The sequence below is a fragment of the Peromyscus maniculatus genome, chromosome 5, assembly GCF_049852395.1.
Source record: "Peromyscus maniculatus bairdii isolate BWxNUB_F1_BW_parent chromosome 5, HU_Pman_BW_mat_3.1, whole genome shotgun sequence".
Taxonomy (NCBI): domain Eukaryota; kingdom Metazoa; phylum Chordata; class Mammalia; order Rodentia; family Cricetidae; genus Peromyscus; species Peromyscus maniculatus.
The window spans coordinates 128,281,825-128,570,182 of NC_134856.1; the positions used below are offsets into that span (position 1 = coordinate 128,281,825).

The 288,358-nt window shown below is 43.4% G+C and overlaps 1 protein-coding gene, 3 long non-coding RNA genes and 1 other non-coding gene across 9 annotated transcripts; 2 read left to right on the top strand and 3 right to left on the bottom strand.

The window, feature by feature from the left end:
• Positions 1-13,850: 13,850 nt before the first annotated feature.
• On the bottom strand, positions 13,851-16,225 carry LOC143273204 (uncharacterized). Its single transcript, XR_013051099.1, has 3 exons — positions 16,112-16,225; positions 15,776-15,998; positions 13,851-13,994 (listed from the first exon to the last, which is right to left on the bottom strand). It is a non-coding gene; the product is annotated as an uncharacterized LOC143273204 (long non-coding RNA).
• A 1,205-nt stretch (positions 16,226-17,430) lies between these two features.
• Rnf144b (ring finger protein 144B) lies at positions 17,431-169,222 on the top strand. 5 transcript variants are annotated; one of them, XM_006972855.4, is made up of 8 exons: positions 17,431-17,601; positions 114,306-114,496; positions 136,671-136,775; positions 147,275-147,335; positions 158,376-158,571; positions 160,434-160,578; positions 164,156-164,245; positions 165,653-169,222. In XM_006972855.4, exons 2-8 carry the CDS (start codon positions 114,332-114,334, stop codon positions 165,791-165,793), a joined length of 903 nt encoding a protein of 300 aa, XP_006972917.1. In that variant the 5' UTR covers positions 17,431-17,601; positions 114,306-114,331; the 3' UTR covers positions 165,794-169,222. The 5 variants fall into 5 exon arrangements, with proteins under 5 accessions (XP_006972917.1, XP_042134359.1, XP_076429384.1 ...); XM_042278425.2 differs by lacking the exon at positions 17,431-17,601 and adding an exon at positions 68,953-72,150; XM_076573269.1 differs by lacking the exon at positions 17,431-17,601 and adding an exon at positions 88,277-88,446.
• Positions 59,570-64,001, bottom strand: LOC143273489 (uncharacterized). Its single transcript, XR_013051625.1, has 2 exons — positions 63,857-64,001; positions 59,570-60,278 (listed from the first exon to the last, which is right to left on the bottom strand). It is a non-coding gene; the product is annotated as an uncharacterized LOC143273489 (long non-coding RNA).
• LOC121829951 (U6 spliceosomal RNA) lies at positions 62,970-63,076 on the top strand. The gene has a single exon (XR_006072990.1). It is a non-coding gene; the product is annotated as a U6 spliceosomal RNA (small nuclear RNA).
• A 75,933-nt stretch (positions 169,223-245,155) lies between the features above and the next one.
• LOC143273205 (uncharacterized) lies at positions 245,156-248,350 on the bottom strand. Its single transcript, XR_013051100.1, has 3 exons — positions 248,156-248,350; positions 246,408-246,539; positions 245,156-245,796 (listed from the first exon to the last, which is right to left on the bottom strand). It is a non-coding gene; the product is annotated as an uncharacterized LOC143273205 (long non-coding RNA).
• Positions 248,351-288,358: the final 40,008 nt, after the last annotated feature.

Sequence of the window (288,358 nt, forward strand, 5' to 3'; positions counted from 1 at the left end):
CTAGGGGGCCTGCGAGCTCCTTGTCTCCCGCCGCCCGCTCCCGGCCGTTCCGGGAGAAGATGACCGAGAAGATGATCGGCGGTCCTGGGCCGCGGAGTACGGTGGTGGCTGGAGGTGGCACAGAAGTCTCTTTTTACAGCCGAGGAAGGGGTGGACCGGGAGGCGTCCCGTTTGCCTCCCCGAGATCGTTCTAGAGGAAGGCTCCCAAATGTGACCTACTTGTGAGGATTCGCGTCGCCCGGACGCTGCCGCACCGTGACACGGTGACATGGACCCACTACGTTAAGTGCTCACACCTCCAGCGACATAAATAGGTTTCATACGCGTGAATGTAAGGCAAATTCATCCTCTACCTTTCTCTCCCCCTTTGGCCTCTCCTATAATGCAAATACGGTATTTGTCCAGTCCACACCCTCCCGTCAAAAATTCCAGGGTAAATCCCACCTACCTTTTAGATTCCACACTTCAAAAACTCAGCATTAAGTCACGTGCTCTCCTACGTGTAATTGTCTTCATTTTCTCTCTACCCCGAGAACACTAGCTGCCAACTGATCCTTTTTTTTTTTTTTTTTTTAAATCCAGTAGACTTGGTGGAAATACGATTAGTTACATTTGTGGTAATGGACTCCAAGTTGCAGGACATAAATCATACTTTTTTTCTTTTGTGTCCCTTTTTGAAACATAAGCAAAGTCTTGTTCTTTCTGCTTTCATGAGATCTTAGGTCAGTCACCCTTCCACTGATTCTGCTCACATCCCATGCACTCTTCTCTTTAGTTTGGATTGCAACATAGCCAGCCACTGGTCTGCCCTTCCAAATACTAATTTGCCTCCTCCCACTAGTCACACCCCCACCAAAGCAATTCTATTAATTTGACATCCTCTTACTTAAAACCTCTGATGGCCCATCATACTTGGAATAACCTCAAAATTTCTTATCATAATATGCACGATGCTTCATAATCCAGCTGCTGACCCTCTGTCTGATAGCCCTCTGACATGGTTGGCGGTTTAGTCACACAAGACTTACTCATATTCCTACCTTACACAAGACCGTCCTTCCTACCCTCTGGGCTTCCACTGCTGGGGCCGGTCTTTCCTATTAATCTTCAGTTAACTTGCTCTTTCCCATCACTTATTTCTGCTCAAGTAGTTTTCCTTCCTCAAGACCGTCCCTGTTTTGACACGGTTCTCATACATTCATTTACAAGTATTAAATCCTCTGTCCATCACTAGAGGCTGGAGTAGGGTAGGTGCCTACCATCATGAAGTAGACTGTAGTTGAGACGGTGAGCGCACACACATATATTATACAGTAGTGGCATAGCAATTAAAAGGAGGATATGGAGTATCAGCAGGGCAGGTGGGCTTTTCTTTTAAAAGTTCAACGCTTAAGGGAGGTTTTGTTAATAAAATGACATTTGAAAAAAGAACTCAAAATGAGAGCAGAGAGATGAGGTATGCTCTGGGAAATTATCTAAATTACTGGGTGTGGGAAATGAGAATAAGAAATCAATGATTACTGGGTTTTGGTTCAAACAACTGTAAGCACAGAGGACCTATTGGGATGAGGAAGACTTAAGGAAATGGGATGGGCAAACATCTTTAGTTTATTTTTTTAGGGAGGAGCTTGTGGGAGGTCTGAATTTACTTTGTTTCAGCTATGTTAGGATTGAGATTTGTGGTCATCAAAATGGAAATTCCCAATAAACAGTTGGACATGAGTGTCTAGCATTCAAGGGCAGAAGCCGTAGCTCAAGATAGTAACTTAGCAGTTGTCAACGTGTAGTTGGTGTCTAAAGCCCTGGCACTGGATGAGGTCACAAACGGGAATAATAAAGGTAGTAAGGAGAAATTCATTTAAGTAGCAAGGAGAGGTAGTTCCAAGACTGAACTCTGGATCATCCTGGGTTTATGGGTTCAAGAGAGGAAGGCAAGCCGGCTAAGAAGCTGTGGAGCAACAGTAGCTAGCGGTGGAGGAGAATCAAAGCTGTGTCCCAGAAGCCAAGTGACTTCTTCACAAATAGTGTCTTCCAAGGAGAGAGTGACCAACTGGGTGAGATGTGAACAGAGAACTGACTTGCATATAACAACAGTCCCAGTGGCCTTGCTGAGCTATCTCTTTTAGGTAGTGGGTATAAGGTACCAGGAGTGAACCAAGCCGTGGTGGTGCACACCTTTAATTCCAGCACTGGGGAGGCAGAGGCAGGCAGATCTCTATGAGTTTGAAGCTAGCCTGGTCTACAGAGTGAGTTCCAAGACAGCCCAGGACTGTTAAACAGAGAAACCCTGTCTTGAAAAACTGACACCCCCTCCCCCCCCAAAAAAAGTACCAGGAGTGAGGATAAAGAGCCAAATGGACAAAAAGCAAATTCGGACACTTTGAAGGAATTTGGCGTCACAGTGTCTCTGGGAGAGCAGTAATTCAAAGGGACTCTGCTTTTGAAGGAGGAAGCTGTGACTGTACTGATCGATCGGATTGAATTGGTAAAGGATACAGTTGATGATGCAGAGGAAAGGAGGGGCAGCCCCTAGAACCACTACAGCAGGTTTGGCAGCTTGGGTTCTCTATGAGCGGAAACAGAATCTGGAGCACTAACATTTTTTTAAGGGTTCAAGACCTGTGAGAAAAAGAAGGAAGCCAGATGGGACAGAGGAAGGATGGCGCTGATCCCACAAATCGTCAGCCAACCCTGGAGCTCTGGAGTGAGTACTGCTCTCCAGAGGTCCTCAATGCTGGCCCCCCAAATCACTCAGTCCTTGCATACAGGCTGCTCCAGGAGGGGTATGAATTCAGGGGGAATGACAACGACTGTATATGTTCTGAAGGAGGTGACGGATGGAGGCTCTCAACTTTACAGCTAGGGATGGATCTGAATCTCACCAGTCCAACTCTGCCACTGAAGATGAGAGGATGTGGGATCTAGTACACAAGCGGAAGAGTTGTTCTTAGTATAGACAACTCCTACGTATACTTTAATCTTTGTTCTAGGTAATTGATGAACAATAGAGGCTTATTAGTTTATGGTTCTGGAAAGTGAGAAGTCCAAAAGCATGATGTCAGCAACTATGAAAGGCCTCACTGCTGTCAGCACAGCCGAGTACATCATATGGGGGCGGGGGGGGGGGGGGGAGAACGGGTTTGCTAGGTCAGATCTCTCTTAAAGCCTTTTCTAATTCTAATATGTTTTCAACACATGAAATTTGGGCAACACATTGAAACCATAGCAATGGTAATGAGGAAATTCAGAAGCTATGTGTTCAAATTCAGGGTGGCAGATATAGTGAAAGTTTCAGAAGTTCTGCTTCCTGTAAGTTTCTTGGTAAATTTAAGTATAAAGTCGCTGACAGTGAGTGAGTTCCAGAGAAGGCTGCTGAGATTTGAGGAGATTGGAAATTGGACTAGTTTTATAGGCTAATGGAAGATGACAGGGTTAAGCAGGTAGCTTTTCCAAGCAGCTGCAAGGAGCCATTGAGATTAGTGGTTGTGACATCAATGAGTTCGGCTTTATTGTTCTTCCTGTGTCTGGATACCTAGTAGTAGGTATAAAGATGGCAGGAAGGGAGAGAGAGGGACAGGAAATATTTAAGTAGGTTGGAACTTCTCTAAGCAAATAGCTAGATAGAAGGGCAAAGGCCGATTGAGCTGAGGATATGTACAGATAGTGAAATCAGTGGACTATAGACTCTCAGTAAGAAGAGAGGTAAGGACAAGAGTAAACTTAGAAGGGGGCAGGATTAGTGAGATCTTTCTTTTTCTTCAATTATATTTTTTATTAGCATCTGCAAATTCTGTTTTATGTCTGTCTCCCAGCTGGGTGGTGGTGGCACACGCCTTTATTCCCAGTACTTGGGAGGCAGAGGCAGGTTCTCTGTGAGTTCGAGACTAGCCTGGTCTACAGTTCAGGACAGCCAAGGCTACACAGAGAAACCCTGCTGTGGGATGTCTTTCTGTATGCTGTGAATATGTGTTGCTCTGATTGGTTGATAAATAAAGCTGCATTGGCCAATGGCAGGGCAGGATGGAGCCAGGTGGGAAAATCCAAGAGAGAGAGTGAGAGGAGAAAGAGGAGGAAGAGGAGCTGCTAGCTGCCACCCAAGGAGCAACAAGATGCCAGCAGACCGGTAACACCATGGCCAAGTGGCAAAACAGATCAATAGAAAAGGGTTAATTTAAGATGAAAGAGCTAGCTAGCAAGAAGCCTGCCATAAGCCATAGAGTTTGTAAATAATATTAAGCCTCTGAATGATTATAAGCTGTGGGACCATGGGACCGGAGAAACCTTCAGGCTACAAAAACCTGTCTCGAAAAACCAAAAAAATTATAATTAATCAATCAATCAATAAATAAAATGTAGCTCCCGGATACTGCAGATTTTCTTTACCTTATTCATCATTCTATCCTCAGTACAAAAAGCCTTGCCTTAGTAGGTAGTGTTTGCCTAATGAATGAATGCAAGCCAAAATAAACTTTTACTATGGGGATCTAGAATGTCTTTTTTATAATGTGACTGAAAGCTGTGCTATTCGAGATACAACCAGCTATTTCAGTTGCCTGACAGTCAAGGTTTATTTTTGCTTTATAAAACTCTGGTCTGTTCAGGCAGCTCTCTAGGGCTATCATTCATGAAATTTATTCATTGCTACAGGCTACTTTGATCTCAAAGATCTGCCATCTCAGCATGGCTCCTTTATGTTCAAGATAGTGGAGGAAGAGCAAGAGAAGTCACACCTGCTGCTCCTTTGTAAGCTTGGCTAGTGGTCAGTTAGGAGATTATGCCCAGCTCCAGGGATAGTCAGTGTGCGAACATGTAGAGAAGAGTTGGTGAATACTGCTGCTTCTGCCATAGAAAGGGACAATAATTGCAATCTTACATGATACAATCGAGATGAACCGATGATGTAGTTGAATATATCTGTTAGCTTTATTTGGACAGTTGTTAAAATGTTCTTAAATTTTCATTTTGCCTTTGGTAAGTCTTAGCATCCATTACATATCCATATCAGCGCTTCTCAGACATTTATCAAACCTACACACACATATCTCTCCCACACTGTAAGCTTTGTAGGCAGAGACCATGCCCATGCTTTTATTCTTCCAGTGTTGGCATGGGGACCTGAGAACACTTAATTACATTGTACCCTGTTTTAGTTCTTAGACAGTGGCCCAAGTCTGTTGTCTGGATGCTATTTAAAGATTGTTTAACAAAATTAACTCAGTGGGTTATCATGCTTTGAACAAGATGATGAGCAGTTCTTTTTTAAACGTGGTCAGAAATGTAAATATAGTGACACATTTGTTTCTTCTAAAAACAAGATATGCTACTCTATTTTAGTGGAAAGAGTTAGGCAAAATACACATCTTGGTAATTGAAGATGAGGGTTTAGACTGTGAATGCAGCAGCATCCCACTGGTTGGTTGATGCTAGGTGACTGTTCTAGCTTGCCAATGACCAGAGAGGATGACTCAAGATGAGCAGTTGATTATAAGAGAGATGGTAGTGAGACCAGGACTTCTTGGAGAACAGTGCATGAGTGCTACTAAGCTTTTACCCTTGGGAATCAAGTTTATCATTTATAGCACATGCCATTAATAGATCTTGAGGGTTTCACTATGTATCCCTAGCTTGCCTTGAACATGAAATTCTCTAGCCTCTGTCTTCCAAATGCTGGAATTGCAAGAATGTGCCACCATGCTGGACTTGGTTTAATTAATATATTAGCTGTTTCCCATATGTGACTGTTGATATTGTCTTCTAGAATCAATCACCTAAAAGGCAAGCCTCATGTCTGTGGAATATTATTGATTAAGTTAGTCTCTGGGCATGTCTATGAGGCATCTGGATTAGGTTGACCCTAACTGTGGGCAGCACTGGTCCATGGCTTGAGGCATAAATGAATGTAACCGAGAAAGTGAGTTGAGTTGAGAGCTAGAATTCACAGTTCCCTGCTTAGTTGTGGATACAGTGTAACCAGGTACCTCAGAACGAGATGGCTGAGATTTCCCAACCCTGCTGGACTGTATCTTGGACCGGGATCCAAAATAAAGCTTTTTTCCCTTAAGTTGCTTTCCTGAGGTGTTTTGTTAGAGGCCTGAGACATGTAGTTAATACAGACAATGGGTACTGAGAAATGTGCCTGTTGCTGTGATAAACCTGACCATGCATTTATAGGCCTTCTAAAGAACTGGTTGCAGGAGGAATGTCAAAGAGTTCAGACCTTTGGGTTAGAAAAGCTCAAATGCTGTAAGCACAGCTTAATGGACCATTCTGGTGGGAAAGCAGAAAGCTTAGAGAAATGAAGAGTGCTGAGACCTGGCTCACGAGGTTTCAGAGGGAAATGAATTCTTACGAGGAACTGGGTTAGAAGACGTTCCAATTATATTCTGGCAAAAATATGACTGCATTCTTCCCATGTCTTGAGAACTTGAAGGAAACGGAATTTAACAGTAATGGACTAATGTGTCTGGCAGAGAAAATGTCGTGGCAGGATACTATTCACTTTATGACTTGGGTGGTACTACTCTCACCAGGTCTACAGTGGTGAGATCAACAGAGACAGACATTTAAAAAATGTGTAGATTGTCAAGAAGAGGAGCTAAATAAGGTTAAAGTTGCAGCCAAGACCTGTATTAAAAATAGGCTGTAATTATAATTGTTAAAGAGAAACCGTCAGCTTCACAATGGGCCCACAGGAAAGGAGTCCTGAGGCCTGGACTCCACCCATCAAAGGTTCCAGCTTGAATGCTGGTGTTCACTGATCTGGGAAAGCTGCTGTCTGGTGAAGTAGATTTACTCTGGGTAAGCACACAGTGGCTCCTGTAAATGTGGTGCAGTGAGACCAGGCTCCATCCTTAGCTGGCAGCAACACTTCAGTGTTGTCTATAGGGTACTGGTTTTGCAGGCATGAGAGATGCAAGACTGAAAGGTTATGGAGTCTTGCACCGTGGTTTCGAGAGCTATGGAGACCAGGCAATATGTGGCAGGGTTTCAGTCCTTCAAGAAGGCCGTGACAGGCTACTCCTTGAAGATGAAGCCACAGGGTGTTGGGGACACTAGAACTTCGGCAGATCCACTGGGGAAAGTTACAGGTATAGAGCAGAGCTGGCCCAGGGGAAAGGCTATGAATGCGGTGGCAGCAGAGCTGGAAGGGCTGAGCTATCCAAGCTCTGCAGAGCCTAGATTTCATCATGAACCCCAAAATGCTATGGAGTGTCGCTGCCTGGAGGGCCAGCCTCCAGCACCACAGGGCTCGAAAGCAATCCATGGCGTCAGCACATACTAAGACTTTTCTGTCTGAGAGGGTTAGGGGGAAAGACACATTATCTCTTCATGATTTCCTTCTTTATTATCTATTCTTCCGTGTTCTTTCTGTATTCTTTCATTATCAGTTGAAGAAAAAAGGAACTCCAAGATGAAATTTTAAGGCCTATGTGCCAGCAGGAAGGTCCAGCCTCTTCTGACGGACTGAACTGTCCAGACCTGAACAGCCTTAGGAGGCATATTTACTGATTGTTACATAAAGTACTTCTTATTACCAAGGTCCCTAATCTTAATTTACATGTCTTACTGAAGGAGAGCATCACATGCCTCCATGACTCTACTCCTTTATTATGTATCGTGTGCAATACACAGTAATACAAGAGCCTCAGGTATGCCTGAGGTGTCTTGTGACCAAAGTCATGGGATGGCTGCAAAGCCTGTTCAGCAAAACAATCACTGTTTTCCACAAGGATTCTTCAAGGTCAAAGTACTTCTAAAAAACAGTGGTTCATTCAGCTATCTATGCCATACAGTCTTATAGGACCACAAACCTAAACTTTTATACATAAAAAAATCAGTCAGCTGTACTTTAGATCTTTAGGGTACATACCCATCCATCAATAGTTCTTTATATTAGGAGACTGAGGTCAGGAATGGGTACAAGGAATTAATCATCACCTTTGAGCATCAACCAACCCTAGCAAGAAAATATGCCAGGCAGTAACAGTTGGGCTGCTTTATATTTTTGACCTCAGCTATGTGTCCTTGTGTTCTTTAGATTGTTTTCCGGGGTCGTTCATCTTAAGGCTATTATCAAAACATCTCATTTAACCTGAAGATATTATAAGGCTTTGTTTCAGCTAATTATGCACACCAAAATCTGTGACTGTGTCTTTCAACATTAAGAATTTGAGCCAGCCAAATGTTTCTCCTAATCATCAACTTGAGCTGTGATCCATGCAGCTCCCTAAGTGAAACTCATAGGCTCCAGCTGTTAGCATTCCAGCATCTGTACTAGACAGCCCAGGGTCTTAAGGCCATAAGTCACTACATAATTTGTGCCCATTAGTCTCTATACACAAGTGCTAAGCCCCCTTGTAAAGCAAACCCCTCCTGTCTCTTCCCATGAGGCCACATCTGCACCCCCTCTTCTTCCTCCTTTCCCCATCTCCTCTTCTCTTCTGCTCTCTTCCTCTCTTCTTCTCTTATCTCCAGAGGTGCACTCTGCATCCCTTCTTCCCTTCCCCCAATAAAATCCTCTACGTGAGTGCTATGTGGCGTGGCTCTCTCTCACCCACCCTGTGGTCCCTTGGCTCCAACCCATCAAGGTCTCTTTCCCACTGTTTAACACCAGCTGTGGAACACCTCCCTGTACCCGCCTTCATTCATCAAAACTCCGTATAAGCCAACACCACCACTGTTGATCAGACAGTACAGTTTAGGGAGGAAGCCATCCTCACAATAACAATCCACAGGTCAAAAGACATCCTGGGGTCTGTGGTCCTGAGGCCCTGCCCAACCGAGATGGGGGGGCGCCTCCCAGTGGGCTGACACCCTGAACTTCAACTGCCACCCACTGCTCCTCTGACATGGCCACTGGAAATGGAGTTTCAGGATTTGATGTTTGGATGAAATGCGTTTTGCAGTATGAGATGGCCATGAGCCGGTGGGGACAAGGGGTGGGAGGTTATGGCTTAAAAGTGATATGCTTGGGTGTCAAGTTGACAAGGGGTGGAGTCGTAATGGTTAATACTGATTGTCAACTTGACAGAATCTCAGGTCACCTTTGTCATGCCTGTGAAGAATTATCTGGATTATTAATTAGTCTCTGAGCAGTTTTTTAGATTAGATTTATTGAAGTGGAAAGACTCGCTTTAACATAGGTGGCACCATTCCCTGGGCTGAGGTCCTAGACAGGGGGGGAAAAAAGGAGAAAGTTGAGTTAAACGCCAGCATTCATCATTCCTCTTGACTGTGGACACAATGTGACCAGCCTCCTTAACTGCTGCCTGCAGGTCTTTCCCCACGGCAGACTGGCCCCCATGATGGGCCGAGATCAAAGCCTGCCTTCGTATACTCTTTTCTCAGTGACAAAACACACAGTTAGTAAAAGAAAACTGAAGGAACAGAGAAACAACAGAACTTGGATATATTTCGTTTGTTTGTTTACCATAACATAAGTGCATCTTTATAAGGAGAGGGCTTTTCCGTCTGTGGACGGACATCCAGTACATGGATGTCATTACTGTGGGCCAAGTCATAACATCAAAGTAAGAAAAATGTTTTCCAATGTAAGCTGGTTAGAAATCCTTACCCCAGGACTGTCAAAATAATGTTATTTTACTAGAGCAATGTGTCTAATACTAAGATAGCCCTATAAATATTATTTTGAATCTCAGCTTCTATAAATAAAGCATTTTTATTTTCCATTTATTCTTTAGAATTAGAGATTTCAGTGAGTATCTGTCCCAAAGACATTTTAAAAAATAAGCAAATATCTTCAAATAATGAAAAGAAAAATAAGCCAGTTAGGTGTTAGTACCTCCCAATAGGATTTGGAAAATGCTTAGCATGTCTCTCTTCCATCTGTGTGTTTGTCAATGTTTTGTCACCGTCGCACACACTTGACGTAATCAGCTTATAAAGAGAAAAGAGGGATATTTTGGCCCAAGGTTTCAGAGGTACCAAGTCTATGATTGGTTGGCTTCCCTGCTGCTTTTAGGCCTGTAGTCGGGCAACATGTCACAGTGTGAACCTGTGTTCAAAGCTGCTCACCACATGGCCATCAGGGAGAGCACAGAAGGGAGAGGGGAGCTGTAGCTAGAGTTTTCCTGCCTTGCCCACAGTCAGGACAAATCTTTGTCACCCCCCAGTCCCACAGCCGCTCAGACCCAACCAAGTAAACACAGAGACTTATATTGCTTACAAACTGTATGGCCGTAGCAGGCTTCTTGCTAATTGATCTTATATCTTAAATTAATCCATTTCCACAAATCTATACCCTGCCATGCGGCTCGTGGCTTACTGGCATCTTTACATCTTCCTTGTCCTGGCGGCTGCTGCAGGCAGTGACTCTTTCTGCCTTCCTGTTCTCTTTTATTTCTCCTCTCTGTTAGTCCCGCCTATATTTCCTGCCTAGCCACGGCCAATCAGGTTTTATTTATTGACCAATCAGAGCAACTTGACATACAGACCATCCCCCAGCACAGCCAAGTGCAGACCATCTCAGACACCTGCACTCAGGCCCGTGGTCCTAATCATCCTCTATGCGGACCTGCTGGGTAAAGCCACAAGGAACCCAAGAACGGGCTCCCACAGGACATACAGAACATCCCACAGCAGGGAGCCATCACTAATGTCAGGAGGTAGTTTTGGCTTTCAGAACTGGGGAGAGGTGCTATTGCTAGCTGGGAAGATGAGGCCAAGAAGGCTGTTAAACATGCAGTGCCCAGAACATCCCCAGACAACAGGTATCCTGTTACAAACCGCCAAAGGGTTTGAGAATGGATAACTGATGTAGTGCAGTTGTACTGCTTCAGCAGCATGGCCCCTTCTAATGAGAACAAGCTCCAGACCCAGGCAAGAGCCTCGTCTCCAGTTCTGGAATGCAACTTACTTTCCCCTTCCCTTCCCCTTCTTCTGCTTCCCCTTCCCTTCCCTCTCACCTCCTCTTCCCTCCTCCCCTCCTTTTCCCTCCCTTACTCCCCCCCCCTTTTTTTTTTAAGTAGGAAAGAACTATTGTGTGCTACTTCCTTTTTCTTTGAGACAGTCTTACTGTACAGCCTGGGCTAGCCTTTAACTCTTGACTCTCCTTCCTCAGCTCCCCCAGTGCTGGAATTACAGCTGTGGCTACCAAGGCCAGCATATTACTGAGTTTCTGTTCAGCTTTGACAGCGTTTATCACCTCCATATAAATTGTTTTTCTTCTACATGATATTCATTTCTATTGGCTCTTTTCCTTGGGTAGCTATCCTTAGTTTGGTGACCACTCAGTGTTATTCAGGTATCCAACATAGGAACTTAGTTCTTTCCCAACACATGATACTCTTGGCTTATCTTTTTTTTTTTTTTTTTTTTTTTTTTGGTTTTTTCGAGACAGGGTTTCTCTGTGTAGCTTTGCGCCTTTCCTGGAGCTCACTTGGTAGCCCAGGCTGGCCTCGAACTCACAAAGATCCGCCTGCCTCTGCCTCCCGAGTGCTGGGATTAAAGGCGTGCGCCACCACGCCCGGCTACTCTTGGCTTATCTTATCCATGCTTGTAAAAACAATGGACTCTAGAGTTTTAGTTTAAATCAGTATAGCAACTGGCTTAGTTAGGGTTTACTATTGCTGTGAAAAGATGCCATGACCACAACAACTCTTATAAAGGAAAACGTTCAATTGAGGTGCAGCTTACAGTTCAGAGGTGTTGTCCATTATCATCATGGCGTGGAACATGGCGGTATGCAGGCAGACCTGGTGTTGGAGAAGGAGCTGAGAGTCCAACATCTTGTAGGCAACAGGAAGTCAACTGACAGTCACGGAGGGAAGCTTGAGCAAAAGAGACCTCAAAGCCCACCCCCACACTTCCTCCAACAAGGTCACACCTCCTAATAGTGCCACTCTGTATAGGGGTCATTCTATTTCAAACCACTGCAGCAACTTCCTCCCTTCTGGTCTAGTACTAACACACAACGTATTTTCGACTGCCTATTGCCTGCCTTCACTCTGTATCTCACCAGCATCTGAAGTTCAACATTAGAGGGGAGCCCTGTTCTCTGGCAAATCTCTCCCTTTTTTACTGGTTCACTTAATCTCACTGTTGTCCACCACGTTGCTGAGACTTGACCTTTCCTGCTTTTCAACTCCTTGGGTCATTTGGCTTCTACACCTCTAAACAGCTCTCATGTCCATTCTGTTTTCTTTCAGGCCATATCATCGATCTCAATTAAACTGTTAAGTGTTTCTTTACTGGTCTCTCTCCCTGAAGCTTTATCTTTTCTCTGGATTACCAAAAAGTGAGTCCACCAAACAAGGAATAGTCCTGTCAGGCTCTCAGACTAGCTACACATCTGACACCAGCAGATTCTTAAGATCCAAGCACTGTTTTTCCTAGTGAAGCATCCCTCAAGTCTCTGCAGCCAAAACACCTCCCCTTCTTGCCTACTACACTGTGCTCATCTAGTATCTCCATATTTTTATTATTCCTTGTGAAATTACATTTTAATTATTTACATCTTTGTCTTTATGGTAAACATCGAATGAGTTGTCTTTCTAGAGTACACTTTGTTGAAAAACTGCCCCGTCTCCTCAATCTCCTGAAATGCTTCTCTGTGGTGGTCAGCTTTCTGACTGTAACAAATACTAGAGATAAATGAGGTTTTTTTTTTTTTTTTTTTTTTTTTTTGAGACAGGCTTTCTCTGTGTAACAGCCCTGGCTGTCCTGGGACTCTTTATAGACCAGGCTGGCCTCAAACTCACAGAGATCTGCCTGCTTCTGCTTCCCAAGTGTAGGGATTAAAGGCCTGTGTCACCTCTCCTGGTGATAAATGAGTTTTTAAAAGACTTATTTTTTGCTCACAGTTTTGGAGATTTTCATCCATGTTTTTTTTTTGGACTTGTGGTGAAGCAGGGCATCAGAGTAGGGGCTTGGTGAAAAAGAAGCATTCATCTCATGGTACCCAGGAAGCAGCGAGGTTGAGGTCCAAATAGCCCCTTCAAGGGCATGTACCCAGTGTAAGGTGAATTGCTAAACGGTCTTATTAATAAAAAACCCAGAGCCAGATATTGGAGTGAAAGATGAAAGATCAGAGATGCAGAAAGAAGCCAGCCATGTTCTTACCACTAGGAAATCCTCAGCCCAAGCGAGAGCTACTTCCTGTATACTCATGCCTATATACCTTTCTGTGCCCTGCCATCTTACTTCCTCACTCCGCCCAGTTACATCACTTTCCTCTCTCTGCCCAGCTCTATCACTTCCTGTCTGTACAGACCTCCAGACCTCTATGGTTAACTAGTGCTGGGATTAAAGACATGTGCCCACGCCTGGCTCTGTTCCCAGTGTGGCCTTGAACTCACAGAGATCTGGATGAATCTCTGCCTCCCAAATGCTAGGACTAAAGGTGTGTGCTACCACTGCCTGATCTCTATATTTAATATAGTGGCTGGCTTTTTCTTCTGGTCCCCAGATAAGCTTTATTGGGGTACACAAATAAAATATCACTACAACCCAGTGACACCACTTGCTTCCATTAGGTCTGACATCCCACAGTATCACCAGTTTCCAATAGTGCCAAAGACTGGTGGCCAAATACATACCACATGGGCCTTTGGGGAACATTTATCTAAAACAGCACCTTCTATCGTTATTCCAATCCCACATCTACTCTCTGTATGGTTAGAGGAAGAAGTTTGTAGGCAGTTTTATATCAACTCTGACTTCAGTTAGGTTACTTAGTTTCTTTGGGAATATGAAATTGAGAGACATTCTGACTGAGTCTATTTGATCATAGCATATGAAACATAAAGTTAGGGGGTGTAGGGCATGTTTTCTTTCATTAAGTAGAGGAATCCTAGACTACAGGGATGAAAGATGATCGAGACAAGGCAATATTTAATTTTATGAGGTGCTCAGATATAAAGTTAAACATTGCTTCTAGGTATGTTGGTGACGTGCTTCAACCAAAGATTAGTATTTTCATTGGAAAACAGATGATTCCCTTCAATGTATACGTAAGATACCAATCCACTAAGGGCCTGAATGGAATCAAAAGGGGAAGGAAGGCTGAGTTCATGCTGTAAACTGAAACACCCATCTCCTGTCCTTAGTAGCCCTGAGTCCTAGACATTTTGCTATCCTTTCTGGCTCTCAGGGCTTTTAATTCTGTCAAGTTTTCTTGGTCTTCAACTTGGAGATAGTGGACTGTAGGACTTGTTGGCATACGAGTCCATCCCTTTCAGTGACTATACCAAACCTTTCTCACTGTCTGTCTGTATATGCACCATACACATGTGCATGTGTATGTCTGTGTCTGTGTGCATGTATGTACATGCACCCACAGTTGTCTCTACACATGCATGCATGGGTTCTATACCCACAGGTTTTATATTCAGGGATTCAACCAGCCATGAACCAAAAATGTAGTTAAGGGCTAGTGAGATGTCTCGGCAGGTTAAGGCACTTGCTCCCATGCCTGATGACCTGAGTTTGGTTCCCAGAACCCGCATGGTGAAATAAGAGAACTAACTCCCACAACTTGTCTTCTGAGCTCCACACTCATGCCATGGCATGTTCACATACATACATACACACACAAATAAAAAGGTTAAAAATTTATGTTAAATTTAAAGCTAAGCCTTTGTATTGAACATGTGCATACTATTCCCCAAATAACAGAGTGTAACTCTGTTCACCTCAAGTCATTTAGAGATGACTTAAAGATGATTTGAAGGGTTGGAACTGGACATGGTGGTGCACGTGTGTAATGTTGGCACCTTGGATATGGAGGCAGGAGGATCAGGATCTACATAGCTAGACTCTGTCCCACAAACAAACAAACAATAATAGTAAAATAAAATATAGGGTTGGAGATGAATGGGTTATATGCAAATATTATACCACTTTATAAAAAGGACTGAAACATTCACATATTTAGTTGTTCTGGGGATCTTAAATACCTTTAAGATACTGAGATGTTCATATTCCATATATATTAAGATACTCCATAAATATACATCTGTAGTCCATGCCTTAGGGTTTCTATTGCTGTGAAGAGACCCCATGACCATGGCTACTCTTATAAAGAAAACATTTAAGGGAGTGGCTCAAGTTTCAGAGGTTTTGTCCCATATCATCATGGTGGGACATGGAGAAATTTAGGCAGACATGGTGCTGGAGAAGGAGCTGAGAGTTCTACATCTTGATTCACAGACAATGGGAAGTGAACTGTCTAATATGTTGGGCATAGCCTGAGCAAAGGAGACCTCAAAACCCATCCCAAGTGACACACTTCCTCCAACAAGTCCATACCCACTCCAACAAGGCCATATCTCTTCAAAGTGCCACTCCCTTTGGGGGCCATTTCCTTTCAAAGCACCACAGTCCATATATATATATATATATATATATATATATATATGTATATATATATACATATATAATCTCAAAGTGACTCTGTATGCCAAATTTCCTTGTAACTTATTCCACTGATCAGTTACAAATCAATCCTTTAAAAGATGATTACATTTTATGTATTGTGTGTGTGCACATGTATGCCAGTCAAAGGAAAACTTGGAGGAGTATCCTCTCCTAACGTGGGGTTGGAGAATCATACTCAGGCTATCAAATTTGACTGTAAGCACCATTACCTGTTGAGCTATTTCTCTGGTCCCCACTAACATCCCTTTTTATCCCTGAGCTAGTGAGCTGATCACTATATAAATAAGACACCTAGTTTTAAAGGGCTATGTTCTCTCTAATTTCTGTCTTTCCCACCTGAGCCTTCTCCCTCCATGCTTTCCTCCCAGGAAAGGCTTACCTCTCTGAGGATGTGTCATGGGACTGGAACTGGATTCGTCAAAGGCAGGAGGATTTGTATGTCGGTATCTGCTGCTTTAAATGCCCCTGTGGCACTCTCCTGGATTCTTTCTGTACTCCTCCACTCCTCCTTTGATTCATTCTCTGCCCACAGCCAGTAGTTTTTTCTCAAATAAAAATCTGACATCACATTCCTGTGCTAATATGTCGGTGCCCCTCCTTATCTGTGAAATAAAGTGCAGTTTTTAAAAACACGGCCCAGGAGCGCTGCATGATCTGTTCTCGGCTGATCGCTTCTGGCCTTGAGTCCGCTCTCCCCAACCATTTGTATTCTCACCTCCAAGAGATGAACTTTAAGTTCCTTAAGTTGCCAAGTTATTTTTCCCTTTTGGCTTTCTCTTCTTGTTCCTCTCCCTTCTGTCTGTCCTGTCTACTGTTGCAGCCCAATCGCACTGACCCTTCGATCTCCGTCATACTGCCCTCTGTGGGCGTTCTTCGTCATAGCACCTGCACTGAAGAGCCGCTTGACTCACCCGCTGGTCCCCTTCACATCCTGTCCGCAAAGATGCTTTATAAGCTCTTCAGTCTCCAGAACTAATTGCAATGACATGTTTGATGATTTCATCTCCCAGTATCTACCTCCTGCTCAATATAGAAATCTGACAGTTCTAGTAACTGCCTCCTTTTAAAGCCCTAAGATTAGAAAGCTATTTGACAAATTTAGAAATGATAAGGAATTAATGTGGAGTCTCTTTCAATGGACATCTGTATATTCCAGGGCATTGGTATAAACTGGTTACCAAGTTAATTCTGGTCAGCCTTGGAGTTACAACATGACTATGAATAACTTATTCCATAAATATGCATTGTACTGGTAGGTGAATAAATGACTAGAATACCATTTGACATTTCGCCTTCCACCTTCCCGCTGGGCTTACGTCACTTTCGGCTCTCTCAGGTTAGTGAGAGGTGATGTTTCTTGGACTGCTTCCCATCCTTTCTCATCTGCTGTATTATTAAGTAGGCTGTACTCATTGCGAGTTCGTCCTCCATTAGAACTCTCTTCCTTGAGTATAGCCATCTGCTTCTCCCTGGAATTGGAGCCTCAGAACTGGGTCTTTCCTGGGTCAGAGGAGGATGGGACAGACTCCGTAACCAAAACCAGAGAGTAATTAAGGGCTCCATCCTGCGCTCCTCCTGGCCCTGACAGGTGGCATGCATCTATAGTACTGGCTAAGGAGACTTGCCCTGACTTGTGCAGCTGAATATATCCCTCCCGAGACCCAGTCAAACTCCCAGCACCCTAAGTTTAAAGAGAGGGGATGTCTACATTTTAAAAACACGGATAGGTTTATTTTGGAAAAATGTAGATGCCTCAGAACAGTGCTTACGGAGAATACCAAGCGTTGGGAACTGGGGTGAAGACACTCAGTGGAGGCGGGATGTGGAGGTAAATAGTTCCTTGAACCTTGTCGCGAAGATGAAGGATTTTAAACGGGTTTTCTGAAGTTGCTCCGCGTCCGGATTTCCTGGACCACTCGCGCTGCCTGCTTGCTGAGGAGTGAGTGCGCCTCCGGGGGAGGTGTGCGCGCGCGCTGGAGGCAGGGAGGCGGCGGAGAGGGGCCTGGCTCCCGGAATAAACAGCGGGGGAGAGGCTCGGCGGACGCCCGCGGCCGAGGGAGCGAGGTGCAAGGGCCGCAGGCCACAGAAGCGAGCTCCGGGATGGTAGCTAGGAGATCGGAAAGCCTTTGATGCCAGAAGCCGCTGGCTGGAGACACTGACAACCCAGCCCCTCCGGGAGTCTCAGGCTGTGGCTCAGACCCTAAGGTAAGCAGTGGCTCCTTGCAGCCCAGGAGCTGCGAGACCAAGCGTGCCGGGTGCGTTCCTACCTCCCTGGGGCTGCCACCTCTACACCTTCTTCCTTTGCCCTTTCCCGGGGTCCTCCCGCCAAGCTGACGCCCTGTGCTGGGTGACTGGCGGCAAGGGCGCGTTCTGGGTTTCTGTTCCGCGGCCCGTGGGACCTTTGCCTCCTCTCTGCCACCACCCCTCACTTTCACTTCTTTCCCAGGACCGCTCCAGGAATCTGGTGCCCCAGACACTGGGTGCTGAGAGCGAGTGGGTGGCACGAGATCTTCCACCCTCTCCAGGTGTGTGATACACAGATGCATTAATTGCCCCTAAGCTCTGGAAATAAGTTGGCGTCTAAAATACTGCAATTCCTCACCTTCCATAACCTACCCTCGCCTTTCATTACTGTCTTTACTTTGGAAAGAATATCAACTCTCAAATCAGGTCATTGCAACGTACCACCTCATCTTTGAGTCTCCACTGAATGTCAAGTTGGGATTCCCCAGTCTCTACCCTACCCGCCCCCCCCCCCCCCCTTCCCAGTTTAAACAATGTTTTCAAGGCTACAGCAACTGCTACAAGTTTATTCGACCTTGAAGCACTATCTCTTATCCAGGAGCTTGGAAAAAAAAAAAAAAAAAAAAAAAACAACCTCAGGCCCCACCCTTGATTCAGATCTGGAGGGAGAGGGGGAGGAACTGAGGGAGAGGCAGAGGGAGAGGCTGTTGTGTATGTAACTGTGCTTTATATCTAAAAATCCTGCCAGAAGTGAGTGCGCTCCTCGCTCCTCATCATCAGCTCTCCTCTTGAAAGTAGCCCGGCATGGAGAAAGCTCCGTTCTCCAAAGCTGATGGTTTGATACGGTGCCATCACTTCTGGGATGGCAGTTTGGGGGAAGGGGCATCTATTTGGAAACTCAGATACAGGAGTAGGGGAAAATGCCATACTTCTAAGAGACCACGTTTTTAAAATGTGAGCATTTCCTCATAAATACTCCGTGCTGGAAAGGGCGGAGGTCTATCCTGCAGGGAATCAGAAAATCTTCCTCTGACTGCCCCTTGATTTTTGTTAAGGATGGAATGCAGGCCTTTGGCTGGTTCACTTGTTGCTTACTTAAAGGCAAAAGACTCAGACAGACCAATTGCCAGGCAACAAAAGAAGGAACAATCGTGTAAATTGATCCAAATCCTGCTAATGTTCCTGATTATGTGAGCCCAGGTCTTCTACTCTGACTGTCCTGTAAACTTTGCATGTTGTCACAGTTGCACATCAGCTAATTTTCCATGCATCCTTCTATGTATCTGAGCCGTTCTAAGTACCTGTGAAGCCATCAGAGGCTAACTATCAGGAGAAAGAGAGAGTATTTGTGTCTTCTGAAGAGCTGAGGGAATGGCTAATTAACATATTGTCAAATAGATATGATGTTAAAGCACTTATTTCTTTTCATGGAACGATATGTGGTGAAATAGGAATGATGCTTGGTACCTGCTTTCAAGAATATTAAGGACAGACTAGAGACTGTGAAGCCGTGAAGCCTTTTGAACGTTTGAGAAACGACGCTGTCTAGTTATTGAGCCAATGTGATTGTTTTCCTGGCAAAATTTCTCTCCTTTCTAAAATTAACTTTCCCTAAGGAAAACTAGTGCAGATGCACATGATTCAGCCCAACCAAGTCCTGAAAATTACCGTAAATTTCAAAACTGACCTCACTTTATTCCTGTGGATCCTTGTCTGAGGGCTGATCGTGGCACATGCAGAAATACCCATTGCTAGCTGGCCTTTGCAAAGCGCTCCTTTGATGGCATGGTTATAGACAGAGCGTAGGATTATGCTACAAGTTCCATTGGTGAGGCAAAAGTTATTCCCCAAAGGTCTTGTGTATGTTGTACACATTAGTTCTGAGACTTCCATAATTATATATGTAACACATGTTTTTAATATGAACCCAAAACCACAATATTTTTCTCTGTGGTGGGACATTTAAGCACTAGGTTTTGATCACTTTTCATGGAAATTTTAATTTGACAGAACTAAGGCCTTCAAGAAAATAATTCCATAAAGATCTCTTTGGAACTAGAAGTCCTTAAAAGAAGAGAAAAAGATGTTTGAGGCCCCTGGCTGGCTGTGTGCACAGCCTTCTGCAAGTCTTGAGAGTAACGGTGGATCCAGTTCTGGCAGCCTCCGACTGTGGATGATTAGACCCTACCACCATTCTGCAGACCTTTAATTTAGTCTGTAACTCGATGCTTCACTGACCCCACACATTCTCTTTCTGCCACGCTAGCTCACAGAGGAATGGCTGGCACTTTGGATTGACATTTTTTCCCCTCCCATCAATTAGAACACACTTGTATAGGTTGCAGAATGGAATTGCATTTTTAACTCAGTATTCTAAGAAGTACCTTTGGTCACAAAGAGCATAGCCCTATGCAGGCTGCATCATTTGTCTTGTTTCACTGTGCCATGCTAATTTCTCAATGATTCAAGGATGTAGAAATAATAGAGTCACAGGGTATTAAAGCTGGAAGGGCACTTCAGAATTCATCCCGATTTTAATCATTCTTTTCTACAGATGAATACCAAAGTGCTCATTGCCATAATCCAATCTTTGAGACTAGGCATTAAGTTTTACATCTTTCCAGTTCTCAAAGTAATGAGGATTTTTGTATACCTGAGATGAATTTATATATGAATTAAATAGGGTAGCAACGGCTGCTGAGGAGGTTGCAAATCTCGGCGAAATTTCCAATGAAACTCAACATAGCATTAACGACAATGTAGGTCATTTACAAAGGCACCAAGCTACTTGAAACTAACTCCCTAGGACTTCCATTATCTTGGGTGGGGACTACTTGAACTGGCTGGCAGAAGACAAAGGGTACCTCAAGGCAGATAAAGATGGGCAGGAGAGTAAGATAGGCTGTGGAAAGAGCAAGCTTTGTGAATCTGCAAATCACTCAAGGGTGCATAGCCTTCAGCTTCTTTAAGTTCCTTTAAATATGGTAGTTGTCTTATCATTACATCAATCTTGGACAGTTGATGTGGACATTAAGTGTGTGTGAGCTGAATTATAAAAACATGGCTACTTTATAATGACTTTTCAGAATTACGTTGTATCTCAGATAGCCCCAAATACGTGCAATGCAATCGTCTATAGGTCATCCAGCACTCTGCACTCATCAGGAAGTGGTGTGCATCCTTCATGAAGATGCTAACTTCTCTGAATCACAGCTCTAAATAAAGAGGATAATGACTGCCTTTTAGGGCAGAGTTTTTAGTCTGAAATCATAGAAATAATCCTTGTTTCTTTCCTTTGGACCTCTACCTCATTGAGACCTGTCCTTTAAAAGTCCATTCCTTATGTTTCTATCCTTCAAAATCTTTATCTGGAAGATTCTTACCTCTAGGAATCCTCAGACTGAAAGGGGTGAGCTCCTGTCTGGGCCCTGTCTTATCACTTCCTCTCTCTGTGCAGCCATACCACTTCCTGTTTCCTCCTCCCAAGTGCTGGGATTAACATGTGCCTCCCAAGTGCTGGGATCAAATACCTTTGATCCCAAGTGCTGGGATTAAAGGTATGTGCCACCACTACCTGGCTTCTAGTAGCTAGCTCTGCACTATGATCTCCAGGCAAGCTTTATTTGTTAGAGCACAAACAAGATATCACCATAATGCACATTTGGGGCTTCTGAGATATTTCCTAATTCTGAAAAGACTTTATAAGGCCTTCATATATTTGTATATTTCATCTTAGATGCATTCAATGGAACTCAACCACCTGGCATTGATTTAATACTTAGAAACAACCACATTTAATGTGTTTCCAAGATAAAGTGGACCCCCCAATAATCAAATGTCTAAAATTTTTTCTTTATAATTTTCAGAAATTTGAGGATGCACTAAACACCTATTGATGACTAATTAATGTACTCTTCACTGCTCTCTAAACACAAGTATCTAGAGCAGTGGTTCTCAACCTTTCTAATGCTGCAACCCTTTAATGTAGTTCCTCATGTTGTGGTGACCCCCAACAGTAGATTTGCTACTGTTGTGAATCATAATAAATATCTGTGTTTTCTGATGGTCTTAGGTGACCCCTGTGAAAGGGTTGTTTGAGCCCTAAATGGTCATGAGTGGTTGAGAACCACTGCTCTACTGTGTAATGTCTCCTTCCAGCCTAAGAAGTTTTCTTGTCTTTTAATGCTGCTCTTTGAGAACAGTTACAAATTAAAACACACGCCACGCGATGGCTCATCGTCACTGTTAATGGGACTGGATTCGGAACTGCCCAGAAGACCAGGTATGTCTATGCAGATGCATGCAGGTGTCTGTGTTGTAAATGTGGGTGGCACCATCCCTCACACTACAGTCCTGGATTAAAGAAAAAAAAAAAAAAAGGAGAAATCAACTGAGCACCAGCATTCATCTCCCTCTGCCTCCTGACTGCAGAAGCAATGTGACCATGTGATGATATGCCCCATGCTCCTGCCATCATGTGGTCCCAGCCGTGATGGTCTGCATTATCAACCTTGACTGAAAAGGAACTCTTCCTTCCTTAGATTGCCTTGTCAGGTGTTGTCATGGTAACAAGACAAGAAACTGATAATTGCTGTGTTACAATTGAGTCTCATATACCTTGATATTATAGTTAAGATGCTATATTTGTATTTTGAGAGCATAGATATGTATATGTTTGGCTATATTTTTTATTAATCCTATTTCCAGATAGTAAAGAAGTACCTTACAAAATATTTGTTATAAAAGTGAACATTACTCTGATAAGGTTGAGAGTCATTGCTTTGTAAAAATATTTCTTACTGGGTCTGAGAAAAATACAACAGTAATATCTTTAATTTTGTGAATGAATGCATTTTAACCTGTTGCTTTGGGTTTTGTCATTTAATCTGCTTGATTAATGCTATATGAGTATACCTAAGATCTGTAATCTGTTTACTCTGCCTTAAAGAAATCATCACTGTTAGTCTAGAATTAGGAGTTATGATGCACTCCATTACATGTTATTGACCTCTCTGGCTAACTCCATGCCCAGATGGAAGGAGAAGGAAACATTGAAAATAGTTGTGGTTTGCTTTACCACTGCAGAGGAAAGAGATAGCAAGAAGTAGATGAGAGCAGGGAAAGGTATATATTTTCTCTCTTTCTTTCTTTTTGGCACAAGGGGCTCATATAGCCCACCCCAGTCCAGACTGGCCTTAAACTTCGGATCCTCATGACTCCACTCCTCTCAAGTGCTGAGATTACAGGTGTTCTCTACCACACCCAGGTTTATGTGGTAGTAGGAATCAAGCCCGTGCTTACTAGGTAAATACTACCAACTTAGTTCTACCTCCAGCCCCCATCTTCTTTATTGTATATACCTAGACTACATTGGAAGAGAAATCTTTTTGCCCAAGTCAGTTTTTGTTATTGTGACAAAATACGAGACATAGAATATGGGACATAGAATACGGGACACAGAGTGCTTATGGGGAAGAAACATTGGTTTAGCGTGAAGAGTTCAACATTCAAAAATCTGGTGCTGATGTGATTTTTAGCTATATCACACCATGGCGTGTGTGTGTGTGTGTGTGTGTGTGTGTGTGTGTGTGTGTGTGTATGTGTACATTTGGACCAGCGAGGAAAGGGGGAGGCAGAGAGGAAGGGAGAGAGAATGGATGGATGATGGATGGATGCATGTAAAGATGAACAAAGAAGAAAATAGTGAGTGCAAGGCCCAGCTTGGGATATATACTAATGTTTGGGATATATATATTAATGTTTCAAAGAAAAATTAAGATTGCCAATTAAGGGTGTTAAAACATTGCCATCTAACATTAGCCTATTTCAGAAAAGAAGGAAAATCTGATTATAACAAGTTGACTGAACTACCAAACAAGTCTCTCAGATGGTGAAGTTTCACCTTTCCTTCAGAACTGTCTCCTTTTCCTAAGTTTCCATCTTTTCTTCTATCATTATGCCTCATGGCTTGTCTTCCCTCTCTGACATTCCCAACTGTGCTCCTCTACTGTTGGTTTCTCATTGGGTTATAGGTCTAATCCGCTTTCCTATCTTAAAAAAGCACGGGTTAAAATTAGCAGGGCTATGAATGAAAGCAAAAGCAGAGGGTCTGGGAGGAGAGGCTAGCTGGAGAGTTGTTGTATAAATAGAGTTAATAGGACTCAGGGACTGACTGGCTATGACAGGTGACGGAGAGGAGATAACTCTTCCTAACTGTGTGTTGTTGTAGAAGAGGAACCCTGGCTGGGAGAATGAAAACAAGACTTCAGTGTGGTGGAAGGGACAGAGGGAGGGGATTCTGACTCTGTCTGTGAATTCTGCTCCTCTGTGATTCCAACTAAACTGCTAACCCACTTCAGTATACCTAGCTCTTGGGCATGCCTTTTCCTCAGAGTTGGAATGTAAGCCTATCCTGGGTTACAGGTGGAATATTCTCTCTCTGAGATGAATGGGGCAAGAAATGTTTCAGATCTTCCAATATTCAAATTCATAATGAAGACAGGAAAAAAAACCCAGCTAATATCTTAGGGATGGGACCCATGTCTAAACATGAAATTCACTTAGAGACATATGCTTGACATACTAGTTTGAAGGTATTTTTTTTTCTTTAAAGATTTATTTATTTATTATGTATACAGAGGAGGATGCCAGATCTCATTATAGATGGTTGTGAGCCACCATGTGGTTGCTTGGAATTGAACTCAGGACCTCTGGAAGAGCAGCCAGTGCTCTAAACCTCTGAGCCATCACTCCAGCCCATTTTTTTTTATATGGCATTTTTAATGCACCTGGGTTTTAACTGCAACCTTTCATTATAAAGTAAGAAATGGAATTTTCCACTTGTGATGTCATGTTAATATTCAGAGTTTTGACTTTTAGAGCATTTGTGTTGCTGGAGGGCTTCTCTCCAGGTTCCACCAAGCCCCGCAGTCCCACAATCCACGTATAAAATAGTCACTCAGACACTTATATTACTTATAAACTGTATGGCCATGGCAGGCTTCTTGCTAACTGTTTTTATATCTTAAATTAACCCATTTCTATAAACCCATTTCTTGTCACGTGGCTGGTGGCTTACCGGCGTCTTTACATGTTGCTTGTCATGGTGGTGGCTGCAGTGTCTCCTTTCCCTTCTTCCTGTTTCCCCAATTCTCCTCTCTCCTTGTCTTGCCTATACTTCCTGTCTGGTCACTGGACATCAGTGTTTTATTTATATAGAGTGATATCCACAGTGCATTTGGGATTATTGATGCTCAAACTCTGTGTGTTGTTTCCAGGAACTTTCTAGGCAACAGAATAAAAAAAAATTTAACTGAGAAGACAATGAACCAAATGATGGTAATAAGCATGCAACTTTATATTAGAAATCTTTTTAGTGTCCCTGTTGGCTGTAGCCCAAGATAGACTTCACAGCCCAAAGTGAGGTAAGAACACATTATAGACCTGGAAGAGGAAACACAAGAACATGAGTTAAGCATCATTCAGAAATCAGCCAGCTCATTGCCCACTTCCATCTGATAAAGGTTAGAGAGGCCAAGAAAATAATAATTAGGAGGTGGTTTTTAGAGAGTTGGAGAACTCGAGTTTTCCCCCTACACCCTGGCACCGTAAGAAAGGGGTGAGAGGTACTTCCTTATTTAAGTGTAAAGAGATTATGTTGGTCACTTGGAGTATTTGCTGTGTGCCCTCTAGACTGAGAGGCATAGTATTTAGTCAGAGTTTCTCTGTGTCCTGGCAGCTGCTCCCAAATAATCACTCAGAGACATATTATTAATTATAAATGCTCGGCCAATAGCTTAGGCTTGTCTCCAGCCAGCTCTTACAACTTAACCCATTTCTTTTTAATCTATGGGCTGTTCAGAGGCTCGTTTACCTTATCTATGAGCATCCCATGTTGCTTCTTCCTGTCTGGTTTTCGACTCCTCAGACTCTTTCCCAGCATCCTTTCTGCTCTGAAAATTCTGCCTAGCTATTGGCCAAATCAGCTTTTTATTAACAGTGAAAACAACATGTTTTCACAGTGTACAGAAGGATTATTCCATAGCAATAGTGGATCTATGGTTTATGTCTGAGGAGGTTAACAAGAGCCTGTGTGCTGGTTCCCATGATGGCAGAGCAATGGAAAGAAAGCACATTGTTCGGGCGGTGGTGGCGCACGCCTTTAATCCCAGCACTCGGGAGGCAGAGCCAGGCGGATCTCTGTGAGTTCGAGGCCAGCCTGGGCTACCAAGTGAGCTCCAGGAAAGGCGCAAAGCTACACAGAGAAACCCTGTCTCGAAAAACCAAAAAAAAAAAAAAAAAAAAAAAAAAGAAAGCACATTGTTCCATGGTTTGATAGACTAGAGCACAAGGATGCTCTCAAAGATAGATAATGATGGAGAGTGAGCTAGCCTGGGGTAATCTCAGGTCATGGTTAAGGGGGCCACCTATACCACAATAGTGTAAATGGAGGAAAGTGCAGTAAATGTCCATCAGTGCAAAAAGGTTCTGCTGGTGACACACCCCTACTGATGAGGATGGAGTAGGTTCCCTGCTTCACCACTGTCCATCCCCACCATCAATATCCTACTCCATGGAAAAGCTATAAAAGAAAGTCCACTAAGGGCTGCTACTGTACCTCTGAGTGATAGAATGTATGCTTTGAATATGTGAGGACCTGGCTTCAATCCCTAAAATTCACACACACCCAGATCACAGCCTGCCTTGGATCATTGCATCTGTGTTAGTCAAGAGAGAATTTGATGATTACTCCCTCATCTTCATCCATCTATCTATCTATCTATCTATCTATCTATCTATCTATCTATCTATCTACTATGCAGCTCTTTCTTGCCTGGAACTTCCTATGTAGACCATGCTGACCTCAAACTCACAGAAATCCACTTGTCTCTGCCTCCCAAGTACTGGTATCAAAGGAATACAACATTGAGTCTGGCTCCTCCTCCTACCTCATTCCCAGATAAGAGATTAGTATCAGAAACTGGGGGACCTAGATGAGCAATGTGGAAAGCGAAGCCTTTCCATGTCCACCTTCCCTGATACAGGAAGCAGCATACATCAGGCTGTGGCTGGAGGAGGAGGGCAGCCGCTGTCCTTTCCATCAAGTTGGAAGAGTAGGGGCTGCCTTAGATTGGGTGCATCGGCAACAGAACTGTGATTGACATTTTGACTTGGAATGGCTTAAAGAGTCTCTGATGATCAGAAAAGTCATGACAACTATCCTGAATCTAATCCAAAGACAAGTAAAGAACAAACCATATATAATTTGAGATTTTGAGAGCAATAGAACCAATGGGATATCCATGGTCATATGTATGGGAAGATTTATTGTGGGAAATGGCTCACACAGTTATTGGTGCTGAGAAGACCCCTGATCTATGATGGCAAGTGGAGGACCAGGCAGCCGGTACTGTAATTCAGTCCAGTCTAAAGTCCCAACACCCAGGCACTCCAGTGTCCGAGGCAGGAGAAGATGGATGTCTCAGCTGAAGGAGGAGAATTTGCCATGGTTTGCTTTTCTCTTCAGCTGAAGCCTGCAGCAGGTGAAGAATGCTTTGTTTTGGATGCTTTTTATTTGCTGTACTAATTCACGTGCTAACATCTAGAAATACCTTTACAGACATATCCAGCATGTTCTACCAGCAACCTGGGTATCTCCTCATCCAGTCAAATTGATACATAAAATTAAGCAGCAGCAGCAGCAGCAGCAGAGGAAACTGATAATGTTTTTATTGTACCACGTGAGGACTGCTTGCTTATTTTAATAATCACAAATGGCTTCTCAGTGATGTATGACTGAGAAGAGAATAGAAAGGAAGGGCAGAAGTGACTGTCATATGAACTTATCCATCGAAATGCCACTAAGATTACTGTTTTTGTTTCTTTAAAGTAATGCTAGGAGCATTTTAATTAATCAATTTAAATATGCATTTGGAAATTTTAAAATGAGCTTTGCAATCTGTTCCACAGCTGGGGAAATGATCTGACATAATGCCTCTGTGTAATAAGCACACAAGACATTTCTCTTCTGCTTCCAGAGAATCACAGCAGCAATGAAAGGCTGAGATAAATGGTTTACCATTTTTGCTCTGCCACTGATCAATTTTAGGAAAAAGCGTGTTCCTGTAAAACAATAGGGATGGTGCCTGTAGCCAACAAACTCCAGAACAAACAACATTAATAGATTCCTCTTTTCGGCATCTGGGGATTTAAAAATGCCTTTAAATGCTTAGCTTCCAGATTATCTTCACAGGATTTGCAATACTATCCAATTCAAGTCTTTTAATGGTAAACGAGTAACAAGGGGACAATCCAAACAACAATCCCAATGTGTTCCTACAACTTGAAAAATGTATGTGCGTCGCACACAAAAGTATTTACGATGACAGAGAACCAGTGCAACAATTTACTCCAGGGAAGTAGAATTTTGGATCCAGTAGGAGATTAGAGTCCTGTAGGATGGAAGAGAGGCTCTAGCTTGGCATGGAGACCTGACTCGGTGTTTCCTGGTTCTAGAGAAAGTCCTTGCTGGGCCCTTAGACTCCTGAGAGCAAGGCCGTGTGCAGCAGTGCCCTTTTAAATGCACCGTGCAGCCTCTTTAGTCTAGGTAAGAGGAGGAGTGCTGGAACCGGATGAGTAGAAAGTGCTCAAGACTTTTGTCACCATGCAGCTGCTGCTATTGATTTTTTACCTGTGACAAATGTTCCTTTCTTTCTTGTGTATGTAGGTATGTGATGTGATGTGTGTGTGTGTGTGTTTGTATGTGTGTAAGCGCATGTGTGTGGGTATGCACACGGATGGTTGTGCAGGCGTATGTGGAGGCTGGAGGTTGACATCCAGCATCTCTCCCTATTGCTCTCAGCCTTATGCATGGAAGCATCTCTGCCTGAACCTGGGGTTGCAGTCTCAGCTCATCCAAACAGCCAAGTGCTGGGGTTTCATATCCTGGAAGCAAGCACCTTTACCTGCTGATGTTGGCCTTGTTTTCTGGTTTTTGTTGTTGTTGTTGCTTTTGTTATTTTCTTTTTTTGCTTGAGACACAGGGTTTCACTATGTAGCTCAGGCTGGCCTGGCACTTGCTATGTAGACCAGGCTGGCTTTCACCCCACAGAGATTGGCTTCCTTCTGCCTCCTAAGTGCTGAGATTAATGGCGTGGGCCACTGTGTTGGCTAGTTTTATGTCAACTTGACACAAACTAGAGTCATCGGAGAGGACGGAGTCTCAACTGAGAAAATGCCTCCATAAGGTAACCGCTGTAGGGCATTTTCTTAGTGATTGATGCAAGAGGGCCCAGCCCATTGTGGGTGGTGCTGTCCCTGGGCTGGTGGTCCTAAGTTACATGGAAAGCCATGATGAACAAGCCATACAGTAAGCAGCACCCCTCCGTGGCTTCTGCATCAGCTCCTGCCTCAAGTTCCTGCCTTCATTGCTTTTGATGATGAACTGTTATATGGAACTGTGAGGGAAATAAACCCTTTCTTCTCCAAGTTCCTTTTGGTCATGGTATCTCATCACAATAGAAACCTTAACTAAGACACCACTATGCTCAGCGTTTGCTTTGTTTTGTGAGAGAGAGAATCTTACTACGCATTCCAGGCTAACCTCAAACTTGTGATCTTGCTGTACCCCTCTCCCACCAGCCCCCAGTGCTGGGAATTATAAACAGACACTGCTGAGTTCTGAAAGCATTAACATTGTTAGTGCCGTATCAGCTACTTTCAATGGTGTCAATTCTTCCTTTTATCTTATCTGCTAATTCTCTTTTTCACAGGGAGCTCCTGTATCCTGTGTTGGAGAGGGTGTGTGTGTTCTTATGGTACAGGCTCACATTTTATAATATTTGTCAAGGCCTACATGGTTTCTTAGTTTTCAGCCTTATAATTGAGAGTACATTTGAAGTCTTTCTTGTACACTGAACAGCCTTAAATCTCTCATTTCTCCCCAGTGATTCTGGCTCAGGGTGAGTGGGGTGCTTTATGTGGCTTCATTTAACAGAGAAAGGTTTTTCAGTCCTTGCTCCCTCCTGATTTTATACATAGGGCTTAATTCTAGGTCCATGTGACAGGTAAGTCCTACACCCAAGTCAATATCCCATTATTATGTGTCTGCTGGCTTTCAATTCCTAATCAGCATTGTAGGTTTTGAAGTTCTGCTTTCTTCCTGGGGGATTCCTTTGCCTAGCCTTTTGCCCTGCTTTTCATGAAAAGCATTTACTTGCATTCTATCCAGGACTTAATTAACTATGTTGGTAGAGGCAGGTTTGGGTTGGTACGGGTAGGCTTCTCCCAGCTCAATATGACTCACTTCCTACAAGTCTTTGAATTAATTTTGTGACCCTTTTGTTTTTATTCAGATGACACCGAATCTCCAGATTTCACTTTGGAGGAGGTATTAGTTGCTTTCTTCCTTCCTTGCCCATATGCCTGACGAGAAGCATCTTAAGAGAGAAAAAGAAATTTTACTCTGGCACATTTGTTCAAGGGACCGCTCTGTCCTTAGCAGTGAAAGGTTGCTTGTTCACATCTAGGCGGATCAGAAAGCAGAGCCATGTCTCTGTTCAGCTTTCTTTCCTCTTTTTGCATTCTGTTGAGTTTCAAGATCCCAACTCTTGAGATGATGTCACCCACATTCAGGGTAGCCTTACCTTCTCCTTCCCATCCTATCTGGAAACACCCTCACAGTCAAATTGACAACTGAAAGTAGTCATCACAGAGCAAGCTTACATATTGAAGTTACTGAGTCCTACTGGCTGTGAATCTTGTATATCTCACCATAAATACTTTTTTCAAAAATAGCCTACTGAGATTATGCAGTTAAAAGATATTGCTAGCCGGGCGTTGGTGGCGCACGCCTTTAATCCCAGCACTCGGGAGGCAGAGCCAGGCGGATCTCTGTGAGTTCGAGGCCAGCCTGGGCTACCAAGTGAGCTCCAGGAAAGGCGCAAAGCTACACAGAGAAACCCTGTCTCGAAAAACCAAAAAAAAAAAAAAAAAAAAAAAAAAAAAAGATATTGCTTACAGCTAAATTTAGTTCCAAGTTTTATTATCTTATTCTTACATGTTCCTGGCTTGCTAATTACCATGAATAAATGATCTAGTCATTATAGCTTTAACTTTGTTCAATTGATTTTTATTTAACTCATTTGCCTACTATAAAACTATAACCTTATTGTGTAATTAAGTTTATTATTTTCATTTATTAACATCAATATATAGTTCAGAAATTTAAAATATACATTTACCAAAATTACCACCTGAAATGTACATGCAGTAAAATTATTGAAGCAAGTAGACATGGGAAAGAGTAACAAATCAACAAGCTAGACTAGTGGTTCCCAACTTGTGTGTCAAGACCCCTTTGGGGGTCATATATCCAATACCCTGCATATCAGATATTTAAATTACAATTCATAACAGTACCAACATTGCAGTTATAAAGTAGCAAGAAAATAAATTTATGGTTTGGGGGTCCCCACAGGATGAGGAACTGTATTAGAGGGTTGTAGCATTAGGAAGGTTGAGAACCACTGAGCTACAGTGATATATGTGTTTTTGCATGCTAGAGTCACAGTCTCTAAAAATGCTGGTTGAGAGAAAGACATGGTGGAACCCTGAGCAGTCCTGGTCTGTACTAGCTAGCATTAGGCAGCAGATACTTTGTGAGCTAAGCAACCTTGATTGCAAGGGTAAGAGGCAACTCACAAGCACAGAAACGTTGGAGGAAAGCCTTGTCGAAGTACCAGTGGACACAGGCCAGGGCCCATTCTCCTTTCTACAGAGGACTACTTGTGAAATACAAGTCTACTGTTGAAGCTTTCCTAACAGCTATATACCAAGATGGAGGCCACATGTGGCTCTTTCTTACCACAAGACCACCATGTAATCAGTAAATTATTATTGTTTTCAGGGCTTTATTTATTCAGTGCCACAGATCTCTTTCCTCATTGGGTCCATTAATTAATGTGGGCACTTAGAGATTAAAGAGATTTTTAGAAGCTTCAGAACCCCTCTTTGGAATATTTTCAGAATACTTCTGAAGCCTTCTGGTTTAGTAGATATGCCATATGGATGGGTATGTGTGTGTGGCAAAGCCCCCTAGGTAATCTGACATGCCCTTCTGCTTGGGATTCATTTCTCTCATCTAACTCTTTAATTGTGTGGATGACACAGTTTTCCTGGAAGGGAGAAAAATGCTTCTAATTTAAGGTTACCTTGGTTAACATAGGTAGTTAGAAAACTTAAGCTTTAATGATCCCCTTTCTCCAGTTCTTTCTAAGCTCCTATTTCACCACTATCAGGCTTTAATTTAGTTTCTGACTTAATGACTTGGGGTTTTAGGCAGACCTTTATTTTCAAAACAAATCCCTGCTTCTCTATAATGTTGATGAATGGACAATGCCCTACACTGTGCTTTGGGTTTCGATCATGTAAGAGGCCTTTTCAGTTATAATGATTCAAGTTAGTTGCAAACAGCTGCAGTTGAGAAAGTCTCTGGGTCCAGTGCTGGTTTGTACAGTGTTCATGGAAAAAACACATAGACAAGCAGGAATTATGTCACATTATGTCCACATTTTCTGAAATAATGACCGGTATATGTAATTTATGGCTTGGCATCATCTTCTGCCCTGAATGTGTTTAATGACTTTTAAAATCAGATCTTTGCAACACAGTTGAGAAACTTTAGGTATATGCAAATATAAAGGCTTCCTTTCACACATGGCCTTCTAAAGTGAGCTCTGCAGACGATAGAAAAGCAAGAGTATCCTTTCTTTACTTTAAGTGGAGGAAGAGGCAGTCATCATTTGTAGAGGAGAGAGGAATTTAGTTATACAATATGCATTTCAATGTCTACCCCACTTGACTGCTAACTAATCAGGACTCTTTTTTTTTTTTTTTTTTTTTTTTATTCACCAGGTCTCAAATGTAGCTTTTCTAACAGCACAATCGGTGTGATTTAAATATAAAGTATTTTGGGCCTAAGTGACTTGCTACAAATTCTTCCTTTTGTCAAAAAGTAAAGGAAAACTTTTGAAATTTTTATTTATTTTCTTATTTTTTACTTTATAGAGCTGGGGACCAAACTCAGAGCCTCTTCCATGCTAGGCCAGCACTCTAACCACTGAGCTACATGCTCAGCCTAGGAATCCTGTTTCAAATTTCACATTTTCCATTCTTAAAGAGGAAAATACACTATTTTCCATGTTATGTAAGACACACAAAAAGCCGGGTGTGGTGGTTCACGCCTTTAATGCCAGCACTTGAGAGGCAAGGGTAGATGGATCTCTGTGAGTTTGAGGCCAGCCTGGTCTACAAAGCAAATTCTAAGCTAAGGCTGTTACATAGAGAAAGCCTGCCTTGAACCCTTCCCCCCAATTGATAATAATAAATGAAACATACAAAGATGTTTCCTATTAAGTCTGAATGATTAAGAGTGCTTGTGATGTCCTATCTCAACTAATTAGTAAGAATGACCTTATTTGGGATTAGATGCTGTAAGATAAAGCAAAATAAAAACTCTACAACCAAGAGTCATTCCTTTTTGTAAAGTGTTTTGAAATTAACACTTCTATATTTGAATGTTACAAATATTATTGTTCTATATTTTAAGAGAAAAAAATATCAATTTTAGTATTACTAATGGTACCAATGTAGAACCCTCTTGTACTTGGTCCTAACTTCAAAAGCTAGGGCTATGGTGTGGTGGTTTGAATATGAATGACCCCATAGACTCATATTTGAATGCTTGGTCATTATGGAGTGGTGCTGCTTGAGAGGAATTAGGAGGGTGGTCTTGTTGGAGTGGGTGTGGCCTTTTTGGAGGAAGTGTGACACTGGGGTGGGCTTTGGAGTTTCAAAAGTCTCAAGCCAGGCCGAGTGTCAGTGAGTGTCAGTCTCTCCCTGCTGCCTGTGGATCCAGATGTAGAATTCTCAGCTCTTTCTCTGCCTGTGTACTGCATGCTTCCTGCCGTGCTGATCATGGACTAAACCTCCGAAACTGTAAGCATGCTCCAATTAAATGCTTTCCTTTATAAGAGTTGCTGTGGTCATGGTGCCTCTTCACAGCAATAGAACACTGACTAAGACAGAAATTAGTACCAGGGACTGGGGTATTGCTGTGACAGGGCTGGCTGTGCTTCTTGTTGGCAGAATGTGGATTTGGGGACGTTGGATTAGGAAAGCAGTTGAATGCTTTAAGTGGGGCTTACTAGGCCATACTTGTAGGAGCAGGGAAGACAATGGTGCTAAGAGCAATATAGATTATGATTGTCTGGTTCAAGAGATTTCAGAGAAGAATAGTAGTAAAGTGGCCTATAGATCATTCTTGTGATATTTTGGTGAAGAACGTGGCTGCTTTATGCCCTTGTCCAGAAAATTTGCCTGAAGCTGTTTTGCATTAATAGCTTTGGCAGAGGAGATTTCAAGGCAGCCTGGTATTGACACTGTCATATGGTTATTAATGGTTATTCTTATGCAGATCTATAATGAAAAGGAGCAAGTTGAGCAAGGAAAAATACAAAATGTACAGTTTGAGGAGAAAAGAAATACCAGGAAGTGTAATGGAGTCAAGTCCAGTGCTCAAGGAGATACAAAGTTTAAAGAAAAGCCTGATGCTAAATGGAATAAAGGGAGTGGTGGCCTCAGGGCAAGATCCCACCCAGTTAAGCTTCCAGTGTATAAAAAGGAATTAAGAGCTTAAGCAGTGAAGAAAACCATCGGAAACAGAAAACTGGTGAAAACATATTTGAATGAGGGGGCCAAGTTCCAATTCTAACAAGCAGAAGAACTCGGCAGCTTCAGCCATGTGATTCTGGCTTTAGAGTCAAGGATTCAAGAAAGGGGGTGTGGGATTTCCCTTTGAGGCTAAGGAAGACTGCTGATGCCAGGGGCATGTATGATTAGAATGGCTTGTGTAAGATTAGGAGGAATCTCAGAAGTTGAATTGGGGTTATAGTTCTATTAGTAGAGAGCATGCCCTGCATACACCATGCCCTGGGTTTGGTTTTCAGCACCACATGCATAATCTGGGCATGGTGGCACATGCCTGTGATTCTAGCACTCAGGATGATCAATGGTTCAAGGTCATCCTCAAGTACATTGTTCTTCCCTAGGAGGCCAGAAGAAGGCATCAGATCCCCTGTAGCTAGAATTACAGGTGGTTGTAAGCTGTGTGACCTGGGTACTGGGAGCCAAATTCAGGTCTTCTGCAAGAGCAGCAAATGCTCTTGACTCAGCCATCTCTCCAGCCCCCAACGGTGTTCTTAATGTGTGTGTGTGTGTGTGTGTGTGTGTGTGTGTGTGTGTGTGTGTGTGTGTGTTGTTGAGGATCACATGCCAGGCAAGTGTTCCACAGCAAGAATGCCCCAAGTTGGTTCTTGACTCAGTTTCTTTACCCTTGTTCATTTTAGGATTAAACTTTTGGTACTTTATTACCTGTTGTGTATTCAATCAGGAAAGGTATAGTTAGTTATTGTTTATTCTATTCTCTGTTTCTGGCTTTTTGCTTTCTGATGTTGCATTTCTGATCTTGTGTCCAGTTGGACCAATTATTGGCAAGCAGAATTTTGTGTCACTTCTCAGTAGCGTTTCTTTTTTTCTTTTTCTTTTTTCTTTTTTAAACTAAAAACAACAACAACAAAAGGTCAGGGCTGGAGGAATGGCTCAGCAGCTAAGAGCACTTGCTGCTTAAGAGGACCTTGGGTCTGGTTCCCAGCACCCATACAGAGGCTCACAACCGTATCTACTAACTCCAGTTCTAGGGGATCTGACGCCATCTTCTGGCCTCTGCAGGCAGTGCACACATTGTGTACATACTTATACACATACACACATATGTAAAATAAACAAATCTTAACAATAGTTGAAAAGACGCCTACATGTGTGTATGGTGTATATTACCTTTCTTCCCCCCTTCCATCTCCTTTCCCCCTTTTTCTCTCTTTTAATGCTATTAGGTCTCACCATGTTGTCCATGAACTCTAGTGACCTCTCAGTTAGCCCTCAAGTAACTGGGACTATGTACATCTGATGACATACATGGCTCATCGTCATCATCATTTTGAGGTAGGGTCTCTTGTAGCCCAGTCTGGTCTCAAATTCATTATGGGCAGAGGATGATCTGAACCTCCTGGTCCTCCTGATTCTGCCTCTCAAGTGCTGTGACTACAGGTGTGTGCAGCCAAGACAGTCATATGATGTTTGATATAGGTACTATATTCCAGAAGGACTAAATCAACTGTATTAGCATGCCCTGAGGAGGAGTGTTTGCTCTGTGGTGTGAGTATGAGCCTATCTGGATATCTGTCTCTAGGGGCTGGTGTTAAAGAGCATTTTCTTAAAAGACAGAAACTGCTTTTAATTTAGGTTTTAGTGTAGAAGGCAGATGAGGAATCCAGGCAACACATTTGGCACTGTAGGGCAAGAAAGTGATTTTATATGCATATACTATATCCATATGTATAATTATGGTTGTTACTATTATGTTTTCTGGGGGAATTAAATTTCTATATTACTATCTTGACTCACTACTTAAAAAAAATCACCTAGGATAGCAAACTGGCGAGGAATATCTGTAGATAAACTGGTCAGAAATTGTTTTAACTACTGTCATTTTAAAATTACAAGCAGGCTTCATAAAATGAAGCTGAGAGTCATGGAATCTTCACTGAGAGCTTAGTTCATGCTCCTGTGCGCCCTTCAATCTGCGTGGGTCTCAGGGCCTTCATCTATAAATAGGTACTGAAATGACTCCTCCTGAATGTTTTCCCAGCTCTGTTGATCTGTCATTCTAGGAAACCAGAGTAGCATGCTGCTGGCTATTTTGAGAGATGGATCATTTTCTTTTCTTTATCTCTCTGGTGCTGGGGTTTGAATCCAGGGGACTTATATATGCTCTCTATCCCTTGGTGTGATTTTTGGTTGTTTTGTTTTTGAGACAGGATCTCACTCTGTAGTCCAGGCTGGCCTTGAATTCAGAGATCTACCTGCCTGTGCCTCCCAAGGTCTGGGGTTAAAGGCGTGTGCTATAATGCCCAGTCTCTGAGATTTGGATTTTAAAGAAACTTTTAAGATATATTAGCTAGATCTACTGATACTTTTGTGTGATGGTTAATTCTGATTGCCAATTTGATAGGATTAAAAATGCATGGGACATTAATTAGGCATACATTTGGGTGTGTCTGTGAGGGCCATGCCAGAGAAGACTAATTGAAGGGACAAACCTGCTCAGAATATGATGTACTGCCCCACACGCTGTGGTCCTGAACTGAATACAACAGAGAAAGCCACATGACTTTTCTTTCTATTTATGAGCTTTTTTCTTCTTTAGCATTCAGAAAAACAGTTTCCCAGGATGCATTGGGACTGTGCCTCTCACGCTTTGTTTTGTTCGTTTGTTTTTTGAAATATCTCCTTTTGTTTTTTTGCCACCTTCCTGTGAGATTTGTTAGCGTTATCTAAATATGCCTTCCTTATCCTGATTTCCAAGACCTTGGGGAAAACACAATATGGCCTACATTTACCCCTTTTGATAGAAGTGCACGGTTTCACGGATGGTTCCACCATCACATGCTTTAGGATGCCTTATTTGCAGTCAACTTGGAAGGAAGGTTCAAGAGGCAAAGCCATTAGATGCCAGCGTGCCCTGATAGTGGAAATGGTGTCACCAGCTTCTTGCTTCGACTTTTTGACTCCTGTCTTGTCAGAGTCAAAAATAGGATGTTCAGGGACCTTGAAGCTGTGCCACAGAACTCGTGACAGCTTTCATTTCTACCGTTTTACCACTCGGGGCTGACCCTTGATGGAAAGATGCGGAGATCTGACTGACAAGAGAGGAGGGCAAAGCTTGAATCTGCAGCCCTCTCACGGGAGCTTGCCTGGGCCCCCCCAAACCACTTCCTGTCAAGGATTGAAAATCAGCATGCTCGCCCAGAACTAGAAGCAGGGGAGGCTGTGAGCTCAAAAAATCTTGCTTAGTTTCCTCAAAAGAGAAACTGTTGCATTCACTGGAATCTGTATGTTCCTAAATACAGCTGCCTTCTGAAACAACTCATTCCTTTTGGAGCTAGGGACACTTGCTCTGTCCTTCATTGTTGGAACTCGGGGTTCTTAGTTATTTTGTTTACTGAGTTTTCCTACCTCCTCTCTCTCAAAGACAACAGAAATTGGCTTTTTCTGTCATGCTTCCTCTTGGAACTTGGGGCTGTCAGTGTGGTTTTATGTTCCGTGAAGGTGCTTCTTTGGAATAATCTCTAACGCTTTCCGAGAACAAACAGCTACCCCAGACATGTGCTTGTCCGCTTGGTTTTGTGACAGATGACGGATGGTGATCAAATAGCTCAGAAAAATCACTGTCTTAGTGTGCTTCTTAACCTTTCTGGGCTCAGAAAAACCCTCTTGAGAATGAAGACTTAAACCCAGGTAGGCTGGAGAACAGTGCATATTCTGTTTTATGTGCGCCTCTGGGTCATGGAACTCCCACTTTAGCATAGTAGATCCCAAAGTGCTATTTACTGACCAGCCATGTCATTGGTCATTGCCTTTCTGGGACAGGAAAAGGAGTCATGTTCAGTGAAGATGGGAGGAGCACTTCCTGATGAGCTCTTTCCTTGGGGTCCACGGAGAAGGCCTTTCTGCTTGAGTGTCTAGTTGAGCTAGTTACTCCTAGGCATGAGGCTGTGGCCAGAGAGACAGACTGTGTACCAGGAACTCTCTGGGAAGGGCAAGCTTGAGAGGCAGTTCTCTAGACGCTTCCTCTGTCTAGCCATGGTGTCTAGGCACAAAAGGAAATGCCAAAGGGGAAGCCTGTAAAATGTAAACCCTCAGCCTCCATTAGTCCTTCCATTATCACATGAACTCTCAGAAGACAAGGATGTAAGTGGGCGTGGCTAAGAGGAAAACTGCATCCAAGTTGATTCCCTTACTTGAATAAAGAGCAGTTGGAAGCCTTGTATTTAAAAGCACATGCATTTAATCTCAGCACTTGGAAGGCAGAGGCAGGGGGCTCTCTATGGGTTCGAGGCCAGCCTGGTCTACAGAGGGAGTTCCAAGACATCCAAGGCTACACAGAGAAACCCCAACTCAAAAAAACAAATGAACAAAATTTTATATACATATATATATATTTTACAGTGTAAGAAGCCTGAAAAACATAAATTTTATAAATATAAATTTTAGTAAGCTGCTGTACCTTGTTTTTTTTTTTTTTAGTTCAACGGAAAATCAAAGTAAACATAAATTTTAAGAAAGCAGAGATGTGGCTGGTATTACTGATTTTGCATTGCTAAGATAGTTTCAATTTTTCATTTTCATCTGTTTCTTGATGGTAATGATAGTTTCAGTGCACTTATCCCAAGAAATAAAAATTGCCTGATATGAACACAAACAGTCCTCGGTCACAAGAGTCCTACTGAGTGTCAAGCCCCATAGATAGAAGTACTTGCTGTTCATTGCCTTGAGAGGCTGAGGGCGGTGACCTCAGCGCTGTCTTGTGGCTTCTGACTGCCCATCCTTCCTGACTGTAGTGCTCAGCCCATACAGTTTAGGGTGGTGCTGGAGAAGGTGATTCTGTCTCCAGATTTTAGTTGACTCTGGAATGCACTAGCCCCCAGGGAACAGGCAATGCACTGTAAACTCTCTGTCTGCTTGTGAACCACAACCCCTGGGGTGCCTAGAGAAGCATGAGAAGCATGTGGGGTGAGGTATTTTACTGAGTTCTCTATGCCACCAGGCTCACAGCATTCAGCAGAGCCCAGCCAGCATCTACATATCACTACTTGGGTGGCTTAATTGCCGAGTGTGAAAGTAGTGGAATGCAGTCAGAGAGAATACCACCGGAATGTATGATTCGACAGGATGAGTGATGTGTACACTTCGCATAACCATTCTCAGCAGAACACATGCTATTCAACAGTCTTTGCTCTTTGGCTTTTGAAATAAGTACTATTGTTCTCTTGATTATTATTGTAACCATTTTCTGCAACAGAGGATAATATTGAGTAAGTCTGAAGAGCTAATGCCTTTCAGCCAAAACACCTGTAAGACTTCTCATCGGACAGCGTAACACACAGGGCCCAAGTTCTAGCCTGATGATCCTCAGCATTTAAAGGAGGTGCAGATGTTTTCCATTCACACACGGGGGGTGTCCGCAACACACTTAAGCGACTGTCTAACATGCCCAAAGGGGTTGTTGACAATAATAGGTTTGACATTTGGGAGAAAAAAATGAGTGCATCAAAGTAAAAGCCAATTCAAGAGCAGAGAAACAGCTATTATTGTGAAAGTGTTCTGTTCCATTAACCCTTCTCTGCTGGGCTTGGAGGGCAGGAGGAAGCCTCTTCTTCCAGCTGCTGCTAAGTGTCACTCATGTGGAGCCCCTGATCCCTTTCCATTTTCAGAACAAGAATAGGACTAATTATAGCACCCCCAAATATATTTACTCTGAAGCAGCAATCTCTTCCGCACCCTGCTCAATAGTGACAGATGATGGAATTTTATCACTTAGGAACATTTTTGACATTGGATATGAAACCTAAACCTCAAATATGATTTAAAAACACACTCAAAACAGTCCAGTTTGTACACAATTCAAATATCTTAATAATTTAAGGTTACATTTATTTGTGTATGAGTATGCACACATGTGCCTACCATGGTGTGCCTGTGGAGGTCAGAGGACAACTTTTGGGGGTCCATTCTCAGGCTGTTAGGCTTGGTGGTAGGTGGCATTACCTACTGAGTCATCTAGCTAGCCATGACAGTTAGTTTTAATTGTTAATTTGACACAATCTAGAACCATCTGGAAAGAAAGCCTCTGATTAGGTTGGCCTGTGGGCAGGTCTGGGGGGGTGGGATTATCTTGCTTGTATAATGGAGGTAGGAAGACTCAACTGCTATTCGTGGGGCCACTCTGTGACTGGGATCCAGGACCAGTTACTAATGGGGACAGTGGACTGAGCACAGATCTTGCTCTCTGCTTTTGACCATGATGTAACATGGCCGCCTACCTTAGGTTGCTTCTTTCTTGACTTCCCCAACATGATGGACTATAACTGGAATCATCACCTTTTCTTCTCTATGCTGCTTTTGTCAGAGTATTTGATTTAATTTTAGGTGCATGAGTGTTTTGTCTGCATGGATGTTGTGTACCGTATGGCTGCCTGGTGCCCTCAGGGGTCAGAAGAGGGTGATGGAGCCCTTGAAATTGGAGTTACTAAATGTAAATGGAGCAAATAAATGTAAAATTTGCTTTTAAAGTTATTTGGTGTGTGTGTGTGTGTGTGTGTGTGGGGGGGGGAGAGAGAGAGAGAGAGAGAGAGAGAGAGAGAGAGAGAGAGAGAGAGAGAGAAAGAGAGAGAGAGAGAAAGCACTCACACACATATGTGGAGGTACAAAGATAATCCAGCTATCATTTGTTTCTTTCCATCCTGTGGGTTACAAGGAAAAGCTATATTACTAGTCCAACCCCCCCCCCCAATAGAACCCAGGGCCTTACACATGCTAGGCAAATACTCTACTACAGAGCCATATTCACAGCATCCCACCCCATCCCACACTCTATACCTTATGTTTTGGAGGCAGGATTTGCTAAGTTGTCCAGACTGACCTCGTACTTGCTCTATAGCACACGTGTAGCTTAAGCTTGCTGTCTTCCTGCCCCAGTCTCCCGGGTTTTCAGGCTGGCACCACCGTACCTATCTTTAAACCAGTTTTAGAAATCATCTTCCAGGAAATGGTATTTGTTCTAAAAGCTTGGGGTCCATACTCCAAAACATAAATTCAGTGAAGTTTGTATCTCTTTAAAAAAAAAATTGAATTTTTTTATGTGTTTAGGTGTTTTGCCTATATGTATATCTTTTCACTATATGAATGCCTAGTATACATAGAGACCAGAAAAGAGTATAGAATCCTCTGAAACTGGAGTTACAGACAATTATTAGCTGCCATGTGAGTGCTGGGAACTGAACCCAGGTTCTCTGGAAGGGCAGCCAGTGCTCTTAACTGCTTAGCCATGTCTCCAGACCCTGTATTGTTGTTGGGGGTTTTCTTACTCTTTTGGGGGGCTGCCACCCAGCTTGGAGGCTTATCCTTAATTATAAATGTCCAGCCTTAGCTTGGCTTGTTGCTAGCCAGCTTTTCTTAACCTTAAATTATCCCATCTACCTTTTGCCTCTGGGCTTTTATCATTCTCTTACTCCTATAAATCTTACTCTTACTCAGTGGCTTGCTATGTAGCTGGGTGGCTGGCCCCTGGAATCCTCCTCCTTCTCTCACTCCTTCCTTTCCCCTTTTCTCCCAGATTTTTCCTTCTATATATTCTTTCTGCTTGCCAGCTCCACCTATCATTTCTCCTACCTTGCTATTGGCCATTCAGTTCTTTATTAAAGCATCAGGTGTTTTAGAGAGGCAAAGTAACACAGCTTCACAGAGTTAAACAAATGCAACATAAACAAAAGTAACACATCTTAAAAACAATATTCTACATTTCCCTCTTTTTGTCTAAATAAAAAGAAAGGTTTTAACTTTAACATAGTATAACAAAACAATTGCCAAGTAGGAATTACATTGACAATATTCTGTCCATTTGTAGTTAGCATATTCAAAGAAAATAGTGCATTATCTATCCTATTTTAGTGTATCCAAAGTTTTCACATAATTTACTTTCTATTATAACTAATAAAAACTGCAACTGTAATTATCTAGTCTTCAATTCCATCAAAGATCCAGAAGGATGTAATATTATTTAAGTAAACAAAATGCACATTGCAAACAACTTCCAGAACTCTAGAAATGACAGAGACATCTGACTGCCTGGACAGTCACCCAAAGTTCCTCTGCAACATTGAGGCAACCATCTTTAGCCTATAGGCCTGTAGTATCTGGCAGACTTCTCAGTGAAGCAGGAAATTTGAAGGACTGTCCTGCCTTGTTTTGGCAAAGTTCATCAGTCACTTTCCTCTCTGTCCTGCAAAGTATCTGGCAGATTCTTCTGTGAAGCAGGAATTTTGAAGAACTGTCCTGCCTTGTTTTGGCAAAGTTCAACAGTCTTTTTCCTGTGTGTCCTGCATGTCCAGTCTGCACAGCACATTGTCAGCAGTCAAAGGCAAGAGCAGTTTCTTTGCCCAGTGGCTAACCTTGCCACAGTGAAAGCAAACTCCTTAAGGAGTTTCTTCAGTGCCTATCATCTCTAAAGTAAATTGGTGCTGCCAGGAGCAGATGTATCTCATTGTCATGAAAAGTCCTAAGTTAACAAAACATGTTAAATGCCATATTCTGTAGGTCATTGAAAGGTTTGAAGACCATCCATCTATCTAAAATATATCTCTATATGATCTGGAAAACATACCTAACATATCTACAAATTTGATTGTTATAGATGCCTAACTACTGACCTATGTTTCTTGGTTGTCCTCAATAGTTCATAATAATAACTAGAATTTTACCTTACACTTTTAAATGACCTACATAGGTACAATACCTTAAAGAAGAGTAGAAACATATATACAACATGTTGTAACAAAAATAACCTTAAGGCTGGAGAGATGGCTCAGCGGTTAAGAGCACTGGCTGTTCTTGTAGAGGTCCTGAGTTCAATTCCCAGCAACCACATGGTAGCTCACAACCATCTGTAATGAGATCTGACACCCTCTTCTGGTAGGCAAGCAGAACACTGTATACATAATAAATAAATCTTTTTTTTTTAAAAAAGAAAATCATCTCTATTAAAAAAAACCTTAAATTTGTATCAATATACAAAAATCTTTTAAACAAGAGTAGAAACATACATACAGTGTAACAAAATTATCTTTAAATTTTTATCAATATACCAAAATCCATGACAATCCAAAATATCTGAGATTAATAGTTTTGTTTTTAATCCTAAATTCCTATATTCCCCTAAAGTATAACAAAAATCCATGACCCACCAATTAAACAAATACCCCCCCCCATCTCTTGGGAATGTGGGTGTGATATTCCCCAAACTCCTTCCTGTTGTCTGTGGACAAAGTATTTTTAGGGTCCCTGAGAAAATTAGAGATAGTGACCAAGTCCTGGGAAAACCAGCTATAATCTCTGTTGATATTTATCACCTGTCAAGATTCAGGAGGTCTTGCTTGATCAAACCTAATCCATATTAACCCTGAAGGAAACCACAGCCTCTCATCTCCTATGGAAACAAACCTCCAAAGTATTTTTTTATTTTCATTTAAAAAGTTCATTTTTTTTTTGCTTCCTTTTTAAAGTTAAGACAGCCCTAAAGTGTCTAGATTGGTTCAGTTTCGCAGTCTAGTTCACAAGCCCATGTCTATTAGCAACTGTTGTTTGCTTATATACATTAAAAACAAACAAACAAACAAACTTCAAAATCAACACAGTAACACACAGGATCCAGACTCCCTGTGTATTTCCCATCTCTGTGTGGCTTATTCTTTTATATTATTTTACTTCTCTCTTTAAACACTTTATCTTTTTAAACTTCTTTCTGTGACTGACTGTACCTATTTTCTTTCTTAAGCCACTGTTAAATACACTGGAACCTTTGTAGACTTTTTTTTCCATCTGTACCTCTTTTACTGCATACCTTTTAGCCTTTTTCACCACATGAACAAACTTTAAGCTGCTAGGCAACATGGACCTCTGCCCTAAGCTTTGGCAGCTGGCTCCTCCCACTCCTCTGCTTGGGAAAGCCAAGGTTTGTGCTGAGAACTTCATTCAACCTTCCTAGAGCTCTAAAATGCCTATGCTTGCACTGTGGCAGGCATTTTTACTTAGTTTTTTTGTTCCTACTTAACTGTTCCTACTGGCTGCTCAAGGGCTTACCAGCACGCAGAAACTCTTAAAGGAGCTGTATCCTTTTTTTTTTTTTTTTTTTTTTTTTAATCTTTCTCAGGCATTATGGAAATTTGAGCACCATTTTGGAATCCCAAAATGTTGTTGTTGGTTTTTGCTCTTTTACTCTTTAAGGGCCCTCTACCAAGCTCCCAAATAAATCATACACGGAGGCTTATTTTTAATTATAAATGCCCAAACTTAGCTTGGCTTGTTTCTTGCCAGCTTTCCTTAACTTAAATTATCCTGTCTACCTTTTGCCTCTGGGCTTTTCTCATTCTCTTACTTCTATAAATCTTACTCCATGGCTTGCTGTGTAGCTGGGTGGCTGGCCCCTGGAGTCTTCCTTCTCTGTCTACTTCTTCCTCTCCCAGATTTCTCCCTCTATATATTCTCTCTGCCTGCCAGCCCTGCCTATCCTTTCTCCTGCCTTGCTATTGGCTGTTCAGTTCTTTATTAGACCATCCAGTGTTTTAGACAGGCACAGTAACACAGTGTTAAACAAATGCAACACAAACAAAAGTAACACACCTTAAAATAATATTCCCCAACACTGTATTTCTTTTCTTAGTTTTCTTTGTTCTTTAAGATGCTTTCCTAAGCCAGGTGGTGGTGACTCATGCCTTTAATCCCAGCACTCACAAGGCAGAGCTAGGCAGATCTCTTCTGTGAGTTCGAAGCCAGCCTGTCTACAGAGCCAGGTCCAGGACAGGCACCAAAACTACACAGAGAAACCCTGTCTTGAAAAACCAAAAAAAAAAAAAAAAAAAAAAAAAGATGCTTTCCTAATGATCCCAATAAACTCTTAACATTTGACTAAGTCTCTCCTTAATTACATCAAAAAGATATATGATCTTCAGAAGAAATAGAAAATGAATACACACATAGGTGAAATTAACCACTAATAGTGAGCAGGAACCTCTAACTTTGATACTCCAGGGCTAACTTCATCGGACAATAGAGACATTGTCACAGGGCTTAGAGCTACAGAACCCGAGTCCTAAGACCTAGTCCAGTCATCTCCCAGCATTCCATCTTCCCTCGATTCGGTTTCTATCTGTTATGTGGGGGTTAGCATGACTCTGAGAGGGCATGTGTAGAAGTGTTTTGCAAAGTGTGATGTGCCCTATCTCTACAGATGTTTTTAAAAATCTTTGAAATTATTCAAGGAGCTTTAAATAGGAAGCCCAAGTTCTGTGCTTAGTTGTTAGTTTAGTTAGCTTTTTACCACTGTCATAAATCCCTGAAGTAAAAAAAATTGCATATAAACAAGGTTTATTTTGGCTCACAGTTTTGATGGTTTCAGTCCACGGTCAGTTGGCTTCATTGCTTTTGGACTTGTGTTGAGGCCACACATCATGTCAGGAACATGTGGGGAAGCATTTCCTAGCCAACATGCAAAAGAGAACCTGCAGTGTCCTGTCATGGCAGTTCCCCATGATCTGAGACTTTGTGCTAGGCCCTGCCTCTAAAAGCCACCCTCCCCCCCATCCCCTGAGCACTACACTGAAGATCAAGCCTTTCATCTTGAACTCTGGGGACATCTCATCCATTTCTCTGTCATTGGGCAATCCCCGTGTCTTTCTTGGTGTCCTATTTTCCAGGTAGCCTCCCTGGTGATGTGAGTAGCAGTCCAGTCATCCTTGTTCCACGTCTAGTATCCTCCTATGAGTGAGCACATACCATATTTATCTTTCTGAGTCTGGGTTACCTCACTCATCCTGAGTGAGGCCGAGAGACAGCCGGAACTGACCTATCTGGTGATGGGATGGCCAAACACCCTAATAGTTGTGCCAGAAACCCCAGCCAATGACTGAGGGATCTGGATACAGAGATCCATGGCTAGGCCCCTGGTGGAGCTCCAGGAGTCTAATTAGCGAGAAAGAGGAGGGTTTATATGAGTGAGAATTGTTGAAACCAAGGTTGGACAAAGCACAGGGACAAATAGCCAAAAGAATGGAAACACATGAACTATGAACCAAAGGCTGAGGGGCCCTCAACTGGATCAGGCCCTCTGAATAGGTGAGACAGTCGATTGGCTTGATCTGTTTGGGAGGCATCTAGGCAGTGGTACCGGATCCTGTGCTCACTGCATGAGTTGGCTGTTTGAAGCCTGGAGCTTATGCAGGGACGCTTGGCTCAGTCTGGGAGGAGGGGACTGGACCTGCCTGGACTGAGTCTACCAGGTTGATCTCAGTCCTCAGGGGAGGCTTTGCCCTGGAGGAGGTGGGAATTGGGGGTGGGCTGTAGATGTAATCAACTGTCTTATTAAATAAGAAACACAGAACCAATGTAAAAGAGAAAGCCAAGAGATCAGAGCTCAGAGCTAAAATCTCACCCTTCCTCCTGCTGTGGTTCCAGCTTCCCGAAAGAGAGCTATTTCCCTATGTGTAAGTCGTTTCATAGTCATTCTGCCTTCTCATTGGTTGTAAACCCAAACACGTGACTGCCTCATCACTGTCTGTATGTACAGCCCCCCCCAGGTCTTAAAGGCATGTCTCCAATGCTGGCTGTATCCCTGAACACACAGAGATCTACCTAGCTCTTCTACCAAATGCTGGGATTAAAGGCGTGTGCCACCACCGCCACACTCTGTCTATGGCTCTAATAGCTCTGACCCCCCCCCCCCTGAGCAACTTTATTTATTAACATACAATCAAAATCACATTTCAGTACAATTAGAATATCACCAGAGTGGGCTGGGGGGAGGGGAGGGAGCAGGAGGGGGGAGAACAAGGGATTCCGTGGATGATATGTAGAACTGAATGGTATTGTAAAATAAAATAAAAGGAAAAAAAAAGTATCTTGAAGGATTCTTGCTTATCTCTCTAGTTCCCTTACCCTCCGTTCCACTCCACCACTGGTCACACTGGGGAGCTTGAGGCCACTAAGCTGTATGTACTAAGGGACTATGTTGCTTCTCCCTCTTTTTCAGAGGGTTGCCTTTAATTCTGGGTGAGTTTAGCTTTACCTACTTTTCCAGACAGGCTTTTTTTTCTGAGCACTTTGCCTAGAGTTCTGTTTTCTTAACCCCCTCCATAGTCTAGAGTTAGTATACTCACAGGTAGTCACTGATCAAAGAATGAAGGAATGAATGAATGAATGAGAAGAGAACATTTCTCCCTTCCCCTGTTCTCATATTTTTGCTCTACTTCTTAGTTTATTCATTTATCCAAAGTAATATTCCTTTTATAACTTCTGACTATTAAGTAGCATATTTAAGCTAATAAAGCAATACTTAGGTGTACAAGGAAGAAAATGAGGACCACCGAAGCTGTATAACTCAGAGAAAGTCAGAACTAACATGTGATTTTGCTGACACAATCATCAAAATCATACACAACAAATAGGCTATTACATATGTATTATATGCTTAAACCAGGGTAAATATGTATTCATTTATCATTTCCTTTTTAATGGTTTATTTTTTATCTATGTGTATGTGTCTGTATTTGTGTATGCACACATGTGTGGAGGCACCCGGGGAGGCCAGGAAAGGGCACTGTATCCCCTGGAACTGGTGTTATAAGTGGTTAAGAGCTGCCTGATGTGGGTGCAGGGAACCAAACTCAGGTCCTCTGTAAGAGCAGCAGGTGTTCTTCACCTCTGAGCCATCTCCCCATCCTCTACCTATCCTTTCTTCATGGCTCTTTGAGACATAGAGAACACAACTCTTAGGTATGGTCACCCTGGCACAGTACTACACTAGAACATCTTACCTCTGTTCCTTAGCAGCCATTATTACTTGTTCCTTGCTGAAGTTTTTCAGTGCATAGGAAAACTATGTAACCACACAAGGATCACACCAAAAACAAGTGCTAGCTTATGCCTAGATTCTGATCTACGAGCCCTTCTGGCTGATGTTTTTCCATTTTGTGACACACTGGTATCTTGATTTTTTTCCCTTTGCCCCCTCATTACACTTCTAGAGCATCTTATAATGTGAGACTAGACTGCTTTATTCTTCCTGGAACTCACTGAAGAGTTTTGAAAGCTGGCCCTTCATTTTTAAAAACAGTTGAAAACAATATTTGTCTTTTCCAGACTTAAAAAAACAAACAAACAAAAAATGAGTGGCTTGGCCCTCCAAAGGCCTTTGATTAGTGGAGTCTCTGCATCTCTCCGAAGCGTTCTCTCCTCTTGGCATCTGTACTGTTCTTCCTTGACTTTGAGCTAGGCTGACCCTCCCCACACAGTCCCACATTTATCTTTGGTATAAGTAAGTCACCATCATTCTTGTCTTTGACTGCCAGCGTTACAGAGGGGGCCTCTGGGGAAGCTAACAGCTGCACCTGCTATTTCTAAGACTTTGGAAGATCCACCCAGGATGTGCCCCTGGGAATGCTTAGCATTTTTGTTGGGGGAAGGGGCAGGGAGGGCTGTAAGGTTGGTGAGTGAAAACTAGGTGAGAAATTCTTCAACAGATTGTTAACTTGTGATACCTAGGAAAGAGTGCATTCCTTCCAGCAGCTCCTTGAATGCTCATCTGCCTGACTTTGGGGTTGCGGAGCTCAGTTGCAGACAGGGCTGTGCAGTTGCAGACAGACAGGGTTGTGGATGGTCGAGTAATAGCAGCATATTTCTAAAATAGACAGGCAAGTGTATGTGCATGTGTATGTGTTTGTATTTCATGCACATATGTCCATATATCTTGGCAGTTTTTTTTTTTCTTCTGAGACAGGGTTTTTCTGTGTAATAGCCCTGGCTGTCCTGGAACTCACTCTGTAGACCAGGCTCTATAGATCCACCTGCCTCTGCCTCCTGTGTGCTGGGATCAAAGACATGCGACACCACTGCCCGGCTTCTTGATAGGTTTTTTACACTGCTATATACATGTATATTAATGAATACTGCACTGCTGTAGAGCCTGAAAATCACTACCAGCCAACAACAACAACAACAAAAATCCAATGAAAACTCGTATTTTCTCTGTTTAAAAAGGCAAACATTTGGGCCAGTGAGTGAATTCTTCACTGCCTTGAAATGCTGATGTGCACAGCTGACCTGTGTTTCTAGCTGTTTATATGCACCTTGAGCCAATCAATAAAGAGCCACACTGTTTGATGATCACTGTATACTCAGAAATTCTTGTTATATTTTAATAGGGCCAATTTCATGGATTTCCTCAAAAACAATTGCAGCCCAAAGCTTAAATTGTATTTAAGTCTTTACATTGTACTTTTGACTTAATAATAATTTATGTTCTGGGAATTTAATCCCAACACTTCTAAGGCAGAGATATTCCGATCTCTGTGATTTCAAGGCCAGCGTGGTTTACACAGAGAGTTCCAGGACAGTCATGGCTATATAGAAAGATTCTGTCTCAAACAAACAAACAAAAGATAAAATAAATAAGTAATAATAAATAAAATAAAAACTTGGTTGACACAGTTTCCAACCCTCTCACTGCTGAACTTTGGCCATTGTTTATTTTGGTGGCACACAGGACCATGCCTCTGGCTTCCCTCAGGCCCTGCAGTCACACAAACACATAATTAAATAAGATAAATCCTAAAACAAATGAAATAAATAAAAGTAAGATTAAACACATTAATTTAATAAGATAGTGTCTTTATTCTGGACACCTGTTCTACCAATTTTTTCCATGTTCCCCAAACAGTTTTTATTTTTCATTGCATGAACAAATACTTCAAAATTTTGAACTGAGCCAGGATGAAAGAGAGATTGAGTCCAGCATGGGCATGTAGTAAGATCCCCATCACAAACAAACAAACTCCAGACCCACAGCAAACAAAACAAAGAGTTGAACCACTAAACTAAAGTTGCAGTAAGATTTATCACACCATCAGATGTTTCATCTTAAATGGACTCAACTTCCAAAAACATCATCATGATTTGTGAATTAGATTAGAAACCTCAACTCATTATTGGAATTAATTGATCTCCAGATGAAGCTTTGATAATGTAGTGAGGACACTGGGAACAGCAAACTATTTATACATTTCTTCTGATTTTACTACAAATATATTAGCATTTGTTCTGTTTTTCATGTCAGCACAAAACCTTGAAATAAGAAATTGGCAAAGTCATTGCCAAAAACCCATCAAGTGGGTCTGAGTGTTGTGTAAGCACACTCTGCAGCTGTGTGTGATCAGTTCCAGACAACAAGGACAGGGTTCTCAAAATAGGGACTCAGTTTTTATGGGAGTGATCATGCTCCTTCAGCATATCTGTGGTTCTGAGTTTGCACTTGGCTATTAATGTCGCTTTGTCCTGCCCGCCTGCCTATGGCCGTAGGACTGGGGTAGGTGGCGAATGCTGACACTTTGTGCCATTTCACATTCAGCATCAACTTTGTTGTGAATCAGAAATTCAGGTCTTAATAATTTAACTAGGCTACACTTCACTTCTGAACTCATTGCTGTTGAAAAGATTTATTGCAGAATACTTATCATCTCCTAACAATCCCATAACTGAAAGATTCGGGGTTTGAGATCACAGTGGATACTGAGAAGGTTTTTTGTTTTGTTTGTGTGTGTGATTTACTAACTGTTAACCTCATAGAAGAGCAGATAGACATCAGTATGGGAGGGGCTGAGTGGAGGGTTCCTGATAGGTTTCAGAAGAAGGAGGAGGTTTTATTCTATGCCGTGTGACCCAACCACACCTTTAGCACATGAGCCTTTTGGTGACCTTCTTATCCAAATCTAACAGGTATGTAGACTGGTGTCCCTGTTCTCCATGTTATCATGCCTCTATACTTTCTTAACTTCCCAAGGACCCTGCCAGCTGCCAGTGCTGCCTTGGAGGTCCTGTATCTTGTTGGGCTAAGCATAGACCATGGCATATCTTAGTTGGTAATTTTGTAAATGATGGTGGGTAGCAGGCACGAGGCATTCTCTCTCTGCTACCAGAGCTGTCACTGGACTTGGTACAGTTCTTGGAATCCCTTGTATGAGGGTTCACATCCCTCCCTCCCTCCCTCCCTCCCTCCCTCCCTCCCTCCCTCCCTCCCTTCCTTTAAGTGAGTGGCTTGATATCCTTAAAATATTGCTTCCACTGTGTGTGAAAGTTTGGGGAAAGTAGAATCCGTCATTCTTAACACTTTTCAGGTTTATTTACATGCTAAAGGGACATCTCTGCTCCCCGCTCCTGTGTCCCACGTAATACTACACAGATCCAAGATGGAATGAAAGAATAAAGTTAGAAGGCTAGTAAATGCATCCAGGTTTATGGTCTTGCAACTGCAACTCCAAGTATTGATTTTTCATTAAGTAAGTACACAGACACACACAGACACACAGACACAGACACAGACACACAGACACAGACACAGACACACACACACACACAGACACACAGACACACACACACACACACACACACACACACACACACACACACACACACACACACGCAGGAAATGGTAAAGTAGACAGGAAGACAGGACACTGGGCCCAATTGAGGACCATTGGGGGCAACAAGACCCTAGTCAAGGGTGGCGGCATAGTATGTGAGTTTTTTGCATAGGAACACTAGAGGGCGCTGCAGACTATAATTAAGAGTCCTGCTTGGCTTTTACGGAGTGCAGCGCTGTGGCTGTTTATAGACGTTTCTTAAGTCCAAATCAAGTAGTTTTGATTTCTAGCACACAAACAAATTCAAAACAAATGTCTTGGTGTCCTCTCCCTCTCTCGCTGTGTAGAAGCTGTAATCTCACCGTTGTTTCACTTCATGGATGGTTCATCTTTCGCCGTGCCCGAGGTCAGATAAAACAGGGCTGTGGTGTCTTCATTAACTGAGGTGTTCGTTGTTTGTTGTGTGCAGAGGTTTACTACAACTTGAACTAGCGATTAGCACATCGATGCTGTCCTAAGCACAGGTGGGACCGTTTTTTCTCGTTGTAAGAGATGATAAACATGGCCTTTATTATGGAAGCTAATTCATCTTTAGGAAATCGTGTGATGCTGTGGGCGCGGAGCCTCTGTGACTTGGGCAAAACTTATCACCTTCCTGGGTCTGTTTCTTAGTAAAGTGATAAGAGAATACTCAGTTTTCTTTTGGCCAGAGATTCTGTACTGTTGACTCTTATACTTCGTTAGCCCTCTCCAAGAGGTTTGGGAAGTCTGGACTATTGTTTTTTTTTACACTAGAAGTAGACAGCTCCTTGTTGACAGTTTGGAAAATAGTCATATAGACGATGCTGCCCAACCTCAGACCAGGTTTTTAATAAGAGAGGCCCTAATTAGTTCAGATCTGGAATGAAGTCTCACCAGGCCATCCTGACAGTACCAGAACATCCGAAGCAAGCATTTCCATAATAGATTTTAAACCCTGTCTGCTCTCATATAATTGAGGCCAGACTTCCGTGGTCTGGTGTTTGGTAGACTATTGTTGCTATGCAGTTTCTAATCCCTGAAGAATGCATTGGTGCTCTTGACTGGGTCAACCTCTGAAATGAATGTTTTCTTGAATGTGTGGCCTTTAGATGAAAAAAGAAATTGCTAGCAAAAAATTCATCCCTTTTGAAAGGTATGTTGGTCAATGGAGTTTTATAACTCCTGCCTTAAATACTACAGTTTCTCTTATATATACATAGAACCTAGATTTAAAATTATATTATGTTGTGTATGGAGTGAAGTGATGTATTTATATGTGTGTCTAGATGACAAAACTATAAAGGGGATCACGTGACTTGGGGAAGAGATCTTAAGGGAGGTGGGAAATAGTATGACAGAAAACACAGCAGTATGAAAGCAGAGGGGGTGGGGAACGGAACCTGCGGGAGGGGAGAGACTTGTGGGAGTGCAGTGGAGGATGAATGAGGACAGTAAGGTGCCACTTATACACAAAGATGCCATGAGAACAATGTGTGATGACACAAAGATGTCATGAGAACAACCATTATTTTGTGTGTTAACCTAGAATGTTAATTACCTCTTGTCTTATGTAAACATAAAAAGGAGGTTGTTTACATTGTTACATTTGTGAAAATTTCAATAGCCCCTTGCCGGTCTTTGCATGTGCACAGGTGTGCATGTGTTTGTGTGTGTGTGTGTGTGTGTGTGTGTGTGTGTGTTATGTGTTCTGGTGTGTCTGCATGCTCATGCACAGCCTTCCATAGTTACTCCTGTGGGACAACTCATTTCACTTTTTTGAATGTTTCTCCACACTCTAAGTAGTTTCCGACCTGGGAGGGGAAATTGGAATTAGAGAGAGCATGAAGATTGGGGAGCGTCCATCTTTCGATGGTTCCTCCAGGATTCATGTCAGAATTGAGCCGTGAGAGAAGCAGGAAAGGGCAGAGTAGCAGGAGGATGTGGCTGACCCAACAGGGTGATCCCACTGGGTCAGGATGGTTGGAAACTGGTCCAGCACAAGTAGAGAACAGAGAGGAAGTCCAAAGGAAGAGTCAGTCCATCTGGTCCTCAGCCCTGTCCTGACGACCTCGTTTGTGCCAGGCGCTGCAATGGGAGACATGAGTGTGAACATTTCTTCTGGGAAGCACTCTAAGGACTCGTGGGTGAAGCAGAGGAGAGGAGCCAGTCTAAAGTCATAAATGTTAGGGGGCTGGCCATGGGAACCCCAGGATTCAGCCTATGGATAGGTCAAAGGGAATTTGGGGGCCCAAAGAAGCAGGGCTTCGATGAGGACTGAGGCAGGGTGGGTTGGGCAGGAGGTCCAAATGATGCCACAGTACTTCCTCTTTCCAGGCCCCTCACCTTCGTTTGCAATAGCAGGAATGTTATCACAGCAATAGATCAAAATTATAAACAAACAAAACCAAACAAAACCACAGTCTCCTTGTAGCCTGCTCTCTTTTCAAATGTTGCTTGTGATTGCATGTGTGTGTGATGTCTGAGTGTGGGTGTGTTGGTGACCCATTGAGTGTGTAGAAGCCAGAGGACAGTCTTTTGGAGTTCTCTCCATCCGCGTTTATGTGAGCTCTGGGGACTGGACTCAGCTTGCCTGGCTTATATAAACCACAAGCATCTTTACCCATGAGCCATCTCTGCAGGTGTACCATTCCCCTGCCTCCGGGGCACGGAAGTTCCACATTTAACTGCTACTTCCTCTGCAGGCCAGCAAGTTGTGGGGCAACAGGAAGACAGCCCTCCAACCCAAGCCTACACCCCCCATTCCAAGATGCTCAACAATGCCGAGAGTGGAGACTGGTATAACTGAGCAATGAGAGCACCAGGAGCGGAGGTGCAGAGAGACTGTCTGCGCTTGAACGCGAATCAGAACGTTCAGATTTTCCAGCCCCACAACAGCTGAGTTAAGGAAGTAGGAATCATGGAGCCGGAGTGGAGAGTGGAGAACGGATGCTGGGAGACATAGTTCAGTGGTAGAGTGCTTGCCCAGCCCCGGGGGAAGTCTAGGCTCCAGTGTCAGTACTGACGGAGGTGTCAGTACTGACCGAGGAGGAAGACAGCATCGGAGGAAGGGCGGGGCCAGGATGATGCTGGAGCGCTACAAGGCAGACTGGAACAGATGTCACTTGAGCCTCAGGACCATAAGAAAGGGAAGAGCAAAGGAGCGAGCTTTGTTCTGGCTAGTCTTACACAGGACCAGGTGGGACCACCCAGAAGCTGTGTGTAGTCCACCTGGAGTTTTGAATGGTGCCAGCTAGGTTTTGTACATCCCCTCCTCTTTGCAGAAAATTTGAAGAAGTTTCCAAGAACGTGTACACTGAAACATACCGACTCTGTGCAGTTTCTGCTCTGTTTGGCTGTGAATTGCTATGGCTAGGACTTTGAATGGCTGTGGGGCGGGGTTATTTAACTTGGGCATCTGAATGTGGCTCTTCTCTAGTTCTCCAGTAGCGGGCTGGTGGATGAGAAAGCAAGCATTGACTAGATTCCGTGGAGTCAGGAGACAGGAAGCAGGTTTCTAGGTCCAAGGTGTTGACCTAATTTTGGATCATGTTTTCAGCCTGGCTGACCTAATTCTGCATTGTTTTCATCGAATGACTTGATTGTTTTTTAAAATCCTTTTCTGGTAAGTGAATTCATTACCTCCACTGCTTTCATTTTTTCCATGTCTCGACTCTCAGTCCTTTACCAAATTGTACACACACTTGAAGATTCGTTCCTCCAGCCACATTTCGTTTTTTTTTTTTAACCCAACAGGGTAAGACTGCTTGCTGGTTAAACTGCTGGCCTTAGAAACATCCTGGCCTCATGTATCATTTATGGGCACTGGTGACTATGTGTCATCAAGGCTTTAAGGAGCTGTGCTACTGCTGTCGCAGCTCAGTTTTTAATGTGCTGTTGAAATCTATACTTTAATTGATTTCCTTGGGTGGTTAAGTATGCATCACCAGCCCAAAAGCAGAGGTTGTCTTTTCTGTTTTAGCTCTTATTGTTACAAGGAATTGTGGGTATGATTTTGGCTGTGTGTGTGTGTGTGTGTGTGTGTGTGTGTGTGTGTGTGTGTGATTAAATGTAAACAAACACATTAGGATGATGATGATGATGATGATTATGAGACAGGGATTCATTATGTATCTCTGGCTGTCCTGGAACTCACTCTGCAGATCAGGCTGACCTCAAACTCACAGAGATCGGCCTGCCTCTGCCTTCCTCCAGAGTGTTGGGATTACAGGTGTGTACTGCTACACCTGGCTCATTTAGAAACTATTCAAGGAATGGTTAGCCCTGTTCCCAGTGACATTTCTTTTACAAAAGAACATACAAGGAATATTCTAGAAGGAATATAATTTTGAGAAATATGCAAATTTATCATTTTTCCCTTCCTTTTCCTTTTAATAAAGAGAAAAAGACTTTAGTGGAGAAAACAGAAAATAATTTATGTTTTGATCTCTGCCCTTAACATGAGTCAATTTCTCTGAGCACATATTTCGTCTCAACAGTATCCCCCACTGATCCCTTTTTAAACTCAGGTTAAAACAAAGGTTCTTCTCCTTGTGTGCCCAAAACAATAATTTAGTCTGTATAGGACTTTTAAACGACTGCTTAGCCAGTTTCTTTTTTCCCCTCCAAGCATAACTTGATATAATTCTCTTAAAAAGCAGGACATTGTGCCATGCTCCGAGAATTGTTGCCAGGCACGTAGACTCATTAAAGCCGCTGCATACTTCCCCGTGATGAAGGAAAGTGGACTTATTTACAGTTTGGCTAAACTAGAGAAGAATAAAGTCCAGTTTCTTCCTTCCCATGCCTGTGGCTGCCTTAGAACTCACAGAAAGCCACGTAGCAAAAGATAGAATATGTGTGCTGGGTAACTGGGAGGCAGGCTGATTGGTCCTTTCCCTGGGAGAAGCAGACCTGAACACCAGGGAGTTTTAAGACGGGTTGTGTTTATTTAATAAATTTAAGTGCTGGCAGAGGAAAACTGGCTCTGAGAGAGCCCCCTCTTTTGTAAATTTTATTGGTTTATTTAGACAGGGTCTCATGTAGTCTAGGCTGGCCTTGAACTTGCTATGAAGCCAAGGTTGACCTTAAACTCCTAATCCTCCGACCCCTATCTCCTAAATGCTGGGATTACAGGCCTGAGCTGCCACGGTCAGCTTTTCTTGCTGGTTTTATTTGTTGCTGTGATTTCTGTGTGCACGTCTGTGTGTCATGGCACAGGTGTGGAGGTTAGATTTTCCCCTGTGATCTGAGTCCTGGGGATTGGATTGAGGTCAGCAGGCTTGACAGCAAGTGCCTTTATCTGCTGAGCCATCTCACGGGCATTGATTGTTGTTTTAAATACAGAATCTCCCCTATGTATCCCTGACTGGCCTAGCAATCGCTGGCCTTGGGTTTGTGGCCATCCTGATCCTATTGCCTCTTCGTGAGGGGTAACTTCACTCCTTTGCTGGGTGGAGAGTGTAAGCCTTTTGAATATTTTCCTCGGAGGTCAGTTCAAGATCTGTACTCCTATATTACTGTTAAATCCACAGATTTTGCAAAGGGGTGGTAGCCTGATAGCGAGAGGGAGGGGCCAGAGTGTGGAGTCAGTGCTCTGGGGTCAGAGCAGCTGTGAGAGCCTTTTCAGAGGGCAGTCAGTGGCTTAGGGGCTGTTACTGATGGCGGGGAGAAATCAGATGACCACGATACGCCTTTTTGTGAGAAGTGGTGAGAAATCAGACAAGGGAGGCCAGGGCTGAGCTGCCCATCTTGGACCTCAGCGACTCAGAAGGTCTTTGTTTTCAGGCGGCGCTTCTCCTCTCTCCCATTTCCTTCCCATTTTTGTTTCATGCAAACGTGTTTTGTTAATGTGCTAAGACTTGGATGCCCTTTGAGCTTTGGAAAGGCATTTCGTGTGGGCTCCGTCCACTGAGTGCATTTAACTCTGCTGCTGCGAGTCCACCGGAAGCTCCTGGAGCAGAAGGAAGCCCGCGCACCCATTAAATTATCTTCCATTCCCTTTGAGTCTCCCAGCCGTAGAATTTATCTTCCTTTGGCTCCATAGGAAACTGAGGGCCCGGGAAGCTGGGACTCCTCAGACCACACGCAGCTCTCCGGGAGATTCAAGTCCCGCAAACCAGACACCCTTCTACTTCCCTGTATGTCTCCAACCGTTGCTTTAGGATTTGGCAAACGCTTCTTGGTGGGGATGGTCTGGTTTAAGCAGCTGTGAGAAGGAGATTTAGCACAGCTGAGAGGGAATATAATTATTAATAGGTTTTTTGCATTGTGATAATAGGTTTCTCTGATGCAGTAAGCCAGATCAAGCCAAACTGAAAAAGTAATAAAATCAGGTCTATTTAAGCAAAGCAACACTGGGTGAGTCCTCTAGGCCCGGAGATTGGGGCTGGAGAAGTCACGCATCCAAACTGAAGCAGGACAGTTATATAGCCTGTAGGTGAGGGGTAATAACGTGTCCACCACAAAAACTGAGCACTTTAGGCAGGGACTTGGTCTGCTGGCAACTTCAGGGGAGGAGCTACCGCAGCCACTAAGAATGTGGAGCTGGGCTTTTTGGTGCCTTTTCTTTGTTGGAGATCCCCTGAGAGGGTAAGGTTTGGAGAGAGAGGAGTGAAGCTTTCTGGATCAGGCAGGAGTGAACTGGAGGTTCCAGCCAAACAATTATGTCAATACAAAGATTTTTATTAAATAGACAAATAAGAGCCCAGTAAGGTAGCACAAGGCTGTAATCCCAGTACTTGGAAGGTGGACACAGTAGAATCAGGAGTCTAAGACCAGCCTGAGCTACAGAGTATGCTTGAGGCTAGCCTGGGTTCCATGAAACTCCATTTCAAAAGAAAAACATAAAACCAAATAAAAAATGAAGAAGTGAAATAAAGAAGATAAATAATAGACCAAGAAGAGTCTGGTTTACATAGATGATTTATGAAAAAGAGACCTGGGGTAGTGATTAAGACTAGAACTATTGCGGGGTGGTGGTAGCACACACCTTTAATCCTAGCACTTGGGAGGCTGAGGCAGGTGGATCTCTGTGAGTTTAAGGCCATTCTGGTCTACAGAAGTGCGAGAGGTATTATACAGAGAAACCCTGTCTCAGGGAAAAAACAAAACAAAATAAAAACTAGAACTATTAGCATCATCAGCCTAGTCTACTTTAGATACTGGCTGAGCCATGGACTAGCCAGGTGACCTTGTTCTACCTAAGGGTTGGTTTTGTTTATTTGTTTTGGTCTGTGAAGAGCATATATAAAGCAGGGTTAGTGTTATATGCTTATAATCCTAGCTCTCAAGTGGCTAAAGTAGGAGTGTGGCTGTGAGTTCAAGGCCATCTTGCACTACATAGTGAGTTTCAAGCTAGCCAGGGCTACAAAATGAGACTGTGTCTCAAAACAACAACAACAAAAACAAACAAACAAACAAAAAAATGGGTTCTGCAGTTAAGAGCATGTACTGCTCTTGCAGAGGACCTGGAATTGGTTCCCAGCACTCACATGGTGGCTCACAACCATCCATAACTGCAGCTCTAGGGGATCTGCGGCCCTCTTCTGACCTCCACAGGCACCAGGCATGCAGGTGGTATATATACATACAAACACACATACATACATACATACAGGCAAAACACTCATACACAGAAAATAAAATTGAATAACTCTTTAAAAAACAACAGCAGCATAGAGACAATATGTAGCATTTAGGGACTATAATAATATTAACATAGCCATTGTGCCGCCTAGGGCAAATACATGCTCAGTAAATGGGTCGTATACTCACAAATATATTCATTCATCAATGTTTTGTATGTATAAAGAAACACATAGAGCACATTTGGGAGTTGTCTAGTTGAATTAAAAGTGATATATATTGTTTTCCATGTCTAACATCCTCATGGTTAAGGTAAGTTGGCATGATAGTCAATAGACTTGATGATACTGGAGGCCTGCCCTCTGCCATCTGCCTGCTGAATTCCCGTTCATCTTTAAACCTGTTCGTTCTTGTGTGATCTTCCAGGAGCAATTGGGTTTTGTTCTTTTCTGTGTTCGATTTGTACTCTGGCCCCTGCTCTGTGGTTACTTTAATTCAGGGTTCCTGCCATCTCCCCTTTGCGATTGTGAGAGTCTGAGACAGGGTGGCCTTATTCACGGTCCCTTCTTCTCTCCTGATCCTTTAGCCCGGGTAACCATTCACTGGATTGAAATAGATTGAATCAAATACCTTTACAGAAAACAGGGTCACATGGAATATTCGGGACTCGGGAGGCTGTCTGCTCCTTTTACAGCCTTATGTTGGATCCAAGGCCCTGACATGGATGTGCAGGAGATTTCACACCACATTGGATGTCACTCAAGGATCCTGTCATTGCAGACAGACAATGTGGTGTTACCTGCCAGCAAATGTCGGGTTTCCCATAGGCTTCCATTGGAACTGCTGTCCTCTGGGATGTGAATGGCTGTGTGGCTCACTTTCTGTGTGATGCTAAGGAAGAAGAAGTCAGGTGTTAGTTCAGGAGTCATGCTTGGGCGTCCTGGGTTCCCCTGTGAGAGACTGAGTTTAGTTCTTTGCCATTAACCTGTCAATAAGAGGATCTCTTTATTTTTAGTCTCTACTAATGAGTAGATTTGATCTTTGAAAAAAATCAGTTTACTTTGTTTTCTGTGTATGAGTGTTTTGCCTAAATATATGTCTGGGTACCATGTGTGTGCCTAGTTCCCTCAGAGGCCGGCAGAGGGGGTTGGATGCCCTGGTGATAGCGTTAGAGGTGGGTGTGAGCCAACTGACTGACAGGGATGCTGGAAATGGAACCCTGGTCCTCTGGAAGAGCAGCAAGCAGTGTTAACTGTTGAGCTGTCTCTCCAGCTATTAGTAGGTTTTTTTTTTTTTTTTTTTTTTGTGACTGTCAGTATCCTTTTGGAGAAACAGGACTGCGTTTTCTTGTCAATAGTGGTCATCAAATAACAGTGATACTATAAATGGGAAATAGAATCTATGTTCTGCTCTTTTGGTGTTATTTATTTATTTATTTTGAAACAGCAACTCCTGTAGTTCAGACTGACCTCAAGTTGGCTGGCTATATAGCCAAGGAGGGCCTTAAAGTCCTCCTGCTTGTACCTTCTATCTGCTGGGATTACTGATATGCATCACCAACCCTTGTTCTAGGAACTGTTTTGTATATTCACATTTTGTATATAGTTGCTGCGCCTGTTTTTTCAATTGCAGAGGAGGCTTCTTTGGAGGACTTGGCGTTCTTGAGACGGGGCATGATTTACACGTATATGTTTCTCTCTGCTGTGGTTCTTTGCTTTTCTTTTAGCAAGTCTGTGTTTATCTTATTCTGGAATTTACTCCACACACTTTATTGGCCATGGCCCACCAAAGGTGGGATGGTAGGGGTGACTGCCCTGAGTAGACACAATAAGGGATGCATTGAGTATATAATTTTGCAGCAATAAATAAACCCAGCTGAGGTCAATCTGCTTCTTTATCTCAGCATGCCCTCCTTACTCTAAACAAATGTCATCTGGGAAACACTCTTTCCTGAAGAAAGTGTATTGGCTTCAACTCTAAACAAGTGCTATGATTATTGTTGAGTTTTAATGGTATGCATTCAATCTATAAAATACATTGTGTTACTTATTCTTTAACAAGTGTTATTTCTCTGCAGAAATTAATTCATTGTACTCACTTAAGTTCCCCTCCCCCCTTTTTTTTAAAATCAAGTTTATTTTATTTTGTGGTCTGGAAATTGAACCTAGTGGTCATGTATACTCAGCAAGCTCTACCATGGAGCTGTGGAATTGGAACCAGGGCCTCATGCATACTTGGCAAACTCTACCACAGAGCCGTAGCCCCACTTTAAAGGCTATTCTGAAATGTACGAAAAGCAACAGTTCGTGTTAATTATAGAGCTGGCCTCATCCTCCTTCCTCAGGGTCCCAAGTGTTGAGTTATAGGTTTGTGCCATGGTACTGCAGGGTTCCTGCTTTTCTCCCATTCTTCTGCTTCCTCCTGAAGGCCGTAACTTCCTGTCTATCACCTTGATTGCTTCTAGACTTTTCCAGGGACTTCCTACCATCCTATGGCCAGACACAGTGCCTGCTGCTTTTGTTCAGACCCTGTTTAAATGGAAACCAGAAAATTTCTACTTATACAAGTTGGCTCATGATCTCTCTCTGTCTCTGTCTCCCTCTCTCTATATCAGTCTATGCAGCCTGACATACAGATATGTCTCACTATATATATTTATATAATTATACATATTATATCATAATGTATAATAACTGCATAATTCAATATAGATATGATATATATTATATATTAGAGGGAGAGTGTATCTATATCTGGCTATACATACTTACTTTTTTTTCTTAAAAATAATGAACATTTATTAACTCACATGTCTGACAGGATTAGGAAATCTGAGCCTGCCCTGCACACACGGTTGTGGCTCAGGTTCCTCAGGCTGGGCAGTGAGGAAGCACACCGGGGCAGCAGTGCTGGGAGGTTCAGGGTCCAATCTCCTCAGGCTGGCCCAGGGCTGGGAAGGTTGCCTTCCAGAACAGTTTTCAGTGCCCAGCTTCTGCTGGCTGAGTAGCTCTCAGGCTGCAATGGCAGCAGCAGCTAGCTTCCCCGGAAGTGTGTGACCTGGACATCGTCATTTAAGAAGTAAGTCCTTAAGAGGTCAGAGTTGAGTTCACTTCAGGGTGGCTGGAGTCTCTGACCCTATGGTACTGTACTCGTGTGTGTTTCAACTATAGATCTGAAGTAAACGATATAAGCACACTGATCGACCAGGCAGAGACCATGTTTATTACAATTCCATCACGCTGTTTGGAATGCTGAATTTGTGTTTACAATGTGAAACAGTAAACTTTGAGGATGTTCTCTTGGCCAAGTGCACAGTTTGCTTCACACTTGATGTTTACTGAACTTGGGTGAAATCCTTAAGATGAAAAATGTCCTTAGAAAATTCTTATTTTAAGACAAGGAATAAAGACATACAATATTAGTTTAGTATGAGTTAGCAATTACCTACACTGTAAACTTATCAGTTTCACATTATTAAAATTCACTTAATTACAGTAATATTGGTATTAGGAGTAAGATAATTCATATAAATTACTCATAGAGGGACATAATACATGTTTTCTTCTATTTTAAAAATATGTTGTGCCTGCTTCTGCAGCACGTATACTAAAATTGGAACGATACAGAGAAGATTAGCATGGCCCCTGCGCAAGGATGACACACAAATTCATGAAGTGTTCCATAAAAATATGTTAATTAATAGTCCATAACTTTCCCATTATAGTAGACTTTTTTGCATAATCACCTATACTGAGCTCAGTAAGATGGAAATGCTCTGGTCTGGGCTTTTCTAGCCATTGCTACTATTTATATCTTTTCGATTTCCAGCTAAGATTAATTTCTCCCTATAGAGAAGGTTAAAAATTGATTTTCCCCAGGTCAGATTTGCTGGATACTGTGCTTCAGAGGTGCCTTTCCTGTACAAACTTCCCCATCTTCCCAGCATCCCTTGCACTGTTCCGGTTACGCAGGAAGCTCAGTCTGGCTTTGTATAAACAAGTCCCTGGAAAAACTGTACATAACCACGGTCTTTGGAAATCAGACTTAAAATACATGTTCTTCTGAACTTGTATACGTATTCATTTTCGTTTTAAAACATTCTATTGCTGTTTATATCGACTTGTTTTGTGCATGGAAAATGGGGTGTGCGCACGCTATAGTGCTTATGTGGAGGTCAGGGGACAACTTGTGGCAGCCACTTTCCTCCTTTTGCTGTGTAGGTCCTGGGATTGAACCCAGGACCAGGAAGATCCATGAGGCTCAAGCCCAGTCATTGTGACAGAGAGTAATTGTGCCCTTTAATTAATTACTGCAAGGAACAGAGACTATCCCTTTATGAATGCCTGCTTCTGCTCCTGAGGGTAAAAAGGGTAGTAATGGAGCAGAAACCCAAAATGAATCCAGGAAATGAGGCCCCTGATTCACTGTTAAAGACCAGCCCAGAATGTGTCAGTGTCTCTTATACTGACCTTAAGGAAGAGTGTCAGCTTCCTGAAACCCTTTCAGAACCGCAGGCTTGAATATGTGCCCTGCATCCACCTGCAGATTTCCCCTCATGTATTTTCATTTAACAGAATTGCTTGGGGAAAGCTTCTCGGCCGTTCAGTTCAACCTCCTGACACTTGTTGTGGGGTGGGTCGCCCTCTGGTTGGTACTGTTGTTCTGTCATGGGCCAGCTAGTTACCCATTAACCACCCTTCACTCTGCTTTGTTGGGCACGTTAAATACTTTGCTCCTTTAGTCTCTTCCCACAGAGTCCTCGCCTGATGCATGAGAGTTAATCATAGACACTTGGGGATCCAATGCATTTATTGGGTGGGGTCAGTGCCTCACCCTAAGCAAAGGCATTTAAAGAGGGCAGATAATGGGATGAGCTTCAGACTGGTAGGGGAAAGGTGAAAGATGCTTCTAGAGGAGGAACTCTGACTTTGGCATTAGGAAGATCTTAGCTCCTGCTATCTGTAAGTCTGGCAAGTGACTGACTTGTTTATGCCTCAGTTTTCTTACCTCAAACATAGAGACAACAATTCTAGTTGCCAGGGTTGTTTGGGATTAAGTGAAGTGCTAGGTAGTAGAATGTCCAGCATGCTTTGCAGGCCGTGTTAATGGGCAGGGATGCTAGCTCCTCTGAGCATACAGCCTCTGGATCCTCGGAGTTTCTGCCTGGCCAGTTGATCCAATACACTGGCCTTCCCTGGAGTTAACAGGAAGACTCTTGTCAGCTGGGAATAGCAGTACTTGCAAGTGTAAACCTAAAGGATGGTTTCCTATGTACTCATGTAGGTCGTTACTTTGTTCTGTTCTGAAACCGTCTTCCTTTGCTTTGTTTGCATCTTCTTGAGTATGTGGGATGCTGATCACAGTGCAATCGGGAGGCTAAAGGACATGTCTTTGCTTGGAGGCAGGGGCTTTTTCTGAAAGGGGTCAAAGTTTACTTCTTAAACACTATATATCTGAAAATAATGAGCTTCTGGATTTTCAACTTGGAGGGGAGTGAAAGCTATTGTTTTCTTGGACCCCAAAAAAGCACAGTTAAAATATTAAGGAGCCTTGAAAGCCTATGACAAAGATCTTGAGAAGGTGATCTGTACTCTTTATTTAACTTACTAATCCAATGTAATTTGTTCCATTGGACTAAGGAGGAAATTAATGTTTTTCCCTTAACTTCCATGCTAAACAAAACTGACTCTGGTAGGTTTTAAATGAATGACTAGGGGAGCTGGGAAGAGGTTTAATTTGTCGGCTCCTTTCTCTATAAAGTGAGGACGATGGACAGGTATGCAGACCTCTTCTGCCCTCACAGGCTCTGGTTATAGTGGAAACCAGGAGTACCGAAAGGATGTTGAACACCTGTCAGTCATTCCGTATCCTTCAAAGGAAGGTCGTCTGGGCTCTGGAAGATTGCACACTTTTAATTTTCGAAGAGAAAATTCAGTTAAAGGTTTGTAAGCGGAGGCTAAGAGAGCAGCAAGCAACAAGCACCTTTCCCATTATTAATCAGCAAGGCATTACTTCTACATTGCGGTTAAACATCTGTGTGGAGTTTACTTCGTGTTAGGGTGATTTTGTCATTGTTCCATTGCTATGAAGAGACACCATGACCACGGCAATTCTTGTAAGAGAAAACATTTAATGGGGGGCTGGCTTACAGTTTCAGAGGTTTAGTCCATTATCATCATGACATCATGGCGGCATGCATGGTGCTGGAGCAGTAGCTGAGAGTTAGACTTGGATCCACAGGCTGAGAGAGGGACTCTGTGCTTGGCATGGGCTTTTGAAACCTCAGTCCACCCTCAGCAACACACTCCTCCAGCAAGGCCACACCCCCAATGCTTCTAATCCTTTCAAACAGTGCCTGGTAACTAAGCATTCATATTTACAAGCCTATGGGGGCCATTCTCCTCAAACCACCACAGAGGGCCAGGGTTAGGGTTTGACTCTTACATTGTTGTACTTTGATTAAGCAGTGTACACTGTGTTAAAACCTTTTCCTCCTTCTATGGGGGTCTTAAATTGTACCTCCTGGCAGTCACATTGACAATGCACTATTCTCTAAAGGTTTTGTTACAGATTTGCTCAATAAAACTTAAAGAGACAAAGCTTGGGTAACTCAGCATTGAGAGGTGTTGAGCTCAGACCTTCCATCAAATTTTACTGTCTCTTCTCCACTTTAAATTGTACTTAACTTTACAAGGTATTTTAGTGGTAACTTCAAGAAACCACCTTACTCCTCTCAAGGGTTTGAATTAAGTCCACAGGGATGTCACACTCTGTGGTGGTATTGTGTTCCCCAAAATATTGTGTACCCTAATAAACTTATCTGGGGTCAGAGAACAGAAAGCCACTAGATACTTAGGCTAGAAAATGTTGGCACTCACGCAAGTGAGCCAACATTTATCCTAGCATTCCAGAGGCAGAGATCCATCTGGGATCTCTGTGAGTTCAAGGCTACATTGGAAACAGCCAGGCATGGTGTTTAATCCCAGAAAGCGAGCCTTTAATCCCAGGGAGTGATGGTAGAAGGCAGAAAGATATGTAAGGCGTGAGGACCAGGAACTAGAAGCATTTGGCTGGTTAAGCATTTGGCTAGTTAAGCTTTTAGGTTTTGAGCAGCACAGTTCAGCTGAGAGCCATTCGGATATGAGGACACAGAGGCTTCCAGTCTGAGGAAACAAGATCAGCTGAGAAGTTGGCCAGGTGAGGTTAGCTGTGGCTTGTTCTGTCTCTTCTGATCTTCCAGTGTTCACCCCAATACCTGGCTCAGGTTTGATTTTATTAATAAGAACTTTTAAGATTCATGCTACAACACTCCAACACTTTCCAAGTACCTTCTTCATCCTTAAACTCATTTAATTCTTGGTTAAGCCAATCAAATGTGTGCATCATGCTTATGGGTTAAGTATTGCTATAATCAGCTTTTTATAGAGTGGAAACTGAGGTATAGGAAGTATAGGTAACTTGCTGGGCATGTTAGCCTGAAAACCTGGGGCCTTGTTTCAATCTCTATGATGTTTTTACCTCAGTTCAAATCAACACAAACACTTGTTGGAACATGTTCCCTTTTGTAGTTAGAGGTTTCAGGGAAGAATCTCTAAATTGATGTTTGTGGCAATAGAAAGATATTTACTGTAACATGCTGGGGACACAGAATTTCTTTTTCTTAAACTACAATGCATGTCATCCTCTTCTTTGGACAATGTTGATTTTTGTGAAATAAATACCATCCACTTTAGAAGAAAGATACTAATATGGTCAATTCCAAAGGCCACAGTAGTTTCATTTATTTGGCAATTAAATGAGAGTCCACTCCTCTGGACACTGCAGGCGTAACAGTGACTGGCAATGGTGAAGCCTCAGCTCTCATGAAGCTGACCTCCAAAGGGTCTGAGCCGGGGGAGACACAGATCAGCAACATATATAATGTGTCAGCCAGTGGTGATGCATGATGCTGAGAAAAAAGAAATTGCGGTTTTAAGGAACATGCAGGAGAAGATGGTAGTTATGCTGTTTATATTAAAACGCAATAGGCGAAGGATGGCCTGGGTAAACTGAGAGATGAGGACTCCTGGTAGGGATGAGCATGTGCCAAACCCCTGAGGTCGGGACCATGCTGGCATTCAGTAATCCTTTATAAGAGCTGAAGATTGGACTTCTGCATCAGCCAAAAAGACTGATGGAGCAGCAGAACCGTCAGCCTGTGGTACCTGGGTGCCTGCAAGGGTGTGTATGTGATTCCAAGAGTGTATAGTGCCGGCCAGTCCAAGTGCTATTCCTACCCTAAGTCTGTATAAGGGGTGTTGTGCTCATTTTTGTCAACACTTGTAGGAATTTCACTTTCCACAGACCCTTTTCATGGTTTATTATTTTTTGGAGCAGGCCATTTTTGTAACGCTTAAAGGATACATCAAGGATGTTTAAATTCAAAGTGTTGATTAAGTGCTCCAGACACTCAGTTCCTCTCTTGGGAGGCAACACTACCACCCTTTATTCTGTGCCTGCAGACAATCTAGATGTCCAGATGCACACTGAGCATAGAGGTGAGAGGTCCAGAGTATCTGTGTTTCCATCCTGGGCTTGTTTTCCTTATATGACCTTAGCAGGTAGCCATACATCTAAATGCCCCCACTCTTTCATCAACAGGAGAGAAAGTCATCACTGGACTGTTACAAGGATTAACTGATACTCTTTACATAAAAAGTATGGAAGGTGAAGTATTTATCTGATTTTTGGTACATAATCTCTCATAAATGTTAGTTCTCATGAACATACTTATAGGACGCTCTCATGGTAACCCCACTATACAGATAAGGAAATGAGTCCTAGAAATGTGGAGAGGTAGCTGGACAGGATGCCTTAAGCCTGAAAGCCCAGCACTGGTAAGGCCAAGGCAGGAAGATTGGCACACATTCAGCCTGGACCACATAGTGAATTCCCAGCCAGCTTGGACTGTAGAGGGAGACACCGCCTTAAAAAAACAAAAGAAGAAGAGAGATGGGGCTGGAGAGATGGCTCTGTGGTAAAATTACTTCCCCCGCAATGAAGAGCACCAGAGTTCACACCCCCAGAACCCACATAAACGATAGGTGGGCATGGTGGTCTACCTGACAGACAGCCTAGCCTTGGAAGGCAGAGACTAGCCATGCTGCCGAGCTCTGGGTTTGACTGAGAGACCTGTGGGTCCCAGTGATAAGGTCGGAGAGCAATAGGAAAGGTGATACCCTTGAACCTCAGGCCTTTACCTGCACATGCATGCATGCGTGCACAAACACGTGTGCCTATACACATGAAACATCGTACACACACACACACACACACACACACACACACACACACACACACACACACACACACACACACGGAACAAAGAAATAAACAAGGAAGGGAAAGGTCAGAAGTCTCCCAGGGAGCAGTGGCCAGCAGGTGACAGCACACCGTGCCGGGGTCCCTCCGTTCCCACCTCCGGAGTTTCCCAGGTAATGAGGGGCCTCTCCTGTGCTGTTCTTTTAAACAAAGTAAACTATGGAAATGCCCATGAACAGAAATGCGAAGAAGAGGCGTGTGGTTGTTGGAGAGGCTTGTCAAATCCTTTTATTTTTAACCGTGGCTTTAGTCAAGGGTATTTCACAAATGCTCGTAAAGTTCATTTCCACCTCAGGCAACTCCTTTCTTTTCACAGATGCCTCTGGAGTGTTATGTTCCATGAATTCTCACAGGAGTGAAAAATACCAGACAAAGTAGACAAAGCCTCCGTTTCCATGATGGTCACAGTTGCAAGAGATGTGGAAAAATTGATATCAAAGCATTAAAATATCACGTAGTATTTGCTTTCATAGAGTTTCTCTAAATAGTGGAAAGGATAATTTCCTTAATTTTTTAAATGATTTTTTTTATAGAATTTCCCAATTTTATTGTTTTTTAATATACATCAGGTAGTTCTTGGGAACAATAAGCTAGTTCTGCAATTGTGGCACCTTAGAATGTACTAAGCATTTGGTGCTGTTGCTTGTTTTGAAGGTTCAGTGGTTTGCAGGTAGGTGCAGCACTATTTGCTAGCTGAGATTCTGTTATTAGTGGCTCGTATACAATTTTCAGCCCGTGAAGAACTAGCAATGGGCTTGGGTCTTAAGGAGATTGTACCCGAGGTGGGCAATGTGAGCACAGCCCGCCTGGAAGCAATGACAAATTATAAATGCTGTCAGCTATTATTTCTTGGATGAAGGAAGAAACAAACCTTGAACCATTAATTCTGATTTGTCTGGTGCACGTGATTTACCCAGCTACATGCCTTGAGGAAATAAAATACATAGTATTAGGCTTGGAAAATAATATACTTTTCAATCAGCCGACTTCAGTCAGCTCGTGAGTTTTCTTTTTTTAAATAATATTTTTCACATTTTCAAATATATCATAGCAGGAATGCAATGAAAAAGATTGAAATGCAGAATGATGTCAATATTCGCTTAGTCATTACCATCGCTGAAGGCCCCAGATGTATTTCCAGTTGTGCTCTGAGCTTTCTTCTAGGCATGACTATTGTAGGGGGCCTGCCCCTACTTTTCTCCCTCTTGAGCAGGGAGAGAGGAAGAATATGTAGATAAACATATAGGGGAGAGAGACAGATAGAAACATAGGACAGCCTTGGGAGGGCCTGGGTCAAAACCCACCAGCCCCTTCTGTCGCTACTAAAGGGCTTTTAAAGGAATGCCAAGGGTGGAGCAAAATACCTCCCCCAGCACAGCCAAGTGCAGACCATCTCATACACCTGGTGATCATGCACATGGCCAAGCCATCCCCTAATGCAGCCCTGCTGTGTAAAGCAAGCTCAGCTCTCGCTAGGAAGCGTGTGTCGGCTCCCACCGATGATCATTGCCTGCTTCCTCACTCAGGTAACCTTGTCACTCACACTTCCTAATTCACCTGCCCTGGTAAGGGAAAGCATGCCTCATAGGGCTTCGGGCATCTCCATCCCCACTCAGTTAAGGGCGAGGGTTTTCCTGCTTAATTTTGCACACCTTCCAGCTGATGCCTGTGGGCCCAGAGCTGTGCACAGCCCACAGGAAGAGCCCCAAAGGCTTGTTCTGGGGTGAGAGCTGCGTTGTCGTTCCGATGCTCTCACTGCTGCAGGCAGGCTCCTCGTCAGCCTGTGCCATTCTTTCCTCTGTGGTCTCAGTGTGTATATGCCCCCAGCACTCGGATTGTTGAAGTCTTACATTCATTACCCTTCTCAGTGTGAAGACCAAACACTTGACACGTGACAGCTTAAGGGGGAGAATTCATTTGGGCTCCTGGTTTGAGGGTGTGGGAAAGCACAGTGACTGGAGTGGCTTGTAGCAATGGCACCAGAGCATGGGACAGCTTGTTCAGTGGACCAAGAAAGCAGGATAGGGTAGGAAACAGGCTGCCCCAAGCCCACTCATTACTCCCAGTGACCCATTCTTATTCCTCCAGCTATGTTCCCCCCCCATTAAGGGAGGTATCACAACCTCCCAAAACAGTATCACCACTTGGGAAGCAAGTTTTCATCCACATTCAAATCATAACAAACCTGAACCCCAAGGTTAAGAATTAGGCATTAGGAAATGGGGCTTTCGGGAGGTGCTTTGGTCCTGGGGACAGAACCCTCAGAGATGAGGTTAGTGGCCTTATCAAAGTGGTCAGAGGGTCCCCTCAGCCCTTTTGCTGCGTGAGATTACAGTGAGAGAATGATGGCCTGTTAGCTAGTGGATAGGTGCTAACTAGACACCAAACGGGCCTTGACCATGGACTGTCAGCCTCCAGAACTGTGAGAAATCAACTCACGTTATAAGCTTCCCAGTTTATGACAGTGTGTCACAGCATCCCAAATGAGCTATAAGACACACACCCCCTTTCTCAACCTCTCTAAAACCTGTCTTTGTACCTCTTCGTCTCGGTTCTTTTAGATCCTCCCTGTTTATCTAGTGAGCGTTCTAGACTTCCCAAGGCCTCGCTGCGTGTTGATTACCTAATGTATTACTACTTTTCTTGTTACGTGCTAAGAGCAACATCATGGTGGCTCACAGTTCAAGGGAACAGCCTATCAAGCAGGGACATCAAGGCAGGAGGAACGTGAGGCTGCTGGTCACAACACATCCACAGTCAAGAAGCAGGAAGTGATGGATGCTTGTACTCAGCTCACTTTTCCTGCTTAAGCACTCTAGGGTCCCACCCCAGGGAATGGCTCCATCCACAGTAGGTACATCTTCCCACTTCAATGAACCGAATCAAGACAGTCCCTCAAAGCCATGCCCGGAAGCCAAGTGAGTCTTGATCTCATCACCAGGTTGGCAGTTGAGATTAACCGTCATCTCTGACAAATGCATTCAACCTTAGGAATGTTGGAAAGCAGGCAGATTTCTTTAAGGCAGATCTGTTGTGTAGCTTCTTTTAGACAGATGGGCTGTTAGATGGCCCTAATCAGATGGAGATAGGGAGAAGGTAGCTGTCGGCTGCCACTTATCAGTGTTTGCCCTGAAGACATAGGCAGTGGCTCCAGGCTATTGGCGGAATGTTGAAAGTACTTTGGAGTTAAAGACTTGGGTTTGCAGTCTCTTCTTCATCCTGTACCACTCACTACCTGGGAAGAAAAGCTCGGACAGGTGCAGAACAAAGGGATTGCTGTTCTCTTTCCATATAAGAGCTGGAGACGTGAGATTTTCTCCAAGGGCAACACCATGTTTTGTCATTCCTGAAAGTGGATGAACCTCATCTATTTGCCCTGACTTGTTAAGATTGGCCCCGAGAAGTAAGTATATCTGAACAAAAACACTTATGGCATTCTCAGACCTCAGGCAGCCCATTCTTTGTGAGTCAAAGATCTCTTTCACCTGGCGTTGCAGAAATGAAGGTATTTTTTAGGAGACACTTATCTCCCTCAATCTGGCTACCAGACTGTTGAAACAATGGACCCCAAAGAAATGAGAATTTCCCCCAGGAATTTCAGACTGGGATAAGGGAAAGGTGCAACCAGAGTGGGAAACTTGTCTCTCAGGAAGAGATATCATACAGTTCTAATAATTTCTCAGACCATTATACAGGATGAGACTGAAGCCCAGAAAATAATGTGTTAGTAATGGGCAGGACCACACCTAGACCAGGACTGTTTAGATGTGCACATCCTTGCACCTTTATTTAAACTTCAATCTTACTTACATTAGGACCTCAAACAATAGATTTGGGGGTCCTGCTGAATCCCTTTGTCCCTGTTCCCCATGTGGCCACATTTCCATTATTAATTAGGTTCTTTTAATTGGCTATGGGGTTGGGTAACAACACATCCTGTGACTCCCAGGTTCAATAACATCCAGGGCTTCCCTTCTTTCAAGACTCCTTCCCTAGCCACTGCCCAGTGTCCTCTTGCCTGACTGACATGTACCCACAGCCAGCTTTCTCCAGTTTCTAGCCTGCCGAATCCGCTTGGAAAACTACATTGACTTGTTTTCTGCCTACACACACACACACACACACACACACACACACACACACACACACACACACACACACCACTTTAAACAGTGCTATCCAGCAATGCGGTTCTTTCTGCCGCTGTGTAAAGTGCTGTTGTGCATCCACAACCATAGGGGTATGTCTGACTCTGATGAAATGAAATAGTAAAGGGTGGAGCCCAGCACTTGATGGAGATAGAACAAACACTAGCTTTCTTAATCTTTTCTGTGGTTGCTCTTCAGACAGGAAGTGACATGTGGCAGGCCATTTAACTCCTGCTCCCTTGCAGGGTTATGGTGCTAGGATAAGATAATGGACCTCTAGCCTTCCCTGTTGGGGGTTAAGTTCATCCTTCAGGTGACTTTAGTTTAACAGGCAATTTGTCCTCACCGTTGTGCCTCAGTTTCCTTGTCTACAGAGTTGGTATTTCACATGATTCCTATTTAGCATAATGTGGACCTTAAATTTGTTATTCTATGAATTGCTTACTAAATACTTGCCTGTCATAGAGCTGAGTGGCTAACTGCAGTATTTAAATATGAGAGGACTGTTTTGTTACTTCAGCTGTAAGCGTGGGGCTGCAGGGCCTCAACCTTAAAGCATTGGGTTTTATTGATACTCAGCATCAGGTAGCACATTCCCTTTAAGCTTGGATTCTCCAAAACAGGGGTGGAGAGTGTTGGGCCAGGGTTGGGATAAAAGCAACACCAGTCTTTCCAAGGACCAGTTTCTGAGTCAGCAAGGCAAGATGTATACATCTCTCAAACACCAGATAAGAGTCACTTGGCATTTGCTGGACACAGAGTCTAGGGCCTTGCCCAGGACCTAAATCTAAATATCCTGGGAGGAATGTTAGAATCTTGATGCCTAACAACCCAGAAAAATAATACTACCTGGAGGCACTAAGCATCAGAACACACATGAAGCTCCAGCAAACATGTCTGCTTGAATCTCACCACTGACGTTCTCATCCGACTGGTACCAGGGGCTGGGAGCATCTATAAGGACCCTTCCCGCCCCCACTTCCTCCTCCTCTCAGATATTTCTAATGTGAGCTAGGATTGAAAAACCACTGAAGTAGACTGTTGGATTTCTAGGTCTTCTCAGAATCAGTTGCAGTGTGTGTGTAACATGCTTACACATATGCAGCCGGCTAAGTTAGGCTCTACGTACAGGAGTAGTCAAGGGCTGAGGCAGGCAAGTGAGGCCCCAGAATTCACTTTCAAAACAGTCTTTCCCTGTGAGGCTTCTGCACGCTGGACTTTCTGAACTATCATTTGTCCCTTTCCTGAACATTGCTGAACAAATGACACCAGATCCCGAGATCTCCCCATTCTGATCCCATCCGTCAGAAATGAATTCATGCCTGAGCTGTGGGTAAAGCTCCAGCTGGCTTTCCTCTGATGGTTATGGTTTCCAGGTATGCATCTTGTTTTTAATATGCTTTGAATCACTTGTTGTGAGTTTTTTGTATGGGCCATGGATGTCACAGGTCAGATGATGAAATCACGTAAACTTGCTGGGACACTACAACAGGTCAAGCCAATTGTCCTTCAGTACGGGGTGGCTGTACTCTTGGAGCTGTTAAACCCAGCGCTGAAGACACCGAGGGCCGCTAGTCTGTTTGTTTCTATTATGCAGACAGAAGCAGCTATAGCCTGATTCATTGAACAGTCACATGGTCAACCTTTCCTATGGCCAAATTCAGACACAATTTACCAATAAGCTTTGCTCTTCACATTTCCCATGTGGCTGGTCTAGACTGAGGCTACTTAATGTATGGTTCTCATAGAGCAGCAGCCTTGGATCTCTGGCTAGAATATACATTCTCAGGCCTCGCCCCATCTGGCTCAGCCTGTTGGGTCTGCCTGACTGCCTGGCACCCTGTTTTGTTGTATTATACTGGCTGATTTCCGCTAGTATGAGTCAGCATCTGTAAGTCCCATTAACTTTAAAGATACTGAGAAGGTAATTGCCGAGCCTGGGAGGTCAGACTTACCTTTGGGCAGAGGTGAATCTATCAAGAAATTGTTACTGAACTGGTAGCCAGTTGGGGTCTGTCTCTTTCTTGTCTGATTCTCTAGAACTCCAGACCTGTGAGGCTACCACATGTTCCTGTAGATTACTCCAGTGGGGCTCATTTGGTTCTGCCATGTGCATACCAGTGAACTGTCCAGTGGCAGGAGCCTGCTCTACAGCCACCTTTGGAGCCTTTGCAAATGGTGACGAAAAGAGACTTCTTGAAATTCTATGGGGTAGCCAGGAATGGTGGTTGCATGCCTGTAATCCCAGAACTTGGATGTGTTTAGTTACGAAGTGAGATGTAGGACAGCTGGGCTATATGAGACTGTCTCAAAATCACAGACAAACACACAGCAATTCTATGGAGTGCATCTCTCTATAAATTATTAGCATTTTTTATTTTATAGATATTTAGAGAAAATTTAGGGTCACAGGTAAATTGAGGAAGGCACAGAAACATCCTACACGCTTCCTATCACCTGAGCAACATCTCCATTGTCAACATTCCCCATAAGCATCTTTTAATAACTAACGTCTACACTTAATTCAGACTTCCTGAGCTCTTACCTAATATCCGTTTCCTGTTCCGGGACCCCATCCAGGGCACCACGTGACATTGAGTCATCTCTTCGGAGGCTGCTCTTGGCTAAGTTTCTCGGTTCCTTGTTTTTGATGACCTTGGCAGTTTTTGAGAAGTATTTTTAGGTTGTTCTTCAGCTGGAATGGGGATTTGTTTGGTGTCTTTGTCATGCTCGGGTCAGGCTTACCAGTTCTTAGGTGGAAAGACCACCACCAAAGCAGGCTGTTCTTAGCCCGCATAGCTGGGTCTTGGGCTATGAAGATAATTTACAGTGTGGAGATTAGCTTTCATTAGGCTGAGTCAGTGTTTGCTGGGTTTTTTCCACTTGGCAAGCCACTTTCCTCCCCTTCACCTCCAGTACTCATAGAAGGAAGTCACTGTGTGCTGTGTAAGGAGCGGGTGTTACTACACGCCACTTCCTTCAGAGTAGAGCAACAATATGTATGAACTATTTGGAATTTTTCCATGTGAGTGCTTGGTTAATCCTCTACTCACATTCATTCAGTCATTCATTTATATCCGTTTGATATATTAATATTTACTCTATGCTTTGTGCTATAATTTAATCCTATTGAATGTTTTTGGTTAAGTCACTCCTTACGTCAGTTCTCTAGGGTCGCCATAACAGCACAGACTGAGGGGATGAACTGACAGTTTTATGTCTCAGAGTGATGCTTCAGGGATCAGCTTCCCTTGGCTTGGAGATGGCAGCTCTGTGTTGTCCTCTGTGTGCGTCCATATCCCGATGTCCACTTCTTACAAAGACATGCGTGAGATTGATGGAAACACAACTGCCATCCCCTCACCGTAACCTCTTACCTCTTTTGAAGTACAGCCCAGTTCTGAAGTGCTGGGGAGATGGGGCAGAATGTGAATTTCAGAGGAACAGCGTTCGGCTCATGCTATTGCTTGAAGGCCTCTTGAGGAGATAATCATTTTTGCCAAGCATTAATCAGGAGTGGTGGACATGGGCTATGTTTTGTAGCTTACCTTATCAACACTGTCATCCTGTCAAGAGGCAATAGTGTGCCTTCCCTACAGTAGCTGAGGGTGGAGAATTGGAAACCAGCTGCTTTGCTATGGGAATGGAATGCTGTGACTGAGGACCCTCTGTTGCGGCCATAATGATATCGTGGGGCCCAAATGTGTTCAGAGGAACCAAGAGAACTTTCAGGCAAGCTGTGTAAGTGAGGTGTGGGACGTTAACTGGGAAACTTGTGGCCACATGCTTTTTGTGTGAGCTGTCTCTGCCGTTACTGAAAAGCATCATCTCTAGCTACGTGATTGTACCCAGAAGCTGGAAGTATGATCTCAGTGCTAAAAATGTGGAAGAAAAATCGGTGATTTATTTGCTTTTTTATTTTTGTAAAGCTGGGGATGAAACCCAGAGCATCAAATGTGCTGGACAAGCCCTCTACAATTGAGTTTATCCCCATCTCAAGTTGGAAGATTACTTCAAGGGTAACTGCTGCTTAACCTGTGTGCCAGTCAGTATGGCACAGAAGGATCTTTGTCTCTATTCTTAGCTAAGGGTCATGCAACGAAAAGCCTTCTGATGTGCACCTTGACCAGAGCGGGTATGGGTGTTGTGTAATGAACACCTATCCCTGGGCCCTTAGCCCAATCTTTGAAGCCACCTGAGTTGATCATGACCTCACAGACAAGAGAGCCTGCTAGGTTCTGTGCTTTCAGCATGTCTGGTCCTAGCAAAAGGTAAGCATGGCCTCATAGTACCTCATGTCACATGTCATGCAAGCGTCCTCTTGTAGCACTAGCTTGGGGAAATGGCCCAAGTGTAGAAAGATGTTATTAAAGGCTGGGGAGGTGCAGAGGGTCAGGGGAGGCTAGATGAAAGGAGCCTGGCTAATGAGGACAAAACATCAAGAGATAGAAGGAATAAAATCTGTTGCTCCCAGCATGGGGAAGACTGCAGTTCACAACAGCCTATCGTATATGCAATGGCAGAGAGGACTTTGAAGGCTCTAAACACATACGTAACAAGGAGAGGTAATGTCCATTCCTCTGATTTGATCCAGGCATTCCTGTATGCAGGTGCTGAAATACCACACTGAATGCCATGAATATGCACAGTTAATGTATAGCACACACACACACACACACACACACACACACACACACACACACACACACACACACACACACTACTATGAGGTATAAAAGAACAAGTTTGGAGAAAGCCTGAACCTCAGTGCAGATTTCTTCATCAGTGTGATGAATGCTGACTGACATCCTGCCCTCCAACTTCTACTCTTCTTTAGCTACGGGACCTTTAGACCAGTCATTATGGCCCAGGGAAAACCATAGGCTCACATGCTTGAACATTTGGTCCCCAGTTGCTGGTATTCTGGAAAGCTGTGGAAACTTCAGGAGGTGGGACCCATCTGGAAGGAATAGGTAACAGGGGAACAAGCCTTGGCATCTCTAGTCTGACCCTGCTTCCTGTCCCTTCTTGGCTTCTTGGTCTGTGAGCAAGGAACAGCTTCATGTTTCAAGTGTCATGGCTGTGAGCCAGCATCAGCAGGATGCCTTCCCTGCCATGATGTACCGGATCCTCAAGCCATGGGCCACATAAATTCTCCCTTAAGTTGTTTCTTGTTAGGTATATGGTCACAGTGATGAGAAAAGTGACTAATACATCGGTTGAAGGCCATACTCCCCAACTTCCGTTGTAACCGGATGTGGCCATGTGATTCAGTTCCAGCCAGTCAGATGTAAGTAGGAGTGTAGTATGTAGTTCCAGTGAGACATCTGAGGGGAGTCCTTCTAGAAAAGGGTATGTGTCATTTGCTCCTTTTCCCTCCCCCTTTTCCCTTGGTCCTGGGATGCGGTGGCTGGAGTTTGAGCAGGCATCATAGACCATGACATGCTCTTGAAACTAGAAGCCTGATGTGAAGACAGTAGATCCAGGGAGACAGACTCTGCTGAGGTCGAGTTGTGTCAGGCACAGCTGTGCACAGACTTACAACCTCTGCATAAGAGAGAGAAAAGCCTTTCATCTTAAGGCATTGGTGTTTATTTTCTGTTATGTACAGCCAAACCTAGTTCTTTCTTAATGAACCTTTGGTATGCATGAAAATCATCTGGGGACTCCACTTGAAAATACTTGCTGTCTGGATACCAGTTCCAGACGTTCTGATTTCATTGGTCTGGCATAGACTCCAGGCAAGTGTCATTCTTTTAAAGTACTCAAGTGACTCTGAGTGACCAAGGATGAGAGCCACTGTTCTAATTCTGTGTGTGTGTGTGTGTGTGTGTGTGTGTGTGTATGTGTGTGTGTGTGTGTTGCATGCCCATGGGTGTACATGTGCACCCATGTGTGCATGTGGGGAGGCAAGAGCAGGACAGAGGGTGTCTACCTCTATTGCTCCCTCCCTACTGCCTTGAGACAGAATCTTTTTGAATTGGAAATTTGCCATTTAGGATAGGCTGGCCGGCCAGTCCTTGGAACTACCGTCTCTACCACCCAGTTCTGGGGTTACAGGCATGTGTGGCCATACTCGGCATTCTACGTGGGTGCTGGGGATCTGAACTCAGATCCTCATGCTTGTAGAGAGGTGCTTTTATCCACTGAGCCATCTCTTCAGCCCCAGAATAAGAGGTTGTGGCTGCCCCCTCTGAGCTCCAAACTCAGGACCTTCAGATGTGAGACTGACAGGCACACTGCCTGCTGCACTGAGAAGTGGGCTCCTGGTTTTTATTGTCTTCTTTAGTGACTACTCACTGGGAGGAAGGGTTTTTCTGATACTTTGTGACACATGTTCTGTTTCTGGGGCCCCAGAGGCCAGTCCTGGGATCAAGGCATATGGAACTAATTTAAAACAAGGTGCATTTAGCTATTTCAAACAATCTGGAGGATTTGAATGCTAATGTGCACACCAGCAGATTCCAGAGGCTTAGAAAGCTTCAAAATGGAGGTCCATGAAGACTGTGCAGTGTGTGTTACTTCTGAGGAAGTGAGTGAGCCTTATGCATTTCTCTTCCCTCCGCCGAGTTCAGTGGCTCTTCTGGAGATAGCAAGGACCTTGGCAGTGGGGCACTGGAAGCTAAGTAAAGAGTCTGACAAAGATGAACTGTAGCCGAGTTACTTGAAGGGGACAAGGACAGTTCTACATTTTTATTTCTATGAAGTCAGTTAAGTGCTTGCATATCTGAGGAGTCTTCACGATAAATCAAAACCCGGTTTAATTTCCCAGGCTATCCATTATACCAATTTGACAGCGATTTCTCTCTTTCCTGGCCAGAGGCAGAGACTTGAAATGATCATGTGCCATTTTTTATATGCCTCATTCAGAACAAGGCTTTCCAATATGTCTCCAGCTGCTGTATCTCCTGAAGTTCATTGGTGAGAACGGAGTCACAACCTTTTTTTTTCCCCTGCTGATGCGCTGTGAGTACAGATTCACTCTGATAGACTGAACCCAGCCCAAACTACCTGGTTCTCCTTTCCCTTGCTAGAGAGGGGCAAAGTGCGCTGAACCTGTCACTATGAATGCCTGTAAGGGGCTTGTGTTGGCCAACGGCCACAGCCATTGTCAAAGAGATTTCATGGGGACAGTAGAGTATGTGACTGGGCATGGTAAGTATTGTGTAATGTGAAGAACTCTATCTAATGATTGTATAGCCCATAATTTCTATGTGTAATAATGTATAATATAGTAATCCTACTGTGCATACAAGCAGAGAAAGGCAGATGACATGATGAGAAGATAGAGGTAGGCCTCTGGTAGAGACACATGATGTTATGGGAAATGACCCATCTCTATAGTTCAGCAGGTATTGCCAGCAGTGTGGATGCTCATTCTGTGTCTCAGCAGCATTGATACAATGATGGGATTTCCTGTTAGGCCACCCTAAACCCTTTGCAATGACTGTTGGATGTGTGTGCATTTGTGAAATTCCACATTTCAGTGGGTATAGAGAAAGAATGGGGAGGGGGGATTTGTCTCCCTCGTACTTTACCTTTGCAGCCTTTTCTAGAAGATTTGTAAATGGAACATCTGAAAAGCACTAGTTTCTACTGTTGGCACTGGTTAGCTCGTGCAAAATTTGCCTCAGTTGTCATTTAGAGATTTGTATCATTTCTCAGGCACCTTCCACCTTTAAAATATTGTACAATGTTATTTCCAAACACAGTCGGTGGGTGGGGAGGGCAGCGGGCTGTTTCTGCCTTGCCACCCCACATTGAGCTTAATTCAGAAGGCATTCTGCTCTAGTTTTTTTTTTTTTTTTCCTGTTGATGTGATAAAGCACTCTGATCAAAAGCAATGTAGAAGAGGGGAGGGTTTGTTTCAGTTTACTTCTCCTAGGTCACAGTCCCTCTTCGAGGCAAATCAGGGCAGCAACCGAAGGCAGGGATCCTCTGGTGGCAACAGTGGAGGAAGCTTGCTTGCTGGCTTGCTCATTGTATCACTCTCTGGTTGATGTTTAGCTTTCTTATACATCCCAAGAGTGCTTGCTTAGGGATGGTGCCACCCACAGTGAGCCTTCCTGCATCAGATACATGATCACAGTCCAAACCTGATCTAAGCAACCCCTTAACCGAGGCTTTCCTCTCAGATGTCTCCAGCCTGTGTCAAGTTGGTAATTAATACTAATTCTGACACATTCTTGCCCCAATAAGGAGGGCCTAGTTGACAGGAAAGGAACATGGAATGGGGGATGGAGTTCAATTATTCTGTAATATTGAAGCCCTGGGGGACTGCTTCAGGGGAAATGGGTAGAGAAAAGTTTCGGCTGAAGCTCACGTAGGTGTCTGGACTGGGACTCTTAGTTATGTTTCTATTACTAAGAAGAGACATCATGGCCAAGACAACTTATAAAGGACAAATTGAATTTGAGGGGCTCATGGTTCCAAGGTTTAGAGTCCATGACCATGATGGGGGAAGGCATGGCAGCAGACAGGCGGACGTGGTGCTAGAGCTGGAGCTGAGAGCTCACGTCTGATCTATAGGCCGGAGGCAGAGAGAGTGAGCTAACTAGGGAAGGCGTGGGCTTTTGTAACCTCAAAGCCCACCTCGAGTGACTCACATCCTATAAAAAGACCACACCTCTGACAGTAAAGCTGTACTTCCCAATCCTTCCCAAACAGTTCCACTAACTGGGGACCAAGCATTCAAATATATGAGCCTGTGGGGGCCATTCTCTTTCAAAGCACCACAAAGGGTCCCTCAGGAGTCACGATCTGAAGAATTTTTATACCACAAACTGGGTCTTCAGCTGACTCAGGATGGGGTCTTTCTATATTAATTCCAGGCTGCTGCTGCTGCCCACTCACCTTACCTGATCCAGCAAGCAATGTCCTCAAGGAATATGACATCAGTCAAAAAGTGGATGAGCTGGTCCCAGTCAAACCTCATTGGTCTAGATACAGGACCACGAGGTAGCCGAAGCCCTGGAATGTCTCCACAGGGCCCCAGCCGATGCTGCTCTGAAATAGGCTGCGGAGAAATGCAGTGAAGACCTCACAGGCATTCTTAAGTGTGGGCTGCAGCTGCTGCAGCCAGCCCTGCCCACTGCTCTACTGCCTCTGCTCTGGGAGGTGAGACAGGATGCTTTGGGAAAACTCCCTGTCTTGAGGTCTGCTGCCAGACTCTGAACCAGACACGGTGCTTCAGCAGACCTGAGGATGAGAATTCTGAGGTGCCAGTGGCTTCTCCCAGGGGCAAGGTATCAGACCAGGATTTCCATGATCTAACATCCATGAATTCCTTCTGTCAAGATGATGCAGCTTCAGCTTGTCCCCGGGCCCAGGACCTGCATGGCTCCTGAAAGCTTCATTTTTATTTTTATTAAGACAAACTCTTTCATTGGCTTGGAACTTGCCAAGTAGGCTAGGCTGGGGCTCAGTGATCTGCCTGTGTGCCTCTCCAGCACTGAGATTAAAGGTGTGCACCACCGCGTCTGAACCTTTTTTCATGAAGTCAATATTGACTTTTGCTGTCACCGGTCGGTCCCAGCAGCCCTTTTGCTCCTTGCCTTGTTTGAACTCTCACTACCATTCAACCCTGGACTCCTGTCTCTGTTTCTCAGAGCTTCCTTCCCCTTGTTTTTCGTGCCTTTCATTCTATCAGTCCCTTGGCTTGCTTCCTACTGCTTTGGTCCTTCCCGTTTGCTATCTCTGTTTATTAGTGCTCCTAGGAGTTCCGGCTGTGTGCTTTCTTACGTCAAACTTACACCATTCTGCAGGTTAGATCGTTCATATCCATGGCTTCGGTCCAATAGCCATACCATTAGTACACTCCTAAATGAGTGTTTTCACAGAACTGAGCAGATATTTTCACTTGTATATTTTGCCTTGAAGTCAACAAGTGCAGGTCTGGACTTGGCTTCTATTGGAAACACAGCATCTCCAACACCTTCCTCCTCTGGCCCCACCTTGCTCTCTCAGACATGAGGCTGATGGCTTCTTCTCTAAACTGGGACTGCCTCGGTCCCTCAGAATTAGGAAAATTGACCAACTGGCTTTAAAAGGCATTCTATATAGGCCAGCCAGGGCCACATAGAGAGACCCTGTCTCAAAAACACCAAAATATAAACACATTTACAAAAGGCTTTCTGTAGCCCTTTAGTTCAAGTCTCTAACTTACAGGCAGGCCCCTTGACTCTAATCTTAAAACTTTTTGTTAGCTTTCTCCAGCCCTTATTTAAGTCCATACATTTCTCACTTTCACAGGACTTTTCTGTCCTCTGTCCCTTAAGCATGCAGTTTTCTCTGCCTCCATCTTCTTCTTCCCTAGTCATTTTCTGACCATGTATCCAGACCTCAGCTTAGCTTACATGTCGGTTCTGCAGGGAGGTCCTTCCTCCTCCTTGGACAAAGCAGTAGCCCTTTTTACTGAATAGTCTTTAACTCATGCTTTTCCTGCCTCCACCTCCCAAATGCTGGGATCACAGGCACACACAGCCTGGCTCAGTTCTCAACTCTTGACTTCACATTAGTAGCTGCGGAGGAAGTTTTAAAAAGGACTCAGTGATCTAGTTCATGCCCCAACCCAGAGAGCTGGAAGGGGTGTGAATCAGGAATTTCCTGGACAGATTGGTAAATCCTCACCGAGTGAGGCTCCATCTCTGGTCTGGGAACCACTGTTTGAACCCATTGGTCTAAGAGCTAGACCCCACTGCAGGCTTCCCACCCACAAGTGCAGCCCTCTGCATGGCACTCATTACACATTAATACTACTGCCTGATAAAAACCATTTTTCTTGCTCAAAAGGCAAACGGTTCTTTTTTGTAAGAGGTCAAGTTCCCTGACTTTCTTCTTCCTTCTTATCCCTTGGGTTTAGCAAGGTCCTAGTAAGTAGTAAGGACTTATTTAGTGTATGTTGGATAAAATGAATAAAAGGATGTCTGGGTAAGAAGGTAGGTTGATTATAGCTATGTATCGACCAAGGGGAAAACACTACAGAGTAAACCTAAGGGTGCTGTATGTATCTGTCGTCTTGATTAGGGCTCATTGTTCATTCAAAGGTAATAAATGTCTCTTGAGGTGTTCCTGTGCCTCAGTTCTGCTGCACATTTTCACCAGTACTTGAAACACACAGCACACACACACACACACACACACACACACTTCCATGCTTGTGTATGTGGTAGTCTATATTTTGGAAAGGCAAATTTGCTTCTACTTATTTGTTCAGTTTTTTTTTTTAGAAAGGGACATAGGAGCTCACTCTGTAGCTTGTGGTGGCCCTAAATTCATGGAGATTCTCCTGTTTCAGCTTCCAGAGCATTAGGATTACAGGCATGAGACACTGTGGAGGGTTTCAGAGTAGAAGAAGACAAAGAAGACCAGAAAGCATGCATGTGTATTTCTTTATTGCCAACATATTTAATTTCTAAAAATGACCTTCAGCCCTGCTAGGGTTGTTGTGGATTAATTACTTCTTTTGGGAGAGGGTATTCTGAAGTAGATCAAAACCCTTTTATTGGGCTAGGGACGTAGCTCAGCATATGCTAGGCCCTTGATTCTATTTCCAACACTACAAGCCAACCAACAGCCAACCACAAAAGCCCTTTTAATGTTTGTCTACTATATAAAAGTTTTTGTTTCTTGAGTGAGAGACCAGAAGAGGTTATAGATTATACTTACAAAGTACATGCGTATTTACTTGTTATTTATTGAATGCTTTCTATATGAAACACAACTGTAGAAATGATAGATACATTTTCTGCCCTTCTTTTTAGTTCATGGTGGGAAATATGCAAGCAATCAGTATTTAAAATATAGTACAGTAAGTGCTTGTATAATTTAAATTTGGTTTGTCTCCTCCAAAACTCACACTGAAAACTGATTACTGTTTGGCATTGTTGGGAGGTGGGCCTTTAAGAAGTGTTTGAGGAGAACTAATGCCTTCCTGTAGTGTGGTCTGTAGCTAGAGTTTTCCTGCCTTGCCCACAGTCAGGACAAATCTTTGTCACCCGCCAGTCCCACAGCCGCTCAGACCCAACCAAGTAAACACAGAGACTTATACTGCTTACAAACTGTATGGCCGTGGCAGGCTTCTTGCTAACTGTTCTTATAGCTTAAATTAATCTATTTCTATAAATCTATACCTTGCCACGTGGCTCATGGCTTACCAGCAGCTTCACATTCTGCTTGTCCTGGTGGCAGCTGGCAGTGTCTTCTTCTGCCTTCCTGTTCTTTCTTTTCTCCTCTGTGTTAGTCCCTCCTATACTTCCTGCCTAGCCACTGGCCAATCAGTATTTTATTTATTGACCAATCAGAGCAACACATTTGCCATACAGAACATCCCACAGCAGTGGTCCTCTTTAAATTTTAATTTAGTGTTATTTACATTTATATAATGATGGGGGGTGGGGCATACCATTGCTTGGGTGTGGAAATCAGAGGCCAACTTGTAGGAGTTTAGGTTCCAAGGACCTATCTTGGTTTGTCAGACTTTCTGGCAAGTGCCTTTACCCACTGAGCTGTGTTATGGCCCTGAGTTTTCACACTTAGGAGCCTGGGTTAGTCACTGCAAGAGTGGGGAGTTTGAAAAAAGCCCACCATTGTCTACACCCCTGCTTGCCCTTTTGTGTTGTGCCGTAAATTGAAGCAGCGTGAGGGCCTCACCACTCACTCACAGGAGCTTGGTTTTGGACCTCCAGCATCTAGAGCTTGAGTCACAGCATACCTCTTTTCTTTGCAGAGTACCTAATCTCGGGAATTCTGTTTCAGCAACAGAAACCAGACTAAGCTGATGCGACAGTAAACTGTGTGAAGAGTCTTGGAAGTATCCAGTGTTACTCATAGACAAGTGCAGACCTGCAGGGTTATGTTCATCAGCATGGAGCATCAGCTGGGTTGCAGGTTATCTGTTGTCTATGGGCCATACCTCAGGGCAGATCCCGGAAGAAATACCAAGAGCTTTATCAGACCAGTCAAGTGTCTAGGACTCATGGATGAGATTCAGTAGGATCATATGTGTCAGAAAATGCACAAAGCCCCATATTTACATGTTTAGAACTTCTGAAGTGAGTTCATTGTTCTCTTATGTTCTGTGCTGTGTAAATTGAAGGAGGAACAAAAAGAATTGGTGAAGAAGTGATACTGTGCCTACAGTAAAACTGGGATTTCCCTAGGACCCCCACAAATATAGAAGTAATCTGTGGCCAACAATACTTTAAAAAATACGTTACGATCAAACAATACTTAACATATACTAGGAAAACTCAATAAAGAGTTTTAATTTTGTGAAGAACTTAACAATAGTGGCAGGAATGTTGTGGGAATAATTGATCATTTTCTCATTAGATTTAAAGTCCATTTGATAAGATGGACCTTCACTCATGGCTGCCTAGGTCATAGCCCCCAGGACTATTATTCTGCTAAACAGACATAATAAACCACTCCCAAGTTCATATCTTTATACCCCCAGATTAGGGTGTCTCTCAATCTTATCAGAGAAGCTCCTTTTTGCAGTGGTTGATAATTAATTTAGAGGCCAACAACCAGTCATTGGGCAGAGAATAAGAGATGGTCGAGTGCTCACCCCAAAATGAGATATCTGTACCACACTCCTCCCCACCGAGGCTGAGGGGACATCATGGAAGAAGAGGCAGAAAGATTAAAGGGCCAGCAGGAGTGGATGTCTGTAGCAAACAGTATTTTCTGGACATGATAGCATAGTTGGACACACAGACTCACAATGGCTGAAATTGCATGCACGAGATTTGCACAAAATCAAACCATCCAAAATTCCAGCATGGATCAGGGAGGGGCTTATGAAGTCCCACCATTGTCTGAGAAGCTATTGGCTTCGATAGCTAATGGGAGAGTCAGGGTTCTTCAGGGATGTGAGCACTGAGAGGCTGCCTATGCTCTGATACATGTTCCCAAAGTCATGTACATACAGACAGCACTGAATGGACCCAGTAGGTATTACATTTTTAAAAAACACATGAAATTGAGAAGGAAAAGTAGGGAGGAGGATAGGGGAGGATTTAGAGGAGAGGGAATGGGGAATGGATTAGATTCAAACACATCATAATATATATGTATATATATGAATATTGAATAAAATATTTAATAAAGAAGATCACTCACCAAAAAAAAAAAAACAAAAAAAACTTAAAAGAAACATTTTTATGGATTCCTCAGTTTAAATTTTCATCTTGTCAAGATGTCTTTAGCAATATGCCAGGATTCCAGCCCTGGAACAGGTAGCAGCCTTGCCCAAACAGGAAACAAAGAGGAGATGGATGCATGTGCTCGTGTATCTGCCATGGGATGACTTGTCTACCTGGCATCAGGTCGGCTTACTGTCCGATTTTCACCCTGTGAACAGAGAGCCCCTCACATGGGAAACTTGTTTATGCTGACAGATGTCCCTGCGGCTTTTATCTCACCAGTACACAGTTTATGTCTGTTGACTTGCCCACCATGGGGAGCCCCTGGATCTTCGGATAAGAGGCACAGATTCGGTGTACCCCCACAGTAGGAGGAGTGCAAAGGTTTTCTTTATAGATCCTGGGAAGGGATGATGCAATGGGTAGGGCAGTAACCCACTGACCTTCAGGGGTCAAAGAAGACAGGAATTTGAAAAGTCAGACAGGATTGAGAAGTCTAGCACAGAGAGAAAGGGAGGGAGAGGGACAGGCTTCCGGAGAGTATATAAAGGGCTAGGTGGGCGTCACTTTAAACTACCTGTCAGGGACTAAATGGCCCTTTTGAAGGAAGCAGGAGAAAGGTGGGCTTGAAGTATTCTAGACAGAAGCGCTTTCTCTTGAATTCTTGCTGGCCACAGGCTCCAGTCCTTTGGGAGAAGTGTTCTACTAACACCGAGGCAACACCTTGGATCTCCATTCTTGTTGGGTACCACCACTGTGGCCACTATGATCCCTGCTCTGAGTTCTAGACATGATGACTCAAGCTTGCCATGTGGCAGGGACCCTATCAGGCTTTCCCAATAGCCACTCCTACACATGCCATTTGACAGGCAAGGAACGAGGCCCAAACAGCCTAGGAAATTCTGGATTAGACAGCCCATCTTCAGGGAGCCGGGTTTGGATCTACCAGAATCAGAAGTCTGTGTTCTTTTCACAGCACAATTCTGATTTATTTTATGGTTCTATGGTTCACAGGGTGTTTCCCATTTCAAATAACTGAAATAAATTCAAACAGACTTTAACAAAAAAGGGCAATTTGCTACAAGGACAGAGTGTCTTGAGGAACTGAGAGGAATGCGGATGGCTTCCAGAAGGAACTGGAACCAAACCCCAGGAAGCTGTAATTCTTTCTCACTGGCTTGCCTCCTCTCTTGCACATCTGCTTCGCTGCTCTTTGCCTCTCTCAGCTGAGGCTGTAGACGTGTAGATGATGGAAACGTAGCTTCTGCACTGTTTCCACCATGCAGAGATGAACTGTCCCTAAATACAGATGCCTCAAACAGGCACCCGCGCTGGGGCCAATCAGCTTTAGCCAAGTGGCCAAAGAATGACATCATTCAGATGTGACTGCCATGGGATTTGAAGGTACTATACCATACCATATGGATAATATACTAATGGATAATATACTCTCTTGTCTATTATTGGGGTGGAGGGGATAGAGTAGTGCTGGGGATCACATTGAGACTTAGTGCATGGTGGGTTGAGTAATTATTATTTATTTATTTTTGAAAAGGCCAGGGTAGATTTAAATTTTCAATTCTTGGGCTTTGGCCTCCTGAGTACTGAAATCAGGGGAGCATGCCATACCTTTGGGGCGCTTTGCAATTGTAGCAAAGAGAGCCTGTCTCTTCCCCTTTTTTGTTTGTGTGGCGTGACTGCCGCCATTTCTGGGTATTCTGGTTCATGAGAAGAAGTCTAAGACTGTCTTTCCACATTTGCCCTATGACTGTAGTTCTTTGAAAACAGGATTGGCTAAACATACTGTAGCAATGAGATTCCTCTTTTGAAATACAGTGTTCCTCCAAGTCATTCCTTATCACCCAACTGTCTGTACACACTTGCATGAGTGTATCTCTCTCTCTCTCTCTCTCTCTCTCTCTCTCTCTCTCTCTCTCTCTCTCTCTCTGTCTTTCTGTCTCTCTCTCACCCCCCCCCCCACCTACTCAGAAGACACCATCTCCGCTGGGAGTGTGACTTTTCCCTTGGGCTGTAGTAGCAATTCTGTAGGCTCTTTTCGTCCGCAGGAAGGGAATGACCCCCAGTTAAACCCACTGCTCACTGTTTCTTTCCAGTGTTGAGCGCCCTTTCCCAACAAGCCCTGCTTCCCCACAAATGCTTGCATTAGGCACAGTTTCCTTAGGGCCCTTAGGAGGAGATGTTGGCCATCCTTTCTTCTCTCAGGTGAAGTAGCTCCTAAGGAAAGACATCAAATTTCAACGGTCAGCTACACACTTCCCGTTTTCTCCTGCAGCTGTAAAGAAAAAGAAGCTCCAGGGGTAGAGGTTGTGATCTTTTTTTTCGAAGTAGCCTTAACTTGTAAATATAATAAAAAAATTTTGCAGGTCACTTGTTTAGAACTCGATTTTATTATTATTATTATTATTATTATTATCATCATCATCATCATCATCATCATCATTATTTCATTTTCTGAGACAGGGTTTCTCTGTGTAGTTTTGGTGCCTGTCCTGGATCTCGCACTGTAGACCAGGCTGGCCTCGAACTCACAGAGATCTGCCTGGCTCTGCTTCCCGAGTGCTGGGACTAAAGGTATGTGCCACTGCCACCTGACTAGAACTCGATTTTATTCCATCACACGAATAATGCTGTCCCTGTCTAGGTTTCTCTTCAAACTATAAAGGATCATTTGGCCTAAAACATGGATGAAATTATAATTGTGACCTTGGAATTTTCTTTACCCTTAAAATTGGATTCTGAGCTTTTGCCAGTAGCCCTGGACACACCAGCTTTCTGCATATTTGTTCCCCTAAGTGGCTCTGTCTAGTGCTCCTCAGAATGTGCGTCTGTATCTAGCAGAGGTAGGGGGATACCTTAGTGACGTGCAAATAGGTGACAGGGACAAATTCCTCATCTTGAAAGATGCCATTCTCTGGACCATTTTTTTTTTTCCTCCTCCATTTACTAGCGACAAAAAAGTAGGAATTTTCTGGCAGTCATTATTTGTTTATCTGGATCCTTGCATTCACCTGCGGGGGATGAGATTAGGACCTTATGTATGTACAGCCAGATAAGCAGGTGTGAGCCAGCCTCTTACTCCATGGCTGTGTTATGTAACCTCCGTCAGGTCTTTTTGAGGCCTTTGCTTATTGCAGCTTTAGCTGATGATTTCATCTCCCTTTCTAACTTGGAACCAGACAACTTTACGTTCTCAGCAAACAGATGGACAACAAGGTTGAAATAGGATCTTGTACTGAAATAGTCTTTGAGTCACACTCGCTTCGCTCACGCTTGCCTCTTTCTTCCCGCAGAGGGCCAGCACCCAGAATTCAATGCACCCAGCGTTGTTGGCCTCCACTATCACTGTATGTTTTATATCTCTCTTCCTTGTCAAGGTTGGAATTCTGCTAATACGGCAACATTGACTAATTTGCTTTGGCAGAACACCTGGCCTTTCGCCCCAAGTCAATGTTAAAAAATAAAATTAAATTAAAAGTTTTATGTCAACCTATTTTTATCCACCTCCCTGCCCCCCAAAGGTGCTGACAAGAGAAAAAGGGGAGCTTGATTTCACCCATCATTTTATTTTGGGAAGGGAGGGTGCTGTAGTGGAATTTAGCTGCCTTGGACCCTGGGTTCTAGTGATTGTTTGTACCAGTCGCTTTCTGTGTGACTTCAGGATACATTGACAGTACTGCTTTACCAAGTGATGACGCCTCAATGGATGGGTTTCCCAGAGCACTAAAATGAGGTGCTGCTTGCTAGAGCTCCTGGGTAAGATCGTATTGTATTCACAAGGCTTTGATTGCTCTGAGACTGAAGTCATCCTTATTCTGTAAGAAAATAGCCTACGTTGAGCAAGGAGCAGTCTACTTAAAGGCTTGCTTACTCCAAGACTATTATATCTGATGCTTTTTGCTCTGTCCTTGCTGAAAGGGGTAATGATGTTCATTCCTTTATGATCCCATCTCTCATTTCATTTGTGTGCATGCAGGTACAGGGTCTGAACCCAGGGCCTTGTATGCTCCAAGCACACACTCAATCACTGAGTTATATCTCAGCCCCTTCGTTGATTCTTTCATTCCGAATAAAATGCAGAGTAGTATAATTTAGGATGTGGTCTGGCTCATGATGACCGTTTCATTTTGTAGTGCTAACATATCACTAGCAAGCCTACTTGGATTTAAGAAAGTGCTGGATATTAATATACAATTAGTAATAAAGTTAGGGTTGACTCTGCATGATTTTATTTTTATTATAGCTTGAAAAAGTTTGTTGGATGAAATTTCTTTTGTTCAGGGGAACTTTCTCTTCTCTGAAGTCTCCCTACACTTCTACCCATTAAGTTCTCTATGTTCTGTGGTAGTGGTGGGGAGGCAGGGGGATGGACAATAATGAGATTAGGTTGAGTAGGGTAAGTGGAGATGCTTGCTTTCCCAGATTCTCCTGCCTAAGGACTGCTCTTATTCATCAATATGCCAAACCCGTCTTTTCCACACTTGGCCTTATTTTATTTAACTTTGCATGTCTAGCACCCAATAAGCTACTGTACAATAAGTGCTTAGTAATTGTTTGGTAGAAGTAATCAGCATAAGAACACTGTGCTAAGAAAGGAAGCCCAGAAGAGGGTATCTGACTCTATGGTGAGGGGAAAGGTGGGTGGTAGAAATATCCCAGAAAAGATAAGCCTTGAGCTCATCCTTAAGTAAAATGAGCCAGACTCAGGAAGGTAAGTATCACATTTTCCTAATGTGTGTAGACTCTGACTTTAAACAAACACATACACATATCAATATATACGTGTGTGTGTGTGTGTGTGTGTGTGTGTGTGTGTGTGTGTATGTGTGTGTGTGTTTTACTCTGTCCTTACCAAAGGGGTAATGATGTTCACTTCTTTGAGATTCCACAAAGTGATGCATATATATGATACACACACACACACACACACACACACACACACACACACACACTTATCATATATATGCACATATGTGTGTGTGACATGGAAGTCGAAGGGGAACTTAGAAAGGTAGGAAAAGTTCTAAAGGGGCAGAGGGAGCTAGTGAAGGATCAGTGAGAGTAGAAAGCATCCTATGTTTTGTCTCATAAGCAAACACCTAGGTTTAACTCTGTGTGCAAATGTGACCAGACAGCAGGGGACTACTTGGGGGGAGGGGCCCAGCCCAAGGGAGAGAAGTGACAGACAGGGTTGTGGGAGGGGCAAGTAAGAATGAGGTCCAATGGTGTTTATGTATGAAAGTGCCATGATGAACCGCAGTATTGTACAATCTGACTTTTAAAATTAATTAAAAAGATGATCAGACTTGAGTAATGTCTTGTGGGAGGAGGCGCTACTGTCAGTGACTGGGGTAGAGAGGAATGCCTCTGTATGTGGAAAACCACAGGGGTTTGTGAGACCTGTGAAGTCCTTAGGAGAGCTTGTAGCAGTGTGGCGGGAACGCAGACCGGAAGTGAAAAAGGACGAGCAGAATTGAAGAGTATGACAGGGGTTGCTACCCGGAATTTTGTCCCAGTTACAATAGTCATTTAGTCTATTAGTCGGTCACCTTTGTGATGTGCTGATCAATAGTGTAAAATCCCGGTGTGGGACTGGATTTCATGAGATCATTTGACTAGAAGAGTTTAAATATTTAGTTTTTTATGTAATAGTCACTTCAAAGTAAAGGGGTGGGTATATCGGTCTTCAAGCAAATGTTTGCTGAAATCAGACTGCCATCTTAGAAAGTTCAAGGGTGATCTTCCTGACTTACAGGTAGAAATGACTGGAGTCTCAATTGAACTCCAAATGGTTAAGCTTGTCACATATTGGGGGCAGCTTTATGCTTACACTGTGTTTTATCGACGCTTTCCTGACACTATTTAAAAATAGGATATTTCCCCATGTGAGAGAGCAGTTCTCAGGAAACAGAGGCAGGTGAATCTCTGTGAGTTTGAGATCAGCCTGGTCTACATAGTGAGTTCCAGGATGGCCAGGCCTGCTTCAAAGACAACACCCCCCCCCCCCACACACACACACATGCACACAAATAAGAAAGAAAGAAAGAAAGAAAGAAAGAAAGAAAGAAAGAGAAAGAAAGAAAGAAAGAAAGAAAGAAAGAAAGAAAGAAAGAAAGAAAGAAAGAAAGAAAGAAAGAAAGAAAGAAGAAAGAAAGGAAAAGATACTTTGGTGAAGATTAAAAGAGATAATGTATATAAGATGCTGAATACCAAGTTCATGCCCACTGCACAGTAGGCACTTAGTAATGGAATCGGTTCTTTCTTCAGAGTCTCCTGGGCCGAAGGAGTCCTCATTCTCATGACAAACGTTCAGAAGACACTTCAAGAAAACAACTCTGTTTGTGCCCCAGCTGAACTAGCCACTGATTGTCAAGCCTCAATGTGGTCCAAGCACAGACTCTTCCAGCCTCACTGGGACTCAACATTTCAGGAGTTACTTGTTTTAAAAATAGCTGTGGTCCCTCATAGTGGAGGTTTTGGGGCTTCATGCTGAGGCCTTCTTGATATGCAAGGCACAGGCTTTTCTCTTGTACCCTAGGTGGGCAGTGGGTTTGCCTGCTGCAATGCTGAGGGGGGTTGAAATCGCTGAAAGGGAAAATTTAAGCCAGTTTTCTGCCAGGCACAAGAGAGGAGCTTGCATGCCTTTGATTTGTTTTGATTAAATTCCAAGATGATACAATCATTTGCCTATTAAAATAATTAGTTGCCTTGTTTTCTATCTAGAGGTGTGATGGTTCCGGATTGGCAAGTTAGAATACATTTGTGATGGGCTGAAACATGAACAATTATTACTGTTGTCCTTCCCTCCCTCCCTCCCTCCCTCCCTCCCTCCCTCCCTCCCTCCCTCCCTCCCTCCCTCCCTCCCTTCCTCTCTCCCCCCTCCCTCTGTTTCTCCATCTCTTCTTTTTCCTCCTCCTCTTCTTCCTCCTCTTCTTTTTAAAGACAGGGTCTCACACTGTTGCCCAGGCTGATATGACACTCACTGTGTAGCCCAGTCTGGTTTCAAACTCCTGGCAACCCTCCTGGCTCTGCTTCCTGAGTGCTGATATCACAGGTGTGAGCCATTAGGCTCAGGTGATTTATTTATTCTTTTTAGTTTTTTTTCTGTTAGTGAAGATTGAAACTAGAGTTGTACACAAGCTAGAAAAGTGGCCGAACTACTTAGCTACAACTTTAGCTCTAGACTTATTCTTGAGGAGGGTAAGACGAGTGACCTGATCATGTGACTATGAGACATTTAAGAGAGCAATTGTTGGGAAATGTGCAACAAAAGTAGAATTATTTATTTACTTGTCCCAAAGTAAAACTGTAGTGAACATAAGAAGTGGGGATTTTGTAGCCTATATCTCCACATCAGAATCCATTACATGAGAAATTAGTGCTAAATATACACCCAAACCTAATTACTTGAAAACGAGGAAATATTCCTCCAAAGAAAAATAAACGGCTTTTTAGAGAGCCACAGATGAACTTTGTGCTCAACTCTTTAGAGCATTTCATATACTCAAAACTTTACCAAAGGAAAATTCTGTTACAGTAAATGTTTTTATTCATGAAATAAAGGCTGGAAGAGACACCTGCTCCCTCAATGAAAATCCTTTCAAAATAATGCCTGCACACGAAAGGAGAGCTAAGTTGGAGTTAATGGAACAGAAGAAAAGCATAGGAGGGGTAGAGATGGCAAAATCATGCAAAGATAGAGTGAAAATATCAGAGATTAGGAATGACAGATACAACCATGTATGCAGGTCTTAGGGAAGGTAGAGTAAGAATTCAATATATAGGTAACAGGTGCCAAACTCAATACAAACTAATTCAAAGATATAGAAGAAATGGTTCTTTTATAGGTGAAGCATAAATGACCCCAAGTAACAAGTAGAGAATCCCAGTGGGTCAGTTACTGCAGAAGTCCCCACAATGTTTTCTGTGAGCCATTTGGTTTTTATATTATTATTATTATTATTATTATTATTATTATTATTATTTATTATTAGTTTTGTTTTCTCTGTGTAGCCTTGGCTGTCCTGAAACTTGCTTTGTAGGAACAGGCTGGCCTTAAATTCAAAGATCTGCCTACTTCTGCCTCCCAAGTGGGATTAAAGGTGTGTGCCACCACCACTGGGCTCATTTGGTATTTGCTGAGGGCTTTTTTTTTTTTTTTTTTTTTTTAGAAAGAAGTTTAACAATGCACTGGAAAATGGTGGGAAGGTAGCCTTCCACTGCACATACCAGATTTTACTACAGTCTCATCCAATAGTGCGTTAGGATGTGATGCTTCAAAGAGCGCTTTTCACTCATCCTGAAATTTGAGACATAATGAGTGTAACTCCGTTTTTCCCCCCAGTTCTTTCCAAATGCAAGTGAGTTAATATCATCCTTTCTGTCTATTCTTGTTCTGTTCCATCTTTCTTTAAGTGTTGGATAGCATATATTAGTTATAAAAATCATCTACCTTTAAAGACCAGCATGTAAGGTACTTAATGGGAAAATGAAAAATGTCACTACCTTGGTGGCTAAGTACAGCTAATTCATTCCATCTCATGGTGGCAGGAAGCTGCCAGGCTGACTGCCAGTGAGATCACGTGGAAACATAAGTCTACATGGTCTTGGCACAGTGGTTTTGCCATTTTTGTGTGCTTTAAACCTATGATTTATGTGAGTTTGCCACTTTAAAAATCATTTTGAAAGGAGCCCTTCTGCAGAAAATGAGCTAAAAAAGGTACAAGTTACATGAAAATTTGACAATCAAATTTCCCTTTTTCCACAAAGGCGGATGTGTAAATTTCAAATCCACTGAAGCAGCATCAATATCAACCTCCAAAGTTTGCAACTGTCTTAAGAATCCTTTGGTCTAGCTGGGTGGTGGTGGTGCATACCTTTAATCCCAGAACTTGGGAGGCAGAGGCAGGAGGATGGATCACTGGGTTCCAGGCCTGCCAGGTCTACACAGAGAAACCCTGTCTTGAAAAACAAAACACAAAATAAAAAAAGAATCCTTTGCCCCCAACAGGACAGTGTGAACCTGTATGTTGCAGGAATGCATCTAGGTCTATGCTATGGTTGTGTTTCATGATGTGACTTTTCAATGAGATCAGTGGCTTTTCTGAATCAGTTTTGTCCATTTTGAATGTGATGCTTTCCTTACACATGTATGAAAAATGAAATGATAGCTGTTGATGTAGCTGGCTCCAGCAGAGCTGTTAGGAAAACCTTTCTTGATATTGCTGTGAATTGTATTAAGTTTGACTTAAAAGTTTATCGTGATAGATACATTTTCTTTTTGAGATAAGGTCTTGGCTTGCTATGTAGCCCAGCCTGGACTTGAACTCATGATGTTCTTGCCTCAGCCACTTGAGTGCTGGGTTTACGGATGTCTACCACCATACATACCTATCAAGATTTAATTTAAATAAAGAGATAAATATTGAATGTATGTGGGGAAAGGTGTGGATATGAAGGTCAGAAGACAACTTGTAGGAGTCAGCGTTCTCTCTTTCAACCATGTCGGGTCCAGGGATCAAACACAGGCTTGGCAACAAGTACCTTTACTGCTGAGCCTTTTGATAGTCCTCTCAGTCTTTTCTTCTGTCAGATTACAATGGTTTTATAACATTGCCTGTTATATAATACCTATTATATAATATGAAATACATTATTGTTTTTTATACATACATAGACTGATAATTATAGTCAATTTATTGGCCTCAGATTCACAGAAAACTTTTCTATTTTTCCCTTTTTAGTCTTTTTTTTTCCTTTTAAGATAGAGGTGTTACTATGAAGCCCAGGATAGCTTCAAATACGTGGCAATCCTCCTGCCTCCTAAGTGCTGGCATCACTAGTATCTGCTTGGAAAACTTTAAATTTGCTTTGGATTCAATTGGATATTGCTTTTCTATGACTGTGAATACATTCCAAGTTAGTATAGTTTAGTTATCATTAATCAAGACTTTGGTGTGACTTTTCTTTGAGAAGATCTAAAATTCAGTGTAGCATGAATCTTAAAAGTTATTATTAATAAAATCAAACCTAAGGCCAGTTATTGGGGTGAACACTGGAAGATCAGAGAGACAGAACAAGCCACAGCTTCCTCAGCTCGCCAGTTCCTCAGCTGATCCTGTTTCCTCAGGCTGGAAGCCTCTGAGTCCTCATCCAAATGGATCTCAGCTGAACTGCTGCTAGAAGCCTGAAAGCTTAACCAGCCAAATGCTTCTAGTTTCTAGTCCTCACGCCTCATATACCTTTCTGCTTTCTACCATCACTCCCTGGGATTAAAGGCTCGCTTTCTGGGATTAAAGGCGTGAGTCACCATGCTTGGCTGTATCCTTGAACAGATGGATTTCTGCCTCTGGAATGCTAGGATTAAAGGATACTTTAATCCTAGATACTAGATACTTAGGATACTGCCTATCCTAAGTATCTAGTGGCTTTTCTGTTCTCTGACCCCAGATAAGTTTATTAGGGTACACAATATTTTGGGGAACACAATACCACCACAATTCAGACTAAGAAAGGATGCTTTATTAGGATGCTGGTCAGTAGGATTAGAATGGTGAGCAATTTATAAACCATGTTCTCACTGAGAAAAATAAAAATACTTCAGATTACAGTATTTAGATTTGCTTCTGAGACGTATCAGTGGGCTATTTATTTTTTAGTCTAAATGAGGCAATTCTTTCTCAGGTGTATGAGGGCTTCCTTCTTCCTACCTAGTAAGTACTGATGTACCTCTGGGTTCTTTTTTCTAACCCCCTTCTTTCCTTCCTTTTTTTCACTTCCCTCTTTGATGTGTATTATTAATTCAGTTCCTATTTCGGATCAGCCAGGAGCACAGTGTACAGCTGATCATTGCACCATCCCAGAGGCTGACATTCTGTTCCCCTTCCCAGCATCTGGAGAGTTTCTGTTTCATCGGGCTCTGTGCTAGCAACTTCACAGATGTCTCTCATTTGCTTTCACTACAATCTATAAACTGTACACCATACCTTCAGAAAATATTTCATATGTGAATGTTCTGCCTGCATGTATGTCTGTGCGTGACATGCATGCAGTGCCCTTGGAAGCCAGAAGAGGGGTCTGATCCCCTTGGGACTGAAGTTACAGACAGTTGTGAGCTGCCATGTGGGTGCTGGGAATTGAGCCTGGTCCTCTGGAAGAGCAGCCAGTGCTCTTAACCACTGAACCATCTTTCCAGCCTCCCATCCTTCTTAATATTAGATTTTTTTTTTTAAAAAAAAGCTGTTTGATAGGTATAAAAACTGGATTATGTTAAATAACTTGTAGGAGGTCACATGGCTATTAAAAGTGAGTGGTAGAGTATGTGGGTCAGAAGCCGGTGGTTCACTTACAGTGTGCTAACTTTTGTGGGTAACCTTAACTCTCAGTAATTTCAACTGTAGCCACCGCCTAAACGAATGCACTTCCTAACTGGCTCTCCACTCAGTCAGTCCTCTTTGGATGGCCCTCTAGATGGTCCTTGCACCTGGCCTAGAGGTTGGTGAGTTTCTGCGGGATTGAAGGTGGGTCTTCATCCTCTTCCTTGCCACTCCTCCTCTCGGTCTCCCCCGCCCCCAGCTATACCGCAGCCTGGTCTCTGCTGGCTCTCATCGCCTGCACCCAAATAGATGCCACATCCCAGCAATGCTGTTTGGAAGACTCTTTCCATTTGCGCCGCTCTGCGCTCCTTCTTTCACCCCAAACACCCTGGCTCTGTCCACATCTTGAAAAGCGTCTCTAAATCTCTAGTCTAACTTCACCCCACTAGCCACCTGCTCTGCCCGGCTCAGTCTTCTCCACGTCTCCTTCTAAGCCACTTTAAGACCCGGTCTGGAGCCGTGACTTGATGCTCTCCAGCATGCCCTTCCTTCGGTGAGGTGGTTCTTCCCTGTGTTGCCACAGCACCCTGGCCCGAGTGTGCCAAGTGGTCATGATGTCCTACCAAATGGCGTGCTTGTCTCACTCTCACCCTGGGTTGAGAGTTCTCTGGGGACAGGGTTGCTCTTTCACTTACCTTCATCTTCCTAGCCCCCGGCAGCTTATCTGAGAGATCGGTAAACACGGAAGGGATGAATATCCAGCCATAGACTCCTTAGGCAGGTCTGACAGAGTCTTTTGCATATTACTGTAACATTCAGAGTGTTTAGTATTAAATTTTGACTGCAGTTTTTGTAAATTTGCATGGTTGAACATAATCCATGGAGATGTGACTCGGTTCTATTAAAAACAACAACTTTGTGTCCAAAGGCAGCGTGATTATTGCCCAACCTGCCTTTTCATTCATATTGGCAGTGGCTTCTGGCTTCTTCCCCTATCCTGCTGATAAGAGCCAGTACCTTAACTACGTGGTGATATCAAATGTGGATTCTGTGTTGAACTTTGGTTTGAAGCTCAGAAGATTGGCATCAGCACTAAGGAATGAACTGGCCTGTCAGGAGGTTTATCTTTCCTGCCTCTGGTCCATCAGGAATGGTTACTTTCTGGGGGTGGGGAGTAAGTTATTTGGGACCCCAAGCCCCACTCAGTCTGAAGTTAGCTATTCTTCCTCGTAGTTTTTCCTAATACATATCTTTCTCACCCACACAGATTTTGATCTTATTGCATCTGTGGTCTAGCTTGAGCCAGCCACTTAAGTCTCTCTAGACATCGTCTTTAAACTTACTTGTTTGGCTTACAATAACTAGGACTTTGCAAGCTCATATGTCATCCTTTGGTTGTATGATTTTAAGTCTCTGTGTATTCTCCTACTGTCTCAGGGTTAGGGTCTGCAGTCTGCCCCCCCCCCCACTCACTCACTCACTCACTCACTCACTCACTCACTCGCTTGCTCACAGTTTTCTTCCGCACTTGGCTTTTACCGGGGCTGAGAGTGCTGCTAAGTTACTACACACATTTACCTGTCCCAGAAACTTAGGAGTTCCTCCTGACCTCAGCTGCTAAAGTGAGGTTGCAGAGAGCCCACAGACAAATTGCTGCAGCCGAGGAGGGATCTTCTAAAGCTGCAATGTTCCACAGGTCTGGGCCTGTCCTTGTGACCTACTGGGGCCGGCAGTGAGAGTGAGGAGTTACGCCATCTATTAAAAACACAGTACTAATTAAGGGTCCACAGTCGTGGCGCACTACTCCTGTTTCTGGATTAGCTGTTAGATTGTCATTAAGCGAGAAGACGACTAGTTAGGTTACTGTCGTGTTTTTTTTCCACATCATTTGTTGACAGAGCACTTGAGGTGAAATCATTGTAAGTAAACTAAGACCTCTCTTAACTTGATTTGCCTACATCAGACAGACCTGGAGAGACGAGGTACACACTACGTTTTGAGAAGATGTGCAGGGGAAGGGTTTGGGGGGAGGTGAGAAGGCAAATCAGGGCTGTTAAAAGTAGAAGAGGAAAGGTGGCCTGTGGAGATCTACACAGAGAGACGGCGAGCGCGGAGGGTGCCGCTTGCGGGTGGGCAGGAGGAGAAAGCGCAGTGGGGGGCTGCTGCCCGCACCCAGCTCGGGATTTCCACAGCAGCACCAGGTCCGGATCCGAGAGCCCCTGTCCTGCGCGCTGCCTGCACGAGATCAGACAGGGTTAAGGCCATCATCACCTGCAGTCGAAGTGCGACCCAGATGGGAAGTAGGAAGTGCGGCGCCGAGCTTCCTGTATAAATAAACGCTCTGGCTGCTGCGCCCCAAGCTGCTGGCTGGTTCTGCAAGGTTCCTGCCTGTCAAGACAAGGAGGCGGAGAGGGACTCCTCCTCTTCCCTAGCTGTAGGTCTGGGCGTGGAGTCCTGTGGCAATCCTGCAAAAGTGTAAAGCTGTCAGCCAGGCGGAGCACGCAGAGAGAGGGGAGAGAATGAGAGTGCCCCTCCTTCACAGTGTGCCAGCTGTCCCGGCTGGCCCAGGCTGGACCTGCTAGAGAGAAACCAGCAGCCCGAAGACCTCAGCCTCAGCCAGGTAGGTCTACAAGGGGTGCTTGTGCGCAGGATGCAGGCAGGCGATGCAAGCCAGGAAGGCTGCTAGCTTAAGATACGGAGAGGGACAGGACCGAAGCTACCCGGTGGTTTTTGCTAAATTCTGTTTCCAGAGCTTAAGCCATGCAGAACTGCATGCATTCCGAGTGCCTCAAACACACCTGTTAACTTAAAAAAGTGCCGTTGAAAAGGCCAAAACAAATTACTTTCATTTTTAATAAAACGATCTTTACAGAATGTATCACAAATTGCATATTAGACCAGTCCTCTGGTATGTTTTGAGTAGAGACTGACAGTTGGATTGTCTTGGCTGTCTACCTTCTGTTATTTGGAAATGCACGGTAATATGTTGACACACAGAGCTGTGAATAATATGTCACATTAACGATGGAGTCTGGGCTATACATTATAGTGATTATTTTTTTGTCAGGTAATTGCTGATAAAAGAGAGAGAGAGAGAGGCTCCGTCCTGTTTTCAAGTTGATGTTAAAATGAAACTGATCCTGTTTTCCCAGAGGAAAGGTATCTTGGCTAGCCCCTTCCAGAGCCCCTTTTCTGATTAGTTTCAGGGATTCTGCTGTCAGTCCTCATGATGCACACCCCCTTTAAACTCCAATTTCCCAGAATACAGTTCTCTGCGTTTGCACTGGGGCTGCCACTTTCTTCCCCAGGTACCTTCTCAGACCATGAGCTGGAAGTCTTAATGTGACTATCAGAGTCCTGGTTAGGCATTTCTGACTGTTGATTTTGAACATGGGGAGGTATGAACTGAAGGATAATGTCCTCAGCACTTCCGAAGCAGCGGATGAGGGGTGTCTCTGCCCAGAAGCAAAATAAATGAACTTTGAGATGACTCAGGTTTTAGGGTGTGGGTTAGAGGCAGGAGGAGCCCAGCCAGTCTTCCCTGGGTTGTTGGCAGTTAAAGTAGCTGCTGCAGCTTTCTCTGAGGTGAGCCTCTTGTTCTCTGCTTCCATTCAGTCTGGTCCCTTGCTAGCTCCCTTCTCCTCCTTACTGGGTCTTTGTAAACCTCACTCTTTTTTTCATGAGCTTCAGACCCTTAAGTATTTCTGAAACTACCTTAAAGAGAAAGAGAGGGAGAGAAAAGGAAAGAAATCCGAAGTAGATCCACAAAGCCACTTGGAGATAGCTGTACTATGAAGTTCAAGGCTACCAGTTCATCCACCTTCTGTCCTTGGGTACCTTTGGTTGGCATTTGCTGGTTTGGAGTGGGCATCAAGTTGGAAGGGATGGAGGGTGGCGGGGGGTGGGGGGGAGAGAGACAGAGACAGAGACAGAGAGACAGAGAGTGTTCTGTTTCCAAAGTACCTTCTAAGTGCCTGTCTGGATGAGTGAAAAATAACAAGATTAACATGTGCAGTGAATGTGAAAAAGATGTCAAGTAGCAGAATTAGCATGCTTGGCTTTTTATTTAAAATAAACAGCAAAAGAAAACTTGACCTAAAATCTCCCAGGCCAATCACCCTAGATAACTCAGGCCTGCACTATCATGCTGGAAGGCAGGCTTAAGTGTGGTCAAACAGCGACCATTTACCCAGGGTTTTACAAATATTTACAGTCATTGATGCCAAATATCTTTGTGCTGAGCCCCGAAGAATATTCTCAGCATTCAAAAGCCCCGTGCTCATGAATGGTTCTCAGTTCCCTGGCAGTTTTAAAGGCATCCAGATTTCTAAACTAGGTCAGTGTAAGACATGTCTTTTTAAAATAATCAATTTTGGGATCTCAGATTATGAACCCATTTTTTTTTTCTGTGGCCAAATTGTACAACCAAAGAGAAAAGTATGCTCTCTCTAGAAAGAAACAAGTTTATTTTATCTACCCAGCAAGATGATTTAGCTTCCTGGAAAACATCTTTCTTTTTCAACACTGTGGATACTTTTAATCAGGAAAAAAAAAGTGCATTTGAAATTTCTTTCTGGAAAAATTGTTTCAATATTTAGAAGTCTAGGAACATTTAGACACACTGGGAATTATTTCTCTGAAGTTCCTGCGAGTCCAGCCTTCTGTATCTCCCCTGGCTTGGCATCGTGTCCTCTTAGGAGAGAGTTTTGTTGTTTGCTATCCCCAGTTTGAGACAGCGGTCGGGAATCATGCCGCCCTCAGAGGCTGGTGCAAGAGCAAAGTCCAAACTGTTCAGGGGACTGACTCTACTTTGTGCAGCTGATTATTCTGGACATCGGAGGGTCCCAGGCTCTCACACAAGTCATACCTGGCACTTTAAGGAGTGGTTATCTGAAGCTGCTGCTCCTCACTCTAGAGACATTTCTTCTAGAGATTTCTGCCTTAATGTGTAGATGCTCCCTAGTTATAGTAACTTATCAGTATCTTTGCTTTTGATTTATTGGGAGTGAATGTGGATGAGAACCAGGCCTTTAGTATATAGTCATAAAATTTGTCTATTGTTGAGTGACTCTTTCCAAGGTTCTCTGCTACATGATGGGGACATAAAGATGTGTAAGGTGTGGTGGCCTTTGTCCTGAAGGAATTGTTGTTAGCTTGGAAGTGAGTTTGGATAGGGTGGCAACCTTTAATTTATGTTGTTTGGGCAGAATATGAAAACTGTTTTGATGTTTTTTTCCGGCTCAGTCATGTGCTCTCTGCTGTTTGTTTTTTGGCCCTGTTTTCCTGATGGCATTTGAGTCTTATGTAAGTTAGAGAGCTCTGATCGTACCTGTATTTGTTTCTCTCACTTTGTCTGATTTGTTCAGAGCAGAGGTTTAAACGCAAGGCCTCATACATCATAGTTCGGTTCTCTACACCCTCAGCCTTAAATATTTATTTAAAAACTTTTTTTTTAGAAAAAATTGCCTTACATTGATTGATTGATCCTGTGTATGGAGGTCAAAGGACAATTTTCAGGACCTTTCACCTTGTGGGTTCTGGGGATCGAACTCCAGTAGTCAGAACCGGCAGTAAGTGCCCTCCCAGTGAGCTGTCTTACCAGCCTATTTGAAATGTTTTAATCTATTTTCACCTTTGAGTGAGCTGTTAGTTTTGGGACTAACATTTTTTTTTTTTTTCAAATGAATTTGGCATTTGCTATCAACTCGTCGTCGTGGAGTAGTTCTAGAGCTAGTGTATCACACTGAATTAGTTATTACAAACAGAACACCTGGGGCCTGGGCACGGGAGAGATGGCCAAATGGTTAAGAAGATCTAGGACCCAGGTTTGGTTCATGGTACCCACACGCAGCTCACACCAGGTTGTAACTCCAGTTTGGGGATCCGATGCCCTCTTTTGGCTTCTGTGGGCATCAGTCATGCATGTGGTATACACAGATGTATGCAGGCAAAACAGTCGTCCACATAAAATAAAATAATCTGAAAAACAAAATAAACAAAGCAGAAAACGACACTTCAGAGAGTAAAAGTGACCAGCACTCCTCCAACATGGGATGAACAGCTTCTTGTGTGTAATTGGGTTCTTTTTTCCTTTCTTGTTATTAAAATACCCAACCTATTTGATGCACATGTGCTTATGTGAGTTTGGGTGCACTGTGTATGTGCAGGTGCCCATAGAGGTCAGGGGGTATCAGATACCCTGGAGCTGGAGTTACAGAGGGTTGTGAGTCACCTACTGTGGATTCTGGGAACTGATCCAGGGTCCTTTGCAAGAGCAGAAAGGACTTGTGACTGCTGAGCCATTTCTCCACTCCTGGTTTCCTTAAGTAGAAAACACCACTTAAGTCGAGCACAAGCCTCATGTTCAGAGCGGGAGGTCCATGGCTGGTCACTTTGATTAGGAACATGCTTTGGAAGGTTTACATCCATGAAGTCATGAGTTTGAATCAGGCCCCTCGGTCAACCTGGTCCTTGGGAAGTCAGAATAAGATAATTCACTCCTCTCTTTCATGGGCTTGTGGCAGTGACCACAAATCCACAAGTTCTCTTGTCTGTGATTACTTGACATCATCTGCTGATCAACCTCCCCAACTAGCCCCCTTCTATACATAGGGCCTGGATTTTGTCACCTTAACACTCCATTGCCTAAGGTACGTCAATTGGTTCTTTGTGGCTTGACTTTGTTTAAGGCATTATAGATCCTAGTTACAATATTGTTTGGGAAAGGCATGCAAAAATATATACCCTGAACCTTCTTTCATGTGTGAGGTAAGCAATGACCCTTCCAGGCTGGTCTCATGAAAATTTGTATCTAATTAAAATGTCTGTGGAAGCTTACAGCTTTTACAGGAGGAGGTAATATTCACACATGCTTTTATTCATTTGGAGAAAAGTCTTTTGGTTCAGATGTTCATACTGTTATTTCCTGGTAATGTCCTGGTCCTAGAAGTCAGCCTGAGCCTCCTTCCGTAGGGCTTTCTGAACACCACGTCTCCTCGATCGGTTGATTACATTATTGTCCAACCTGCCTGTCAGAGACATTCCTTCCTGCTTTGGGGCTTTGTTGTTGTGCCAGGCAAAGGGATGAAAATTATTCAGTGGGGCTGGATGAATAATGTGGGAGGCGAGAGAACCACGATTAAAGAAAGGGGTGGGCAGGACATGGTGGTGAGGAGGAGGGAGGTGCCCTGGTGAGTGGAAAATCACAGTGCCAAGAACAGAGCTGCAGGTCCCAGATCCACTCCTACCTTCTCTGATAACTTTGTATTGTTAAAAAAGCTGGAATGGATTTCTACTTCTTGGACATCTCCCTGCAGTCTAAAGAGAACATGGAACAAAGACAAGGAAAAGGAATTGAGTTTTTTAGAAAAGGGAACATCGTTTTGTAAAGGATAAACTAGACATCCCAGATGCACTATTCTCAGGAGGGTTCAGAGTTAGCATCTCATGATACATTTTTTTTTTGGCCATGTTCACTTATATCTTTTAATACTTATTTTGTAGCAAAAATATTTTTTAAAGTTAAGTTTTATTAAAATAGCTTCCTGGATTTTATTCATAAGTGAATTTTAAACAGCAAACATATTCTTTAAAAAATAGTCCTTGCTGAGGCTTAAGACACCCCTCCTGGGCCTGGGGAAGTGGCTCAGTCAGTGGAGTGCGTGCCTGCTGTGCATGAATCCTAAGTTCAGTTTCCAGCACCACATAAAACCAGGCATGGTGGTGTTTGCATACAATCCTTGCACTCAGGAGAATGATGGAGTTCAAGGCCATCCTGGGCTATGTGTGACACTGCTCCCTCCCCAAAGATGCTCTCATTCCTCTTTCCTAGTGTTCTCCCTTCCTTTCCACCCACCAAAAAGATGACAGTGATAGAGTTATACCTAGATAATGACATTTCCGTTCATACTACTGTCCATACCTACTGTGCATGTGATGGTGGTCCCATTGATTATAATCAAGTGAGCACATTCCTATTGCCTAGTGAGTTCCACAATAAGTTCTTTATGTATTGGGACAATTCTTGTGTAAACAAAGGCACTGGCATGCCTATTGCACAGCAGTACAGACCATACAGTTATATACAACATGCCATAATTGATGATAATATGCAGCAATGTTACATTTTGTTGTATTATTATTTAAGTCTATTACCACTGTGCATTTGAGAAGCATCTTCTGCAAGGCATCCTGCCACATTTCACAGGTAGCAGCTTCTCTCTTCTTGTGTTCACCATGTCTCTTATTACAGCAAGAGGCCAGGCTGAGTGATTGACCCACATCCTCTAGGTTTGTGTTGTGCACTATGGCGCTCACACAGTGACCACATCTCTCTAGTTGTTAAGCAATGCATGACTGAGTTCACACATCAGTGCCATTCCCAGAAGACTGTGGTCTGCAAGCTACAAAGTTGTGGTCTTGTTTCTGTCTTTAAAACTGTTGAGATAAAGATTTTAAGACCAAGGAACTGTGGTCTTAGGTGTCTGGTCTTTATCTCTCGATTTCTCTGGATGAAGCCATGAGATTGTGGAGAGGAGAGAAGTCCTGTGATAAGCCACATTTCTCGGCACTTCTGCATCGAGGCCGAGGGGACGGGTATTAGTCCCATCACATCTAAGAACTAAATATCTCTTGGAGTTGCTGGTTCCTATGAAGATTCTCCTATCTCTGTTATCAACAACGATGAAGTCCATTATGAGGGACACCTTGTTTGTGCTCCCTGGCCCTGAGCACGATCCCTTAGGGCCAGTTGCAAAGATATGAACTGTGCTTCAGAAGTTGTGTTTCTCTGGAGTCTGCCTATGATCCATCTGTTCTTGCTGTCACGGGGCATGCAGGAGAACTGTTAGTGATGTTACTGATATGCACCGGTTCATCCTGTCCCTGAATGAGCAGAACACTGGTCAGAGAGCCAAGTAGGAAAGAGAAGCACACTGGCTGGAGTGGAAGGCTGCCAGGAGCCCTTCTTCCTTAGCACCTTCGCTGCCCTTGTGGTTGCTCTAGCTCCCCCCCCCCCCCCCATGCACCTGCCTTCCATTCAACACTGGGTTGAGAGGGCAGCTTCAGCAAATGGCTAGTGGCAGCAGTTTACTAGCCATAGCCAGTACCATTTAAGCCACCAAGAGGCCCTGTTGAAAACATGAGCCAGTAACTAAACAAGCCACTCCAGTGGGCAGCAGTGCAGAGGTCAGCACAGTACAGTCCCCCTCCGTATCCTCAGGTTCCAGATCTGTGGATCTGACGGTGGATCAAAGGTGGGGCTTTTGACCCAGAATGTGGGGCTGGCTGGAAAGTTGGCTCAGCAGTTAAGAACAATCATTGCTCTTGCAGAGGACCAGAGTTTGGTTCCCAGCATCCACATCAAGAAGAACACGTATAGCTCTAGCTCCAGAGCCCTCTTCTGGCTCCTGTTGGCACCTCCACACATGTGACATATACACACATACATGTGTACTAATAATAATGAGAAAGTGAAACGACTTTTAAAAGGTATTCAGAAAGGGCCAGCAAAATGGCTCAGCTGATAAAGGCCCATACTGCTGTCAAGTCTGCCAACCTGAGTTTGATCCCTGGGACCTACATGGTGGAAGGAGAGAACTGCCATCTGCAAATTGCCCTCTAGCCTTCACATGCACACTGCGGCATGCCTGTGCCTCTCTTTCCCTTGAGAAATAATTGTAAAAAAAAAAAAAAAGTCAACTCAGAAAAATAGTTGCACATGTACTAAGCTTATACAGATTTTTTTTCTTGTCAATATTTTCTAAACAGTACAATATAATTATTCATACTGGTTTTCTATTGTACTATTTAAGGCACTTAGGAGGATATGCACTGGTTATGGGCACCATCATGCCATTTTATATAAGGAACATGAGCATCTATGAGTTTTGGCATCTGAGGGGAGGGTGTTCTGAACCAAGTGAATACCAAGGGGCAAGCACGTGAATTTTCACTGCTGTGCTTAACTAGCATTGGAAGAGATTTCACACTGAGGCAGAGGTGAGAACTTCAGATCCCTGCTCTTTTCGTTCTACTGGTTCTACTCGGGTAGAGCCAGCCTGAGTCTCTCTCCATGGCACACCCTGGCACTTACACTGTACCGCCCCATGGCCTGCCCTTCCTGAATCCTTCCCTTGGAAGCTCCCTCCTGTAGCTGTGGATCCAGCCCCCTCAGAGGATGGTCTGGTGTCTCTCAGGGTCGCGTCCCCATCTGGAGAGCATTCCTCCTCTCCTGCTTGGTCCTTGTCCTCAGGCCACTGTAGTGTGGCTAGGTGTGAGGACCTCAGCACAGAGAAGCTGGACCTTTCCTGAGATCCTGGCTGTCCGTCATATCTAGCTGATTACTTTGCTGATCTTCTTTTTAACTCAGTCTCTGTAATTGTGATCTGTCCATTTCTCTAAATGATTTGCAAGGTGCTAAAACAATGGAGAAATTCCCAAATAACTGTATTAGTACCCTAATCAAATGCTTTTTCTTCCAATTAGATTATCTCACGTGTGCGCGCGCACACACACACATCACACACACACACACACACATACACCACACACACACCACACACACACACACACACACACACACACACACACACACACACACACACACACACACACGATAACTGCTTTGATTCTGGCTAGTCAAACAGGCACAAGCTCCACGAGTTAAAAATACTCTGAATGTTGGCTCTCACCACCCTCAGAGTTTCGGGAGCAGATTGCTTTTTCAGGCCTCCAGCAGAATATGGAAATTCCTTATGCATCCCGTGCTTCTAGCACAGCTTCTCAAGTATTCCTTTCTTTGGCAAGGCTAATGAAAACACACGAGGGGAGAGACTTTCCTGCCCTTTCCTACCAGACAGCACTTGCTTCTCATAACAAACGTTTCACGGTGCAAGAGACACTTGGAGATAGATGATTCTCCTTTCCTGGTAATTTTTTACAAAACAGAATGGTCTGAAGTGCCTTTCCCTCCTCACAGAACCTGGCTATCGAGCAAGGTATATACATGTAAACAAGTGAAACCTGCCACAAGCCTTTGAAAGTTGAAACCTGAAGGCAGCTGCCAGAATTCTCTTCTTTCCAACATGCCCTACTATTCCCTGCCAAAATTCTTTCCCAAGGGTTCTGGACACCCAACGAGAGGCACAGTTACATTTGGAATAACTGTAAAAACAATTATAATTGTTACCTTGCAAGTGGTAGGCTGGATAAATCGAGTTGCTTTCTTATCTCAGAATTAGAGTGTGAGGTATGAGACAGAACAAGCCATACAAGCCAGGAGGAGGCCAGTCCTAGTGAGCTGGCAGCTCTCTCTGGAAGGAAGGTTTTTCTTGAAGCCTGAAAGGGAAAGAGGGTGAATTGCCGGTGTGCCTACAAAGGGGTGGTTGATTAAAAGGATGGGGGGGGGGGTTGGGAGGGTATCTTCTTTAGAGTTTCTATAGATAAACACCATGACCAAAAGCAGCCTGGAAAGGAAAGGGTTTATTTCACCCTATAACTCTCAGATCACACCACCACTGCCGGAAGCCAGGGCAGGAACCTGGAGGCAGGAGCTGATGCAGAGACTGTGGAGGAGTGCTGCTTACTGACTTGCTCCCCGTGGCATGCTCAGTCTGCTTTCTCATAGAGCCCAGGATCACCAGCCCAAGGGTGGCACTGCCCACAGTGGGCTGGGCACTCCCACACCAATCATTAATCAAGAAAATACCTAAAAGGACGGCCCGTAGGCCAATCTGGTGGGGACATTTTCTAAACTGAGGTTCCCTCTTCTCAAAAGAATCTAGCTTGTGTCAAGCTGACCAAGAATGAACCAGGACAGACAGTTCATCCCTCCAAGCTGCATGTGACTTGCTAGGTAGTTAGGTTGGGAAGCTGAAGGTTTTCCACCAATGGGTTCATGTGGTAAAGAAGGGTGAATCTTGAGATACAAGCCAAGAAATACCAGCAAACTGTAGCCTTTCTAGTGTGGGGATCCCACCAGAGGAGTCATTACAGGGTCCTGTTTACTGCTCTAAAAAAATCCAATTTCCAATAAATGGTGGAAGGATTTCTTGTTTAAGATCTGTCTGTCTGTCTATCTATCTATAAAATGTATGCTATGTGTCATTCGTTTTTAAAAAATACTCATTGTTTGTTTTACCCAAAGACAAATGCCAAAGGCTGGTTTTTAGTCTGTTTCTGGGGTGGCCTTAGGCTTCTGTGGTAGGGCCCAGGAGACTCGGGGAGGTCAAGGAGGGACTGGCCCTGCATCTCCCTCCAGGAACAAGCACTAATTTCTCTATTCTCTCTTAAGCAGTGGTAGCTTGTCATTTTATTTTTATTAAGTTTTGTTGCTTGGAAAGTGTTTAAAATCTATCACTTTAGGGAATTGGTGTTGATTGTACATAGAAAAACAATCCCCTCTTCCTGAAAAATTGCTTTGAATTATTCAAATCTCCATGGAATGAAATGTGTCACTTCTTTCTCTGTCCCACTGAGTCACAAGTATGATTGTTGGAATACTTAGTATTTTTTTTTAAGTGTGTCTCTGCAATGTAAAAGGGTTTTATATTTTAAATATTTTACACATATTTTTTTTTTACTTTTGAGTCTTTTTATAACTTTGGTTTCATAGCCTGAGGAATGTAACTCACAACCTAAGGCATAAAATCATAGCTATGACTAGAGACATGATTAGGTTTCAGTAGATCTTGTTGAATACAATTGATGGTCTATCTTAAAAACAAGAATATGAGCCGGGCGGTGGTGGTACACACCTTTAATCACAGCACTCGGGAGGCAGAGGCTGGCGGATCTCTGTGAGTTCGAGGCCAGCCTGGGCAAGAGAGTGAGTTCCAGGAAAGTTGCAAAGCTACAGAGAAACCCTGTATCAAACAAAACAAAACAAAACAAAACAAAACAAAACAAAACAAAACAAAACAAAACAAAACAAAACAAAACAAAACAAAACAAAACAAAAACATGAATATGAGCTGGGTGTAGTGGCGCACACCTTTAATCCCAGCACTTGGGAGGCAAAGGCAGATGGTTCTCTGTGAGTTTGGGGCCAGCCTGGTCTACATAGAGTTCCAAGACAGCCAAGGCTGTATATAGATGCCTTGTCTTAAAAAACAAACCACAAGTATGTCTAAGATATCCAGGAGTACATTAAAAATTTGTCCCATATAGCCAGTGAGATGGCTCAGCAGTTAGAGGCACTTCTAATGCAAGTCTTACAACATGAGTTGGTTCCTAGAACCCACAGTTCAATCCCTGAAACTTACTTTGGAAGGAGAGAACCAACTCCCTCAAATTGTCCTCTGATCTCCAGATGTGCACTTTGGCACACACATGCCCATAGTCACATACACACTAATTATAATAATAATTTCTAAATTGCCCTATATAAAGTTTCCTTCTCAAAAGCGATACCAGGCAAGGACATAAGAAAGTGAGCAATGGCCAGATTTGAAGAACAGCATTGGTTCTTCTCAGTAGCATCCTCCAACTGGCATCTTAAATTTATTTATTCAATTAGTTTTGACACATGATCTCACTATCTAGCCCAAGCTGACTTTGAAATAAAGATTCTACTATCTCAGCCTCCTGAGTTCTGGGATTACAGAGGTGTGGCCATCATGACTGGCTCTAGTTGGCTCTGAAGGGTAATTGATATTTGAGGTCTGGGGTGGTTCTGAGTTGCAACAGTTACGTTGCCCTACTCAGGATGCATTCACTGGCTGCATTCAGCTGAGAAGACACGTTTGGGGGGACATTGGTGGGACTGTGAGAGTGGTACACTGGAAGTCTTAGGAATATGACCAAGTGATCATTATCTAGCCATAGACTGGAAAGAGGCGACATCATTCATTTTTTTCTCTTACATGACCCTAAAGGGAAGTCTGATATCTCAAAGTCTCAAGCTTGTTGTGTGCGTTAATTTGATTTTAGTTTGCTCTTGGATGGTAGCTCTTTAATTGTTAGTAGGATGAGAACACTGAGTCTTGAAGTTTATTGAACTTTATAGCATGCCTTCCATGTTGGAAACTAATCATTGCTTAGTTTCCTCTTTAACCTGTTTTGAGTCAAGTCTTCTCTTGCTTCTCAGTTTATATAGGGCAGTAACTCTTGACTCTTTCTGGTTGATGAGCAAAGATCTCATTGGTTTTCCCCTTTTCTATCACCTCCAACTTTTTCTTTCATTCTTGTTTTGGTGTTCTTGCGTTTATATATAAGTCATGAAGCTCATCCTGAAGTTTCCATCAATGAAAAGCCACGGTGATGGTCCCATTAAGATATTAATGTAGGTGAAAAATTCCCATCCCACAATGACATTTATAGCTGTCATAATATTGTAACTTAACACATGATCCACATTTGTGTGACACTGGTATAAACAAACATATAGCATTACCAACCATAAATAGCATATACAATTATGGACAGTGAATAATGACTGGTTAATGATAATAAGAAACTATGTTAATAGCTTATATATTTATTCCACTATACCTTTTATTAGTATTTTAGTGTGTCCTTCTGGCACATAAAACTGTTTTTTTGCAGAACCGTCTGCTGGATTAGCAGCAGCCTCACGTTTGCTGTATTTACTGTGTTTCTTGATTGCATTGTTCTTCTTATGCTTGGTACACTGTGTTCATTCATCTGTTGATGTGCACTTAGCTTGATTTCCCTTCGGGCAGTCATGAATAATACTCCTATGAATGATATTAATAATGCAAAGATGTAGAAATACCTCTTTAAGACCCTGATTTCAGACTTCTTGGGAACACATACCCAGAAGTGGAATTTCTGGACCACATGATAATTTTTTTCTAGTGTTTCTGATGATGGAACCCAGGGCCTTACATCCTAGACAAGTGCTGTACCACTGAGCTACAGCCCAACCTATTTGGTAATTCTTGAACTTTCTTTTGAGAGACATCCTATTTGTAAGCATTTTTTGAGCCAGTTGAATTGACCGTGGTGATGGTAGTGATGTACTATATTAGTTACTTCTGTTGCTATGGTAAAACACCACAAACAGAAGCAACTTAAGGAAAAAGGAGATTATTTTGGCTAATGGTTCCAGAGGGTTATCGTCCATAACAATGAGGCTGGCATGGCTGTGGGTAGCCAGGACAGGAAGCTGACTGCTCATATTTCCTTGGCAACCCAGGAAACATAAAGAGAACTAGATGTGGGGTGAGGCTATAAACTGTCAAAGCCCATACTTTCTCCAGCAAGTTCCCACCTCCTAAAGCTTTCAAACCTTCCCCGAACAGGGCTACCAACTGGGGGCCAGGTGTTGAGATGCATGAGTCTATGGGGGCCACTTCTCATTCAGACCAAGTGGCATGTTTGTTTATAGTACTGATTTCCTATCTCCCCTGCCAGCTTTATAAGGCATAATTAATGATTCACAATGTGATGTTTTAAGACAGTATGCATACACACAAAATGAGTAAATCAAGATCATTAATGCAATCATTACCTCTCATGCTTATTTCTGTTTTCCTGGTGGGAATCATTTAAAATCTGTGCTCAGCAATTGCCAAGTACACAATGCCATTATTATTATTAGCTGGAGTCACTGTGTTGCCCTATTGTTCTCCAGAACTTAGTCATCCTGTCTGCCTGGAATTGTGCACTTGACCAACATCTCCTCATCCCTTCTCCTCCCTGTCTAGTGATCACTTAACTCCCACAGCTAGCCTCCATGATATGAATCAGGACAGTGAGGTGAGGTCAGCTTAAATTTCAGGGCTTGGGGAAGACCTTGCCAAGATCAAGAGTACTCCATCCCACAGTTCCCAGAAAGGTATCAACTGTACTTTCAGAAATCACCAAGGGTGAGGAGTGAGGATTTACTCAGCCAGACCCCCAAATACATGTGTTTAACATTAGCTATATGGATGGCGATAATGTTTCTTACTTTGGGTTTTTCTGTAGGGATAGAGGAGGCTGAAGACAGGCTAATGGACTCCATCGACGGGCTGCAGTGTCTGACCATGACTGCTGAAAATCCAACTTCCGGAGACCTGACTCCTGTCCCCATTGTCACGTGCAAGCTCTGCCTGTGTGAACAGCCTCTGGACAAGGTGACCATGCTCCAGGAATGCCAGTGCATCTACTGCACATCGGTAAGTTTTTCTTAATGTTTGCGCCGTGGGGAAGTCCATGAGAAGTTAGGGGAAAAATTATAAAAGCTACAGGGTCCATTTCTGTGGCATATTGAGTTTGCTATAGTCTGGCCCTGCTCTGGAAAGCAAACACACATTCGGTTCACTTTGCAAATGCCATCGGGAATAGTGAACAGATTAGTGGTTTTTATTTAGTAGATAATGGGTATAATGAATTGTTATTTATTTATTTAGGTTTTACATTATGTGGTGGTGGAGGCAGAGCTTAGTATGGCACCAAGGTCTAATGAAAGCTGGGGAAGTGCTCTTATCATGACCCTTGAGCTTTTGAGACAAGGTGTGCCTACATGTATATATGTAGCTCCAGCTTGTGTTTAATTTGCTGTGTAGCCCAGGCTGGACTTGAACTCATGATCTTTCTCTCAGCCTCTGGCATTCTGGGATTATAGGTGTTCTGAAGATTCTAGTTCAGGAACAAAACAAAACGTTCAGCATGTTCTAGTTAACCATTACCTCTAATCTCACTGGGTGTTCTGAATGATGAAAAAAATCAGATAGTAATGAATTTTCCTTCAGGTTTTCTATTTTCCTACTTCTAAAATGTGCTGAATAATTCTTCGTCTGCATTAGTAAACAGCAACAATTGTGACATGGATGTCCAGGGATGAACTTGCCTCTTTGAGTGATGTCTGTTGTCAATGCCTGTCACCTATGTTGCTGGTTTCCTTGAAGGTTTCTTGGTCAATGAATCGAGGTGGGAGCCAGAAGGAAGGGATCCCACAGGACTGAAAGATGGCAAAGAATGGTACCATTTGCTCATCCAACAGGCACCTGTCAGCCAGCACTGGTGTCCTGGCGACTATTCTCAGGCACCAGAAATTCTCAGTTATAGAAACAAAATCCAGAAAAGATCTCTGCTCTTAGGAGCTTATAATCTAGAGGTTCTTAACCTGTGGGTCATGACCTCTCGTGGGGCCAAATGACCCTTTCACAGGGGTCACATATCAGATATTCTGCATATCAGATATTTACATTATGATTCATAAAAGTAGAAAAATTACAGTTATGAAGTAGCAGCAAAAATAATGTTACGGTTGGTTGTGTGAACCCATTTTCAGGTTCCTAGTGGCTTTACTCAGCAGGTCTGCATAGAGAGGATGATTAGCCCACCGGCCTGAGTGCAGGTGTCTGAGATGGTTGGCACTTGGCTGTGCTGGGGGGAGGTCTTTTGTTTCACCCCTTGGCGTTTCTATAAATACCTTAGAACAGAAGAGTCAGGGCTCGCTGGAATAGGTTCCAGGCCCTCTTGAGGCTATCCTGTATTTTCTATCTGTTGATCTCTTTGCTCTAAATCCTTCTATCTAATACTTCCTGCTACTTTCTGGGGAACTGTGGGGTTGGTGGGTAAAGGCCCCGCAGAGTTGGGGGTCACCACAAAATGAGGAACTGTATTAAAGGGTGGCAGCTTTTGGAAGCTGGAGAACTGCTGTTATAATCCACCAGAGGGTTGCAAACTGAGCACCAAGCATAGGAAACAGGAGCCTGGGAACAGGGCTCGGAGAAAGCAGAGTCCAGTAAAGGGGGGGTGGTCAGAGGTACAGGTCTAGGGAAGACACTGAGTTTTAGGGGGTTAGGAGTCACACCGATGTTACTCCTTTATTTTGCCAGTATGTGATGCTTTAAGGAAAGAGAGGAAGAGGTCTCTTCACCTCAGGGCGACCATTTTCCTTTGGGTTTGCTTGGATTCTGAACCCATCTGTCGGAAACAATGGCTTCTCTATCTGTCTTGCATGCTTTTGACTCTTCCCACTCCTTGAAACACGTGAATCAGAGGCAACATTTAGTGAAAACCACGATGGGAGTTTTCCTCTGAGTGTGCCTGGCATTTAAGGGCGAGATATGAGGTTCAGTTTTTGCTGTGAGAGTTCATAGTGCAGAATTCAAGCTTGTGTGTCAAAGCTGGGAAGAGAATATAGTGAGCCAAAGGCTGCATTTCATCTTTACAAGAAGCTAATGTTGACACATTGTTGTTTCAATAGATTTCAGTTTCTAATTAAAAGCAGTACCGCTGTTTCTCATTTTTTCAGTGATTTGGGAGTTGGAGTCTGAACAATTACATTATTCTGTCAACTAGATTCATACTTCCCTATTGTTACAGAGGGCTCAGAAGCAGAAAGTCACATGGCTTGATATTTTTGGAACCCTCCATTTTCTGGAAGTTTTTGTATCTATAAGCATCAACCTTCGCTGGCCCCTTGACACCTCGTTACCTATGGCGATCTAAAGCCGAAAGCTGAGCACGTGCGACTGCATTAGTGTCTGTAAATTGGCAATGAGAGTCAGACTCGCCTGAAGTACTACTTGAACATTTTTTTTAATGTTAGAGATTTATTTCTTCGTTTTATCCAAAACATGATAAAATAAAAAAAGTGTGCCTAGGGGCCGGAGAGATGGCTCAGTGGTTAAAGGAACTTGCTGCTTTTGGCAAAGGACTTGAGTTCAGTCCCCGGCCTTTGCCACTTGTATTTTTAGTTTATGTGTATGAGTATTTTTTCCTTCATGTATGTCTGTGGGCCACATGTGCACCCAGTGCCCAAGGCTGTCAGAAGAGGGCATCAAATTCCCTGGAACTGGAGTTACAGACAGTTGTGAGCTGCCATGTGGGTGGTGGGACTTGAACCAGGGTCCTCTGGGAGAGCAGCCAGTGCTCTTAACCACTGAGCCATCTCTCCAGCCCCTGACACTTCTGCTTTCGACCATCTACTGTATGTTCTGGCTCTAAGTAACATCAGAGAAAGGAGGGCGAAGCGCAGCACTGCAATAATACAGCACCCTCTGGATGCTCTGCTTGTGGAGGCGCTCTCTTCTGCTGAACTCCATGTTTGGCTTCAAATGGAGAAGAAGGGGAGTTGAGGAAACAGATGTGGGCACAGTCCTCACTCACATGGATGAAGGCTTTAGGTGCACAATGGAGTTATGGAGTCCCAGATGTGGATACATTGGAATTATAGTGACAGAAACTTAGTAATTATTTCTGGTGCTCTAAAGGCTAAATGTCTCAGGAAGGTTGTAAATTAGTAAGAGGTGGAATGCAGAGAGTTTCTCTCCTTTTTTCTTTTCTTTGTTTTCATTCGTCAATATAAATAATGAAAACACGAAAATTCAAGCTTCACTTCTGTCTTAGTTAGGATTTCCATTGCTGTGAAGAGACACCATGACCACAGTAATGATTATAAAGGAAAGCATTTAATTAGAGCTGGCTTACAGTTACAGAGGTTTAGTCCATTATCATCATGGCGGGAAGCATGGCAGTATGCAGGCAGACATGGTGCTGGAGAAGGAGCTGAGAGTTCTATATCCAAATCCTCAGGCAGCAGGAAGAAGAAGAGAGATTCTGAGCTTGGCTTGAGCTTCTGAAACCTCAAAGCCCACCCCTGGGGACTCATTTCCTCTAACAAGGCCACACCTACTCCCACAAGGCCACACCTTGTATTAGTGCCACTCTCTCCGAGTCTTTGGGGTCATTTTCATTCAAACTACCACACCTTCTCTGGATCTTTTTTTTTTCCTTTTTTGAGGCAGGGCCTTGCTGTACAGTTGTGGCTAGCCTAGCACTTGGTGTATAGCCCAGGCTGCTCTCGAACAATCTTCCTGCCTCAGCCTCCCAAGGACTAAGAGTTCAGCGTTAGCCATCACACCTGACTCATTTATAGCTACTGCAACTTTTTCATTCAGATAATTCCGGACAGTTTCAGTCAAGGGAAAAGAATCCCAAAAGTCGGTTTTCAAAGCAATGGAAAGCATGAGTTTGCTCTCTTGCGGGTCTGGTTTGCTTTGGACACTGTTTCTGCCAGCCATGAATGGAGGATAATGGGAGCACAGTTGTTGCTTGTTTTTATAACCTAGATAATTTCACCTGGAAAGAGTTGGTCTGTTGGGCATGGCCTATTTACCTTCCAGATTAAAGACAGGATGTGTTGAGTGAAAAGAAAATGGAATCCAACCGTGTTCCTGCCTTTTTCCATTACCTTTTATTGGCTCTGGGTAGTTAGAATTCTTTTACTATTCATTTCTTGCAGCCAAATGGATTTTCCAGTGTTTAAAAAGTGAGAAGAAGAGGTTTTCAATCAAGCCCTTCTTTCTTTCAGGGCCTGTTGGGTGACCTTTAAGAAAGCCCCCAGATGCTCTGGGCGACACTTAAGTTGGGGAAGAACTGCCTACGTGTGTGTTCATATGTGTGCACACTGATGGTAACTGAAACAAAGCTGAGAACCTGCAGTTTTTCTCTCCTGGGTTCTCACTGATACCTTTATGACATTTTCCTACCCCACCCCCCTCCTTTCCTGTGATACAGCACAGCTGTGGTGAAGAGCCCAGACACACAGACAGGAGGAGCCAGACTCAGTCAGGCTTTGCCCTCCAGTGGTGTAAGATTTGAGGCAAGGTCAAGCCATTTGATTTCTGCTTCTGAGCAGGAGGATAATGCCTGTCTTGGTAGAAGTTCGTCAAAGGAGAATCCTAGTAAGGAGGCTAGCTCCCTTCCACCTCTGGAGTAGGCTAGCATCACTATTGCTCCTTTCCTGCAGTCCTGTCTTTTCAAACTGTCCCAGAGCAAGGAAGGCTGATAAAGATGTATTTGACTATCTTCATCCTCCTCATCAGCCATTTGCCAAAAAGGTGGATACACAGACACACAGACAGACACAGATAGACAGATAGACAGACAGACAGACACACACACACACACACACACACAAACACACACACACACCCACACACCCACACACACTGTGGCTTACAACTACACTTTTAAACCTAAATTCCAAAAGCAGATTAGGAGTCATCAACAAAACAAAACAAAAAACCAACTTTTTTTTGAACAATATAAAATATCAGTAAGGTATCTTAATGAGGAAAAATGAAAACAAATCTTAGTCTCGTGTTTCTATGCAAAGACACTGGAGACTAGTTTTTCCCTGTTCATCCTTCCTAACTGCAACTTAATTTGTAAGTAAAGGTCATCTTAAAGATTTAAGAAAAAAAAAAAAAAAAAAAAAAGGCTGGGCGGTGGTGGCGCACGCCTTTAATGCCAGCACTTGGGGAGGCAGAGCCAGGCAGATCATTGTGAGTTCAAGGCCACCCTGGTCTACAGAGCGAGATCCAGGACAGGCACCAAAACTACACAGAGAAACCCTGTCTCAAAAAAGCAAACAACAAAAACCAAACAAACAACAACAAAAAAGATTTAAGAAAAAAATTTTTAAACCTTTTTAAAAAAAGAATTGATCAATCAGGCTAGGAAATAAGTGCCCAATAGATACTTTCCTCATATCAAACAAGCTAATATTTCACTACAGTGTTACAGTGTAACTATATTGAATGAAGATATACAATACACGATGTTCGAAAAGCAAACACTAGGTTCAGAAAAGATTAAAAAAAAACAACCCCATGATATTCACATTGATTAAGTAACCCTAAAAATGGTTGTAAGGTTGAAGTGGTAACTTTAAAGGTGGACCAATAACCACACCTTTGGCAGATGCATGTGATTCAGACGGAATCTTCTCGAGCTCTCATTGTTAGTCTGCAGGGTTTTGGTTGTTTGTTATTTTGGTTTGGTTTTTTGGTGGAGAAAGGGCACAGCCATGTGAAGTAAATTTTACCTAGAACTCACGGGAACTGCAAGAAATCAGGAAGTATCTTATTTCAGGATGACGTCACAGAGCCCTTTTTTCGGTTTGTCTCCCTCACGTGACCTGCAGCTTTTCCCTGAAGCTTTGAAACTGACCCCCATCCCGATTCCCCTATCTTTGATTGATCTTGGATGGACAGATGCGTCCTGTCACTCTATTATTCTGTCGATTCTGAGTCGAGGCTACATGAGGTTGCAAGGTTGGGTTTATGCTTTTCCCTGACTTGGCTTTTGAGCTTCCCATCATCCATCAAATGAATTTAACTTCGTCTTGTAAAATGACCTCAGCGCACTCTGTTTATATCTGGTTTAATGGTTATGTGATGGCTTTTGTGGCCACCAGTTAAATCACTGGCTTGAAATGCCCGTTTTTGATGTTGTTTTCCTACTGACAGCTGAGCTCTGGCCAGGTCAGGTGGTAGCTGAGGGACAAGAGTGAACAGGAAGAGCAGGAGAACTAGGTTAGAGATGCTGAAGAAGGCGCCACTGGCTTCCTGGACCCGTGATCTCATCCCGGCCCAGTGCTCACTACTTGCTTGTTCAAGGCAAGTAGTAAATAATGTGTCAGGAGAGGAAGAGAAGGACCGAAAGCCATATTCCCAGGGGCCCAATGACTGCCATAGCTTTGCTGTCCTAGAATTGGAAGGCACCTTAGGTTGCCGGGTCCCCCGTCCCAAGGAAGAAGTCCTTTTTCTGGAAGCCTGTGTGGTTTGTCACTTAAGAGAATGGGCCTCAAGTCTTGCCTGGATTTAATTCAACACGTATTTACTCTATCAGGAATAATTCTGACATGGTTAGAATATAACAGGAAACAATTGTATGAATGCCTGCTTTTCAAAAAGCCCAAGTTTTAGTGCATGGTAAAAAATGCTGTGTAAGTATTGAAGTCAGATCATAGGTGAACTCTAAAAGTACAGAAGAGGACAAGGGAGCAGGGGAGTGCTGTGGGGCAGGGGTTCCACATCATCCTAGGTGAAGTCTCACTGGTAGGGTAGTATTGGAAACCTGAAAGAAATGAGGTGCCAGCCATCAAAATACCTAGAGGAGGGAAGCAATGGAGAGAGCTTAGGCTGAGAGTGTGCTCGGTGGATTCTGATGCAGAAGGAGGCTAATGTGGACATCAAACATTTATGCAAGTTCATGTAAGTATATGTTCAGGCACGTGTGTGTGGGGGTGGGGTGGGGTGGGGGTAGTCCCAGTGAGAGGACAGAAAAAGATCACTGTCCAGTGTCTCAAACAGAAGGAGGGAGAAGGAAGAGAGAGACAGAGGCAGACAGACAGAAACAGAAAGGGTGCTTCTGAAGAAAGGGGCGATGTACTTTGCCTAGCCTCCTGACTGCTGTCTAGTTGTCTGTTTCTTGATGGCCCCTATGAGCAAGCTGCCAGGGACTGAGATGCTTCTGTTATTATGCCTGTCTTACCTATGAGGCATAAAGACTTGAACAACTGTGAGCTGAGACACACCCTTCCTCCCTTGACTAGTCACTGTTAGGTATTTTGCCACAGCGTTGTGACACATACTAAGAACAGAGTGCAAACAGAATAATCCAAGCCAGAAATGACAGTGGCTTAGAAGAGCTGCTATGTCTCAGAGCTGTATACATCTCCATTCTTCTTTATGATCATATAGGAACAGTAATAAGTCACCTCAGAGGATCATAGCAAATGGTGTAGTAGATAACATAGACAGAGCACTTATGACAGACCTGGACGACAGTTAGCAGTGTGCTTCTACTGGCTTTAGCTCTATCTGACTGGAAAACTTCCAAGATTGGATGGGATGCATTGTAACACAAATTGCTCAATGCTCTTATTAATAAAAAAAAAAACAACCCACCCCAGAGTCAGATTTTGAAGTAAAAGCTGAAAGATCAAAGAGGCAGAGCAGCAAGCCACTAATTCTTACCCCTACAAAATCCCCCGCCAAAAGAGAGCTACTTCCTGTACATTCACACCTTATATACCTTTCTGTGCCCTGCCATCTTACTTTGTCTCTCTGCCCAGCTACATCACTTCCTCCAGACCTCTATGGTTAACTAGTGCTGGGATTAAAGGTGTGTGCCATCCACCTGGTTCTGTTCCCAGTGTGGCATTGAACTCACCTGGATGAATCTCTGCCTCCCAAATGCTAGGATTAAAGGCGTGTGCTACCACTGCCTGGCCTGGCCTCTATGTCTAATAGTGGCTGTTTTTTTCCTTTGATCTCCAGGCAAGCTTCATTTGTTGGAGCACAAATAAAATATCACCATAATCCATACACTGGTTATTCAGCTAAACTAATCTGAACCATTTCACTTATATTGACTGAAATCTGTTTTCTGAATAAAATTGATCTGTAAGTGCTGATTCTACACGCTAACACAAAACTGCTTGAAATCTATTTGCCTGTTAGTGGTTGAACGTGACTGCTGCTTACTAGCTTTGTGGTATTTGAATGAAGATTGTTTGTGTCCTGGATTAAATCACTGCTTGAATCCCAGCTCAGTGTCATTCCCTGGGAGCAAGCAGTGGGGGAGTCCTCCAGGGTCAGTTTCTGACAATGACTTGGGGAGGGGGGTGGCTAGCTCGGCTCATAATCCCACAGTAGCTCTATGACTTCATGTCTCCACATCCTTAAATGGTGAGTTGGTTTGATTTCTTACTGTGTAGCAATTCATAAGATTTTTTTCTCATAATTTCTTTTCTCTTTTCTTTTCTTCTCTATTTTCCTTTAAAACAAATAACGCCCCCCCCCCAAAAAAAAAAAAAAAACAACCCAGGGTCTCATCAGGTAACCTAGAATGGCCTCAAACTTGTGATCCTCCCTTCTCAGCTTCCTAAATGCTGGACTTATAGGAGTGTGCCATGACACTAGGCTTAACTTTCTTAAATTTCTTTAAACTGAGACTCTTAGCTAGCCAGATCAGTCTATGGGAGATAGCAGTTTGCTGAGGCCGCTACCTGATTAACCTTTCTGGGTACAGCTCTGGTAGACATTTGCCTTCCGACTTTAGATCCCACGATTATAGGTGAGGGAAGGAAGCAAACCCATCTTCAGGTCAGGGCTCCATCTCCCACATCCCAGGGAGTGGCTCCAGACCAACACAATATTGCTTTCTTGGTTTAATAGGCAATAGGTGTGTGCTGCATCCTGGATGGCTTGGTCCTAGAAACCTGTCCAGGGTGGGGAGGGATTGAACAAAGACAAACACCCGGGCACATGTACAGAAAAGCTGGGGTCAGGTGGGCTGTGCTCACTCTAATGGAGTACATACTACTACGCAACAACTGAGAACCTCCATGTGCTTGTTGTGTACAGCGTAGGAGGGCAGGTTCTCTAGTCTTGTTGGCAGTCTCTGTAGGGGAGCAGTCTCAGGCTGCCATCATCCCGATGGAGGGAGCTGTGATGGCTGGTTTCACACACACTGTCAGCATCCACACGCAGACCAGCAGAAGGCACTGCCAGTTCCCTGAGCCTGACCCAGGGAAGGCTTTGCCATTCCCATGGATCTGTGACATTGGGGTCCTTGACACAGCTGTGCTTGCGTCAATAGTACACACTCACTCAGGACTTTATCTGCACCTTGCACGTGCATTCAGGGCTTCCTCCACTCCTCACAAGTGTGGAAGGCTGTTTCAATTCTAAAGCCCCTTTCTGGATGTCAGGACTCACTCAATCCCTGGCTCCAGATGTACTGTGCTTCGGGGTTCTCTCACTTGCCATCCTCTTCATGAGTAGCATTTTGGGGAAGGTCACCCCATAAATCTTCTATGTCCTAGATCCCCTCCTGTGCTTCCCCCCTTCTTCTCTCCTTTCTCTCCATGTGTATATGTGATATATATATATATATATATATATGCTTTACATGTATGTGGGTACATGTGTAAGTGTGCATGCGTGTGTGCCTTTCTCCATCACCCTCCACTTTAGTTTTCGAGGCAAGTTTTCTTGCTGAACTGAGATCTCCCCAACAGCTAGTTTGTCCTGGGGCTCTTTAGTCTCTGTTTCCTGAGTGCTGGGATTACAGGCAGCCGCCTCACCTACCTGATTTTCACATGGCTTCTGGAGATCCAAACTCAGGTCCTGACACTTGAACAGCAAGCAGTTTGTCCATCGAAACATCTCCCTTGCCTGTCAGACCCCATCTCTAGGCATCCCAGTTGAAGGCAGAGTCTTGAAATTCTTCTTCTCAGAGAGAGCCCCTAAGATCCGTAATCTGGACCTATGTTTTCTATTCTTCCTTTTAAATGAGCAGCTCACACTCTTAACATAACCTTCTCCCCTTCTGTTGTCTAGATTAATAACACCTAATAACTTAGGTGTTCTTTATTGCGTTTTTAGTACAGCCACACAGTTTTATAGAAACTGAAGAATGCACATTGTTCCCGTGGGTGAAACTCTTGGAAGGGACTCATCTTCTTGGTACATGTAATTAACAAAGAGTGTTCATCCCCTTCACCTCAGCCCTTTTGAAACAAGTATCACGTCTACAACATCTTGACTTGATCAGAGGCTGAACTAGAACTTCAGGTTTCTCTCTGAGAACACTGGGGTCACTAGGTCGTGCTATGATGCGGATCAAAGTTTTATTTCTTTTTTCACAAGGCAGTTACAGACAGGTCAGGTAGGTTGGTGAATATAAATGACTACTCAGTAGATTGTTCTTTTATTTTCAAAGCATACTTTTAAAGTACTTTAAAAAAATTTTTTTTCATGCAATATATTTTGATCCTATTCTTTATCCTCCCCCAAGTCCTCCCAGGTCCCCCCCCCACCTCCCTCCCCACTCAGCTTGCAAGTTCTCTAAAGCATAGTTTTGCTCATGTTAACTCTTCACATCACACATCCGAGTGTGGTAGTAGTCCAAACATGAGAACCACAGTCAGGGGCTTCTGCAGAACTCCTCACCAAGCCACAGAAGTTAATTTATTAATCACTTTGAAATTGTGCCCCTTTCCGGTTCTCCTAAGCCTATTCTCACCTTAGTCCAGATTCTACCCATCCGCTGCTGTCGCCACGGTGCAGTGCTAATTAGAGTGCAAAGGGCAGGTGTTAGGGGTCACCAATGCTGCTTTGGGGAGCAGACCTTCAGATGAAGAGGCAGAGTGCAGGCGCATGTGGAGGCCCCGCCAAACCACAAGGAAGAGGACCACTAAAGTTTCCTGAGGGGCGGAGACTGAGTAGTAATGGAGGAGACCGCTTGATGATGGTGTTGGTGGAATCCTGCGTGTCCCAAGAAGGAGGGTCAGCCTTGTATGAGGGCACAGTATGAGGGAAGAGTAGGCTGCAAGCTGCAAACAAACTAAAGTGAAAGATCATTCTGGAATGTCTGATTGGCAGTGGGCCTGTGCCTGGGCATGAGCCTAGAGAGACAGGCAGGAACTCGATAGTGGTCGTGTGGACAGTTCTAAGGGAAAGACAGAGCTGCTGGGGGGCTTCATTTGTGAGAGGGATGCTGAGGATGGGTTTGGAATAGGGTGGAAGATGCCCGGAAACTGAGCATTCTTAGAGGGGGCCAGTGAAGGGCAGCAGGCTGGGAGGAGGGCTCGTGGAGCCGCTGGCCTCTCAACTTAGTGGTATGACAGACGCCAGCTTTGTGGTCTGGAGTATATAGTTGTTTACATGTCCCCAGTTTCTCCTCTTTGTTATCCACTAGGCCAGTGATGGCAGGTTTCTTAAAGTGTTGGCTCCTCTTACCAAGTCGCCAACATAATAGCGCTTGTGTCCCTGTTTGAGTTGGGTCCTTTGTGCTGCCAAGCGGGTTCCTGTATTCACGTCACGTAGTGTCTATGCGGATCGCCTGCTCCTACCTCTTCATAGGAGTCGAGTGGCACCTCCGTGGTTGTCTACTGGAGCACTCCACCTCCCTTCCTTTCTTATCCCACCAGCTCGACTCCCAGTGGTCCTTACTCAACCCATCACGTCCTTATTGTGACCCCAGTCTGGCATTTAAGAATATCCCATTGTCAAGATCATGACGCTGATATACGACACTGGCTTGCTCCCTGAAGCAATGGTATTTTTGGATCTGTGCATCCATGTTCTGAGGCCTACTCAGCCATTTCCAGCAAATCCTTCACCTCCTTGCCAATTTCTGAAAGTATTTGAGAAAGGCAGGTCCTCTGTATTGTCGCCAGCCTCCAGGTAATTCCAGCTACTCCTGCGGAATCTGTAGTGATTTAGGGACAGGGCATGCAGAGATTGGCTCCCCTGCTGGTCTCATTTGTGCGGCCAGGAAGCTGGCAGGCATGGGAGGGCCCTGACAGCAGAGCCCACAGGAGAGGCTGCCTGGTGAATGCTCGCCTTGCCTTTCTTCACTGCCAACTCAGAATGGCTGTCAGTGCCAGGGACTCCAGATCAATGCAAAGCTTTCAGTACATGTGTGAGACTAGAGAACTAACTAGAAATAATACACAACCTCAGTTACTCCTGTCCCTTCCTCCTGCCCAATTTTCTTCACTCTCTCTTTACATTGAAGAGGCTAACTTTTAATTATAGTCGTGAGATGCTGGCATTAAAATGAAGTTAAACAGAAACTTAAAAAACTGTTTAGTGTATTAGTATTTCTTCTAGGATTTTCTCTAGCATATATACTTATATACACAGATATAGGTATATTGTCTGTACATACCAATTAGCTTGAGTTTTATACATATAATTTATGTGGACATTTCCATATAAGACTATAGAGTCCTACCTACAACAAAGTGTTGCATAGTGTCCTATGGTATGGCCGTGTCACATTGAAGAAAAAAAAAAGACCCAGGGCCAGTGAGGTGGCTCGTCAGGTAAATGTACTTTCCTCACAAGCCAGATGACCCAAGTTTGATCCCCGACCCCACTTACAAGTGGAAAGAGATGATTGACTCCTGAAAGCTGTCATCTGACCTCCACATGTGTGCTGTGGCATGAACATGCCCACACTTACACACACATCATATATATGTATATATGTATGTATGTATATATATATATATATATATATGTGTATATATATATATATATATATATATATATATATATATATATATAGTAATTTGCTTAGCTAGGCCCCTCCTATAATAATAGATTTTAGGGTTGTAAGTTTATGCTTTTGCAGATGGAAATTCTTGAACTTATAAATATAGAAAATTCTAGGAGATTGAAAGTTATGTACATTTTGAGTCAAGGCTGGATAACCTTCCCAACATAGTGATATCCCATGTTGTGACACTCTAGGTCTTTTCAAACTTCTCACCCTCTCTAGTCCACATGTGAGAAGAGCACATCTGTTTCATCCACACTGCCTCCTCAAGAGGAAGTCAGGTGTAGCAAAATAAACTTACCTCTTGAGTCTAGCCTTTAAACAGTCTACAGTGTCCTGTGCCAGAATAGTCTTGTCTGATTTATCCAGTGTTATCGCGTCTTTAAATCTAAAATAGCGATACAAGGGAGCCTGTAAGAATGAAAGGACATGCAGTCACAGTGTGTCTACAGCGGCAGAAGGTGCTTTGTCCTGGTCAGTGACAAGATGTGACCAAATGGGAAAGGATGTTTGGACAAGTTAGGTAAACTGAAGCCAAAACGACCACGGGGGAACAAGAAAACCTAGAATCCAGTTTTTTAGCATTTCAGCCAAAAATAAAGGATTGGCTGTGTACACCCACATAGTGGATTCCAGATATGCAACCACTCCCTTCCAAAATCAGCACCTCGTTTCCATGGGAATGAAGAGCTGTGTGTTAACTGAAGTGCCCAGTCCAGGTCTTTTGGATTTGATCTTCTAGAAAGCATGAGGGTTACTTCCCACATGAATTTACGATGTTGATTCGGCCTCTCTGACCTTCAGCTTATTCATCTGTAAAGTGGAATCAAGGAAAGAGAAAAAGCAGAGATGTTTGATATCTGCTGTGTATATGTACTGTACATGGTTGCTGGTTTTGTTTAGTTTTTCATTTCCACCCAGCAGTCTACAGATAAGGAAACCAATGCAATTACGTAACTTGCTTTAGTCCTTTTTTTTTGTTGTTTTTGTATCTTTTAAAAATTTTATTGTATGAATGCTTTGCCTTGCATGTATGTCTGTTTACCAAGTGTGTGTCTGGTCCCTGCAGAGGTCAGAAGAGGGCATCTAATTTCCTGGAACAGGAGTTACAGACAGCTGTGAGCTACTGTGTGGGTGGGTGCTAGGAACTGAACCCAGGTCCTCTGCAAGAGCAGCCAGTGCTCTTAACCTTTGAGCTTTTCTCTCCAACCCCTTAGATCCATAGTCTGAATTCCTGGATTGTTGTTTGGATGAAGCAAGAACTAGTTCTATAAAAGTAGAAAATAATATGGTTTTATCCCTTACCAGCTCTCTCGAGTTTCATCATTAGATAATGGGTGGAGGCCCACATGAAGTTTTTATTGGCCTACCTGTAGTTTCTGAGAGTGAACCCGTAATCTCGGCACAGTGATGGCCATGGGATTGAGTTATCAATAGTGTGACTTCAGGCAAGCTCCTCGAGGACAGCAAGTGTGAGAGGCGAAGAGGTCTGGTTTGCTTGGCTGGAGAGCTCCTGGCCGCTGGGCACGTTAGCAGGTGTTGGGAAAACTCAAAGCAGAAGCCCAGGCCTCAGCCTTAGACCGTCTCTCCCACCCCCTCCACTCAAGGAGTTTAGGAGCACTGCTTGCTGGTGCTCCAGGAACAGCTCAGTTTCCAGGTAACTCCTGTTGGTTGTGTGTGGATTGTAGATGACTGCACAGAACAGAGGCCATTACCACAACTGGAAAAAGTACTTTATGGCTGCAGTTCCTGCTCTTGCTGGCTGCTGTGTTAGTGACAGGCTGTTTTATATGGGCCGTGCCTAATCTTTAGTAGTTTTCTTATGTTTTATTATATTGGTAATATTATTTCTTTATTACATTTCTATTTATTTATTTTGTGGGGAGCAGCCCATGCCGTGGTACACATGCAGAGGTCAGAGGTCAACTTGTGTGATCAGTTCTTTCCTTCCATCATGTGGGTCATCAGTCTTAGTGGCACTTGGTTGCTGTGGGATGTGAGTATGTGTGGCTCCCATTGGCTAATAAATAAAGCTGCATTGGCCTATGGCAGGGCAAGATGGAGCCAGGTGGGAAAATCCAAGAGAGAGTAAGGGGAGATGCCAAACCGCCTTCCAAGGAGCAACATGTAATGGGATGCAGGTAAAGCCATGGAACTCGTGGTGATACATAGATTAATAGTTATGGGTTGAGTTAAGTTGTAAGAGCTAGCTAGTAAGAAGCCTGAGCCATTGGCTGTATAATTTGCAATTAATATTGAGCCTCTGAATGATTATTTTATAAGCAGCAGAGGGACCATGGGGTCGGGTGGGACCAGAGAAACTTATGGCTACACTTGGTGTACTTACTGGGCTATGTTGGTGGCACTTGATAATCATTAGGAAGAAAAAAAATAGTTTTCTTTAAAGTTCTTAATTTAACTTAATTTTTATGTGTGTGTGTGTGTGTGTGTGTGTGTGTGTGTGTGTGTGTATGTGTGTGTGTGTATGTGTGTGTGTGTATGTGTGTGACATATATATGAGTGCTTGCCAAGACAAGAAGAGGATGTCTAATCTTCCAGAGCTAGAGTACAGGCAGTTTTGAACCATCCAGTATGAATGAACTTGGGTCCTCTGGAAGAGCAGCAAGTGCTCTTAACCATTGAGCCATCTTTCCAGCCCTCAAAGTGCTGTTTTAAAGTTGTAGAGATTCTAGTATTTTCTCATCCTTTTGTTCTAACAACTTAGAAATCAGGTAATATAGTAGGAAAACATAGAAGGACAGAGTCCCATTTAGATGTTGGTTTAAACCTCAAATTGTGTAATTATTAGTCATGAGAATTGAGGCCAAATTCCTCATGTGGTTCACGTGAAATGGGATAATACTAGTTTCGGCGTTTCTGTGAAAGAGAAGTGAGGTTTTTCCAAATGTATATCGTGCTTGTCAACTTCCCATCACTATACTGAATGCCTGAGACACTCAACCTAAGCAGGGTAGGCTTACAGCTGGTTCTGGTGCTTTTGGCCTGAGGTTAGGCCAGCACATTGTGGCAGAGGTGCTTGAGAGAGGAAACCAGTCACCTCATTGTCAGGGGGCAACAAACCAAAGAGGAGGAGAACAGGGCCCAGGGTCCCCTTTGAAGTCACTCAACCTTGTAATCATGCTAAGAAGAATCCTAAGAACACTGGTGAGGGTGGAGCTGTGAGACTTAGTCCAGCCTCAAAGACCGGTCCTTACAAGCCTGTGACACTGAGGATTCAATTTGATGTGAGTTTTGAAGGGGACACACTCCTTCAAACCACAGCAGCCTTCTACCTCATTACACATCTCATTCCATTGCCCTCACTATTCTTCATGGTTGCTACATGACTTGAACACTCATGCTGAATTCTCTAGTAGAAGGTGTGCTCACTGTGTTTGTGCAGATGAGGTTGAATGGTTGCATCCTATTTAAATAATTTCCCCAACCCTACTTCCTGACGGGAGATTTTCTGACCCTTTATTATTTTGCGTTTCATTTCCCTTCTTACAACTGAGACTGTATTCACATCTGAGAGGTTGAGAGGGGCTGTGTAAGAGTTCAGGTCGGGCCTCTCACAGGAGGAGGGAGGAGAAGGAGGCAGATGAACGCAGTGGCATTGGCCATGCGGAATCGGGGCATGCGTGTCTCCCTGCCCATACCAGGTCTGTGCTAGAGTCCCAGTGCCAGCTGAGTACTGCAGCTCAGAGGAGGAGGATTCTCTGGAGGGAATGGAAGGATGTAAACTCGTCGAGTCTTTTTGTTTTCTTTCTCCTTGAGCCACGGGTGGCTTTTCTGGGTGTACTGTGTCAGAGGTAGAGGCTGGGCCAGGTGGATCTCTTTTGCGATCCAGTAGGATTTGGTAAGAAAGGAAGCCCAGATAGGCAAAAAGGAAACCCCTCCAAGGTCCCTAGGAAAGTTCTGGCATTCCTTCTGTTGGAAGCAGACCTCTCTGTCATGAGCCCTTGTTCACTGCTCTGGGGGAATGTTCTTCTGCTGATCTACCAGATCTCACTGCTTTGTTGTGAGGCCTGGACAAGACTGCAGTGTTTTCATCAAATTTCTCCTGACAGTTATTCCTGTCACCAAATGTCTTAATTTAGGTGCTTGATCACTTGAGATAAAGATAGAAGTCTTTGATTGCTCTCTGTTGGTGGGACTCAAGGCACTTCTAATTGGGGCCCCGATTTAATCTCCCATATTGAAGGACTGTTCTCAGATTTAGGGGGCAGACCTTTTGTACCCTTTCCAGGAACCATTTTAAAGTGTTTAAAGGTAAATGAAAGGTATTGAAATGTTGTATGTATCATTTCCTTCACTCCTTTGCCTGGAACTAGCTACAGCCTATTTTCATTGTGGGTATTGATGGAGAGGACTTATCTCTTGGAGGTTCATTTCAGTCAGTGTTACTAAGGGATAACAGCAGTAATGGAAGACATAACTGTATCTCCCAGAGTAGTACTGGGGTAGGGGTGGATGCTGTGGATCACAATCTCAGACCTGGCTGCATGTCACGATCTCAGATACCAGTTTAGCAAGGTGGCAGAAGATAAGAACAGTGTACAAAAGTCAACAGTATTTCTCTGTTCTATCAAGAAATAATGTAGTGTGGTTGTGGAGAAACAATTCCATTTGTAATAATTTTAAAAGGAATAAAAGACTGAGGAATAGATTTAATGAAAATATGTAAAAATATATCCTCTGAAAAATACACATTATTGGTAAGAGAGAATAAATAAATGGAAAGACACTTAATTAGAGCTCTTGATGCTGGTCATGTGGCCATGTGTTACAATTGAAAAAACTAAAACTGTCCAAATAATCTTGAAAAAGGACAGCAAAGTCAGAGAACTCACCTCTTGATTACAGAACTCACTACAAAGCTGCAATAATCAAAGCAAGGTCAGTTAGACATGGTGGCGCATGCCTTTAATCCCAGCACACAGGAGGCAGAGGCAGGCGGAGCTCTTTGAGTTTCAGGCCAGCCTGGTCTACAAAGCAAGTTCCAGGACAGGCCAGCCAGGGCTGCTATACAGAGAAACCCTGTCTGGACAAACGAAACCAAGCCAACCAACCAACCAACCAACCAACCAACCAACCAACCAACCAACCAAAGAAACAAAGCAGACTGATACTCTCATGAGAAGAGAATTCAGAGTTCAGTGGATGTGGAAGTCATACAGTGATGTGTGTATTGTAGTGATATCATGTTTTTCTAGGATCCTTCAGAAATCAAGATCAAGTTCTTCTAGCTGGGCCAGTAGATGAGGAAACACACCATGTAAGAGACCCATAGAGGTAGGGAATTGCTCTTAGCTGAGAAGACCTTTCTGACAAGCTAGAGATGGAAGCTCTGGGTAAAACAAGCAATATAGTAAAGAACACATGGAAACAGAAATCTATCATCCAACAATTGGTCTATCAATCATCTACATATCCCCTATCTACCTATCATTCATCTATGATCTATCTGTCCACCTATCATCTATAGTTCATTAATCACCTATCAATACTCTATCATCTATCAGTTATCTACCTATCATCTATCAATTATCTGTCATCCATCCAGCTAACTATCATCTACCTATCTATAACTGTATTGTCTAAACCCATAGTTTGTTATTCGATGGGTACATTGCAAGCTTTTTGCGTGTCTCTGTGGCAGATGAGAACACCTTATGAAGAATGCCATGTCCTTTGGCATAGTGTGAACAACAACCTTGATAAAAACCCTTCCTTGAAAAATTCCATTGACATAAGTCATAGACTGAGTTGGAAGGAACAATACGAATCACCTGGCTCACCATGTGTTTGATGGATGAATGCTTGACTACATCTCATCGGAATCCTTGTGGGCTATGGAGTGAGTGAGATGAGGAGTCTCCGGTTTTATTTATGACCCTTACCGTCTTCAAGTATTTGTCTATGCTCCATCAAGCCATTTAAGTGAAAGGTAACTACACAAAAGGACCAATTCTTCCCTTCATTAGTCATCTGGGCTTTTGAAATGTTTTTGAAACATTCCCTTAGACCTTGTCAGCCGTTCAGAAAACTGCAAGATCTGTACATCGCTCAAGTTTAACAGCATGCAGTTGTGAAGTTCAACAATCCGTGGTGGTTTTGTGTGTTTCTCTTTATGTGTAAGCTAGGTGCCAGATTTTTCTTCTCCCGAGTTGTTAATTGTTTATCTGTGTTTGGCTTGTATGGTTCTTGTTAAATGTTTTTGATTCTTTCGCGCTTCTTTAGCCAGCCGAAGCGATGAGGAGAGAGTTTGAGATGGTGTTTTTCAATGAAAGCTAATGGAAAACATGAACACAAGGCACTTGAGAAATGTAGTAAGGGGCAGCGACAGGGACTAACTGTTCTTCCTCTGCTTGTGGGTGAAGTGCATGCCCACACTAATGCTGTGTTATGTGCCTTAGCTCCCAGCTGCTTAACACCCTACACTAAGACATCTGCATCGCAAACACGTGTCTCTTAGAATGAAGGAAGGTGGATACGCTCAATGCCTGTAGTCTGTGAACACAACTCCAACCTCTCTCCTAAAATCAGAGCACACCATAGTTTTTGTATACATGGGAATGTTTGTGGGGAAAGCTTCTACGTTCATTAGTTGATATATTAAGGTTTGCAAGATGCTTACGGACCTTGCCTTAGCAAATGGAACATCTGCTATAAGCCAATGGGGAACCTTGATATTTCAACTGTACAAATTTGCAATGTAAGTTTTAGATAATTATTTTTGCCTATAAAGACTCACATGATGTCTCTCTAGTTACTATGTAACGTTAAGCTTTCTCTAAACCCTCAAAGAGTCCTCAGGAGAAGCTTGTCTATGGGCTGGTGGAATGTTCTGGCTCACACACCTTTTCTGTCTGGGCAGCTTCTCTGCCCAGGTGGTTTAACTGGTTCCTTGCAGAGAGTCTGGAACGGAGATGTCAGAACTCCAAAGGGTGGATTAGTCTAAGATGAAGCAATTCAGAAAATTACAAAGGCCTCATTTTAGGTGTGTGTGTGTGTGTATGTGTGTGTGTGTGTGTGTGTGTGTGTGTGTGTGTGTGTATGTGTCTGTCTGTCTGTCTGTCTGTCTCTCTGTGTGTGTGCATGCATGAAACCCTGTAACTAAGCAGACATTAGCTTTCCTAGTTTAAAAGTGTTGAGGACAGGCATCTGGGTCCTAGGTATGTCATTTCCCACTGCCAGCGGGTATATACTTCAGCTGCTGTGCTCTGAAGTTTATCACACAGGATCGCTTTGTTTTCCTCATATACGTTCTCCTTGAGTCTGGACAACATATATATTTAGAGTCTGTTTACCTCAGTTTCTGCGAGTGGCAGCTGGCAGGAGAGGGGGAAGTCAGTAATATTGGAACCATCTGGTTGGTGGGAGACAGGGAAGTCTCTAGAAGCAGAGTGGTAGGTATCCCTTTGCAGAGTCCCTTGGGATGATACCCTTTGTGTGAGCCAGTGTATGGTTTATACAGTTCCTGTGGAGTTTTGCCTGCAGGAGATCGTTCCCATACTGCCTTGATGCTGTTTTCTCCCACAGACCACTGCCCCTGCCACTGAACTGTGTTTGCCACTGTAAATCTCAGGGCAAGGAACTGTCACCCATTTCTTGAACAAGAAAGTGAAAGTTAACATTTAGTATCTATAATGAGGCCATTCACAGGATAAGAGTGATGGGAGTGGATGTCTGTTCCCTGATACCTATTCTCTGTTTTATACCATGTCACAGGAATGTTCTCATGTCTTTTAACTACCATTTGAAATTTTTTTTTGTGATTTTGTAAAATTTATTTGAATAGGCCATGATGGAGACTTAAGCTAGTTTCTGGGTTTTGCTGTGATAGAAGACCTTTACTCACCGTGGAAGGGGACTACTAACTCCCCAAGAGACACACATCTGGCTTGCATTGTTACCCCTGCTTATTGATTCATCAGTCATTTCAATGAGAAGAATACATGCTTCTGGATGAAATATAATGGTGATACTTGGGTTTCATCTTCGCATGAAGAAAATTAATTTTAAGAGGCCAGGAAAAGCCATAGATTTCACAACTCTGTGCTAAACATTCATACCACAAATAACCACACTTATTTAGTGGTTTATATAATGAAGCATGGCAGTGCTTTGTTGTTGTTGTTGTTGTTGTTGTTTGTTTTGTGTTTTCGAGACAGGGTTTCTCTGTGTAACAGAGTCCTGGCTGTCTTGGAACTCACTCTGTAGACCAGGCATGCCAGCAACGTCATACTTTGTTCTGAGTATTTTTAAGCTAGTCACACCTGCAAATGTGGAATTCCTCTTATGTCTGCCTTCTTTTTCTTGTGGGCATGTGTAGTGAGTTAGAGGGGATAAGGAAGACAGTGGAGGTCTACATGGTATGGTCAATTCCTTTCCTACACTCTCTCCACCCATTGCCCAAGGTCCAGATGTAACAACCAATAAGTATCAAGTTTGTGGATGGTGTCCCCTTTCATCTCCCGTTGGGAGAATTTCTTCTTTCCAAGGTTGCCAGTGCCTCTTTTATTTTTCTAAACTAAAGCTGCTCAAGGAGGACCTGGTGGGCCATGCCTGTCACCACAGCAGTTTGGAAGGCTGAGTGGGCTATGTAGTGAAACCTTATGTCCCAAAAGAAAACAAAACAACAAAACAAAACACATCAACATCCTTCTCAACATGGCATCCAGTAAGGCTTCTGTCTTTGGAATGGACTGTTCTCCCAAGTTGTCTTTGCTGTCCCCAACCAGCGGGAAGCCACCTGACTTGTTCCTACATAGCAGTCCTTACTAGCATTTTGATTCCGTTTGGGTAGCTTAGTTCCAGGACTCCAGAGTAAGGTCCGTTCTACTTACAGGTAAACTTGCAAGAGAGGCCCCCTAGATTAAAAACAGAATTGGGGTGCTAGAGAGATGGGGGAGGTGGTGAAGAGCGCTTGTGCTTGCAGAGGATTGGGGTCAGTTCTGAGCACCCAGATGGTGGTTTATAACTATTCATAACTTCAGCTCCAGAGGATACCACGCCCCCTTCTGACCTTTGTGACACACATGGAACACACATATATGTGCAGGAAAAACACTCATACACATAAAATAACACATCCAAAAACAAACCAACAAACCAGAATTGGTAAACCAAATCAGGTTTCAAAAGAAAGGAAACACGAAGGCCTTTGCTGTGCATGTGAAAGCCTCTCTTCTTTTCCCAGTCCTGGAGGACAAACTGAGCGAGCGTGTGGGAGTCTGGCTTGAATAAACTCTTAAGATGACGTCACCTGTAATTAATTGCCTGGCTCTGCTTTCTTTCCAAAGTGATGGCTCTTCAGTACCCACACTTATGATAACTTATGTCTCCTGAGTACAGGAACCCCAGGACAGCCAATTTAGGAAGAGACAGTGGATGCTTTCTTATGTAATCTTTGCGCTACTGTAGTGGGCGTGATGTTTAAAATATCTGCTTTTTTCCCCCTTCTTATAGTGCCTGAAACAGTATATGATGCTGTCCATCCGAGAAGGATGTGGGTCTCCCATCACTTGTCCTGACATGGTGTGCCTAAACCACGGGACCCTGCAGGAAACCGAGGTATGGATGCCGGCCGCGTAGCCTTCCCTTCTTCACTGCTGAATTATTTCTTCGGATCCAGACTCTTAAGTGCTGCCTACTGGGGAGTTAGTGACAAAATACAGAGGTTAACTTTTTAAAGGAGTGTTTTATTTCCACACGGAGCTGGAATCTTTATACAAGCTGTGAGCGTGGCTGTTTACCTCAGTTCTGTTTATGTATGCCCTCTCACGTGTTGTAGAAGCTCTTAAAACAGGCAGAGGTGCTAGAAATCAAAGTTACCAAGAGGGAGGCTTGGAGGATGTTTAACGAATGTTCTCATGAGCCTGAAAACTTTGAAGATAGACAGACCATGAGGGAGGGAGTTCTATGGTATATAAATGATCACAGGTCTATACTAGTTTGTTTCATAATGTAGCCTTCTGTAGAGGTAGCCCGAGGTTGAAATATTTCCAAAGAGCAGGGAGAGTGAGGCATCAGCTAGGCCTTTCCTCTCAGAGCAAGTTTTCCTATCTCTCCACGTTGCAGTTTATCTCATCCTTTTGTTTGATTCCCCGTGCCCCCCCCCCCCCCATTAGCTGGCCTGAAATCTGCCTCTGGACCGCCAGGCTCTGTTCACCTGAGTATAATGAACTCTTGTCTGAGAGAATGTATAATCCTCCAAAAGTGCTCCCAAGAAACTGATGAAATAAACTGTCCATTCCGTAAGCACCGGGCACCTGCTAAGCATAAGCACCAGGTACTCTTCCTGTTGCTTCTTTGGCCTGTGTACTAGCTAATCCTTCCCAGAAGCCTCCTGAAGTCTGGTGTTTCTTTAGATATGGAAACTGAAGTCCAGAGGCTGTAAGTGACTTACCTCAGGAGACCCATCTGGAAAGAACTAGAATTCTCATCCAGTTCTTGTGACCACCACAGTTGCATAGCATTAAGGGGAAACAAAGTGGGCAGACCAAATGTGTGGCAAAAGACTTGATAATTAGGGGCTCAGCAGTGTGTGGGTAGACATAAATATGTATATAGGTAGATGTCTGTGTGTACGCGTAGATATACATCTTTCTGAATACACTTTTTTTTTTTTTTTTTAAAAAAAAACATACCCTTTGTTAGAGAAGCAGGGAGAAAGTGGTATAACTACTCCTACCCTGACTTAGTCTGTCCTGTGTGGAATTTATGAAGCATTGGTATAAGTGAAGTAGATTTCTTTCTTTTAAAGAAATACCTTTAAAGGAAGCATAAAAGGAGTACTTAATGATGTAGAATTGACTCGTTTTAAGAAAATAACAAAGCCAAAGTTTTGTTAAACGTATTGAAAATGTACATCCTGTCCCCAGGGACCACTGCTTACTTTTGCTTGAGTAATGGGGTGAGGAGACTAAAGCATGAGAAAGTAGCTGCCCACAACCCTCCTCACCGTGTGTTATGTAACAGAATCATTCGCAGAAGGAGGCCCAAGTATCTGAGAGCATCGATCGTGGCGCTGTCCTTTCTGACGTGTTTCTCTGATGTCTTACTTAGTCCAAGGGTAAATAGAGAGAGCACAAGGTGCAGGTACCACCCTGTGCAGAGACCAAGTGGAGGCCAAGGCGGCCCTGCACCATCCTGGAGGATCGTCTGACCCAGCAGAGGGGCCGTTAATGCACAATGAGCCAGACAGTTATAAAAGTGAAATGCAAGAGATGTGGGGTAGGCTGTACAAGCTGGGTTTGGGTGAACTCTTATTTAATTCCTATATGGAAAATCTATTAAACATAAGTGAACAGTTTGGTGAGGTTTCAAAACAAAGCTTATGAAATTAATCTAGACCCAGTCTGGCAGTTGCCAGTCACGTGTGGATATTTAATTGTAGTTCAATTAAAAGTCTATAAAAGAAACTTAATCTCTCTGGTGTGCCACTTAAGAATTGCTTTGAAGTGTTCATAGCCATTCCTGGTTAATGGCTACATGATTGACAGCTCGGAGTGGAGAATCTTTCTCACTGCGGAAAGGCTGGTTACAGTGTTGTCCTGGACTTCCCATGGCAGCCCTATCCACTGACGTCTTGGATGTTGACTGCTATGGTCAGTGTGTTCAGACACGTGCTGAGTTCAGCCCAAGACTCTCACAGAGCAGACTTTAGGTTTTCTCACTGTCCTTGTACACCCATCTCCTGGTAGCATTCTGCCAATTCTTTCCCAACGGTACACATTCTCACTCCTTTCTAGCTGCTACTAGCTGTTTTTAGTTTTTCTCCCCAAAGCAATTTTACTCTAAGGCTATATTAAAACTAAACAATCCCACAATATTTCTCAAAATTCATAAAAATTTCAAAGTATATTTGGGAAAACAGAACAAAACTATTCCATACTAAACTAATTTAAAATTTGCCACATCTTTTTCTCATTAGATGAACAGTAAGACTCTCCAGGGCATTCGCGGGCCATTTCTATTCTCACTGGCTTTACAGAGAGCCCAGCTAATGATGAAAATTCAGATACAATAGTCAAATTCTGAACCAACCTGCTAGACTCGCAGTCTCCCGTGGTAAAACTGTGGAATGGCAGTGGGGGTTGGTCTCTATCTGAATTTCAAACTGAACAGAGATTATATTGGAGATCTAATTAGCCTTATCTGTTTATTTGGGACTCTTCCTTTAAATGTAATACCACACGTAGATGAACTGGGGCTGTGCCACCCACTTCCCACCATAAAGATTTCGTCGTGTATAATCCGTATGCTACTACATGGCCCAGAGTCTCTGCCCTGTGACTGTCTCATAGTGGGGCTCATTTACATGGCACTTAACCGGAATCCACCACGACTGTTTTCTTCTTTGCCCTTGAGAAAAATGTTTAGCCATGACACATAAATCCGCTTGTTAGCGACGGTCCTGGCTGCAGCTGGTTGAGCTCTTTGTGTGCGTGCTTTCCTGTGTAGGTCCAGCCCGCTCACTTGGCCATGCTCCCTGTCCGTCTTCCTGAATCCTCTAAATTGGCTCAGCTGTGGCTCTGCCTCTTCATGTTTATCTGTCAAGAATAGCCTCATTAGGAAAGCATTTTGATGCCCAGTTCAAGCCCTCTTTGCTTACACAGGAGACAGAACATGGCAGCTTCTCTTGCAGTGTCCCAGAAGCTGGTGAGCGACAGGGACTCGTGCCTCAGAGGTGACCTTTCTGGGAGCTAGGGGAAAGTCAAGTTTTCCTCCATTGCATCATCCGGTACTTTCACCGATTGCTCCGCTGGGTTTTCCCATGTATTGGAACCAGGAACCTGTCCAACCTGGAATTATGAACACAGGACACAGATGGTTATTTCTGTCAGCGTGGCTTTAAGTAAAGCTCGGTATTGAAAGGCCATGTGTAATCTCGGCAGTTCCCTCCAGTGCTGGAGAAGTAGCATGCCCCTGCCGGGAGAGCCTACACTGCCTGTCTGTGCTGTGTGACATCAGAGTGACAGGCACATAAAACCATCGGAACAGTACCTGCCACTGCACGGCCAGAGAAACCGGCCTTTGCCCCCCGACTGGCAGCTGGCAGGGGAGGCAGGAACGTGCCCCTCACCCGCCTCTCACACACCAAGTCTCTTTCCAAGTCCTGAGGCCCTAAAACAACCAGTCTGCTGCCTTTTGCTCCCAGTGCCCCAGTGTGCGCCCGAGGAAGCCTTGCCAGGAACAGGGTCTCAGAATTTCTGTAGGAAGGATTTAGAGTGTAGAGCCCAGAGGTCCAGGGGAGGGGGAAGGAGAAGAAGGGCTAAGGAAATCTGAAGTCACATGTGCAAAATGCAGTTTTCCCCGGATGAGGTGCTCATTTAAGGTGGCTTTGGGAGAGGCAGCTGGAGCTATAGGGACCAGACATTCTTCACGGCTGCCCTTTAACACCCCTCCCTCCCGTTACCACGGTGGGAAGCTGGGGCAGAAAGATGAAGATGGCCAGGCTAGTGAGTCTCTCCCCTGACTGTCGTGTCAGGGCACAAATAGGGAAGGACTGATGTGTGGGAACAACCATCCATTGTGATGATGTGTGCCAGCCGGCTAGAGAACAGCGAAATTTCGGAGGTGGGAGGGGGCCAAGGGAGCTGCCAAGCCAGAGTCAAGAGATATTTCTGAGGTTCCCAGCTGAAATTTATTTTTTGAACACATTTAAATTCTTTTTTTGAGATGTATTTAAAGCCCCATGTAAGTGGAGAATAAAATCTCTGGGATTCTTTAAAAGCCGCGCAAGAAAACTAAACAGCCATTTAGTTGAATTCTATCTCAGTTGCACACATGAGTGTGTTCTCCTAACCTTTAGGTTTGCAGCGGCGAGAGGGAAGGCCAGGGGTGATGTGAACAGCGATCTTGGTTCCAGGTTGCACCACGGCGGCTGCAGAACCCACCTTTTATTTCCCCCTGCCTTGACGCCCTCTGGCTCTTTCCATTCAAGATTTGGTATCCAGTATTTAGGTGTTGTGCTCAGATGAATGGATGGATGCACTCCTTTCTGCTGTTAGAAGGAGCCGCCTGTGTTTGGGGTTGAGACGGAGTCATTGCTAGTTTCTGGGTTAACTCTGTACAAGTGGTTTTTCCTGCATCCATTTTGCAAGTCACAGCACCTCAGCAATGGCCCAGACCTTGCTTGATGGGTTATAATAATCTATCCATGGCCAATTGCACTTAGCTGATGCAGTCTACTGTTCAACCTGTTGCTTTACTTTTTTTTTTTTTTTTTTTAAGCAGCTGATTTAAAGGGCCAAACCTGAATAAAATTTTGACCTCTCCTTCCTATTGGCCTGACTTTGTAAACCAATAGGCAGTACTTCCTGAAGCCTGCCCTTAACTTAGAATTAACTATGACATGTTAGTGTTCTCATTCGAAAGAATATGTGGTGCAGGATCCACGTTTCTTACAGGGTTACCTATCACTTTCAGCATAAATATTTATGATGGGCGGGCTCCACTCTCCCCTCCTCTTCTCGCTCTTCCCTTTCTTTTTTCTTTTTTTATAGGTTAGTGTTAATGTGGGTGGGTGCTTGCTTCCATATTATGGTTCTAGCAAACAGTGAATTTAAAAAAAAGCTGTGTCCTACTTTTTATGTCTCCTCAGCTGTGGCTGCTGGAAATGCCCAGTCAGCTGTTGGGTGTAGCTGCCCCGCTCCCCGTGTGTGTGTAGCGCGCACGTGCCCCCCACCCCCCACTAGTTAAACTTATTTTAAATTGATATATAAAGCATAAACATTTTACATATTTCTTCTTTTTTTCTTTTTTAAAGATTTTTTTTTATTTGTGTGTGCATGCACCCCTTTGTGAATGTACAGTTTGTGTTCTGGGACCTGCGAATTCCAGAATCCAGAAGAGGGCAACAGATCCCCTGGAGCTGGAACTATAGTTAGTTGTGAACCACCCAACCTGCGTGCTGGGAACCAAACTTGGCTGCCCCATTCCTTTCTTTTTTTCTTATTTTTTTTCTTTCGTTTTTTCTGATCCTTCTGCTTTTGGCTCCAAGTGTTGAGATTACAGGCGTGTGTCACCATGTCTGTCAAAATTATACTTTTTATGGAATGCTATGTTTTGACTACTGACACCATGAGCAAGGGAATTTATAAAAGAAAGCATTTCATTTGAGAGCTTTCTTACAGTTTCAGAGGGTTAGTCTATGACCACCATGGTAGAGATCATGGCCCCAGAGAGGCAGGCATGGTACTGGAGTAGTAGCTGAGAGCTTACATCTGATCCACAAGTTGGAAGCAAAGAAGAGAGAGAGAGAGAGAGAGAGAGAGAGAGAGAGAGAGAGAGAGAGAGAGAGAGGCAGAGAGACAGAGACAGAGAGACGGAGACAGAGAATAGAATTGGTTTGGATTTTTGAAACCTCAAATCCCACCCCCAGTGATACACCTCCTTCAACAAGGCCACACCTCCTAATCCTTCCTAAACAGTTCCACCACCTGGGAACCAAACATCCAAATATATGAGCCTATGGGGGCGGTTCTCATTCAGACCACCATATCATGTTTTAATACACGCATGGTTTTGCAGTGTTTCTGTCAGGTTTGATATCTCCATCTACTGAAGTGCTTATCATTTCTTTATGGTGAACACACAGAAACCCTTTCCTTTTAACTTGCCGAGTTGCCTGTGACATTACTGTTGTTTTTAAACACCGCACGTCTTATTCCTAATCGTGCAGCAGAATCCTCATGAACAAATGAAAAACATGAGTGAAAGGAATAAGAAATTATAATTAAACAATTACCATACTAATATTTTGGGGAAGAACCGTCAGTAGGAACAGAAAATCAGTGGCAACCGTCCAGCAACCCCTTCTGTGAGTGACTGTTGTTTCCATCACCTTAGCATGCATCCTGGAGACAAGCTGGGCTTTCTCATGGCAAAACCCCAGCTCAGTCACCCTTGACATACTTTCCAAATCTGCTCCTCCTCCAAGTTCCTCAATGCGGTCAGTCCAAATACCTGCTTTATACAGTGCCTATCTACCCGTGGGACAGCTAGATATGGACTACTTGAGTGGTCTCACTAGCCTTTGGTGTCACATGAACTCCAGATATTCCATAGTAACCACCTCAAAGTCACAGTGTGACCACCTAGAACTCATGTTTGTGTGAAACTCCTCACACAAAACCTGTTCAGATAATGCCCTGAACCAGTAAAGGCCATTATACATGTATCTTTTCTTTTCCTCTCTCCCTGCCTGCACTCTCTGACCTCATGTGTGTGTGTGTGTGTGTGTGTGTGTGTGTGTATGTGTGTGTGTATGTGTATGTATGCATATATGTGTATATATATATATATATAGAGAGAGAGAGAGAGAGAGAGAGAGAGAGAGAGAGTCATCTGTGTCTTCGTCTCTATCTTGTGTGTCTCCTAATTATTGAAAGGGTGCTAGCTATCTTAAATATCTTTAATAAAGTGCCTGGAGAGATGGCTTAATAGTTAAAAGCATTTCCTGCTCTTCCAGAGGACCCAAGTTTGGTTCCCAGAACCCAGGTTGGATGACTTAGAACAGACTCTAACTCCAGCTCCCCCTTCTGTAGGCATCCATACACATGTGGCAGACATATTTAAAAAATGATCCTGACATAAAGCACTCCTGGCCGGGCGGTGGTGGCGCACGCCTTTAATCCCAGCACTCGGGAGGCAGAGCCAGGCGGATCTCTGTGAGTTCGAGGCCAGCCTGGGCTACCAAGTGAGTTCCAGGAAAAGGCGCAAAGCTACACAGAGAAACCCTGTCTCGAAAAACCAAAAAAAAAAAAAAAAAAAAAAGCACTCCTGCAAGATATGTGCAGATTATAAAGGACAGAAAAATCTGGTGTAGATTCCTTTAATCAAGTCAAGATGTTAATATCACCAGTCTTGTGGTCCCCACGTGCCTCCTGATGGTCCCCAGGTCACATATGATCACAATCTAAATTTAATCACAAGAAGGCATCAGGGAGGGCAACCACAGTTGGAGACCAGCATGCAGAGAGCTGGCCTGTATATTTCAAACATGGGGAGAGGGAGAGGGGAAAGATAAACTGAAAACTGCCACAGAAGGCCCAGGAGACCCTGCAGCTAGATGCAGGACTGTAGATTGGATTGGGTACCAGACTGGAAAAGGACATTAGTGGGAGAATGTGTGAAATTTTAATAAGTCCTGGCAATCATTTAGTTGTATTATACCAATTTAAGTTGTATTCTTTTAATAATTAATGATTGTTTTTATGTAAGGTTCTCTTTAGGAGAAGTTGAGAGCATAGCACTTGGGAAGTCTTTATTCAACCTTTGTGATGTTATAAGTCTGAAATTATTGGGGGATAAAAAGTTTTAGAAGAGCATTACGGTGTGATTTTGGACAGTTGTGAGTATCTCTGTTGGGAAACACGAAGGATAAAGGTAGATGTAAAATGGCTGTCTGTAGTCTCGTTTGTTTTCTCGTGGGATTGCCGTCTAGCTGCCTGACACTCTTCAAGCACTTGTCAACATCCTCAAGCACCTGTTGTAGCCCTTTCACCGGTAGCCTGTGGAACCTTCCAGAACTCATCCTAACAGAATCATTTAAATTTTATAATTGTACCAATGGAAGCCTGAAACAATTATAACTTAGCTCCAAAATGACAGTGAAACCAAGAGTTATATTCGCACATTTTTTTTAAACGAGGTCTAGCTCTCTCTCATTTAAAAGCCACACTGTAACAAAACACTTGAGGACATTAGTTTTAATCCACAAAATAGAAGAGGTGACAAAATCAGGGAGTCGATTCCCTTTGACTCTTAGATGTGTATCTTGTCTCCTGAGTGATCTCATTCTCTGAGCACATCTTGTAGGTAGCCCAGCAGTCCTGACCAGTGCTTTGCCTGTGGTTGGCTGTCAGCAGGCATTTTGAGAAGAGACAAGCCTGAAGGGCAGAGCTGGTAGAAAGATGAGTATGCTCTGGGCTTTATCTGTGTTCTGAAAGGATCAGAGTAAGTACTGATAACTCTTTGTGACTGCAAACTTTAGTGGAAGAGTTGACTTACTTTGTTAAAGCCTAATTCTAAATAAATATTTGACTTTATGAAATAATAAATGGGAAACTCAAACTAGGTCAACACACAAAGTGTTCGAGATTTATGCCTTTCCTGTTGGCCATAAAGGGTTGGTCTGATGAAATCTGCCTTTCTAATTTAAAATAAACGTCCAACCCCATTGTTAGTAGGTTTTACTCCGTCACTCTGTCATTTTCCTCATTACCATGTGATCAGTTTCTAAAACACTTTCTCTCCTATTTGCTTGTCTCCCATAAATATTATGTGGCTTAGCTATTATATGGCTTGTTCATTACTAGAAAAGCAGCACTATTAGGTGCTTCCTTTGATGGATTTAAAGAAGGTCTGCATCAGTACATAAACCATTTTAGTTGAGGCTGAGGAGGCCTCATGACTTTGGCGTAGAATCAGTGATCTCAGTAGCACTCAAGAAGAGGAAGCTAAAAATAGGGTCACAGAATACCACTTTGGGCCCAGATGATGCCTACCCCAGGCCATTTGTCCTCTCCATGTAGTGATCAGTGACAAAGTCAAGCGATGTGCTTTATTTTCTCATGCCTGTTTCCTGGACTTCTTCCTTCAGCTCTGGATTTATTCATGATGCCTTGGACTTTCAGGGGAGGTTTTTTTTTTTTTGGTGATATTATAACAAATGAACAGTCTAGCTTTTCATATTGCTAAGGTCCAATCATACTTTTAACAGAACTATAGCAAAATGTATATATCATGAAATTGGCCCTATTTTTCTCACAAGGTTTGCTAAGGAACTTTTCTTTAAGGTACCAGATGAAAACACTTTTTTTTTTTTTTTTTTCCAAATTTGGTAAAAGAAAGTTTGAAGGGAAATTTTTCACAATGGATTGACTTTGAGTTAGGTATGCAGAAGACTGAACTTGTTTATTTCGTGGTCTTTAAGTCATTTTTGTTAACTTGGTCTGATTGTGAAATAAACAGATTGAGACTACTTTTGAGGTACATAATTATATATATTTTGAGTGAACTTTTAAAATATATTTATTAAATGCAATTCTGTTTATATCATCATCTTACTGTAGTTTTCCCAAAGCAGGCTTTGCTTTGTGAATTGCAACAATGTTTTTATTTAAGTATATTTTATAACAAAATCATATCTGTAGTTCATATATGCATAATGTATATAATAATGCATGCATATAGTAGCTTAATAGTTTAATGCTAGAATTACCAAGGCTAAGAGTAGGGGCCCATATTAACTTGTTGAATGTCTGGGAGGCTGATCTCAAATCCTTCTATTTCTCATTTGTAATTTGGCAACACTGGTGTAGTTATATATTGCCATCAATGTAACTAATATTTTTAGAATTCCAGTTTATAAGAGCGGTTAGATTTTCTTCCCTCTGACTTTGAAATATAATTTTAAGATGTTTAATGTGAAGTGTCTCTGTTAGTATGAATCATTGTTGTTTATTGGGAAGCCCTGGGTTCATTCTGCTGTTCAAAGCGGACATGGGATTCTAGTCACAAGTAATGTCATGAGATGTTCCCTTGTTGCTGTTGTACAATGTGCCAGGGTGGTATAAGTGAAGTTTTGTCTCATTAGGAGCATACCACTTCTATGTACAAAGTCTGCGCAATTGCTGAGGCTCTGTCTACTTACTTAACCTTAGTTTTAAAGATCCAAAGCTAGAGCTATGGTCTTTGGAAAGTTTCTGTTTCATTGAATGTAGAGAAAGAAAGAGATTCTTCCATACCTGCATCCAAACAATGTGAGAGCCACAAATAGCAAAACTTGGTTAGTAGCTGCTGCCCAAGGAATGGAGGCAATCAGTGAGCTTTGTTACTGAAGGCCTGCGCACTGGTGCCTAGCCGTGGTAAGAGGAGTGGGATGGTTTGCAGATTGCTGCATGTGCTACTACTGCACGACCAAGTCGAGACGATGGTTTCCAGACAGCTGGGAGAGAGGGTGTAGAGGCAACGTTAGAGAACGGCGCCCGAAAGGGCTGGTGATGCGGGACCCTCCCTCCGCTGACCAAAATCTCATCTCTCTGCCATGTCTCTGATTTCAGATCGCCTGTTTGGTGCCTGTGTCCGAGTACCAGCTGTATCAGCGGTTAAAGTTTGAACGAGGTACGTATCCTTCTGTTTATTCCGGGAGTGGCTGTGGTTTTCATGTAGATCATCTTCACAGGAGCTTTCGTGCAAGATTAAAGCACTGTCAGCAGAACCACAAGGGGACCACAAAAGGTGTAAAACAGGAATTGCCACATGAAATCTCAAATCTCCCAGCCACCGCCAGGGGTAAAAAAAAAAAAATGAAAAATACAGACTAGCAGGAAATGGACTTTTCATTATGTTGGTTATTTTGTATTTTTAATTTTGGGCTATGTCCAGAAAGGTATAACAAAAGTAAGATGGTTTCATTATGGTAACACAGAAGAAAGTAACTCTTAAAATAGAGTTTTACCACGTATTTCACTCTTGAAGATCATTTTAAAACAGCAACCAGTGGAGACGTTGTTATTGGTCCTCATGATAAAGTATCCACTGTCCATCCTTTTGGTACTACTTCTGTAGTCATGGTGATATCTAAGAATTTGGATGGGTGTTATTCTAATAGCATTTACAAAGTGCTGGGCTGATATGTTCTAACTTTAGCCTTGGAGCAATTTTCATAGTATTGGTTAAAATATTAAGGCAACTCCACGAAGTTAAAAGGGAGGTTTATTTTGTGGGGTAACTTACAAGTGAAGGGGTAGGTTACAGGGTCTGGGAAAGGTGTAGCACAGTCTGGCGATGTTCTCTGGAGAACTCTGCTCGCAGTCTACCTCCAGTGTCCAGGGTCCAGGAACCAAGAGAGCCAGGGCATTCGGATCTCGGGTCTTTAGGAGTCCTCTCGGCTCCGCCTTGTAGGCGTGCCAGTTACCGAAGCCTCAATGGGGGTGGAACTTCCAGATCAAAGCTGGAACCGCTACCCACTACATTCATAGCCTTTTTTCCTTACACAGCCCGTCTATCTGTAGGATGTGTGTTTTTATTCCTGTTGCCTCTGACAGATCTTTTCAAGGAGTCCATTCCCTCCTGCCACCCTTAAACCAGTCTTGAACTGGATGGTCTATCTTTTTAGTATTTGAGAAGTCGGAGGAAGGTGTTTCCTGCATAGGCTTAGTATAGTCTCACGGAGTATATTACCAATCCTAATCTAATGTGAGCGTAAAACTTCTGAGGGCCAGCATCTTGGTCTGGAACTGTCAGGATGTCATTTACTTTCTTCAACTAAAGTCTCACTTGGTCCTATGGTCTATGAACTTTGGGCTATTTTGTTCTTCTGTCATGGGTGGATCACCCAACTAAACTCATAAGGCTGATATATCAAGGTGATTTTTTTTTCTTGTGGTCTACATAATAGTATTCCCTCTCTCTACAGTTATTCTCCCTAACTACTGCATACCTAGCCCTCAGCAACAGGCTTACTTCTTTGTTGTTTACATATGGGGAATATAATAACATTAGATAAGTGCTAATGGTTCCTGAAGTTAAAACTTTCTGTGCTTCTCACTGATGAATATAAAGTTGTGGTTGATTTTAAACATAGTGGCCAAGACCCTGTGTACAACAAGGTTGATATTAATATCCATAAGTCATGTCCTATGACTGTCACCTATGTCTTGTTTGAAATATCACCTTTATATTACACACTCTTCTTCTTATGTCCTCTTTCCCTAAGTGAGATCATCCTAACAGTCTTTAGGAAGCATCCTCATATTACCATAGGTGTAATGATTGACACATTGTTAGAGGAAACAGAACAGTTTTTAGTTAGCTGGCCAAATAAGTCTCTGCATCCAAGTGGGGTTAATAACCTTGTGAGTGAGGTAGACATGGGGAAAAAAATCAACAAGACATCTTCCTGCTCTTTCCCCAGGTGGTATTTTGCTTTGTGGGACTTTTTGAGTCCCCCAGTGTTCATTTTTTCTTATGATTGGCTTATACTTTCATGACATGTGGTAGTGTGTTCTAATTACAAAAATTAGACAGGCTTTGCAACTAGGGTATCTTTGTAGATGGTGTTGCATGTCTCTACTTTTATCCATGATAAGTCAGTCAAATAGTTTTATTTATACATACAATTTGTTTACTTACAAAGTCTAGGTAGCTATTCTACCATAGGGCAAACTCAAGAAATTGAGGTTTTTCTTTAAAGATTAAATTCTATAATATTTTACAGTTCTGGGTACTATTTTAAGCATGAGTCCATCTTTTTGGACAATGATGACCTGCTGTATCCTTCATAACCTTCTTGCCAGGCACACTTTCTCCTCAGCTTCATGTTCCCTGTACCTCAGCAGCCACTTCTTTCAGTATAGTCCAACAGCATCACTTGTTTCCTCTTCATCTTAACCCACATCTTTTACTGAAGGTTTTATCCTTAGTCTTCTAGGTTCTCTAATTCATTTAGAAACTTGACAATCTGCAGGTTCTCTACAACACATTGTATCTATATTCTTTAATACAGGTTCCCTTATTCTAGGTATGAATCCTACTTTCTCTAATCACCTTCCAGGAGACCATGACTCACTTTGGTAGGATGTCCAACATGGCCATATTAAAGAGAAAAGAGTCCTGTGGAGGTAGCAGCAATTAAAATGTATTTAATACTGTCATTTCTTTTGGATAGCCAGCTGTAACTTAGGGGTTCATCTGAAACTCACTAAACTTGAGTTATGCAGACGTTTGTGGGTCTTGTAATAGTGTTAGAACAAATGACTTTAGATGTTATTCCAAATTTGAAAATCTTTGCAACTCTCTTGAGAGCAGTCTGTTTGACGGTGGGTACTCTGTCTCTATGGACCATATTGACTGTAGCAGATGTTAATTCTGATTACTTTAGTTTAATGGTATTTTAACTATCTGCAGAAGACTCCTCTTCTTTGAGATATCAAAGGCAAATTAACTTAAGCATAATTAAAAATGCATCGGGTCATAGAAATTAATACAGCTTGATTTATTTCAGCTGATAATTAAATTAAATTGAGTGTGTGGTGTTTCCCACAATAACAAAAATTCTTGTGGTAGACTCACAGCGGCAGAGGATGACAGAAAAACCACTCTTGTTGGTTGAGAAAGATACAACAGAATAAAAACAAAGTGCACATGGTGCGTGTCAGATGCCCCTGGTTGTCGTGTAGGAAAAACCAGGGTTGAAGATTCAGTTTTGTTATTTGTTCTCTTCCCCTTTTATCCCCTCCCCCAGTGCTTGACTTGATCGGATTTCGGTTTTCAAAGCTGAAAATAGTCATCTGGGTTGGATATAGTTCTTACATCTCATGGCCTTTTTCATTTCCCAGGCTGTTTCGATTTCCTAATATTGTCAGAATACATAAGTAGAGAAGTTTGAAATAGCATTTCGTGCTTTGTAAAACTGCACGGACAAGCAGTCTTAGGATAAATAGCCACGGGCCTCTACTTCAGTCACCAGGTTTTCCTTGCAGAAGTGAATTGAAATTCAGAGTCTGCGAATTTGCCTCTCTGATGAAGTATGTCACAATTAATCCCTTTGAAATCATGTTCATGCTCACCATGTCATGCTGATCATGAAGTTTCAAGGTCACCCTTGGGGTGTGGGCTGCTTTGGTTTAAATTCTTATATTCTATGAACTTAAAAAAAAGTATTCCTTTCATAATTTATATAATGGACTTTGATCATATGCCCCATTGTCCACTATTAACCAGTTGTTTCTCCACTGAACCTCCTCTTCCCCACCAGTCCCCCTCCTATTTGCATGTCTTTTAAAGTGACACATTTATTAATATTGTGTGGTATATGTGTGATGTGAGGGGAGAGACCTGCATGCCAAGGCCAGTATGGAAGTCAGAAGAAAACTCTGTGGAACTGGTCTCTCCTTCCACCTGTGTGTGGGATCTAGGGATTAAAATCAAGTCATCAGACCTGTACTGCTTAGCTAGTGCCTTTCCCTGATGAACCATCTTGCATGTGGATTTAAGTTTGAAGAGAGAGGGTTGATGTAGGAGAGGGACGGACACAATTGTACCCATGAAATCCTTAAGAACACAAGCAGTAGGGCTCACGGCAGGGTGCTGGATAGCTAAATCTATGCACGCCGAGCCTGCAGACGGGGAAGACAGGCTCTACAATGTATCTCTTATCCTGGGTTCCCAGAGGCATACTCAGTCATGGTGCACGGTACAGGCTTGCACAGCTGTTTCTTCCACAAGCTTTTTCCTCACAGTGAAAAGAGAAGGGAGGTCCACAGGTGAGGATGAGACATTGGGTACCTCAGACTGGAAGGAGCCAAGGGAGGGAATTCATACAATGTAAAGTGTCTTTGGGAGTATTGCACCTGAGTCTTACAAAACTGACTTCCAGTTTCACCCATTTGTAAATCACTTACATGAGGACAGAGCCCACCTTGTGGAGCTTACTGCGTTTTTCTGGTTATCAGTAACCCAGGATAAGAAATACATCTTATGACCAGCCTCCTATCGGTTGTTCCTGCAACCACAGATTTAGCCAACCTTGGATCAAAAATGTATTTTTAAAAATTGCTTGTGTACTGAATATGTATACTCATTTTTTATTATTCCCTAAATAATATAACAATGATCTGTATAGCATTTACATTGTAGTCAGTGTTTTAAGGAACCTGGGGATGACTTGAAAGCATGCAAATACTGTGCCATTTTACGTAAAGGACTTGAGCCTCCTGTGGTTTTGGTATCTGTACCTGGAGGGATGCATATACTCATGCATGCACATGAGCCCTTACAACTCGTTAAATGGACTTCTCAATTCCTTTTATGAAAAGCATCACAAGAAAATGTACACATTTGTAGGCCTTCTTTCAAAGAATTCAATGCTACTCAAGTAGAAAATGGGAGTGTGGCTGAAGAATTTGACTTTGGAGAGTGTGCTGTGTGCAGTCAGTGTGTTTAGTGTGTTCCGGAGAGTGATGTTAATCTCGGCCATCTCATTTGAAAGAAAGAAAAGTGTTGGGCTAAAGAGTTGCTTTTCTAAGTGGTGGGACCCCATGTTCCCGTGCATTTGGGTCCCCCTAACTGACTGCCGGCACCTTCCACTCTGGGTTGTCTTCTGTTTTTATAAAGTGTGGCTGGTTTCTTGTGTGGATAAACCTTTATACATGCCCCATACAGGTAAACTTCAGAAGCAGATCCAAACTACTTGTAGTATTGCAGCTTGTTCATGATTCCAGCCAAAAGGGCTTAAATGTGACAATTAAAAATGCACAATTAAAAATAACTGTGAAAGCAGGACTAATGTGTGTCCAGTGTCAAATGGTTCTCAAAAGTGGGGCAGTCTCAAAAGTTTATTGCTAGTAATTCAAATCAAATTAGTAATTAGCCCGTTGAAAGAGCAGAAAATGTGCTTTCACGCTATGGGGCCTTCACCCTGATGAAAACCGGAGACCAGAGAGAAGAGCCTTTTACTTAAATGGCCTTTGTGCTTTCCAACCCAGAGGCACCTTTTTCTTTTCACTCAAAAACGTTTCTGTGTGCATCTGTAAAGACTTGGGCATGGCTGTTGGATTGCAAGCGATAACATTCAGCCCCATTTCTGTGTTCCCGAGTCACTTACTCTCTTGGGTAGTCCATTCTTCCTTAACCCCTCCTTTACTTAGCTCCTGACTTTAACACAGAAATAGGACTTTCAGGAGTTTAACTAGATTTGTCTTTTCTCCCAGATTATCCATTAATGCTACTTTTTTTTAATGGTTTAGAGAGATGATAATCCCACTGTTTCTTTAGTAAGCAGAATAAATGACCAGGACAGTATATATATAATCCTCTAAGGACCTGTGCAAGTATCTGTGTGGAAAAATGCACAAATAATGCTGTCTTGTTCCTTAGGTACCCTGCTGTGTGGACGGACATTCCTTTAGGCTTTAATCATGTCACCCAGCTAGTGGTGCTGAGTGGTAGATGGGGACTCGAGATAGTGACTGAATTTCTTCCGAACCTCTGTGTGTAGAGGAGGACTGGTCTCAGACTGCTGAGGTTGACCAGAATGCACAGAGTGTACCCCTCTGATTGAGAGCAGGGGAGGAGCTGGAAACCCTGCAGGGCATTCCAGAAGCACCTGCTTTTGATGTACTTCCATCCTAACTGGTAGACACAGCCTGTACTCCAGGGTAGGTGACCCAGTACTTCACTGAGTTTGAAGAGCCAAGCAGGATGTACAGCAAACAATGAATGCCAAGTTAATATCTACAACTCAACACCACCTGAAAGGTGTGTACATGTGTGGATTTTATTACAGGTGTATGTGTCTGTCTGTATCAAGGATGATTGGGAAGTAGAAACCATTGGCCACGAGATGCACTAAAAAGCTCGATCATGGTTGTGGTTTTGGCTTTTCTTCCTTTTATGCTATGCAAATTCTTCTCTTCACTTTCCTGCTCAGTGCTCCATGATTTTCTGTGCTGAATGATGTGGGTTTTATGTACTGATGTACTTATTTCAGCTTAGCTTCTATTCTGTGACCCTCTAGCTGGTAATGCCTACCCATGTCCAGATGTGAATACTTTTGTCACGGTTAATTTCAAGCTGCCAGTGTGGTACCACTCGCCTTGGATCTCGGGAGAGATGCATTTGGCTTGTGAGCTGCCAGGGCCCATCAGGATGTATCCTGTCATCAATTGGTGTTTCCTTTAAGTACAGTAGCTTAATTCTAACGTCGTGATAGAGACTTTCCCCCTGTGTCTCCCCATGCAGGCGGGCTGCACCCTGGCTAACTAAGGGACTCCTTTTTCAAATCAGTGTTTATATAGTGGTTTTGCCCTTTCTGCCTTAATCTCCTCATGTTTCCTCCCAGTGTGTGTTACCTGCTTTGTCTGTGATTAGAAGAAACCAGTTTTGCCTTCTGATGTTAGACTTTATTAAAATAGGAAATTTTATTATGGATTTGTGGACAAGAAAGAAAGCCTAAAGGGCTTTCTATAAGTAGCCATTAAGTACCCTACTCTCCACCCCAAGGACGGCTCACAAGTGTTTATCAATAATTTCATTTTTGTTGTCTTGTGAGATGCACTCTCAATCATTTGCGTTGCTAGTTTTTTTTAATTTTATTTTTTTTTAATTTTTAGATGTCATATTGTTTTACATATCTCTTTCATTTCACCCGGTGAGCATCTTCATATTATGAGTTTTCTGAGCATAGAAATCTTTAGTTTTGTATTTCATGTGCCCAAGTCCCTAACAAGTACTTGAAACCAGTCTTTGTTGAATTAAGAGTGAGAAATAGACATGCCTAATTTTCAGTTTTTTAACAATGAGGGGCAATGCCTCAAAGTCAAATTAAGGTGAGGATTGAGCCTTTGTTACTGCATAAATAAGTAAAATGTGGGTGAAATCTCAGAGTAGGGCATGGACAGCATCCAGGGATGCTGGTCAAGAGTGTGGACAACACCCAGGGGTGCTAGTCAAGAGTGTGGACAACACCCAGGGGTGCTAGTCAAGAGCAGTAGTAGTAGCACAGAAGAAAGGAGATTAGTGGCCAAAAAGAGTGAGAAGACAGAGCCTAAGCCATGGGACATGGAAGGTGGGACGTTAGCTAGAAGACATTCCAGGCACACTTGGGAGTGTGCACCCAGACGGATTTTGCTGGTGACTTTGAGGGGGCAGTTTATTAAGGTACTTTCAGCCAACCTTTTACTTCAGAACAGTTGGGGAGATACGTTAGGTAGGATGTCATAGGAAGTAAGGGGTGATAGTTCTCAAGAGCAGAGTTCTGGAAGGTGTACTAACTAACTAGTCTTTACTAGGAAAACGGCTGTTGCCCTTCTGAGTGGCACCTCCCTGCTGAGTGCGGGGGTTACAAGTGTGAGCCACTATGCCTGGCTTCAGAAAATAGCTTTAAAAACCAATTTTAAAAATTACACAAGTGGCATTTGTACCTTAAAAAAAAATCACATGGGCCAGTGAGATGCTCGGTGGGTAAAGACACTTCCACCATGCCTGAAGACCTGCTGTGTTCAATCCCTGGGTCTCATATGGCAGAAGGAAAGGACTAGCTTCACCATGTTGTCCTCTGACGTCACACACACTGTGGCATGTACACAATCACAATACACAATACATAAGTGTAATTTTAAAAATTCACATTGACAATAAAGGTCTGTGCCTTTTCACCTAACCCTTGACCTTTCATTTTGGGGAAAGCTGTTACCTTCAAGAGTCTACTGGAAGCAGTTGAAATACATCTCTATATACATAATTTTATAAATACTGCTCATTTATACTATTCTGTAAACTGGCCTTTTCATTGATTATTATTAACACATCTATTATTAATTTATAAATTTGTTCTATATTTTTAAAAAATATAAACAATGCTCAACTACATGAATATATATTATTTGTCTGTTCAACTATATAAAACTCTTCATTTCTGACAGAATGTATTAACTTTTTAAAAACAGTATATGAATTTGTGTTATGGTGCACAAGGTTTCTACAGAATAATATATGTAAATTTGTTTCTATTTTACTTGTATAATTTTCATGGGCTGTGCATACAGATAAAACTATTGGTATAGAAAAACTTCAAAGGTCATCTCAGACATGGTCCTTTAATCCTCTCAGTAAAATCTGCCCTGTGGGAGGAACAGCCCTATTTGGTGTGATTATTTACTCACTGTTACTAGAAGTAGCCTTATCAGTTAATGTGCTTTCAGCTACAAGGAGTGGAAAGTCTGAAAATGGCTTAGGCATCTTCCTACTCCATGTACAGGAAGTCCTTAGGGGGGCAGTCATGGCTCTGATTTAGCTCAAATTTCTTAAACCATTTAGCTTTTCCTCAGCATTGTCCTTATGCTTGTCCCAGTTTCATAACTTCACATACCTGTGGACAAAAGAAGGCAGATTAACAGTACTGGGGACCAGGTCTTGTCCTAGATTAGAAGCCCTATGGTGGGTCTTTCCTTACCTTCCCATTGGTTGGAACCATGTCCCATGCCCAGCCTTCTCTGTAGGCAGTCTGGGGAAGTGCAGCTCTAGACTATCCAGACTGTCGTGGCAGACAGGTATTTATTTTGATAAGATGTGAGGGGATTGAGGGGATTGAGAGGGTTGCTGGGAGAACTGGCTAGAGTGGCCAGTTTTACTTTTAGGTAGAGCTAGAACTCCATCTCCTGATATGCACCTTAGGTCACAGTGAAGCTCTGTAAGGCATCCTTAAAGAGGAAGACTGGGGTACAGTTCAGTGCAGGGCTGCTGCCCAGAGTATGTCTCATCCCCATTACTGACCAACAAGTAAGCCATCAAGTCAAGAAAAGCCCAAACATGACTGCTAATGGGGGAAGTACAAGCGTGACCACAGGATAACATCTCGGCCACTAATGGGACCTCTCTATGACGGTGGCCCATTGAGATTGTTCCAGCTCGTGCTGTCATGGAATTGCATTTGTCTGAATTCACCGGGTTGTTAGCACAACAACAGACTCAACTAAGCTGCATCTTGTACAAATCCCTGTAGAGAGCTTTAATGCCTCCACCCTTGCCCTGCTCCCATGCTCGCATGCCTGGTCCTCATGTCCTGTCATGGTGGTAGAAAGTTCAGGTCCTTGTTTCCTGTGGCTCAGATTCTTTCCTAGTGTTTGTGTTGGACCATGGGCAGCAGCCACACTGGGTTTTAAGCTACTTTATAGCAATAGATCAGAATCTATAATTGTTCCCTCATTTATCATTTCTTCTTTCATTGTACCTCTTTGGATGCCTGAAACAATAAGTTGGTAGAAACGTGTCATAACTTCTCCCATTTTTACAACTGATTAAAGTAATTATAATAGATTGGAGTAAACCTCAGAGGTTCCAGAGAGAAATATCATGAGTAAGAAATTTGTAAAAAACATCATTCAGAGAAAGAAAGGCTACTGGTCCCCTCTATCAGCCTCATCATAGGGTGTATTCCATGGAAAGATGGAATCTGTTAATGCTCAAGAAATGGGAAAACAAGAGAGACATACAAATACTTCAACAGATGGCTGGCTATCCACCTGCCAATCTTACCCTTTTTCCTGTGTGTTGTGTGGATCTAGCCCCTGTCATATGAATGGCTATAATTTTATAGTCTGAGAAAGTACCTGTTTGTTTTAAGAGCTTACAGGCACTTCATAAATAGTCCCCAATTTGTTCACTAGTAAGACAGCAAACTACTTAAATCTGATTTCCTTGCTAAGCTACACCGGATACTGTTTGATCCTAAACTATTTGAATCCTTGTGTTTCCAGTCCCCTGCTGTATGAACTGTGTCTTAGAGCCCAAAGCACGTACTCTTCTCTGTAGAACACCTTTGTTCTCTTGCTTTGATGCTCTGCACATCATCCTTTCCTCCAAGATGGTACCTAGTTCATCATGGAAGAGACTTGTGTTTTTGCCCATTTTGAATGCTCAAAGGCAAGTTGTAGTCTTTGGTTAAAGTCCATAGCATACCTATTAATAAAGGCAGTGGTGACTTGCTCTATTAGTTCCTACCTTGAGAATGTGGCAGGGATGACCTTAAGCTCTGGATGGTGGGTGGTGGGCTTGGATCCATTATGAAGATGGTTGGTCATGGAGATGGCCACTCCCTTGCTGGTGTGATACATGTTGCTCTATAAAAATGATAAATGAAGGGGAGAAAGCTTAATCCTTGGATCAGAGAAAGCCCATCACTGTAGATTAATGGTCTTGTTAAATAAGAAACACAGAGCCAATGCAGAGATGAAAGCCCAAGAGGTCAGAGCAAAAATCCTTACCCTTCACTGCTGCTGTTATCCTCTTCAGCAAGAGCCCTACTTCCTGTCTATTTGTCTTTTTTATAGACTTTCTATTCTGTCTTCTCTTTGGTTGTAAACCCAACCACATGACCTCCTTGTCACTGCCTGTCTGTACAGACCTCCAGGTCTTCTATGGTTTGTATTGAGATTAAAGGCATGTGTCTCCATGCTGGCTGTATCCTTGAACACACAGAGATCCACCTAGCTCTGCCTCCCAAGTGCTGGGATTAAAGGCATGCACCACCACTGCCCAGTTTCTGCTATGGCTTGCTGTTAGCTCTGACCCCCAGGCAACTTTATTAACATGCAAATAAAATCACATCTCAGTACAATTATAATATCACCATACATCACAGTTTTCTTCTTTATGTTTCAGAGGTTCACATGGACCCCCTCCGAACATGGTGTCCTGTTGCAGACTGCCAGACAGTGTGCCATATTGCAGCAGGAGACCCAGGGAAGCCTGTGATGGTGGAATGCCCTTCTTGCCACCTGAAATTCTGCTCATGTTGCAAGGATCCCTGGCATGGGGAGGCTTCCTGTAGAGAGCAGCCAATTGTGCCAGAGCATGGGTAAGGGGTGAAGTGTCTTTGGGATTATTTCTAGTGTTCTTTTCAAACTCTGCATCAGCGGCTTTGGGAAGGAGTTAGATATTCACTGTAGAAATACCCTGAGAAGAATTAGTAAGGTGGTAACAGACACTAACCAGAACAGTATGTCTAAAGGGGATTCTAGCTTTTTATCCTAGGGGACCTTCCAGATATGTTAAGTTTGTTTGCGTTCACTCCCTTTGGGTAGAGAGACTCATCCCTCTAGTTTTCAGTAGAAAGTCAGGGCTTGTACATAGCTATTCCCTAAAAAACCATGTTTACCCTTCACCGCTGTAGCCCATTCTTCCTGTTTACAAAATAAGAGAGATATGATCATACCTGATTAAATGGCCAGCTCATGGGGTACGCCAAACCTACAGAACGTGCAGACAGATAGACTGTCTTCCTAAGTGCTGAAAAGATACGGGAAGAGAGATTCCTTCCTAACACTTTATGTTATGAAAAGGTGGTGCCAGGCCTGAGATTTTATGTCGAGAAGTAATTCAACCAAAGGGTGCCGTTTTGTATGGAGGGTTTTTATGGCAGCAGCCTGGAGCAGAGTGAGAGACCTTTGTGTTAGATCCCATGCTTCGCTTGAGGCTATGGCTGTTCTGCTCCAGCAAGAACAAAACACCAGTGTTCCCAGCCAGTTGGCTTTCTCACCCAGTGCCCTCAGACTGCAGAACCAGTCTTCAGGAACAGTCACGCTGCCTGGCTGTGGTGCTGTGCTTCGATATCAGACCAAGCACAGAGGGAAGAGAACTCTGACACACACGCGGTTGTGTGCCATCCCCATCAGATTTAAAGCAATGCTTTCATAGTAGTTAGCCCCCCAGGTAAGTTTAAAGGGCTCAGAGGAGAGGGATGATTTGAGTTCTGACACTGTTCATGTCATCCGGGCGGCCTCATATAAGGCACTAAGCCTCTTTTGAGTCTGTATCCCTGTTGGGAAAAGGGGGCATTAAAGTTTTTATTACATTAACTCGTGTGTGTGTGTGTGTGTGTGTGTGTGTGTGTGTGTGTGTAGTACACATGTGTGGACCTGTGTTGTCATGTGTGGAGGTCAAAGGACGTGTTGTGAGAGTTTTTTTGTTGTTGTTTTTGTTTTTTCCTTTACCACGTGGATCCAGGGGATTGAACTCAGGTCATCAGTACCTTTCCCTGCTGAGCTATCTCAACAGCCCAAAGAAGAATATTAAAATGGAAATACTGTCTCTACTATATTAGGTTATTTCCAGCACCACATCTGACCAGAGGTTGGACAACCTTTTGTAAACTGTGATGTCCCTGTGTGCTGGGTGGTGATTTTGATACCCAGTCAGTGGAGTGTAATGGAGTGTTCTGACTCCCTCCTAACACAACCTGAACCGCTTAGTCCTGAGTCCCTTTCTGCTTAGGTCACACACTGGCCTATTCATCAGCTCAGAGGAGGTCTTTTTGGTGACAGTCGGCATCTCGTTGAGTTCCGCTGGCTGAACCCCTCGCTCCCCTTATTTAATGAGGAGGTCGTTACATAGACTGATCCCGTTTGGATCCCGAGTTAGGTTCTCACAGTCTGACTCCCTCCACATACTTCTTATTCAGAAAATGTGTGATCTAGGAAGGAAGTATTAATTTGGCAAAGCAATAAAGCCAACCAGCTGTGGAAAGTGTAATTATATAATTCATTAGGAGCAAAAATAAATAATTTTTTTCTTATTGAGCTATCTGAACAACTAATAATCCATGCCTCCCATTTTTCTTCCCTCCCGTCTCTTTGGAAGCGAGTTAAACACAGCAAGCAGGACTTATTGACCATCCACTTCAGACGGCTGACTGAACATGGCTTGTCGGTTTTGTTCTAGGGCCCTCTTTGGGACGGATGCAGACGCCCCCATTAAGCAGTGCCCGGTTTGCCGGATTTACATCGAGCGCAACGAGGGCTGCGCTCAGATGATGTGCAAGAACTGCAAACACACCTTCTGTTGGTACTGCTTGCAGAACCTGGACGTAAGTTCTCCTTGGAAGAGGCCCAGCCTTTGCCCTGTGCTGGGTCTGTGCCGCGGTCGGGGCCCTGCGGTCCTTCCCTCTCTCTCACTATAGTGCAAAAGGAATTGGGTTTTCTTAGCGAGGTTTCCTAAGCCTGATACCTTACATCTGTCCTCTACTTCCCGTCTTCCTTCTTCCCTCCTCCTTCCTTTTCCCACTCACTTCCTCTTTCCCTTCAGCTTCATCTGTTCCATGGTGCCGGGCACTGGACCCAGACATTGTGCATGCCAGGCGAGCACTGTCCCCCCTGAGTCCCAGCCCCATTGCCCTTTTGGACATTGTGAAACCTCTTCCTGTTGCCCGACGTGTGCTGCTTCAGCTTTCAAGACATTCTTTTGTTTTGTGCCTTGGAGGAAATTACCTCTATCATGTAAATACCTGTGAGTGTGTTTGTTTTATATTGCTGTTGTAACAAGTGATCACAAACTTTGTGCCTTAAAACAGCACAGAATTATTTTCCACGTCTGTACACTCAAGTGTAACGTGTATCTCACTGGAATTAGGATATTGACAAAGCTACACTGCTGTCTGGAGTCTCTAGATGAGAATCCAGTTCTTTGCCTTTCTATCTTCCAGAGATAGGGTTGCTTGCATTGCTAGACTTGTGATCCCATTTCCCTGTCTCCAAAGGCAATAACATCCCGTCTCTCTGACCCTTTCATGGTTCTCATTGCCACTGACCACAGCCAGAAAGGATTTCCTCCCTATAAAGACCCATGAAATGAGACTGGACACATTTGTATCACAAAGGATAATCTCCCCCGGGTCACAGTCCTTCACACAGTTATACATGCAGACAAGTCACGGAGACTCAGCCGTGAGCATCTTTGAGGGCATTCTGTGTACTGCAATCAGAAAAACCACTGTCTCCTGCCCCAGTGTCTTTTGTGTTGGTGTGACATGGAGTACTGCTGCCTTGACACTAGATTCTGGGACTTGTCTGATCATTGTTCTCCCTCACTACCCAATAGCGTGTCTTCTCAAAGTCAGCTAGCATTTTCATTCAGTCGTGTGCCAAGGTGCAATGACCTCAGCTGTGGGAAGGGTGGCTGAGAAGGGCGGACTTCAATCCCAATCTTTTAAAGTTTGAGGTGGTGCAAACTGTTTAGGCTACTCCTGTCAGGGCGATTTGAAGTTATAATGTATGTCCATGTTGGTGTCCGACCTCAGTCATGCATGTCTTAAGGTTGCTATTGCTGTAATGAAACACTATGACCACAGAAACTTAGGGAGGAAAAGGTTTATTTGCCTTACACTTTCACATCACAGTTCATTATCAAAGGAAGTCAGGACAGGAACTCAAGCAGGGCAGGGACCTGGAGGTAAGAGCTGATGCAGAAGCCGTGGAGGAGTGCTGCTTACTGATTTGTTCCTCATGGCTTGTTCCGCCTGCTTTCATACAGAACCCAGGACCACCATCCCAAGAGAGGAACCACCCACAGGGGGCTGGGCTTTCCCACATCAATCACTAATTAAGAAAATACCCCACAGGCTTGCCTATAGCTGGATCTTATGGAGGCCTTTTCTCAGTTGGGACTCCCTCCTCTGATGACTAGTAGCAAGTGACATGAAACAGTACACACTACACAGACGTCTTTTTGTCAGTTCTTGGTTTTGCTGTACAGTTGGGTCTCATCCAACTAACAGTTTGTTCGGTGCTATAGTCTGCAAAGCAGTGCCAGGAAAGAAGGTGTCATTAATGGATGCCTGCTGGCACTTCAACTGAAAACTAGGTAAGCTGTTGAGGACACCGTGAGGAAGCGTCTCTGTTAGCTTGGTCTTTCTTAAGGAAGTGCATTAGATTGAAGAGTTGAAGGTGGATGTTGTAGATGAAAGACTGTAAACAGCTTACACATGGTTTCCACTCTGAATAACTTTGCTGCACATCGTCTTTTAGATGGCAAGTGTGTGTGGTGTTACACAATTTACACATTAAAAAGAGATCCTAGGGTTTTCTCCATAATCTGGGTTTCTCTCCACAAGGCAGCTGAGTCCAGGCAGTTCTCTTTAGGAGACAAGAATGTAAGGGACTCCATGTGTGCACCAGATCTCCATCCTTTGGCTGGAGTAAGTCTGGGGGATGGCGTTGTGGAGAACACTCTGTTCAGACACTTGTGTTGTGTGGGCCCCCGAGATGAAACGGGACAGATGTTAAATGTCTGAACACATGGACTTCAGATGCTAAAGCATGCTTTTCCGTCACTGTGTCTTGGGATCTTGCTTTCTCTGATTTAGATGAGGGCATTGGCTTGTGATGAAGATGCTTTTCTGCAGGGCAGTATTCCGTGCCACACAGTGTTGATGTGTCTGTGGGAAAATTGAGAACCTGGGACAAAGGAGGATTTTCTAAAGCCCAAGCCTGAGACTGTGTGTGCTGGGCATTGCGTTTGCTCCCGCCTTCGTCTCCATCCCTGGCACGTCAGAGGCTGAGATGGAGCCTCCCAGACCTGTCTCCTTGAGTCCTCTTTTCTCTTCCATGTGACCTCAGCTCCTATTCTCCTCCTGTACCATTCTATTCTGTCCGCTGTGTCCATTTAGAGATGAGCCAGTCTCCTTGAGCTGGCTGTCTTTTCTCTCTATTCAGAAGCCAAGCTTCTAGAGAGCCCAGCCAGCTCTTGCTGCTGACATCGCCCTCCTCCAGTCAGCACAAGCCATGCAAGTAGCCACGTGGCCATACCCTGAGCGTACTCTTTCCAAGGTTTTGCATGATTTCTTCCTGGGAAAACCCGACATCCTTAGCTTTCCCAGGTTCTCGGCTGCATTTGGCATCTTGGCCACTTGCCCTCGCTTCTGACCTCACTTCCCTAGCTGTACCTCAGTTTCCCTTCCAGACCCCTCACCTATTCCTGAGTGCCGTCTCTGAACAAATGTACTTCTCAGTCCACTTCTCCTCTATATAATCTCATTGAGTTCTGTGATTCTTTTTTTTCATTTTATGTATAACTTTGGAAGTGCCTCTAATATCCAAGTCTCTCCTTCAAAGACCAGGTATAAGTAATGAGCTGCCTTTGGATGTATTGCTTGGATGTCAAGTTCAGCATGTCCAAACTGTAGTCTTTACCCACCCTCCCAGATCCATCTTTGAGTTATTTCTCTTGGCAAAGCCACTGTCTTCTTTCTGTTCCATAGCTTTCCCCTCATTCAAGGCCCTGTTTCCCTGCTTCCTCATTTGCTTCATTACTTTCTTAGTGTCTCGTGACTGGCTTCCGCTTCCCTATCATTCCCTCAGCTGATGGCATTTCTCACACCAGGTATGCTCCTGACCTTTGGTTCTCACATTCCGTGGTGTACACCTCTGCTAGAGCTCGCTGTTGGTTACCTGTCTGAGATGGTTGATCAGGTCATTCCTTTTTCTGTTGCCTCAACCAAGAGTTCATTATGATTTATTTCCTTGGTGATTTGCAGAACTATAAGCCATGCTGAAGATGGGGGTGGGGTTCTTGGGAAGTAATTCATAGGTTAGGTGACCCCTGCACTTTATATCCACCTCTCAACTCCACGTCGTGTGCTTACTGAAACTCTTCTCTTTGTTTTTCAGAATGACATATTCCTTAGGCATTATGACAAAGGACCATGCAGGAATAAGCTTGGCCACTCGAGAGCATCGGTAATGTGGAACCGAACACAGGTACCCTCCTCCTTAAGGAAACATGAGATGCCTTGGACTTAGGGTTGCTTCCTTGCTTTCCCATGCCCTCTTGGGAGGTTCTGGTACAAGGAGAAAGAGAACAATGGAGCAGCTGCCTGAAGTTAATTCAAGAACACAATTATTGAGGGACAGAGGCACCAGAGGGCTGAGCAGTAGAGTGACCAGCCAAGTGAATACCCATGTTCTTTGCTCTTGCAAAACATGGGAGGAGTTTCCTGCAAGCAGTTAGAGCCCATCAGCCATCAGAGGAGAGTTCTGCAATACCGTGGGCTCCTTCTGGGCTTCAGTTCCCTCTGTACATGCCATTGTGTATTTATGTGGCAGGTTCAAAGGGAGCTGTGGTTTGTTTTTTAATACTGTTTTGTATTTATCAAAGGCTATGCTCCCTTTGAGGAAACCAATGTTCATATCCTAACAATCATCATAATGTTCCTATGAGACTGTTGGGGAAGCCCTGATAGAGAACAGGCCAACACCCACGGTTCAGGGTTGGGAGTTAACAGTTAAGCTTGAGTTAGGCTTCTGTTGGTTCTCACCCTCGATTTAGTCCCATGTAGCTTTGTAGTTTGTGTCCGGTTGAGAACGTCGCTAAATGTGCCCAAGACGGTATCCTAGTCATTCATCTAGTAGATTATTATAGACTAGGTGACTGGAACAGCAAAGATTGCCTCTTCCTGGTTCTGGATGCTGGAAGTCTGAGGTTCAGGTATCAACATGGGCAGGTTCTGCTGAGGATGTTAGCTGCTTGTCTCAGGACTTGAAGGAGCGAGAGTTGGGTTAAGCTCATGGTTTGAAGGGAGACAGTCCATCATGGTGGGGAGGACATGGCAGAGTTCACAGGGGTAAGAACTTGAGGCTGGGACTCCTCATATCTCAGCATGCTATGAACAGGGACCAGGGGGAGGGGGATATTAACATTCATCAGGCTTTCTTCTTTTTTACTTTTTGTTATTCAATCCGATGCCCAGCCCATGGGATGGCAGCACACATATTCCCTTCTCAGTTGATCCTGTCTGGAAATGTCCACATAAACACATCCAGAGGTGTGTCTCTTGGATGACGCTAAATCTAGACACATTGGCAATGAGGCATTACACTCACTGTGCTCTTCCTGGCTCACAGATGATAGTTTTCTTGCTGTGCTCGCCTATGGTAGAAATCTGAGAATGGAGGCAAGCTCCTGAGCTCCCTTAGTATCACTAAGGCTCCAGAGTCTCAGCTAGGGCTCCCCTCTCCAAATGCCATCACACTGAGTAGTAGGGTTTCAACCTAGGGGTTTGGAAGGGGGACACAAGCATTCACACCACAAAGGCTGTTACACTTGGGGACATGTATACATCTAAGATGATGTAACTGCTAAACTAGGGTTTTTTCTTCCATTTGCAGGTGGTAGGGATACTTGTGGGATTAGGAGTCATTGCCCTGGTGACTTCACCCCTCCTCCTCCTGGCCTCTCCATGTATAATCTGCTGTGTCTGCAAGTCCTGCCGAGGCAAGAAGAAAAAGCACGATCCATCCACAACTTAAAGTTACCTGCACAGGCATCTGGGTTTCACGAGACAGTGCAGCGATAAAGCCCCACTTAGCGACCTTGCCTCCTTCTCCTTGCCAAACTTTGGAAGTGCCTCTGTGTCCAGACTCTGAACTTGCCTGATAGCATTCAGTGTGGGAAAAGGCCAAGTCCTGGGTGCGAGTGTTCCTGTGTATCGAGAAGCAGCTCGCAACCCAGGCTGTGTCTGTGGAGCACTCTAGGAGCTTTGCTGTTGCCCGGGAGACTCTTAACACATCGCCATCTTGCCATCCAAAGGATCCCACCAGGCTTCTCATCTTCCATTCAAACCTAATGAGCCTGGGTGAACATTCAGTGTACTAATGGCATTGCCGTGCTTGGCGGCTTTGCAAACTGAGCAGAAGTCTGTGTTGATTCCACTGCCACGGGACACATGGCAGAAACCCAGAGTCAGAGGGGAAGGAGAAGACTGCATAATAATTAATTCTGTGCGCAATAGAACTGGCCACTTATCTCAGGAGTCGATGCCCTGACTGGCATGCCTGTGCCGGCTACTGTGAGCACATCTTCAGTGTTCCCACAGTGACTTGGCAGAAACATAATCGCTCTCTCCCTGTGTGATCTCATCTTCAGGCAGGAGAAACTGCTCTTCAGAGGGAGTTGTCCCTTCCCAGGAAAAGGTTGTAACATGTACAACAACATGGCCTAATTTAGTGTCTGTTGTTTGGCAGATACTATTCTTCTTAGGTAACAGTTCACCGCTCACAGCCTGCAGCTGTGGCCTATAAAAGTGTTTTATATGGGCTGTGAGTGGGGAAGCTTCAAAGCCTTTGTTGTAGGCAGCAGGGTCCTTTCTTGGGCTCTGTGGTCATATTCCCAACAGATTAGGAGTTGGACCAGAAAGTGCACATCAGCAGTACACATTATAGTCCATCCTTCGAATCATCGAGCTATTGATCCATCCATCCATATAGAATCCATGTGACTCCCCTAAGCATGCATGGAGGTGTCCAACAGATGACACAAAGTAAGATTAGCTAAAATACCTTGTTCCTTTCTATGACTAAATGATTTATCTGTCTGCATAAACGGTTTTTTTTTTTTTTTGCTTAGTACACATGTGAATTTTTACTGTTAAGTTCATAACTTACCCAGGAGGGTAGACTTAAAAACAAATCTTTTAAAACAATGCCTAGTGCAATTTTATGTTGTCTGTAAAGTGATAATCAGGTTATTTACATACTTTCAGACACGATTTAGAGCAGCTCTTTGCTCAGCCTAATTTAGTATCGTTCTCCTGGGAGCTGTTCAGACAATCTGAGTGCTTTCTGTGTCCTCAAGAAACTGATAAAACGACAAGAAGAAATCAAGTGGAAGTATGTCATGTGTCTTCAGTAGTTTGGATCTGTGTCATCTCAGTGTGACTCATCCTGACCATCATACCATCAGTCACAAGTAGATTTTGAAAAGACGAACATGTTTTCTCCAGGGAGAGGATTATACAGTTGCCATTAGCAATGCAGCCCGGTGCTTCTTAAGACCAGTGTGCGTTCCGTGTTAACGGAGACTTCTGAAGGCAGGGAGATTATTCAGGGCCTATTCCTTTTTCCACGGTAACGTGGTTACTAGATTGTTAAACTGCTGCTATCCTGGATCTATTATCAAAGATTGATGCCTTGCCTCTGCAGTGGAATGTATCCTAAGTGGGGATGTATATATTCAAGGACCTTTAATTCACACACATGTATTAATATCTAATATATGTATAGTACATTCATTGGCTGTCTACTTTTTTATTCACCAGTTTGTGTAAAACATAGAACTCGGGAAAACTTCTGAATGGCAAGCAGCCCAAATCATTTTAATCATTTATTATTATATGTCTTCATATAAATTGACTGTTTTCCATTGAATGTCTAAGCCCTTCAGAAAGAACAAACAACAACAACAACAACAACAACAAAAAACCCCTCTCTTCTGAAAGGATATTTCATATTAGTCCAAACATAAATGTACATCTCTCTGAGTGGTTAGCTTGCACAGACATAGTCAGCTGCCTCCCCTGAGGTGACGGGCTTTTGTTATAGCTCAGGGGATTACAGGAACTCAACTGCCTGAAATTGGATTTTTGTAGCAAGAATGTCAGCAGCGACAACACTAGCCACCATTAGCAAATTCTCCGAGCTTGCTCTGTTCTAACTGGGGCAGATTTCATGTAACCTGAAATGCTGTTATCTCAGAAATAAGAGCTGGTGGATTTGGAGGGAAGGTGGAAAAGAATATCTGTGCTATTTCCCTGGCAAAATTGAGGGAAATTGCCTTCCAGAGATTTTTTTATAAAAGCACTAGTTTTGATTTTATTTTTGTTTTATTTTTTTTGGCTGGGAGGGCGGTTGTTTGTCAAACTGGTTTTACCTCGCTGGATATTTTTTTCACTGGTGCCAAGTGCCTGAATATGGTGTCTTCTTCCTTATGTGACAAAACGTGTGTGAGAGTGTGTCTGAGTCTACTCAAGAATTTGGTAGCTAGAACCCAAGTGTGTGTATCTGTGACTCATCCCTGGGCACAAGGCCGGCCTAACTCTTTTGTTTCCAAAGAAACAAGGTGGTAACTGTAATCGGGGAGGCTGGTTTTTCACTTTGAGTGGTTGGCCTCTGGAGAGTTAACTTCCTTTGCCCTCAGCTTCCACCTCATTTTGGAAGATTCTTACAAAAAGTGTTTGGCTGTGGCAAAAGTTTTCTAGTCCATTTGAAATAGATTTAGAAGCCCACTAGGTCTGCACTTTCCAGAAATCTTGCCGGACACAATGGTGTGTCATCCAGACCCCGCCACCTCTGGGGGTTCCCCTGTTGAAGTACATTAGAGAAGAGGGAGGCCGCGCGGAAGCAGGTGTCAGAGTCTTCGCCATCCTGTTTGTTCATGCCATGGGTATTTGCTCTGGATTTGAAATCTGTACTTTGAAAGTGGCCTTGGGAAAGCAAATAATTGTGTGTGAATTTTCTTGTCGTTTGCATCACAAAATAATTCTCTTTATTCAAGTGGAAAAATTCTCATTGATTTTTTTGGATGTACAAAACTGTTTCTTGGAAGCCAAATTTCCTCTTGAAAATTACTCAGTAACCAAGTATATGTTGCGTTCTCCTCCTGTGCCCAGAGCTCCTGCAGAACACATCTCTCTGTCCCTGAGTAGATGCCTTTTAGTATGTGAAACTGTGTACACATGTGTGGCTGTGAGAACCAGTTCAGAAATGCCTTAGATGAATGACATTGTGTAAAGCTATCTCAATTGATATCTACAGGCTATCACATCTCATGTTGTTGGTTCATGATCCAGGAAGTTTTGTCATGTGGTTACTTAAATTGCTGTTGGAGTATATATATTTTTTCAATTCTTTGGGAAGAAAATTGTTTTAATCTCTTTCGCCCCAATAAATGTGAGCAGGAAACCAAGCGCGTTAGGCTTTGTTCTACACAATGCTCAGTTTTATTCTCTAAGAACCACCTAAATCACTATGAAATCCCAGACTCAGAATTTACAAAAACAACCAAAATTTATGTCTAGGTAATGGTTCTTGGTATTGCGTTTCTTGAAGAAACAGGAGAAGTGCAATGCTGTCACTCAACGCAGACTTCATCATGCTGTGTGGAGAAGTTCACATCAGCAGCACCCAGGTCGTCACCACCCAGAGAAGCCGTCAGTAATGACACATCTTTAGCCATTCGAAACAACCACACCACACAGTCACTGCTTTGTGTCAAAGTAGAGTTCAGTAAAAATGACAATTAGACTAAATTCCAAGAGCAGTTCTAACCTTCCTAAAACCTCTTAGAAGGATGGGTTCCCTTGTTATGAATTTAAAGAAAGGAATTGTATGAGGGTACTAGCTTATGGTTATTTCCATTTGATTAGTATTCGGGGCAGGATTTCCCTAAGGTTGAGAGCCAAAAGCTGGTTGTAGAGACACAGTGAGGCCTTGTGTCTCTACAGGGCTGAAGACTCATTTTCTTGAACTGGTGTTGCCTGTTTGCTAAATGTTATATTCCCCTTGCAGTAATACCCTAACATTTGCAATCAACTGACTATTTAAAAAAAATTCACTTTGTAATAATTCAGTTTGTGGGGAAAAGCAGTAAGATCATGTAAAACATTTGGGGTTATAGTTTTTTAATTTTCTTAATCATCTCCTAGAATGCCAACATTATTGAATTTCCAAAGTATGCCTGCTATTTTCTAAGCTTCAATTTGCATTCCCAAAGAAATATTGAATGAACTGTTTCATAAAGCACTGAGTTTAATCAGTGCCCTAGCCAGCAAACTTGTTGCAATGTAAATTATGCATCTAGTGAATCTGGAGAAGAACTATGATTAGGTTTTTCTGCAATTCACTTGTTAGATAATAAATATATTTTATCTTTAGGCCCCAAAGATCATGTCCAACTCTAGATTATGAGAGAGAAATGTGTTTCTTATAATTATTATAGCTTTAAGGAATTATAATTTTTTATATTTTTACATAAATTATTTAAAGAACTTGGGGAATCTTCCCACGAGATGATCCATATCCATTTCTCAGAGAAAGCAATGGGCTAGTGTTCTTGTCAACCCAAGGGTCAGATATTGAATGGCAACCAGAAAAAGAGTACAAGCCTTCCTGAAAGGATTACAGTGCCCTTTCCATACCTGATCACACACACACACACACACACACGAAGTTATCATAGTCAAAGTTTCCTTGTGTAACAACATTCCCAGAGTAGGTGGTACCCATGAGATCAAGCCAATCCTCTATTCCATGATCCCTGCGGCTAACCTGGAAGAGGACAGGAGATGGAGGGTGATTTGCTAGAGAAATAACAAGGTCATGTGCATCTGGCTTGCTAATGTCAGAACACAACACTCACCAAGGCCACATACTTCAAACGCAGCAGAGTGCTTGCTTCTTTCCTAAAAATACATTTCTATAGTTCCCTTTTCATGTTTATATGCCAGACTCAGAGATATAGTTAACTCAGATCCAAATCCTCTCCTGGAAGCATTACTAACTTGTGCCTCAATGATTTATGTGTGGCTTTGAACCAGCTGACAGTGTCAGATACTAGAAATGAGGTTCTAATGAATGTACAGAATGATTTTCTGATGTATATGAAATTGTACTTTACATTCCATTTTCTGCCTTTGTAGTTTCAATTTTAACAGTGTTATATTGATTCTCATTTTTGCTTTTGTTCCTCAAGCAATAACCAGTTTTGTTGCAATAGGATCCTGCACATTGTTTATTAATTCTGGTACCTTCATGTATACCCAATATTAACATATACAGCCATGAACTGGAGAAGCAAGAACTATTCCTCATCCCTCTGCATAGAGCAGCTTGTTGCTCCTGAGCCAGTGACATCACTGAGGTCTGTGGGCAGTTGCTTTTCAGCATTCATACTGAGTGTAAGTTAGACTGGCTTAAATTCAAACACATCCTGTTAATAAAGAAATTTCTTACCCCTAAAGCCACAAATTAAAAGAATTTTTTGTAGAACTTACTACCAAATCCCATGAAAACTGCCTTCACATAAGGGTCCTCTCCCTTCATTCCTGGTGAACCAACTGACAACTTTGGGCACAGTGGTGGTTCTCTTGGTGTGGATGGCACACAGATGAATATCGTCAAGAGGGCACTTCTCCTGTCAAACTTTCCCATCATTGATCTTAGGAGCAGTCTGATTAGTTCCAGCTATTTCTTTTCACCCAAAGAAACAAAGACAATACTTTCCCAGGAACCATGAAACCACTCTGTGCCCCGAATTTTTTGTATGCTAATTAAAGTCAGACCAGGCACTTGGTGAAGAAACTAAGCCCATCTTCCAGCTCTGTATTGGCCTGGTGTGATCCAAGAGTATGTATCTCCTCTTGGTGCTGGGAGTGCATGGGGGGCTGACATTAATACTCCTGTACACATTCAAATAAGCATTAGGCTTCCTTGAGGTGAGTTATAAAACGGATCATTGATTAGCATGGACTTACGTTTTGAACCCAAGCCAATTTGTTCAAGAGCAAACACATTTTTAAAGTCTACCCAGAGTCCTAGCCAGCATCAGACAGGCTTGTTCCGAGTTCCAGCTTGGTGCTGGGACTTTGACACACCAGGGGCACGTGAATGAGTACCAGGAGAGGGCTGGACAATAAGATGTCACAATATATTTGTCCTCCCTGCCCTCTGCCAATCCAGGAGGTGTCCGATTAGGACTGATCTTGCAACAAGAAGGCTTCAGTTCTAGCCTGGCTCCACTCTTGACTGCTGGTGTGGTCTAGGGGCAATTGTTCATTATATGTGTCATTTGGTCAGTTCAGCAGAACTGGGTGGAATCCTTAATGTCAAGGTGCTTCTAAGTGGTGTTTGTTAGGGAGACAAGAGGAGTGAGAGCCACAATGGCATGCGCACATGTCTCGGTATGGTGCAGGATGAATGCTGAGCCAGTGTTGTGCCGCAGTTTCCTCTAAAATTGAAACATTCCATCCCGAAAGGGAAGCTCCTTAAAAGCAGGAAGTCTATATCCCAATGTCATAACTTCACATACCTGTGGACAAAAGGAGGCAGATTAACAGTACTGGGGACCAGGTCTTGTCCTAGATTAGAAGCCTATGGTGTGTCTCTCCTTACCTTCCCATTGGTTGGAACCATGTCCCATGCCCTGCCTTCTCTGTAGGCAGTCTGGGGAAGTGCAGCTGTAGACTATCCAGACTGTCGTGGCAGACAGGTATTTATTTTGATAAGATGTGAGGGGATTGAGGGGATTGAGAGGGTTGCTGGGAGAACTGGCTAGAGTGGCCAGTTTTGCTTTCAGGTAGAGCTAGAACTCCATCTCCTGATATCCACCTTAGGTCATAGTGAAGCTCTGTAAAGCATCCTTAAAGAGGAAGACTGGGGTACAGTTCAGTGCAGGGCTGCTGTCCAGAGTATGTCTCATCCCCATTACTGACCAACAAGTAAGCCATCAAGCCAAGAAAAGCCCAAACATGACTGCCAATGGGGGAAGTACAAGCGTGACCACAGGATAACATCTTGGCCACTAATGGGACCTCTCTATGATGGTGGGGCCAGAAAAGGCCATGCAGGCTGCTGATGGAGAACTGTCACCAACATCCCTGCTTGACTATGGACCCTGCATGCTGAAATACCAACATGCTACACAAGATCTGCTTGTTTGTACACTAGTTGGCTCAGCTGTCCTGGGTAGGACCAACAGCCTTCTGACTGGATTTAAGGACTCCTCCACAAGACGGGGGAGTTCATGTGTGTTACTGTAAGCCAGGACAAAACCCCGAGGCTAGGGAGGTCATAGGTCCCAGTAGGAAGCAACTTTTATCGTTTTTTACTACATGGGTGTGATGTGCCTGTCAAACTGCCTTCTAAATGTTTGTGTTCACACTCATAGGCCATAGATCACTATTGTCCACCTCAACTCAGAACCATTGGTGAAGCTCCTGAACAATCAACTGTCTCTTAGCCATAGATGGGCATCTGTAGTCACCCCCTCCAAGACTTGGGGATCATTGGGGAAGAAGTGGCAGGAAGAATGTAAGAGAGGGAGGAAGGGGTAGAGTGCTTTATAACAGTTTCCTCCAAGATTGAAGCATTCCAATCTTCAGGGAAGCTCCTTAAGCAGGAAGATAAACAAAGGAGCTTCAGGAAGTCCCTGAAACCGACCAGATTCACTAGGCCCCTCCCTGCTGGAATAAGCATTAAAAGCTGAGAGTCCCTCTGACACGAGCCCAATAGAACTGCAGAGGAGACTGAGAGTGCAGCAGCTGCCTGGAAGAAGCAAACATCAGCTGAGCTGCCTGGAAGAGGTTTAGACTAACTGAGGCACCTGGAAAGGATGCTCTCCAACCTGTTGAGCTGCCTGCTGATTGTGCAGTGAGCTCCACGTTCCCAGCTTTGTGAGTTGTCACCAGTGGTGGGGTGGGCTTTGGTGATGTAACTGTCTTTGAATTATTTCTGCTCCTGTCAGTAACCCCAATAAAACTCATTGGCTCACCAGGTTGGACTCTGGTAGTATCTGTACTTTGTGCTGTCATGGGTTCCCTGTTTGGGGTGAGCAGATGTGTGTGTTGTGTCTTCCCAGGAAAAGTTTTGTCACACCACAGCCAGACATGGTTCTGAAAGGAGTCACCTAGGTGAAGTTGGCAGTTGGTACTAAAATGCATTGGAAGTTTTTGTTTATGAGCAGACAGAACCTCTCTGTACAATGTACTGTCCTTATGGTTTAAAAAGGAATGTTCCCATATGTCACTTTTCATAAATATTTCCCAAATGAAATAACATTCTGTTCAGTTAGAATGTGATAGACAGATAAAGAGGAAAATGCATGTTTTAAATCATCCAAATGATTTTTTTTTATACAGTAGGTTTTTTTTTTTTTTTGATCATGTAGCTAAGCTACCCTCAGATTTGCTCAGTGGAGAAAGATAGATGGCCTGGAACCTCTGATCTTCCTGCTTCTATCTACCAAGTGCTAGAAGGCATTAAAAGGTGTTCACCGCCATGTCTGGCTTGTGCAGTGCTGGGAATCAAACCCAGGGCTTCATTGTTAGTTAAGCAAATAAGCTACATTTCTAATCTCCCTCAAACTATAATTTTTTTCTGGGGAAAATTATGTTAAAAAACAAAACAAGGGCAGGGTGTGGTGGCACATACCTTTAATCCCAGCACTTTCAGAGGCAGGCAGATCTCTGTGAGTTAGAAGCTAGCCTGGTCTACAAAGTGAGTTCCAGGACAGCCAGGGCTACACAGAGAAACCCTGTTTCAAGAAACTAAAAACTAACCAAACAGAAACAAAAACAAAACAAACAAACAAACAAACCACTTGCATTTATATGGTGACTTTCGTCATATTTTTGTCTTTGGAATTGGTGTGCCTTCCATCAGCTTTTTGTTGTTATTTGTTGGAATGCAAGCTCATATGTAGTCCAGGTTGACCCTTGGACTCACAATAATCTTCCTGCCTTAGCTTTCTGTGTGCTGGGTTCACAGGCAGGCAATGCTGTTCCGAGTTTAAACAGTGCTGGAGCCTGAACTCAAAACTTTCTAAATGTCAGTCAAGCCCTTTACCAGCTGTAGTAATCTGAATGGAATTGGCCCTCATAATCTCAGGGGGAGTGGCACTATTAGGAGGTGTGGCTTTGTTGGAGTGGATATGGCCTTGTTAGAGGAAGTGTGTCACTGTGGGAGCAGGCTTTGAAGTTTCCTATGCTCAGAAGACCAGCCAGTGTCTCAGTTGACTTCCTATTGCCTGCAAGATGTAGGACTCTCAGCTACTTCTCCAGCACTATATCTGCCTGCCTGCCGTCATGTCTCACCATGATGATAATGGACTGAACCTCTGAAACTATAAGCTACCACCTCAATGAAATGTTTTCCTTTATAAGAGTTGCCATGGTCATGGTTGTGGTATCTCATCACAGCAATAGAGCAGTAACTAAGACACCAGCTAAGACACACCCCCAACCCTACATGGCACCTTTAAAACATTTTCTTTTACTCTCCTATTATTTTAGAAGGTAGTTATTAACATGCCCAGCTTTACAGAATCAAGATGGGACTTGGGGGTAAGTGGACCAGTACAAGCAGCAGGTAAGTGGAAAAGCCGAAGTCTCAGTTCACATTCTACAGGAACCACCCTGGAGTCTCCCGTTTTTATTTAAAAGTTTGTTTGCTTTTTTTTTTTTTTTTTTTTTTTTTTTTTTTTTTGAGACAGGGTTTCTCTGTGTAGTCCTGGCTGTCCCGGACCTCACAGAGATCCACTTGCCTCCTGAGTGCTGAAATTAAAGGTGCGCGCCATCACCGCCCAGCATTATTTAAAAGTTTTAAGGTTTATTTTAATTGTTTGTGTGTGGGTGTTTGACTTCATGTATGTACGGGAACCACATGTGCGCCTGTTGCCTGGGGAGTCGAGAAGAGGGCTTTGGAGCCCCTGTAGCTGGAGTAAAAGATAGGGAGAGAGACAAGTGGGTAGGCACATCTACTCAGACACAAAGATATCTTTTTTCAGGCTCAAATAATAAATTTCACCCTCGAAAGTAGAACACAAAATTACTCTGGCTTTCAAAACCAGTAAATTAAGATAAAAAGTCAATTAAACTCTCAAAATGCTTTCAAAACCATTTTTGGTTTTGAACTAAAACATGCTTTTTATTCCTTACATTGTTGGAAAGCATGAGCCACCCTTGTGGAGGATGGATCCCATGTCGGGGAAATCATCTCCATTTAGGCTTCTAAATAACAGAGTAATTTTGGGAGTACTCATACTAAACTCCATTCCCAGCATTTACACCCGATGCCACAAATCCATAATTTAAAAAACAAACACCCAATAACCAAGGGTGCCTAGACTTCGAAGACAAGCTTCAGAGTTAATTTCTGTTACTCATGATGAAGAAATCAGAAACAGGTATCAATAAAGACGAAAGGGGAGATGGCTGCACTTTCCTCCCATTCCTCGTTTGGAATCCATAGAGCGGTTCTTAGCCATTGCCGCACAAATGTTCCCACTGGCACAAGAATTCAAACTCACTTCTAGAAGGAACAGATGACCCAGAAGTATTGTTCAAAATAACTTTTGAGGGCTAGACATGTATTTGACAGCTCCCATTTCATTTTAAAGTTGTACTGGTTTGTTTGCTTAGATGGTCTTCTCTCTCTCTCTCTCTCTCTCTCTCTCTCTCTCTCTCTCTCTCTCTCTCTCTGTATTCTAACTTTATCATTATTTTGTGTATGCTTGTATGGTGTATATGTGCTGATGCCTGCACTGTGTGATGTATATGTGCTGATGCCTGCACTATATGATGTATATGTGTTATTGCCTGCACTATATGGTGTACATGTGCTATTGCCTGCTCCATATGGTGTACATGTGTTGTTGACTGCTCTATAGCACGCATGTGGAGGCCAGAGGACAGCTCTTCAGAGTCCGTTCTCTTTTCCCGAGTTTTGAGTTTGGGAACTGAACTCAATTTGTTAGGTTCATGCAGCAAGCAGCCTTTACCTCTGAGGCAGCAGTTCTCAGTCCATGGGTCACGACACCTTTGGGGTCGAATGACCCTTTCACAGGGGTAGACTATCAGTTAGCCTGCCTATCAGATATTTATATTACAGTTCATAACAGTGTCAAAATTATAGTTATGAAGTAACGATGAAATAATTTACGGTTGAGGGTCACTGCCACATGAGGAACTCCTTTAAAGGGCCGCAGTGTGAGGAAGGTTGAGAACCGCGTCATCTGAGCCGTCTAACGAGTCTCTGCTCTTTGTCTCTCTGAGGTCATTTGAAACAGTCTTTTACTGGCTCCGGACTCACTTTCAAAGCCAGGTTATCCTTGAATGTGTGTAAGCCTCACAAGTGATGGGATTACAAATGTGGATCACTAAACACGGCTTAAATTTTATTATCTTAAAAATTCACTTGTAAATGCAAATCTACTCCAGATTATTTTGGTTTCATTTTTAAGATAATGTCTGGAGTTCCTGAAGTAAAATGAACTTCTCAAAGATGCATCGCCATCTTTATTTTTTATTTCCTGTGTCCCTTGTGTACCCCTGGAATGCGTATACACCTCTAGAGGAGCTAAACTCACTGAAGGCAAGTCTATTCGGTAGCCATTCAAGTTGCTCAGCATGAGGTGAGCACATTCTCTGTAGCAAAAGAAATGAGTCAGTATTCCCAAGTGGCTTAGATTGGTATAGGAGGAACAATGCATTGATCTGAAGAGAGCTGGAATATAGCCACACTGGCTCATGTCTCATGAGTGCATAGGTAGGTGCCGTGGTGCTGAGGACAGGGGACCCGGCTGAAGCGTTGCCATTGGAGTTGTGCAGATGTGGTACTGGATCAGCCCTGAAGGGTCATTAGCACTGTGGACAGCAAAGGTGCTGCCGAGCGTGGCCATGAGGAAAACAAGACGCTTTGTGACGTAGTGCCATTGACCGGAAAGGCATCGGAACAAAGCAATGACAGGACAGAGGAGACTGAGAAGAAGAGACGTGTTTGGATGCCAGAGCGCTGACGATTTGTGTCGGGGAACTGGCTGAGGGCTCTAAGGTGGAAGGGTTGTAATGAGAAGGCCACGTTTTAGCAGGTTATTCGGACAGCAGTGCATCAGAATTGTCAAAAGTGTCCATTGTAAGGAGGGAAGCTGGGAACAGCATAGTGGGTTAGTACTTTTCCGTAGTCCAGGCAGCTGTCAATGAAAACTTGGTCCAGATGGAGAGATTGGGGGAAACTTCGTAAGAAAAAGAAAACATAACAAAATCAAGAACATTTTGACACGTGGGTGACTATGTCATCAACAAAACCAGTACTTTAAAACTTTTTCAGGAAGCCGGGCGGCAGCGGCGCACACCTTTAATCCCAGCACTCAGGAGGCAGAGGCAGGCGATCTCTGAGTTCGAGACCAGCCTGGGCTACACACAGGACAGCCAGAGCTACACAGAGAAATCCTGTCTCAGGAAAAAAGAAAAAAAAAAGGTTTTCATTGTATTTTTCTCCTCTCCTCCCTTCCCTTCTCCCCTCCTTTTGAGTGTGTGTGTGTGTGTGTGTGTGTGTGTGTGTGTGTGTGTTAGGAATATACATGAGTGCACCATGTGTGGGTGTACTATGTGGCATATGAAGGCCAGAGGTTGATTCTGCCTTTCTTCCTTTGCCTTCCACCTTATCTCTAGTGACGTGTCAGCCTCACCATCTTGGCTAGGCTTGCTGTCCAGTGAGTCCTGGGGACTTGTCTGTCCTGTTCCCCTTCCGTAGTTAGGACTGGGGTTACAGGTCTGACAAGCCCAGCTTTTATGTGATGCTGGGATCTGAACTCTGTTCTCACTGCTTGGGCAGCAAGCCCCTCAGCCCCTATAATACTGCTTTCTGCCTTGAGCACTTTACAGTATCAATTCTTAAAGCTTCCAGGCGATGGCTGTCCATCTTCTTCAGAGCCAGTTTAGAGCAGGCTTTGTAACTGAGGCTTATAGGACTCACCCTGAAATCATCTCTGTTACGAAGCAGGGAATAAATAGTTACCGGACAAAGGAACAGCCCGGCTCCATGCATGCAGAGTGGGAGCTGGAGACCTGCTCGGTTTGATATTTTTAGTTCATTCTTAGGAGAGTAGAGGAGCGACTCTCCTATTTATGAATTCATTTGTCTTAAGGAACAGGTTGCACCCAGCCACCTTCTCTTGGGGGAGAAAGCCCGGCACACTGAGATACAGACCCAGCTTAACAAACACCGGAAATGGGGCTGCATTCTGGAAATGTTTTGAGGAAGTTAATTGGCTATGTTGTTTTCATTTACTTGGTTGGAAAGGAATTTCTTTTGAAAATGTCTTTCCCCGTGGCTGCCTGTCTGTCTGCTCATGAGACAAACAGTTGCTGTGTCTTGCCACGGATTAGCCTTTAAGAACCTTCTTCAGCCTTCTGCCCAGGGAACCCATTTGTGTGTGTGATGGCAGCTGTTGGCATCCTGCTTAGGAGGGTCAGGAAGGAGCGCGCAGGACAGGATCATATTGTGTCCACGTTGGCTCCGTGTTCCTCAACGGTCACTTTGCGTGCTGGGACCAGGAATTTGCGTGGTTCTCGGGGTGACCCTGCAGGAAGGAGAGCGGCATGCCTGGCCGCCAGGGAGGGGGAGAGAAGCTCCAAGGACTGTGCAGGGGCGTCAGGTCCAAAGGAAACTGCGTGCCCCCAAATTCTGGTGCCGGTTCCTTATTACTGTCCGAGGGACAAAAGGCTATCTGTGGTACCTATTAGCATACCAACGCCCATGCTGACCTCCAGGCTCCCTCCTAGTCACATGTACCCGTTACAGAGTCTGTGCGGGCATCCTGCCTCTTCTCGGCTCTCCTCACCCCGCCCCTACCCTAAGCTGCTCCAGCTCACAGACCCCACCTCCCTACTCCCACTCCCCACCCCCCACTCCCACTCCCCCACTCCCCGCTTCTCATTCCTTTACAACCTTACTATTTTGGCTATGCGCACTCTCTCTCTTTTTGTCTCTCCCTCTCGGCCCCTCTCTCTTGCCTGTCTCTCTTGGTCTCCTTTGCCCACACTCTGTCCCCCGCCCCCCATCCTACTCATGACCAAGTCCAGTCTACCGGCCAGGTTCTGCCTATTGCTTTCTCTCCTGCTCCGGACTCGTCTAGATGCCTTGGCTGTCCTCTTTCTCATATCTATAATAAAAACCGCTCTCCCTAACCATACCTTGTAGAGGTCCTGTCCTCCGTTTATCCAGGCTGTTCTGTGCATGTTGGTATTAGAAATGGTTTCTTCATTATTCTGCCAATAGTCTGTTGTATCTAAGGCGAAGTTTTAAAGAATTGAGTCATATATTTTGTTTTTAAAAAAAAAACAAAACTGAATTTCAGCCTGTTTTATCTGGTTTCCTGGAAGGCATTTCCTAATAGCCAGAAACTTGTCTACTTCTGGTTTTCATTGTTTGCCTTTTCAATGAGCTCTTGGATTTAAAAACATTTTATTTTATGTATTTTTATTTTTTTTATTTTTCAGATAAGGACTGCACATAGCCCAGGCTAGCCTCAAAGTTGTGGTTCTCCTGCTTCAGCCACCAGAGTGCTGGGATTATAAATGCACGCTACTCTGCTCACTCATTTAACCTTTAAACACACACACACACACACACATACACACACACACACACACACACACACACACACACACACACACGCGCGCGCGCCTGCGGACTGCACCTGCGGGCTTCTCCCTTCCCAACTCCTGAGAGTGGGGGTAGGACAGAGTGGCGAAGGTCATAGGTCAACCTTGCCTTCCTCCTTGTTGGTTTCTCTTGTTTGATTTGGTGTCCAGCAGGCTAACTAGCTGTCAACCATCCGGGGTGTCTCCTCTCTCCACCTCACATTTTACCTCGAGAACACTGGGATCACAGACATGCACTACTGGTCAGTCTTTCCTATGGGTTCTGGGAAGCCAAATGCAGGTCCTCACACCTGCCATGGTGACCTTTGACACAGGCTAAAGTCATCTGAGAGGAGGGAACCTCAGTTGAGAAAATGCTTCCATAAGATCCAGCTGTAGGCAAGCCTGTAGGGCATTTTCTCAGTTAGTGGTGAGTGGGAAAGGCCCAGCCTATTGTGGGCAGGGACACTCCTGAGCTGGCAGTCCTGGGTTCTAGAGAAAATAAAGCAGGCTGACTAGGTCATGGGGAGCAAGCCTGTAAGCAGCACTCCTCCGTGGACTGCATCAGCTCTGGCCTGCAGGTTCCCGCTGGGCTGAAGTTCCTGCCCTGGCTTCCCTCAATGGACCTTGAGTCAGGGTATGTAAGCCAAATAACCCTTTCCTCCCAAGTTGCTTTTGATCACGGTGTTTCATCACAGCCATAGTAACCCTGATAAAGACACATGGCCAGTGCTTTACCCTCTGAGCCGTCTCCCCAGCCCTTAATTGTAATCTTTATTCATTTGAACTCCTTTTTAAGGCTTTTCCGATCTCATTTGTTCCTTTGTAGAGAGCAGCACATCTTCCCATTCTTTCTTTCTTTTTTTTTTTTTTCTTTTTTTTTTTTTTCGAGACAGGGTTTCTCTGTGTAGCTTTGCGCCTTTCCTGGAACTCACTTGGTAGCCCAGGCTGGCCTCGAACTCACAAAGATCCGCCTGCCTCTGCCTCCCGAGTGCTGGGATTAAAGGCGTGTGCCACCACCGCCCGGCCCCATTCTTTCTTATTTAATCAAAATATCATTTAGCACAATGACACCCCTTCCAGCTCCGGAAGTCTCCAACAAAATCGGAATATTTAATGAATGAAAGACTAAATTACTGATATTTTCAACAATAGGAAGCATCATGCTGATTTCTACTCTAGTTCAGTATAATGGTTTTACTCAGACAGGTTTAGATTTCCACACATGTACCTTTTTTTTCTTTAAAAATATGACAAACCAGGGCAGGAGAGATGGCTCAGTGGTTAAAAGCACTTGTTGCTCTTGCAGAGGACCTGGGTTCCATTCCCAGTACCTGTGTAGTGGCTCAGAACCATCTATAACTAGTTATAGGGAATCTCATGCTCTTATGTGGGCACCAGGTATGTACAAGGTGCACATACATGCATGATGACAAAACACTCATACATATAAAATCCTTTTAAAAAATGACACACACACACACACACACAGACACACACACACACACACATAAAATGGGGGCCTGGAGCCATAGCTCATGACTGCTTACACAGCATGTGTGAGCCCCTGGGTTTAATTCCCCACTCACCACCACCACGTCTAAAAAAGGAAAAGTGCAGCATATTTCTAATTTTGTTTACCTTTTCATTAAACACATTTCTCTATGCTCTCTACTTTTGGAGATCCACTGAGCCATTTTGTGGGAAAAAAATAAAAATATTCTACACACAAACAAGTGTTTTCTCTGAAGGGCGTAAAGTTTGACACATGAAAATCAAATCTTGCTTATTAATTCTATTATACAATTCTGTTGTATCCCTGTGTATTTCCTTCTATAGGGAGAAAGTATTAAATTCCCCTTGCGTCTTCATTTTATCTTTTTCTTCTTCTTTCTTGAGATAGTCTTCACGATAGCCCCAGAAGACCTTGAACCTGTCAAAATTCAGTGTTCTGGATGGTGGGATAACAAGTATATGCCCCCCTGCTTGGCTTCCCTTATATGTTTTAAAACGTCATCAAAACAACCCCATGTTATAACATTCTGATTATATAATCGAAATAATAAGACTTTATTTTTAATATGTCAAACTTCATTCCATTCAGAGAAAACACTTACCGAAATAAAACCTTCTAAACTTCCTTCTCTGTCTGTGATTCCCAGACAGCCTGTTTTTCCCCATTTGGGTTTTGAGTTACTTTAGTGGTAACTTTGTGCATCTCAATAGCATGCTCAGGAAATTAAGTTATTTTTATTTATTAATTTTTTAAAGACAGGGTCTCATGGAGCCCAGGTTGACCTAAAATTCTCTGTGTAGCCAAGGATGGCCTTGAACTTCTTCTGATCCTCCTACCTCTACCCGCTGAGCGGCCGCATTTCCAGGCTTGAGTTAGAACTCAGGGTTATGTGAATGGTAGTCAAGTACTCCACCAGGTGAACCACCTTCCCTTATCATCTTCAGTGGCTGGTAAACTTTTCCATTTGAAGGAATCTTCCTTTAAGTCCTGGAAATTTTCTATTATTTCTTTTTCAAAACTTTCATTAAATACTGCTTAATTCATTTGCTGCGAGACGAAGTCTCACTCTGTAACCCAAGCTGCCTTGTGACTCCTGCTTCTGCCTCCCGAGAGCTTGTGTGATGCTCGGCACAGCCACCCTGCCCGGTGTCTCTCACATTCTGCATCTCTTCCTCGGTTCCTCTGTAAGGGCCCTCTTCTGTTGTCCCCTTTCACCTTTCCACATGATTGTCTGTTGTGGTGATCATGTTCTGAGCCTGGAGGAGCGTTTTGCTATTTTCTGATTCTCCTAGCTCCATCTTTCTAAGGCTAATGGCCAGACTTTTACTTTTAAAATTATCTTCATGGTGTAGATGTAACCAACCGTCTTATTAAATAAGAAACACAGAAACAATGTAAAAGAGAAAGCCGAGAGGTCAGAGCTCAGAGCTAAAATCTCACCCTTCCTCCTGCTGTCCCAGCTTCGCGAAAAGAGACCTACCTCCTGTCGGTTCGTATTTTTAAAGTATGTTGTTCTGCCTTCTCATTGGTTGTAAACCCAAACACATGACTGCCTCGTCACTGTCTGAATGTACAGCCCCCTAGGTCTTAAAGGCATATGTCTCCAATGCTGGCTGTATCCCTGAACACACAGAGATCTTATGGGATTAAAGGCGTGTGCCACCACCGCCACACTCTTGCTATGGCTCTAATAGCTCTGACCCTGAACACACAGATATCTATGGGATTAAAGGCGTGTGCCACCACCGCCACACTCTTGCTATGGCTCTAATAGCTCTGACCCCCAGACAACTTTATTTATTAACATACAATCAAATTAATATTTCAGTACAAATCAAAATAATATTTCAATACAATTAGATTACCACCACATTTCCCCTTTTCTATTTTAATAAAAAGAAAAAAAGCAAAAGGTTATGACTAACAAAAGAAAAACTATATACAAAAGTACAATAACTATATACAATATATACAAGTAATAAATACCTAAACAGGTATTTGACGAATCAGAGAAAATAATTCCATTATCTATCCTATTTTGATAATTCCAAGATGTATCTAATGTACTTTCTATCCTAATTAATTTTCAACTATAACTAACTAATCTTCAACCATAACTAACTAATCTTCAACTCCCTCAGAGACCCAAGAAGGGAATAATATTAGCTAACAAAAATAAAAACAGGAAGTGCATGCAAGCAACTTCCAAAAAAATTTTGTGAGTTGACAGAAACAGCCAGCTGCCTGGGCAGTCACCTGAGGTTTCTCCGCAGTGTTGGGGCATCATCTTCAGCCTATAGGCTTAGTGTATCTGACAGACTCATTTGTGAAGTAGGATGTACACAAGGTCAACAGTTCAACCTCACATTGGGTGAGAGCAGTCCACGTACCAGAAACACCTGAATTCCACTAGTGTCCTGTCATGATTCAGGATTTTAAATTCTGGAAATTGTTGACAGTTTTTTAATTCAGCTGTCCATTCTTCTTGGCTGTGTATATATGGCTTCATCTCAGCATCCCCTTCTTCTCCACATCCCTCTATTAAATGCCAGTCTACTTTTGAGAGGCATGAGCTTTCAGCTGCTGTTCCATTGTACAACAGAATCCATCGGCCCTCTGCCTGTTAAGCTGCCTTCGAAGAAAAGGGCACTGTACCTTTTCCGGATGCGAAGGCCACTTCAGGGATGGGGCCATATTGTCCTGGCCTCAGAAGATGCCTTTTGATAAAGCCATAACCACACTTGTTTTGGCAAGAATCAGTAGTCCCTTGTTTCGTGATCTGTCTGTCCATTTTGTCCTGTTGATTCGAGGATACTTTGTTGTCCAGTGGCTAACTTTTGCCAGAATGAAAGTTGACTCCATATGCAGTTTCTTCAATGCCCATATTTTCTCTAAAGTAGATTGGTACTGCCAGGAGCCGACATGTCTCAAAAAAGAAAAATTTTCTAAGTTATTAAAACATTTTAAATGCCATATTCTGTAGATCTCTGAAGGGTTTGAAGATGACCTGTCTAAAACATCTCTGCTCAATTTTTAAAACATATCTAATATGACTACAAGTTCTATGATAATGTCTAACTACTAGCTTTCATTTCTTTATATCCTGATAGTTGATAATAATAACATTCAAGGATCAGAAATTTGCATTACATTGTTAAATGGATGGAATAAATACAATTAGAAATATACATATAGCATTTTCTAACAATATCAGTTTCAAATTTGTGTACAATATAAAACAATTCAATCCAATGTAAAGTATTTAAAACTAGTAATTGTCTTTCTCTTTTCTTTCTTTTTTTTTCTTTCTTTCCTTCTTTCTTTCTTTCTTTCTTTTTTTTTTTTTTTTAAACAAGAACCTTAAATCTAATCTCCTTTGCTTAGCCTTTTTCCTAACCCTTGACAATAACTTGTAACCAACCCCCCTAAATACTGAAAATTATCCCAGACCCAAAACCCATTAAAAAGACCAAAAAACCACCCGTCCCACACCACCTCTTTGGGAATGTGGGCGTCGTATTCTTAAAATTGCTTCCTGCTGGGTATGGGCGAAGTTTTCTTTATCCTGAAAGAAAAATTTTAGGTTAATTGTCAAATTCTAGGAGAGGTAACTATATCCTTCATTATCCAGTCTGTGTATAATGCCAAAGTTTAGGGTTTATCTCAAGTCCTTATTCAAGTAGTCTTTGAGACTGAATCATCTCAGCTAGTCATCTCAAAATTGCTCTGAGCATCTTGTAGTTCAAAGCTGATCTGTGGATGATGTTTGTCAGCTTAATATTATTATTGTCCACGTGGAATTGTTGTTGTTGTGGGGCCCCATCTTCTTTCTGGAGACTTCAGTTGATGTTAGGCCAGGCCGTGATTTCCTGCAGAAAACTGATAAGAGACTCGAACACAAAAACATATATATGCAGCTAGCCTTTTTTCTAGAATTAGTTAGTACTCTATGTGACCATTCATATCTTAACAAAGTTTAAAATGTATATATATATTAATATAATATATATTAATCTTGTAAATTTTGATATAAAATTTATACTTTGAGAACAGTTTAAAGAATCAGAATAGAATCAAAGAGTTGAGATTAGTAATAGAATAGTCCCTTAATTAATTTTGCTTTTGTCCTGTACCATAGCAGAAAATGGCTCTTATTCTGGCATGATACAGGGAGTTTGCATTTTCCTTTTAACAACATGCTTGATTTTAAAGAAGGAGAGAGCCATTCTCCAACTCCAAAGTCAGCTTTAAATTTTAATTGAACTGGGACTGTTAGAAGACCAATAGTGTTAAATCTTTAGAGAAAAGCAGAAACAAACATTTAGGAAGACATAAAATTTTTTTTAGATAATATATACCCATACACCGTTTCACTCTGTTTCTTGGGATAGATGATTTGTCCCTTTTCTTCAGTTGTCTCATTTGTCCAGTGTTCTTCAGATTCCTTAACCTTCATTCTCCTAAAAGACAAAAACAAAAACCTTTCCCCAAGACTAATTTTGGGGATGTTTCCTTTTGACAAGTTATTATCAGATTAAATGAAAAGGCATGTGTTATTGATACAAGTTAGTTTAAATTGGATGTTCATGCTGGTTGATGAACTATCACCTCCTCTAATTAAGAGGTCTCTCTTGTTCAAATCGAACCTTTATCAATTTTGATGGTACCCACAGCTTATCTTCTCCTGTAGAAATAAAAGCAAAACCACGTCCCCAATGTAATACATACCCTGGTTTCCATTCTGAGGTCAGCACATCCTTAAAGTATATAGGCTGATTTAATTCTGTAGTTTTTTCTATTATCCAATGTCTCTCTGCAGCTGTTGTTCCTTTCTCATTGGCATTCAGAAAATTCAAAGTTAGAAGAGCATTATGCAGTCTATTTCTGGGGGTTTTTGTTACCCATTTCTGTTTATTTAGCATATCCTTTAGAGTTCTGTTTGATCTTTCTATAACTGCTTGACCTGTAGGATTATGTGGTATGCCTGTAATATGCTTTATATTGTAATAAGCAAAAAACTGTTTCATTTTAACAGAGACATATGATGGAGCATTGTCAGTTTTGATTTGTGCAGGTATACCCATGATGGCCATAACTTCTAGCAAATGAGTGATTACAGAATCAGCTTTTTCAGAACTCAAAGCAGTTGCCCATTGAAATCCTGAATAAGTATCGATAGTGTGGTGTACATATTTCAATTTTCCAAATTCTGCAAAGTGAAACACGTCCATCTGCCAGATTTCATTTCTCTGAGTACCCTTTGGGTTACATCCTGCTGGTAATGGCGTCTGATTGTAGAAGGAACAAGTAGGACATTTCTTTATTATTTCTTTGGCTTGTTGCCAGGTTATGGAAAAATCCTTTTTTAAACCTTTACTATTAACGTGATGTTTTTTATGAAATTCTGAGGCCTCCAGCACATTTCCTATCAATAATTTATCAATCTCTTCATTGCCTTGTGCTAGAGGGCCTGGCAGACCAGTATGGGATCGAATGTGAATTATATATAAAGGATGATTCCTTTTCCTGATTGTATCTTGTAATTGAATAAATAGTGAAGTTAATTCTGAAGCATCAGGGATAAATTCTGCAGTCTCAATATGTAACACCACTCTTTCAGCATACTGAGAGTCAGTTACTATGTTGAGAGGTTCTGAAAAATCCATTAATACCAACAGAATAGCATACAATTCTGATTTTTGCACTGAATTATACGGACTTTGAACCACTTTACTTAAATTTTCTGATTTGTAACCTGCCTTTCCTTCTTTGTTGGCATCTGTATAAAATGTACGAACTCCAGATATGGGTTTTTGCCGTACAATTCGAGGCAAGATCCATTTAGCTCTCTTTATAAGATCAATTCTATTGCTTTTGGGATATTTGCTGTTAATTTCTCCCAAAAAATTACTGCAAGCTCTTTGCCAAGGTTCACTTTCTGTCCATAATTTTTCAATGTCCTCCTTAGTTAATGGTACGACAATTTCTGCTGGGTCTATGCCTGCTAATTGACGAAGTCTCATTTTTCCTTTGTAAATCAAGTCAGAGATTTTTTCCACATAAGTTTTTAATTTTTTATTTGGTTTATTTGGTAAAAATATCCATTCCAATATAATATCTTCCCTCTGCATTAATATTCCAGTAGGAGAACGCCTAGAAGGTAAGATAACCAAAATGCAATCCAGCTTTGGATCAATACGATTCACGTGTCCTTCATGCACTTTCTTTTCTACCAAGGCTAATTCTTTCTCAGCTTCAGGTGATAATTCTCTTGGACTATTTAAGTCCTTGTCACCTTCTAAGGTTTTGAACAAATTAGTCAGTTCATCATTTTTTACCCCAACAATAGTTCGTAGATGAGAAATATCTCCAAATAATCTTTGAAAGTCATTAAGAGTCTGTAGTCTATCTCTCCGAATTTGCACCTTTTGGGGTCTAATTTTTTGTAGCTCTATTTTATATCCTAAATAATTAATAGAATCTCCTCTTTGTATCTTTTCAGGAGCAATTTGTAATCCCCAGCGAGGCAAAATTTTCTTTACTTCTTCAAACATTATTTCTAAAGTATCTGCATTTGAGTCAGCTAGTAAAATATCGTCCATATAATGATAAATTATAGATTTAGGAAATTTTTTACGTATCACTTCCAATGGCTGTTGTACAAAATATTGGCACAGAGTTGGGCTATTCAACATTCCCTGTGGGAGGACCCTCCATTGAAATCTTTTAACTGGTTGAGAATTATTATAAGTAGGCACTGTAAAAGCAAATCTTTCTCTGTCTTTTTCTTGTAAGGGTATTGAAAAGAAACAGTCTTTTAAATCAATAACTATGAGAGGCCATCCTTTTGGTAACAGAGTAGGCAAAGGCATCCCAGATTGTAGAGAACCCATTGGCTGAATTACTTTGTTAATTGCCCTAAGGTCTGTTACCATTCTCCATTTACCAGATTTCTTTTTAATAACAAATACAGGAGCCGGGCGTTGGTGGCGCACGCCTTTAATCCCAGCACTCGGGAGGCAGAGCCAGGCGGATCTCTGTGAGTTCGAGGCCAGCCTGGGCTACCAAGTGAGCTCCAGGAAAGGCGCAAAGCTACACAGAGAAACCCTGTCTCGAAAAACCAAAAAAAAAAAAAAAAAAAAAAAAAAAAAAAAAATAACAAATACAGGAGAATTCCAAGGGCTGGTTGATTCTTCAATATGCTGAGCATTTAACTGTTCTTCTACCAGCTCTTCTAAAGCCTGGAGTTTCTCTGTTGTTAAAGGCCATTGCTGGACCCATACAGGCTTGTCTGTTAACCATTTTAAAGGTAGAGCTGTTGGTGTCTTTGGAAGATCATCAGTTATTGTGCCCTGTTCTTGTATAATATGGATGGCTGGTGACCACTCATTAGAACAATATCTTCTAATATTTCTCTCAGTAACATGTGCTAGTTTATGATTTGTTTCTGAGATTGGAGGGATGTTAATCTGAGTATTCCATTGTTGCAACAAGTCTCGACCCCACAGGTTCATAGTTATGTTAGCCACATATGGTTTTAATTTTCCTCTCTGTCCTTCTGGACCTATACATTCGAGCCATCTTGCACTCTGTTTCACCTGAGATAATGTCCCAATTCCTAACAGTTGAACGTTTACCTCCTGAAGAGGCCAAGTTGGATGCCAAAATTCTGGTGCAATTATGGTAACGTCCGCACCTGTGTCTACCAGACCAGACAACAAAACACCATTTATTTTTATCGTTAATTTTGGTCTTTGTTCATTAATAGAAGTTTGCCAAAAAATTTTCTTTATGTTTTCTCCTGAATTTTCTATTCTCTCTGTTTCATCATTCTGACCAGCATGATTTATTCCAATAGGCATTTGGTTATTTAATCGCTCTCCAGAGCAGGCATTTCCTCTATGGCTGCCGGAAAGGTTTGAACTGGATTTGCACTGGGGGCCTGCCTGAGGCCCCTCTGGGAGTTTCCCGAAGACTGAGGCAAAGGATTACCCTGTCTGTCCTTTGTTGATCTACATTCGTTGGTCCAGTGTTTTCCCTTACCACACCTTCTGCATACTCCAGAAGGAAGGGGCATTCTGTTGCCATTGTTCCTTGAAGAAACATTGTTTCTGGAAATGACCTGTCTACAGTCCCTTTTCAAATGTCCTTGCTTTCCACATCCAAAACATCTAACACTCCTCAAACCTTTTGAAATTACTTCTCCTACCCATGTATCATCATGCTCATCAGCTTCAACATTAATTGTTTCTCTAATCCAATCTTCCATAGGTGCAGATCTTGCCCTTAATGGCCTGATTATTCTTTTGCATGCTGCATTCGAATTCTCAAAGGCCAAAGATTCAATTATTGCCTTACCAGCTTCTGAATCCGAGACCGTTCTCTTTACTGCTGAAGCCAGTCTTTGTAAAAAATCTGTAAAAGACTCTTTTGGGCCTTGCTTCACCTTTGTAAATGACTCAGATTTTTTTCCTGGTTCCTCAACTTTGTCCCATGCATTCAAGGCTGCCGTTCGACATAAAATTAGGGTTTGGACATCATATAAACATTGTGCTTGTGCTGAAGCATATTGGCCTTCGCCCATAAGCTGATCCTGGCAAACTTGTACTCCTTTATCCCTCCACTGTTTTTCTATGTTTTTAGCCTCCTCCTTAAACCAAGTCAGAAATTGAAGTCTCTGGCTGGGTTCCAGAACACCTTGTGCGAGGTCCCGCCAGTCCTGTGGTACTATCCTATTATATGTTGACCAAGTGTTTAACATTTGCTTTACATATGGGGAATGCATGCCATAAGATACTATTGCCTCCTTAAACCTTTTTAAATCCAACATTTCAATTGGAGCCCAAGTATTTTGTGTAGCTATTTGATCAGGCATCTGCTGTACTGTTACAGGATAAATTAAGGGTGACTGTGTGAAAACAGGCTTTCTTTCTGCAACCTTATGATCCCGACTTGAAACAACTTCACTGTTAATTTCTTCTGTCTGAATTTTTACAGGTTTAACAAGTTCTTCTAACGCTGTTATCCTGGCACTTAAATGGACTATCTTTTTAAATATTAAAATGTGGATTATTATAGTGATGAGGTGCATAATTCCACCAATACTAATATTATATAGTTGTTCCATTGCCAGACTGCCTAAAATTTCGAACAAAAACCAATTTTCTTCCAATGCACACATAAAACCCATTTGTTTTTTAATGTGGAAAAAAAATTCTCTTTTAGATAGTTTCCTTTAAAATATCTGATATATTATGACTTACCAAATCTGCGTAGAACAGTAGAAATCCGAGGGGATTTTCAAAGCAGCCACCTAGTGTCCCAGGTGTAAATCCAGAGAGAGAGAGAGAGAGAGAGAGAGAGAGAGAGAGAGAGAGAGAGAGAAGAGAGAACGCACAAGAAAGCGTAGCCGGCTAAAGCTTAAATGCAGCCACGTGTTCCCTCTTGTGCCGAGTCAAGGCTTGGGTCTGGCTTCCTTAAGCTCCGACCACGTGCGTTGGCTTTACAGGCAGGGCAGGTCTGAGTTGTTTGTAGCACCGGCTTTAGGCAAGCTGCTCACAGACCTAGGCCCAGGCTAGAAGTTGCTACCCGGACTAGGACGCCAGCAGCTCGGACTAACAAGCCGATCGCCGCCGGCCGCCGTGTGCCGCCGCTGCCGCCACCGCCGCGGGCCGCCTGCCGCCCTTGCGGGAAAGCGGACCTGCCGCCAAGCCAAGCAGTTTTTAATGGATTCTTGTCACGTTGGGCGCCAGATGTAGATGTAACCAACCGTCTTATTAAATAAGAAACACAGAAACAATGTAAAAGAGAAAGCCGAGAGGTCAGAGCTCAGAGCTAAAATCTCACCCTTCCTCCTGCTGTCCCAGCTTCGTGAAAAGAGACCTACCTCCTGTCGGTTCGTATTTTTAAAGTATGTTGTTCTGCCTTCTCATTGGTTGTAAACCCAAACACATGACTGCCTCGTCACTGTCTGAATGTACAGCCCCCTAGGTCTTAAAGGCATATGTCTCCAATGCTGGCTGTATCCCTGAACACACAGAGATCTTATGGGATTAAAGGCGTGTGCCACCACCGCCACACTCTTGCTATGGCTCTAATAGCTCTGACCCTGAACACACAGATATCTATGGGATTAAAGGCGTGTGCCACCACCACCACACTCTTGCTATGGCTCTAATAGCTCTGACCCCCAGACAACTTTATTTATTAACATACAATCAAATTAATATTTCAGTACAAATCAAAATAATATTTCAATGCAATTAGATTACCACCACATCATGGTCTGATTCTTTTCCATTCCAGATTCTCTCCAATGTCTCTTCTGACTGAAGGAATGAAAGGTTGAGGGCTCTGTGCACTTTGTGGGGTTCTGTTAACTGATGTGTTTGTGGGGGACTCTACACTGCTGGAGCCTTACATGGCAACTCCGTGAGTGCCACAGTTAGGAAAGATTTTCTACACAGTGACAATACTCATGTTCATTGTCCTGTTTTCCTTAGGCATCCTACTGACTTCCATTGAAAGATTATTGTGTTTTTTTTTTTTAAATTTATATGTATGTGTATATGTCTGTGTATATGTGCACTTGGGTGCAGGTACCCACAGAGTCCAGAAGAGGGCATTGGGTCCCCTTGAGCTGGAATTACAGGTAGTTTGTTGTGAGCCACCAGCATGAGCACTGGGAACTGGACTCAAGTCCTGTGGGAGAACATCAAGTGTTCTTATGAGCTGAGCCATCTCTCTAGCCCAAGAATATTGGCTTATGTTTGTCTAGTGCAGTGGTTCTCAACCTTTCCTAATGCTGCCACCCTTTAATACAGTTCCTCATGTTGTGGTGACCCCCAGCCATACAACTGTTTTGTTGCTGCTTCATAACTGTAACTTTGCTACTGTTATGAACCATAATGTAAACATCTGGGATGCAGAATATCTAATATGTAAAAGAGTCACGACCCACATGTTGAGGAGCACTGGTCTAGGGCTCAGTAAGTGCTTGCTTTCAGCTTCTGCTGGCTGGAGTGGGGTGGGAGGAGAGATGGGTACTTTTGCTTGGTTGTTCCTTCTGTGGAACTTCAGCAAACTCCCAGTTTCAGATCCAGCTCTTGCTCTCTGTTGTTCCTCTTTCTCACAGCAGCCCCTCCGCCCGCGTTTCCCTCACCAGCATCTACTTCCTTTGTCTAGATTCCTGCCTCAGTCCGGGGGTGTGGGGGGGGGGGAGTTCTCCCACAGACACTCAGTGACTTTTTCTCTCAAGTGCTTCACCTTGATGTTCATCTCTTTGGCTACGCACAGTCCATTGGGTTTCTTTCTCTCAATATTTGCTCAGAAAGCTTTTGACATTTCCATTTCCATATTTCACCCGAGGAGTAAAATTCAGAAACAGGTCTGCGTTTCTCAGTGCCCTGTCTCTGCCTTGGTAGATCAGTAAGAGTTCACAGTTGTGTAGTTACAAAATGGATGGCTCAGGGGCCCTGGCTGCCTTGCCATGCCAGCTCTCGCTGGGTCCTTCTGTGGCTCTGGTCCCTCTGTTCTCATTAGGTGTTTTGTCTCCTCCTCCTCCTCCTCCTCCTCTTCCTCCTTCTTCTTCTTCTTCATTAAATTGAATTTAGCGGAGGCCTCAGAGGTAAGCTTGCCAGAGTCTGTCGGCTCCTTCCACTGTGTGGGTCCTGCGGTGGAGGTGAAGCTGTGAGAATTAGGGCAGAGGACCATTGTGCAAGTGCATTGAACTGTCTTGCCAGGTGAACCTTAGTCATCTTACCAGTTCAAGAAGCCCCAGATTCTTCCTTTAGTGGGAGTTGTAACTTTTTTAACCCTGCAAGACCGGTTGTAATTCTTTAGATAAAGGCTATAGACTGGAGTATTTTCTCAGTGAGATGCCTGGCATGATACTGATTTCAGACAAAGTTCCCATAATTGAGATAGTTTATAATTCCTGTCGGATCACAGGCCTTGTGGTTCAACAGGCTTTCTTTCTGACTCTTGGTTTTAGCAACTTTAGTAGATACTGTGGATCACGTGGAGTCACTTGAGTGTTGAAAGCTACCTTCTGACGTGGGAGATTACAGTTAGTCAAAGATGGCAACCCAGGGGCTTAGGACATAGCTCAATGACAGAGTGCTTGCTTAACATACATGACAACTTGGATGTAGTCACTGCTACCACATACAAAGGGTATCTCAAGACTACAATCCCAGCAGGCGGGAGGTGGAGGCAGGAGGATGAGAAGGTCAAAAATCACCCTCAGCTAAATCGCCAATTTGAGGCCAGCCTGAGGCATTTGATATCCTGTTAAAAAATAAAAATAAAAAGACAGTGCAGAATCTGCAGTCGACAGTTTGACTGAAAAGGGGCATTCAAGGACGACATGGGACAAGACATTGATGCTTTGGGAGTCATGAGAAGACAGCAACTGTAACATATGCACTATAAGGCCTGTGCTGACTAAGAAGCATGATGTTAGATGACCAATGATAGACACACATTCTGAAAATGGTCCTCTGCTGAGGCTGATAGAACCACAGCAGACATGAGCCAAGGCCTCCTCTAGGGTTTCTTCCAGTGCTTGTACTATTATGTGTTACTCAGACCGAGAAGAGGACACCCAGGCTTTCCTTTCAGGATGCACCTAAGCTTCAAGTGGATTGATATCCAAAGGCTAGACCCTCAAACACTACAGGGTTGAGGCTTTATATACATTTGTGGCTTCTTTGTCTCCCATATGCGGTAACACAGAATTTGACTGGGTATTTTGATCTACTAGGCAATAATATGAAAATGGAGAGGGGAAAAAAAAGGAGGCTGCAGGAGAGATGTGATGGAGGGGCAGGGACATTCAAGGACATGGACAGCTCTTGGCTTTGTTTCTTGTTTATTTTTTCCTCTTGGCTCTCAGGGCTCCTACCATAGTAGAATCCACTGGTGACATGTTGTTTAGGTTTGTCCCAGCCCTAAGTTTGGAAATGTCAACTGTACCTGAAAATACAGTCTTAGGAACAAAAATGAAATGCATCCTTTTACTTAAAAATAACCACAGGGATGCTCCATTCTGATTCCAGTGTTGCCAAGTTCTTTCAGGGGTGATACATAACCTGAATTCTTTATACTCACTATATAATCATATTTTCCCACAGCAGTGATCATAGAATAGCAAGAGATGACATTTCGATGTTGTTTGTGGTACTCTGGTGTCACCTTAGAGCAATATTTGCTTTAACTCCTAAGGTGGAAGTGTCACTGTCTTTTTTTATGGTGAGTTTTGCTGATGGTGTGGTAAATACAAGACTGACTCTTGAGCCTTGGTTATGGCTCTGTAAGTATCTTCTTAACATGTCACTTCTCATGTTTGACATAGTGTCTGTCACATGAGAGATGCTCAATAAACACTCAAGGGAAGGAATGATATGATGCCTGTGTCTGGACACTTCCATTGTCTCCTTTGAAACAATTTTTTTTTTAATATTAGGATTTCTTAAGAGTTTGAGCTGTATAATTCCTAGTTCTGCACAGAAAGCATTCTAAGGAATTTTGAGAGTGGAAACATACAAAGTAAGAGTAGCAGTTTTTGGTGAGGGGAGTCTGGGGGGAGGGTTGGGTGGTGGTGGTGGTGGTGGTGGTGCACGGCCTGTCCTGCAGCATGTGCCACGGACTCTGCCTGGCTTGAATTACATAGTAGTGATGATAGACCTTTATAGCAAACCATCCTTTAGTGACTAGTTTCGTTCCTTCATTTGATAGATTTAATAAAGGACTCTTTAACCTAGGACACACACACACACACACACACACACACACACACACACACACAAACACAAATACATACAATACAAGCCTATGAGAAAGCTTTATTCTTTGAGAAAGCTGTTGATACTAAAATTGCATGCAAAATAGTATTATGTGTGTTTTTCTGGGATGACATATAATTTTTAATATGCTAAACACAAGATTGTTTAGTGAGATCACTTATTTACTTTTATACAACATTGGAATCAGAACAGAGCATCGCTTTAGTTGTTTTTGAGTAAAAGGATGCATTTCATTTGCTCCTAAGACTATATTTTCAGGGACGGTTGACATTTCCAAATCTTACTGAAAAGCTGAGATCTCTCACTGCATGAGAGACTAAAGAGAATATTAACTAATTTCTTATTTACTCAGAGGCAGGATGAACATAAATGGTCTTTTCTCTGACCATCCATACTACAGCTACCTTGAATATTTTTTCCTTTTCCTTCAGGTTTAGGATCCAAAGTAGTTAAATCAAGGTTTGTTTTTTGTTTTTAGAGGTTTTCTCTAAATAAACCAGTGGGTGTTTGCCTGTGTCTAAGACAGTCCCCAGGGCTACATGCCTGGTTTTGGCAGTCCAAGCCCCAAGGCTGCTAGCAAGGCTTACTTTGGCTTTGATCTGGGCCATGTATGACACTCTGTTTTCTGGGTGTTCTAAAGCTGCCTTGCCAATTAGATGCAAATGTATCAGACACACCCAGAGCAGGGACTGGTGGCCAACTTTCCACCAGTGGTTACTACTGCCTGTGGCTGCCTGTCTGTTAAGAAACAGAAGTCTTTACTAACCTTTAATCTTGGGCTTGGGCATTGAGCTAGTGGAGAGGTGTAGCAGAAATCTTAGAAGGTTTTATTAATAAAAACAAACCCAGGGTCTCGTATTGGGGTGAACGCTGGAAGATCAGAGAAGCAGAGCAAGCCACAGCCACCTCACCTTGCCAATTCCTCAACTAATCCTGTTTCCTCAGACTGGAAGCCTCTGAGTCCTAATCCAAATGGATCTCAGCTGAACTGCTGCTCAAACGCCTAAAAGCTTAACCAGGTCTAGTTCCTTGTCCTCACGCCTTAAATACTTTTTTGCCTCCTGCCATTACTTCCTGGGATTAAAGGCTCACTTTCTGGGATTAAAGGTGTGAGTCACCATGCCTGGCTGTTTACAGTGTGGGTTTAAACTCACAGAGATCCAGATGGATCTCTGCCTCCCAAGTGACAGGATTAAAGGTGTGTGTGCCACCATTTTCTGATCTCTGTATCTAGTGGCTGTTCTGTTCTCTGACCCCAGGTAAGTTTATTAGGGTGCACAATATTTTGGGGAACACAATATCACCACAGAGAGGAGAATGCCTTCTATAGAAATTCAATATCTTGCAGGGAAAATGTTCTTCCCCCAGGGAAAGTACCCCCTGGTTATCCAATACCAAGTGGTCAGCCCTGAGATCATAGACATACAGATAGCATTACATGGACTGAACAGGTTGTATCTATTTATGCACATACACACACACTCACACAAATACATACACACAAACACACACCACACACACACATCCACACACCCATCCACATCCACACACCCACACACACACCAATAATTAAAGAAAAAAAGAGACCATGAATTAGAGAGATCAAGGAGGATGCCTAGAAGGGTTGGAAAGAGGAAAGGAAAGGGGGGAAATTATGTAATTATAGTTTTAAAAAACAAAAATTACTATAATTAAAAAAGAAATTCATTCTTTGTGTCTCAGCTTTTTGTTTTCTCTTTGTTCATGCATATGTGTGTTTTGTGTACATGTGTGTTTATGTACATTGTTCATGTGTATATGTGCATAAAGAGGCGGAAGTAGACATCCTCTATTACTCTCCACTTCATGTTTTGAGGCAGGGTCCCTCACTGAACCCCTGTACTATAGTTTTGGCTAGTCTGGTTAGCAGCAGACTCAAGATAACATAATGTCTCTACTTCCTGAGTTACAGAATGACAGGTGGGCTACCATGCCAGCTCAGCTTTTATGAGGGGTCTGTGGATCCTGTCCTACCATTTGTGAGGCAAGAGCACTACCTACTGGGCTACCTCTCCATCATCTTTGTTCTCCTTTAATACAGCGTTAGGAGGTTATGGTGACCTTATTCAAATTAGGGCATGGATGATGGTTAATGCTAAGTGTCAACTTGACAGGATGTAGAACCACCTAGGAGACAAACCTCTGAGCGTGCCTGTGAGGGGGTTTCTAAGTTAGATGAATTAAGGTAGAAAGGCTGTCTTAACTGTGGCCACACCCATCCCGTGGGCCAGGATCACAGGCCGAATGCCAAGGGGAAGCCAGCTGAGTACCAGCATTCATCTTTCCCAGTTGCAGCTGCAAAATGTCCAGTTGCCTCAAGTTACTGTCTCCATGACAGACTGTACGCCTTACAACTGTGAGCCAAAGTAAGATGGCCCATCCTCCTTCCCTCCTTCCTTTCTTTCCTTCCTTAAGTCTACTTTTTCCAAGTGCTTTCACTGGTAACCAGACAAGTGATGACCAGGCTTGCCTTTCCTTTTCTTGGGTATAGAAGATGCAGGGGGAAGGGGAGGAGGTTATGGTTACACAACAGATCTGTGTTTGCAACTGAAGAGAGCGTTTTATCTTGGATTCTCTACCAACTCTGGAAAACAGAGATTTAAATGTAGGATACTGCTGAGGAAAGTCCAGTTTCTGGAAGAAAAATGCATGCTTCTCTACTGAGCATGTTCTAAATGCACAAATTCAAACCAGCATCTGTTGAGTTCAGCAGTCGGTACCATTTCCATTATACCACCTAATAATTAACTCCAGTAGTATCATAAAAGAGATTTGTGGAAACTACCAGCTCACTGTGGCAACCGAATAAATTGTATTTTATTCAGACTAGGGCTTACCTGCAAGATAGCATAGATGAATAAAGAGAAATTATGATAGGAAGTCTGTCTATATTTCAACTTTTGTATGAATTGCCTCAGAATGGGGCTGCCGTTGGCTTAATGTACCCGTGGGATATTGCTTCTTGAAATAAGAGCTGTTCTGAGAAGCATGCTGCACCCCAGGAAAGGATTGAAGAGAAGAAAATTAGTCCCTTTGTCCCACTTGGGCTTTCATTGGTACCAGCTGGGTTGGGTTGTGCATATTTCTCAACACTATTTCTAACAGTCACTCAAGGGGCCTGAATCTTACTTGTGGTATCAATTAATTCTAGGAACTTGAAATGCATTTGCATTTGTGTTTTAATTTTTGTTCTTCATCCCCATGCTTATTTTCTAGCATATTATGTGATGTGGGGACAGTGTCTACATAAATGGGTTAAGTGCCCTTCTGAACCACCCTTCAGGGAAGAAGAGAGACATTTATTATAACCAGAACTTCTGGCTGTGGAGAAGTGCCTACAGCAGAAGTTGGTGAAGTTTTTCTGTGAAGTGTCAAATAATAAATATTTTAGTCTCTTAGGGCCGTATGGTCTCTGTGGGAAGTAATCAACTCTGCTGCTGTACTGTGAAAGCACATGTAGATGGTATGCAAATGAGTGAGCATGGCTGTGTTCCAATAAAACTTTATTTATATAAACAGGAGGGGGGCCAGATTGCTGGTACATGTAGTTTGCCAAACCCTAGCCTGGGTGTCTCAGCGTTTTCTATGTATCTGCTATCAAAAACCAAACATTTAATAAATACTCATTAATTTTTAAATGACTAAATGCATATATAAAGAAGCAGAAAGACTCTTTCCAAACTATCATTGCCAATTGCGTTGTAAATGAATAAAGGATCTGGTAGGTGTAAACGCATTTTATAGATAGAAGAATAAAACATATGTCTTAGTCACTTTTCTATTACTGTGATAAGATGCCATGACTATAGGGAACAGAGCAAGCCTGGGTGAATGCAGTCCTGAGTGAATGTGTGTTTTGACATGGGCATGGCCTATGGAGGACTCAAGGCCAATTGACCCATGGGGCGATTTGGCAAAGTCATTACCCATATGGGCCAGGCTGAAGAGGGGTGACAAGGCTCTCCTCAGGGATCAGAGTAGGAACATTTACGAAAATTGGTTAGTGTTTGCAAATACTAGCAGCTGAGTCTTTCTTCTCCTGGATCTTTGCAGCCAGAGCCTGCCTGCCTAGACCAGCTCACCCTTTCCCCTGGGCCATACGTAATCAACATGGTGAGGTTCCAGACTGCAGCATAGCATTAGAGAAATCCACCTGATCCCAGTTTCACCATCTGTGTGTCTGTCCATCTGTCCTTTCTTCACTCCCTTGCTGCTGCTACTGTTATTTATTATGTGGTGCTGTTTACCATGAGAGAGAAACACAAGGTACAACAAAACCCACTATAAGAGTCTATTAAGGAAAGGGGATAGGTGGAAAGAGGTGAATAGGCCTATGGAAACAACTGGTGTGGATAGGGGCAGAGGAACGGGTGGAACCTGTTTTCATAGGTCCCCCTACCCCCCAGCATGTGCATATGTGCCTATGCAGCTATTCCATACATGTGGCCATGCTGTATGCAAATTATATGATCACACGGTGTATGTATTACTAAGGACATAGGGCCCTGGAATAACTAAGCATCTTGCCTGGCTGCTGGACAGCACATGCATGGTCATGTAGCTGGGGGAGTGGCTAGGAATCCTAACAGCTACCTCTACTCATGATTCTGAGATCCAAGCCACAGGAGATCCAGCACATGACCAGGGAACTTGTAAATGAAATTGTTTAATTTGGGGTTTACAGATTCGGAGGGTTAGGGTCCATGACCATCATGGCAGGCAGGCGTGTGCACTGGGGCTGTAGCTGAGAGCTCCCATCTTGAGACATAGCTGTTTGATGGGAACTTTCAGCTTACCCCTGCATGATCCAGAAAACCCCATTCCTGTCCCTCTCTAAACTGCACCCCCTCAGAGAATCGCCAAAGGAAAGGCACCAAAAAGCCCAGTTCCAAAGTCTTGGTGGCTACTGCAGCTCCTCCTCTGAGGCTGCCAGCAGCTCAAGCTCCCGCCCACATCAGTCAGCTTTTAACCATACTTGGGCACAAACCCAGCTTGTGGTGAACACATCATCATCCCTTGCCTACAACATATATAATCTCCCTGCTTTAGTTCAGGTGCATGGCTTCTCCAGCCTCTATCTCTGGAACTGGAGAACCCACTTGGGAGTCTCTGGGGACCAAGCATTCCAATCTATGAGCCTATGGAGGCTGTTCTCATTCAAACCACCACCCATAAGAAATGAGGGTCCGGGGAGGCTGAAGGGAAATTTTCACATAGAAGTTGAGCTTGCTAACTCCTTTGTGTGCTATTTACTGAGCTTCTTAAGTCCATACAAATCTATATTGCTTAATCATTTGTCCTAAGGGAAGCTGCTTCTTTCAAAGGGAATAATTTTAATCTCTGCTGTGTCTGTAAGGTTTGCTGTTGCATCAGAAAACCCAGTTTAGGGCTGGAGAGATGGCTCAGTGGTTAAAAGTGCTAACTGCTCTTCCAGAGGACTGGAGTTCGGCTCTCAGCATCTGTCAGGTGACTCAAAACTGCCTGTAACTTTAGCTCCAGGGGATCCAATACTGTTTCCTGACCTCTGCAGGTAACTACACACATAATTAAAAATAAAAGAAAACCCAGTTCAAACAGGGTCAAAATATAGGCTGCTAGAAAGCTCTGCATCTGAGGTAGACCTCAGGCAGGCTTGACTCAGTCACCTGAAGTCACTCTGTCCCCAGTTCCTGTTTGTTTGCATGCTGTTTGGTCACCTTCAATATCAGACTCCACCCTGCAGAACTAACTCATGATAAAGTTTTCTTGCTTGGGAGTGGTAGGGTGGGGAATATGAGAATGACTGACATCTCTCCTGATGAGATGGAGGACCAGCATGAAATCAGACCTGTCAGTCAAGTATTTAGACCTCTTGACTAAGGACACACATTGTAGGGAAAGGAACATATTTGCAGATGAGCAATGGGTCTGGTTAGGAAAATGGGGTTATCACAGACATGAAGAGGAAAAGGAGCTCCTCACCCAGGAGCCTGGCTGAAGCTTCTTGCTAGCCTGAGCATTAAGACATCTGATACAAAGCTGATGTATGGCTCAGTGAGTAAAGACACTCACCTTGCAAGCTTGGTTACCTGAGTTTGGTTCCTGGGACTCCCATGAAAGTGGAGGGAGAGAGCCAATTCCACAAAGCTGTCCTCTGCCTTCCTTCCCATGAGCACTGTGATGTGTACTACTGCCCATACACTGTGCATATACACAATAATAATACGTTTAAAAAATTTTTAAAGAAAGAATTCCAATACTTAACATTTGCTTAAGACCTATCTTCTTTCCTGGCTGTAAACCTACAGATTTTCTAGCAATCTCAAAAGAAACTCTACTGCAAGAGACATTACCTGAAGGCCCTGGGGGGATGCTAGCAGCTCCTGGTTTTTCCCTTCTCTGAGTACAATCCCATCCAAATGGCCTCTGCAGCTACCCCTATAATCTCACTCATCAAAGAAGGGAGAAAATGAAGACAATATTCCTAGGAGTCCCTTGAGATGTAACTTGAGAGCCACCAAAATACATGTGGAATAAGAAGCCCATGCCCACACCTGGGCAAGACTTCTTTTTCTGCTGCTCCTCTTGACACCTGTACTCAAAGTACAAGTTACAGATGTCTTCTAGCAATTGAGAAGCCCACCCTCAATGTCTTGGGTGTGCAGAGTCTTTTTGAGTGCCTTTCTCTCTAGATTGAATAAACCCCAACTCTGATTCACACTGGCTTTCCTTTGAAATTCTTTTCTGTGTTGATGTGAAGGATCCAGGTTTACTGTGCTGAAGTCCCTGAAAGATTAAGGAAGCTCCCTGGGCTGATTTGGGCAATGGCACCGAGGTGAGTCTGTTCCAGTTGATACAACAAGCACCTAGCAACTTTATTTTTTAGCCCAAGTTGGCATCGCTGGAGAGTGGGGAGTCAGGATAGACAGGTCCTGAAGCCACCCAGGGAGTCTGATGCTGTCTCCTGACTGAATAGAGCATCGCTGAAGAGTTTTGAGCATCGTGGAGATGAGGTGTAACATTGAGAAGAAAATTATGTTGCTAGGTTTGTGGAAGAAGATGTAGGAAAGGATGCGGTGAGCCTCACACATAGCTGGAGGGTGAAGAGGAAAGGAGAGAGAAGCGTTTAGGCGGAGTGAGTCACCCGGCAGGGGAAAGCCTGCAGCCTCGCGGGCTTCACTGCCGAGCACATGCTGGGCCCATAAACCTTGACCCTATACCTGCTTTCCAGGGAATGTGCATGGAGTCTAGGCTACCGGCCGCACACTATCCAGCTATGTGGATAAGGAGAGCCCAGGGAGAGGTGATAGACCCCAGACTTCTCTTGGTTGCTCAGGTCAGGGTGGATCTATTTAAACGTCCTTAACCCGTTTAAACTGGTGGTCTGATCATGAGAAGGGAAGAGCCCTGGAGACTGACAGCCCTAAGAGATAGGACGTAGCTCCTGCCTTGGAGCCCAAGATCCTCAGCACCCCCAGATCCACTGGGTGGAACCCACATGCAGGGAAACTGCCCCTCAGCGCAGGCTCCTTTTCTCTTTGCACTGAGGTGATGTATTCTGAAGCATCAAAGACACAGAGCCTGTAAGGGGAAAAAGAAAGCTTCCCTTCGGTTGGTAGAGTCCGAAAGGGGAGTCTCCATATGCAAATGTCTCAGGTGTCCTGCTGTGAGGGCCCTGAGCATCCTAGCCTCTGTGTCTCAGACAGGCCTCACAAAGGGCATTCTTCAAATCGAGGGGTTGGGGGAGTGAGGAGCTTTGCCTTTGTTCTGACCGTGGGAACAAGCACAGGCCAGGATATTGTCCAGGCCACTGCAAAGGGGGGCCACAGCATTTTCCTCAGACTCACACACGAAGTTGGTGAGTTGCTGGTGAGGCCTACAAGGGCCACAGAAACTGTGGGTTTGAAGGACACTGACCCCCTCTGCAGAGTCTCAGCTCAGCATGCTTCCAGGCCTGCAGGGAAAGAATTGCGGCTGGGAATTGAGTGGGACATAGGATTTAATGAAGACTGGTTCTTCTGTATACATGAAATAATAACTTTAATTGTACACATTTATAGAGTACCATGTGGCAACACATGTATACAGTATGTATGTAATGCTCAACTAACGTAGCTAAGCTTTCCATATCACAAGTTTTTTCGTCAAGATAAATTGTTTATTAATTATAATACATATTTTTGGGGCATAGTGTGATATTTCAATATGCATATGCAAAATGTCTTGATAAAAATCAGGAAAATTGACACTTGCATATCCTTAGGGTGTTTATTTGGAAGCTACTTTCTCCAGTTATTTATAAAATATCCAGCAGATGATTGGGAAATCTAGTCTCACACCCAGTGTTGTGTATAAAACATTAGAAATTATTCTTGTCTTTGTCTGTGTACATCTGTGACTGTGCATATGTGTGTGTACACACACGTGTGTTAGTCAAATGTCAGTCTCAAGTATTGTTTCTCAGAAGCCATGTGTTCTCTCTCTCTCTCTCTCTCTCTCTCTCTCTCTCTCTGGCTCTCTGTGTGTGAGTGTGTGGAATATGAACACATGGGCAGGAGTGTGTGCCAGCCTGCACACAGGCCAGAGGAGGGCATCCAGTGTCCTGCTCTGCCACTCTGTGCCTCATTTTCTTGACTCATGATCTCCCACAGAACCTGGAACTGGGCTGGTGGCTGTCATGCCCTCGTGATCCCTCTGTCTCCACCCTGTACAGCGTTAGGGTTGCAGGCACATCTGTGACTGGAATTTTAAGTGAATTCTGAGGATTTGAACACATGTCCACATGCTTGAATAGGAAACACTTTTACCTAGCAAGCTGTCTCCCAGCTCTCCACCTGTTTTTTTTTTTTTTTTTTTTTTTTTTTTTAAATTAAATTATGCTGTGGGATGGTCTGTATGTCAAATTGCTGTGATTGGTCAATAAATAAAACACTGATTGGCCAGTGGCCAGGCAGGAAGTAGATGGGACAAGGAGAGAGGAGAATTCTGGGAAGCAGAAGGCTGAGGCAGAGAGACACTGCCAGCCGCTGCCATGACAAGCAGCATGTGAAGACTCCGGTAAGCCACAAGCCATGTGGCAAGGTATAGATTTATAGAAATGGATTAATTTAAGATATAAGAACAGTTAACAAGAAGCCTGCCACGGCCATACAGTTTGTAAGCAATATAAGTCTCTGTGTTTACTTGGTTGGGTCTGAGCGGCTGTGGGACTGGCGGATGACAAAGACTTGTCCTGACTGTGGGCAAAACAGGAAAACTCTAGCTACAAAATTTTTTAAATCTATTTATTTGTTTATTTTTTGTTTTTTGAGACAGTTTTTTTCTGTAGCCTTGGCTATCCTGGAATTAGCTCTGTAGACCAGGCTGGCCTTGAACTCACAGAGATCTACCTGCCTCTGCCTCCTGAATGCTGGGATTAAAGGTGAGCCACCACTGCCCCCAAAAGACTTATTTTTAATTGTGTATAGGTATGTGTCTGACTGTGAGTATCTGCAGCTGAGTGTAGGTGCCAAAGAGACCAGAGGCATCAGGTCCCCTGGAACCAGAATTACAGACAGTTGTGAGATGCATGACTTGGCATGGATGCTGAGAACCCAAGGAGGGTCCTCTGGAAGAGCAGCAAGTTCTCTTAGCCTCTAAGCCATTTCTCCAGGAACTACTCACCCTACCCCACCCCTACACCATCTTGTTTTTTGAAAAAAACTTCTTTGGAAAAGTTCATGTGTATGAGTGTTGGCCTATATGTATATGTGCATGCACTGGGCACCAAGGACATGCACGGTGCCTTTGCAGGCCCGAAGAGGGTGTCAGATTCCCTGGAACTGGAGTTGGAGATGGTTGCGAGCCACTTTGTGTCCTGGAAACAGAATTTGTATCCTTGGCAAGAGCAGCGAGTGCCCTTAAAGACTGAGCCATCTTTCCAGCCCTCACCCTGTTTATTGATTACAGGGTTCTTTCCTGGGACCCTGGGTTCACTGAGTGGACCTCGACCTCTGTGGCACTTGTGGGTTACAAATACACATCACTACCCCTCACTTTTTTCTTTTCTAAACATGGATTCGGAGGAGTGAACTCTTATGGACTGAGCTAACTCCTCTACCCAGGGATATTGCTTTCTAACGGTCTGTGTGGAATGTTAGCTATGGGCCGGGCATCCTGGCACGGATCCGGGCAGTCACGTGAGGAGCATTTCTTAACAGGACACAGCTCAGGTTCTACAGGGGAAGATGAATGGCTTCTAAAGTAATTCTTATAGAAATCAGTTACCCAAGGAGCAGCAAAGATATAAGTAAGAAGGAGTCCAGTAAACGTATCTACCTGGAGACATGGGAGCGGCCAGGAAAGAACTGATCTGGTCAGAGAGTGGCGGGTGGTAGCTGGTACATAGCAAAGGACTGGACAGTCTTGGAGAAAATGGCCTCACACAGGATCTTCCAGGTCACTCCATGGGGAGCCGCTGAGGACTGGCTTCCTTCCCTGGGGTAGCTAAGTGAAGAGGCATCCTCTCTTAGTGCAGCACCTGGCCAGCGAGGCAGGAAGCAGGTTGCTCCTCCCTGGGACTTGGAAGAGATGACGTGGGGGTCATTTCCACAGGAATGCTCAGAACACAAAGGCCTGACCTTTGCCACTTAAGTAGCTAAGCCGGAAGAGAGCAGAAGATGTTTACTCGGCTCCTTCATTAGTATTCACTGAGTACTTACTTCCCGGGCACTGTGGAAAGCCCCTGAGCACAGAAAATTACAGTCAGATGGGGCAGGCACAGGAATTGCATTCATACACACACACACACACACACACACACACACACACACACACACACACACGTTAAAATCAGAAATGAATGGTTCTCGGGGATATTATTTGGTTGGTGAAAGAATTCACACTTTAGGCCAGAGTAGAAAGAAAACAATTCAGTTAGCACATACACAGAGAGCAGGGCCATGGAAGTATGAGAAACGTAATTTGTTTTTGTTTTGTTTTCTCTGTAGACCAGGCTGGCCTCAAATTCACAGAGATCTGCCTGCCTCCACCTCCTGAGTGCTGGGATTACAGGTGTGCACCACCACTGCCCGGCCTTGTTTTGCTTTTAATCAAATGTATTTAGCCTGGCAAGCACTCATTTCCAGACCCCTCCCCCCCCCTTACACTGATCACCCAATAGTGTCAGATAATAAAGTGCTCCCAGCTATGAGATGAGACAGAGTCGCCACCAACATCCAGGAGAAAAGGAAGTCTTGGCCCTAGCGTGCTTTGGGTCTTGGCTGCCCTTTTTGCAAAAATAATTGCCCTGCAGAGCAATCTTCTCTTTGTTCATGCGTCCGTTGTGCGACACCGACGTTATTCTTTTCTTTGAAGGAACAGGAGAACCCTTGCCTATGGCAATAACCCACGAGGAAGAGGCCCAGTGGCAGAAATTTTCAGTAGTGTAATTCCTGCCATGTAAGCAAGGGCTGTCCTGATTGGTTGATGTTCGGTTCTGATGGGCAAACTACTATGCTTGCCATTTCCCATCATGCAATTCCCACCATTCAAATAAAGGCAGATACCGGGTTGTCGCTGATTCTGCTGGGCTGTGCCATTCTGCTGTTTGGGTGGAGAACAGTGGCATATTTTCTATTTGGGGAATGCTTTAGGGACTTGGCTTGAATGGGGGATTGGTTCTCTTTATGATGTTTTGAGTTATGGCCTTCTGTCCACTTAGATGTTTCTCAGAAATCTTGAAAGCACCAAAAACATTCACCTATCAAATTGCCTTTCTAGGTGTGCAAACCATGGTGAAGAATGCTCCATTGTGGGTCTCTGTTTTGTGTATTTTGGAGAGCAGCGTTTCTGAAAAGTGATTTTGACTCACTCATCTGTCTCAGCTGGAGTATCACATTGCAAACTCCAGTTCTACAAAAACTACCCTAAAGTAAAATGGAGAGATGCAGAGGTGGTCCTGTGAGCTGCCCTGAAGGTGGTAGCCTGGGGTAGGGTGTGTGTGTGTGTGTTGGGGTGGAGGGGCAGAAAGGCACATTTATTGGCTAGTGTTATCCACCAGACATCATGCTAGGTATGGTGTTGGTGATATCTTGGTATTTAGGCACCAAACAAACAAACAAACAAAAAAACCTCTTTGCTTCTCCTTTCCCACCTCTTCATCACAGTGGCATTGGGAGCTTTGGGGTGTCATATGTTATGATTTACTACCGAGGGGCTTAGAGCCCAAAAGAGAAGTGGTCAGCACCACGATTGAGAGAGTCGAGTGAATTCTCAGCTGGGGGAAAATGGCTAAAAGGAAAGGGAAGAATCTTACCCCAAAGGGTGAAGAGTTTCCGGAGGTCCTCCAGATGGAAAAACGGTGGGTGGTACAGGTACAGGCTCCCAAAAGCTCTTCAAGACCGGCGGGCAGGAGAAGGCAGTGGGGCTGTCTGGCAAGGCTGGGCGCCAATGTTAGATTTAGTATGGGGGACCCCCGAGATATCCTGCGCCTGCCTGCACAGAGCCATGCTAGCATGCTGGGCAGATGCAGCCATGGTGGGGCAGCAGGTGAACATTCACAACCCAGAGGCTGCATCTGAGTGGAAATGGTTTATCATAATGAGGGGGAGAGGGAGAGAGAGGAAGGGGGTGTGGTTCGCTGGTGTGTAGTTTGTGGGAGGAAAGCAGAAGAAAGAGAGAGAAAAATGGGCAGAGTTTTTTTTTTTTTTTTTTTTTAAGAGACTTTTATGTCAGAACACAGGGTGGTGCCAAGGGGCAGGATCAGAATATTTACAGTACACCCTTTTGTCCAATCAGCTTTACTAGCAAATGTCCATTGCAATGAGTCACTGGTCTGGTTCAAGGCTTTGGGTTTCTGGTACACCATTGTGGTGGTTCATGATCTCCAGAATGTCCTAGATGGGGTGGATGTTAGGGTGGGCCAACCCAAGGCCAGGCTGTGGACTTGGGTGGTAGCTGAGCTGATCAGTGAAGTGCTGGCCCCTGGGGCTTCCCACCTCATTCAAGGGGATGGACTCAGCATCCCTATGTCCATGCCCTCAGGGTCAGTTCACCCTACCTGGGGTGAGGAGTGGGGCCATCTCTCCCGAATGCAGGGGCCAGCTCTCTTGCTACAGTGTCCAGCGAGAGACAAGGCCAGCTTTCCCTGGGCCAATGAAGGGTGGGGCCTGCTCATCATGGCCCTCTGATTCCTGTGGGCCCCTGAGGTGGCGAGGGCCACAGACATCAACACAGACCCCAGCTGCATCTGGACCTGGACCAAGTCGTTGTCGTCTTCTTCTTCTTCTTCTTCTTCTTCTTCTTCTTCTTCTTCTTCTTCTTCTTCTTCTTCTTCTTCTTCTTTTTCTGATGACTTCTTTCATATGTTCATCTTAACGTAGCTTTCTTCAGTCTCCAGTTTCCAGTCGCATTAGCATTAGAGATGTCCTTAAGGAAGTGGGCAAGATTCCTGTACCACCAGGAAGGAACCCAGACAGTGAGAGGTTATCAGCTCCCTAAGGCTGATCTCTACACCCTTGTACTCATGATTCCCAGGCCAGAATCCTGCCTGCACAGCAGCCTGAGCAAAACAAACACTGCTGTTTTTATCAAAGCACTGATTCTAGCAAGGGAGAAAGTGCCAAGGCTGCTGCTAAGGCAAAACTTTAAAAATGTTGTTACTATAGTAACGGTACGTTTCACAGGAAGACCTAGCACACTCTTACATATAAAACCCCAAAGTTTCATGAAGCAGTTCTTGCATTGCCTAAGAGGTAAGCGCTATTGATTTCTTTTGTGGTCATTTGTTAGTTTAGTTTTTAAGAAACTGGGCTGAACCGTGCAGGTTGGGGTAGGCTGTGCAGCGTTAGCACCCATAGTGAGAAACAAGGTGGAAATTTGCCTGCAGTGTTGGACAAACCGCTTCTGTGAATCTCTTACCTCTTCCCCACACTCCCCTCTGGCAAAGGGCACTATGTTACCCTTTTATTTTTTCCATAGAAGCTCCCTGGTTCTTGCTATCCAGGGCCATGACATTTTGTAAAGCTCTCCTCCATTTTGGTTGAATTGTGTCAATTCCCCAAACTCCAGTCATTTGGATGCTAGAAAAAAATTTAACTTGTTTCTCTAGATTCCAGCCTTTCCCTACCCTGTGTACCGCATGTTGTGGCCGGTGGGGAAGATAGTTGCTGATCACGTGACATTCTTTAGAGGAGAGAGAGAGAGAGAGAGAGAGAGAGAGAGAGAGAGAGAGAGAGAGAGAGAGAGAGAGAGAGGAGAAACTTTTCAAATTCTCCCAATTCTCCCATCCCCCTTCTTACTGTAAAAACAATAGAAAGATCACCTCCCCCAACTCTGTCACATGGGTCTGGTCTCTCCTCAGTGCCCCACCTCCCATGCTGTCATCTGCCTGTCTAGGCATTGATATGTCCTCTAATAAATCTCTTGTAAAAATGTAAACAAACAAACAAATAAACAAAAAAAAAAAACAATTGGTCTCAGTTTCCCCTTGAGCCCCACACTTGAAGACTTCCAGTTCTATTATTCTGCAATGAAGGGTAAAACTGGCCAAGTCTCCTAGAGCCTCAAGCTCTGGTGCAGTAAAATATTCTGCTTCTGGAACCTTCCCACCCGCAGGAGCCCCCAGCCAGCTTAGCTCTGGCTCACAGAGAGAAGGGCTGAATGTGAAGAAGTGAATCGCGTCTGCTTTGTGAGGTTGGGTGTAGACTAACCCACCAGCGCTCTTACGGGTCCACACAACTTGGTGATCTTTATTGGCCAACAAATCAAATATTTATGGCTTCCCTATTACATAAAATATTACGCTAGGCATCTGTGGCAGTTGAAAACAAATGGACTCTGGACTTTCTTAGTATTAGAGCACCAGTTTCATGATTACCTCATTTTCATGACCTCACTTAAACCTTCCAAAGGACCCCACTTCCAACACTACCACACTGGGCGCTCAGGATATGAGTTTCAGGAATTGGGGTGGCGGGGAGACACAAAGGCTGATCCTGTAACATTTGGAAGGCCTTGATTCTGTCACGAAAGGGCAAGGACACCAGAACATCTTCGGCTTTGCTGTGGGGAGAGGTATCCCAAGCATTCTATCGAGTTTGTTATTTGGTCTTTCAGCTCCTCTAAGGCCATGATGATGTCAGCATCTCCATCATGTTTGAAAGGAAAGCTATGAATTTAAAACTGGAGTGCACTCATTTATGAGTTCATGCTTAGAACCTCTCAGATGCATTTGAGAAGCACACAGGCTGCTGTGCAAACCAAGGCTGACCTCTCAGCTATTGTGACTAGTCTAACATGCAGTGTAGAGAGGTCATGTCTCAATTCCTTCCCAACTCACTACTTCGTTGATGCTTTCTTACCCTCCTCATTTTTTTTTCCTATTTATTTCCTGTGTGTTATAGTTTAAATTTTAAACATTCCCCAATAGACCCTGTAGTAGCAGTTTGGTTCTCTGTGTGGCGCTATTGGGAGATGATAGATTTAGGGTGAGGTAGTATATCATGGTTAGAATGGTCAGCAGGGCCACACTATTTACTTCATGGCCAGGAAGTGAGTGAGAGAGGAGACCACATTCCACAAAATACCTCCCACTACGCCCTACCTCAACCCCCCCCCCCCAAGTCCAGAGTGAGCAGAGCCTACTGATCACAGAGCAGAGCCTTCAGATCCACGAGCAGGAATAAACATCTTCTCTGTGATTATCCAGGTATTTGTTGCGCTGATGGGAAACTGACTAATACATTGTGTCATCTTCAATTGCATCCCCGCCTCTATCATTTTTTTTTTTTTTTTCTTGCTCAGGAAGACACACAGCAGCAATGGTGAGTGGTTTCTTTATTTTTCCACCTCTGTACCAGGAAAAACAAGATTTGGAACATACATCTAAGATAAGCAGGGCCGGGCAGCAGTTAAACCTTTGTAGATAATGTTTCAAGGGAAACAATGTAGGAGTTTAAACAGGGTGAGTCCTTCTGAGTCAGCGTCAGAGCAGGCTTTTATTGGGGTGCTCTCAAGACACTGCCTGGGCTGCAAAGAAAGACTTCCACAGCCTCAGCAACAGCCGGTGGCCACGAGCTTCTGAGGCCCTTCCTCCAAGTAAAGCAGCTGCCGGGAAAATCGCAGCGAGGATAACCCCATTTTGCAACACGGAGTTTCTTACGGTAGTTTGTTTTCCAGGGCAGTCTATCATAAGCATGCTGTTCCTGGAGGGAAGCAACCTCAGTCATATCAATATGGCTGTCTATGAGAATATCCACACAACCGAATGGAATTACAGAGACATGCAGAAGGAGGGATGTCGGGATTGTCTAGTACAACCTTCGTGATTCCAGACCTGCGTAAGGAAGGCAAGGCCCCGTTGGTTTCTGTCTTTTGACAGTTGACTGAAATGCTGGGTGTATTTCAGGCTTCTTACATCATTCAGCAAGGGCTGTTGACTGTCCCTGCTGGAAAGTGGAAAGTCTTTAAAACACATACTGTATTTTTAGTAGGCTGCCTTTGAAAATGGCCTGGTATTTTATCAAGTGCTGGGAATTTGATAAGCTCATGGTTCCACGGGCAGGGTTGGCTTAGGTTTCACATCCTTAACAGATACAGTAGCAGATCTGAAGATAATAAACAAATACTAGAAAATGTGATAGCATCAAAACCTCTTAAGTCAACAAAACTCAGGTTGTGTTTTGTTCAGGGATCTGAACTGTGTTCCAAAACTTCCGGAAGCAGAAGGAAGCCCTGACTGGTCTAGGCAGTGCTCACCAGCTACTGTCTTTAGCATTATGATACATATCGTAGGAGACAGGGCAAGAGGACTTAGTGGGCCCAGAAGGGAAGCCCTGTGATGATTTGGGTCAGGAAACAAACTTCTTCCCATCATGGTCTTGTTGAAACATGGCTGTTTCACATGTTAAGTATTACCCCAAGAGTGTGGAAGACAAAGAGTAATCATGGATATGTTTTATGATACGGTATCTCTTCACTAAAACTTCCTCGATAGGAAGCCAGGAGACCAAAGAAGCCCTGCCATGAGGCCAAGACTTCAGAATCATCCAAACGGGAACATTTTTCACCTGGCTTCTATCAGTGTTGTGAGGTAAGGAATAAGATGACTTTCTGGATTTTCTCCAAAATCTAGATCATCTCTCACAGAAAGACAGACTATGGGGCACCCACTCCCACTTCCCCGGGCCATTGGGCAGATATGAAACATCGCTGCAGCACAGACGCTCTCTGTTAAAATCATCATTTTTTAGGCCCCATTGTAAATACACCTGATGTTTGCTGGGAGACGGGCAATGTGGTTTCCCCATCAGCAGCTGTTGGACCCTCTCCCACTCTGCCCTGGCTGCCTTGAACAAAAAGAGCTGTTAGACAAACAGCCAACGGGCTACCTTGACGGCGGCCTCAGCTGTTTGGAATACTACGTGCATGTCTTCAGGAACCTGAACAACAGCAGCAGCTGGCTGCACTGGCCCCTGAGGGCGCGGCTTCAGCCAGGGCATTTCAAACAGTCTGCATGAAACTTTTTGCTATCACAAGCCTCAGTGAACTTAGATGACCTTGTAGCCATTTCTACCAAGGCCAAAGAAGGGGCAGTTTTCCTGGCGTCTTGCAGAAAAACTGCTGTGATTGGTGTAAACACACATCTTCATTTGCTTGAGAGCTGTACAGTGATTGGTGCAAACATAACCCTTCATTTGCATACAAGGTGTGCTGCCATGGGTCCAAACACCCCTTCTCTGGTTATGCAAGTAGGATGCTAAGCTTCATCTTTGAACAGACAAGGCTTTCTTCTGTGTCCTTAAGGATGACCAGATGAGCTTCATGCCTTTCTTCTGATTGAGATAACTTCTGTGGAAGTCATTCCCAGATAAGAGACAACATGGAGGACTGTGTGGGAGAGTGGGGTTCCCCGAGAGCCACGACTGCTCTCCCCATTCTCATTTTGAAGGGTTATTTAGAGGGATGACTGCTCAAAATGCCCCCTCAGAAGATGGGTGGCCCTCCTCGGTAGCTCTCTGCAAATCTTATTTGTTTGTTTCTTCTTATGTTTTGAATCAGAGTCTCCTGAAGACCGGGCTGGCCTCAAACTTGATTTTGTAGCTAAGGCCGACCTTGAACTCCTGATCTTCCTGTTCCTCTCCCCTCTAGAGCTGGGGGTACAGATGTATGACACTACACTCAGTTCTTGTTGGTACTTGTCTATCCCAGTTTACTTCACACTCTCAGGACAGAAAGGAAACCTGGGCTCTGTATTCTTGTTTTGGAGCAAATGATCTCTCCAGTGGCCTTGCGCTCTCCCCAGTGAGGATGCATGTTGATTCCACTGCCCCAGGAGGGCACAGCTGCTATGCAGTAAGTTACAGAGCAACCCTGTAAGAGCAGTCCCAAGGGAGGAACCAGTGATGACAAGTGTGGTAAGCCACAGGAGGATGGACAACTTCATACCTTCCACACGGGACAGGGCCTAGGTAGCCTGGCGTCAAGAACATGGTTTTGAGATGGGTGTGGTGGCTGACACCTGAAATGTTAGCACTCCGGGAGCTAAGGCAGCAGGATTACTCTGAGTTTGAAGGCAGCGCGGGCTGTACAGTGAGTTCAGTCTAGCCTGAGCCGCAGAATAAGACACTGTCAAAAACCCAAACACAAAGATAGCACAACATGGGCTGCTCTCTAGATTTCTTTGCTCCTCAGAGCTCCCTTTCTTTCCCTAGTTCAGGGGTTTTCAGGTATTTAAGGTCCAAGGTTGAATCTGAGATGAGTGAAAGTCACAACGGGTCCCCCTCAGCATCCTGTACCATTTGTGTTGTGCATTTAAAAGCATCCAGGAGAGAGTTCTAAGAGAGGTAACCATTCCATTTCCCTTCCTTTCTCCTATGTCCCTCAGCAGGTCATCATGGCTGATGGGACCCACAACTTCCCTGTGTCCCTGTGGGCCTTTCCATGGTGGTATCATGGGTATCATTCTGTTCTTTAGGGTCCTCTCCGGGCTGCTACAAAGCACTCAGCGTTAGAAGTCTGGGATCCCAGGAGACTCTTTTCCATCTTGCTTTGGTTTGTTTCACTGGGAGTTCCTGAGAGGAAAGGGAGTATGTCCCTTGGGACATCTGCCTGAGACTGCAACTGAGTCCGGCATGGCCCGCTAACCAGGGAGCCTGGAGGGCGAATTCTTGGGATCTGGATTGAGCATGTCTGACCTTCACTTGTGCTGCCGAGGATAGAAAGTGAGGTGGAGCACACGTTCTCAGACAGCATCGCATGTCTGCGTGGCGCTTCCTTCCCAGATGCTCTCTGATCTCAGGGGGAAGTGTGCGCTAATAGCAGTCAGCAGGGCTTACGGAAGCCTTCTGAAGGCAGGATGGCTTTTGGCTCCCACACATTCACCTTGAGGGGCGGGGCTAGATGAAATTCTGACTTTCATTAGCCACCGAGAAAATGAGTTGCTTAAGGTTAAAGGCTTCGGAAGTTGTGAAGTTGCCTTGAAACATGGCTTGTGCCTGGAGTTGATCAGAGGGTTGACAGTGATTATATTGTTAGATCATCAGTTTATTTTCAGTCACTCCTGCATTTCTGACACCTACAAGAGCAAGTCTGTGGCCCTGTCTGTGAAACACCAGCTCCCTGAGACAGACTCTGCAAGCGTGCCTGGGCATGTGGTTCTCATAAGATGGTCTTTGGTGCCATCTGCTGTTTGATTGAAGTACTGGAGGCCATCAGGTAGCCTAGTCAGTTTCTGAGGAGAAAGAGTTGAGATTTTCACAAACTCAGGTCTGTGGGGAGCTGTGTTTATTGAGGGGAGACTCTAAAAATATTTTGTTTCACAAACTATCCTCTTCCACAAATTCCTCAGCGTTGGAAATAATAGGTTCACAGTGTGGTGTGCTATTGATGATATGGATGAGTTGCATATTAAGAGGGCTACAGAGAAAGAACAACAATTAATCTGGAAGGAGGGCTTTCTCCAGTAGCTCACACTGTGATATTTGATACCCTATCTCAAAACCCCCAGCCAAATAAAAAAGAACTCATTTGCCAGGAGGAAAAAAAAATCTTAAAGGCACATCGTTGAACCCTCTGTTGACAACCTGAACCATGACTTCAAATGGATAACCCTGTCTCAGAAAAGCAAAACAAAACAAAACAAAACAAAAAAAAAAGAGGGAAGGAGGAGGAGGAGGAGGAGGAGGAGGAGGAGGAGGATGAGAAGGAGGAGGAGGAGGAGAAGAAGAAGAAGAAGAAGAAGAAGAAGAAGAAGAAGAAGAAGAAGAAGAAGGCAGCACTGTTTAAATTCTCCGAGCCAGACAGAGAAAAGTGAAAGGGCTGAATCTTAAATTCTATTTAGCCTGCCGGGGTGGTGATGGTGACTCACACCTTTAATCCCTGCACCTGGGAGGAAGAGACAGGTGGATCTCTGTGAGTTCGAGGCCAGCCTGGTCCACAGAGCTAGTTCTAGGACAGCCAGGGCTACACAAAGAAACCCTGTCCCTAAAAACAAAAATAAAAACATCAAACAAACAAAACCACCACCAACAAAATATGAGAATTCATTCTACAGAAACACATTTTCAGTCAGCAGGAAGGTTGAGAAAACACAGCGGTGGAGACAGACACGGCAGCGGTGGAGACAGACGCGGCGGCGGTGGAGACAGACACGGCGGTGGAGACAGACACGGCAGAGGTGGAGACAGACGCGGCAGCGGTGGAGACAGACACGGCAGCGGTAGAGACACATGAAGACGAAGCATCTAGACGTTCTGAAGGACTCCACAACTCAAGCTCTTGGCTGCACCAGTTCTTGAGTCTAATTCAATATAAAACCAGGTAGTTCCATCTGTTCGAGTAGGACCTATACTAGCTTCTGTTTACAAGATCAGCATTTCTCCTGCTAATCCCACTGAACAAGAGTAAAGACCATCACCCAAAATCTTTTAGTTGAATTAAGCAGGCTTTATATTTCTGATAGGCAGGGCAGGGTTGGGTTTGAGATAACAGCCATGAATGCAAAAGACAGTGGGGCTTTATAGAGTTTAAAAACTGCAGGACTAGGGGGGTTCCAAGGGTTGTGGGTTTTTTTTTTTTTTTTTGATTATGTAGGAATTTGGCTGAACATTTCAAAATTATTTGGTAGGACATCTTATTAGGGTGGAGGGGTCAGGGTATAGTATATGGAACATGTCAAGATCCAGAAGACAGGTCAAGATATGGTCAAATTTAAGTTTCACAGAAGACAGGAGTGAACTTATTTTGACCTTGTAATAAGATAGCTTCTAATCTGAAGCTGGAGTCAGGCTGGTCCATCACCCCCATCAGACAGAAATAAAAAGAAAGGAGAGACTTTCCTGGGTGGGTATGGTGGGAAAGATTAGAAGATAAAGGTAGAGGAATGGAGTTGGGGGACGATATGCATGTGAAAAAGAGATTGCCCAGTTCATAAGTGGATTATCCGCCTCGGGGTAGACAAACTCAACAAACCAACAAATAAACGTGAAGGTTTTACATCATTCCTGATAGGGTTGTCATGTTGACTGACAGCTGGATACATGACATGAAAAACAGAATTAAATATTTCATCACTTTTGAAGAATCATTTGTAAGGTGTTACCCACCCCTGTACATGATATGTGGTTTGGGAAAGGAATCTCAATTCAGAAACTGTATTTAAAATAAAAATTCAGCTCCTTCTCTTGTCCCAGTTAAAAGTTGAATTAAAACAAAGATATTAATTTGTGTTTTTACATGTGTGGAGATCAGAGGAGCGCTTGGAGGAATTGGTTCTCTCCTCCTACCTTGTGGGTCCTAGGTCATCATGCTCGGCCGCAAAGCACCTTTACCATAAAGGTTTTCCTTTTTAAATGTTTATACCAGTGAAGGGCCTAACCTGAGTTTCTCAGGGTGCCATCCCATAAAATTCCATGGCAACTGAGCTTTTCATAATAAGAACCCAGCTGGCAGGCAGCTGTGAGTCATCAAATAGATGCTGGGGTCATTTGGGAGATAATCTTCACGGTGATGAAAATGCTGCTGAGTATTTACTGATTTCTGCAGCTCAGAGTAAGACAGAGGAGCTCCATCAAGGACACTGTGGGTCCTTTACTGTGGATTCATGAGCAGCACCAGCAGCCCGTGGGGACTCAGAAAGGCAGACCCTGTCTCTTCATCCCTCAGAGCCCCTGAATCAGGTCCTGGGAGTTAGGCTTGTAATCACAGTTTGAACACATCTTCTGTTTGTCATGCAAGTTCAAATTTGAGAAGCACCAAGTCATGTAGGAACCATCTCCTCAGCCTTTAAGGTTGGATTAATTTATTTATTCACTGTGTGTGTACATGTGTGCACATGCCACAGCGCATCTGTGGAGGTTGGAGAACAACATGGAGGAGCCAGTTCTCTCCTTACAAAACATGGATCCCAGGGCTGGAACTCAGGTTGTCAGGTCTGGCTTGTTAGCATGCACACTTAACCCTCTGAGCCACCTTGCTGGCTCCAAAGTTGGTGGTTTTGAAGCAAGTTGGCCTGAATTGGCTTCTGCTCATCCTATAAGACGGAGATAACTTTTTAGAACATTATTTACTTATTTTATGTGTATGACTATTCAGCCTGCATGTATGGATGTGTACCACATGTATGTATGTGTGTGTCTAGTGTCTGTGGAGGTCAGAAGAGGATGTCAGATCCCTTGGAACTAGACTTACAGATGGTTGTTAGCTGCCACGTGAGTGCTGGGAATTGAAACTAGGTCCTTAGTGTTCTTAACTGCTGAGCCATCTCTCTAGTCCCTAGAGATAGTTTAAGGAGAGACCAAGTATCCTGTGTTCTGTTTTTCTTAGGCCTCAAGGATTCCTGTTCAGGCAAGCACATGGGCAGGCCATGTCCCAGCTGTCATCTGACTGCCATGTATGATGGCAATTTCTCTGGAAAATAAAACAAGATGGTGCCATTGGGGATGGGAATAGATCCACTAAGCAGAAGATGATGAGCCAGCTGGTGTAGCTAATGGATGCTAGTTTTTGCAGTTACATAATTACTGAGAGCTTTGCAGTTCAGTCATTCCCACTTCCAGGCAATACTTCCCAGACAGGCAGATTCCACTGCCAGAGGAGCCAGAGGCCACTTCCTACCAGAAACTCAAGAGATTTATGAGGTTTTCCTTCCACAAACATTTTCTATTAACATCCAAAAAAAAATGTATTCTTGGGGCTTGGTGATGAACTACCCATCTTTCAGATCTATGTGCTGGGAGATACAATCCCACCAGGCTTCCAAAATGGTCTTTCTTGGGATCACCTTAGTTCTGGAGCAAATTTTTGTTATCTTTTTAACCACCTTGGAGTCACCCTCCCCAGAGGAGGATAAATAGCTAATTTGTGAGGAAGTCTATCTAAGGACAATGCAGTTGTAACATTGTGGCAATGTAGTTATAACAGTGGGCAGTTAAATGTCTCCAAAGCCAGAAGGAAGTGCCCCCAGATAATTCCTGTCTGTCTTTCCATCTGCGAATCCTGCCTTCCACCTGAAGTAAACTGAACAGGACATGCTTCTGCAGATACCCCCTCCCCACAGGACCCAACTTCTCCACCAGTACCTGACTGGATGTCCTGGGGTGACCTTGACTGAATTTCAAGGAGAAGAAGGAAGAAAAAGAAGAAGAAAGTCTAGAGGTGACCTTGGAGTTACGTTTTTATTGTAGCAGTGTGTGGTGGCACACAGCTGTAATCCCAGCACTCGGGAGATGGAGGCAGGAAAAACAGGAGATCAAGTTATCTTCAGTTTTATGGTTAAAGGCTAGCCTGTGTGTGTGTGTGTGTGTGTGTGTGTGTGTGTGTGTGTGTGTATACACGCATGTGTGCACACAACTGAATATCAATCATTAAAAAAAAGCATGGATATTTGAGCACTACAAATAGATCTTGAAAGATTGAGAGACAGAGATGGAGAGAGAGAGAGAGAGAGAGAGAGAGAGAGAGAGAGAGAGAGAGAGAGAGAATTGGGTTATTAGGTAAGGGAGTGTGAATTGAAGGAGTCATGCTTTAAATATCTATGAAGATTATTAGTAACAGGGTTAGAGAGATGGCTCAGTGTTTAAGAGTTTTTGCTGCTCTTCTAGAGGACCCCAGTTTTGTCCGAGTACCCCCATGGCAGCTCACAACCATCTATGACTCCAATTCCTGGGTATATAATGTCTCTTTTGGTGTTCTTGGGTGCACAGACACACATGCAGGAAAAACACCCATACACATAAAATAAAAATAAATCTTAAAAATGTTTATTAGTCATTAAAAAGGGGCTATGCTTAATTTCATATATGTTTTAAGAGATTAAATATCAGACATCAATGTGTTAATGAAATTCACATTAGTGAAAATGCTTATTTCTGCCTAGGTTTGTGAACTTTGTTAATATTTTGCTGGTTTTGAATGGTGAGGAGTGGAAGTGAGTTAGGAGGGCACATGACCCTCTGGTAACCAATACTTTGAAGAGTTCACTTTGCCCAGTGAATTTTAGAAGTGGTGAGACAAATAATAGATTGAAGAAGCAATGTGCTGAGAGGCTATGAGATGGCTCAGTGGGTAAAGGTACTTGCCATCAATCCTGAGAGCAGGAGTTTAATCCTCAAGAGTCACGTGGTGGAAGGTGAGACCTGACTTCCACAAGTTGTCCTCTGACCTCCACACCGAGTTCCATTGTGTGGCTACACACACACACACACACACACACACACACACACACACACACACAAATAAAAGAAATAAGTGATTTGTTGAGGGGTGAGGCCAACTTTGAACATGGGTGTTTCTTTGGAAAAGAAAACAATTTTGTAGCTCCTGCCTTTGTATTTCAGGCCTTTCTGTGTCCTTGGGGTCATAGTGCCCCACATCTACCTGACACATGGGCATCGTGATAGTGCAGGAATACACAGGTCTGAATGAGAGGGACCTTGGATTCAGGTGACAGAGGTCTGTGAAGAGCTCACCACACTTCTGCTGCGGTAGGATCTGTATTTGTCTGTTGGGGTGTCCAGAGCTGGCAATCACATACTGTGTGTGGTGTCTTCTCTCTGTGGTAGGTCTGTGGCTTCTTTGAGAAGCAGAATTTACTTCAAAGGTGAGTGAATTCCAAGTCATTATGTCTGTAGCTTATGCCGTGTCTGCAGGCAACACTCAGTGGTGAAATTCTAAAAAGCAAGACAGCAGCGTCTCCAAAGAGGAATGCTGTTCAGAAAGGTCAGCAAAGAGGTTTTCATGCATCATGGGGCTGCCAGCACCAGAGAACTGGCTTTTAGAGTCTTCCTGTCACTGCTGTGCAGGTCAGACTGTCCTTTCCACTCCTCAGTGACATCTAGTTAGTTTGGAAATAACAAAAACAGTAGCAGGTTCTGGGCTTCCTCTCGTGCATTGGATTTTGGAGGGTAAACTGCAAACGGTTTTTTGGGCTTTCTCTTTTACAGTGACTGACTTGTGGTGTAGACTGTAGATTAAATGCAACTGAATTGAGACCATTATTTCAGAAAAAGAATGTTTTGTTTCTCTTTCATTCCCTTTTTCTCTGCTAGGAAAGATAGCTGACATCTTGCCACATACCCATTTCAATATCCAGGCATGGATCTCCTCTGTGTGTTCAACTCTTTTTAAGCATGTGATACTTAAGATGCTCATATTTTCAAGACCTTTTAAAGTGTTCTTTTTACCACTAATTTGTTTGCAGAACAATGCATTGTTTTGATCACACAATCACTGCAGAAAATTAAGAAGAGGAAGCAAAAACTGAAACTGATTAACATCACTTTAACAGTAGGCATGGAGTTGTTCTGGGCAGTAACCTAGGGCAGGCTTTAATCCCACAGCCATGCTGTTGGGGCCAAGAGGATTTTAATGTTAGGTGTGTCAACACTGTTGCATGTAGAGGATGAAACACACACACACACACACACACACACACACACACACACACACACACGCATACACGCATACACACACACACATATACACACACACACACACCACCACCACCACCACCCATTACCATCGTCTCACTTAAGGCAGGAACTGTGCTGTTCACCCCCTTCCTTTCTCTAGAGTTTATTTATCTCCATCATAATTTAGTGACTTCTTAGTCAGGTCAGGCGCTGTGTTAATCGGCTTTGTGTCAATGTGACAAATGCCTCAGAAAATGACCTAAAGAAAGGAAGGTTTATTTCCAGTTGTGGTAGCAAAGGTTCAGACTCACAGTTGTCTGGTTCCATTGCTTACTTTAGGCTGAGGTGAAGTAGAAGATTATGGCAGAGTGTGTTCGGGAAGGAGCAGGGAAGGGAAGGGGGGAAAGAAGGGAAAAAGGTAAGAAGACAAAGTGGGGTGGGGTGTCCAGGGACAACATACAGTCCTGAAAGGCATGGCCCAGGTAACTGCTTCCTCCACCAGGATCCACCTCCTACAATTAGCCCATTCAATTGGAGCTCATCACCAGGCTAATCTACTCAGGCACTTAGCAGCTCTGTGAGTCAGTCAATGCCCAGGAGAGCAAACCAGCATCTAAGAACCACGCCCTCACTACATGAGCCTTTTTGGAGGATAATGCATATCTGTAGTCAGAAGTTTTTCTGTGTCCCACCTGGCCCGCGCTCGGGACAAATCTCTCACCCACACATATCCAATATGACAGTCTTCATAGTTGGATGGAGAACTGCTTGTCTTCTTAGGAGTAATAAGCTTTTGTTTCGGCTTTTCTCAGAGTCTATTGGATATTCACAATATTATCCTCAGTGCATGGCTGCTCATGATAACGCCATTGGGGAATTCAGTAGAGAGTGGTTAGGGCCCAGTGAGGTGGCTCGGTGAGCAGAGGCACTTGCCAAAGCTTGGTGACTTTGTTGTGAGGTATTCGCCAGAGAAGACAACTCCCATGCAGGTTTAAGTCACTGGAAAGTCTTTATTAGCCAGCTGGCGACGACACTGGGAGTTTGTGACTCCAGGGCAGCCGAAGCCTTTCTCAAGGTGGGCTTTTAAACACAAAAACAACATTCTCGATTGACCTCAGGTAGCAAGAACAGTTATTCAGAAGCAGAACGGCAGAAGCCAAGCAGCAAGGTTAGCACATTTAGGGAATTCTCAGAGCCACGGGCTTGGCTAGGTTTTCTTCTCGTTCTTTGGCAGGTGATGCTGCCTCCATGCTGGGCTTCAAGGCCTGAATGGTACTTACCTCGTGGCATCAGTTGTTCTAAGGTTTGGGGGCCTACTAAGATCTGGGGGCCTGTTACAACTTGAGTTTGACCCCCAGGATCCCCATGGTGGAGAGGTTTTGTGTGGGTTGTTCTCTGACCTCCATATGCTGCTGCTGCATGTACAAGCCTACACACACGGAAACACACACATGTAAACACACACACATATACACATATATGTGTTTTGAGACAGGTTTCTATGTATGTAGTCCTGAGTGTCTTAGAACTTGCTGTGTAGACCAGTCTGGCCTTAAACTCACAGCGATAATAAATACATCTTTTTAAAAGTCGTAGAAAAGCCAGTGGTATCATCCATTTTCTAAATGATTCTAGAAATCTGGGAACGTTTATTTTCTCCATGTGCAGAGAGAGTGCACATCCACTGGAGGCAGCTTTGCCCAGGGATACTGTGGCTGCTATTAGTAAGTTTTCATCTCTCTTACCTCCTCTGTCTTCTTTTCCTCCTTACTGCATCCCTCACCTCCCCATCCTTACTGCATCCCTCACCTCCCCATCCTCACTGCATCCCTCACCTCCCCATCCTCATTGCATCCCTCACCTCCCCATCCTCACTGCATCCCTCACCTCCCCATCCTTACTGCATTCCTTACCTCCCCATCCTTACAGACCTCCCCATCCTTACAGACCTCCCCTCCCCATCCTCACTGCATCCCTCACCTCCCCATTCTTACTGCACCTCACCTCCCCATCCTCACTGCATCCCTCACCTCCCCATCTTTACTGCATCCCTCACCTCTCATCCCTACTGCACCTCACCTCCCATCCTTACTTCACCTCACCTCCCCATCCTTACTGTATCCCTCACCTCCCCATCATCACTGCATCCCTCACCTCCCCATCTTTACTGCATCTCACCTCCCCATCCTTACTGCATCCCTCACTTCCCCATTCCTACTGCACCTCACCTCCCCATCCTCACTGCATCCCTGACCTCCCCATCCTTACTGCACCTCCCCTCCCCATCCTCACTGCATCCCTCACCTCCCCATTCTTACTGCACCTCACCTCCCCATCCTCACTGCATCCCTCACCTCCCCATCCTCACTGCATCCCTCACCTCCACATCCTTACTGCATCTCACCTCCCCATCCCTACTGTATCCCTCACCTCCCCATCCTTACTGCATCCCTCACTTCCTCATCCTTACTTCACCTCACCTCCCCATCCTTACTGCACCTCACCTCCCCATCCTTACTGCACCTCACCTCCTCATCCTTACTTCACCTCACCTCCCCATCCTTACTTCACCTCACCTCCCCATCCTTACTGCACCTCACCTCCCCATCCTCACTGTATCCCTCACCTCCCCATCCTTACTGCATCCCTCACTTCCTCATCCTTACTTCACCTCACCTCCCCATCCTTACTGCACCTCACCTCCCCATCCTCACTGCATCCCTCACCTTCCCATCCTTACTGCATCCCTCACCTCCCCATCCCTACTGCACCTCACCTCCCCATCCTCACTGCATCCCTCACCTCCCTATGCTTACTGCATCCCTCACCTCCCTATCCTTACTGCATCTGTCTCACACAGACTTTACTCTAAGGTAGACACTGGTTATGTGTCTCTCCCATGGTCTCTGTATCTTCTCCATGGCCTCTGATTCCATGCACACAGGCAGAATCTGCTGAATGTCCTGGTGCTCTCTGATGGATTCTTCCTGGCATCCAGTAGCTTGGCAATTGGGACATACTCTACTGGTACCTTTTCATCTCTTCAGCGTGTAGCTAGAGTTTTCCTGCCTTGCCCACAGTCAGGACAAATCTTTGTCACCAGCCAGTCCCACAGCCGCTCAGACCCAACCAAGTAAACACAGAGACTTATTTTGCTTACAAACTGTATGGCCGTGGCAGGTTTCTTGCTAACTGTTCTTATAGCTTAAATTAATCCATTTCCACAAATCTATACCCTGCCATGGGGCTCCTGGCTTACCGGCATCTTTTCATACTGCCTGTTAGGGTGGCGGCTGGCAGTGACTCCTTCTGCCTTCCTGTTCTTTTTTTTCTCCTCTCTGTTAGTCCCATCTATATTCCCTGCCTAGCCACGGGCCAATCAGTGTTTTATTTATTGACCAATCAGAGCAACTTGACATACAGACCATCCCACAGCACAGCCAAGTGCAGACCATCTCAGACACCTGCACTCAGGCCCGTGGTCCTAATCATCCTCTATGCGGACCTGCTGGGTAAGGCCATGAGGAACCCGAGAATGGGCTCCCACAGGACATACAGAACATCCCACAGGACATACAGAACATCCCACAGCACCAGCCTGCATTTTTTTTTTCAGCAGAGCCATTTGTCTATTGCTTCCCTTTGCAAATTTTCTAGGCCTATGCATATTTTTACTTCCCCTTTCTTTCAGCATCCTTTTTCTCTCCCCAAAGCACCAAAGATATATTAGGGGGCTGAAACCACAGCGATCCACCCTCTTTGATCACCTGCTCTTCTCCTTCGTTATGCAATTCTATTTTCTTGGAATCTGAGAGAGCTTTGGAAGCCTGAGAAACTTATTTCAACTTTCTCTTCCTTTCGGATTGCTAGCACATTGGTACTTCAAGACCGGTCTCCACAAGCCCCTTTCAGGTTTCCTGGAGGGTACTGAGGTCGACACCCCAAACAGCCACTGTGATTTCCTTCACCACTTCCTACAGCTGGGTCCAGTGGTCACCAGTTTCTGAGCATGCTGGGTCCAGTAGTCACCAGTTTCTGAGCATGCTGGGTCCAGTGGTCACCAGTTTCTGAGCATGCTGGGTCCAGTGGTCACCAGTTTCTGAGCATGCTGGGTCCAGTGGTCACCAGTTTCTGAGCATGCTGGGTCCAGTGGTTACCAGTTTCTGAGCATGCTGGGTCCAGTGGTCACCAGTTTCTGAGCATGCTGGGTCCAGTGGGCAGCTTTCAGGACAGTGTGAGTGGCCGTGGAAGGTTCTGTTCCCTTTCTTCTAGCGCCCTGAGAAGTTCCCATCGAAACACTTTCTGAAAGACCACTTGAGTGTAGACAAGCTAAGGGCCTTTGCTACCACATTGCTCAAATGTCTCCCAAGTAGACCAACGACAAATGGTGTAGGGTGGTTAAAAAAAAAAGCACTTTGCAAGTCCATAGGGCTCTTCCTTTTCTTAGGTGAGGTGGAGATGTGCCAGATTCCTCAGTTATTTGTGCCATTTCAGCTTCAGATTTCTAGTCAGAAATGATCGTTTGAAAGAAGCAACTTGGGCCTGGGAAGACTCCTCTGTGGCCAAAGTGTGCAAGCATGAGGCCTGGAGTTCAACCCCCAAAGGCCCCTGCACTGGTGGCATGAACATACCTATTTTACCTCCCTGTCACTGCTGAACCTTCTTGGTGACCCACCATTATTTATTTAGCCAGCCTCGTACGGAAAGAGATTCATACTGTTTATATCTTTCCACTAATAGGCTGCTTAGCACGGGAATGCTTTGAATGCTGCATTCCTAGAAGTAGAAATCAGCTTGTGCCAGACCTCCTGAGCTCAAGCTTTCCTGTCTTCTGTATTTTCTCATCCCCTGGTCCTCTCTCTCAGGACCCTGCCACTGAAGAGTGACCTGCTGGTCCAGTTTGCATATGCATAAAAATAAAACGGTGAAAAGAAGTGTGCCTTGAAATACTTGGTCCCTAGCGAATGGCTCTATGATCAATCAGGAGGACTCTGACATCGTGAGTCCTACCTGCTGGGTTAGTGGGAGGTGGGGCCTGCCTGGTGGACAAGACAAGGACAAGACTTGGGGCGTGTCTTGTCCTGGAAGGGAATGCACTAGGTCCCCACTGGTCCTCTTTCTCTTTTCTTAGGGTCTGCCATGAGGGGAACAATCTTCTCTTTCTACCTCATCCCAGGCTGAAGACGGCGGAACCGGCAGGTCTCAGACCAAAACTTCTGAAACCAGGACCCTAACTAAATATATATTTTCCCCCCTTAAATTGGTTTTCTCAGGTATGGAAGGTGACTAAATTTTCAATTTGAAAATTGAATTTCTAAAAATATGTTTTGATTTTGAATGAAAATACAGTAATTGTATGTATTCATGTGGTACAGTGTGACTTTTAAATATGTATATGCATTGCATAATGAAGCATCAGATATTTGTCCTATATATAGTGCTCAAACATGTACAATATTCTGTCTGCATGTATGACTGCAGGCCAGAAGATGGCACCAGATCTTGTTACAGATGGTTGTGAGCCACCATGTGGTTGCTGGGAATTGAACTCATGACCTCTGGAAGAGCAGTCAGTGCTCTTAACCTCTGAGCCATCTCTCCAGCCCTTTTTTTTTTTTTTAAAGATTTTATTTATTATGTATACAGCATGTATGATTCAAACATGTATAATTTCTCTTGGGGTGGGAACATTGCTTTTTTAATTTTTTTATTTTTCGAGACAGGCTTTCTCTTTGTAACAGCTCTGGCTGTCCTGGAACTCACTCTGTAGACCAGGCTGCCCTCAAACTCACAGAGATCCGACTGTCTCTGCCTCCCAAATGCTGGGATTAAAGGCGTGCACCACCACCACCCAGCAGGAACATTCTTAATATTAGTGACTTTTAAACATTCTATTGCCTGCCAATTATTGTCACCACAGGCCTGACTCCTCACACCCTACTTCACCCCTGCTCTCATTAACTATCTTCTCTCCAGCTTCCCCTCTGCACCTTTGCAGGCTCCAGCAACCACTATTCTGTTCTCTGCTCTCCTGAAATCGAGTTTCAGCATCTGAATGTGAGGGAGACCCCGGGGTTATGGTTCTTTCACCTAACCCAATGTCCTTCAGTTCTGTCCATGCTGCAACCAGGGCAGAACTTCGTTCTGTTTTGTGTCTGGATGTTTTCTCCTGTTGATTCTTCGAATGGCTTCCAGAGGTGCTCAGAACATCAGGAGCACTTACAGAGTGTGGCTGAGATGCTTACTCACAGTTTCTTCCATTTGTCTTAGCCCGGGGTCCTCAGAATTGGTCAGCAGCCAACTAGAGAACTCCGACACTGGCTTGGTTTCCTGTTCTCCATCCTTGAGGATAGCTGACGCCCAACGAGAAACTTCTTGCTGGTCACTCTGACCCATGTTTTCTTGCTGATTGCCCTTGGCTCACGGCTATGGGTAGCAGTGTGCCATTGTACACAAGCAAACTTCTTTCTCACTGGCTGTATTAGTTACTGTTTTACTTTTAGTTCTGTTGCTGTGACAAAATATTGTAGTTGGCTTTTTATTTTACTCTTTGGGGGCCTGCCACCTAACTCCCAAATAAATCCTCAGAGACTTATTCTTACTTTTAAATGCCCATCCTTAGCTTGTCTTGTTTCTATTCAGCTTTCCTAAGTAAATTATCCTGTTTCTCTTTAACTATGCTTTGCCTCTGGGCTTTTTTTCCCTCTCTTTATTCTATATATCTTTCTTTCCTTATTATTTCATGGCTGGATGGCTAGCCCCTGGCATCCTTCTCTTCTTCTCTTTTTTTCACTCCTCCCTCCCTTCCCTATATTTCTCCTCCTATTTACTCTCTCTGCCTGCCAGCCCTGCCTGTCCTTTCTCCTACCTCACTATTGGCTGTTCAGCTCTTTATTAGCCCAATCAGGTGTTTTAGGCAGGTACAGTAACACAGTTTCACAGAGTTAAACAAATGTAACACAAAAGAATGCAACACATCTTTATATCATTAAACAAATGTTCCACAGCATAAACAAACGTAACACATCTTCAACTAATATTCCACAGCATTATCCTGACAAAAAGCACCTTAGGAAAAAAGGGTTTATTTTAGTTCATAATTCCAGGTTATAATCTATCATTTCGGGGAAGTATCAGTGGCAGGAGCTTGAAGCAGCGAGTTGTATCACATCTACACTCAAGAGCACATTCACTTGCCTGTTTGTTGTGCTGAGCTCAGTTTCTCCACTCTGCCGCATTTCTAGACCCTCTGCCTAGGGAATGGTGCTGCCGGCGGTGGGCTGTATGTTCCCCACGTCAATTAGCATTAGTAATCAAGATGATTCCCTGAAGACATGCTCACAGACCAACCTGATCTAGACGCTACCTTACTGAGACTCTCTTCCTGGGTGATTCTAGATTGTATTGAACTAATAGTAAAAACTAACCAGCACACTCTCTTAGTGTTGTTATTAATTAGTTAAAAGCTTTGTGTTATTTTTTTCCAGTCTAAATTGTTGGTGTGGGCTGTGTTACCTGCCTGTGTTGTTCACATGGTATAGACTTGGTAATGGGTGTGGCTCCAGGCTTAGATTTGGGAAATTGTTGAGGTATGCCTTCTGAAAGGTTGGAGACCCTCAGTGGAAGTGGGAGGCTGGAGCTCCCTGGCATGTAGATCCCAATTGATCAGACTCTGTTTCTGACTGTGATGAGGAAGGGAGGCGAGTGCCTCAACGCCTGTGTAGCTATTGCATTTGATGGCTAGGGAAGCGTTGATGACTAATTCAAATGACTCCAAAGAAAAGCAATGGTGGTATTTAAGCATGTAAATTAAACATTCATGTCACATGTTCTATTAGAACTCTGTGAATCCTAGATGCATGTGGTACCACATTTTCTACCCATCCTGCCCAGACCAACTCCCACGTTCAATTGCCATAGTGCTAGTTTCTTCCCCTTTCAAAGATTTTTGAGGATGAAACACCAGAGTGACCTGACAACTCAGGTCATGTAAATGTGTTACATTTGGAAAATGGTTTGGTTAGCTATGGACTTCTGTCCCTCAACCCATTAGAAAAGATGCAGGCTGTCACTGCGACTGCCTTTCCCTTTACACCGTGGATATTCCTGGTGCACTCAGTGGGCCTTGTGCTGGGTGGTGGCTGTGTGTGTTACCTCGTAAGTGAGGAGCTTAGCTAATCAATGATCAGCCCTTATTAATTAATCACTAACATGTGCTATGTACTAACAACTGTTTGACTAAATGGTGGCAGCGATAATTGATGGGGCATGATTCACCCCTCCCTAATCACACAGAAACACTGCTCCAGTCCCTCTATAGATGATCTCTTATAGATAAAGAGCCACCAAGGGAAGGCTGGGACCGGCACAGGATGGCAGGGTCTAATTCATTTTTAACCTGCTTTTAAGGAGTAGTTTAATTAATATGGGAGCAGCACGTTTGAAGGCTTGAACAGGTGCAAACACATGCTTGTAACCAGCTGTGTAATTGACCCCAGCGGAACAAGCCCGGGCTGAGTATACAGCCCTCACTAATCACCTGCTCACCTCCCACCTGTGGCTGGGAAAAGGCTGGTTCATTGCAGTGCAGGGCTCCTCAAGTCTGACTGAAGGGGTAGGGTGTGTGTGGGGTGAACTGAAAATTTGAGTCACTGAGCAGACATTGATAGATGGGTTAGTCCTACTTACTACACACTAGAAACATCCTGCTTTCTTTCTTTGGTTCATGTATTTTTATATCGTTCCTGAAGTTTCAGGATCATGTGAATGTAGTATATAGTTGTGGATTGAAAGCTCTTCTTTTGTGTGGGCATGGTGTGTGTGTGTGTGTGTGTGTGTGTGTGTGTGTGTGTGCATGCACAAGCATGTGTGCTCCATGCATGAATACCATGGTGCACAAATGGAGGTCAGAGGAAGGCTTGGGGATCAGTCCTTGCCTTCTACCCAATTTAAGGTGTAGTCTATTATAGTTTGCTGCTCTTTACCCCCGGCTACCTGGCTCATGAGCTTCCCGGATTCTCCTCTCTAGTTCCCATCTCATCAGAGGAGTTCTGGGATTACAGACGTGTGCTACCATGTGCAGTGGCTTTCCGTGGATTCTGAGGATCTGAACTCAGGTCCTCATGCTGAGCATTTGCCCAAGTGAGCCATCTTCACAGCCTCAGTGTCTGCCCTCTTCATACCGTAGGATGTTGAAGATTAATCTTCTGCATGAGTTTGTGTGCTATATCCACAGCAAAGCATCATCTTCAACTATCGTACCACGGGGGGTTCCCAGTCTTGCCTCCCCTCGGCTAGAGGAGCTCAGAGTCTGACAATACAGCTCAGGATTTAATTACATCTGGTCTTTTATGGATCACCATGGTTTTCAGTGGAGAACTAGTCATTCTTCCACTACTAAATTATACGCCCTTCCAGCATAGTTATTGTTGTTTTCTTTTTGTAAATTACGGATTCTCCACACTGCTTTATCTTTCTGTGACCCAGAGAGGAGAACACGACAATATAAGGGCTTGCAGTATTGAATTATAAGTATAGAGAAAAATTCGACAATGCTTTTAGACGGATGGAGAAGGGACCAGTAAAGCCGAACAGACAGAAGGAACAGGTAATCAACTTGACATGTGGATCTAGAGGATGCTGATGACAGAGGTTCACAAGTACGGGAGGGGCCCAGTGAGATGGCTCAGCAGGCAAAGGTGCTTGCAGCTAAAGCCGGAGGGCTGGAGTTTGATCTCTGGGATCCACAAAGTGGAGAGAACTCCCTTCTGCAAGTTGTCCTCCGACCTTCACATGTGTGCACTATGGCGTGCACCTCCAATAATAAATACATGCTTAAAAATGCACAGCAGTAAAGGCTTGTGTGTCAGACTTATTCCAGAGCAAGGGAAATTGCAGCTGGAGGTGGATGGGTAGGGTTAGGAGGCACCATTCCTCCTTTTCATCACCTCATGTTCTGGACCGGATTCCTTCTCTTTGCTTAGCAGCCCAAGGCCCTCACTAGGCATGCCTTTCTCAGTAGGACAGCTCTCTAGGAGGAGAAAGAACCAGCAATGCTGGGAAGTGTAAAGACGAGGAAAGCACAGATTAGGATAGCGTCTTCCCTCTCGTCTGCTAGAATCTTTGAGTAAATGAGTTTTAAATTGTTCACCTTCTGTGATGGTTAATATTTGTTGCCAGACTGAGAGAGTCTAGAACACCTCAGGGACACATCCCGGGACACATCTCTGAAGGATTTTCTAGACTGGGTTAATTGAGGTGGAACTGAGAACCAGTTCTCATGGTTCTCTGCTTTCTAACTGTAGTCTGTGTGAGTCCAGGCTCCTGCTGCCTGGGTTTCCTGCTATGATGGGCTGCAGCCTCAGAGTGTGAGCTAAAACATCCCCCTCCTTCCTTGAGTTGTTTTTTTTAAATTTTTTTTAAAGATTTATTTATTTATTATGTATACAGCATGTATGACTGCAGGCCAGAAGAAGGCATCAGATCTCGTTACAGATGGTTGTGAGCCACCATGTGGTTGCTGGGAATTGAACTCAGGACCTCTGGAAGAGCAGTCAGTGCTCTTAACCTCTGAGCCATGTCTCCAGCCCCCTTGAGTTGTTTTTATGTGGCTTTTTGTCCCAGCAATGAGCAAACTAACTGATCCCCCTTTCTTAAAGACATTAGATACTTGGCTATAGCACCTTGCTTTCGGCAAGGTGTCTCAAAGGCATTAGTTTAGCAAAGTTACCTGGCAAACTCTGGTCCATGTGGGTTCAGAACCCATAACCTAGGCTTATTTATTTATTTTTTTTAATTCAAACCTGAGGCCTGGTTCATAGTAAGCAAGCACTCTACCTCATCCCCAGTGAGCCTCACTCTCTGCAATACCACCCTGTGGTTCAATACAGCACACCACGACCATCTAGTTATAAAAACTTCATGCTTCCTCATAGTCCAGTATTTGGTACTCAGATACTTTTTAGTACCTAACGAGATTTTGTCAAGATTTAATACACTTTTAATGTTGTCACAGATAACCCACGTTTAGAGGAAAAGCTTTTGGTGAAGGGCTCTAGCAGGCCGGACCTTGGCAAACACAGGCCCGAACATGGCAAACACGGTGCCAACAGGTTTTGCCTTTCCCTTTCTCTCCCTTGCTAGCCCGCCAGATCACATTCCTAAAGCTAGCTGCCAACGTCCATTCCCTTATTTGCCCACCGACTCATTTCTGAGACTGATCACCAAGGTCCAACCATCAAATTCATTATTTTGACTAACCTAATTTGCATATCCAACCAGAACTTCCCAATGAGTGGGTTCTAGCTCATTCTAACACAGACTTCCTCCTTTTCCCCTTAAAGTCAATGCCTGCTGTTTCTGCCGGATTCAGATTCAGCCACCTTGTCTCTCTGCCCTGCTTAATAGTGGATCTCTTTGTGTTTGGTTTGTGCTTGGAAATTGGTGTTTGGGTGTGGTCTGTGTTTGATCCGGGGTCCAGAGGGGAGTGCCCCACAGTATGTGGGTCCTTCATTTGGAAACTAGCAATAAGCAAAATGAAGTAAAAGACCATTCACTGTACTATGTGCCACGAAAAAAAAATCTCCCTTCAATGCAGAGTATTTTTGAAAAAATATATGCTTGTTCAGAAATGCTTAGATGTGTGGGCTAGTAGGTCATGGCCTGGCATTCCAAAGTATGAATTTTAGGCTTTCTCGTAGTAGGATTTAAGGTTTGTTTTATTTTTTTCCCCTCAATGAACAATTGGACTAAAGGATCATGTTTAATTATCACAGAGTCCCTTTCTGTTTGTACATCACTGTAGACCTAATTGTAGGCTGGCATCCCTGCCATGGCCTAAGTGGTCATTAGCTTGCTGATAACAGACTATTCTTGTCAACGAGGCCTCATTAACCATTGTTTTTCTCAGCTAAACTATTGTAGGGATTTGAACTTGTGATTGAGGATGCCCTGGGCTCACAGTGATAAAGGGACTTGAGCAGGGAGCTACACAGTGAGAAGCAGAGACCCAGGCAACAAAGGGGACTAGGATGGGATGGACCGAGAACCCAGTGTCAGGGAGGCGATGTGTGAGGAGGACCCTCATCTGGAGAGCTAGCACTCCCGTGGCCCGAGGTCTGGTCCCAGCCCTGCAGCTGTGGTGTCCTGTGACTTTGGGCTACTTGGCTCTCTTTCTGCCCCTTTGATTCACCTGGAAAGAGACTAGTTAGTGATAGAACTTGTAGATAAAAATCATTTTGGTGGGCATAGTGACACAGGCCTGAAACTCCAGCATCTTCTTTAGGTGAGGAGGCAGCAGGTAGAGGCAGAAAGATCTGGAATTTGGGGCCACCCTAGGCTTCGAGAAACCCTGACTCAGAACACAAAACAAAACAATCATCTGGTATGCTGCTTGTCACTTTCTTTTTTGTCTCGGTGATGCTATCTTCTTAGGTTACACACTAGAGGGCAGTGGTACATTATCATTACAAACTGCTCACTCGTGGTACTGCTCTCAGCTCTCAGCTGAGAGTCCTAGATGTTTGCCTTTGGAAGGGCTTTGTATGTTCAGTATTTGAAGACGCTGTCCTGCGGGATCTCAAATGATATTCGTATCGCCCATTCTGGATATTTCCAGTTGGGAGTCTAACTTTGCTAGTAGCTTTCCCTTTGCTGTGTCTAGTTAGAAAATTCTTTGTTTAGTAAGAAAAAACCAATTCCCTACAACAGTGTGAAGCAGTGGGCATGCACCCATGACTCCCACAGCACTGCAAACCAAACCAAACCAAAACCAAACCTGTATTGCCTCTTTCTTACACTGGCACTTACACTATTTTATGGTGTAGGAGGATGGCTGCAAGATGGCGGCCAGCCTGGGCTACTCGTGAGTTCCATCTGGTTTTGTCTATCCAGTGAAACTGTGTCTTCAAGAAACTCCACCCAAAGCACCACCAATAGTAAAGAATTATGTCACTGAATAATGCACACTGAATACAGGTTACTGGTCATTTATGGGTAACTGGCCATAACACACCGTGTGTGTTGAGTGGTCCCATTTTTCTTCATGACTACACCAGGGTCACAGGGTCCCTGGACATATTCTTTGTGTATAGTATAGTTCCTAAGTTATAACACTAGGGATTTAGCAGCGATGTATGTGACAGGGAGCCTGTACATCCCATCCTTTGTGTTTGATATTTTTGTTGACATTGACATTGTTTAAGGGTGAATTATTTTAAAACAGTGTGGGCTTCTTTCAAGCACAAGATTAACAATACCTTTTTTCCATTATACTTTTTATCTTAATGTTTATGAAATATGAAAAGAGGGGAAGTGATCCTGGTGTATTCCTGATAGAAACAAGTGGATCATGACCTAGGAGGCGACTTTCTGTGCTGTCTGTTTTTTGTCAATTTGACACAAGCTAAGGTCATCTGGGAAGAAGGACCTTCAATTGAGAAAATGCCTTCAGTTAGATTGGGCTGTAGGCAAGTCTGTGGGGCATTTTCTTGATTAATGATTGATGTGGGAGGACCCAGCCCACAGAGGTTGATACCACCCTTGGGCAGGTGGTTCTGGGCTGTGTAAGTCAGCAAGTGAACAAGCTATGGAGAGCAAGCCATCCCTCCATAGTCTCTGCCTTATTTCCTGCCTTGAGTTCCTGTCCGACTTCTCTCAGTGATGGACTGTGATGTGGAACTGTAAGCCAAATAACCCCTTTCCTCCCCATGTTGCTTTGGTCATGTGTTTATCACAGCAGTAGAAAGCAAACTAGGACAGAAATAGGTATCAGGATCGAGAGGTATTGCTGGGACGGACTCGATCATGTCGTTTTTGGGAGGATTGTAGAAAGAGTTGGGGACTTTGGGCTGGAGGAGCCGTTGAGTGCTTGGAACTTAGGGACTGTGGGGGAGCCTTGGGAATATTGAGAGCAGTGAGGATAACAAGGCCCAGCTTGTGAAATTTCAGAGGGAAGTTTGAGTCTCTCAAAGACCATGTCATGGCTGTTCATGTGACATGTGTGAATTAAGAATTTTTAGTTTCTGGCCAGCTGGGGCTAAAGAATCAGCTGTGATGGATATGAGATGAGCATCATTGAGGTGAATCTTTTGGGAAATGTTTCCTTAAGGTCAGCACACAGACCTTAAGCTGTGTTCAGAAAGGTGAGGCTTCAATTCAAGCTTGGAGTTCAATGTGGTAATGTGTAAGAGTGTCTCAGGTGGTTTTGAAGGCATAAAGGGGTCATGGAGAGCAGCTGAGGCTTGGTGCCATGCGGTGGGGTTGGAACCCAGTCTCAGGGGCTGGGGTCATTGGGATTGTAAAATTCAGTGTTTTCTTTATTGGATTTGATTTTTCTCTGATGTGAGTATTCATTGCTATATACATCTTGTTTGTTCTCTTTTGGAATAAGACCATTTACTTGGACTGATAGGTTGAATGTATGTGACTTGCTTTTTTGATATTCATATGAACTTAAACGTAAGATATCTGAGACTTTGAAACCATTGGGATTTTAAAGGATTTGAGGAACATTTAAAAGTGGGTTATGTTTTAGATTATGAGGTAAACACGAGACTTAGGGGACAAGTCTATGGTTTAATAGTGAACTATTTGTGTGATAAGTTGATAAGCGGTCAACTATGCTGGTTAGTGTTTTTTTTTTTTTTTTTTTCCAACTTGACACAAGCTAGGGTCATCTGGGAACAGGAAACTTCAATTGAGAAAATGATCCCATAAGATGGGCATTAGGCAACTCTGTGGGGCAATTTTCTTGATTAATGATTGATGTGAGAGGGCCCAGTCCACTGTGGATACTGGGAATTGAACTTGGGTCCTGTGGGGGTGGAGCTAGATCTATTAACTGTTGAGCCATCTCTCCAGCCCTTCATTTATAGTTTTATTCCTGACTTTCTGAGCTTCAAATTCCTCAAGTTTCTGCTGGAAATAGTCACTGTGTTGTTTTGAGAGAAGGTACAGTTTGAGGAGACTTCCACCAACCAGGTTTTTGTCTCAGAGGATGGCACTGAAAAGATTGTTCAGTAAAACGGTGGTCTTGGGTGGTTACATTTTCCTAGGTTCAATCCTAAGAAGGATGGAGTTTTTCCTAAGTCATTGATTTGCTCTGGTCTTGTGGACCTTGTCATGAGTACAAGAACGATCTAAGCTGACATGATGGCCACCTCTGGCTCACCCATGGCTTCGTCTTAATTTTTTGAACCTTGTTATTTTCCCTCCCTCCCCACTTCCTTCCTCAGTTTCTCCTCTCCTCCCTTCCTCTCCCTTATTCCTTTTCTTTAAAAAAGATTGTAACAAGCCAGGAGGTGGTGGTACATGCCTTTAATCCCAGCCCTCATGAGACAGAGGCAGGTGGATCTCTGTGAGTTCAAGGCCAGCCTTGTCTACAGAGCGAGACCCAAAACAGGCACCAAAGCTACACAGAGAAACTCTGTCTCGAAAAACAAACAAACCAACAAACAAAATAAATACATAAAATAATATCTCATTATTTTACCTTGCTATATACTTATACTTTTAGTATACCTTTACTTTTATGCTAAAAAGTAAAATTTAGAGTTTTCTACAAATTGTGGTTTTCTATAGTCTGAGGTGTATGCAAGTAAACACTATGTATCTATAGTCTGATTGTATATATGTAAGTAAACACTATGTATCTATAGTCTGAGTGTATATATGTAAGTAAACACTATGTATCTATAGTCTGAGTGTATATATGTAAGTAAACACTATGTATCTATAGTCTGAGTGTATATATGTAAGTAAACACTATGTATCTATAGTCTGAGGTGTATATATGTAAGTAAACACTATGTATCTATAGTCTGAGGTGTATATATGTAAGTAAACACTATGTATCTATAGTCTGAGGTGTATATATGTAAGTAAACACTATGTATCTATAGTCTGAGGTGTATATATGTAAGTAAACACTATGTATCTATAGTCTGAGGTGTATATATGTAAGTAAACACTATGTATCTATAGTCTGAGGTGTATATATGTAAGTAAACACTATGTATCTATAGTCTGAGGTGTATATATGTAAGTAAACACTATGTATCTATAGTCTGAGGTGTATATATGTAAGTAAACACTATGTATCTATAGTCTGAGGTGTATATATGTAAGTAAACACTTTGTATCTATAGTCTGAGTGTATATATGTAAGTAAACACTATGTATCTATAGTCTGAGGTGTATATATGTAAGTAAACACTATGTATCTATAGTCTGAGGTGTATATATGTAAGTAAACACTATGTATCTATAGTCTGAGGTGTATATATGTAAGTAAACACTATGTATCTATAGTCTGAGGTGTATATATGTAAGTAAACACTATGTATCTATAGTCTGAGGTGTATATATGTAAGTAAACACTATGTATCTATAGTCTGAGGTGTATATATGTAGGTAAACACTATGTATCTATAGTCTGAGGTGTATATATGTAAGTAAATGCTAGTAGGTGGCCCCACTGTGTTTTCCAACCACATCACCTCTTGCTTATTAGTTTCTTTGCTAAAGTCCTCTTTAAATTGCCCAACTCTGAGGCTTAAAGCCTGGGTTTTTAAACAGACCTCTCTTCTTGCTAATCCCTGTATCCAGTTAGTCCTGATGAGTTCTTTAGCTATGCTCCCATTAGATCTTTACAAACCGGGCAGGGAAGGCAAGAGACAGGGAGGGTTAGTAAGCTGTCTGGAAAACCTGGGGACAGGATTTGAAAAGCATGGAAAATCCCTGTCCCTCACATTATTGATCTTTTGATAAAATCAGCTGCTTCCCTCCTCAGGTTGTGCCATCCTTTAGTATGATTATTTTACCTGGATTAACTTTGTGTTATCAGTCACCAAGCTGATTTAAATGATCAGACAATCAATTTCCTTGTTTTGAGAGAAGCATGTGCCAGCATTCCTGGGAGGGCATGGTAAAGCCAGCATTTCTGCACTTCCCCCACCCTTACCAGAGGTTCTGGTTCAGTAAGTCTTCGGTGGGGTTGAGAAAGTTCATTTCCAAGGTGTTCCACATGCTGCCACTGCTGCTGGGTGGGGGACCACACTCTGAGGGCAACTGCTCTCAACTGTTCCTCTTATCCATGCCTCCAGGGTGTAGCTCCTTTGGGGTACTTCTCTCAAAAGTCTCCATTGGATTTTTGCTATGTTTATGGCATGATTTGGCAGTCAAAGGTATTGCCTGGAACTGTGAGTAATCTAAAGGCAGTTAATTTGTCTTTTTCCCAAATTCACTTCATGTTTTCTAGGCTTGTTACGCTCTTCTCTCTCCCTTCCTCATATATCCTCACTGGTGATCAACACATTGATCAGGACTCAGGACGGACACTCCAGTCCCCAGCTGTGAAGAGAGCTAGCCCCCTCTCTCCCCTTCCAGTGTGGACAGCACACCATTTTTCTCTCTTCTACTGAATTTAACTAACTATAAGAAGCAGAGACCCCAGGCTCCATGGCTTACATTTCAGGAGGAAAGTCATCTTCCAAGAATTTGATTTTAAAGATTATTTGGGTTATGTTCATGTGAGTACAGGTGCCTGAGATGCCCAAAGGGGGCACCATATTCCTTGGAGCTAGAGTTACAGGTGGGTGTGAACTGTTCAACATGAGTGCTGGGAACCAAACGTGTGTCGTCGGGAAGAACAGTATGTGTGCCGTTATCCACTGAGGCATGTCTCCAGGCCTTGTGGAGAGTCAGCTTTAAACCCACCGAGAAGCTACTTATAGTGGTTTGAGTGTTGGGAGCAGAGAATAGGAATGTCATTATGAAGCACTTGTGGAAATTTCCTGAGCTAGCATTCTTTGGGTAAAAATCACAGCAGTGCTCACTTTCATTAATACAAATGAAATATTTCACAAAACATAAAATAGGCAATTAGGACATAAAGATCCCAAATTATCCCATCAGATGGTATTTCAACAGAGTCGTGCTTTTGTCTCATCTTGGTTATTACCAAAGTTTATTAGTTAAATATCATGACCAGTTTATGGACCCAATTATGGAGATGACAATCTGTCATTGAAGTTTATCCTAAATTTGACAATTTTTAGATAATCAAATGTTCTATTTTCTATAGAAAAAATGACTAAATATAATGAAATGATCTTCAAGTCTCTACTTTTTGGAATATTAACACAGGAATTTTGCATCAAATATATTTAGAAAATTCTATGTTAAAATATGTTGAGTCTTATTGAGCTGTGGGACTCCCTAGATTCATATACATCATGCTTTAGTAATTTTTAAAGGTGATAACAATACTTGGCAATTTTCAAAGTTCTTGACTTTTAAGTATTTCATTTTATAGATAATATCACAGTAACTCCATTCTGGGAAGTACAGTATGAAACGTGTGTGTGTGTGTGTGTGTGTGTGTGTGTGTGAATGTTTAACATTGCAGTGACCTGAAGGAACTGTGCACTGGGCACACTAAGCAGTAGATATGCATACACATTCTACTACACAGTGATGGAAGGAACAACCAGGGTTAGCAATGCCAAAGGCACATTTTAGGATTTCCCTTGTGACTTCTCCAACACTGGGCAAGAGTCTGGTTGAGGATGGGCCAGGGATGCTGTTGGATCAAAGACCCAGCTGGTTACTTCCTTTGGCTGCTCTTGCTCTTGTTGCCAAGACAGGATTCTGTGTAATCTCATGGCCTTAGCCTGATGCAGATCCTTGACACAGAGTTCCAGGATGACATTCCTCTCTCTGAGTCCTTCTGGAATACATTGTGTTCAGATGTGCTGACAGCAATTTAAAGGTAGGTGCTGGATTACTAGCTATTATGGGAAGCTATGTCACAGGGCAGGGTAAGATCTCTCTGCTTTTTATTTATTTATTTTTTAAAATTGAGATAAGGTCTTACTACACAGCTCTGTCTGGCTGGGAACTCAATACATAGAGCAGGCTGGTTTCAAGCTCACAGAGATATATTCGCCTCTGCCTCTGCCTTTTGAGTGATGGATTTAAAGGAGCACACCACATGCCCAGCCCCTGGTGGTGGTCTAGCTTTCCTTTGTGGAGTGGGAGGAGACGGTTCCGTGGTTTGAGTCTGTAGCTATTCTTTTTCCTATATATTTTCTGTATCACTCTACCTCTTTTCTGACTATCAGTGAGTAGAGTAGTGTTTTTGTGTACTCTGTGGAGATTGGGAGTGTAGGTAGAGTCAAGTCTCTTTGATGTCTCTATCTTCAGCCAGTCCCACCGGCAGGAATTTTCTGCATCTCATCAAGTCAGCATAATTGTCTCAGATGTTCCTTGTTTTTAGTTGAGTTCTGGGAAATTTGTTTTACTCTCCTATTTAAGTAAAATGCAATGTAGTGAAATAGTTTCAACCTATTGGTTGTCTGAGTAACCAGGAATGAGTAACTTTAATTTGAAAATCCAAACTTTGAAGTGTTCCAGAATTCAAAACTTTTTGAACACTAACCTAGATAGCATAAGCAGAAACCTCACACTTGACCTTGTGAGACAGGCCACTGTCAAAAGACAGGTGCACTAGACATACCGGATGGAGCCATCTTCAGGTAGATGAAACAGGAGTGGATTTTTCTTTCATAAACGAAGCTATGATATCATGTATATGTAAGTATTCCAAAATCTGCAAAAAAAAAATCTGAAATCTAAAACACTTCTGGTCTTGAACATTCTAGATGAGGAATCCTTAGCCTGTGTTTCTCTTTCTGAGAATACTGATGCACAGTTTTGTGGGATCATTCCAATCTTAATTTCATGTTTTACCTGGCTCCAAGCTTTCCCATCTACATCCCATAAGACCCTGATGACTAATGGATGGAACCATCTCTTGACCATGGGGCTGAGGAGCACTTACTCACATCTTACTGTCCTGTCTTCTGACTTAGATATGGATGTCTTTAAATTTATGTTTTAACTGACTCATTTGGTGTTGGGGTGGGCCATCTTGCGGAATGATTTTTTTTAAAGTCATGGGCACTAAATGTCTAGAGTTGAGACTTCCTTTTGATTTAATACAAATTGACCTACAATTCCGGGACTCTGTAGCTGTGACTGTAACACCCTGAAGCTCTGTGAAGCTGTGTGAGTTTTTAGATGGCCCTTGATGATAAAAAAAAAAAATCAAGCAGATTCTTATTTTCACTTCAGAGTTCTGCAAGAGTCAAAGGTCTGTTTAATGTGCACATACATGGAGACCACAGGTGCTGTACTGATTTTCTAGATTTTTAGTTTACCAGCTATTAGTCAATGCTTTGGGGATGCCTAGTCCTTCACCCCAACAATTAATTCCAAAGTTGACCTGCCTCCTGATGTGTTTATGAGTAGTGATAAGATAATGAGTTGACATCTATCTGAAGATCTTTCTCTTTAAAACAAAAAACAAAAGTGAGCTTTTTGAAGTTTGGCTTCAGCGTTGTCTCCTTGAGGAATGGTAGAAGAATCAGATGCTCATGCAATAGACTAACTCTCTGTTGAAGGAGGGGAGCCATTACCTGCTGTTGTCTGGGACCTCACTCCTGATGTGTCAGTGAAGAAGGAAGAGGAGATCGTATGGAAGAACCTCATCTGGGGACACCAGAAGCCCTTTTCCTACATGGAACTCTGATTTCTGCCTATGAGTAGGAAATGGTTAAATTCTGCTTCCTATCGCTTCCCTAGACACGCCTCTGGGAAGGGTCTTTCCATTCTTCCTGCAGGTGCCGGGGTTTGGCTGTTCTCTTTGCATCTTTTCTGGAAGGTCTCCATCTTGCTTTGTTTCCTTGGAGATTCCCCTCCTGATTTTTTCTGCAGGTGATATTGTACACGATGCCTCCTCCTGAGCGTGATGGTTAACCTCGACTGTCAACGGGATGGGATTTAGAAGTGGAACAAAATCTGTAAGGGATTATCTAGATTAGGTTCAGTGAGGTGGGAAGACCCACGGGAAATGTAGGTGGTATCAGTCCATGGGCTGGGGTCCCAGACTGAGTCAAGAAGGGAACATGAGCTGAGCACCAGCATTCATTTCTGTCTTCTTGACTGTAGACACAATGCCATGGCCTCACTTCCCTGCCACCACATCTTCCATACCATGATGGACTGTGTCCCCCTGGAACCGTGAGCCCAAACAAGCTCTTCCTTCCTTAAGTTGCCTTTCCCAGGTATATGTCACAGCGGTGTGTCATGCACCTAATGCAGTGACTAAGTTGTGTTCCCCAGAGATAAAATGGCTGGTGCAGTGGGAAGACATTTGTAAGCTTGGGACAGGTGAAGTTTCCAAAGCCTAAATCTACTGAGAGAGGTGAGAAACTTTCTCTGTAGGCTGGTCACAATTGCCCAGCTATATACTTCTTTCTGCTGATGTCACATGGTATGGAAACCCTCTTCTCATGACTGAAGAAAAAAAAAAAAACCCTGAAGAAAACATCATTGGGAGAGGAGGGCGGAGGGGGAGAACGGGAGGAATGTCCCTGGCCAGGAGGCCGGAGGTGCCCCAGGAAGCTGTTTCCTCTGAATAGTTAAATGGCTGCCTCTCAACTTGCACAATGTCACATTGAATTTGAAACAGGGAACTTTTTATATTTTTCCCCTGATTGTGCTGGCACCTGGCAGATGCCTATTTACCACAGGCATCAATACACATAGTAATCAAAGGAAATCAGAGGCGCAGATTAGCAACAGCTGCAAGTCATTAGTGACAGGCACGGGAAAGCACAATTCTGCACCCAACTTTGAAATAACCAATATGAGTATTTCAGAGCATGAGGGTTACCGCAGGGCACCCGCTGACATGAGTGGAGCCAAACAATAGCTGGGCTTGTCTCTCCGGAGAGCCCTCTTCACACAGGCAGCCACACACACTCTGTCAGAAACCAATCAATCACGGCCATCGGTCCGCCGAACGTTAGCCCTTTGCACAGCACGTGTGCCATGCTGGCCTCGCAATCAAAGGTGGTCGGAACTGAGAAGGAGCCCCCTGGCTGGTGGCGCACTCCGCCATCCCCTATCACAATTTTATTACAATGAGTTTGAGTCTGTGGCTGATGCCTCAATTTTATCACTGGCCTGGCTAGAAAGGGGGCATCTAGAGGGGGAAAAATAAGTCATCACTCCTCATTGAATACCAGTTTTTGTGTCAATGTTCTGTTTGAAAATCAGCTGCAATTGATGGCCGTTCTCTTGGTAGTTACATATTTTTCCTTGGCAGCACTAACCTTAGCCTACTCCAAAAAATACTGCTCAATTTTTAGCTTTTTCCTAATCAATTCATTCAGTGCCTTGGTGGAATGCAAGTTGGTCATTTAAAAATTTCTAGCTGTTGCCTGATATGTCCCAAAACAAATTTAGCCGGCATGGGTTGCTATTTTAGACCATCTTGGAAATGCAGATTTACTGTACAACTGGGTAATGGCTTAGAGATAAACAGAAGCACTGAGCTGCCGTCTGATCAGCAGGACCCGGGGAAATTTAGCATCATATATATATACTGTGATAATTGGACCATCGGACTATAGGATGTGGCTTAAATTGGCCCCTTCACCACGGGTGGTCTCTTCTCCCTTTACTTGATAGGGAAGTTGAATTTTGTAAAAAGAAATTACTCTGTCCTTCCTTCCCTTCCTCTTTAAAAATATATTCTGAAGATTTTTCTAAATGTTCTTGCTGGAATTAGTGGCTAGTTTTGGAGATTAAGATAATAAGTGGGGAAAATGCCACCTTTTATCTGATCTAGAGCCATACATTAAATTTAAGATCTTTAATTACAAGTAATGATTTCTGTTTATTTGTTGCACTCTTATTTTAAGAGAAAGCTTGCAGGTAGCAGAAATTCCATGGACACTGGCACCTTCTAAGCATTCTGGCATACGTTGTGTGGCCCTATGTCTTACTTACGTAACTTGCTTTCTAGAAAGAGATTATTTTATACTTATCAAAATATCATAATCTCTAGGTTTAGGGAGATTTTATTTTTTAGGATTATTTTATGGGGATTCAAAGGCATCATATTCATAATTTCATCTGCCAAAAGTTAGCCTATATTTGTTGAATGTCTGCTGTATCTCTGAGAATGCATGAGGTGCGATGGACAGTGACAAAGTGGGTGACTGGTTACAGTCTGCTTGGCCGACAGTGAGGACTTGAGTAGATTATATCTGAGGTGTCGTCTGCCTGTAATTCTGCATCGCATGTGTCCTCTCTGTTCAGCTTTCCTTCCTAGCCTGTTTTTTCCCCTCCTGTATGACCCATACATTATGACCAGAACTTAGAAGGACAAGAATGAGCATGTTTGCCCCACAGAATTAAATGACATGTGTGTTGATAATATGTCTTATTTGTGATCAAGCTTCTGTAACAAAAGGGCCCATGTTTTAGAGACTTAAGCCAACAGGAGTTTTCTTGTTGCCTAAGCAACAGTCAGGTGGTGGGATGCCTTCTTCCATACAGTGGTTTAAGGACTCAGGCTCTTCTCATTCTGTGGTCAAGCCCCAGAATCCTCTGCTTCCAGTGGGTGCAAAAGGAAGGAGAGGATGAGAAACCAGCCATTCCCTAAGCAACTGGGCTCTAAGTGCAAACAGTATTTCTGCGCATGCATTGTAGGTAAAGCTGCCTCAACGGCCCCACCTACATGAAGGCAAGCTTTGGGAATTCTTATCTGTGGCTGGAATAGATACTTCAAGATGGAAATCCTACACCACAGAGGAGGACAGACTTGAGTCTAACAAGGATGTGTCAGGTACCCTGCTAATTTCAAGAGAGAAGAGATGGATACCTCTTCATCCTCAAGGGTGCTACTTGTTCCAGAGGTGCAGCGTGGTACCTCAGTCTGTCTAGAGTCGAATGTGGGACAAATGGCTCTTCTGGTCACGACTCAGGGGAAACTGCTGGAGTAAAATGCTGAGTGGCTTTACTTAGCAGAGACGGGGAAAGCGCGTCAGATCTGAGAAACGTGAAAGCGGAGAAGATGTCCAGTGTGTTGAGAAGCGGGAGAGCTTTTCCATGTGCCGGGTGCTCAAGGATGTGAGGGGATGGAGGGCCAGGTTACAGAAGGCCTTGTGGACAGTGAGATCTGGACCAGGATCTTGAGAGTGCTGTGGTCCTCCATACTTTAAATGCAGCTTCTCCAATCAGACTCCTTTCTTGGATACTTTATTACATATGTGGAAGGAAATGGATTTGTAAAACTTGAGAAGTCATAGTGATGATGAAAAGGGTTTGTTTTCTATCAAGGCAGAGAATATTCCTGGCAATCATTACTATTACGTAGGAGTGGGTAATCTTGCAAGAGTCTCATGAAAGTAAACTTATTTTTATATGACTTCTAGGTTGACATTTCATCTAAATTTTTATGCTTCTTCCTTTCCCATTAATGGTTGTAATAATAAGTACCAGGGAGAGGTTGACAGAAGAGGGAGAGGGAAACAGAGCTTGTTCAAGTTATCCAGAGGGGCTGACAGTGTCTCAACTGTTACAGGAAGAGAGTGATCCTTATGGAATTCTGAGTGAACTGAGCAGAGGAACCATGCTAAGAATGGAGTCACTAGAACCTGAGTGTGTATGAGTTACTGATTCACTGCTGTGACAAAACTCTCACAACAGCACTTAAGGAAGGAAGGAAGAAAAGAAGGAAGGAAGGAAGGAAGGAAGGAAGGAAGGAAAGAAGGAAAAAGAAGGAAGGAAAGTAGGAAGGGAGGGAAGAAGGAAGGAAGGAAGGAAGAAAAGAACTCTTGGTGTAAGGACAGCCAAGCGTGCACATACCTAGGGTTTTTTGTAAAACAAGATCTTCCTTGTCCCACAACCTGAGGCTTTGGCTTCTCTTTCTTCTGCAGGTGCAACTCTTATAATTCTGAATACTTTGGTAGCCAGAGAAGGTCCCATGGGTTAGGAGGCCTGCTTGTAAAATATAATACAAATGATGACTGTGGAAAAAGACTTTTGAGAGAAGGAAGAGGCAACATGTACTAGTGCTTGAAATGGGTAAGTGCTGTCCAATTGGCTTTTTTTTTTTAAGTGTAAAATATAGAATAGAAAATGCTTGAAGATTTCCTTTTTAGAACTTGGCAAAAATTACAGCAGATGAACGTTAGGCAAAAATGAAGGGGGGATTTTGCTCACATATGAAAGTTTATGAGAACTCTGGTTGAGTCTGGCTTCAGTATTTGCTGAAGTTTGTGGCTGTGTCAACAAAGATGGGTTAAAGTAAGCATATTTCAGATCCTATACCGAGCAGCTTCCCAGTCTGGAATAGAGAGTAGATTTAAAATGCTTTAAAATGGGTTTCCTTTTCTTTCCCTCCAGCTGTGCCTGGTGCTAGGCGAAGATGAACTGGCATGTTCTTTGTTCATAGCAACTTACACACCCTGGGGTGGCAGCACATTAGACTTTTGAATCTTGAGTCCTTTCAATCAGTTGGCAGTGGGGTTAGGAAAAATACGTTGGGAGCAGCCAAGTTACCATTTGACAGGGCATTTCAATACCTAAAGTATTTTAACCCAGTTCTCCAGAATAGGCTGGGTGATCTCACTGGGTAAAGCCGAGCAATGACTGAAAGGCCCTCACTGGCATCAGCCTCTGCATCTTTTGACTCATCTGGATGCCCAATGATTTTAGTTAGCATGGGGCAAGGCATTAGCATCCTACAAACCTCTTGGTTTTATTTTGAACCTTTTTGATTGCACTTGCCACTCTACCTTTGTTTGGTAATTGTTATGGATTTGGTAAGTCTTCTCAGCACACAGATCCCAGAGACCTTTCAGTAACAGTGACCCCCTTGTTATATATCTGTTTTCTCCCTGATGAAAATTTCAATTTCTGAAGCCTGGACAGGAATTTCTACCTCCCCCTTTTTATAAAATGTTTTGTATTTATTATGCTTAACCATTTTTCAGAAAACCAAGTATCAAACTAAAATTCTGTTGAACTGTCTTGTTTATTATCTTTTTAATATTGTGACTTGAACTTGAGAAATTTTGTAAAAAAAAAATAAAGTTAATCTTTCAGTTCATTTCTTGTCCTATATAGGGTATATATTTTGAAGGCAAAGACTTTTAAAAAGTTTTCATATAGGGAAAACTTACCAATATTAACACAAAGCAATAACTTGACAGAGAGAATTATGGGATGATGGCAGACCAGAGAACACTGGTTATCTGTCTTTCTATCTAAACTACAATTCTCTGGCAGAATTTGATGCAACTGGTTTTTAGCTCTAATGTCTAAGGCTCGCAACATCCAGTGGAAGGCATATATGGTAAACTGTAGTTAATTCTGTTCAATTTCAGCCCTTGGCACGGTGGCCCCTGATAGGCAGTGTGCCGTGTTCCTGCAACAGCTTCTAGGTGTCTTTTGGGAATCACTGTGGGAAGCCTGTGTACTTACCCACATTGTTTCAAGTCTCCAATCCCTCACTGGAATGACTTCCAGGTGATTTTAAGGAACATCATCCACTTTCCCCCTTCACTTTAAAAGCTACATATATAGAAGAAATTAAAAAATTGCACACTTACCCAGGGAAAGGATAAAAGATCCAAAAAGGCCTGAGAAGATCTTAGGTTTTCATTTTGGTTGGTCTTCAATACAGAGAGAGTCTAGAACAATCAAAAATAAAAACAAAAGGACAATCACACTGTGGGAGAGAATATATAGAAAATCAAATATAGAAATATAGATATAATCAAATATAGAAAAGTATGGACTGTCAAACAAGTGAAAAGCCATCCAAAGACAAAAAAAAAAAAGAAACAAGAACAAAAACCAGAAAACACCACCCCTAAGACCCAATGGCAGATCTACTAGACAAAGGCTTTAAAGTCACTGTCTTAAAGATGCTCAAAGAGCTGAGAGGAAACAGAAAACAGAGAAAACAATGACTGAAGAAAATAGGCATCAATAAAGATATATGAGACATAAAATGAAGTAGAAATCCCAGGGCTGAAAGGAATATTAATTGAAATGCAAAGTTCACTAGGGAGATTGGAGTAGGTAGAATAAAAATAAGCAAAATTGAATTGCAGGTTAATGGAAATGATCAAGTTTCAGGAGTAGAGTGTCGGCCCTAGAGCCAACTGCAGCTTTCAGACTACTTTGATTCTTAGATTTATCTCTCCTCATCTGTAAGATGGGAATTTAACAGCAGAGGCTACGTCATACAGGAGAATCCATTCAAAGTGCTCTCATCATGGATTCTTATATGTGAAACTACATAAAACATATGAACAGATGCAGACACACACACAGAAACACAGACATACACAGACACACACAGATACACATACAGACCCAGACATACATAGACATACAGGCACACACAGATACATATACAGACACAGACATACACAGATATACACACAGACACACAAAGGTACAGACACAGACATACACAGAAACACACACACACACACACACAAGGGGAGGGAGAGTAATATTTACCTTACTCTTAGAATATTCTCAAAGGCTGCATATGTGTATCTGTTGGAGATGGATGGGTACTAGGACTAGAGAAAAATGGAAGGGAACTGAATCCAACTAAAAATTCCACAGACCTTTGTTCTGGGAGAACCACCCCAGAGCTCTGATGCTGTAGATACAGAAAGTGACCCTTGATGAACAGGCACAGAAAGAAACAGGATGGATGGGGTGACAGGGGTGTCAGCGGGACCTGCTGAAGATGACTGAAGACAGTTAGCGTCTCAGAATATCCCTTTCCACACTAGGATGTTGAGCTCATTGGGAAAAGAAGAATGAATGTATTGGTAGAAACTGATGGGTGTGGAATTGGGACTAGGTGTGTTTATTCCACCCTGTGACCACGCATCTCTCTTTCTGGTACAAAGGTCTTACGTGTATAGTGTCAGGTAGGAATGAAATGCCACTCAGGACTGAATATTTCACACCATTCAAAACTTTCAAATTTGTGACATCGATCATCATTGTGTTAGACTCTGTAATGGTCTGCCAAGTGTCTGTGTGAGAAACATTTACTCGGAATTCTGCTTGTGAAATTAGGTGGGCTGGAGTCTGGGTTTCTGATTCCTCTGGAAGCCTGGGAGAGGATTGGATCACCCGTTCCCAATTGGTCATTTCTCTCTGTGGATGGGAGAATCAGTGCTAATTGATACTTTTTATATTTAATTACACCCAATTTCTTCTGTCTGGCTGCCCTGAAACCAAGAAGAGGAAAACAGTGTTTGACATGCAAATCTTCTAACATAAATATTTCTTAACCTCATCAGCTTCAGAATTGGCCCAAATATAGACTCTTCAGGATACAAGCTGTAGAAAGAGGTTTCTTATCTATGTTTTGACCCTGTGTCTTGAGACCTGCTTTCTGGAGGTTATCCCTGAAGTCAGGTAATGGGAATCTGATCCCTTTCTATTCTCCAGCACCCTGCTCTCCTTTGTTCTTTCCTGATATAATTATTTGCTAGAGAGCTTGATGAAACAGCTCCACAACCTTTGGTCTAACTCTCTCGGAGGCTTTGGGTCACAGAACTCTTCCTAGTGGCTTTGAGGATGTTCTTCAACACAACTCAACACTACTCTACCCTCCATATTTTCTGGACAGTGTTCCTTGGCTGGTCCCAGCTTAGTACTGCTCTTGATACCCCGCCTCCATTGGTGCCAGTAAAAGTGTTTTACTGTTGGTTCCTTAATGTGTGTGTGTGTGTGTGTGTGTGTGTGTGTGTGTGTGTGTGTGTGTGTCTGTGTCTGTGTATGTAATGCATCTGTCTGTGTGTGTAATAAGTCTGTCTGTCTGAAAAGCAGATTCTGCCTCTCCTTCTCTGATATGTCTTCCTTGGCCTCTCTCTGGAGATCTTTTCCTTCCTTTAACATCCTATGGGCTATTGGCAAGTGCACTGAAGGGCTCTAGAGTCCACTTAACCAACTGAACGGAATAGAAAGGGATCTTGGGGAAGGGGAAATCAAGAATTCCATGAAGAGCTCGATTTCTTTCAGGTATGAAAAGTTTCATGTGTTTATTAATCTTTATCAGCACTCCAATTAAATTATTCTGTATTTTATTATCTGGCTTTGATTGAGATTAAGAATGATAAGATACATCTAAAATCTTTGTCATCTGTAAAGTCTTTTTTTTTTTTTTTTTTTTTTTTGGTTTTTCGAGACAGGGTTTCTTTGAGTAGCTTTGCACCTTTCCTGGAGCTCACTTGGTAGCCCAGGCTGGCCTCGAACTCACAGAGATCCACATGGCTCTGCCTCCCAAGTGCTGGGATTAAAGGCGTGCGCCACCACCACCCGGCTGTAAAGTCTTATCTGGAGTTTAATTTGTGGTATCTGCTCCTCAGAGGTGTTCATTATTGAACTGACTCACTATCAACACCCTCACTGTTTACTGTGGCCCACACCTGTGTCTAAGCAGCACTGTTCACTAAACGTGGCCCACACCTGTGTCTGAACAGCACTATTCACTAAACGTGGCCCACACCTGTGTCTGAACAGCGCTATTCACTAAATGTGGCCCACGCCTGTGTCTGAACAGCACTATTCACTGGCAAGGGTATACATATAATGGCTTATACTTATATTTTATAGTTCGTAAATATGTACACTATTCTTCTAATTCATGACTTACCTGCTGCCCTCCCACCCCCATGCCTATCATTAGTGACACGAAGTCTGATTGACACATCACAGAGAGACCTGCGTGCGTCACAGCATTAGTCACTGTGGCTCCATTATGGAATTAGCCCAAGCCTCTGTCAACAGAGGAACAGAGAGAGAATGTGTTCTACACTAACAGAGGTATTAAAGCCCTGTGAGGCTCACACACACATGTCTATAGGTGGTGTTTGGCCCCACCTATTGAAGCAAGCATGAACCATTTTTAAAAGTTTCTTCTTCTAATAACCTTGAAAGGTATTGGGGAGTTTTTCTACTTTTTGTTTTGTTTTTTTGGTTTTCTGAGAAAGGGTTTCTCTGTGTCACCTTGGATATCCTGGAACTCACTCTATAGAGCAGGCTGGCCTCGAACTCGGAGATCTGCTTGCCTCTGCCTCCTGAGTGCTGGGGTTAAAGATGTGTGCCACCACTGCCTGGCAGAGTTTTTCGAACTTTATTATGTTTCACATGAAGAAATCTAATAACACACATAAACGTAATTGCTGATTACTGAACGCTACCTGTGTGCCTGGGGTGCTTCACATGCACCTTCATGAATTCTCTAGGCCACCTTCCTGGGGCCCCCTTCCGATCCTTACTTGGCAGATGTGGGAGCTGAGGCTGAGAGGCGACTTGGTCTCTGAGGTGTCAGTCAGGGTGAGGCAGAACCGCACCTAGCCTCACAGGGTACTCTTGTTCTTACTCAACACCTTGTATTTTCAACATCCTCCGAGAGCCAGCGACTCCAGAATGGAAATCCGATGGCTTCCCTCATTGTGAAGCATGACCCAGGGGGCCGCTCTCTGTGCAGAAGATAAAGGACAAGCATGGAGTTCCTTGCTGGTGTGGAAAAGATGTGCTTATCTCTGGGAAAAGCAGAGGCAGAGCAACGGAAGGAGACAGCTCCCTGCAAGGAAAGCATCTTTTTAGAGACTCCAAGTCATAAATAGGCAAGGCCCTCTGCCAGCTCATGTCTGCCTTTTATGTTCAGACTCTTGGTCTGTTTGGACCACCACGGCCCCGAGGGAGGTCCGTTAGCTTGCTACTGCTATCTTATGCTCCCACTTCCAGAAATCAAACCACAGGAAAGACATTTTTCCTTTAGGGTCTGAAGTCAAGTCCAAATATAACAAGATCCCAATAACTGCCCCCACCCTCCAGAGTTTAAGCCTGGTTCCCTCTGCCCAGATGGCTGCTACTGAAAGGCAGTGTTCACCCACAGCGGCCTCCTTTTGTTGGCTGCCCTCTGATTGCGGCTAATGACTCCCAGCTGTACTGCCTCCAAAGACTCGGGAAGATGAATCTTTAAAAAATAATTTAATAACTAGACTCCTCCAGGGGTGGGTGGGGTTGATGCCAATCCGGATGGAAAACGGCCTTATCCCATCTAGCCGGATGATAGTCCATGGAGAGGGAGGAGAGGCGCTAGGCATAGATGAAATCCTTTTGATGTTTGCTATAAGAATCTGATTAACTCTCCTTGCTAACTTCAGTAGAAAACATTAATCTATAAATACAAAATAAAGGTTATATCTGGGTAATATAAACTTAATTCTTATAGAGGAATTGAAGGGACATCTTTTAGAGCTATGACATTCTTCAAATCAGATATATTCCGGGTTCAGTACCTTTGGATGATTTATACCACACACACATAAAAACAGGTGTTCATCGAACTGTGAGACTTGGCTGCCTGGAATTTCCCATTTGTCTTTGAAATGCCAGGTTCTTTGAAATGAAAGGTTGACTTCAAATACTGGGACCCAGCAGAGCAAGAGCTGAAAACTTAAAGCATTCCATACACATGCTCCATCAAGAATAGGGTTGTTAGAAATCCTGGCTTCCAGGTTCTTCCTCCTCTTCTCTCCCGCTTCTCTTTTTTCCCTTCCTCTTCAAGGATAGTCTAAAAATGCTGGGTGAGATGGGAAGGAGTGGAATGCTGTTATCAGCTTCAAGTTAGATCACTTTAGTGTGTATTGGTGCCGCTGGAATCCAGAGGACCGCCGTGATTCTCATTGTAGTTTGAAACAGGGTCTCTCACTCGGACCTGATGCTCACCAGTTTGCCTAGACTGTTTTGGCCAGTGAGCCCAAGGGATCTCCCTGTCTCTGTCTCCTTGGACCGGGATTATAGGCACACACACCACAGTTTTTTACCTGGTGCTGGGGCTTGAACTTGGGTCCTAACATGTGGTGATATTTTGTTTGTGCTCTGACAAATAAAGCTTGCCTGAAGATCAAAGGGCAGAGCTAGCAACTAGTTAACCATAGAGGCCAGGCCGTGGTGGCACACACCTTCAATCCTAGCCCTTGGGGGGAGGAAACAGGAAGTGATATGGCTGGGTGGAGAGAGGCGGTGATAAGATGGACAGAGACAGGAGCTGGGCCCCCTTTTCAGGCTGAGGAGTCGGCGAGGTAAGAAGTGGCTATGGCTTGCTCCTTTGTCTCTCTGATCTTCAGGCAAGCTTTATTAGAGCACAAACAAAATATTAGCACTTCACTGAGTCATCTCCTTAACCCCTGAAATTAAACATCCTTCTTAAAACTTTCTCTGGTGTTGGATGAGATTCGCCATCCCACCTTCTCTGGAATGTCTTTTAGTAGACACTGGCTTTTCCTGGTTTTACTCCCGGCAAATAGGACCACTTTCCACTTTCTGGAATGTCCATATGATGCGTCAGGTGATGTGGGAACCAGCCAGAAAGGAACAACTGCTCATGGGAGCACTTTACCATCCTGCTGAGCTGCAGTCAACTGTGCCGCGTCTTCCCGGAGATGGATGGACCCGAGCTGGCCGCAGACGGGTCCAGGAAAGGTCCACTTGCTGAGGAAAGTCGACTCCTGCAGCCTTGCTGTGGTTTGCCAGGCTAGGAGAGAGAGGAGCATGTTTTCTTCCTAAGGTCCTGCTGTCTGTACTGCCTGCCACAGCTTAGCAAGAGAGTGGTTCCCTCCCTCCCAGAATCATCGGCACCACACCAGGGCTGCCCACTACCGCATCACAGACTCCTTAAAGATGGGAGATCTGCATCTGCTTCCATCTCTGTGTGCTTTCCTGTGGACGCACTGTGCACGCTACCACGCTGTTGATAGGAGTTTGTCCTCACTGTGACACATGTCCTTGAGCTGCATCACCCATGCCAGCTTACTTTTTGAGAGCAGTAAAGAAGGAAGAGAGAAGGGAGGTTATCAGAAAGCGGTCTGGGCAGAGAAGTGGCTTGGGCAGTGCAGAAGCACCGTGTGGCTGGAGAACACTTTGCACACCAAGGCTGAGCCACCTCGGAGCTGGAAGATGCTTTGCACACCCAAGGCAAAGAGCGCTACCTCCCTCTGGGCACCTGAGACAGAGCCGCCTCTTGCTGGCCAGTTCTTTATGCTGGATGGATTTTACACAATGTAGGGAGGAGGGACAGGATTCCTCCTCATTCTCACTGAAACTGAAACAAAAAAAAGTAATTGTCATCATTTCCTGAAATTTCTTATTGCCTTCCCCCCATACAAAAAGGATTTTTGTAAAAAGTACCATCTCAAGGTCTTATTTACATTAAATATGCTCAGAGATTTCTTTTTCTAGTTTGCAGTTCTTTTTAAACGTTTTGCAGTCAGCATATAATTAATTCAGGTTAGATGGGCCCAGAGGTATTCCTGTTAACTTCTGAGAATGTCCTAGGATCCTTCTCAGAGTCACTCGCATGTGACTGGGCCAAGACCCATGAGTGGAGCAGGGCTCAAGTAGTCAGTCCCCTTTGCTACAGTTTCATTTTCTGTAATTTCAATTGCCAGAGGTCAATTGTGGACTGAAAATATTAAATGGAAAATTCCAGAAATAAAAACGACAACAACAAAACCAACAAAACAAAACAAAACAAAACAAAACAAACAAACAAACAAACAAACAAACAAACAAAAAACCCCAAAACTGTAGATGGAATTTACTCCTCATCCCTACTTAACATCCTGTGGAAACGGGTACTCCTTGGCTTTGTCTTGCGCTTTCAGAATGCTGACTGACTATATTTCCACCTTGAGCAGCTCACTCCGTTCTGCGATGATTTCTTTACGGAGCTCCATCTCTCGGGCATTGTGTGGTTTATATTATGTGCTTTGGAGTCTGAGCTCAGCTGAACTGTGACACAGCCTTTTTGTTGAAGCTTCCTTTCCAGCCTGATTTCCAGTCTGTGAGCTAGAACCTGCAATATTGCTGAGAGAAAAAGCACCTCATAAGATATAAGTAGATTGTACAAGTGCATCATCCAGGCCTCCATTTTCATATTTGGATAACGGTCTTTACTATCACATCCCATTCTTAACATTTTGTGCAACTCTCAATTTTAGTTAGAAATTTTTTTTGTAATGGAAATTTGTTAAAAATATTATCTGAAATTTAATTGTTTAATAAATAATTATATAAATGGGGAAAATGAAGTTAATCAGGCTTATCTATTGATCTTTTGTTTCAGATATTATTAATGTCTAACACAGAGTTTTGCTCATAAAGATACTTAGTGAATGTGTGTTGGGTTGTGTTGCACTTGTGAAGTGAGTCATTAGCATGTTTCCAGGTAGCAATGAAGTTCTAGGAATTTAACCTGAGGCAGCCTCAGGAAGGATAGAGTAATAATCTAAAATAGTCAAATTTTTGCCAAAGCCCTTTCTGCATCTAACGAGATGATCATGTGGTTTCTGTCCTTCAATAGATTTTACATGGTAGAATGCATTTATTATGAGATTTATATATGTTGAACCATGCCTGCGTCTCTGGGAGGAAGCCCACTTGATTGTGGTAGATGAACTTTTTGTTGTGTTTGTGAATTTAGTTTGCAGGCATTTTACTGAGAATTTTCACATCTCTGTTCACAGGGGAGATCAGCCTGTGGTTTACTTTTTTACTGTATTTTATTTTTTATTGGTTGAGGCTTTGGTTTGGGAGGCAACTCCCCCACATCTAGAAATAGATACATCATATGATGCAGCTATACCCCACTCCTGAACATATCCTTAAAGGGCTCTATTTCCAACTACAAAGATACCTACTCATTTATGTTCACAGCTGCTCTACTCACAATAGCCAGGAGATGGAAACAATCTAGATGTCCATCAACTGATGAATGGGTAATGAAAATGTTGTTTATATACACAGTAAAATATTATTTAGTGGTAAAGAAAAACTGAAACTATGAAATTCGCAGGTAAATGGATGCAACTGTGTGGTGGTTTGAATAAGAATGGCCCCCATAGACTCATATATTTGAATGGTTACTCACCAGGGAGTGGCACTATTTAAAAGGATTAGGAGGTGTGGCCTTGTTGGAGGAAATGTATCATTGGGAAGGGGCTTTGAACTTTCAAAAGCCCATGCCAAGCCAAAGTCTCTCTCTCAGTCCACAGATCAGGATGTAGTGTGGTGGTATTGTATTCCCCGAAATATTGTGCACCCTAATAAACTTATCTGGGGTCAGAGAACATAACAGCCACAATATTAAACATAGAGGATAGGCAGTGGTAGCACACGCTTTTAATCCTAGCATTCCAGAGGCAGAAATCCATGTGTTCAAGGATACAGCCAAGCATGGTGACACACGCTTTTAATCCCAGAAAGTGATCCTTTAATCCCAGGGAGTGGTAGTAGAAAGCAGAAAGATATATAAGGCATGGAGACCAGAAACTAGAAGCTTTTGGCTGGTTAAACATTTGGCTGGTTAAGCTTTTAGGCTTTGAGCAGCACAGTTCAGCTGAGACCCATTCTGGATGAGGACTCAGAAGCATCCAGTCTGAGGAAACAGGATCAGCTGAGGAACTGGCAAGGTGAGGTGGCTGTGGCTTGTTCTGCTTCTCTGATCTTCCAGTGTTCACCCCAATACCTGGCTCGGGTTTGATTTTATTAATAAGAACCGTTAAGATTCCTGCTACAATTTAGCTCTCAGCTACTGCTCCAGCACCTGCCTACAAGCCACTATGCTCCCCACCATGATGACAATGAACTAAACCTCTGAAAATATAAGCAAGCCCCCAACTAAATGATTTTCTTTTTTAAGAGTTACTGCGGTCATGGTGACTCATCACAGCAATGGAACAGTGACTAAAACAAACTGGAAATAATTTTTCTGTGTGAGGTAACCCTGACCCAGAAAGATTAATGTCACACGTTCTCTTTCACATGTGATGTATCTTTGAATCTTTAGAGATGTGTGTTTAAGTTGGAGTGCCCCTAGAAGGCAGGGAAAGGGACCATGAGGGGACTTCAAGGAAAGGAAATAGAATGCATGTGGCAGGGAATCATGGAACAGGAAGGGTTAAATGGGGTAGGAGATGGAACATTCAGTAGAGGAGAAGGTATAGGGAGGGACATCTCACACTAAAGACCTCTGGGAAATGCCATATGGAAGCCTACTGTGGTAGTAGCTTCCTAAAAGATACACACACACACACACACACACACACACACACACACACACACACACACACACACGTATAAAAGGGTCTTAAACAGAATTACCCTCTAATGGGGGACCATGCCTCCTCAGATAACATAGGCTATCATATAAAAGGCTTACTGCCTAGCTGGGTGGTGGTGGCACATGCCTTTAATCCCCGCACTCGGGAGGCAGAGCCAGGTGGATCTCTGAGTTTGAGGCCAGCCTGGTCTACAGAGTGAGTTCCAGGACAGGCAGAGCTGTTACACAAAGAAAGCCTGACTCAAAACCAAAAAAAAAAAGGGAGGCCTGGTGCTAGTGCCATGCCAGCAGGCTAGCTCAGCAGGCAAAGACACTTGTCTTGAAGGTTAACAACCTGAGTTCAATCCTTGGGACCCACTGAGTGGGTGGAGAAAACTGACTTCCACAGTTGTCCTCTGACCTTCACACACATGAGCTGTGGGCATGTGCATTATGAAGTAGATAAACGTAATAAAAAAATAAAGCCCTGTGCCAGCTAATGATTGCCTCTTTGCAAGCTGTTACTCAGTGGAATCCTATAGACCCTCCCTCACACATTATAGTGTATTGCCATTGTTTTTTTGATTACTGTGTAGAACTCGATGATAAGACTCTATTGCTAAGGACACAACATACTCGAGTCACCAAATATGGAAATATTAAGTTGGTACTGACTTGGAAACTTCCTCCTTGATGGCTAGCTTTCCTAATACTGGAAAGCTCTCTACACGTTACCAGGGCTTGAAAAGTCATCAATGGTTTTACCCAGATGTAACTGTGGGAGCTATAATAGTAACTGGCCTGATGTTCCCACTGATGTTATATTTGGCACAAATATCATGGGAGTAACCAACCACTTGCCAATTGGTTTTAAAACTTGCTCCAAAAGGTAAAACCTATGTGTGGCACTGTTAACTAGGTTCAAGAAACCTGTGGCCTATTTCACACATTATAATGTCTACTAGGTTTATACATACTGTTGAAAATGGCAGATTTTCTTGGTTTTGAAGGTGAAACACTGCATATGAATATTTTTTCATTGTGCCATAATTCTTACGCATACACTCAGAGGTGTGTGTGTGTGTGTGTGTGTGTGTGTGTGTGAACATATGGGTCTAAGTGCCTGTGGAAGCTAGAAGAAGGTGTCAGAGTCCCCAGAGCTGGTATTAGAGCAATTGTGAGGTTTCTGATGTGAGTGCTGGGTCTTAAATTTGTTCCCTTGCAGAAACATAGAAGCTCTTAACCACTGACCCATCTCTCCCTTTCTTCTAGGCTGTTCTTGAACTCACAGCAATTCTCCTGCCTCAGCTTCCTGAGTGCTGGTGTAGGTGTGTGTTAACATGCAACATAATATTATTTGTCAATTAAAGAAAAAAAAATAGAGAAAAAAACCTTTAATGTTAAAAAGTAAGAGGCCCAATTATTTTAGTTTATTTAGTTTAGTTGAGACAAGGTCCAGGCTGTCCTGGGCCTCACTATGAATCCCAGGCTAGAGAAGGCTCAGTCACTCACTCATTCCATTAATCCAGCAATTATTTGTTCAGCATTACAATGGGCAAGGTGGCCCTGTAGACATTGCAGAGGCTGCAGTCAGCTATATGACATCTCTATTGATTAGATAGTCCATTGCAGCCAGAGATGACAAGAAAACAAGAGTATGCATACAGGCATCATGGTCAGAGCTAGGACCAAATGTGGGTTGAGAGTGATGAAAAAGAGGCTGTCAGTCCACAGATGAAGATCTGAACCAAGGGCAAGAGCAAGCTCTTCAAAGAACGGCCACATAGATGACCGCCATAGTGTTACGGGAGTAGTTGAAGGAAAATGCACGTAACTCAGCAGCATCTCCAACAGACTTCTCTTTGAACTAGTATGATAGCTAATCTTCATTGCTGACTTAGATTGGGAGTCACCAGGAGACACACCTCTGGCCATGTCTGTCAGGGCATTCCCAGGGAGATTGAACTGAGAAGGGAGAACATCCTGAAGGTGAGCAGCACCATTTTATGAGCTGGAGGTCCTAGACTGAGAAAAAAGAAAAGAGGAAGCCAGATGTGGTGGTTTGAATGAGAATGGCCCCCATAGGCTCATGGGTTTGAATGCTTGGTCACCAGGGAGTGGCACTATTTGAATGGACTAGGAGGTGTGGCCCTGTTGGAGGAAGTGTGTCCCTGGACGTGGGCTTCCAGGTTTTCAAAAACTCAAATCAGGCCCCGTGTTACTTTCCCTTCCTGCTGCCTGCAGATCCAGAAGTAGAATTCTCAGCTCCTTCTCCAGCACCATGTCTGCCTGCTTGCTGATGTGCTTGTGGCCATGGCGATAATGGACTAAACCTCTGACACTGTAAGCAAGCTTCAATGAAATGCTTTCTTTTATAAGAGCTGCCTTGGTCCTGGTGTTTCTTCACAACAATAGAACATGAAGACACCAGAGGAAGATGTTTATCTTTCTGCTTTCTGACTGCTAATAGAATGTGACCAGAGGCTTCATATTCCCCACACCATGCCTTCCCCAACCATGGCAGACTCTAGCCCTTCAAATTGTGATCCAAAATAAATCCTTGACATTGTGTTCATTGGGTATTTTGTCACAGCGATAAAAAAGTAGCTAATGCTGGCAGGTAGGTGACGTAGAGCTGATTTATTCTGAACTTGGATAGCTTTTGCATCAACTGGAAAACCACTCCGTTTTACACGTGAAAGCCATCCTTTTTGGACATAGAGGTCCATGGGGGATAGTCCTCTTATGACTATGAGAGCATGGGAGAACAAATGCCACCACACAAGTATACCACAAAATTTGTGCTGTGTCCGTCAGCACCCCATCAAAAGGGCAACTCATACAGACAAGCCCAATGTCAATGGGTCATGGAGGGCTATCCTATCCCGAGTAGAAGAGGCAAATCAGTAACAATTAATGGTCCATAATCTGAATGACCTCAAGGGAAAGACATCCCAGGCAGAAAAAGTGTACATCAAGATTTCATGATGGGATCAAGCTGAATCCAATGAGAGAGCTAATGGTGTTAGGAAGAGAAGGGGAGGGCTGAGCAGAGGGAAGGAGAGGAGGGGGGAGGAGGTCTAGCAGGCTGTGGTCACACAGAACCCAGAGATACATTGAGAGGAGTTTGTGGTGGACAAATGACAATCTTATTTACAAGACACTGATTTTATATAGCAAGAGACTGAAAGAGTAGATACGCCCGGCTTCCCAGGGGCTGGCTCAGCACTGTGACCAGGCAGTGTCCTACTGTATTATACTTTATTATAATTTCAAATATTGAATATAATCACGAATTTATATTACTAACAGGAAAAAAATCATTTAAAAATAAAACAGAGGTTTCTCAGAACAACCGCAGAGCATTAATTGGCAGGACATACTGGTGGTCTTTCTCAACTCCAGTTTCTCATTCTCTGCACTTGGAAGAGTAGATGAACTGAAGTGAAAGTACATCTCATCATGCTGGGGCCATGAGTATACACATACACATTTCCAGCTTATTATAGTGTTTCACATGTGTAGAAAAACATGCAATAAAAGAAAAGTCATTTTACCTGGCATGGTCACATAGCATGATTTTGTCTTCAGTGGCGCCTCCCACTATTACTTCTTTCCCTGTCTCAAGTTAAAAACTTAAGGCTGCAGCCAATGCCCCATTACTGACCTAATACATTTCTTTATCTTTTCTTGCCATCTACAGAGGTAACAGCTATGCTCAACTTAGACTTTTGATTACACATATGCAAAACTAGACCTTTAACCTTTACATATAACCATAAACAATTCCTGGTGTCATTTTGCCCATTTTCTTCCTTTATATACAAGTATATACACATGCATCATATAGTCTGTTTCGCTGGTTTCTCACTTTCAAGGCTATCAGAAGGCCGAGGGTGGGGGTGTGGGAACAGGGCAGCTGTAAATGCTGTGAGGCTTGCTGCTTTGCTTGAATACGTACTCCCTGGATTGATGAAAGACTTTGGTTAATTTCCAGTATTCTGCAAATGTCATTTTTTGGCATTTTTCAGTGGCCTTGTCATTTTCATGCAGGGGAGAGTTTTCAGAAGTCCTCGCCAACTTTGTCACTCATATCCCCTTTTGGTCTATAAAAGTTGAAACTGCAAAATCTAAATGTTAAGATGAAGTCATGGGAATTCTTTTGTCTTTTTTTTAATCACATCATGTCAGCAATGAATGTTAACTGAGTCACTGAGAGAAAAATGTTTTTCTAACATGAAATTAATTATTCTATTCTTATGTGCTTGGGATTCCTGCCTAATATGAAAAATACAGCCAATGAAAACAAGCAACGTTTGTTGTAATCAGAAAAAACAGAAGGAGCATGCATGAAAAGAACCCCATTTCTTGAGATGGGTAGCAGAGGAGTGCACAAGAAAAAAACAAGGATCATCATTTAGAAAATTAGGTTGGATCAGTGTTAGGTCAAAAAAGCAGAGAGGAGATTTGGATAAGGAGGCCTGAGAAGTAATGCTGCCTTCTATGTGTTCACATGGGAGTGAGGCACACACGTGGAGGTCAAAGGATAACCCTCACATACTGGTTTCTGCCTTTCCACTGTTTTTGAGACAAGGTCTCATTGCTGCTGTGTGTAGTAGGCTAATGGACCCGTGGGGCTTCTGGAGATTGTACTGTCTCTGCCACCCATTTCCCATAGGCACGCTGGGATTACAAGACCCTTGCATCCTTGCATCTAGCCTTAACATGGTTTCCACTTCCATAGTCCAATGTTGCATGTTTTGACATGACAAAATAAAAATTCAGAACCCTTTGGATTGCATGGAAGTTCTTGATTACTTTATTCAATTATTATAGTTGAGTTGGGTGGTGCATGTAAGAAAGAAATCAGCCCGGAGACAGTATTTTAGGATGTTAAGAAATAGAGACTTTGATTCTTGACAGTACTTTTTAAAGAGAAGAGAGAGGGATAGTGTTTAGTTAGAATGGGAAGTATGGATGGCAGTTTGACAACTTTGAGACAATTAAATGTGGTTGAATCTAATGGGAAAGAGTTGGAAGAAAGAAGGGGAGGCATGTTTGACAAAGTGCCTGGTTGTTTAATGACCTTTTATTTTTGATAGTCTGTTTCTATCCACCCCAGACAGAGAGGTCAACTACAGAGCAAAGAAACAATTCTACCTAAGTCCAGCTTGGTGAACCAATGAGTCTATTATGCTTATTCTTAGAAGAGTGGCTGAAGGTTTGCTTAGCAGAAGCATGGACAACTTATGGGCAGCTCTACTCCAGAGCAGTATAGCTTCCCCCCCCCCCAAGCAATTGATATCCACTTAACATATTTAGAGAAGGGAGGGGCCTTATTAATGAGTTTGTATCTGCTGTAGCCTGTATCACAGTGTTTGGCTTGGATGTTTAAATGATTGTTGTTCCAGCGAAAAGAGCCAAATTCAACAACTTTTCACAGGAAGAAAAGGGAAATATATGCTGGAGTAAAGATTAGCAGAAGTCAAATGCACCTGAAATAGATGATAAAGGATCAATGCATTATTTCCCTGTTGAATAACTTACCAGAGTAGCGGGGAGAATACTGAAATGATTTATGACATTTTGGCCAAAGCTCCTTAGTCTACTCAGACCACTTAGCTTTGTAAATGGTAAAATTGCCTTCTAAAAGCCAAAGGCTTGCATCTTGTTCTGTCTTCTTCCATCTTCTATTTCTTCCTACTCATGGGGGAAGAAACCAAGATCTAATATTTGCCACTCTTGGGATGTATTAGGGTCTCTGATGATAAAGTTGATTACTGTGATGTCATAGGACTGTCTGAGTTTTTGGATACTATTTGGGAAGGGGTTACAGGTTAAGCCTTCTTAAATGCTTGGAGCTACTCTTAATTTTAATGAATATTCAGTGACTGGAAGAACCAGACCTTTTTTTTTCCCCCTGCAAAGCTTTTTCTGAAAATTAGACCTGGTGCTTCTGTTCCCCCAGTAGACCAGTTAGCCTGTCACTTTCTGTCTTATTTTTCTTAACTTAAATTTGATTTTTGAAGAATTTAATATCATTCCCTATCACAACATTATTTCCATAACAGCAGGATGAAATTTGATCAACCATTCCAGTTTCTTACATTTGTGAATTTAATTCCCACTTTGTCAAAATGGGCTTCTGTTGGGAGATGAGGCCAGATGCACTGAGTTGTTCAAGCCTTAAATGTCTCTCCAGTTCGCTGAAGCAATTGCATTAAAATCTCAGTAGATACGTCTGCTGGCTTTCTTGCCTCCCTTCATGTCTCTGCTCCTGTTCTATGATTTATATTTGAGCTTGACCACATCTGGTTAGAAAGCAGTGGCTGTGTGCCTTACTCTCCTGGGTTTAAGCCACCATTGTTACTCAAGATTTCTCTTCTGTGCACCTAACACCCAGCAGGTCCATTCTGTGGCCAGAAAGAGAACAGAATGAGAGTTTCCCGGTGACACGGGGTTGGCTGTCTTATTTGTGCATTTGAATGATTTTACATTTTTAACTTTTCTGACGCTCGGTCTCATTACTCTTACCTTGAAGATTTGCTGGGATTAAATCAAATAATTCATTCATGAGCATCTGCTGGGATACTTTGTACAAGGAATATTCACTCTGCTTATTTTTAATTTTTATCTGCACAGACTTGGCTATATTTTAGAAACAGCATTTTCTTTGTCAAAAAGGAGTATATTCAAAACCTAGTTCTACTTACACACAGTGTAGGCTGTTATTGAGTTCTCTGAGTATTAGTGACCAGAGTTTTCTACATTCCATTATTTTTACATACCACACTTGACATTCATAAATATACTTATGTTTATATGAATTTCAGTGTGTTTTTGTATTGTGTAGCATATACAACCTGAAATCCTGTTGGTCCATCATTTTGTATGGTTTAATACTTAACATAATCTGTTTATTCCTTGTATGACATTCTTTAGAATCTGCATGGTTGAGAAACTGAGCTCCAGCAGAAGTAGGGCTCTTCCTCTCGGGGCTCTATGAACAAACAGGTACATCTCCAAGCTTTAAGGAAACATGGTAGTGGCTTATTCTGAAAATTTCTGCTTCTCTTTTGCAAATTATACAGAACAATAAAATGAAAGACAAACAGCCACAAATTCCATTTTCAGTGGAATTAGGTGACCATTCCACTAATAGAAAGGATAAAAAATTATTTTTATTTTGACATAGGGTCTCACTATGCAGCCTTGACTGGCCTGAAACTCATTATGTAGAGCAGGCTAACCTAGAACTCATAGAGCTCTATGTGTCTCTGCCTCCTGAGTTCAGGGATTAAAGGCATGGGCTGCTATACGTGGCCCAGAAAATTCTTAAAGTGCAGAATTATAGATCTTTAGTCCAAAGCAGCAGAGGGAGATGGGGGCAGATGAGAAACTGCATGGTGGATGGTGACTGACCGTGAAAAGGATAGTGAGGATGATACCAAGTGAATTAATCCAGAAAACAGGGGGGAAGGAGAGGCTCCACCCAGAGGGGCAAGCACGCTGAGCATGGATGCATTCAGGGTGACCAACTCCCCCAAGTTTACCCAGCATGGTCCCAGTTTGAGCGTTTGAACGCTGAGAGTCTCACATCTTAGTAGCACCCTCCTCCCTCCTCTAGTCCTGGGAAACTGTACTACGGGTGATTGTAGATGAGCCAGAACAAAGTATGACATTGTAAGGGTATGGAAAGGGTCCAGGGCTACACAGTTGGATACCACAGAAAGTACAAGGAAAGAATGCTTCAACAGAAACAAGGATGGTGCCTTGGAGAAGAGAGTTTGTACTGTGTGGTGGTGACTGGTGAAGGACTGGGAGCTCATATTGGAACAGTCAATAACTCAGGAGGCCAGTGGTTGCAGAGCCACAGACTTTAATGGACCCAGTCTGTTGCAAAGAGGAAGAAGTCCATGACTTGCACAGTTTGGAAGACAAGAAGTTCGTCTGCTCCTCCATCACGCTTCCTAGTAATCTTTGGAAACGGCTGACTCAGGAACAATAAACTCATTCAAATATAAACAAGAAAAGTTGTCACAGCATCTGTACAGAGATTTAGTAAATCTTGGAAAAGAATAGGAACATTTTTCTATAGAGGAGTGAAATGTACCAGGAAGTTATTACCAGGAATCAGATAAGAATTGTAAGTTAACACTGTATCAAAACAAAACAAAAAACTATTTCATGGAACGATGATTCAAGTACGAAAATCAGAAATCAGAGTCTCAGTGCTAGACAGCACAGGGTGGGGGACAATTTAAAGGGCGAGGGACAGGAAGATTTGGCTGAGATCATAAATGAAAGTAACAATAACTACAGAGGTAAAGACCAAATTAGACGGAACATTAGGAAAAGAAGCATCATCGAAAGTAAAGGACAAAGGCGGCGGCAGACAGAAGAGAAACAAGTGAATTAAATGTAGAAGAAATTGAGAGATGAGCATTAGAGACAAATTATAGGAAAAAAAGCCCTAGAAGCAAGAGAGATTAAAGACATGTCAATGAGAAGAAAATCAAACCAAAAAGACAGAACAAATACTTAAAACATAGTATTCAAGTTTCTAAAAGGATACACCATGAATCCATATATTTAAAAGGTTTAGAATGCATCAAGAAAAAAATCAGTCCTGAAAAGTAGCCATCCAAATACACCCTAAATGATTAGGCTAAAAAAATAATATATTGGGTTGGCAGGTTAATATATCTATTCACTCAGTATAGAACGAAGGAGGATAGAAATCAGGCTTCTTTAAAAAGATGCAAACCAATCCCTAAAGATGGTGTAAAAATCCTTATATAAAAAATAATAAGGTGACAATGATTTTGCAGAGAGCATAATTTTGTACAGTTTTTGATATCTGGAAGATTCTAGAAAATAGTTTCAACTGTGCAAGAGGAGACATCAAGATTAAGAAAGTCCACTAGCCACTCAGTGGCTGGGGAGACCTTGATGAGACCGGCAATCATTGAATGTCTCTACATGTAGACTGAAGCCTGGAGCGAAGAAAGGGCTCAGCTGAGATGCAGATCTGAAAGGAAGGCAGGGTTCCAGAAGGTGTTTGCAGGGCCTGAGCCTTTGTTGGAGTTTGAGACACTGGACAAAAGGTGGAAGGGAAGCTGATTAAGTATAAGGAGGTGACTTCTATTATCTTTGTGACGTGAAAGTCATGTCTATTCATTGGGATTAGTGGGCTGGAACTGGGTTTAATGATCAGCAATATAAAATTTTAAATGTGTGTGAATTAGCCCGGAAGATCAGGCTTCTATACAACAGGGTAGAAATATGTGTAAGAAAGCGTTGCTGTCGAAAGGAAGTCCACGGTGAGACTCAACAATTTATTGTGAAGCTCCTGGACTGAGTCTATTAATTGGATGCCATATAGCATACAGAAGTTTATAATGGATTTTTACATCATATTGTATCTGTGGACATATTTCTTCACATTTTAAAAATGAAAATTCAGTCATTTAGTTCATTTTTCTTTTATACTATGATGCCCTAAGGGCAAGAGAATTGGGTTTCTCTTTTTATCATTGGGTCCTGGGGGATCAAACTCAGATCATCAGGCTGGGCTGCATGTGCCTTTACTCACTGAGCCATCTCATAAACCCTAATTTATCTTTTTAGTGAGGAAAATTTCAGAATGATTGTCTAGGATGGCTGTTTTTACAGTATCAAAGACTTTTATGATATATTTTATTTTTATATTATAATATAATTACATAATTCCTCTCCTTCCCTTTCCTCCTTCCATCCACACAGGCCCTTGTTCTCTCTTTTTTTAACTGTTATTATGTATATATACATATACCTTATATTTATACATACATATATACACACATATTCCTAAATACATAAATACAACCTGCTCAGCCTATATAATGTTACCTGTATATATATGATCTCAGGGCTGGTTACTTGGTATTGGATATTCCCTGGTTGCTCGTAGTTCTTTGTCTAGAGTTGAGGCCCTATGAGTTTCTTTTTTCTTTCCATATAAGCATGTTCATTGGTGCCATCATTGTTTAGGTCATGTTTAGGCAGCCATGTTGATGAGACTTCGTGAGTATAGCTTTGTTGACATTTCTAGGAGATACAACCACACAGCAATTTTTCGGTTTCCTTAGTTCTTACAAGTTTTACACCTCTTCCTTCTGCAATTGATCCTTGAGCTTAAGGTGCAGGAATTGTTTTATAGCTGTGTTAGCTGGCACTGGGAATCACACAATGTCTTATTCTCTGAAGTTTGAATGGTTGTGGTTTTCTGCAGTGGTCTCCTCTTTTCAAAGATAAGTTTTTTGGATAAGGGGTGGGAACCACACTTACCTGTGGGTATAAGGGTAAATAAATATTTAGAATGTAGTTAGGAGTTATGCTGGGTTAGTAAAGTGTTGGTTGTAAATTCACTCCCGAGATCCATGACTTCACTGTCCCTGGGCAGTTGGCTGGGTTTCCAGTACTACAGTTTCCCTCGTGTTGAGCAGGCGTTAGGTCTCATTAGAGAGCAGGTGGTTACTGCCAAGGTGTGTGTGTGTGTGTGTGTGTGTGTGTGTGTGTGTGTGTGTGTGTGTGTGTGTGTGTGCCACCACTGCACCCTTAGGCTTATTGTGCAATGCTGGTTGTTGCTGTTCACAGGCGTCATGCTTGGGTGGGAGTATGCTTCCCTCCTTTGGAAGCTTACATGCCAGCTTTCTGGTGCCATGAAAGCTGGTTCTTAGGGAGGAAGATTTCAGGTCAGCTCTAGCTTAGGTTGTAGCATCAATCTTAAAAGTTCTGATTAATAAAATCAAACCTGAGGCCAGTTATTGGGGTGAATGCTAGTAGATCAGATGCAAAACAAGCCACAGCTATCTCACCTTGCCAGTTTCTCAGCTGGTCCTCAGACTGGAAGCCTCTGAGTCCTCATCCAGAATGAATCTCAGCTGAACTATGTTGCTCCAAAGCCTGAACGCTTAACCAGCCAAGTGTTTAACCAGCCAAATGCTTCTAGTTTCTGGTTCTCACGCCTTATATATCTTTCTGCTTTCTGCCTCACTCCCTGGGATTAAAGGCTCACTTTCTGGAATTAAAGGTGTGAGTCACCATGCTTGGCTGTATCCTTGAACACATGGATTTTTGCCTCTGGAATGCTAGGATTAAAGGCGTGTGCTACCACTGCCTATCCTCTATGTTTAATATTGTCGCTGTTCTGTCTCTGACCCCAGATAAGTTTATTAGGGTGCACAATATTTTGGAGAACACAATATCACCTCATCAGGTCATCTGGGTTCTGTGATCACAGTGCATGGCGTCTTCAACACAGGGATCTACCTTCCACCCCTGGGGGGCAACCAAGGGCAAGAGCAATAGCCTGTAATATTTTGGGAGTCTCTTGGACAATCTTAATCAACAGCTCAGAGAAGTGCTTCCTATGACTGGTGTTGGGTTTTTTGTTAGATAATCTATGACTCTTGTGGGGAGCATTGTCACCCAGATGAGAAAATTTTATTCAAACTATATATATATATATATATATATATATATATATATATATATATATATATATATATATATGCACAGACTTATATATACATGTATTATAGGTATTTTGAGGTAGATAGTTAATAGTATGACTCTTGACTATTTCAGATATCGGTACTGTGATTTTACCCTCTATTCTTTCTTCTATATTTATCTCCTTCCCAACTTAATTAAGACTCCTCTGTTTTGCCTTCCCCCTTCAGATCACTTGCACTCTGATATTCCCCTCTCTATTATTCCTCTGTCAAGCATTTTCAGTCTACTGAGTGCTCACTTTTTATTTATTGAATGTATGTTCCCCAAACACTTGCTTTATGCCCCATATGTGCAAGACTTTTCTTACATATCCGAGAAAAGTACAAATAGTTACTTGAGTTTTAAAATGTGTTTATTTTGTTTTTATGGTGCTGGGGATTCAATGCTAAGCAAGCATGCCATTACTAAGCCACACCAAGCCCAGTTACGTGAGTATCTACATTTAGAAAATAGTTATCATTTATGTAGGGGTGTCTTAGTTAGGGTTTCTATTGCTATGAAGAGACACCATAACCATGACAACTCTTACAAAGGAAAACATGTAGTTTCAGAGGTTTACTCCATTATCATCATGGCAGGATATGGGTGTGTACAGGCAGACATGGTTCTGGAGAAGGAGCTGAGAGTTCTACATCTTTATCTGCAGGCAGCAGAACCAACTGTGTATCACACTGAGCATAGCTTGGGCAAAGGAGACCTCAAAGCCCACCCCCAGTGACATACTTCCTCCAACAAGACCACACCCACTCCAACAAAGCAACACCTCCTAATAGTACCATTCTCTATGGGAGTCATTTTCTTTAAAATCATCAGGAAGGGGTAGAACATAAAATAAGAAAGCTACAAAGCTTGTTTCCTACTTCAAAGTACTAGAATCTTACTCAGAGTCATCCTGTCATGCTGATTGTTATTGTGATTCATAGGTGTCATCGTAGGTAAAATTGCTGTTTGCTTCCCTCCTTTGGACGTTTGCATGGCACCTTCTGGTACCCTGAAAGTTCATCTAGAGAGGAGCCTTGCAGGTTAGAAGTAGCTCAAGTTCTTTGGATCCTGTGTTTGAGGTATGTGGTGTCTTTAGCAAGAGGGACTTAACTTCTACCTCTGAGAGGAAACAACGATGTCTATAATGTTTTTGGAATCTCTTGGACAACCTTGACTAATGGCTTAAAAGGGGACTTTTCATGCCTGGTGTTGGGGTTTTTGTTAGATAGTCTATAATTCTTGAGGGGAACATTCTTAGCCCAGATGAGAAAATTTCATTTAAACGATATATATACAGACTTATATGTATTATATGTAATTTTAGGTGGCTAAAAAGTAATATGATTCATTATGACTTCTCAGTCACCCTTACTGTGATTTTACCCTCTGTACACTTCTCCTTCTGTATTTATGGCTCACCCCTCCTCTCATTAAAGACCTACCATCTTTTCCATTTATCCTTTCAGATTGTCTGTACCCTGCTGTTCCCTCCTCTGTTCTCCACCTCATAGTCACCTTTACTGTCCTGGTTTCTGCAGTTGCTCAGGCCATGTGCTCACATCTGAAGACTAGAGCTGGAAGTGTTGGATGAGAGAGAACACACAATATTTGCCTTCTGAGCTGGGCTACCTCACTTAATATGATCTTTTCTAGTTTCACCCATTTACCTACAAATTTCATGATTATATTTTTCTTACAGCTGAATAGTATTCCACAGTATATGTGTGTGTGTGTGTGTGTGTGTGTGTGTGTGTGTGTGTGTATGTATATATGTGCTAAATTTCCATTGCCCATTCCTCAGTTGAAGGACATTTACGTTGTTTCCATTTCCTAGCTATTGTTAATAGAGCAGCAATGAACATTGCCGAGCAAGTATCCATGGGATAGGATGTTCAGTACTTTGGGCATATAAAGATTTTGAGGCTAAAGATAAAAGGATAGTTTTGTGAACATGAGATAGCGTTTTCAATTTGACATCCTAGTGTTTTACCACATAGGAGTGTCCTACAGCATTAACTGCTACATATTTTGGGGACCAAGACTGCATTGCAGTACAGTTGAAAGATCTCAAACTTCAGAACCATGCAGAACTTGGCCACATTTCTCCCTATAGATTGCACTAAAAGGGGGAGGGATGGAGTTTACCATTCCCTTTGTAAATCTGGTTGTCAGTGGCTCCAAAAATGTGAAGGAGGTACTTAGCAAAGTGTTGGGCATGTAGCATGTGTACACTGAACAATAGCTATTCTTATTACTTCAAGGCAAAAAGTTTTATTACGGTTAAAAAAAAAAACCCAGAATAACAAAACATCCACAAATCTCCAGCAGCCACCTGTTTTGAGAAACATTCATACTATGAAGGTAACTCACTGAATGATTTAGGTACCCTCTTAAAACTCACCATAACAAGATTTGCCTGGCACCAGAGAAGACTAACAAGATTAATGGCACCAGAGCCATTAATGAATGATCCAACCATCAAGTCTAATGACCTGTGTCCAGTCTTCTTATTTATCCTTTCCAAGTGAGGCATGTGGTGTTATTGACAATTCTTCTTTTCTTCATGAGGATTCCTTAGCAATGTTCTTTCCTAGTTCTCTCATTTCCAAATCCTTCTTGGAGTCAGAGTTTGAATGCAACCTTTTTTTCCCACTTCCAGTCTCATCTTCTGGGACTGCGTTCATCAGCCAACCAATCTTTATTCACTATCTACTTGCTTCTCCTTTAGGTATCGGGGCAGCAGTAAGTGTGGCTGGAATGATGGAAATGTCCATGTACTGCAGTTACCCATAGTGCATTCTTCTTTTCTGAATACACCGCAGTTCCTCTCACTCCCTTTCAAGAGATGGGTCATGTAATTAACTCTGGCTGTGGAATGTGAGCACAAATACCACAAATGTAAAACACAGGCTGGGGCATTTCTGAGCAGTGTGCTCTCTTCTTGCTCTCTCATCTCAGGCTGCCCTGACCCAGGAAATACTTTCCTGAGTTGGCAGTGTCATATGGAGGAGGAGGCTGAACCCATTTTTTTTTGGCCGTGGAGAAAACTCCTGACTTACATCAGCTTTTGCATGCTTGAGGCATCGGCTTGTTGTACTTGGCTTCTGAAAGTTCAGTCTGTTACTGTGCTCTGTCCCATCTGAGCACAACCTAAACATTACAGCAAAATATACTTGCAGGAAATGAGGATATGCATGTCCACAAACACTAGAAGGAAGACATGTGAGGGCAGTGGTGGGCTAGACATTTCTATAGCATGGACAAAGTGTGATTTCCTGAGTTCAACTCATTTTTTCCTAGTCTTCTCTGTCCTTGGACCAGACGGAGTAGATGCCAAAGTAGAGAGGACCACTTTTAAAATATGCAAAACGTTGTTTGATAAAGGTAAAACATGGTTGTTGATATATATATATATATATATATATATATATATATATATATATATATAATTTGTTCTTTTAATGTATTTTGATTACATCTATCCTCTTCTCTTACCTGTCCTGCTTAGTGGTAAAAATACCTTGTCTTCCTTCAGCAGCAAAATGTCAAGTGCTCCCCAGGGAGGAGTGGGAGGACCACTCACCTGCGCTTTGCTGCAACTGCTACGGGGTATCCATTTTTACTTGATGAAGATTCTGGACACATTCTATCTAACCCAGAGGAGATGCTGTTGACACATAGCTTCCTTATTTTTCTTAAATTTAATGTTTCTTAATGAAGTTAGCCAGGGAACAGAGGTGTGTTGCTGTATCTTAATGCCCGCTTGAACATGGAATCTTTTGTGTATATATTACTAATTTCTGCATTTCTTCGTGTTCCTTAACACTTCAGAATTACTCTAATTTCCCAAGTGCTCATTGAACAGCATGCTCTTCCCGTCATTCTGTATTTATTTTCCTTTGATTTTTTTTTTTTTTGTGCAATGCTATTATTGTAAGGTTTAGATAGATCACCAAGAAAAAAATGTTAGTTTAGCCCTAACTTGATTTCCTTTCCTCCATTTGGGCTAGAGTCCTTTGGTATTTTCTTGTCTAGTTTTGAAAGTTTAAAGTGAACCCTTCTATGGTAATGGCTTTTTCCGTTTGTTCTTGGTTTTATTTTCCTCTCATCAAGGTCTTGCTGACCAGAAGTTTCTCCTGTACTTCCTGAAAGAACTGGTGTTCCCTGCTCTTCATCGCTTACTCTGATCAACCCACTGCCCTAAGTGACAGGACACATGAGAGAGAGATCGGAGAGGAATGTGGAAAAATCTAGTTTTATTTACTCAGGCAAATAAGAATTAAAATCACTCCACTCAGAGCGAGCATAAACATGACGGGGGATTAAGAGTTATAGGTGTTTTGATTTTGAGGGTGCCTGAAAGGAGAGAAGGGGGAGGCCATCAAAGGCCAGAGAAGACTGGTCTTGAGTGGGAAAGGAGGAATCATCGTCCACCAAGTCTGGACAGACTTGATGAGACTACCAATAAGTGGACTGTTTTATAGGTGTTGGGTCAAAGTGATAAGGGAAATTTTCTTTATTTAAGTTAGAGGCATTGCATTCCCCATCCCCAATATGCTTTGGAATAGGAGTCATTTTCACTTTTCAAAAGTCCTGAGAGCCAATAGTCTAGGCTCTGTGGGTCCTAGGACCTCTGTCTCATCTATTTAATTTGTTACAGCACAGATGGCCACAGACAAACTTTAAACACATGCTTCTCTTCAATAAAAGTTTATTAAAGACATAGTGGGCTGAATGTAGCCCAAGTGCCATGCTCTGCTGAGCCCCTGTGTAGAGGGTGGAAGCTTGGGTGGAAGGCTTGAAGTGAGTGTTGTGGGTGAAGATGTTTTTGTGGGAGGCAGGGGAGAGGAACCATCTGACATTAGAGAGGACTTGTTGGCTTTGGTTCCATTTACAGTTTTGTCGCTAGTGACTCGAAGTGACTCCACCCTCTGTCACTTCAGTGTTGTATACTCTGGCTACTTAGGGGTGTCTATTTCTTTGAATTGTGAATATTTGGAAGGCAAAGTATATGGTTCTACTTTTCCTTTGAGACAGGGTCTTGTTTATCTCAGGGTGACCTCACACTATGTAGCCACGGATGACCTTGAACTTCTGATTCTCCTGCCTCCTCCTCTTGAGAACTAGGACTGCATGTGTGTACCACCATGCCCTGCTTATGCAGCACTGAGGGTGGAACCCAGGGTTTCATGTATGTTAGGCAAGAACTCTACCAACTGAATTATATCTTTAGCCTAGTTTTACTTATGTTTTTTTAACAGTCTGATTTTCCTCAGTTTCCAGCTAAGGACCACGTTCATTTCTGTACTGTGCGACACATTTCCAAGATCTGAGGCAGAAGTACCCGTTCTCCTCACTTCACTACCCAGGCCTGTCTCATCCTTGGACTAGTGACTAATGTAATGATGGTTTCTGGTCAGAGGAGCTGAAATCATACAGCAACTATGACTTCACATCCACACACACATCCACTGTCTTATCTGTCCCCCCTCAACTCCCCCCGACGCCATCTTCCTGTTTCGGGAACAAAAAATATCTCTGACTTCACATGGCCCACACAGCTGTTCAAGTGGCTGCAAACACAGACGTGAATGGAGTCAGTGAGAGGATGAGTCACTTCACAACTGCATCATTTGCACCCCCCTCCTCCCAGCTCCTCTCGACTTGGGAGTTATTGCCTGGGAGGCAGTGTCCACCACAGCCTGAGAGCCATGTGCAAGGAAGAGCCTTTGGGGGTGGAAGTAAGCCACTTGGCTAATTGGTCATTCACTCTTGGTCTGCCTACATGAGCGGCAGCATTCTGATCTCATGAGAACATGGGAGAGTTGGCCGAGTGGCATGGTGGTCTTTAAGTATTTTCTAGAAAAGGACAATACAATGTACAGTGCAAGAGCTAAATGCAATTTAGTTGTAGCCTACCAGTGTTTTTCTGGGCTGTCACACGGAGAGAGGCTATAACCAGAAAAGCCCATGAGAACAAATGCTCCTCTTATTCCCAGAGCCGTTAACCAAGTTAAATCATGAGAAGTTATGGAACTGAACCTCTTGCGTGGCAAATGGCACTGCCTGATGATCTCAGCTGAGGCTGTTTGTTATCCTGATGGTTTTATGTGGATCTTGGTTGGCGTGGGTTTGAAATCTATGTGACTGGATCTTTAGTAACAATCACATCAAAATGTGATGAGTACATCATTCGCTTTTTGATAAGTTTCCCCTATGGTGAGGATGGTGGCATTCATGATACGGAAAGCTTAGGTTTAAAGTGATCTTACTTCACACATTGACCGTGTTTCCTGCCTTTCCACTGACCTCAGTCAACTTTCTGCAGTCCCTCCCCTGCATCTCCTTTCAAAGTTCCTTTCCTCTGTTCTGTACTGGGCTTGCCAGGGTATTGCATTTGGATTCTCAGGCTGTGGAGGAGGGAAACAGACAAGAACGAAGCGGAGGAGCAGCTGCTGGTCCATTCTCTGCCAAGGCTTGGCAGCGGATTCCTGGGCAGGCAGGAGGCACCTGGTTCACACAGGACCAGCACAGCTGGTCCAGCTTGTGACTGGCAGAGTGTGGCTTCCTTCGTCACCAAAGTGACTGGCCCTGTGATCTTGCCACAGCTTGCTGAGGCTGAGAGGGGTGCAGTGAAAGCGGGACACCTCAGTGGAGCAGGTGCAAGTCACATGTCGCTAATGAACAATAGGCACTTTGCACACAGGAGGCTTTGATCTGAGCTCTGAAAAGCCGCTCTGTTGGACAGGCTGTTGGCTAAGGCAGATGGTATGGAGCAGTATTGGGAAGGGTCCTTAATCCAAGATCACCAATGCAAGAGTGATTGTCAATAATACACACCGTCAAACACTCTTGGTTTCAGGGATCTCTTTGGGTGAAAGCAATGTGTTAATAGGAACAGAATATTCATGAAGTGATAGGTTCCTGTTATTGACAGACTGAACCCCGATTTCTATCTTTGCAGGCTGCAGCCTGTATATCCCTTTAGGCATCTCAGTGCAGTTTGTTTCCCGTGCCCTGTGTAAATATTTCTGATAACCACAGGACTCAGGAACTCTCTTAGTTCATTGATCAGTTGAGTTTGATACTTGAGTCATTCCCCCCAAAGAAGAAAATATCGCTTCTAAACTTAGATGGCAGGGTCTAGAGAAATGGGTCAGTGGTTGAGTGTGGACTGCTCTTACAGAGGACGTGAGTTTGGTTCCTAGCACCCAGTGCAGGCAGCTGTAGCTCCAGGAGATCCAGTGCTCTCTTTTGGCCTTTGTGGGCACATGCACTCACAGGTGTGTGTGTGCGCGCGCGCGCGCGCGCGCGCACAGACACAGACACAGACACACACACACATACAATTAAAAAATCCATATATTTCTGTTACCCTTATTGGCCTCACTTCTACCCCACAGGCTTATCTAAGACAATTCTTTTTGAGGAAGAGGGCATTTATATTTGAGGACCACTTGAGTCTTCCAGGAAACATTAACAGGCACATTGTAATACATTAAAAAATTAGATGAATTAGATTATAAATAAAATAAGGTAACTTGTTATCTTTGTGGACTAAATGTTGCCTTTTCACTCCAGCATGGCCTCAAATATATGGTTTTGTAACTTTAAAAATAAATGGAACTGTAGACTTTTTATGATGAAAAATATTTTAAACATATTATGTTGGCGTCCATTTTAGGGATACATAAGGATGGCTAGGTGTGGTGGTAGCCAGCGTTTAGGAGCACTTGGTGCATGAGCAGGAGAACTTGAGTTCAAATGATCCAGCATTGGTAGACAGAAACTGGGGGATGCTGGGAGTTCACTGGCCAGCCAGTGACCAAGGCAAGTTCAGACTCCTCTCCAAAATATGAATACCACAGAGGAAGATATGTCCTCGATGTCCTCCTTTGGTCTTTGCATGCATGTACACATGTGAGTGCTCCCTGCACACATGTGCACATATTATCCCAGCCCCCAAGATGAGGAAGAGTAGGCTAACATAGGTGGACACACACACTAAATTCAGTTGAGACAAGATTCTAAGCTATCTGGGTCTTGTGCTGCTGTGTCTGTTTGCCTCATGATGTTGGTCATCAGCACAGCAGTGACTATGATTCCGTGTCAATTATCCAGTCTCTTCTTTAAAAACACAGGACTTGGACCTGGAGAGATGGCTTAGTGGTTAAGAGCACTGGCTGTTCTTCCAGTGGACCCGGGTTCAATCCCAGCACCCACATGACAGCTCATAGCTGTCTGTAACTCCTGCTCCAGGGGATTTGATTTCTGCATACAGACATGCTTTCAGGCAAAACACCAATGTATACAAAATAAAAATAAATAAATTATTAAAAAAAACCCACACAGGACTCCCAGAATCTCATCTTTCTTTCTCTTTGATCTTTTTCAAAGGATGAGGTAATCTGATATTTGATATGAATTTCAGTTCATATGTTTCTCCTCTTGTGTGTGAATTCTCTTCTTTCATATTTCACTGAGTAGTATAGTATGTCAAGCAAGAGATTTGAAGCTTTATAACTGGGAGAGGTGTGTTTAAAGAAGACAGAAAAACATATGTCCACCTAAGGATCAGTTCTTGGGAGGAAAGACAAGATACTTCCAAGTCGGTAGGGACATGTTTGGCATTGCCAATGCCAGATAAACAGGAGCGTATTCTCTCCAGGTGGACACTGTGAGAACGAGAGATGAGTCTGGAGACAAACCCCCAAAGAATGAACCTAGCACAACCAACGTTTCCCCAAAGCTGGATGTACAGGAGTCAGGTGGACTCACAGCAGAAGTTTAATTGCACGGTCCCTGTCCATGGGCCTGAGAGCAGGACAGCATGTGAGTAGATAGGTCCTGCCCCTGAGCCTGACGATGTGGTGCTGAGGCAGAGAAAAAGGCACAGAAACCTAACTGGACACGTGCAGTTGAGAGACAGTGGCGTAGCATGGAAATTTGCCAGGAGAGAGTGGGACCTATGAAAGCCCCGGTGTGAGGTAGGGAGATCAGGGCCTCTTCTGGAAAGGTTTGGAGTCATCCTGGCAGGAAAGGTTCTTTGTTGCTGTGAAGGTTTCCATAACTTCCCTCTTGGTTAGGCTCAGTAAGGATGCCAGTGTCAGGAAGACAGCAGCAATACTTTGCAAGCCTCGCTCAGCCCTTGACTGGATGGGTACTTCCCAGGAGGCTCACTGGCACTAGTGGTTGCTCCTTTGGGCCAATATCCCACATAATTGACGGAATGGGTGTGTGTGAGTGGATGGCTGGGGCTCTCAGCCCTCTGATTTCAGCTGAACAGGGCCGAGAACAGCAGGGGCGGAAACCGATCCTATCATAACTCTGCCCAATTTCTCTTTCCTTTTCTCATCTCATCAAAATCTACCTGGCCCATGTTCCCTACTCCCCAAACTGACTGCTTGCTCTGAAACTCATCAGTTAGGTTTTCAGGGACATTATTAAGTACTTAGAATATAATGTCATGTGAAAACATTTGCCATGTAAATGGGAATGTGTAAGATGAATACATTTGCTCTACAGAGAGGGAGAATTGAGAATCTGTGTGTGTGTGTGAAAGAGAGAAAGACAGAGAGAGACGCACACAGAGAGATAACAGAGAAAAAGCAAGTATGAGAGAGAGATAGAGATGGGGACACATGCATGTGCACACACACAGAGACAGAGATACAGAGGGAGACAGAGAGAGATGACAGAGACAGACGGAAGAGAGAAAGAGAAGGCAAGTTTGTGTGAGAGAGATAGGGACACACACACACACACACACACACACACAGAGAGAGAGAGAGAGAGAGAGAGAGAGAGAGAGAGAGAGAGAGAGAGAGAGAGAGAGAGAGAGAGAGAACCTTAAATTGTAAAGTTACTAGGTTGAGAATGTGTTGAAGGCTCCTAGAAGTTTTTATACTTCTTTTTTATAACCATCAGATGTCACGGCTTTTCAATGATCTGCCATTGGTACAGTGCTAACCACTGCTAAGGGGTTTCAAGAGTGCTCACCCCCCCGCCCCGCCTGGTTTTGTCTGAGTAGTAACATTGGAATTGGAGGAATATGTTACCTGAGAATGCTTTAATTTATTTAACTTTTTGTCATTTGAAAACTTCATATACTGTATAATGCGTTTTGATCTATTCCGATTCCTTCCTTCCCTTTCCCCACACTATCTTTTCTTCCCATCTTCATATTCTCCCTCCCTTCCTTCACTAAATCCACCTAGCACTGTCTGTACGTGCATGGGTGTAGGGCCGTTTGCTGGAGCATAGGTCACCCCTGACACACTAACTGTCCTCTTTCCCACCTCTCGGTGGGCATGGTGTTGCTGTCTTAGGCTTGGAATTGGTGGGTACCAGCCCCTCTTCTGCTTTTCTCTAAGTGTGTCAAGAGGCACCAGTGCTCAGATCTAATCACAGATTTCCCTGTTTCCTCTGGCAATCCTCACTTCAAGTTTCTCCTATTTATTTTGCCTATGCCCTTTTTGAGGGGAGTGGGTGGATCTCTTTTTACAGTTCTCTTAGTTTTGCTCTATTTAGTTGGAAAGCTTGCAGTGGGATTTTCAATCTTTATTCGGACATCTTGTGATTTGTAACTTTGCATTGTTTTGAAAGTTTGTTGCAATCTCTAGTTGCATAAATGCTGTCTTTGTCCACAGGAATATTGCTGGACATGAAAACCACGGGTTAGATAGTTTATGAAGAACAGAGTTTCTGGAGACTGGTGAGTTTAGGAGCATGATGCTGGCATCTAGTGAGGGTCACTCTGGCACATCCCAAACTGGCAGAGGGGGCATCACAGGGAGAGGCAGCCCAAGATGCCAGGCTAGGTCTTTCTTCCTCTTCTTACAAAGCTACTAATGCTGTCATGGAACCCTCACCCTTACGACCTCATTGAATCCAATCTTAGCTGCACTCTACCTCCAGATATCATGAACACACACATTACAGCTTGGTCTAATTTACGAACTTTGTGAGGGATACATTGAGACCATAGCAAATGATGGCTTCAGCCTTCAGGATAGAGGCTGATCAACAGGACTTGCTCTTTTGCCCACCACTCTTCCCTTTTGTCAGACAGTCCCTGGTTCATGTGGGAAGGCAGACAACACTCTGCAGACCTTTGCTCATGCGATTTGACTCCCTGGTTAGTTTCTCATGTATGCCTCACTCCCCCATGAGCCCGGCTCTGCCTGGCTCTGGTGATCCTGCCAGAGAGTACAGGGCACAGGAGAATCTTGAACCTGATCACATGGTGAGGCGTAATTCCCCGAAGGGTTTGTTTTGTTTTCCTGTTGAAGTGGGGAGCAGGTGGTAGGAGATGGGGTAGGATGAGCTCACTTTTGCCCATCTGGAGTGCTCGCTTCGTGCTGTGCACAAATTTTCTCTCAGCATTTGGGGCCTTGGCATACCACCTCAGAAGCCTGTGCTCTGTATTGTTTACACCCCTGTTATTGCAAATGTGATCTGAATTCTGGTCTCTAATTAAGTTGAGCTCCTTGCAAAGGTAAAGATTGTGTCCTCTGGAGTCCGGTTGCACCTGCCTGTGTCAGGATACGTGTGCTGAGCAATTATACTAAAAAATCTGCCGCCCCAAAGTAGTTGCAATTTTTTGTCATTGTGCCATGTATGGCTGGCATTCACTAAATACTGTGTGTGTGTTTGTGTGTATGTTTGTATGTGTGTTTATGTTCATGTGGGTGTGGGTGCATTGGTGCATTTGAGTGCAGGTTTGTGTGGACACGAGTGTGGAGACCAGAGTCAACCTTGGGTATCATTCCTCAAGTACCATCCACTTTGGTTTTGAGACTGGGTCTATCACTGGCTAGGAACTTGAAGATCAGGCTAGACTGACTGGCTCATGCATCCCAGAGATCACCCTGTCTCTACTTCTTCAGCTCTGAGATCACAGTGTGAGCCACCACACCTAAACAACCAATTCCTCTTTCTCTTCCTCTTCCTCCTCCTTTTTCCTTGTCTTCCTCCTCCTTCTCCTCCCCCTCTTCCTCCTTCTCATGTGGGTTCTGGTGATTGAACTCAGGTCCTCTTGTGTGTGCAGCAAGTGTCCTACCAACTGAGCTGTCTCCCTGGCCTGTACTAAATGTTTATAAGGTTACTTCTGATGTATTAGTAACAAATCACTGGCCAATTCTATCTCTATATCTATAAACACCCATGTAAAAACTGCTCCTTTTGGGGGGGAGGTTTTATCTAATTATTGATTTTTGTCTTTTGGAAACAACAACAACAACAAAAAAAACTGGGATTGTTCAGGGATCTTGTTTTGTTTATTCTTTTGGTTCAGCAGAGCCTATGAGAATTAGACTGCCAGAACATTCTCCACAGCACACTGAGTAGGTATTTACTAACAATCATGACTAGATGGGTGCTAGCTTTGATGTTACAGAGGAGAAAGACAGGGGACCAGCAGTTTATTGCAGCTGTGCTGAGACTCAGTTTACCGTGGAATTCTGATGTGGTTTTATACAATGACCAACAAAATAAAGCACCCCACTGATAAGTATTTTTCACCCTGCTCAGTCAGAATGTGTTTTGTAGCCTATTTTGATGACAGATAATGTAGGCCAGCTTAGGGTTCTCCTAGATCACATGCTGATTTCTTGAATATAAAGTCATAATAAGAAAAGCACTTTAATTGATTCTTCCAAGAATTAATTACTTGCTTGAAGCCAGATGGGGTCAGATTTTGTGCTTAGAATTGATGATATCTGTGTCTGTGTGTACATCCCTCTCACATGGTCATATAAGTGCTCCCCCATCTCACTTTCTTCCCATGGCTACCCAAATTAGATGTTGCTCACAATAAAATATGAAATGAGTTGTTACCTTTTCTAATCCCCTCTAAGTGAAATTATCAACTGTATCAGTAGCAATACCTGCAGAATTCTGAGATGTGAGAAAAACAGAAGCACAGTGACCTAGTCCATTGAGTACCAAGCAGGGACTCTGTAGCTATGCAGTTCCTGAATGAGTGTTAGGCACTCCATAGCTATGCATTTTATGAATGAGTGTTGAGTCTGGAAACAAAAATAAAGGTAGCTGGGAATTGTAGGTATAGAGTAAATTTCTCTAGTTTCTTGATAGAACATTCCAGAACACAACAGAGTAAAATGAACTCAATACAAGCTTTAGATAAATAGTGGCATGGCTGGAGCTACGTGCAAGACACATTGGCCTCGGGGTCTTGTTCAGTTATTTTGGTCAGGCTTTTACTTTTCATTATATTAATTTTTGAAAAATCCCCTGAGGTCTGAAGAACTTATAGTATTTTTTTTTTTTTTTTTTTTTTAAGAAAGAAAGTCACTCGACCATTGCCAGCAGTCTTTTGCAGGGGTATCTTTGTGGATCTCCGTCGGCCTCCCTAGCTCTCTGCTTCCTCCCCTTCTCATGTGGTCTTCATTTACCATGGTCTCCTATTCCTTGTTCTCCCTCTCTTTTCTTGATCCAGCTAGGATCTCCCACTCTCTTTCCCTCGACTGTCGCCCTTCATTGTTCCCACTCATGACCAGGCTGTTCATGTAGATCTCGTCCATTTCTCCGTGTCTTTTTTTGGGGTCCCGTTTTCCAGGTAGCCTCACTGGTGATGTGAGTAGTAGTCCAGTCATCCTTGTTCCACATCTAGCATCTTCCTATGAGTGAGTACATACCATATTTGTCTTTCTGAGTCTGGGTTACCTCACTCAGGATGATTTTTTCTAGATCCATCCATTTGCCTGCAAACCGTATGATGTCATTGTTTTTCTCTGCTGAGTAGTATTCCATTGTGTATATGTGCCACAATTTATTTATCCATTCTTCAGTTGAAGGGCATCTAGGTTGTTTCCAGGTTTTGGCTATTACAAACAATGCTGATATGAACATAGCTGAGCAAGTGCTCTTGTGGTATGATTGAGCATTTCTTGGGTATATACCCAGGAGTGGTATAGCTGGATCTTGGGGGAGATTGATTCCCAATTTTCTAAGAAAGCGCCATATTGATTTCCAAAGTGGTTGTACAAGTTTGCATTCCCACCAGCAGTTGAGGAGAGTTCCCCTAGTTCCACATCCTCTCCAGCATAAAGTGTCTTCAGTGTTTTTGATCTTAGCCACTCTGACAGGAGTAAGGTGGTATCTCAGAGTTGTTTTGATTTGCGGTCGAGAGACGGCAGGAACTGACCTACTCTGGTGATGGGATGGCCAGATACCCTGATAGTTGTGCCATAAACCCCATCCAAGGACTGAGGAATCTGGATGCAGACATCCACGGCTGGGCCCCTGGTGGAGCACTGGGAGTCTAATTAGTGAGAAAGAAGAGGGTTTATATGAGCGAGAATTGTTGAAGCAAAGGTTGGATAAAGCACAGGGACAAATAACCAAATGAATGGAAGCACAGGATCTATGAACCAAAGGCTGAGGGGCCCCCAACTGGATCAGGCCCCCTGAATGGGTGAGACAGTCATTTGGCTTGATCTGTTTGGGATTCAGCTGTGTGTTGGTGCTGGGTCCTGGGCTCGTTGCATGAGTTGGCTGTTTGAATCCTGGGACCTATGCAGGGATGCTTGGCTCGGTCTGGGAGGGGGGGACTGGACCTGGCTGGACTGAGTCTACCAGGTCGATCCCGGTGCTCGGGGGAGACCTTGATCTGGAGGAGTTGGGAATGGGGGGTGGGCTGGGGGGAGGGGAGGGGGGTGAGAGTGGGAGAACAGGGGAATCTGTGGCTATTATGTTGAACTGAATGGTGTTGTAAAATAAAATAAAAAAAAATAAAAAAAAATACACAAAAAAAAGCAAAAAAAAAAAAAAAAAAAAAAAGAAAGAAAGTCACCAGAACTGAATTCTTAACCAAGAATTCCCCCTAATTTCTAGTTATTTCATTGCATTCACATATCACAAGGAGTTTGTTTATTTCTTTATTTTAGTCTCTTGGGCAATCAAATGAAACATTAGGAAGAAGAGAGAATTGGTTCAAGCATTGTCTTAATTAATTGATCTCCTTGATTAATGAAGGATGTTGTCAATCTTGTCAACTTGGGCTTCTTCCTTCAAAACTGTAATCTACGTCCTTAGCAAGCAGGACCTTCATTGTAATTATAGAAGACTGGATAGAATCATTCAATCTTGACATTGTGCCTCGACCACAAATAAAGTCTCAATCATTTGGAGACAGAGTAAAGCTCCTCAGATACAACGCCTACACCCAACCTACTTCCTTAGCATTCAGGGTGGTGCCAGTAGCTGCTGCCCCCCAAGAGACACCGATGGGTTCTTAGGCACATTTTATGACATGCCCACAACTTACATTTCACTTGTTTGAAAGGTTCCTTTCCCTCATTCTTCCTGTAGCTTCTAGAATGATCCAAAGTTCTGTTGCATGCACAGATTCCTCCTAGCCTTGGATTAAGGTGAATTGAACAATGCAGCCCAACTCTAAATTAGTTTTTTCCTTCTTTCCTCCTAGTACTCCCTTTGAAGTAAGACTTACTTTTCTGTCTGGTTCTTGATTTTCCCTACAGCCGTTTCGTTCATGGTCAATTTTACATAGAAGTTCTTCTTTCAGATTTGTACATTTAAGTGTCTAAATACACATATATGCAAACTTATGTACATATGCATGAAACTGTCAAAAATACAGAAAAACTATCATGTAGTATTTCACCTTCTCCATCAAAGCCTTTTGTGTTATTTTTGTGTCTGTGTGCATGTATGTGTTCATATGTGTACATGTGTGTGTAGAGGCTGGAGGTTGATGTTGGGTGTCCTCTTCAATCGCTTTCCACCTTATGTTTTGAGACAGGATCTCCCACTGAACCTGGAGCTTGTTGATTTGACTAGAATGATTGGCAGACAAGCCACTGGGGTCTTCCTGTCTCCATGTCCCCAGCCTTGGCTTTGCAGTGCAGGTGTTGGGGAATCAAACCCATGTCCTTAATCTTGTGTGGCAAGCACTTTATCCATGAGCAGTCTCCGCAGGTCTCCTCTGGGTTCTTACGGCTGGAGTCACAGCTCCTCCTTGCACCGCCATAGCTGTCCTTGGACTTTACCCGTGGTCATCTCTGTGCATGGCAACATATTGTCCTGGAGCATACCAGGAATGTTGATTTACCAGATGTGGGCACTTAGCACTGTAAGAGGCGGGACTTTGCCTCCTCATGCTCCTTCCACCTAGAACTCTCTTAGAAGCACTCAGAAAGGTTCACCGATTGAAGCCATGCACACACATTGTGAAGAAATAACCTGTTTATTAGAGCAGCCCCTCCCTTGAGTTTTTCATCTGGATTTCAAAATTATATAGACACTGCTAACTATAATGTAAAGCTATTTCCCTCATTCCTAAGGCAGGGCACATAAACCATTAAAATCACCAGTGTGAAGAACTGCAAGCATGTTTGTGGGAGTGTGTGCCTGTATTTCAGGGGAGGGGAAAACATAACGAATGATTTTGTGAACTGATTAAAATATAAGCTCAGTGTGTGTGTGTGGCCAATTATTGTATGTAAAGCATTTCATGCCCTGGGAATGGGTGTGTAGGTTCTCTGAAACCAACCAGCGATATCATCTCCCTAAGTCTGGCTCTAGTTCAGACTTCCTGGAGTTATGGCCCTGCCCCTTAGGAGTTGGCTTGCTGCCGCTGTCACATCATCACATGTTGTGACTTTTCTTTGTGCACACTCATCAGAGAACTTTCCCTGACTATTTTTTCACTCACCACTCACTCATTCTCCAATGCTTTTATAGCCGAAGGAAACAGTTCAACAGCCTCAGAGTTAAATTTAATTGTGCTTTCTATAACTCCCAAACAGAATTCTGCTTTCCTCTTTGGGAAATAAAGGCTCTTTATGGTGCAAAGCCTTCCTATTGATAAATTAAGCTTCAGAAGTAAATTTAGATATAAAGAAACAAATTCTGTTCCGAAAAGCCACCCACTGCACATAATAAAGTTATTTATAACGAGGAAATTCAGGGATTAAAACATAGACCCTTCTCTCAAGGATATCAAGGCAGAAACCAGGGCAGATACTGAAGACTGGAAACATGGTTGGATGCCAAAAAAGACCATGAGAGAAATGAATGAAGAAATAGAATATGCGGCATTTATAGTCTCCTAGGGATCTTGTCACAACTAATGAGAATGTATTTGAAAACTCTGGACATACTTCGATTAAAGTAAAAGTGCACCTGTTCAGTAGAAACACTCAGCCCTGCTGGTTATATTATGTGGAATAAATGAATACCTAGAACTGTGGCTTACTCAAGTTAGGCTGTGGGTGTATTTTTCCTTTAAAGTTAAAAAAAAAAAAAAAAAAAAACCCAAAACTTGTTGGTGATATGTATGTGTGTTCATGTGTTGAGTGTGGTGAGCATGTGGCAGTCAGAAGACAAGCACAGGTTCTGGTCCTTTCTACGTGGCGACGGAGTCCCCCCTGGTTAGTTCACTGCTCTGTGCACCAGAGGATCTGGCCTAGGGGCTGCTGACGGCTCTCATCTTCTGGTTGGGGTATACTGGGATTGCAAATGCGTTCGAGATTGCATCCAGCTTTTTGTGTGGGTTTTGGGTCATCAGGCTTGAGGCACACACACTCTATACCCACGGTCCCATCTCTCCAGCCTTCAGACTGGTTCCCATCAGTGGCCATTTCACAGCACCGTGAACCACTTCTGACTGCTTTATAAAGTGTGGCTCTGTTGTCATCATTCTCCAGGTAGGGAGAAGAATGCGTTAACGGTCTTTCCCAGTGTATAAAACAGGTTGCCAAGAAGGCACGGACCACTCATGAATACCAAGTTATCATTATTAAGAAAAGAAAAACCCTCAAAGCTTTTCACCGTCCTAACAAAAAGGAAGGGCCTTAGTCTTGTGAGATGTCCAGCTATTAAGAGCACTTGCTCCTCTCAAAGGCCCTGAGTTTAGTTCCTAGCATCCATGACCGGAGGTCCCTTAACACCTTGTAACTCCAGTTGCAGGAGATCAGTGCCCACTTCTGGCCTCTGTGGATACCTGTATGCATGTGTCTTATACTTACACACACATAAGTAAAAAAAATTGCTTTTAAAAAGAAGACCTATTTGCTGCATGACATGTAGTTGGCACATAAAACACGTCTGACTTTTAAACAGTCACTCAAGTTAATTTACTCTTGCATGTATTATACATACAGTACTCTGCCTGCATGTATGCCTGCAGGCCAGAAGAGGGCACCAGGTCTCATTATAGGTGGTTGTGAGCCACCATGTGGGTGCTGGGACTTGAACTCAGGATCTCTGGAAGAGCAGCCGGGGCTCTTAACCTCTGAGCCACCTCTCCAGCCCCCTAATTTTTAAATTTTTAGAAATGGTCACAAAACTTTGTACTGATGTGACTGAAAATGGTGTACCTCCAGGAGAACAGAACTAGACCCAAGGTATGAAAAGATAACCTGCACGTGCTTTCTGTTGCCATGACAGCAAGCAAAACAAAAAACACTGCTTAGTATTTATTTCCATTGGCCGTGTGAGTGATTGTGTCGGCACGCCCACTCACTTTGATTTCAGTCGCACACTACTCTCAAGATGTACTGTGTGCTGTGCAAACCCAGCGTTGTGGTCTTGGGGCAGTTACTGCTAGGTCTGAGAATCAATTTTTCTCTCTAAAATAAGAGTCATCCCCTGCTCCCACCACCATCTTGTTATGTAACCCAAGCTGGCTGGAACTCTCATTGTACCTGACTGCTCTGAAACTCAAGATCTTTTGCCTCAGTCTCCCAAGTGCTGGGATTAGAGGCAGGTATTGCTCACCCAGATGCCTCTATTGTTCTTTTCAAAATTAAAAAGTTACAGAGTATGGCTCATGGTACAGAGTTACAGACATGATTTTTAAATGGCTTTGCTATTCCCTTGTGGATTTCTTTTAAAAGCATTAAAGCCAGTTTGTAGCAAAGAGAAGGGCATTACCCAGTGTTGATTTGTCAAAAGATCACAGTTTAGCCCTTGAAATAAATGTTTCCCAAAATAACAGCATTTGGGAAACTTTGAGGCCTGGTTCAGTCCTTGCTCAAGAACTAAGAGGCCTTTCATATTCCGAGGGCAGAATGCTGAGTACCAGCAGAAACAAGAAGCCCTCAGTCCCCCTTGTTCTGCCTGGGGACCCACTGCACTA

Bases quoted from the DNA above. Each gene is read 5' to 3' on its own strand.
- Rnf144b (XM_076573269.1), top strand. The intron at 114,497-136,670 runs GTAAGTTTTTCT...CCCTTCTTATAG, and splicing joins AGTGCATCTACTGCACATCG to TGCCTGAAACAGTATATGAT. The intron at 147,336-158,375 runs GTACGTATCCTT...TTTATGTTTCAG, and splicing joins GCGGTTAAAGTTTGAACGAG to AGGTTCACATGGACCCCCTC.